This window comes from Zosterops lateralis (assembly GCF_965231275.1).
Source record: "Zosterops lateralis genome assembly, chromosome: Z".
In the NCBI taxonomy this organism is placed as follows: Eukaryota; Metazoa; Chordata; class Aves; order Passeriformes; family Zosteropidae; genus Zosterops; species Zosterops lateralis.
Genome location: NC_139800.1, coordinates 16,135,113 through 16,423,470, shown reverse-complemented (window position 1 = coordinate 16,423,470; position 288,358 = coordinate 16,135,113). Strand labels below are relative to the sequence as shown.

The 288,358-nt window shown below is 39.7% G+C and overlaps 6 protein-coding genes and 1 long non-coding RNA gene across 14 annotated transcripts; 4 read left to right on the top strand and 3 right to left on the bottom strand.

Annotated features, from left to right (window-relative positions):
- Positions 1–50,671: 50,671 nt before the first annotated feature.
- Positions 50,672–185,341, top strand: GHR (growth hormone receptor). 2 transcript variants are annotated; one of them, XM_083883474.1, is made up of 10 exons: positions 50,672–50,782; positions 106,545–106,629; positions 119,771–119,850; positions 170,274–170,403; positions 171,473–171,633; positions 172,658–172,836; positions 176,647–176,818; positions 179,360–179,450; positions 182,167–182,236; positions 182,533–185,341. In XM_083883474.1, the coding sequence occupies exons 3-10, from the start codon at positions 119,781–119,783 to the stop codon at positions 183,493–183,495; spliced, it is 1,836 nt and encodes a 611-aa protein (XP_083739600.1). In that variant the 5' UTR covers positions 50,672–50,782; positions 106,545–106,629; positions 119,771–119,780; the 3' UTR covers positions 183,496–185,341. The 2 variants fall into 2 exon arrangements, with proteins under 2 accessions (XP_083739600.1, XP_083739599.1); XM_083883473.1 differs by lacking the exon at positions 50,672–50,782 and adding an exon at positions 66,824–66,936.
- A 12,407-nt stretch (positions 185,342–197,748) lies between these two features.
- Positions 197,749–210,771, top strand: CCDC152 (coiled-coil domain containing 152; the record flags this gene model as incomplete). The annotated part of the gene is made up of 8 exons (XM_083882841.1): positions 197,749–197,811; positions 198,839–198,944; positions 205,076–205,144; positions 206,143–206,207; positions 207,656–207,758; positions 208,460–208,587; positions 209,522–209,608; positions 210,275–210,771. 8 exons carry the CDS (start codon positions 197,749–197,751, stop codon positions 210,395–210,397), a joined length of 744 nt encoding a protein of 247 aa, XP_083738967.1. The 3' UTR covers positions 210,398–210,771.
- Positions 210,458–217,972, bottom strand: SELENOP (selenoprotein P). The gene is made up of 5 exons (XM_083882840.1): positions 217,851–217,972; positions 216,165–216,368; positions 214,791–215,003; positions 213,097–213,214; positions 210,458–212,228 (listed from the first exon to the last, which is right to left on the bottom strand). The coding sequence occupies exons 2-5, from the start codon at positions 216,353–216,355 to the stop codon at positions 211,611–211,613; spliced, it is 1,140 nt and encodes a 379-aa protein (XP_083738966.1). The 5' UTR covers positions 216,356–216,368; positions 217,851–217,972; the 3' UTR covers positions 210,458–211,610.
- A 4,646-nt stretch (positions 217,973–222,618) lies between these two features.
- LOC310922682 lies at positions 222,619–224,486 on the bottom strand. Its single transcript, XR_014592470.1, has 3 exons — positions 224,224–224,486; positions 223,346–223,474; positions 222,619–222,828 (listed from the first exon to the last, which is right to left on the bottom strand). It is a non-coding gene; the product is annotated as an uncharacterized lncRNA (long non-coding RNA).
- A 4,908-nt stretch (positions 224,487–229,394) lies between these two features.
- ZNF131 (zinc finger protein 131) lies at positions 229,395–245,025 on the top strand. 5 transcript variants are annotated; one of them, XM_083882897.1, is made up of 8 exons: positions 229,395–229,456; positions 233,000–233,138; positions 234,561–234,662; positions 235,642–235,786; positions 237,625–237,988; positions 238,091–238,313; positions 240,506–240,636; positions 242,934–245,025. In XM_083882897.1, exons 2-8 carry the CDS (start codon positions 233,015–233,017, stop codon positions 243,597–243,599), a joined length of 1,755 nt encoding a protein of 584 aa, XP_083739023.1. In that variant the 5' UTR covers positions 229,395–229,456; positions 233,000–233,014; the 3' UTR covers positions 243,600–245,025. The 5 variants fall into 5 exon arrangements, with proteins under 5 accessions (XP_083739023.1, XP_083739019.1, XP_083739020.1 ...); XM_083882893.1 differs by having other exon boundaries at positions 237,625–238,313; XM_083882894.1 differs by lacking the exon at positions 229,395–229,456 and adding an exon at positions 231,923–231,980 and having other exon boundaries at positions 237,625–238,313.
- Positions 245,026–257,814: 12,789 nt separating this feature from the next.
- On the top strand, positions 257,815–273,127 carry NIM1K (NIM1 serine/threonine protein kinase). 2 transcript variants are annotated; one of them, XM_083884074.1, is made up of 5 exons: positions 257,815–257,899; positions 263,022–263,305; positions 263,634–264,206; positions 270,002–270,270; positions 272,339–273,127. In XM_083884074.1, exons 3-5 carry the CDS (start codon positions 263,915–263,917, stop codon positions 273,086–273,088), a joined length of 1,311 nt encoding a protein of 436 aa, XP_083740200.1. In that variant the 5' UTR covers positions 257,815–257,899; positions 263,022–263,305; positions 263,634–263,914; the 3' UTR covers positions 273,089–273,127. The 2 variants fall into 2 exon arrangements, with proteins under 2 accessions (XP_083740200.1, XP_083740201.1); XM_083884075.1 differs by lacking the exon at positions 257,815–257,899 and having other exon boundaries at positions 262,862–263,404; positions 263,968–264,206.
- A 2,914-nt stretch (positions 273,128–276,041) lies between these two features.
- HMGCS1 (3-hydroxy-3-methylglutaryl-CoA synthase 1) lies at positions 276,042–286,047 on the bottom strand. Of its 2 annotated transcripts, none has more exons than XM_083883732.1 (10): positions 285,614–286,047; positions 280,985–281,442; positions 280,487–280,612; positions 279,810–279,974; positions 278,978–279,146; positions 278,687–278,857; positions 277,776–277,882; positions 277,326–277,451; positions 276,891–277,054; positions 276,042–276,490 (listed from the first exon to the last, which is right to left on the bottom strand). In XM_083883732.1, exons 2-10 carry the CDS (start codon positions 281,430–281,432, stop codon positions 276,398–276,400), a joined length of 1,569 nt encoding a protein of 522 aa, XP_083739858.1. In that variant the 5' UTR covers positions 281,433–281,442; positions 285,614–286,047; the 3' UTR covers positions 276,042–276,397. The 2 variants fall into 2 exon arrangements, with proteins under 2 accessions (XP_083739858.1, XP_083739857.1); XM_083883731.1 differs by lacking the exon at positions 285,614–286,047 and adding an exon at positions 282,652–282,688.
- Between the last annotated feature and the right edge of the window lie 2,311 nt (positions 286,048–288,358).

The following is a 288,358-nucleotide window of genomic DNA, read 5'->3' as shown; positions in this document are numbered from 1 at the left end:
TTCTTTCTTTCCTGAAGATAGATTTTATCAAAAACCAGTGAAGGTTTTTAGGCCAGTTTTCAGACCCTTTTGGACAACTGGATTATGAAAACCAGAGAACTGAGGAGCCAGACCCTGTCTCTCAATGTCTATGTCTGTACTTTGGGATCTGGGAAATCTTCCCAGTTTCCAGACCTGGACACTTTCCCTGAGCACGTTGATTCCCTGTAGGACGAAATCGGTGCTGTTTTCCATTCACACACGCACATATATATGAACTGTTTCTAAGGAGAAAATCTGGGCATGGAGACCAGCAGGGAGACCTAACATATTCTCACAATACATCTCATCTGGATTCCCTGGGCTTGCCAAGAAGTCCACTTAGGATACAATCTAGTCATATTTGGAATTACTGGGGTTTAGCTGTTTTCTTCAGATTTAAAGCGAAGGCAACTATCTTTTAATCAGAATACTAAGAACAATAGCCTATTTATATGCACATGTGTAAAGAAGCCTTCAGAAGTTTTACAGAGCAGGGAGTAATTATATGTGAGAGGTTTCTGTTTCAGAAAGTTTTAGAGCATTTCAAGTTAATATAGGTCAGGAGAGCAGGATTCTTACATGCTGAATAGAAAGCATTCAGCTGCCCATATGAAACATATGCACTGTTGGCAGTAGCATAGCTGCAACTGTAGTCATCTTTGGCAGACTCAGCTTTTACTTGTTGTGTAAAAATATTTTCGGTCCTATTCTGTTTCCTTCTGCTGTTGAATATGGGTCTTAGAGTTTGTTGACTTCGCAGCGCACTTTTCTGCCTACAGATTTTAAACCTGCTACCTAAGGACCTGGTTCTAACTAATAAAATTAGAATTAAAAAAAAGAAAATCAATTTCCATTTTCTCTTTAGGTGCTTTTTTCGTTGTTCTTTAAATGAATAAATTGCCTTGAAGCTTTTCTCCGCCTTCAGTACTGAGTGCTTACATATTAACAGCTGCACACAGGGTAACCTTTAAAAATTGGGTTCTATTTAATTAAGCCATACACTAGAAACAAATCCTAATCCACTCAATTGTAAATTGTCACAGTTGTGTTGTGTGCTTCCTTCTGCTGAAATCTGATTTTCTTGGTTTTCTGCCATAGGGTATATATCTGAAATGAAACAAATTCAGAGGCTTAACGGGAAAGAAACAAAAAAGACCCTGAAACCCTATTTTGTCTGTTAGTCTGAGCTCACCAGAGAGATCAACAACATGACGAGTTCTGTTCCCGGGTGGAGCTTGCACACAAAGCACAGAGAACAGAGTCACAGAGAGGCTTCCAAGTGTGCTGAGACACAGACACTAAAACCATCCCATCTGGGAGCAATGTCTGAGCAGGCTGTGCAGAAGGTCAAAAAGGGGGAGGCCTCCTTGGCACTGGGATATCGGGGCTGTCTACCTGTTTTTCTTTTTAAGTTTTGTTCCATGGGTGTACGGAAATAAAGAAAACAGACATGGAAAGGAAGTAATACAGTACTCTGTAAGGTCATTTTTCTCTAAGAATCTCTTTTCCTTTTCTCTGTTGCTGATTGAAACAGACCAAATATTAATATGTATTAGATCTGTTCAGCCTCAATAATGCTAATTGGAATTTCTGCCAGTGCCACCAACAAAGCAACAGCAGAAGTGATTCATACCATAAATACAATGATAGACTGGTCACAATAAGTGGAAGTAAGATGAGGGCGTAATGCTGCTGCCTTCTTAAATATCATGGAAAAAAATTCTGCCCACTTGCCTGAGGACAAGATTTGTTCTTCATTTCTGGAATGCCACTTTTAAAGTTATTTTTTGCTTGCCCACTTCAGATAGGGAAATTTTATCATAAGCACTTTTGCCTCGTATCTCATGCAGCATAGAGGTTATTGAGCTTCCCAGCTATTCCTCTTTCCAAATCAGGAAAATAAAACAGATTTGCCTTCAGGGAGTCATTGTTTTCATGTAGTCTTATACAAAGCATGATGAAGTTAATGAATCACTCTTCCTTTCCTCAAATAAGATAAAGCCTCTACTGAGACAGAAATGGCCACCCTATTAAGTCAAGCAAGATTTAAGGAATTTAAATTAATTCACATATTTGTTTCTAAGGATGTTTGTGCCATCCTCTAGTTTTAAACCCTAAGAATACATAGTTAGTATTGCAGCAGACAGTTTAGAGATTTAGCTCAATATGTGTATTGATACTATAATTTATGCTGACCTGCTTTCAAGGAGCTTCCTGCAATTTATTACATGACTAACACTCCAGCTCCAGGATGATGGCATTGTGCAACCTCTGGATTTTGATTCCTCAGCACTTAAATAACATATTTCTTCCTCTACTCTTTTTTAATTTGTTCAGTTTATAAATTATTCTATTATTTAAGATGAGTGAATAGTTCTCCTAATTATTTACTTTTCCATGGGCTGTTTTATACAGATCTGTTTTATGAGAAATGTGTTTGAAGTGTTTTATTGTGGAGGTTTGTTGTTGCTGATTTCTGGCTTTTTAATTCAAATTGGTGTAATATGTATAATATGGAATAACTTTTAAAAAAGATCCTAAAATCCTTCCAACTAGTTTCCTAGGAAAAAGAAGTGTAGTCAAGAGATTTGTGTGAAGCATGTGTCTATTATTTCCAGGATTTCACTGCAAAGTGTTTTAACAGAGAGGGAAATAATGATATGATTACTAATACCAGGATTTCAACTGTAACTGTAACTTACTTTTCAAAAAAACATTAAAGGGCAACAGGTTCCCTAGACTTCAGTATCAGGACTCTGTGTAGAGTGGCACATTTTATAAAGGGTCCAATTTAATGGTAAAGGTTTGGTGATGATAACTAATTTTTGCTGTTAGCAGCTACACTTCAATAGCTTGATGTTTACAATCCCAGTTTTAGAGCATGTGTGTTTCAAAACAAATGGTATAGACTAGTAGTAAACTTTAAAGGACATTTAAGAAACAGGATCTAACTATTTCATGAAGGCTAGTGACAGGAGTGAGAAGATGACATTTCTTCACAAAACGTGTAGAAAACCTTTAGGTCTGGGTATAAAAATGCTTGTGGTGCTTTTATTGAAGAAGCAGTAAGAGAAGTGCTGCTGTCTAATTGCCCCGTTTCATGCCAGTAGGAGTTGCTTGTTGACCCAGAGCGATTTGTTGTGTGGCTCCGCAGTGAAAACCCACCCACCTTCCTACCAAAAGGGCAAATTATTGCCCAGGCCATCCCTGCAGTGCAAGGACTTGTAGTAAAGACTAGTCCAGAGGAAAGTGCCACAGAGAGTGGCAAAGGAGAAAGCGACAAAGACACCACTGTCGCTGTGGTAAAAAAGATAGGCTCAAACAGGCCAAAAGATTTCTGTAAGCTTTCTATGAGTGGGGAATCCAAACTCCTTAAAGGAGCTTGGGACACAGCTGCTGATGTGACGGTCGTCCCAGAAAGGATGTGGCCATCACATTGGGAACTGCAGGACATTGCCAAACATGTAAATGGTATTGGAGGCTTGCAACTAGCCAAGCAGTCAAAAAAGGCAGTGACAATTGAAGGGCCAAACGGGCAAATGGCCACGCTACGCCCATTTGTTTTGGATTTTGATGAACCTCTGTGGGGAAGAGATTTGATGTCCCAATGGGGAGTCACAATTAATATTCCTGACCCTCCAAAGGTTTTTCGGGCAGTGGTCACTGAGGAGCGCCCTATACAGAAACTGAATTGGCTGTCAGATGAACCAATCTGGATAGAGCAGTGGCCACTTTCTAAACAGAAGTTAAAGGCGCTCAATGAGCTTGTGGAAGAACAGCTGAAAAAGGGCCACATTGAAGAGACCACTTCACTGTGGAACTCTCCAGTGTTTGTCATTCAGAAAGCAGATAAGACCAGGTGGAGGCTCCTCCATGACCTCCGCAAAATTAATGAGGTAATTGAGGACATGGGATCCCTGCAACCAGGGATGCCTGCCCCAAGCATGCTCCCCGAAAACTGGAGTTTGACTGTAATTGACATAAAGGACTGTTTCTTTCACATTCCCCTCCATCCTGATGATGCCCCAAGGTTTGCATTCTCGGTGCCCACCTTGAACCGAGAGGCTCCACGAAAGAGGTATCAGTGGAGAGTTCTTCCGCAGGGTTTAAAAGTTTCGCCAGTGATCTGTCAAAGGTATGTTGCTTCCCTGCTCGCACCTGTGCGTGCAGCGGTGCCCCAAGTGATAATCCAGCATTACTTCGACAATGTGTTGATTTCTGCACCAACAGACGACCTGTTGGCACATGCCCTTGACCTCACCGTGGCTGCACTGGTTGATGCAGGTTTTGAACTACAGGAATCCAAAATTCAAAAGATGCCACCCTGGAAATACCTAGGGCTGGAAATTGGGAAGAGGACTATTGTTCCTCAAAAATTGGAAATCAAAACCCAAATTCAGACCCTTGCAGATGTCCATCAGCTGTGTGGAGCTCTGAATTGGGTGAGACCTTGGCTAGGTCTTTCTACCGAAGACCTGGCCCCCCTTTTCAATTTGTTAAAAGGGGGAGCTGAACTGAGTTCACCCAGGGCCCTCACCCCAGAGGCAAAAATTGCACTGGATAACATTCAACATGCATTGTCCACCAGACAGGCCAATAGATGCAAACCTGACCTGCCTTTTCGTTTCATCATCTTAGGAAAGCTGCCACATCTCCATGGGATGATTTTTCAGTGGAACAACAAAACCCTCAAAAATTCAAGGGAGGTCCAAGGCAAAGAAGATCCTCTCTCTATTATAGAGTGGGTCTTTCTGAGCCACCACAGGACCAAAAGAATGACAAAGCCACAAGAATTGATGGCTGACCTGATTCGGAAAGCCAGAATGCGCCTTAGGGAACTGGCTGGTTGTGACTTTGGGTGCATTCACATGCCAATCAAATTGAAATCTGGTCAAATTACAAAAGCTATGCTAGAGCATCTGCTTCAAGAGAACGAAGCGCTGCAGTTTGCCCTAGATAACTACCCTGGTCAAATTTCTATTCATCGGCCTGCCCACAAAATTTTAAATTCGGATGCCCAATTTCGATTGGAATTAAAAAGTGTCCAAAGCAAGGAGCCTCTTAAGGCTCTAACCGTCTTCACTGACGCGTCCGGAAAGTCCCACAAATCAGTTATGACTTGGCGGGACCCCCTCACCCAGAGGTGGGAATCAGAGGTGGTTGAGGTGGAAGGATCACCTCAGGTTGCCGAACTGGCCGCAGTCGTTAGAGCATTTGAGACGTTCCCTGGACCTTTCAATTTGGTAACAGATTCAAGTTATGTTGCAGGGATAGTTTCTAGAGCAGAACATTCTGTGCTGCAGGAGGTTTCCAATGTCACTCTATTTAAGTTGCTTTCCAAGCTGGTCAAACTGATTTCCCACAGAAAGCAACCCTTTTATGTGATGCACACCAGGTCGCATACAGAGCTCCCAGGTTTCATAGCAGAGGGAAACAGGAGAGCCGATGCTCTCGCTGCCCCTGTGGAGGTGGCCCCTCTGCCAAACCGTTTTGAGCAAGCCAGAATCAGTCATCAGCTTCACCATCAAAACGCGCCAGGTCTGGTCAGGCAGTTCAACTTAACCCGTGACCAGGCCAAAGCGATTGTGACTGGCTGTCCGCAATGTCACAGGTATGCCATCCCATCCATGCCCACAGGCGTGAATCCCCGTGGTTTGTCCAGTTGTGAAGTGTGGCAGACAGACGTCACGCACTTTGCCCCCTTTGGGAGGCAGAAATACGTGCACGTCTCTGTGGACACATTCTCAGGAGCTGTTTTTGCTTCTGCCCACACAGGGGAGAAGGCTGGGGATACTATCAAGCATCTCATCCAGGCTTTCTCTGTCCTGGGCATCCCCAAGTCCCTGAAAACAGACAATGGTCCAGCATACAGGTCCAAAGAATTCTGCAGTTTTCTGCAACAATGGGGAGTGGAACACAAAACTGGGATCCCCCACTCTCCGACAGGCCAGGCGATTGTAGAAAGGACTCATCAGAACCTCAAAAGAGTCCTCAGCCAGCAGCAACCGATTCTCAAGATTGAGCCACCGTCTGTAAGATTAGCCCGTGCCTTGTTCACGTTAAATTTTCTTAACTGTTCCTTTGAAACCATGAACCCGCCGGTGACAAGGCATTTCCGTGGGAGCTCACAGTTGGAGCCCCGGGAAAGGCCAAAAGTCCTTGTCAAGGATCCAGAGACTTTGAGAATACAGGGTCCCCATGATTTAGTAACCTGGGGACGTGGATACGCCTGCGTCTCCACTCCCACCGGTTTGCGGTGGATCCCCTCCAGAAATGTGAGACCCTATGTTCCCAAGGGTTCAGAAATGAAAGTACCCCAGGTCACTGTGGCCTCCTGGAGAAGGAGGAAAAAGGAGGAAGAGGATGCGGGCCCAGAGGCAAGTCCTCCCAGCCCAATTACTCTTCCCTCCTGGGCTTTCTGTCATGAAGTGGAAGCAGAAGAGCTGTTTCCCCCAGAGGAGTGTTTTCGATGGTTGTTTAACTGACCCCTTTCTTCTAAGTTACAGAACCGCAGTCCAGATGATCAGCATGGAGGTCCGCAGCACAGCAGTTTGTGCCCTTGCAGTGCTGCTCAGCTTCCTGTCGATAACCACCCCCTGGATTGTTCCATAGCCCAAAACCAATGTATGGAAAACGCTCGCAAAGAGTCTAGGTCAAGATCACATCTGCCTAGCCTCAGCAGCAGCCCAAGATCCCATGTCATCCTGCCTGGTAGGAATCCCGGTGAAAGAGAAGGAGTTTCCATTCTCACTCCTCCAGATACAACAAAAATACAACCGAAAACCTGTTGAAGCTAACCACTTTACAGAAATTGGTGATGCCCCTTCTGCCTTTGTTATAAATCCCCTTGCTTTTTGGAAAGAGTGGTTGCAGACACTCCCGCGTGCCCCCCAAGAGCCCCAAGAATTAGACCTTCTTGGGTCCTCAAAAGCTCCTTTTTGTGTTCACTTTCGTTACACCCCCCAAGACGAACACACCAGGTCATTTTATCATTTGTTGCAAATTAAGGATTCTTATATAGCAAAAAACTGGTGCACAAAAATTGCACATGTTACCACTCCTTCCACTGATGCGCACAGTCCCTTTCCCCGTTCCCTACCCAAAGGTCTTTTCCTTATTTGTGGTGACAGAGCTTTTACAGGCATTCCTGCTCGGCTGATCGGAGGCCCATGCACTTTAGGCAAGCTGAGCCTGTTTACTCCAAACATGACTCAAATCCTCAATTGGCACAGAAAAAATTCCTCTCTCCATGTACCAATCCAGAAAAGAGACCTAACAAGTCTCGACCCAGATTGTAATTCGGAAATCATCCACTGGTCCAGGGCAAAGGCCACAGTCCTGACAGTTTTTTTACCCTGGGTCTCGATAGCAAAATCCATGGGAGAATTAGGCCGTTTAGAATGTTGGGTGGCCAAACAGGCAAATTTAACAACTCAAGCTATAAGTGACCTCCTATCAGACGAACAGATTACCAGGCAGGCAACCCTTCAGAACCGCGCCGCGATTGATTATTTACTTCTACTGAACCAACATTCATGTGAGGAGTTTGAAGGACTGTGTTGCTTCAATCTGTCATCTAAGGCTGAGAACATCAAAAAATCAATCCAGCAGCTGCGAGGAATGGTCGAGTCCATCAAACAAGAAACAGGAGACTGGTTTGACAACCTCTTCAAAGGTGTTGGACTCTCTAACATCGCCAGCTCGTGGATCAAAACCGGACTGTTGTTTCTGTTCATCATCTTAATTGTAGCCATTGCTTCTGGTTTGGTCAAAAGCCTGATCATGAATGCAATTTTCCCCACTACTGCCCCCTCAGTGCATTCAGTGACACCTGCCATCGAATTCCCACCAGACTCTGACTCCAGCAGCGAGTGTGACTCAGATATATACACTCCAGACCAGTGACACAAATAAAAGAAAAAGGGGGAGGTGTGGGGGTGCTGGAATAGTATCATAAGTTTCTTAGTTGTAGGTTTGATGTGATTTGGACTTTAACCCTAGCCAGGTAAAGTTACTGTCTTGGAATGTGCTTATCAGAGGTTGATAAGAGTTGCCAAGACAACTCTAATCCTCTGCCCTGGGTTTCGATCGTCCTATTGTGTTTTCCCCCATCCCATTGTACTTCTCCCCCACATGTCCACCATCCCCCAGACCCCAGACCTTCAGGAGAGGTGTCTGACAGGGATTGGTGAGTCTCCCAGGGCCACATCCCAAATCCACCTGATTTGTTAATGTTGTGTATTGCATTTTGACCTTACCCACCTGGCTTTGTGTGATTGGTCTCTGTAACTTGTGTCCACCCCTGAGATTTTGGGGGAACAAAAACCCCCTGTAACCGAGGCCCGGGGTCACTCCCCAGAGGCACAGGCCTGGAACCAGGGGCTGCCCCCTGAGTTACCCGAATAAAACCTTTTCTCCCTGAGCCTCCGGAGTGTCCCCTCTTTCAAACCACGGCCGAGACAGCTAAGGCAAAGGGGCTGCGGAGCCAAGGACCCACGCAAGGGTACTGTTGGGCGTATCACAGCTAGCAGGGTGGCTCAGCTGACGCTGAGCTGACCTGAGAGACAGATACGCGAAGCAACAGCTTGTGTTCCCTGACTGTTCTACATTGCTCTCCTCCCTTTGCAAATATGGAGATATGTCAAGCAACAGAAAGTTTTTGTAATGAGCAGTTCATAGCATTCCTAGAAATAAATTGCTATTTTTCTTGGGTTGCCTTCTCCCTCAATCTGTTGGAAATCTCTGACTTTGCACAAGAGAACAAAAGGAATATGAATTACAAGACAAAAGTATTGGCATAAATTGTGGATGAATAAGTTGAAAATCTTCACAAGACAAGAAGAAAGAAATGCCATTTAAATTAAAAGGATATACCAGCAAATACCAGGAGTTAACTATTTTATTTCTGCAGGGATTTTTTTGGCACATAAATTTAATCAAGTACATCAAATGGATAAATGTGATGGGTCTTGCGTTATGTAAAGTCAATGAACAATTTCTTTTTCACCAGTTGCTGTCACTCAGGATAAATTTATGAGGAATCTCCATACTACAGTCCCATCCTTCTGAAAGGTCATTAAAAAATCCACTTCTAAAAGTAAGAGGAGGTCTATATATTAATATAATCTTTGAAGTTCTTGAGCAAGGGACTAACAAAGGTCTTGTACAAATGAATGGTTATTTGCGCTTCAGATAATTTTTCATTTCAATTGAATGTCAACAGGAAACTTTTTTTCAGGCCCAGCACACAGGGGAACTCCCTGTGCTAGTTCAAAGGGACATCACAGGTCTTCCTTACCAGAAAGATTTGAGATTCTCTTCTTGCCTCTTGTTGTCAAAGTATCATTTTGTCTATCACTTCAGCTTCACAGAGCTCAGTGCCATGGGGTGAATGAATCAAGATGCACAAAACTGAGTTTTGAGGCCTCTGTTCCCAGAATAGCAAATTTTTGCCTTTCTGAGCATTTCTGAATGTGTGCTTTAGTGTTCTTGGAAGATTAGTTGTTTTCAGGGTGCCAGGTCAACAGTCTGAAACTGAGAGGCACATAAGACTTAACCTTTTAAAATGCACATTTACACACTTCTGTAGTTCCTGGGAGAATGATTATTTCTGGTTTTCCATAAGTTTTGTGAGCTGTGCTGCCTTCAAGCTATCCAAATATTTTTAATTTCAAGTGCATTTGTTTCCTAGAGAAAAAGTTTCAGGTGTGGCTTCATAAAAATATAGAATACTTCTGATGATAGCCATGCTTTCAAATGGGAAGAACAAAATCTGTATTATTCTCTACCTGGGAATTTTCACTGATCTTTTGGACATTCTAATAGTTAAATGTCTTTTTTTTTTTTTGGCACCCAAACCTGCCCCCAGTATTCGAGGTGAGGCCCCAGCCCAGAGCAGAGGGGACAATCCCCTCCCTTGCCCTGCTGGCCGTGCTGTCCCTGATGCCCCCAGGACACTCCTGGCCCTCCTGGCTGCCAGGGCACTGCTGGCTCATGTTCAACATGTTCAACTTGCCCAGGGCCCAGAACCCCCACGTTACTTCTACATAACACCTCTACCTGATGTACAAAAATTTATATAGCTTTGTGTAGTATTAGATAGCTCCACAGGTAAATATCTTTTGTGTAGTATTAGATAGCTCCACAGGTAAATATCTGGGAAAAAAATTACAATTTCCTCATACAATCATTTTAAATGCCTGAATCTAAAACTAAATCAAATGTTCAAGTACATCTTCATCTCACAATGCAGTGACACGTACTGGGGGCAATATGCTTAGGAACAAAGCTGCATTAATTTTCTTAGACTGTTTTCATCTCATTCAGATATCTCAAGTATCTCAGTGTTGTGCAAAAACCTTCTTATCTTTATTTTTTAATAAAAGCTGTTGTTAATGTACTATAGAATCATAGAATTATATGGTTTGGGTTGGAAAGGACTTGAAAAGGTCCTCTGGTCCAACCTCCCTGGCAATCAGCCCAGACATCTTCAACTAGACCAGATTGCTCAGAGCCCTGTCCAACTGGGCCTTGAATGTTTTCAGGAATGAGTCATTCACCACCTCTCTGGGCAGCCTCTCCCAGTGTTTTACCATCCTGACTGTCAAAAAAAATTCTTCCTTATACCTAGCCTGAAACTGCCCTCTTTTAGTTTAAAACCTTTACCCCTTCTCCTATTCTTGCAGGACCTGTTAAAAAGTCTGTGACTACCTTGCTGTTAAAGCCTGCTTTAAGAATTGAAAGGTTGAAATGGGGTCTGTTTTCAGACTATCATAATATAAGATGATTTTGTGCATGTCAGTAATACCAGGCAGGGTGTTCTTTACACGAACTGGGATGAAGATGTGAAAAAAGCATGTCCTTTGGAGAATCAGATTGTACAAACACAGTAGAGTATATAAATACTTAGTGAGAAACTTCAGAAACACTGAACAGTCAGTTGAACAAGGGACTATGTGAACTTCTGAAATATTACATACTCTTTGGTTATTAAATAATAAAATCTAGTTATTAAGAAATATTGCCTCCATAACTAAAGTATCAAGTTTTTATAAATATTTTAGCATAATTTTCAAAATCTAGCCAAGACCAGAATTTGCATCTAAAAAATGTATGGCTATCTATCAGTTTACTTACAGTTCAACATCGAGTAGCAGCACAAAGCACTGACATCCAAGATTTTAAATGGTATCTGTAAATGACTAAGCCCAGATATTTCTTCAAAGAATGAAGCCTTTCACCCCCTCATTCCTAATTAATTCCATCAGAATTTCAGGACATCATCAAGAATTTTTCTGTTGCATCTTACATTTTCTGTTTTCCTTAGTCTTTATCACAAAATTTTATGCAACTCTGAACCATAAGGGATTTCAAATACAGCAGAGTTACATGAAAAAAATCTCTAATATTGCAATATATCAATAGTGTCTTGTCAAAGAGCGTTCCATAAAATTAGCTGGACAACCTTCTGGGACCCTGTGCAGTTCTGGGTACAATATATAACATTTTAAGATGTCCAGTTTGACTTACAGATTTTTGGTAGGTTTGTTGTTGCTGTTGTTTTGGACTTTTTTTTGTTTTGGATGGCAGTTTTTGGGGTTGTTTTTTTTTTTCAGCCCTCCTCAAGATTACCATGGTTAAATCTAACTGTGGAATAAAGCTATCCTTGGAGACCCAGGTTATTTGGAGCATATGCTTTAAATGCTGGATCTCTCTGCCCATTAATGGTCATGGGGAAGTGGATGGGGACAATCCAAACCTCTGTGCGTGTTATAGACTACAATGTGATTTGCAGCCAGTTCTCTGATTACTGGAAACCTCTCCTGTGTTTGCTGAGGATGTGAGACCTGTTGTTACTGCAACAGTTGTGTAATGTTGCTGCAGCTGCGGGTGGTCCCAGGAGACTGTCCAAAGGTTTGCTGTAAATACAAGGTATATGTTGGGATTGTACAACTTGTTCTTTCCTCCTCAGTGTGACCTTGGGTGTAGGCAAGCCTCATGTCCTGGAGTGCCTGATGTCCACTGCTCTGTGTGTGTGTTACTCGTTTGGCCACCCTCACTTCAGTCTTGACCGTGCTGCTGCCTTGGTTTCCTCATTCCTGGAGTCTGACCAATTTCCCTCACTGCTGTTGTACTTGGTTCTTCACTCTGCTCCTGTCACCTACTTGCTAAAATCTATTTGTTTCCAAGTCCTGTTGGATAACCTCCTGCCCCTTGTACCTGTCCAGGTGTTTGTCTTTGGGTATGTTTTCCTCTTGATCTTGGTTGGCTGGCCATGTTATCTAAAGTGTCTCTTGGACCTTTTCTCATCTCTCTTCTACCTGATGAAAATACCTGTTCCCTGTCTCCACTGGTAAAAATGAGGACCCCTCCAAAGGATATTTTTTATCAGTGCTATTTTTAAATGTTCAGATGAATTTGTATTCTCTTAGCATTTCATAATAGAAAGATTGTATCTGTTCTGATGTCCTGACTGATTCTACCTGGAGGACACAAGCTTTGATTAAGTTGTTATTTTACCAAGAAAATGGCTTTTGTCAGGCCTGAAGTAGTATTGATTACTTGAGGAAGGCCACCCAAAGTTCTTTCATGGCGTTTCAGGATAAAGATATCTCAAACTAGTAATGATTCTGAAACAAGAGGAAGATTTGGCACTGATTAGAGGAAACTTGGATATGCCTCAAGCTCATAAAGGTCAGCTGATATGAAAAGGATGTATTTGCAGCTGCAGATCTCCATGAGTTTATTTTCATATTTATTTTAATGGGGACATGCTATTACAGTAGCTTTCATGTAAAGAATCAGTGACCATGACAAAAGTGATTCTATTAGCGTAGTTTGTACTCCTTTGAATGCCAGTTGGTTAAGAAATTTAATATTGACTAGCATTCTATTGTAACATTGAAGGTTTTCATCATTTCAGTCACGTTAAATTGCTAATGAGATCCACCCTATCAATGAACAGGTGGGATCTGAAACCTCATCACAAGAAGTTCTCACTTTGTACAAAAAAAGGTAACCTTAAATGAACTGGTATTTGTGAAGAATTACGAAAGTCAAAGTCTACTCTAACTGAAAATCTTTTTATCGACTATCTGATTATTCTTTTACTCTTTTGTTTGCTCAAGGCACCAAGTCAATGCCGGATACCTCTGACACAGTAGTGGAAGCAGAGAACATACTGTACTAATAAATAGTAATGTCTGAGTTTCAGACAGACCTGTGATGTTTTAGACAAAAACAAAATCTACAGACAGAGAAAAATCTTCTTCATAGTTTCAAGAGGGACTAAATAAATACTAATATTTTTTCACTTGCAAAAAGTGAAATATATATACATACATATATATATATATATATATATATATATATATGATTGTATACAAACTTTGTTTGCTGTGGAAAATAGTGTGAAGTTTAAGCTTGTCCTTAACTGAAAGGAGTTAAATTTCAGGGAAAATAAAAATGAGGGAGTTTCCTAGGCAGAAATAGAACTCTTTTCAATAATGCACCAAACAATGATTTCTATTACCTTATGTAGATTTTGCAGAAATTTTTATTATCACTTTCTGGTGGTAACTGGAAGTTATATTGCTGGATACCTGTTCTCAGGCTCATAAAGTTATGTCTGTGCTCTGAGGTAGTTTTACTCTGTATTTCTTAATTTCATTTTCTTTGTCTTCTAGAATTAAGAAAGGCAGCAATGTCAATGACAGTGAATTATGTATAGAAAGCCCTGATTCATTTTAGCAGCATTCAGATCAAGGGATAGTGGCATGACAACAGCTGTAAAAAGCTGTTGGAACACTCTGTTGCACCATCTCACCCAGCCCATTTTCCTCTGACACAGTCCAAAAGATATGAGAACCCATTATCCCCTCTGGAAGTGACAGGGCTTAGAATCTTGAACATGTACCTGCATGATAAATTATCCTCTGATGTATGTTGCAAAGAACATGCTGGTGTGTTTCTCATGCTGTCAACGTTTTTCACTGAAGGGTAAGCAAGTTTAAATTACTTAATGTTTTTCATTAGACAATAAAACAGTTTATCTCAGGTAGTGTGCCTGTTTGTTGAAATTTTGCATGCAACATCTCAAGACATTTATTTCAGTATCATATTGGAAGACAAGGAGTGAACCTTCATCTCCTCTGAATGAAAAAGCATCTCCTCTGAATGAATGAAAATTCATTGAGTGAATAGAGAGGCAGATCACATGTACCTAGCAAATTCGGACTTACTTTAATCACAGTAAAACAAAGGTTCAGCAGAAAGACAGGCTTACCTTTATTATTTTTTTTCCAATATTCTGTTACACAAACTTGAGCTGATATTTCCCAATAGCTACCTCTTAGTGCCTTTTTTTTTTTTTTTTTTTTTTTTTTTGAGTGGTAATGTAATAATGGCATATTATGGTACTGTAATGAAAAGTTAAAATTGATTCTTCTTAAAGTATAGAATATAAATGGGAGTTATAGCTGAAATCATGGGTCTTTAAGAAGCTGACTTGAAGCTGTAACAATGTAAGTATATCCATTTTTTTCTTCTGGCACAATGAATTTATGATAAGGGTTTTCCATCTTTTACAACACAGTGTGTATAAATAAGTCATTTGCAGTTTTCACACAAGCAATATTGCCAAACAAAACTTTAGTCTCATTTATCCAGACATCTCACACAGATTACAGAATGCTTGGAAGTGACCTTAAAGATCATCTCCCTCCAACCTACCTTCACTGGGCAGGGACACCTTCCACGAGATCAGGCTGCCCAGGGCTACGTTCAGCCTGGCCTTGAACACTTGCAGGGATGAGGCATCCACAAATTCTCCAGGCAATTTGTTTCCATGCCTCACCACCCTCACAATATGTAATTTCTTTCTAAAATAAAATCTAAATCTACTGTCTTTCTGTCTAAAATGGCTACTTCTCATCCCATCATTGCACTTTCTGATAGAGTCTTTCCCATCTTTTCTGAAGCTCTCTTTGGGTACTGGAAGGTATCATAAGATCTCCATGGAGTTGGCTCTTCTCCAGGCTGAACTGCCTCAACTCTTGCAGCCTGTTCTTGTGATCCAGCTCTCTCTGATCATGGCCTCCTCTGGACTCGCTCCAGCAGGTCCCTGTCCTCCCTGTGCTGGGACCCCAGCTCTGGATGCTGAGGTGTGTCTGACCAGAGCTCCAGGTGGGTCTCTCCAGAGCAGAGCAGAGGGGCAGAATCCCCTCCCTCCCCTGCTGCCCACGGGGCTCTGGATGCAGCCCAGGACACGTTTGGCTCTCTGGGCTGTGAGTGCCATGGCTGGATCATATTCAGTCACCTGCCAAAATACCAGAATTTAAAGTTCTATTTGCTGTTCTATGAAACCATTAAATATATATAAATCTATCACATTGTTGTCTCTATTGATGTTTTAATTAACCCCTTGGAAACCTGAGTTCATCAAATAGAGCAGAAAACACATGGAGCAAAATAGGTATTATACAACTAGAAGTAAAATACATTAGATTCTGGAAGATTTTGCCTCTAAAAATTGGGTAAGCATTTCCTCCCTACCAACTATTATGAAGATGTGTTTTGTATTTATTATGCTCTCACTGTATACCAGTTAAGCATGAGTGGCTTTTATTGTTTAGACAGACATACATCGTAGTCCTTATTTCAGAAACTCTGAGCTTTTAAATTGTTGATCTTTGCCACAGATCTGGGCTACTAGTCCTTACTTACATATATCACCCCGAGTTTAAAATGTAAGCAACCTTTCTATTGGTCTAGACCCACCAATTTGTTTTTACCCCTTTCTGTAAAAGTGTTGACATACATGTGCTGAAAATCCACCCTGGCTATAACCACTGTTTTCGGACTTAAGAACAGCTTGTTTCATTCCTTTTGGCTCTGCTATAGGAACTATGTTTTTCTGATTACTTCTCTTCAGCTGCACTATTAAGTAGAACAAGAAGTTTTGAACACAAAATTAGAAAGGAGAGCAACATTATTATGCTTTCTGTGGGGTTTAAGGAATTCTGAGTGGTCACTCTGATCTAATTTAAGTGTCTTTGAAAAATTTACTGATAAATAGTTTTGATGAAGCAATCTGCTTTAGAGATGAAAGGCCTTGATAGGAATGCAAGTTAACAAGATGTTCTAGTAAATTAAACCCAGTTTTTTAATCTAGTATATAACTCCAAGACAAAAACATTTAAGTAGAAAAAAGGAGAAGAAACATAAGATCACACTATTCCAAAAAATACTGAAGTCTGAAATGTAGAGCTGGGGAACACCAAATACAAGAAAAACTCTGAAAGTCCAATTTCTCTATTAATATCTTCACAGGATTATGACTGATGGCAGCAGATGAATACAGACAAATCTGGACAGAGGTTGTTGTGCTGTCTGAAGCTTAATGTTTGAATGGGATAGAGCAGAAGAGGATCAGCTACTATCACCTGTGATCTTTTAGATCAAAGCATACAAGCAAGATCATATTATGAAAGCTTTCGTGTTGTCCTTCTTACTCCTCATATACTCACCCCTGCCATCTGAGACAGAGCCTTAAAAGAATTTCAAAAAGCTGATCAGAGACTAAAGTTGGTCATGGAAGAAGCCATAGTAGAGACAAATAAATCCTGATATTTTTTCTCATGCTCCAGATATTTTTTGTGTATTTGAGTTATCATTAAAATTCCCAGCGGAGACACTGCCAGCAATGCAGCTGAGGCAGTTGGAAAGCTGTTGTCACTGAACATTTACCCAAAAATGCAAGATCATTGGAGTGTGCTAAACTTCACCTTGCCATGGGTTCACTGATACAGTAGCAGATACCTCATTGACAATTAGCCTGGATATGTTCAGTCACAGCTGTGAAGTTTTTCTCTTGCCCATGCCCTCTTTTCTCCTACCCAACTTTCCTACCTGATATACTTATTAAACTTACCAATGCTGAGATGAGCTGGACTAGAACATCAAGGCACAGTCTGTTCCCATACATCTATTTAAGACAGCACTTCATCATTGCCATTTTTCATCCCACAGATATTTGGAACCTCATTTCAAGCATGCTTGTTTCTCCATTGGGAAGTTTAACAGCTGGGTAATGGCACAACCTGAGGAGGCCATCTTCAGTAATTTTTTACTTTTCCAATATGAGCCTGGGCTTCCAGGAATGGGAGCTGGGGGTGAAATTGCACTTGCTTGAAGAGTTGCCTGTGAAAAAACACCATAGCTGCTCTTGGTTGAAATGTCATCTTTCTTCCTTTCTTTGATATTTCCTTTTTATCCACATGCTACTACGTATTTCTGCAAGTATGAAAGAAAAACTTGCAGCATGACTCCCAAACACTAAATTCCTACTGTCTCTCAGATTCTGTCATTGATATTTCTTGTTCTTGTCCAGCTTGACAGTTCAATCACTTTACCTAACATCAAATAAAAACTTCAGAAAGTTAAGTTGCTGCCTAACACTCAAGGGCCAGACTTTTGGAAAAGACTGGTTGCCCTCTTTTTCCATGTGGTCTTAACTCTCACTCATTGCCACACTTAAAAGAATGGCAGAGTCAACATATTCTTGCTGTGGAAAATGTCAGATGATTGCATAAGCTCTGTTTGCTAACATAAATCTCAGCTAATTTATGCATTTGAGCCTGCTTTGATTCCATGCGTTGTAACAAATAGACGTGCATTAAAAAGAATGCTATGCTTCATTCTAATACTTGGCTAGAACATGGAGATTTCTCTCCTTTGGGTCACTTTATCTTCATCTGAGTAAAAGTAACATCAGAACTTACATCAGTGATGCTGTTTTCTTTAGGACAAAGACACAGAGCTTAAAAGGGAGGAAATGAAAATGATGGTGGAGAATGAGTTATGCCCCTTTTTAAAAAATTGTCTCTCGAGTTTTGAAAATGCAGTCACAAAGTATCACCTCAATCTTCAGATCAAAGAAACCTATGTTTGGAATTCGAGGAAAATTTTCAAGACAAAATTTCCCAGTTTGAAAGCTATCTACTAAGCAGGAAATTCCAAATTAATTTTACTGTTCTGCTTTTTCTTCCAAATTTCTTATTTTCTCAGTCATAACTGCAGATCTTGTTCATTACTGTGCTCATAATTGGATATTTTCAGTCCCTGTGGGTTTTTTCCATTAAAATAACCCAAAAAACCCATAAGCTCATAAATCTTTGATTGAGTAAGAAATCCCATTACTGAAAAGATGTACTCCAAATCTAAGTAATTCCAGGACATGAAACTTTGTTCATCTGCCTCACTCACCTGCCCCAGTAGATGTTTTACTTTTAGCTCCTGGTACTTATTCTTTAAGCATATCTTTTATAAAGGCTGAGGGGAGAGAGAATCAAAGGTTTGCACTTGACTATTAGAAAATACTCAAAAATAATTTTCTTCTCACTTTAGAATTAGAAGTATGGGCAAAAAATAATGCATAGGAAGTTCCATCTACCTGAACATGAGGAGGAACTTCCTTACTGTGTGGGTGACCCCACACTGGAACAAGTTTCCCAGAGAGGTTGTGCAGTCTCCCTCACTGGAGATATTCCAGAGCCACCTGGATGCAATCCTGTGCCACGAGCTCTAGGATGGCTCTAGCTGAGGAGGAATGTTTGATCAGGTGACCCAATGTGATTCCTTCCAAAATTACACATTTTGTGTGAAACTCTGAGAATTTCAGGGGTCTGCTTGTTTCTTTTCCCCTACAGCAATATTATATGCACATTATGAAACCACTCGTAATCTGACAACTTTTTTTGTTTTTATTCCAAGTGGATTCATACCTCATAAGGAAGACTTGGAAAGTTATCTTTTCTAGTGAAATGCTGTTGGAATATGTGGTTTTGGTGCAACACAGCTCAGTCACTTAGTCATGGTTCTCCCACATGAAATAAGATCTTGTTAGTGTGACTATGCATTGACTTGTGAACTTCTAGCACAGTGTTCTGGTCCTGAACATGAAATGTTTGAGTTTGAAAGTGTTAACACAAAATGTTCAATAATGTCCAAGAAGCTTTCTGAAAATCATCTTTTCCCACAAAATATTTTGGTTTAGATGAATGAATGTTTCCAATGGAAACACATTGCACCAAAAAGAAATTGTTTCTTGTTACCATAGGCATCCAGTATTTTCAAAACTAGGAGCTTTAAAACTCCTGTGTTGAACCTCTGAAGATTAGGAGCTTTAAAACTCATATGTTGACACTCAGAAGATCTTAAGAAATTCATTACATCTGGGATTAATTTAATTTTTTGTCTGGTGCATGTGGTTCAGATTATTCTGTTATCAAAAGATTACTTATTAGCACAAAAGCAAATCATAAGATTCTCATTTTATGAAACATAACATTCACAGAATCACAGTATGGGTCAGGTTGGAAGTACCCACAGTGTGTCATCTGATCCAGCCTCCCTGCTCAAGCAGGGTCATCCTAGAGGACAGAGCACAGAATTACATCCCAATGGTGCTTGAATATCTCCAATGAGGGAGACTCCACAGCCTCTCTGGGCAGCCTGTTCCAGTGTGTGGTCACCCATACAGTCAATTTCTTCCTCATGTTCAGGTGGAACTTTTTGTGCATCACTCACTGCCCCACTATCTCTTGTCCTGTTGCTCGGCACCTCCGAGCAGAGCCTGGTCCCCTCTGAGCCCTCCCTGCAGACACTGACAGACAGGGATGGGGTCCCCTCTCAGGTGACTCTTCCTTAGGCTGAACAGGCCCAGCCCCCTCAGCCTGTCCTCATAATAGAGATGCTCCAGTCCCTTGGTCATCCTTGTCACCCTCCGCTGGACCTGTTCCAGGAGTTCCACGTCTCTGTTGTGCTTGATGAAGCCAGAACTGGACACAGACTCCAGATGAAGCATTATCTGGATTAAGCAGAGGAACAAAATTGTTACAGGTTTTGTGATAATCTGTGTAACACACTGGTAACACTCATATGCAATTTGAGATCAAGAAAACAGTTCTCCATTCTTCTCCTCATTGCTCTGTGCTCATTGCAGGAACAGGGCAGTATGGAGCAGGGGTCCGAGGGCTGCAGGTGAACCAGAAGAGACCTGAAGGTCAGACCTAGTCCAGAAGCAAAATCAATAGAGGATTACTGGGTGGGGGGACAACTGCAGTAGACCACAGTGTGTGCAGGAATTATCTGGTGAGAAGACAGATACAGCTGATTTGGAGCTTGGAGGGTAGAACAAATAATAAGGAGCACTGGAGAAAAAAGGGTAGAAGAAGGAAAGAGATCATCCTCCAAATGGCTAGAGTAACATGTCATAGGATCAGAAGAAACCTTAAAGATCATGTAGTCCCAATCCCCCTGCCATGTGCAGGGGCTCGTGCCACTTGATAAGGTGGCTTAAGGCCTTATCTAACCTGGCCTTGCACACTACCTGGGCTGGGTTATCCACCATATCCCCAGGCAAACTGATCCTATGTCCCAGCATCCTGAAAGTAAAGAATTTATTCCTTATATCTAACCTAAATTTCCCCTCTTTCAGTTTGTTCCCATTACTCATTGTCCTGTCTCTGTAGTTCCTGACAAAGATTCCCTCTCCAGCTTCCCTGTAGGCTCCTTCAGATTCTGGCAGGTTGCCTTGAGGTCTCCACACAACCTTCTCTTCTCCAGGCTGAACAGCCACAACTTTGTCAACCTGTCTTTTTAGGTGAGGAGCTTCAGTCCTCCTGTCAGCTTTGTGACCTCCTCTGGACTGTTAAATTGGGGACACCTGGACTGGACACAGAGTGGAAAATACTGAGAATTCATATCTAAGAATAATATTATGCTTTAGTGAAGTTACTGATTTGTTTGAGACAGAGAAAATAGAGAGAAAAAGTATACTCCAAGGGAAGTTTAAATATAACAAACAACCCAAAATATTAAATGTAATATGCAAGCCTCATGTTTTCCATGTCTCACTCTTCTGAGGAGCCATGTGTTCTTTATTTTGCCACCTTTTACTTGACCTGAACTTTTAAAATTGGGAAGGTAGGCAGTACAGCATTTTATGCTCATATTATGCATCAGATAATTATAGTAATAAATTATTTAATTCCCAAGTGCAACTAATATTCTATGATTGCTGAGATGTCTATCCTGTTAGCCAGTGATGGTTTCATAACCACATCCAAATATTTTTGCCTTGGTAAAGCCCTAACATGACTAAGAATTTTAGAGGAAAATAAAATGGAATAGAATAAGTATGTACCTGCCTACCTATGATATGGATATCATATTGTTCCATTGGCTGGCCATATTTGTCATGGAAGAATATTGCTATTACAGTGGAGATTATTTAAAGAATGATAGAAACAAACTGTTCTCTCTACATTTTAAAGAGATTTTTAGGCTGTTTAGAATTTTGCTTTGGAAGGAATGCATGTTTACTGTCAGGATCTAAACACCACAAAGTGGCAAATGTTATTAGGATTCTCTCCCCAAATCCCCAAGCAGAGTGTACCAAAACCCAATAATTCTGTAAATTAGTACTCTGCCATCAAAAGGAGTGATTTAATTGGGAACACTTGGATATATTTACAGATGCAGCCTGACCCCAACCTCTAAGTTTACATAGCTAGGATTTTCTAAGTTGCCTGTGTTCTACATGGCTTCTGTGAGACTGCAGCTGCCTTCTCTTGTTGGCTTCTGCTGGCTTGTGTGGGTGAGCTTATCTGCAAAAATATTTCCTGTTTTAAGACACGACCAGATAAGAGAATTCTGATCCAGAGAACACTTTTTTGAATAAGTGAATAAGATGTCAGTTCTTTAATAGTATTAATTTAATAGTACTAAAAAATAATCCTGCCTTTCTAACTGTATTAGTTCTAGACATATCTAGGTGTATCATGTGAAGTGTGTGATTCATTTTAGTGGCTGCTGTTCAAACATACGTTAAGAGGGTTCCTGCTCCCAGGATTCTTAGTCAAAATAGAGAAGGAAAACATGATGAAAGAATCATTGAAATTGGTGTTTGAAAGAAAACTAAATCCCAGTATTCTTTTGTTTACAGAAGAAAGCATGATTTGCCAAACCACAGCATTTCTGTCTTCACCATAAGTTTCAACTTCATATAATTTAAAATTGTCAGTAGCTGATTTAAAAAATGTTTTATGTGAAGTTGTTGAAAAACTGCATATTTTCCTTATCAGTAAGGCACTAAATTGTAATATTTGAAAGAAAAATGTGAACAGGCTGTTATTTTAAGAACAGTTAGATATTTCGTTTTACATTTTACCTGCAATGTAAGTGACAATGTAAATTTGAAATGCCTTCATTCATTAAAATAGTTTTTAATGTATGATAGACTTATGAAACAGACATTTGGAATTTGTAATGTCATCAAATCCTTGATGTTAAATTTAATACATGCCTCTCAAGCTGGGAATGTGGTATTTCAGCAAAATACTCATAGATCTGGAGTATACCTGTGTGGACTTTTTTTTAAAAAACATGAGATTATTCAAGTTTTTATTAAGAAAGATCAGAACTGAAACTGAATTCACTAGTGGACACTAGGAAAAAGAACTTCAAATAGATCCCTAAACAAATTCCTTGAACTAGTCTTTTCTTAACTTTAAAAGAATTCGAAGTCCATGAGCTGTATGGCACACAAACGCCTTGCCACAGGCATAATTGTATCATAATACACTGAATACATTCAAACAATGCTCAGTGAAAATATGTCTCTTCTCCATGACCAATTCAACCTGAAAAAACACACTCAACAGTTCTAAAAATTGCGGGAGAGGGTTGCACATTCTTCCCAATAAAACTATTTGGCTTTGCCCGAAGAGGTCTAAAACAATTGGTACATGCAACTGAATGGTAAATAGAATGTCAATGTGACTTGCTTTTCCAATGAAATATTTTTCAGGTGGCAGAGGCACGAAAGGCTCTCCATTTCCCATTGAAACTGTGTATAATTTGCATTGAAAATGGCTGAATAAAAGGCATAAGCAGAGCTTCAAGCACTGATCTGGGCTGAGTGCAGGTGAGCTAGACCTGGCAGTCCAGGTGATGGTCCTGGTGAGACAACCCACTTGCCTGGGGGTCCCAGCAGGATGCAGTAGTTCATATGTATTCATGCTTTTCCAGTTAGAAAAGCATTTGGAGATGCCTACCAGTATAGCTTAGACACAAGGGATCTTGAATGCCAGTGCTGTGTAGCTGAATATTTTAGGCACTTCTATGATTCAATAGCATGAGAGTAGGAGTCTGATAACATTTTACAAATCTCAGATGTTTGCATGGCTTAATATTTATGATAAATTTTCACCCTCCAGTGGGAACATAAAGGGAAGTTTAAATCCAGTCTTTCTACTTTAGTTCTCATTATTTGCAATTTCTGCATGACTCCTATGATGTTGTACCTTCCTCATACCAGTAATGAGCATATAGTGTTTTCCTGTGGCATTTTAATGTTCGAAAAGACTTAAATCCACTTAAAATATTTTAAAATGTTAGAGACGTAATCATAAAATTTGGTGACTTCTCCAAATCTGTAAGAGTGGAGTAAGAGAATTTGTTCTTCTATGTCTTTTTAACCACAATAATGAGCATTTCCAGTAGACAGTCTGTATGCACGGTGATATTTTAAAAGATTGTGAATAGTCTACTTCATTGTTGCATTTTAAACTTCAGAAGTGCTGATTTTGACTTTTTGGCTTTACAGTACATTTTTGCACAAGATTCACCACCTACAAACACAGGAATATTTTATTTCCCTGGTGACACCCAGAGTGCTATGCTTTGTTGCAACTTTCACTTTAAGGAGTTACCTGAAGAGAAACAGTTCCCTTAGTAATCAGGCCTGGTTTTAAACAATGGCTGAAAATGTGGGCTTCAGGGTATTGTAATATCTGGCCCACTTACTTTGTTCTTTCTCTGAACCATTCTCTATTTTTGTATCTAACTTTTTATCCACACATAGACACTAGGCTGCCTCAGACAAAAGCAATATATCTCCCAGATTGCCTTTCTATAGTTAAATTTCCTGTATTGGGACAAAACATCAGAAATACGCAGACTTTTAGGAAGTGCCACTTTTAGGTGTGATGCCTTGGAAGGCTGTCCTGAAACAGAGACTGGATGGAGCTAGAGAATAAAGTAGGTATTTATTGAAAGGTCTTCAGGATCCATCTTGGGCAGGACAGAAGCCTGACCAAAGCTGCACCCAGGGACTTTTAAGACAAAAAAAGCTTTAAGATCAAGGCTCAGCTCAGGGAGAGTGAGTTATTTTCCCTTTCCCCTCTTTTTTTTTTCTTCACTTTTTTTTCTTTCTTTTTTATTTCAGTCTTTAGTTGGTTGGGTTGAGGTTTTTAGCTTTGTTTTGGTCTTAATTAGAACTCCTTGCTGTTGAAAACCAAATGCCATGAAAAACACTCCATTTAAAGCTAAATACTCTACAGCTATGTCCCTCTTTTAATAACAGTTGAAGAAGTGTAACCTGGGCTCCCAGGAAAACTCATGTGTCAAATTTGGTACAAGTAGCCAGGGAGCTGGTGGTTCCTGAGGAGCCATAACTTCCAGAAAGCAGTTTCATACTGACCATCCCAAGGTTTTTCCAGCCTTTCCAGCTGTATGTGACACAGAGGAATATGCATATTCCCCAGCTCAGCTAAGAACACATCAATCCTTTGGACTTACCTTCTGTACTTTTCTGCTATGACACATTTAAGAAATTGTTCAATTTATCCAACTTAACGGCAACACAGAAGAAACCTCTTTTGTTTGCTGTTCTTAGGCTATTGTAACTATAAGGTTTTAAGATGTGTCTTTTTGAGGGCTTATAACCAGTGCCAAGTTCTCAATATCTTCCCCTAGGAGAAGATTATGTTGAGTATACTGTCAATATAGTGTTCTATAAGGGCTTCTAATCCACTGTTGTGTGTTTATGCTAGAGAATGCATATTGAACAGGACCTTTTTGTGCCTGAGTACAGGGCATGGCAGCCAGAACAACTTGTAGTCCATGGAAAATTCCATCACCTGCCCCTGTTCATTGAAAATTGGTGGCATGGGGGAAATTGCCTTGATGCCTAAGAAAGACCACAGTCACTGCCTTTGTCTGATAGCTGTAGAATCACAAAATAATGTGTGTCCTTGTTCTTTCTATTGTCACAAGACCCAGAAGAAAAGTGTTTGGAAACACAGTACATTATGGGGCCTGGTGGATATCACTGGTGATAAATTGAAGGGTGATCCCAAAAACTTGATCTGGGTTGTTGAATGACATGAAATATAGAGAGGGTCAAAGATTTAAATTCTGTTCCTTGTCTTTCAAGAGAAAAAAACAGAAATTGTGATATTTCATTTGCTCTGTAAATACATTACATTATATCTGTGAAAAAAAGGATCATTGTTACTAGAGATCTAGACATCAGGTTTTGATTTGGAAATGACAACTCAATACCTTTGCTGACAGGTTGGGGAAAACCCACAACTTTTATATTAGGTGACTAGGACAGGGAAATAAAAATAATAATAAAGCACTGTAACTGGTCATAAAAATAAATGGATGAGCTCAAGATATTAACTGGGGATGATTAATTCATGTTGTTTCAAACTAAGCATAAATGGAATGAGTGATGAGGTTAACACTTCCACAAAACCAACAAAACGTTTCACCTTATCCTAGCAACCCTAACTAACTTTCTGGGCGTATTGTGCTATCTTAGCTGGTCTGACACCAGCTATGTCAGCTGTCATTTTCATATGCAAAACATACGTATATGTAGTATTTCAGCCGTTTTCTTTGCAGGAACATCCACACATCATTTTGTGCAGGGTTCTTACCATGCTTTTTTTTTCAACAATCAAATACATCCTAGCCAAAATTTTAAAGGTTTGTTTACACTTTATTTAACCTGATTTGTTTGCTTGCTTCTGTGTGTCAATATTTGAGCTCTTTGCTTTAAAGTTCCACCTTGTGTGGCAGACTACCTTTGATGCTCTGTAAGCCAGAGCTTGAAGAATTCTTTCTAAAGTATTCTCTTTTGTGCTTTATTTCTGCCTTATTTAGCACAGAAAATGACCTATAAAGGGTAAATATCAAATCAGAGTTACAGAGAAGATTCCTGGCATTTTGTCACAGCAGGGATGATAGTTCAAATAACAACAAATTAACACTAAAAGTAATATAAGATTTTGAGCTTTGATGTCTTAATTTCTCATTCCTACCTCAATATTTTAGAGAAATAGCATTTCTCCAAAGATGTTTTCTTTTCTCATTCTGCCTCCAAGATCTCTTGCTTACATATTCTCTTCAAAAAAAATTTAAGGTTTTCCTAAGATGACTTTTTTCCTTCCCAATTGTAACCCACTAGTCATGAGCAAACCAAGTTTGTTGAGATACTATGTTCAATTTTTTTTTTACGTAATTGCTCATTTTTCAATTATTTCTGACTTTTTGAAGATCTACAGTTAGAAATCCAGTCACCCCAGTGCAGAGTACAGCAAGGCATCTGCTCTCAAAAGTATATTCCGTTTTACTGCATCTGGCATTTAGACTGAGTAAAAAATGTGGGAAAAGATGCTTATGGAAGGCATCCAAATGGTGTAATAACAAGTGAAGAAAGACAGACAGGAAAGACAAGAAAGACAAGAAAGACAGAGAGAAAGAAGGAGGGAGAAGGGAAGGGGGAAGGGGGAAGGGGGAAGGGGGAAGGGGGAAGGGGGAAGGGGGAAGGGGGAAGGGGGAAGGGGGAAGGGGGAAGGGGGAAGGGGGAAGGGGGAAGGGAAGGGAAGGGAAGGGAAGGGAAGGGAAGGGAAGGGAAGGGAAGGGAAGGGAAGGGAAGGGAAGGGAAGGGAAGGGAAGGGAAGGGAAGGGAAGGGAAGGGAAGGGAAGGGAAGGGAAGGGAAGGGAAGGGAAGGGAAGGGAAGGGAAGGGAAGGGAAGGGAAGGGAAGGGAAGGGAAGGGAAGGGAAGGGAAGGGAAGGGAAGGGAAGGGAAGGGAAGGGAAGGGAAGGGAAGGGAAGGGAAGGGAAGGGAAGGGAAGGGAAGGGAAGGGAAGGGAAGGGAAGGGAAGGGAAGGGAAGGGAAGGGAAGATCACAGGCCCACACTTCTGCTAAGTGAGAAAGAAATTGTCTTTTATTCCAGAAATTGATGATGAGGATTTTTTTTCTTGACTGTAAGCCGACCACATTGACTTTTCTGCTGCAAGGTCTTTGAGCTGTACTGGAACTGGAGCTGAATGGATCAGGAATGAGAGAGTTTTGATATTTATTTATTTATTTATTCTTTTTTCCCTCCATTTAATAGAGATAATGAAATATTAATTATAACGAGAGTAGAACACTAGCTCTCCCTTCTCCTAGGAAACTGCTATAGTCACTAGAGCATGAAGTCATGAAAAGCATTACCATTTTCCATGAATATTCTACTACTCCACACAGAGTGAAAAGCACTGGGAGGACAGAGCAGACTTCCATTCCAGTACTTACCACATGTGTTTTTCTTTCAGGAGGTGGAACATGTGTTTAGATCCATCCTGGAAGACAAGGAGCTAAATCTCTAGGTCCTGCTTCTCAATGTTGGTCCAATCTTTGAGATAGGTGAAAAGGGCAAACAAGGGGTTTTTAGCTGCTTTTTACTTGGAACCAAGTCTGACAGACACACATTACTGAACCCTGGGAAAACACCAACATTCTCATGAATCATAGTTGGGACTAATTGCAGGGAAAGTTTGCAGACAATGAGCGGAAAACGAAGCACTTCCAGGTGTGTTCTGAATAAAACTTCAGGAATCCTAATGTTCAGTCAAGACATTGGCTGAGAGGAGTAGTGCTTTCTGAATGAGCAGCCTCTTGAGTTGTGTTGTGCAGAAATTGAAAGGACAGTGGTTTCACTGGCCTCTAAACAGAAAACTTAAATAATAAGAAATAAATTGAATAGTTCCTGCCATTCCTTGGATTTATTTCTGTGGTGTCCTTGCAAACTGCAAGATGATACTTGCACCAATGATAGATGTCTATTATCAGGACTAAGAGCATCAAGATAAAAATGTTTTCATAGATCAAATTTCTTTGAGTTAATGTAGACCTTGTTGAAATCACTCAGTAGACTCCTACAAACAGTTCCATTCTGTTTGAGAATAAAAAGTGTCTTGCCAGTATTTCCATCTATACTGTGTTTTTACTGAAACAAGATTTATATATTTTACTTGCAGTTGTCTTTTTTCATCCTCTTTTTATGGTTGTATTTATGTTAGATTGAGAAATACTTTATGCTTAAGGCCAAGGGCTCCTAATTTCTGATGTCTGAAGATTTTTCTTCTTGTTTATATAATGGTGTTTATTCATTTGTGTAGATTTGAGAAATCTGAGGCTAATAGAACATAAATACTAGCTTTGAGGCAAGGCATTTGTATGTGTTTGTGTTTCTTTTGTGTTTGCTTGTCATGATTTTTTTTTTCCTTTTGGTTTCTTACGAACTCAGGAACCACTAAGAGTGTAGTCCCTAATATAGACATTCAGTAGTATCAAAACATAGAATCCCAAAAGAATATTGCAGCCTATCTATAGGCAACCCAAGTTTCTTAAATACTAAGCAAGTGCAAATCCTTGAAGAGAAATCCAGAATGCACAGCAGAATGTAACCAGTTCTCAAAAGGTTATGAGACCTTTTTCTCTCTCCTTGTAATCAAGCAGGAACAACTGGCAGTGTAAAAGCCGCCTATACATGTCTCAAAGCTGTTAAGAACAAGGCTAAAATTTATTTCAGTTGATCACAGTTTTGTCATTGACTTACAAGGTTTCTGGACATCATTCCAAGAAAGGTTAACAGTTAAATCCATATTTATGTTTTAACAAGAGTTAGAAAACCAGACTATTAAGAAAAACAATCAGAGCTTCTAATATGTGCTGTGATAGTGAATATTAAAACAAATTGTGACATTCCCATTGCTGAGAGTGAAATGATCAGTAAATATTCTTTGCAGGCAAGGAGGAAAACAAAACAAAACAAAAATCATAAGAAATGTTGTTAGAGATCTAATTCTGCCTCCCTTCAATTTATTATTGTAGTGTCCTTGCAGTGCTGTATGCAGCATTTCATTACAGTTATATAACAACATATCTTTCAATATACAAGGTAACTGTTACAGATTTTTCACTGGTAAATGACAGACATATCCTCTTTTTATTTCATGAGAAAATACAGGTCTTAACACACAGATATGGAAGAGGAGCTGCAATTAAATAGTACTTGATGATACAAATTACCAAGATTTTATTTTTGGACCAAAATCATAAGTTCCTTTTTTCTCAGATGGCAAGAAACTTTCACAAGAAATACTGTTTAGTGCATATTAAAAGCAAGTTGACCAAAATGAGGTACACCAAATCAGGTTGTCTCCAGTTTGGTGTGAATGGGATAAGAATATTCCTGTCCAAGCTCTGGACAAATTGCAGGTCTATTTAAAGACTGCCAGTCTTTAATAACTTTCCTAGGTGGGAGGATGTTAAAATCCTTCTGTAGCTCTATTACTCTGTGTTAATATGCATATTTCAAATTACTAGAACTTACATATCAAGTGAAACCCTTAGTCCCAATAATAGATAGATACATAGATAGATAGATAGATAGATAGATAGATAGATAGATAAAGAGATAAATAAATAAATAAATAAATATTTGAACCCAAGGTTGTTTGAAAAATGTAGTGCTTATGCCTGGGGAAGGAAAAAACCCAATAAATGCAATGCATAAAATTAGAAGAAATTTTTGGGAATGAATAATCAAAGTCAGGGAAGCAGTAATAAAACGTGACAAAAATCAAATGGCATACATCAGTGCAGATTGTCTTAATACCTTTCTTCTAAGCAAAAAAACCACAATAAACTTCAGAAGGCTCTTACATCCCCCCTGAGCAGCTGGCAATCACAGTACAAGCAATTCCTTGCCAGAAGGCACACATGGTCCCAATGATGATGGTTTGCAAACCAGAAGATATGAATATTCTCAGTAGTAGGACATACAGCTGAGGAGAACACAGGACATATTTCAGGCTAAGACAAAGGCTAAAAAGTTTGTGCTGCATTTCAGCACTCAGGAAAAGAAATGGGAAGATAGGAGCCAAGATGTTGCGGAGAAATCTTTGCAATAGGAAGCAGAAGAAGGAGAGGAAACAAGATTTCAAGAAAGAGGGAAATAACATCAGATTGAAAATACAGTGATATCACATAGCATGGTATGTGGTCTGATAATCTGGTATTTGGCTCTTACAATGGTCCACTCTTTTATTTCTTTAGCATATTCTGGGTTTATTGCTTTATGATTGCAAACATAATGAGTTTACCTGCTTCTACAGTCAAAGTTCTAGAGAATTTCCCAGAAGTCATGGTGGAAAAGTTAAATTTAGTTTTATTCTCTGCTCTGTTGGGTGTTTCCCTGGTCTTCAGAAGATATCCTGGAACTCTTCTATTTGGTATTCATGAGGCTTGAGAACTGTAGATTTTCAGCCTTTATTGTTCCTTTTTTTTCCTTTTTATTGTTTAGCTGTACTTCTAAGGAAGGTTCAGCTTGTCACTGTAAAGTGAATTTTCCTTTTTTTTGTTACAGCTTCTACAACCTTTCTTCAGGCATGTTTATAGAAAGATTCCTTCTTGTATTAATTTACTGGTAGTTTTCATCCTGATCATCCACATTCCTTTCACTGCAAGGTGGTCCCTTTTCCTCCCACAGATTAAATTAGTAGATGGATCTGTATCATCATTGGGCCATGTTGGTCTTTGTAGCCCACAGAAAGTTCTGATGATCACTTTCCTGAAATGTGAGATAATCCTCTGCACTTCTTGCATCTTTTTTCAGAGGTCCATCATCCTTCTGGGTTTTTTTTTTGGTGTTTTTGGTTTTTTTTTTTTTTTTTTTTTTTTTTTTTTTTTTTTTTTTTTTTTTTGGCCAACTAACATGTAGTTCCATGTACTGATTTCAGATGCACTCATTTCTTTTGATCTTTACATATGTACACATTTCCAAGGTTTTCTGCCTTGCAAATTACTGATTTTTTTTTCCCAATAGAGTGCTGTGATTACTTTTTCCACCCTCCATGTGTTTTAGTAGTTACTAAAGTGAGGTATGACATAGGTCAGCTTGCCACCCATCCCCAGGTGGAGATCCAATGCCCTCCTACTGATCACTGACATGGAGGGTAAACAGCCCTGGTAGATGTGAGTTGTCTTTCACTCTTGTTTATTCCCCATGCTGAGTGTATTCCCACAGACCCTGCCCTTGATGAAGCCAGCTTACTGCCTGGAGTGGCTGGAATTACTTTATGCTGTTCTCCTGCTGACCTGTGATCCTTCTCCAGGCTCTGGGCTTCTCTTGTTGATCCTGATATGAAAATGGAAAGTAGTAGGAGTGGAACAGATTGAGTGTTCCCTTCCCTTGCAAGTATAGTTTAAAGCCCTCTTCATCAGTTTACCAAGCCCATGACTGAAGATGCTCTTCCCCTTCTTGAATAGCTGGACCCCCACCAGCCCTGGAACAGAAATTATGGAAAAGCTACATAAAGGTTATACATGCAAATATACATTATTTGAATCATTAGTCCTTTTGCAAAATCTTTGTGACTTTTCTCAGAGTTTGTCCATTTTGCCTCTTCATGGTTTAAACCCTACAGGAAGAACTTCTCTCTCCATTTGCGTATTTCTGCAGTGCTGACTGTGCTGAGGTCCCAGTTTCAGATATGGGTGTTCTGGTCTCTGTTTTTATATGAAAAATAATCAAACATCTGTGTTTGTATAAATGAAGATATACTTTCCCTAGCACAAGCCGTGTATACTTGCCATACATCAACTATTGGATGAGTGGCTCTTTAAGAAGAAAAACATCCATATGCTGTACAAAAGAACAGGGGTTTAAAGTACATATTAAAAAACATCCATCCATTTTCAGCTTTCAACTGGTCAATTGCATAGATCAAAACAAGCGAAAAGTGAAGTACCCTGAAAACATTAGCTATGAGTTTGAATGTTTCTTTTTTATTACCTGCAGGACAAATTGGATTGTCACATTAACATGGAAAATAGAGAAATCCTAAGACCAAGCTTCCTGCAATTTGGTATATATTGGGAGAAAATCAAAGAGAACATTTGTTTTATTGTTGAGATGACTGTGTATGAGATGCAGATGCAGACCATCAGTAATGTTGGTATTACTTTTAACTGAAATACTGTAGGACCATTATAGACACATAGTAAAAATATAAGGACTTCAGCCTGTCCAAAATATAAAAGACACTGAATAGAGGCTGGTAGCTTTCCATCCATTTATGGTAAAATTGCAGCTTTTTTTCAGGCAAGCTATAACATGAAAAGGAGTAAAAATTCAATGTCAGTAATATAATTTGGTGTCATATATCAGTGTTTCTTAGCAACAACCCAGTAACTTTCAGTGGAGGCCATGCTCAAATGAAGTAATATTGCATCAGTGGAGAATATTTTCAATGAATGTTTATGCTTTGGGTTTTTCTCTGAAAAACTGTGGATGTTAAAAGACCTTTGCTGCTCTAGGTTGAAAACATGAATCACTGGGTTGTTTTCTTTTGTTTTTAAAAATCTGCATGTAACACAGCTGTGACAGTATCATTGAACCAAAACCAAAACCTGCTTCAAAATACTTCTCTTTGTTGTTAAGGAAGATTGTTTGTCCTATCAGGAAGGCTGTCTTTCAGCTCCTGAGATCTCTCTCGAATAACAGTCTTGGGAAAGACCCACAGTGTTGAATGTGTGTAAAGCAACACTTGAAGGAAAGGAGGAAGAAAAAAGTGGGAGTTTTTTCCCCCCATGTTCAAGATACATCATCTAAGCTATGCCCAAATCCCTTCTCTCTTAAAGTTCGAGCCATTTTGGAAATCAGGTAAATTTTTTAAATTTCAGCAAATAGAGGGGAAAGAATTTAATCAAATAACAAAACCAGAAAAAGTCAAGAAGCAGGGAATATTAGAGATTACTACTAATATTTTGATATCTTATTTTAATATTTTTTTAATCTTATGACTCTATAGTCACAAAATCACTAGGTTGGAAGAGATCTTCAAGATCATCGAGTCCAACCCAACCCTAACACCTCAACTAAACCATGGCACCAAGTGCCATGTCCAGTCTTTCTTTAAACACCCCCTGGGGAGATGGTGACTCCACTATCTCCCCAGGCAGACCATTCCAGTACTTTATCATCCTCTCTGTAAAAAACTTTTTCCTAATATCCAACCTCTATTTCCCTCAGTGCAGCTTAAGACTGTGACGTCTCGTTCTGTCAATTGCTGCCTGGTGAGGAGACCAATCCTCACTTGACTACAACCACCTTTCAGGAGGTTGTAGAGAATGATAAGGTCACCTCTGAGTCTCCTTTTCTCCAGGCTAAACACCCCCAGCTCCCTCAGTTGCTCCTCACAGGCTTGTGTTCCAAGCCCCTCACCAGCCTTGTTGCCTCTTCTGGACATGCTGAAGCATCTCAACGTCCTTCTCCTTCCTAAACTGATGGGCCAGAACTGGACACAGCACTCAAGGTGTGGCCTCACCAGAGCCGAGTACAGGGGAAAAATGACCTCCCTGCTCCTGCTGGACACACCATTCTTGATACAGCCATTTGTCATTACCCAAAAGACATAAAGCCAAATTAACACTGTTCTGACAACAACTTGGATCAGGATCAACTTCTCCTCTGCAACTTACAGATGTGGCTTCTTGGAGGTGTGCATTACCTGCATCTCTGGTCCCTGCATAGTCAGAACCCGAGAAAACACCCTCTAGAAATTTTCATGCCTGATGCACTTCACATTTGTGGAAGATCAATTCAGCTTTTCTTTTTCGTTTCAGATCCAAGCATTAGGGAGATACACAGTCTTAGTGCTTTGAAAACATCAATTTTTTGTAATGGAGGAATACAGGTGTAAAATGATTGGACTTCGATCAAAGATTGAGTCTTCCCTTGTCAGAACAAGGACTTAATATACGTGTATACCATTTACTTCAAAATTACTTTTTCAATCAGTTAAACAGCATTTAAGGTCCACCAGAAGATTTTAGCCTCTGAAAAAGACACATTGTGTTTTAAAGCAACAAAGCAAATAGACAACACCTCTGCTTGCAAGAGATAAAATCATGATGTCATTCAGAGCGTATACAAGCACTGATTGCTAATATGATGAGGTTTATAAATCCTGGGAGAGAAATAAGCTATTTTTCTAAGTCGTCATGACAAAATAGAAGCAAGCAAAGAAGGGGCCTCTCAGATGAAATAATTGCTTCGTGTCACACTGTGTAAGCAATCCTGGCTCCAAGGCCATGCAGGGGACATGTTGACATAGGTGGATGCAGATAGGGCATATCTCTCTCACTCCGGCTCCGGCCAGGCAGCTGCAAAGCAGCTTTGGCCAGGAACCCTTGAACTCAGGTAAACACACCACAAGCCCATACTTTACCCCCTTGAACAGTTTTATTTTAGGCCCAGCAGCAGTGCAGCGTTTCTGTGCAGGCTCTGAGCGGCAGCGGGACGGACACGCGGGACACACCACCAGCCTGGCACGGCGCTGCGCAGTCCAGGTAGGAGCATGGGGATTCCGGGGGGACCAAACCCCCACCTAATCCAGGTGCTTGTCACTGGAGGCTGCAAGAGAAAGCGTGGGAAATCTGAAACCAGCATCTCTAAAGCAATGGGCCTGTCAGGAAAGTTCCACCTTCTCTCCAGGTCTTGTCCAGTGGGACAGGAGGGGCCCCGTTCCTGCAGTTTATCCAGCCAAACCACCGTGTCCAGTCTGAGCTGCTGACTGGGCTGGGGTTAGCGCTCCTGTTGTGACCACCTGTGTCCACCTCTCTCTTCTCACAAGCTTTTTTCCTTCTCATCTGCACTGAGCATGGTGAGAAGAGAGAATGGGGTCGGGGGAGGAGGTTTTAACAAATTTACGCAAAGGATCTCTGCAGTTCAAAATATGCTTTCAGTTTTCAGAGCAAAACAAGAAGCTGAAAAAACAGGCCTTTAAGCTCCATTTTTCTCATGACAATTCTGTGACATGCCTTGAAATTTGAAATTTAATTTTTACAATTACTTTTTATCTCCTTTTCCCCTGGAAGTTTTCTTTTGGGAAAATTATTTCAGTTTTAGGTTTCTGAATAATAGTTTATTGTACGATCAGCAGCAAAAAATGAAAATATAAATGTAATGTGTGGCATAACTGAGAAGAAAACTAAATGAATCGTACCATTTTAAACAACATTTGTGCTTGGTAGACAGGACAAACAATCTCTTGGTTTTCTCATAATTGCATTCCAGTTTACACAGAGACATAAATAGATGGTGTGGTGATGTTGCATTTGAGGAAATAAATTTAGCAACTTACCTGCTAATTATATAATCTTAAAATTCTTCTCTCTAAATCAGTTTCTGGGGATCCTGTCAGTGTTACTTCCAAGACTTAACTAGTCTTGAGCCAATGCAGGAACCCACGGGGGACCTCATGGCCTCAGGGCTAAGGTCCATGGTGGGGCTTCACAGGTGGGGCACACTGGCCATAAGGTAAATCCTGTTCTTCCAGGAAGGGTCACTGTTGAAACATGAGATATGTTTGGGAATGTTATGATTTTCTCGGCTCTGTGCCAAACCCCTGATTCCTCTGCTGCATATCATTCAGACATTTTTAAACATTGGTAGAGTGTTTAGAGTTCATCTGAAGGATACAGAATACTCTTCCACACATGGAAAGCAAGAGTACCTGGGCTTCATGAGGGTCTTGTAGTGTGGCTGTTCAATCTAATATTTCAAGGGTGTCTTTTAAGTCTTTTCAGACCTAAAGTTTCCCATCTTGACAGTGAATTTCTTTGACACTTAGATTTTGACTTATTTAATCTGTTAATGTTTCTTTCCATGTAAGAGAGAAATTTTTGAGATATAAAATGGGAGAATAGAGATTTTACTTGGGTAGAATTATAAAAGATTTTCTGATTTCTTACAAAACAAGAAAACACAACTTTTAATTTTGAATCAACACCAAATGTTTCAAAATCTGTATCCACAAACCTAATTATTTTGTTTTCTTTCCTCTGTACTAAGCCCTTTTTACAAAATATCCTGGGGCAGTTTTCTTCTTTTTAAGAAATGAGAATCATATGTCATTTCAAATTCATAAATTCAAATTCACATTCAAAATTCATTCAAATTCATAAACATATGTAATTTCAAATTAAAATTTTAAAAAAGCTTGGTTTAGACATGTTAAAATTACATATATGATTTAAATAAATTTCAAAATTTCTTTAATATTTCTTTTTCTAATCAAAATTGTTTATTGAAATAATCTCATTTTAATTAATATTTCGAACTATATTTGATTAATTTTGTCTTAAAACATTAAAATTATGTATCTATAGTAACAAACAACTGATGGCCTCTGCAGAAATTGAAACTGGTTTTGGTGGCATATAGTTTAAGCCACTTTACCACAGTATTGTTAATCTTTATGAGTCAAAAAGTCTGAAATATTTGGGATTCCTCATTCCTGAAGAACTACATTCTACAAGAGTTCTAATTGCAGCTCTATTTATAGTGTCTCTCATTCTACTATCAAATATTTTTGTAAGACATTTGTCTTAAAAACAAAACTGAAGTCCTTGGGAGATTTTGCACATTCCACAATTATACTAAAAATTATGGAGGAATACTGTCATAGTTTTGTAATCATAAAATCCTTTGAAAACTCCATAAGCTCTACTCCAGTTATTTCTCACTTCAGTGGTACATGCTTACCTTATTTAAACTCTTGTCTATGCTGTGGCTAAACTGGTGAAAACAAATCTGTGCAGAAACAAAGCTTCTGTAGACCCAGCACTGCACCTGTACATCTCCTAATGGTGTTCCTGAAAAACTTGCATTTCCCCAGGCTCTAGGCACATGGCCTGAAAATTTTGTCACAAATCAAATGGAGTGTGCTTTGAATATGCCAGAATCTGAGTGACTCAGCAATGAATCCTTACATTACCACACAGTTTTTTTTAGCTGAGGTTTGGAAAGGATACTGAGAATTTGCCCAGAGATTACTAATTGCTTGAACAACAAGGTAGTTATATCAGATTATTCAGTTATATCAGATTATTCAGTTATATCAGATATTCAGGTTACTTTGTGAATCAATAATCAGGTATTTAGAGGCTAGAATAAGAGCTTAAACACCTATGATAATTTGGTTATTGCCTCAGAACAGAAATAATAAGTTAATTTTTCCAGAGCAAAATAATTTGCATCAAAATTGTAAATCCCAGTTTATTTTAACCACAAGCCTACAGAACACAAGACTATTAGAAATATACTTGTACTGTTCAGCAAGGTTATTTGGCATTTGTCACTAAGGGGTGACATTATTCTATCTCATAATTAAAATAACTAATGCCTTGGATGTCCTTGTATGGGCTTCTTCAGTTACCTTAGCAAGTTAGAAAAACAGGTATCCAGTAAATCCTTGGTTCTGACTGCTCTGTGATGCTTGGGCTCAGAAAACTCAGACATCCCAAACGACAATGTCCATCATTAGTGACCACCTGCATCCAGCGTGGCAGAGAAGCACTGCAGCCATAAAACCACGGAGCAGAAAGCAGTCCCTGCCCTGCAGATCTTGTGTAATAGGCAGAGGAAGGGGTGCACAGTGAGCAGTGACTGATTTCAAGTCACATAAGCAACTACTGGAAAAATCATGAGTTTCCTATTTGCCATTTTAACTTTTTTTTTTTTTTCTCAATATCCTTCACTATTTTTGCTATTAAATGTCATTATTTCTGAAACAGAAGTACCAGTCAAATGGAAAAGCCACAGTATTTAGACTTGTCTTAAATGCTTGGTTAAGCTCTATAATCCTATTTTTCTTGTTAAATATTAAAATTGAGATATTCTAAAATGAACGTATGCAATGAAATGCAACAAGACAAACAGCAGAAAATTTAGCAAAGAACAAACTCTCCAGTGTAAACTAAAACTGAATATTCGCTTCCATTTTGAAATAGGATGATAGTAGAGATAGTAGAGAGAGTAGAGAAATAATATATATCAGCTTTCAATGAGGAAGAAATAGTGACTGAGTACAAAGCCATTTTTCTGCCTAAATCTCATCTGTGGTATTTCAGTATCTGATCTTCTTCTCTCTATATATATATGCAGTGCCAGAAAAAATTCATTCTGTTGATTTTTTTCTGCACTATGCAGCTGTTGGTGTCTGTGGAGTTCTATCTTCTGCTAATATAAACTAGCCATTTATTGCATTGCTAAGAACAAAATGACTGAGAAAAAACCCTGATGAGGTGAACCCCAAGGATCTCAAAGTCTGTGACTCTATTTGCCAAGAAACAGGGGACAAGAAGTAATCCGGGAACAATGTAATAGGAGAATCAGAGAAGAGAATGGAACAGACTGAAGAGACAAATAGATGTCCATGTCATTTCTGGACAAGAACATTTCTAACTGCTGGCAGTGATCAGGAAAGCAATGCAACTGTGGCAGGATATTGCAAGAATGAAGAAGGCATAAATTAAAGAGGTTTAATTGCAAGTTTCATTTTTAAGTTCATTTTTAGGCTAGATAAAGGTAGCTAAAGTTCCTTTTTGGTTACCTTTGCATAGAAATAACATGTATTAGTCAACCTAATTTAAATATGTTTAAAATGTAAATTTCCTAATTTTAGAGAAAACAATACTTTAATTTTTCTTGACTATTCAAGAAATAATATTATAATAATCCAGGTTTAATCTTCAAAACATTGATTTTCTTGCTTACTTTATCTCATTCAAAATTGTCTCCAGCTGCAATTGAAGTTTTCACTCAGAACTACGGCTTAGTTCATTTGTATTTGTGCACTATTCTTCATGTATTTGTGAGCAATTTGTGTATTTGTGTTCTGTATTTGTGCTGTCATCAGGTTAAATGTTACCTGTTCTCATAATAAGCAACAATTGTCATCTGTTTGATGATCTCCCCTTCTTCCCAAGAATATGAATATGCAAAATTTAATCTTGTAATCCAGATAATTGGAGTAACTGGCCCCAGTGTGGCTGTGGAGCTGAGAAGGGTCACACACAGAGAGAGAAAAAAGATGATCAAGAATGCCTCTTCTCTTTATCCAATCCATGGCACAAAATAAGATGAATATTTCAAGCGATATGCACAGTAAAAGAAAATCATGCCACTTAAAATAACTTTGAAAGTTTCCTTGGACTTATTCTAACACATGGAAATATGAACATGCATAATATAGAAACACAAACATTAATTTTTGGAAATATCAAGTATACAATGTGAAGCTCCTTGTGTTGCATGAGAGTGTAAGACAGCTTCAAAAGATGCCCAGACAGTACCTTAAGTACTTAAAAAAACATAAGCTTATGTCAGGGTTTCATTGCAGTGATGGATTGTTCTGCTTAACTCTTCATGAAGCCTCTGCCTCTTTGGGCAGTTGAACTCTTTCACCCCAAGCTGGCATCTTCTTCACTGACAGCTAAAGGAGTGCCTGTGAACTGTGGGAGTCTGCAGGTATGAATGGCTTAGGCATGCTTGCTTAGGCAGGCACCTAAGCCCTAGGTTTTATTCTGACTTACTGCTGGCATTTGTTTCCAGTGAGTACTATCATGGTGCTAACTACAGTTTGACTTTTAAAGTTTCTCCACTGATAAATTTCCAGCCAGGAGGAAAGCAGTGCCTTTTGCTTACTCTCCCTGGCAGTAGTAATTGTCCTTTGGGCATCTCAGCTGTCCTGCTGCTCCTGTGAAGGGCCAGGCCCTCACACACACTGTACTGCACTGACCATGGCATACGTGGCAAGAGACCAAGACATGTGTATGGCCAAAAGAGACACCAAGCAACCACACCACTCCTTACAAAAAAGCCTGTCTTTAAACATTGTATGTAAATCATCCTGGCTTATAAATACTTTTGTGTGGAAAACAAAAATTACTTTGCTGATGTCTGTAGCATTTCTTACACCAAATACTTACTGCACAAAGCCATGCTATGCACAGTGTAGGTTATGCAGATATGACAGTGATAGCAGCCTTCATCTGTTTCTCTATGGCTTGTTTTATTGCTTGTGACCATTTAACCTCCTAGACAAGAAGACTTTTCAGCAATATTCTCAAAATGATAGAAAGGGAAATGGCGTAGTGTGCATTCTAATTTATCCATAAAATCCTAGTGATACCCTTGATTAGCAGTACACAAAATGCGACATCTTTTGTCCTGCTATCAGCCTGAAAAGTTCCTTTTTCAAATAGTGCATAAAAACATTCATTTGTTAGAATTTGAGTGTTTTGCCATGTATCTGGTGTAACGTCAAAGAATTGGCAAATGTGAGTTTAAATAACAGACTATGGCAATCACCTCTATTGACTGCAAGGACCCTTTAGGATTCCTCCTTTAATTGGTGCTGCAGTTGTTCCAGTGCCTTGAGAACTGTTGTGACAATAGTTACAGATGAAATTGAATAGACCGCAATAGTGGAGAAATACTCATGCCTTGGTTAGTCTTGCAATTCTTTTATTACTTTAATACAAGTACCACTCAAGCATTTGCAAACTCTTGCAAGAAAGAATGTGCTCATATGTCAAAAATCCCAGTCATCTGAAGGGTGCAGTTTGGTGCCACTTATATACCAGTAGGTTGACTCTGAAGTTGTCTCAAAATTATTTCTGGAAATGAAATAGAAGTCCTTTCTGTTAAGCATGCTAAGGGAAAAAAAAAACACCAACTTTTTATCACACAACATGATCAATAATAATAACATTTAATAATTGCAACAGCAGTATAATTGCCATACGTAGACTAACTTTTCTTCTGAAGCTTATAAAACTGGGAGAAAGTTTTAAATACAGTCTTTGAAACTGAAGTACATTTTTTAAAAAGTTAACTATCTTAAAATTCCCTCTTCTGATTTTACCAGGGACTAGTATTTTTCATGGTTATAAGCACATTTACTGAATACTCATATATAGGCTCATCTGGACATTACAAGACCAGAATTCAGCTTTATCATAAGGATTGCAAAGTTTGGGCAATATTTGAGGTTTAGGTATAAATGGGCAGTACTGGTTCATAGTATGAAAATTATATATATATAGATATGTTAAGAATTATTCATTTGAATAGACTTTATTTTAAAAACCTTGTCAGATTAATCTTGCATGAGATGCAATGGAGAGTTATGCAGACTGTGTTCAAAGAAGAGTTTAGAAAACAAGGAAAGGCCTGGACAGGCAGTCTCTGAGTTCTGGCAAGGCTAAGACTATTCTAGGTCAAATGCCTGTAAATAGGCTTGCACATGCTGTGAATGTGTGTATGGGGAACATTTTCCAAAGAACCTTTCTGTGGTAAATCTCTCCCCATCTCAGGATCTTCACCTAGGTTGTTCAGAATAAAAACTTACTTTGTTCCCCATCCCAATGCAATATACTCTCACTGAAGCATGAAGTCAAGATTAACTGATGAAGACAAGATTAACTGATTTTAGTATATCAACTTTACATCTGAATGAACTGGGCATAGTCTGATAGGCTTGAACTATATATTCTTTGGTCTCTGTAACACTATTACTTCTCTCTAGCTGATTGCGTCCAATTCTGTGAAATTTTTGAATCTCAGAGGACAGTCCTTTTGACACAAGTCCTTTTAGCTATTATCCCTAGTAGTTCTCTGGATGCTTTTTCTGTCTTTAAATTAAGATTCTTTTAATGCCCTCAAATAATCATTGGTGTAAGCAGAACAGTAAAGTTAAACAAACATATATGTCTCCAGTGCTGTGAAGAGTGTATCCCAGTCAGCAAGTGGTTTTAAAGGAAAGACTAATATAAAAAAATGATGTTTTATATTGAGTCATAACTATAAATTATATCAATGTGTTTCTATAAAAACTAATTTCATATTAAATGTTCAAAGTATTAACATTGCATATAATATATATATATTACACCCTGCTCATTAATTACACAGCAATGTAATTAACGATTAATTGAAATGGCTGTATGATGTAAAGGTACATTAATTAGCCAGTTACTATTAACTGTGCAGCATTTTAGATAAGATGTATGTAAGGGTGTAGCTCTTTCATCTATATAATACTGGTTACTTACTCTGAATGGTAAAAATTAAGAAACAGCAGAAATGCCAAAATTAAGTCTGTTTAACCTCTATGCCATCCAGTGTATTATAGTGATACAGAATGTGGTTTGGCAGAACACAAGCACAGTTATTCAGCTGAAAAGTCACTTAGATGCTCAAAGGAAGCCACTTGGACCTCTTCCTGAGTCCCTCAGAGAAGGTACTTCTGTGCTGTAAATGCAAAGTGCTGAACAGGTAACATAATGTCATAATATTTGTTTTGGTTCCTCTCAGTCATTGTGTAACTTTATCTTGTTTATTGTATGCAATCTGAACCCTATGTCAACACTTAATGAGTTATTCTCTTTTATGCTTGTTACCATAGGTTCAGAGCAGCCAACAAACAGAAATGAGTTGGCCATCTCAGCTTCCAGATAAATATTGGTCCCAGAATTTACAGAAGCAGCTTCTAAACTAAGTGCTTCCTTACCTGTGTTCTTCACTGGTGATGCTTGGAACTTCTCTGATGGCCACCAGTCACTCCTGGCATCTGCTGGCTTCAGTTGCACTGACTTGTCAGCATCTACAAAATGTAGTCTGTGGCTGTCCTGGGCTGGGGACCCAGAAAGCAGGCAGCATGTCATTAGTGGTGCAGTGTGGTTGTTTACCTAGTATAAAATGAAAATCCACAAATCTGCACTCTGGAATCAATGTGCACCACAGTCTGTACTAATCCTCACTTTACTAAGTTTATAGCTATCTGTTTAAATTCCTATTGTTAACCTCATCCCTTGAAATAATGCATGCATTTCTTTCCTTTATATACACATGAACTTCACGGGAAAATAGTAGTGCGATTCCTTCCAAGGGACAGGGTGTGCCAGTCAAGCTGAATTCTTTACTTATGTGCCGTAGGAAAGTCAGTTTGTCAGTCTTCTCATTTCTAACACCAAAAGACATTCAGAAAACTTAAGGGAGTTGCTGTGATGAATGTCTATTTAGTTATTATACAAGCAGAGGTCAAAAAACATACTTTATTTAATTTTTTTTGTTCTTCATTAAACTAATGTGAAGAATCAAAACATTTTCATTTTCATTGAGGAATCATGGTTGCATCTAAGTTATGGTACTTTTCACTCCTGTAAAAAATGCACTTGTTTATAAAAGATTATAAATGCTTGATTAGAAAGAAAATGTTTTTTCACAGGACAGGTCTGTCAGCACTTTGTTTCATATCTTCTTTCATTTGAAGATTCATTAAATAATCCTTTTAATTTTTCACCTTTGATAATGGGATTATTTTAAGGTTTTCATTCCTGTTTTTTGCTTTTGTTTTTACAGAAGTAATTTTTTTAAAATTAATACTCTATCTACCCTCATGTTTTGGGTTTTTTGTCTATTATCCCAAAAACTTCTAGAATCTGTATGTCTTACAACAGCCAAATATCAGTTATCTGGATTGCAGATTATTTATGTGAGTTATGGAAAGACTGTTAAGATTTGGCACAAGCACAGCTCCACTGTTTCTCACACCACTTTACCTCTGGGACCTGTGCTGCCTCTCTTCTGCAGCAAAACACAAGGAAAAAAGCACCTTGGCAGATGCAACCTGGTTTCCAGCAAGCCTATGCAGGTGAGGTGCCTCCTGATCTCATTTTGATGACCAGGGCTATTGGGGAGTACAAACACACCCCACCCCACAGATCTCTGAGTCCCAGAAACTTGTTGAGTTCAGTGCAGGTTCTGTGTGAACCTGGACCTGGCTGGGCTCTAACATAGTGTTGAGTCCAGCAACAAGCCAGAAGCTGGGAGAGCAATGTTGATCCCATGGGACAGGGCTGCCCCCTGAAGAAAACATTATCTACTACTTTTTTTTTTTTTTTCTCTGAAGATACAGCCTATACTCTTATTTATTGTACCTGAGTCACAGCCCTTTCTAGCTTCTAGGAGGAAGTGCTGCCTTGAATGCACCACCAGGGCAAATGCTATGTTTTGCATTTGCACTGTGCTGTTCTATGCTACAGGCAAAAAGTCCTCCAAAGCACCAAGGATAGTACAGAAGTGCATGGTAGTTGCTCTGTGCAAGGCAGATGACCAAAAACTTGCTAAACTAGAGCTAATAAAGAGTATTTGTTGCCTGGTGGAGACACTGGTGGTGCTTTGAACCACATTCTCTCTGAACTATACATCCTTCATGCAGTGCACTCCTGCAGACCTTTCTCTTTGATCTGATTAGATTATAGAAGGTGTGGCCACATATTCTGAATTTATGTATCTAATTTACATGCTAAGAATCACCATTCAAAGTTGCCTAGATTCCTCCACAGGCTGCTGTAGAGAATTTAGACTCCTGAGTGTCTAGGTGTTGGGCATCAAGCAATCAAAGTAATTGAAAGTAGATGGTATATGTGTTTAACATAATGGAGTTCAAATCACACAATATTCTATTATCCAGAAAATCACTTCAGAAATAATTATCTGAAAATTACTAGAAAAAAAATGCTGCATTGAAAGGAAATTTCAACTCACTATTCTCATTACTGGAGATCTTTTTCAGTTCAAAGTAAGTGGAAGTAGAAATACTCTATAGCTACCAAATTACACAGTGTGGGCAGGGACTTACTTGAAAGAAGAGTCCTGTTTTGGCACCTGTTGAGAAAGAGGGGAAGTGTTCAGGGGACAGCTGAACAGACACCATTTACATGCAAGATGTGCAATAACTTAGAATACTTCTGTTAGAGAGAAAAAAATGAATTATGAAGTTGAAATGATTGTAGGACTGCAAGTCATGTCTGGAAACTTCCAGAAATTAAATCTTTGACAAATATTCCCATAGACAAATGCAGTTCTGACAGTGGCTGTAGCCAGAAATGGGAAGGTGAAAGATCTTGAGACAAGTAAAAATAATAGCCAATACTGTCCATTTTTGAAGGGTAAATTTATATTTCTTGTATGAGCGAAGCACTAAAGTAGTCTCCCAGAAGGCCCAGAAGAGTTCACAGGCTGAAGACCAACAGCAGCTGGGAAATTTTTCTGGCAATGATGACAGATGTGGGTAGGAAGGCAGCAGGACTGGTGGTAGAGTTGAAGAGCAGCAGCAGAAATAACAAAAGCTGCCTTTTACCCAGCAATACATGACCTGGAGTTCCACATACTGCAGAGACTTGACTATCTCAGATACTTCTTAACTTGGATAAGGATGTTAGTCTATGCTTGGACTGCTGCCATGGACATGTGAGAAAGTTAGTAATAATGATGTAACTTATTTTGTAGATTAATTTATTTTTTTTTTTTAATCTCTGATGGGTTTATTGTTTTATTGTGTTCATTTATCCTCTTATTAAATTTATGTTTGTTCAAATCACTTTGACTGGTACAGGTACTCCTTACTCTTTTGTGCCTTATATCTCAGGTTTCTGAGAGAGAATCCTAAGGAATAGTTTCTTAAGCTTTCAGAAGGAACTGAGAGAGCTTGTATTGGCTTCTTGTAAGTGTTAATGAGCAGAAATAGTTTATGAATCACACTGCCCAGACAGCCATAAGCTTCCAATTCATCTTTATCTTCCATTACAAGACCTGGAGTTGAGTTCAACACCTTCCATGCTTGCTGAATTATCTCTTTACACTTTTAGAAACTCTTACTGCACAGACTTTGCACTTCTCAGAGATCTGTGCAGTTGCACCATGGAGTGTCAGTCTGAGCTGTATTTGTCATTGTAGTACTTTCCCCTGCATTTGTAACTGCTTCCCTGGCTGTGTGGGTTTCAGGCTGTATCCAAACCCACTGAAATCAGTATAAAGGTTTTATGACTGGTAGGATTTGGATCTTATCTTTCAGCCTGCAAATCAGTTAGTCAAATATACATGAAAATCACAGAGGTGTTTTGAAACATCTGCATAATGCCTACTAAATTAAGATGAATTAATCTGACAGGAAGACAGATTTCTTTATAACAAAAGGGTTAAGCAATCCTTTTGCAATACTCTTTCATGGCTTTTTATGGTGATGCTTTGTATCACACCTATACAAGTTTCCCTGGCTCACTTAATCACCATTTACATATATTGAACCTCTACTATGGATATGGTAAAAGGAAAACATGCCACATTTGAATATCCAACCAAACAGAAACAGTAATATGTGGAGGAAACAAAGTTCTGAAATAAAGAAACAATATAATATTGTAATATTGTTGGTCAGGATTGAAATTTATTAAAATTAATAGCAAACGTAATGAGCATGTTTAACTTCATTCAATAAGTGCACATGACGATACCAAAGGACAGCATCAGGAACAACTGTTCATTTCTTAATTTCAGATTAAGTCCCTACTATTAACATCATTGTTACAGGGTGTACCCATTTCTCCTCAACAGTATTGACAGAGGCTATGAAAATTCTGCAGGATAAAACCTGATTTAGCTCAGGTTAAGGTAAGGGAGTACTTGCCTTACAACATATTAATCTTGTGGAAATTAATAGATTTGTCTGTACATGTTATTTTAGCATCTGATTTCCACTAAAGTATCCTCAGAAGCATCACTAAAAGGGTAGATAGGTCACTGAAGGTGGACATTTGTAAGTGCATTTCAAATCTCACATGTATGATTTTTCATTGCCTCCTTTTGTGCTGAGTTCTAGGTTCTGAAACAGATAGATTTAGATTTGTGTGTGAGACTAACCAAAAAGGCTTGCTGCCTGTTATCCCTAAGAGAAGAGAAGTGTCTGATCATATAATGCTGTGTTCTTCTTGTGGGTAAGAAGGCTTATTGTAAAATACAACAAAATTATAAAATTGAATGTAGGAATACTGAGAACCCACAACCCAGAATTATGGATATAGAGATTCCAGGGAACGATGAGGCTGCATGAATGTGGGAGAGTTTGATGTTATGGGAACCATGGGAAAAAAAAAAAAAAAAAAAAAGAAAAAACAAACCAAAACAAAACCAAAACCAAAACCAAAACCAAAACCAAAAAACCACAAAAAAAAAAAAAAAAAAAAAAAAAAAAAAAAAAAATCTAGATGTTATGGTGTTCAAAGGGGAAGAAATGTGGATGGATAAGAGCACCAAGAAAAGAAACGAACAGTGACAGTTGATAATTATGTTGCAAGCTAGCCATGCCAGACCATGCATATTCTGAATAAAAAACAGGAGGGGAATGCATGGACAGATTGAGACTAGGATGGCATCAGTGAAAAGAATAGCAGAGGAATAAGGGAGGAATAAGGGTTTTCTCTTACCATGCCTTTTACTGCCAAGAAATACAAACAAAAGGAGTTTTTTTGTTTGCTGTTTTTCTTTCACTAGCAAACAGCAAAGCTGATACTCCCACCACCTTTCCTCTGAAAAAAAAACCCCACATAAAACTGGACCTCTTGAATTTGTATGAAGAATCAGTTTCAAAAAGAATCTCTTTAGCAAATAGTTGCAAGCCAATTTCTTAGCATACTCTTTTTAAACAGCATTTGAAGGTCATTAATCAAAAAGTTTTAAGATTATAGTTATATTAATCCAATAGTTGATTTCTGAAAATTAATTTCATTGACTTGCAAGACTAGGCACTCAAAATTATAGAAGCTTCAATTCAGAGGTTCAGTCTAATATTTTTTCCCTGCAGTTGACATATGTATGACATCTGAGCTTTATCTGGAAAGAACTTCCAACTTCTCTGGAGTGTGTTTTCATTTGTTTGTTTGTTTGTAATTTTTTCTGTCAAAGGCTACTTGTATTCATGTCTCAAAATAAGCTAAATATTCTCTGTATTATTTTAACCAGTTTTAAAGACATCTCATATATGTGCAATCCAACAAAATCCCTAATGCAACACCCCCCATTCAACAGCCAGTCAAGTGCCTTCTTTCTCATACAGTTTTCTGTCCTTCCAGCTGAGAACTTACAGGTTTATTTACTGAATTTATTAAAGACGTTTGTGTTTTGTGCTCTGAACTTTACTATTCACCTGACAAGTCATATCTAGCGTGGGCACCTGTAAAGGAAAAGTGTTACTGTGCAGCTGTATTCTTGATGAACAGCATTTACAACAGAAAATGCCTAGAATGTCTGACGACTCTCAAAAAAAACCAGTTTGCCCAATCTTGATCTTATCAGCAATAAATCAGTTTTTCTGTCTCTTTTTAGTCAGGAAAGATTAACGTGGTACAGTCATGAAACTGATGCTACCTTGTAAATTACTACAGTCCTAGATTTCAGTAGTGTTGCTACACCATGATGTTGGTGTTCTCATGTTCCTCATGCTAGAGCCCAGAAATGTCTGTCTTGCTTCTGCTCTTAAAATCTACCTCTAAAGGGGACAAAGTGGCTAAGTGGTTTAATCTTGAAAACTACTGCTGTAGACAAAATTGGTTTATGGCCTAGTTACAGGTTAAAGTATGGTTCAATTTGATGCAAATATTAAACATGTTCAGTGATCAGTTTTCAAGATGTGCTAGAAGTTGTCTCTGACTTTAACCTACAGTCCTCAGGTGCTTCTTTAGGGTCAGCTTGTCTGTATATTTATTTATACATTTCCAGTTAGTCATTGACTTATAATGACAGTGCAGTGGGAGTAGCTGTCTCTCACTGCCAAGTGCATCTTCTTTGCCTGGAGCCCAACCAATCGTAAGAGGAAACAACCCAACAAAATCAGAATTATTATTTTTGGTAATTTCTCAAATGATGGACCAATTGTCTTTCTAACTTATTTTTGGAATCAGATGTACCATCTTGGTCTTTTACCAATAAATGCAAGGGAAATGAAATCTTTCTTCTCAGTACAGAATATATCAGCTGCCTCTTGAAACCAAGTACGAGAAAGTGGAAATACTAACCAAGACCTTCATTAATATCTTGGACTGCAAAACACTCATACCCAGTTCCCTGAATCATAAACTACTTCCTCTGCAGCTTTCAATAAGAAATTCAGGGCAGGATCTAACTCATGTTTAGATGTTCTAGATCCTGCAGTTATTAAGGGTCTCTCTGCAGGCAGGAGGGATAGACAAATGCGTATGGGGATGAAACTTTTAAAATCTCACCCTCTGGAGACCTCACTTCCCATATACAAGCAGAGAGAAGGGACTTTGCTGCACTGGAAATGTGTTACTCATGGGGATAAGTGCACTGAAGAATGTCAGGCATTTGCACTTTGACACTACAGCTGGGTCAGTGCTGGACACAGACCACGTTACGGAGGCTTCGCAACAAAAAAGTCCGAAAACTTACTGTGTCGGGGTAACTGTGTGATAGGGAGTAGAGTTTGTCTTGGCCCATGCTTCAGAAATTTCCTTAGGCATTAGTGATGGCTGAGGAGCTGTGAGCTGTGAGCACAGTAATTACTTCCTTCAGATAGTGAAGAACTGAGAGCCTATTTGTCTGCAGAGACGAGCATAGCTCTGAAAGCCAGATGAAATCAAGCAGAACCCAAAAAAAAGGAAAATGAATGGTGGTACCAATGATCACAGGCAGTAATGAGGGTTTCAGTAAGCTGAGAAAGCAAGAATTGCTGTAGTGAAAACAACTCTTCAATACAGACATGCATATTTTGTGTAAAGGCCTCACTCTGAGGAATCTGGAGGGAATATAGTCTTTGAAGATTGCCTAAGAAAGAAGTGCTCAAAGTTCAGAGGCTGACTTAATCAAAGCAAGTCATCCATTAAGACCTCCTTCACATCTCAAATGCTTTGTATCTCAAGGCATATCTCCTTTCTGCACACAGAAAAGGTGGCTTTTTACTATGATTTTGTTAGTGATGAGGGATTTTATAATAAAACTACCATCAGAAAGCCATTTATGCCTCACTTTTATGCTAGTGTTGGTTTATTTTGATGAGTTCTGTGATTCGTTTGGTTTGGCTGTTTCGTAGCTGAGGATAGGATGTTGGTTATAGACTACCATGTTCATTTCCACTCTGCTTCATTTCCATTCTGCTTCACTTCCTGAATCTTGACCAGTCTGCTCAGGGAGGATGAAAAGCTCTTGCATTGGTAGAGCAATGGCATAGAGCATTCTACAGTGAAATCTTCTCCCCTCTTAGACCTCAAATGTTGCTGTTCAGAGCAAAGTTCTATTACTGGTGGTGTGGGGCACGAGTGGGATAGGACTCACTTCCTAGGCTACCCAGCCCTTGGGAAAGGAGGAAGGCTGAACTGAATCACTAAACCTAGAAGAGTCAAATCCAAAGATTACATTTGTCAAGTTTAAATAGCCAACATAAACACATGCACCTTCTGAGACCCTTTCCTTTTCCAGGGGAAATCACTGTATTAAACCATTCTTTTATAGTTAGTGGCAGAGGTGCTATAGGATCATCATGTGAAATAGCTTCTGGTAGAAAAAAAGAGTGATCAGCAGTGACTAGCTGGAGGAACAAGGCCTTTTTTTTAATGCCCTTGAGGTACTTTGGTCACAAGACAGAATCTGGCAGGGATGCACTCAAGCTAGTCCCAGACTCTGCCCAGACAACAATCATGGGTCATGTCACAAACCCTGGTGACCTGGGAGCTCTGCTGGTGTTTATCATCCCAGCAAACAGTACACTTGCCAGCCCAATGAATTAAGTAGCTCTGGGGTGGAGTTGCAACACAGTAGGCTCATTAACTTATTGTGAAATAAGCAGAATGTTATGGAATAGCACAGAAGATCAGCAGAGGATACACAGGACCAACATCCCCTTTGTCCCTGCAGGCAGGATTACCAGGTAAAGGCATACCTTTAGTAAGTCTTGATGCTTCCAACACTTACAGCTACATATCTGCTCTAATTGCCTTGTTTAATTCGTTTTGAGTTCCTGATTTGCTTGAGTCTTATCTTTAGGGCCAATTTTTAATGTTTATGAAACAGTGAGGAGAAGAATGAGTATTGTGATGGTCACAGCAGCAACTTGTTTTGGCTCTTCCAAGCTGCATTTCACATTCAATAAAAACTTCATGGATTCTGCCTTTGAAATAGAAGAGGGAAGCCTCACCCATCTCAAGGATGATGGTTTGATCTAAAAAAGGAATGAAACTCCAACTGTAATAGATGGAAGTCAGCTGTTCTGCTGCCTATAAATGGCCAGAACACTGATAAATAAATACCTAGAGTGCACAAATAATGGAAACATTACTCTTAATAGCTCAAGGCATTACAAAATATTTTATTAGGCTACATTATGGGAACTTGGAGAATTCTTTTTTTTTTAAATTATAAGGAAATACAAGAGGTAATTTTGGGACGGAGAGATGAATGGCTCAATATTCTAAAAGGGAGTTAAAAAGCAGTGAGAGACATACCAGCAAAGGAAATTTCCACATCTAACTTCCTGAGGAACTTCCATTACATCTCTAGAGAAGGCAAGAAGAGGTAGTAACCATGGTCTAAGCTGACAACTTTCTGAAGGAGAAAGAACAAAACGTTGAGATAGAGAAGAAAAAGGAGAGCTTAAATATTAAAAATGGTAAGAAAGACAACAATCATATCAAATTTGTACTTTGGAGTATAGTGATACAACACTTACAGTATAAAGTTGCACATGTCTTGTTGCTGCAAAGAGTCTAGGACATTATGAAGGAAAAGTGATCTCTCTCTTACTAATGAGGGGCAATGAGACAAGAGGAGACATCCAGACCATTATAGCAGGAGAAAGGAGAAAGAGATTCAGTGCATCAACTCTGCTGCTATCAGTAAAAACCAAGTAATTCTCATCTTTTGTAATCAAGTGTAATTAGGTAAAAAATTAGCAAGTGGGTACACTTCAGGCTTCCTCTGTCAGCACTGGATTTTGTTTAAGACCTGTTTTTCCAGTTTTATTGGCTTTACATGCTTTGAAAGAGGCCATTTCAGCCTATGACCCAGGACACTACAGATGTTTATCGTTCCTATTTTAGCAAAACCACAAGGTCAAAATGGCAAAAGAAAATAAGCAGCAAAAATGTAACTAATAGCATTCATTAGCTCATTCTGTTATTAATGAAAGCACAGTTTAACATCAGTGTTGCTTTTTGTCTAGTTTAATGACAGATTTTTTCATTGGACTCAAACTACTTTTGCAAAAATTATCATGGTATAATCATAGTCTTCATTTTGCTGGGAAAAGAAGTGTGATGATTGCCACCCAATGGGGACAGATGGGGATTAGACTGCTATACAAAATACTGTGTATATTTGTAAATTTAGTTCTTTTGTTTGAAAAATTCATTAACAAATTGACTTGAAGACTTGATAAATATTACACAAATGAGACTGGCACAAACAAACAAAACACACTGGTTTTGTTTGTTTTCTGTCTAGTCCCACAACCCTGTGATTTCAGGGCTCACCACAGCTCTCAGCCCTGCTTTGATTATGAGACAACAAGCACATTCTTGGAGTTGGTTCTCTCAGACCAGACCCCCGTAGGCTGTGGAAAGAGAGTTCAAATGTTGGCAAGCAAGGACCCACCTAATTATTTATCTCATTAAATAAATGTCTCAGTGCTCAGTAATACCTCTGTGTAGTAGCCATTCTGCCTGGATTCAGGTGCTGCATTTGTTGCTGCAGCTGCTGTGGACAGCAAAGCTCTCAGGTACGTGATGGGACTGGCCCTGTGATGTGGCCCTTAATTTAAACTTGGCAGATAAGGAACAGCCAATATTTTAAACTGCAGAGTTCAGAACAGTAACCATCTTCTAGCACTTAGGATTTACAGACTTTATTTTAATGATACAGAAGATTCAGAACTTTTGTAACAAATATCTTCCCTGTCTCCTTGCCTCTAAAATACTTATCCAGATGTATCTTTCAATCAGGTATATACAAAAAACTTTCAAGACAATAAATAAATAAATCCTAAGAATCAGGAAGGGAAGATAGTTTCCCCCCCCACCCCGTGGCGGGAAGGAGTTAACTGATTTTTCCTATAACAGAAAAGCCTGTGAGTTCAAGCTACTGTAATCATGGATACAGAGGCAAATAACAGAATCAGTTACAAGATAATACAGTCTTCCTCCAGAAAATCTTTGAAATTTATAGTTCAGTTACAAAAGTGTGCTGCGAATGATCATAAGGAGCCTAAGCCTCTGAAAACATTAACCTGAACTGAAGTAGAGCTGTGCAGCAGGCAAGGAAAGAGTTGGGATCCAAAAAGGCTCACAAAGATTTGGAAAAATATTAATATATATAAATATTATTGTTTTTATTTTACATATAATAGACTCCAGAAAGTTTTGATGTATGAAGCAGCACCTGAAAGGAGCAACTGAGACAATGAGCTTTTCTGCTTTAGTAATTTTTGTTCCAACTCTGTATTCCTGAACTGTGATCTCCAACAGCTGTGTCTGGATGGGGGGAGGGGAGGTTGTGGTTGGAGATCATTAGCTGGGAGGAAAGCTCCCAGGAGTTTACACAAAGCACCATTTAAAAGCTGAATGCATTGACTCAAAGAGAGTTTTTGGTTGGGTTACATAGACAGAAAACTGGTAGATGTTTGGAGAGAGTATGACAAAAATACCCTTTGTTTTCAAGCTATTAGATTTTAAGTTATGGAAATTAATTAGGGACAGCTCAGGCAGGCAGATGACCGTGTCTACATCTGTACTATTAAGTGAAACAGAAGCAGTCACTGATGGGCAATGCCCACACTTACATAGCTTTTGGCCGTGGTTTCCTCTGGGCCCCCATCCAGCACTTGTGTAGTATAATTATTATTTCTGTGGCTAAAATTGTGTGAAGGCTCAGGTTTCAGTCTGCCAGACCAGTGCTTTCATAGCGTGAAACTGCAGGAATGTGCTGCATACCCTTGACATGCACCATGTTGCATACCCAGGGACTCTGCTGGGACAGTGCTGGGACAGTCTAAGAGCAAGGAGCCAGCTCCAGTGGTTTAGTCATCCTGTACTTTCCACTGGAAACAGTTCCCAGCCAGTGCTATTCCCCTGGCATTATTCAGGACTTGTTGACTCAAGTGTTACATGAGGGGGGTGATATAGGCCCCAGCGAGAAATCTCATTGCCAGGTCCTATTTTATTTTTTTGTTACATTGAAATTACTTTCACTAAAGAGAGAAGATGGGGTTTAGCACAAGAGGAGTACGAGGGCTGACTGGATGCATCTTTGCCAGCAATGGTTAGGGAATCAAGGTACATAGGTACATGTACTCCTCCTGGCACTGCCTGCCCTGTTCCTCAGGGTGGCAAGGCTTCTCATCTTCCCCTGTAGCAGTGGCTTCTCTTCTGACAGCCATCACCAGCTCCACCAACACCGCAGTGACAGTGGCTTGCTCTGAAGAACGAACTGTGGGCAGAAAGATGGATCAGACAAGGGACTTGGTACAGGGATAAGGAAATATTAATGACACAAAAAAGACAATTCACGAAACAGTGTGTTTCACCCACTAAAACATGCAATCTGGACTTTGAAGTCTCTGAGAAACCTCAGCAGAACCCAAGGTGGGGCTGGATTGCTGGGAGGTTCCCAGAAACCCCAAGCCCTTTGCTGATACTAGGTTCACCAAGAGGACCATGCCAGGACTGATGCAGATTTCAGATTTTGTGACTCCAGAGCAGCCAGATCTAATACATGGTAATCAAGTGCCTGTATTTAATTGCTCCAAACAAAGTCACAGGCTTAGGACCTTGGGCGGCAAAACTAAAGTGACAACTGATCTTCAAGTGGGCAGCATTTGAATTGCATTCTTAGAAGCTCAGTTCACAGGAAATTTCAAAATGTTCAGGTTTTGGTCAAAATCAAAAAAAAGCAAACAAAAAAGGAGTAAAAAAAAAAAAAAAAAAAAAAAAATTGCATTGATCTGGAAATTCTCCCTTTAGAGCAAGTCAGCAGCAGGATTATTAGGAATATGAAGTACAAAGCACCAAGTGGATCTCCGTTCTTGTTAGAATTGGCTGTTAATTGTATCAGTCTCTGACTCAAGAGGTAACTAAAGCAGCTTGCTAAAATCAAAGTCAAAGCAAAGAGGCAATAACTTAACTATCAATATACTTAGGGAAAGAACTGGGAAGAAAGTGAGTAATTTGAGGTGAAGGTCAATTTTGACTCATGAAGAAAAGGATTTTTGCTGGCCATTAATGTGTTTAAGCATGAAATACAATGACTATTGATAATCACAAGAAAAGCTGAGTTTTGATGCTCCTACCTCAAAATCCATTGCTTAAAATGGGCTCTGAGAGAGTTTGAGATGTTTAGATAATACAAGAGCTGAAAATTGTGGACCCTTGTATATAAACTGCAGGGGGTATGTTGAAGATCATCCATCTTCCCTCTCTGCCCAAGAGAGTAAGAAGTTTGGAGTCAATGGTGTGCACCTGTATCTCATGATTCCTAGCTGTCAGGGTTTATCTAGACTCTTTATGTAATACAAGATGTTAGACGTGCCTCTGTTTCACTTTTCAGCAGTTATTCAAAACTCCCCACACTGTTCTGGTTTTCCTGTCTCTAAACTTCATTAAAATCATCAGGTGTGAGAAATAATAAATGAGGCAGTCCCAACATATGAGCAGATATACAACCATGAAAATATTTTGTTGAAACTACTGAAATATGTACATACCAAAGACAGTAATCTTACTATTGTAATCCCTGCCTGCCAGACCCAGCCCATCCTTCCCAGCTATTTTTCCACTGCAGATAAATGGATGGGGCTTGATGGTTCCAGTCCTGTAGGCAGCTATGAGCTGCCACTTCTTCTGCAGGGTGACACAAACAGTGTCTGTGCTGTACAAGTAACAAAAGCTGTATTTTCTTATGAGATGTGGCTCCAGAATTACAGACTTCCCTCACACTTCCCTGTCCTTGGGTAAGTTAATAACTTGTTTCATATATTAAATTGAGTTTCTAGGATGCAACAAGAGTACTCCTTTGCTTCTCTTATAAAGAGGCTTTGACCAGGCATAGATTAATCTGAGAGTGAGACCAGAGGCAAACAGACCTTCAACCCTGAGTCCACGGCCCTGGCTGCTCACCCTCATCACGTCAGGCCAATGCCTGCACTAGGAGTTATAGCTGAAAACAACTAATTCAAAATTATGAAAGAGGAAGATTGAATTTATGAAAAGAGGAAACAGCAGTTTTGTGACAGTTTCTTACTAAAGCACAACTTCTGGGGTCAAAGTCATTAGTGTTCCTGTTAAACAGCAAGTAGCACAACTCTCAACATAACAGGGACCTCCTCTTGGCTGTGTCAACTATTTTATGGGATTATTTCTGCATAGGCTATTTCTAGTTGTGGCCTGTGTCAGAGATTTGGGCTGGCTGGATATCCAAGTATCTGTTTACAAGCATCAGGAAGGATGGAATGTTATCAAGTACAGTCAAAGGCAGCTGGAAAGGACACATCTGTTGGTGCTCCACTTCAGAGCTACAACTGTGATTAAAAATAACAAAACAACATTAGGTAAATGTTACTGCTATTGTTTGAAGCCATTTAAATGCTGCAATTGCAAATTACTTCAAGGCTGCTATCGAAACTCCTCTAGATTCAAATAAACAATGAAAAATAAAAGCACACTATAACTTAGAATTTGGATAAAAGACCTCTTTTCCATAATTGTCTCTTTGGGCTTTCTAGTTAGTAGTCAGTAATTTAAGAATCCTGTAAAAATTGCTTTGAAGAAAAAGAACAGGGGAAAAGCTACATGCTTAGACTTAATTTTATACCCTATATGTTCACTCTGTATGATTGCTTGTATGTGAATATTTTAGATCTATAAATCCATTTTGAGCAAATTTAATTTAAAAAATTGTGTGCATTGGGGAGGAATATGACAAGTCAAGTTGAAATAATGAAGACATACAAGAAATCAACAAGAGGAATAAGGATACCTAAAAAATGACCACAAAAAGACCTTATTGGTACATAGAGTTATGATAACTACATAGTAAGGCAATCTAACATTAAATATCATGGCCCTGCCGTGGTGCTGAACTCCAGACAAAGGAGAAAGTTGGACTCATCAAAAGCCTGTGGATGATGGTGAAAGAAGAGGAGGACTCAGCTGCTATTGTCAGTAAAACAAACCACATGAACAGAGAATATGCAGTGGAAGCCTTAATTATGAATAAATGACAAATCATTTAACACCCAATGCACAGAAGCAGAGAGTCACAAGAGAGTTTAACTATCCAAAGAAAGGGTAGGAAAGGAAACATCAGGACATAGATAAATTAACAAGCTTTATACTGAAAAGCATTGGTCGCCACTTCTATTCCGGTGTTAAAAACTGAGAGGAGAATGTCTTCTGGAAAACCACCAGTGAAAAGTAGCTGTTTGAGCAAAGAATGATTAAAAGTGACTTGGAGACAGGGACTAAAATTATAGAGTATATATTCTCAGGGAAGAAGATAGAGAAAAAGGAGACAATCATAGACTTAAGTAGGCAACTTTCACCAACTCCAGTCAATTAAAAGTCAAAGGAAAAAGTAATTAAGTTGTAGAAGAAAACATACACTATTCTTATCAGAAGGGAAAAGTACTGAAAGAGAGATAAGTTTATGTAAGACAGCAACTATTACTTGAGCTCAAACTCACAAACTTTCATCTGAAAAGTGGAAATCAGATCAAATTCTAAAACATAAAAAATAACAGCATGTGTATGATCCAATCAGAAGACTAAGACATAAACTAAACACAGAGTTAGAAAACACTTCAAAAGAAAACAAGCATTAAAAATAACAAGGAGAAAAGAAAATTTTGATTGACTTTCCTGCCTATTTGTGAGACTGGAGGCAAGGAAAGTAAATAACTGATCATCCCAAGAAGACTGGAATATTGGAACCCTTTTTTCGCATGTGACAAAAAAAAAAGATGCAGACAACTCACTAGCATAATTAGCATTCAAGAAAAATGTTAAGTACTCAATGTAAAACAGGAAAAAATAGGTCAGGAGAGCATTATGGAATATTCTCAAGTCAGCCAGAACAGACTTACTTCAGCCTGGGATATTTGAGGAATGAGGTGAATTCTTCAGATTAGCAATTAATTGAGAATCTGTCAAAAATAGCTAAAAGATGTAAATCTGGAAAAGGGCAGAAAATAACAGCTGCCTTATATAATAATTGTTATAGAGGAGAAAGCAGAGGAAAAGGAGGCTGGAAATATTAAATGAATCAATCTAACTTCTACTCACAGGAAAAAACAAGCCAAGAAATAAATGCAAAGCATATCTAAAATTAAGCAAACTCTTTGCAAATTATTTAAATGAAAAGTAATAGCATAAAAACTAATTTGCTAATGAATATAATTTAAAACCCATTTTCTTTATTTTGTTACTGTCATATCACAAAATTACTGGACCTTTCTTTGTTCTGACTTTATTCAACATTTTCTTAACAATCTGGCTAATAACCTTAAATAAGCTTGCAAATGAGTTAAAGTTGAAAAGAAGTGCAAACATGAATATATTGAAAGACACAATTCAAATTCAGAATTATCTTGGGAAATCGCAGTGGCGGAATGAAGAATGGATTAAACTCTGCATGATGCGGGGACTTAGGTGGAAAATCATTTATTCACTTAGGTGGAAATAATAAAATTTAATGCTCTGATTTATAAATAGCAGTATTGCCTTCAAGCCTTTCTCCTCTGAGCACTATTAGAACATCATGTAGAGAAATTGGTCCCTTTGGGCCATTATACTTCAGAAGAGACATGGGGCAACTGGAGAAAGCTCAAAACAGTGCACATGATTAGAAGCAAAGAGAATGTGATCCATGATGAAAGATTTTAAAAATAGAGACCTTTTGGCCAAGGACAAAGGAAAAACTCTAAAGTACATGGCAATTATTTTCAAACATAGAAGAGAATAATCTGATCACCATTTTCAATGTGGATAAAAGAATTCTTGAATTTAAATTTTAGCAAAAAAATAAGAGGCATTATGGAAAGCATTCTAAAAATAAACTTGCGAATATCTGACACAGGTAGCTTTAGTAGGCAAGGGAGTCTTTTCCACTGAGATATTTGGAAAGCTAGCCAAGAAAACCAAGAAAATAGCAAGAATTAGGGAAGAGAAGTAAATCCTGCTTTGGATTTGTAGTAGTTCATCTATGAACTACTACACAATGAGTAGCTAACTCATAGCTTTCAGCTGTATTTGACTTCTCAGTAATTCAAGTGTGGTAACATGTCAAAATAATGACATGTCAAGGATGTGAAGCACATAATGAGCAGGTGGGCTGTTCTGGCATAGGAGCTACTGCTGCTACAATTTGAGTCTCCACTGATGAAAAGAAGTAGTCATCAGATCCTGTTTAGATCACCTATTTTCCTGGAACCCAGCTTTTCATTTAGCTTGCCCCTGATCCCATGATGGAGCTCAGGAGTTGTGTAAGAACACTGTTGTTCACAGGACCCCTGCTCTTTGGCCTCCCCAAGATACATGGTATGCATTGTATGGCTTTCAGCCAAGGTAAAATATTTTGATGCAACACCATTAACCAGAAAGGCTGGAGACTCCCCAAACTGGATGACTCTTGAGGCCTTTTCTGTGTCAGCTGACTTGAGTCCCCACTGCCATCAGTACAGTTATGAGCACTAAGAATCAAAAAGTACAAGCATGCAGGATGAAGAGTTTGAAATAATCATACGCAGCAATTTCACTCAGGCAGTGACTGAGGGCTAGAGGACCACAGATTGTGCAGATGGACAGCCAAAACACTTTCTGTGAATGGAATGGGAAGTCCATGGGAGGACCTCATGGAGAAGAACAACTTGTCATATTAGACCAAAAGGTCCCAGAGATCTGTATTTTAACTGTAAGGTGGTTATGGCTCCATTAAGGTTACTGACAGGAGAATTATCAGTGTAATCGCATCTGCAGAAAAGGCTCTATAATAGAGAAACCAGGGAATTACAGACTAGTGGGTCTGATTTTTACACCTGATTAGATGGATGATACAGAGTAGAAATGGGAAGCATGTAAACAAATACAGTTTTTCTGAAGAGTCAAAGTGCTACTTTCCATCATCTTAGGAACTTGCACGTACATAAAAATATTCTGCTTTGAGAGAAACTGCCCTGTGAGTATCTGAATGACAAAATAATGCAAGTCAGGATTTTCCTCTGCTGATATTACAATTTTCTCAAAATGGTGAATTGTTGTAAAAACCCATGCTCTCCAGATAATGGTTAATGCTGTCCTGAACAGAAGCATACCCATTATGTAGGGATGGAAACAGCACATATTTGTTCAGTCTGTCCATCTCAAATCCGTTATTGTCACAAACGCTTAAGATCTGTCAACTAGAGACCCTAAGCTGAATCATAAATTAAAGGATGCTGCTGTTCCTGGAACTAGAAGATTTATGAAAACAACAAACAAAGTTACTGTCTGGCTTTGTTCATATTCTTCAACTAGCCCAAGAAATTTAAGAATCATCCTTTATACACTGTGACCTTGATCAAATTGTTGTCTGTAACCTTTTGCATGGTAGCACTACTGTTTTAGTGTAAAGTGTATTTAAGTACACAAATAATCAAGCATGGTGTCTGTTTCAGCCTCTGTGTTCTCCTTTCCACCTTAACCTGAGAGACAAAAGAACTTAAGGTGGAGAGCAGGAACATGTAGCAAAGGTTGCAGAAAAATGCTCATGAAACATGGGTAGACAATGAATACATACTCTGAGCAATAAAATTTAAAATACTTGGAGAAGTGAACTGGTAAGGTCTCTAACATGTTAGAATTTAGGAATTCAAATACAGGAAAGCAACAAAGAAAGCCTTGTTTGAAGTGTTTAAACCTTTAGGGCACTTAGACGAAAGAACTTTAGGCAGAAGCTTTACCAGACTCCTAAACCTGGCAGAAGAAAATGGAGGACAATGTGGATAAATAGGTGCAGGAAGTGGTCTCAGGCTCTGGATTCCAGCTTTGCAATATGTACCTAGTCACAGTCTTCAATAAACACTTGACAGACTAAGGATTGGTTTCAATTAAGATCCAGAGAGCAACAATAGCAGCATCATAAAATAATATACATACACACACACACACACACACACACACACACACACACACACACACATACATATACATATACATATACATATACATATACATATACATATACATGCTATAAAATGGATTGATGGTTTTCACTGTTCATTTGGAGAAGTTCTTCTGCCTAATGTAACATCTAGAATGCAGGACAACCTGTGTAGTGCTGGAAACAGGCCAGGACACCATCTTTGATATTTCTTGCATTTTAAAAAGAGCAGTGAATATATCAGTTGAACCAAAACCTTCATTTCTACATTCCTCCATCTCCCTTCTTCAGAAAAAAAGCAAGCAAAATACCACAATATACACCTCTCCCAGAGAACCAGAAAGCCAATGTATTCATTACATGGCCAGATAGGTCTTTATTTTATATTAGCTGTAGATAATGACATGATGGTTGACTTAGAAACAACAGAAAGAGAGCGCAAGAGACCTCAGGCTGTGGCAGAGCATTTCTTAATTTTTTCCCTTCTTGCTTTCCTTGTGCCTTCTTATCCAGCATTCATGTTCACATTGATTCCTTGTAGATTAGCTCCTTAGAGAAAATTCTCTGTTTCCACAGATATTTATTGGTTAGGTAATTATTCTACTTCCATATAAAGTATTTGGGGGAGCTTTGCTCTGTAGCTTTAAAGGAAGTAACTCAGACAACCCACAAACTAAATTTTTCCACATATTCAGAGATGGAGAACAGAGCTGCTATTAAACATTGTTTATACTTTTACATACAGCAAGCACTGTGCATTCCCAGCTCTTAGTACAAGTCTGATCATGGTTGGAATATGCATTTTATTAGTGTGGTTTCTTCTTGTGGCAAGCAATCGTGTGTCATGGTACTTTTTTCTGCAATTCTACTTATGACGGAAATTTAGATTAAAAGAGAGCTTCTCTTTTTTCAGCTATTTCTTATTCCTTACACGAATAAAGAACATTAAGAAGGTGAAGGGAGGAAAGAAGAAGAATTAACTTCCCTCTGCACAGAATTACTTACTATTATCCTAAAAATATGTTTCTGATGGAAAACACAGTAAATGCCTAAAAGACTAATTTACTCTCTATAAAGGTTATCATCTAAGTTTCACACACTGCCAGTGGACTTTCTTTCCTCTTAAGTTTCCTAAAACCATGACATAAAGGGGGAAACACATATTAATTTGAATCATTCTCTAGCTCATTTCCAAAAAACCAACACGCTCCTTCTACATCCCCATATTTTTATCTAGGTAAGATCAGCGGAGATTAATTCGAAAAAGGTGTGTCATACTACTAAAAACTATGAACCCATAGTCCCTGTGCTTGGGGGGACAGGGGGGACAGTAACTAGCACCTGTCCTGTTTAATACTTGTATCAATGATCTAGAGGAGGTACTGTGTACTCTGGACAAGTGTGCAGATAACACCAAACTGGGGGGATCAGTCAATATGCTCAAAGGTGGGGCTGTCTTACAGCAGGACCTAGACAGGCTGGATGAGCAGGCTGACGGGAACTGTGAGAAATTCTGCCAGGACAAAGGCAGAATCCTGCCCTGGGGGGAAAGAAGCCCATGAGGTGGTACCAAGAGATATTGAGAAACTGGAGTGACCCAGCAAAGCGCTACCAGGATGCCCAGACCAGGAGTTGGAATATCAGCCCCTCAAAAGAATGTTGAGGGACAGGGCTCTTTCAGCAATGAGAAGGGAAGGCTTTGGCAGCATCTCAGAGCAGCCTTCCCCTTGCTGCAAGCAGGACATTTAGAAGACAGAGCCAGGCTCCCCACAGCAGTGCATGGTGGACAAAGGAGAGACAATGGGGATAATGAGGACTGAGAAGTTCAGAGAGGAGAAGAAAGGAAACCCCTTGCCTCACAGGAGAGTGAAGCAGTGGAGCAGGTTGCCCCAAGACGCTGTGCAGCCTCCATACAAGAAATTTTTTGAAACTGAACAGAGTAAAGCCCAGCAAGATTTGCTCTCTTCATTGATCTTGCATTGAGCTTGAGGCTGGACAGAGGAGCTCCACCAAGATCCCTTTCGAGCTGTGCACTTTCTGTGTTTATGATTGTGTTAAACAAGTGGCCAAGAAAGCAAGATGATAGATTAAACTGCAGCTATGAATGCAGAATACGAACAATATCTTGATTTGTCTTCTGCATTTTTTCATGGAGTTTTTAAAAATAAAAACTCTTTGTAATTAGTATAAGTAGTTTTTCACTCAAGAGAAACCATGATCACTTTAACCTCAAGCCAGGAATTTTAAACTACTCAGACTAAACTACCTTTCTTAAGACCTCTGCAGGTAAAGTAGCATTAATTAAGAGTTATTGTATTAGCAAAAAGCCCAACAACAAAATGTCACCTTGTTTTCTTTCAATACAAACTGCTAGACAAAGAAAACCCTTTTTTTCTAGCATGGACCTTGGATATGTACTCCATTATATTAACACAGAAATATATAAATTAATGGCAACTACTGCCTTCTAAGTCAAGCCACGGGAGTTCGGCTGACAGACTTTACCAACAGCTACCTTTACATTGTAAAAGCTCAGATTTTAGCCAGTGCTTAAAGTAGGCACTCAATGACAAGCAATTCTGGCAGAAATTCAAAACCAGCACTTGCTTCAGACACTTAACAGTGAAGGAACCTCTTTCAGATGAATTATCATGAACTGAGCTGTTGGAATCCTATTTGACACTCTGTTGATAAACACTGCATTGTACACTATTGTAAACAGAGAGCAAAACCAGACACAGACATCCTTTTGTCTTCTGTGCTTGGTCCCAGAGCTCTTCATGCTCAGGAAGGACTGAACTTTCAACACACTGTTTGGAAAGGAGTGTAGCAGCAACTAAATATACAGAGAAAAGGGTAGGTCTAGGCATCCTGAGATATTATGTCAGAACAAATGTTCAGAATTCATTTTTTTTACCAAATTTGCTGAATGTCTTCAAGCCAGACTTGCTTTTCCAGGCTTTTAAAGGAGATTGGATGGAATCTGGAAGAGCGATAATACAGTATAAACCAAAAAGTGAAGAACATGGATGAAATTATACATAGTTTTAAAAGTAGATGTTTCCTAACAGATGTATAAAAAAATACAACCAATTTCTCTATTGTTGGCGAGCTAAGAATCATGCTTCATAAGATCCCAATCTTGGGTACTTCATTGTTAATCTCTCCGAGTGATTAAACTACTACCACAAACTAGCAGTACTAAATCTAGTAAATAGTTTAATATCCCATTAAATCCTCCAAAGAAACTGAGAATAATTATTAAAAGACAGACTTTTTTATTATTTTAGTAAGAGACAAGCCAAAAGACCACTGACCATTTATTATGCTATTTATTTGTATTGGAGTGACTGAGAAAATTCAAAGCATTTATCCTACACGCAAGTGACACACAGCCTTGTCTTTCCACAGATCCAAGGCCAGCTGTAGATAATGTGGAAACTCCATTCTTACCTGACTCCTGACTTTCCAGCCCTGCTACACACCCACAACCTTTCTGATTGAAAATTACTTTGGCTGCTTTTGCCTAAACCTGGTCTTGTTGGCAGTGTACTGTGTTTGACATTAGTCCCCATGGAACTAAACTACCCATCATGTGAAGAAATAAAAAACTTTATCTAGTATAGAAAAAGTCCAGGCAGCTGTAAACCTAGAATATATAATAAATCTATGGATTTATTGTTATCCAAGTTTATTTGTACATATAATGAGTGAGCAATAAATTATTTTCTCTGGTTTATCCATGTTGTATTTTATATATTCAGCTCTCACTGCCACTTGGTTAATGCAAACCAGTTTGTCATAGCCTCAGTTATTATGTTATAGGAATGTTGTATTAAACAAACACCATAAACATCTCTGGATGTGGAATCTGCTCCTTATATCACAGTGTTTCAACCACAAAACTATAGGGCCAGGATCAGATCTGTGGTTGTGATTTCTAACACAATGAGTTATTAATAATCCTTTGCCATAGCTTCAGCATAAGAGGTAAGAATGAAAGACCTGACTAACAACCACTAGTTTGGCAGCACAGGCATCTCCCAGGAGATGTGGGTATGAATTCCCTGACCAGTGGTAAGATGTGGAACTTAATATCCTTTGCACATATATTAATGCAAAGACTATAGTATTGCTTGACTCTGTTAAAAAAAAAAAAAAAAAAAAAAAAAAAAAAAAAGTTCCTGTGATTTTGAATGAGGGAAAGGCAAGAGATGGTTCTGGTGTAGGAATAAGGAAGATGAATCTGTGTGCCCTTAGCTTAAAACCTCAGCAATTCTTTTGTCATATACTTATCAACATGTCAGATTTTACTTCCCTTAAGTCAGTTGGAAACTGATGAGGTCACATCTCACCATCCTGTTTGTTCTGGGCAGAGCAAGCCTGGACCAACAGCCCACTTGAAGACAGATCACTCGCTGCTCACAGGTCAGTCTTTAAGAAACACCAGCTTCCTAAGACAAGCAGCCCCCAGTCTGAGAGCAAGGGAAGGGCAGCACCGACCTGAGCAAACAGAGGTGCCAGGAACTGCACTGCTCCCAGCCATTATTGTAAAACAACTTCCATATGTTATTCCTGTACACCAAACACAGCAGAAAGCTGGGGTGAGACACAACTCTCTCCTGTTCCCAGTTGATTTCAGAAGGGGGGCTTTGTGACTTACTGAATGATTGTGAAATCTTACAACACTGATCTGTGGGGCTCTTATCCCACCTTGGCTGTACAAGGAAGCCAGTGCTGAGCCATTTTGAAGGCGGGGGGCACACACATGACAAGGGGCCTGCAAGGGCCTCAAAGAGCTGTGTCACTGCTGAGGGCCCCTCTGCCCATGTGGGCCTGCCTCTGGCACTCTGTCAGTGCAAACAATACCAAATAAACGGATGACACTGTGCTCCTTTTTAATGTTTTCTTTCCTAAACTGCTTTTCAGAAGAGAAATCTTTTATTATTTTAGGAAAACCCCTAGCACCGCTCTCGGGTTTGCCGCCGCTCCCCTCCCACACTGCCGGGCCCTGTGGGAGCACCGGCACACACCTGGTGGCGGGAGGAGCCCCGGTCCCGTCAGCGCTCCGGGGCCGCTTCCCTTCCACCGCCAGCCGCGCCCGTGGCACGCTGACACCCCTTCACCCTAAAACCGCGTTCGTCGCCTTCCCGACACGAACGCGCTCGCTCGCCCTGCTGAGCCCCCGCCTCAGGCCAAGGCCCGGGGCCATGGCGGGGCACTGCGCGCACAGCGCGGAGCGGGCGCGGGGCCGCGCTCCAGTCAGTCAGTCTGTCCCTCCGTCCGTCCGTCCGTCCGGGGTGTGCGCTGCAGTGGCCGCCGTCCCCCTCTAGACGGAGCCCCGCGGCACAGCCCAAGTGCCGGCACCGGCCGGGGCTCGGGCCGGGCGGCGGCGATCCCCGAGTGGCGCCGGGCCGCTCCCCCCGCCGGGCGCGCTCCCCGGGCCGCTCCGAAAGCCTCCCCCCGGCGGGGCCGGCAGCGGCAGGGCCAGGGAGGAGGGCAGGACGCGGCGATGGGCGCTGGGAGCCCCGCGCCCCGGCAGGACAGGACGGGCGCGGAGCGGGCTGCGGCAAGCGGACCCAGAGCCGCCACGGCCGCCGGGGGACGGTGTATGGGGAGGAGTGTTGGGGAGCGCTCCCCGCCGCCCCCCGCCCCGCGCTGACCTCCCTCGCTCCCTCCCTCGCTCCGCTCACCGCCTGCCCCGCCCCGCCCCGCGGGAGGAGTGCGGGCTCAGCCCGCCGCCCGCCGCTCGCCTTCGCGTTTTTCGCTGGTCGCTGCCGCCCCAGAAGTTGGGGCCGCTGGCTGAGGCGCTCCCATGGTGCCGGCGCCCTCCGTGGGGGGGGCGCTCCCGCTGCCGCCCGCGGCGCCGCCGAAACTTGGGGGAAGTTTGAGAGCGAGTCGGTGAGTACCGGGCGCGGCTCCACCGCTCCCGCCGCCCGCCTCCCCCTGGCGCGGCGCCTTCCCCGCCCCCGGCGCCACGGGCGGGGGTCCCGCTCCTGTCCGGTTCACCTCCCCTCGCCCAGGGCCGGTGCGGGCTCTGGGAGCTCGCCCCCCGGTCCCGGCCGGTGTCGGCGCCGCTCCGGGAGCCGGGCCGCCCGTGTCCGCTGCCGTGGAGCCGGGCCGGGACCGCGGCGTCAGCGCCGAGCGCTGAGCTCTGAGCGCGGGCCGGGCCGGGGCGGCGGCGGGGGGCGAGGATTCCTGTCCCGGCCCTGCCGGGGGGGATGGAGGGGCTGCCGGGGGAGAGAAGCCTAGTCTCGGAGATCTGGAGAAACAGTTTTCTTCAGAGAAACCCTCTTTTCTGTCTGGACTTGTATTTAAAAAGCAGAGCTAGAATGGTTGATTAGCTGCCAGCGTCTCAGTCGTCCCCGCTGTAATAGACCTAATCAGAATTTTTCTTCTGTATGGCTTATTGCAGTTTATGCAATTCCTGCAATTCTGTCCTCTTTTTTTTTTTTCCCTCCTCTTTCTTTTTTCTTTTTAATGCCATTTGTCCATAATTTTGTTTCTTATTGTGTAGCATGCTGTAAGTATTGCACAGGATAAAAAAAATAGAGAATGTTTTGAAAACCAAATACTGCTAATGTTCTGAGCAGAAATGTGCAAACAGAGGGGTTATATAGCAGAGGAGTAGCTAATGCTTTATCATAGTAATGTCTTCAGTAAAACTTGTTGCAAACTCTCATGGGGCTAATGCTAGAGATCAAATGAGTAGATGCGAATTCGTTACCCATCTTTTCAGTATAGTATATTTTGTTTAGAGTTTAGTGTGTTATTAACTTTATAGTGTTCAGTCACAGCTTAACTTTTCTCTTTGTGTAGCAACTACAGATCTACATCTGGTCATTTTTCTGGTCATGATTAAGTCAGAAGGAAGAACCAAGCAATTAAAAAACTAACCCACTACTTGAGTTGGATCCCATTTTATTAATGCTTTAAGCAAATATTTGCTGATACGAAAAATTGAAGTTATTTGTCAAGATCTTTTTAGCTTAAATCCAAAAGACTGTTAACTGTAGCGTAGACTTGGTTGCTCCCATCAGCAATGAAAATGTAGTTGGGCATAGAATCAGTTCAAGGAGATTAGGAAAGATGTATTTAAACGCTGGTGTTTATTTAAAAGATGCTATTTTAAATGTTGAGATTAAAGTACATTGCAATTGAGATGTCTTGTGGTTCTGGGTGATAAATGTAAGTATTACTGAAAGTTATTCGGGCAGCTTGAACTGTTTGAATAGGAATGCGGTGTCTTTCATCTCCACCACATCTCAGTCTCACATTACTAGAATTGCTACTTGCTGTGTTAATTCATGGTGTTAGCGTGTTCTAATAGTTATAAAGGATTGACAAACCAGACAGCTTGCAGTCCTTCTGAGGAGTGATTTCTAATGTTGCCAGTAAGTGGTAGTGGTACTTTCATCAGATATATAACTGCTGAAACTTGCATTAATGTATAGAGAAGTTACGAACACCCACCAAATATTTTGCAGTTCTCTGAGTATGGTCAGTCATTGTTTTCATTACCATGGGTTTTTTCCTCTCCTGGTCTTGATGTATTTGCACAGCATGGTGTGGTACCATTCACGTGTAAAAAATGAAGGGCTCTGTAGAGGCAGCCCACAGCACTGCTGTCAGAGAGTACATGGGTGTCTGTGCCACACTGGCTGTGGTGGGGAAATCTATAGAGCTCAGTTCTAAACATCTTTACAAACTGAAGTAGCATGTAATGCTTTTTATGACCTCTTGTGCCCTCTTCCAGTAAGGAACAATCAAAACCTCTGAAGGCAAATCTCCCATTTACGTGTGGGTGCTATTCCTTTTCATTAACTGGAGACTGGGGAAGTATGAGTGTATAGTGGTCCTTTTAGAGTATAACTTCCACTTACAGGGTCTCTTTTACCTGACTGTATGCACATGTCTAAGCATTTATATTAACTGGAGCTAGGCCTTGCTCCTGTTAAACTTTTCCTGCAGAAATTGTGTTTTATCTTGCGCTATTGAAAGGAGCATTGAACTGAATAAATATAACATCATGTACCTTATTTGAAATGCCAGATTTCCACGAATAAAATAGAAGCTGTGAATATTTGTTATTAAGAAAGCAATGTAGGCAGAGATGCTTTAATCTTTTTTTAAAAATCTTATTGAAAAGTAAGTGCTTTATTAGACATGACAGCACTTGCTTGCATTCAGCCCAGTTGAAGATCTTGCAGTCTTAAGGTATGTGTCAAAACTATTCAAAAGCATTGCAAGTGAATAAAAATTATAGGAATAATAAAAAGGGGCTATAAAGCTGATGGGGTAAGAAAGGGCAAGGCTACCTTTCTTGCCCCACCAGCTGTGAGGTGAGAAGTGTAATAATGAGTTTACTCAGTTCTTCAATGCTAGCTTAGCTAGAGGGTCAAGTTTCTTTTAAATAAAGGGTTTTTCTTATCTTGTTGCCAAATATTTATCTGATGGACAGACAATTCTTTGGCCCAATGGAGCTGAGGTAGTAATTCTGGGGAGAGGGCAGTATGAGGAAAACAGGGAGAGAGGTAGTAGGGCTGCGACTTCGGTGTGGCGAAGGCGAAAGGCTGATGCAATGAGATACTAGCTTGGCAGGAACAGATTTATGTCAGGACTTGAAGGAACACTTTGTGCTCAAATTGTTTATCACGAGGGAAATCTTCCTGTACCGTATATGAATCTTAGTTTAAATCTTTGTATGAGGTGGGTGTTTGTTTACACATCATTTTAGTTCATGAGAGATGGAACAAGCGTCCTCTTATCAAAGAGCTGGTTTTCAATGTCTGAGAAACAATTTTTCCCAGAAAATTGTAAAGGATGTTTTCTGACTGAGTTGAATGTTGTCCATATCACATGTACTGCAGATTGTGAATTGAAAATACATTTAAGCATGTATTTTATTAACCTCTAGAAAGTACATATTGTATTGAAAATATCTTAATCAGTAAAATTAGTTATTTTCTTCATTATTAATAAATTAGTAGAATATGCCTTGCTATTTGCTGGGCATTTCAGGTGTTGTGAGGATGTGAAAGACAATTAAAATTACTCTTACTGAAGGAATAACTGCTGGAAAACACAATTAGCGGCAGATGTAAGTGCACAGACACTTGGGTCAGAGTAACTTTTCAGATGTGATATTGCCCACTTTGCTACCATGTACTCAGTAGCTACAAGAGTAATCATTTCACCAGTAAAGCATTTCTGAGTTTTAAAACTCCATCTGCCATGCTATTTGTATTTACCATGCTAATTTAAAACATTTATATTTGACTTGCCAAGAGGTCCAGACTGCAATGCCAACACCCATACCTACTAAATCAGGCATTATAAATTAGAGTTACAAAAGTACTCCTGTTTGTAGTGACACAGTCTGCAACATAGTATTTTGTCCTGCTGTACCCATGTTAGCAATTAGGTTTTGTGGAAGGGATCCACTGTGTGGGATCGTGATCCTGTGGAAGAAAGTGATACAGGGCTGCATGGAGAATGCTGGAGATGTGGTGGAGACAAAAAACTGCACTGTGATTGCTGGTGAGAGGATATGAAACTCTGGTTAATGTAGCAGAAAATTTTAACCTCTCTGCATTAAGAGAATAAACACAGCGCCCATTCTGTTGGTGTGAAATGATTTATGCTTCCCTGTTTCCCCTTTTCTGTAGCCATTTAGTGAGACTCAGAGCATTAGTGTATTAGTGGACCTGCTTGGCCTCTGCATCAGCCACGGGATTGCTACTGAGGACGGGTCCATAATGTGAGACCCCGAACTCAGAAAGTGCAATGCAAAGGCGCTTTGCTTGCCTTTGTGCTCACTAAGGCAGCACATTGCTGCCTCTGATCGCTTAATAAGCTTATTGCTCATAATCCTAGAACAAAGTTGATATATGAAAACATAAATAGAAATAATTAGTTGTATTTAAATAGGATATTAACAGAGATGGAGATAATATTTAGAACTTCAAAAGCTGTTTAAATACAGACACAAATCCATTATGGTCTTCAAACTCTGTTTATAAGCGATCAGTTCAAACTGAAATATGAAATATTCTTTAGGCTGCACAACAGTAATTTATGCAAAAAAAGTCAGTAGTTAACAGACAACAACTTTGAGGAGAAATTGGAAAGAGCTTATTACTAACAAGTATAATGTTACAGCATTCAAGCAATTAAATAGAATTCGATGTTTTACTGCCTCAAGAGAAAACAGGATCAGTAAAACTCCATATTGCAGTAAATCTCCAGGATGTGTTGATGGTTGGTAGAAACTGTACCTGTGATAGTTCTGTGAATAGATATCTTTGTGCCTGAGCAATATGCAGAAGTTTTGGGGTTTAATCCATACAGAGTCTGTCTGTACAACCTTATTGGTATAGCCAAACAACTCCCTTTTTGCCTGTTGAAGTTCGGGGATTGTCCAACCATGAAATACAATCTGTAGGACAGAAGAAACAGACTGAAAGAACGGTCACATTTTATTCCAGCTATCTCAGTTAAATTAGCATGCAGTCAGTTTCTGCCTTACGTGCCTGTTTCCCATCTGCAGAAAGCAGTCTGATTTCTGCTATACTTCATGTTTCTTTTTTTTTGCCTGCCTTTTTCATAGGTGCGTTATGTTCGTGCTATCTAGAGAATGAGTTGGGCTTTCCTTCATTGCATGACTGAAAATACTGCTTGAATTTGTTATGGAACGCTTACTGAACTGTGTTTGCTCAAGAGCCATGTTATGAGTCTACTTTATAATTGTTCTGAGCGATGCCTTGTTTACTGTTTTCATCTGGAAGAGCTTGAACTGTTTGGTGTTTTGATGGTTTGTGGCATTGCTAATGGCTTTATGTGATGCTATAAAAAGTGAGTGAAAACCAAGCAGAATTCCTTCTAGATGGTGGCTCTTGTCCCTTGCTTTGCGTGAATTGAAGAAGGCTGGTTGTGGTTAGTTTGGGACCAAACTTTACCTGTTCTGCCAAGAGTAAGGCATATCTGATATGAGGACTGAGAGAAGAGTAATTAAAAGCTGCTGTATCTTTGGGTTTCAACTGCATTTTATGGCTGAGCCTGTTACAGTATATCAGAAGCACTGTGGAACTTTTACTTAAAAGAAACCTCTGAGAAAGACGTAGCTTTCGTAATGAGTGTGACAGTTCGCAGTCAGACAGAGTAGCTCTAAGGACTAAGTCAGATGTTAAGTAAACAGAGTAGAAGACAACATGGTCAGGACTCTACCAGGCCATCTCTTTGATAGGACACATAGATCAAGCCTGGTGAGCTGTGCCGCTGCTGGGGCTTTGGTCATGTGTGTTGAGTCCTGGCTGGTTTAGGGCATAAAACAGAGGAGTTGAGCCACCTGAAGGAATGATTTGCAGGGTGCAGTGGGAAATCCTGCTTTTTTTCTAGAATGTATTTGCAGGTTTTGGCCGGGGCACACATATAACTGCCACACATGCAGCTGAAACGTTACAGGCTGGTGCTTGTTCCAAATAGTGCCAACCTGCTGGTCCAGCATGTGTGAATGAGCTTATCTTACAGCTGCAATGTTTTTGCGGTAGGATCAGAAAGCGTGTGTGAGACAGTGCTTTACACTTTTCAGCTGTGATTTCTGACCTTTGGAGAGCGGCAGTGAGCCTCTGGGTCTGCTCGTGCTGGGTGTTGCTAACAAACACGGCACAGGAGAGGAGCCTGTTACGTGATACGGTCACTGCTGGCCGGCTGTGCACCAGCCAGTTCTGCTGCTGCAGGACAGTGTGTACAGCACAGAGGGACAGCAGCCTGAGAGGGGGAGAAACAGCCCTCCACTTCCCTGTGAGAAAGGCTATTTTTGTGGAACTGTGTGGTGAGCTCTGGTATCTTCCAGCTCTGAGGTGCTTTAATTAGGATGACCATATCAGTTGAGAAAACATTTCAGAAAAAGAAATCACTGTTGTAAAGAAGCCTATGCCTCATTATCACTGGTTCTTAGATAAGTATTTTGTTTGAACAGCTAATTTCCTTGAAATAATGGGTAGCTTTGAAAAAATTAATTTCTTCGGTTGTACAAGGTCCACATTCTTTTGGCAGCATGTGATTTCATCCACCGGAAGGCACACACAAGTGGGTTAACTACAATGGATTCTGTTTGATGGTTCTCAGGGTTCTACCTGACCCCAGAGGTGCTGTGGAAGCAGCTCTGGAAGGTGCTTCCATTAAGGAAGCATGGCACTCTGAGTGGTATGAGGGGCCTGCCTAACTTGCATTGAAGCAAAAGGTACAAGAATATTCGCTTTATACATCATTGTAAAGCTAGCATGGCTTTATACAAAGGGGAACTCTTGCCTGACGAATTTGATGAAGTTCTGTGATGGAGCTACAGGTTTGGTGGACAGCGGCAGAGCAACTGATATTGTCTACATGGGCTAATGCAGTTTGACACTGTCCTGCAGGCCATCTTTGTCTGTAAATTGGAGAGATGCAGATTGGTGGATCGACCACTTGGTGGATAAAGAGCTGGCTGGATGGCCACACTCAGAGTTGTGGTCAACAGCTCATTGTCCACATGGAGAGCAGGGACCAGTGGTGTCCCTCAGGGGTCAGTCCTGGGGCTGATACTGTTCCACACCTCTGTCAGTGACATGGACAGTGGGATCAGGGCACCCCCAGCAAGTTTGCTGCTGACACTGAGCTGTGTGAGGCACTCGACTCAGGGGAGGGAAGGGATGGCACCCACAGGGACCTGGACAGGCTGGAGAGGTGGGGCCATGCAAACCTCAGGGAGTTCAGCAAGGCCAAGTACAAGGTCCTACACCTGCATTGGGGCAATCCCAGACACAGCCACAGGCTGGGCAGAGAAGTGATTGAGAGCAGCCCTGTGGGGAAGGACTTGGGGCTGATGGCTGACAAAAAACTCACCCTGAGCCATCAATGTGCACTCCCAGCATAGAAACCAAGGGAATCCTGGGCTGCATCCAAAGGAGCATGACCAGAGGGTCAAGGGAGTGGATTTTGCCCCCTATTCTGCTCCTGTGAAACCCCACCAGGAGCACTGTGTCCAGCCCAGGCGTCCCCAATTTAAGAGGGACATGGAACTGCTGGAGCAAGTCCAGATGGGCAGCCACAAACCTGATAGAAGGACTGGAGTACCTTCCCTAAAAAGACAGGCTGAGAAAGTTGTGGCTGTTCAGCCTGGAGAAGAGAAGGTTGTGTGGAGACCTCATGGCAACCTGCCAGAATCTGAAGGGGCCTACAGGGAAGCTGGAGAGGAACTCTTTGTCTTTGAGGACAAGGAGTAATGAGAACAAACTGTAAGAGGGGAAATTTAGGTTAGATATAAGGAATAAATTTATTACTATGAGTGTGGTGAAACAGGTTGCCCAGGGAAGCTATGGATGCCCCAGCCCTGGCAGTGTTTAGAGTGAGGTGGGATAAAGCCTTGAGCAGCCTGGTCTAGTGGGAGGTGTACCTGTGCATGACAGGGGAGATTGGGGCTAGATGATCATTACAGTACATTCCAACCCTTAATATTTCTATGATTCTATGGTTTTTCAGGCTTATGGTGGATAATGGTATAGGACCTGTATCCAACATACGGGGGAATTAAGCAGTACATTTGTCCCTTGTATCTTTGATCCAGCTTATGATGTAGATGAGTGCGCTTAATGTCATGATGGAAAAAAGTAATGTTTTTCATTGTTGTACCCATGTGTTTGTTGTGGCCTGTTCTGTTGCTTTTTTACCAATATAAAAAGTTATTTTTTTTAATTAAGGTAGTCAGGTATATTGTGAAAATCATTCCAGGTCCCTTTTCCTCTCCTGTACTACTACTGCAGATGAAAGTGAAGAGCTCTCTCCATAAGAACCCAAGGGAGCGTTGTGGAGCAAGTGTGAATAAAAAATCCATCCATGGAAAGAAAAGAATATAGGATTTAGGAAGAGTCACTTCTGGCTAGTTGTTAACGTTGAAATTTAATAGTATAATTGGAATCTTCATGCAGAGACTTTTATAGTCATGTTCCTGTTTTCTTTGCTGAAGTGGAAGTTGCAGATTTTTTGAAATAATTTTAAAAATAATTTTGCCTTTCTGTTTCAAACCCAAGGAAACAGGGAGCCAAGTTCATCACAGGACATCTTCAATTGGAAGAAGGAAGAAATTTTTCACAGTGTTAGAAAGTGTTCAGTATTTCAGTTTACTACATCATGCAGAAAAGGAAAAGAAGTTGAAGGATCAAGAGCCAGAGACTGCATACAGATTCCTGATAATTTGTGAAACAAAATGGAGTATGTGCAAGTAGGAAGACTAGGACTTGAAAGCTGGGGGAGCTAATGGTTGTTGGAAAGCCTTGAAATTAGAGAAATACATTCATTCCCATTAAGACGGAGCAGTACTACAGAGCAACATCCTCAGCTGTGGCTTTGGGGTCTGCAGGTCATACAGTTCTCTCTTCTCAGGACTTTTCATTGTTGCTTCATATCCAGTAGATTGGTGTTTTCCAGATGCTCTGATCATTCCCTATGCTAAGAATACAGATAGGTACTCTTACAGAATGTTATTAAAATACCTGGTCAGAAGCACTGTGCTTGTTGGCAGGCTGTGCTTTTCAGAGCCTTTCAGACAACACAGGCTGAAACCAGCTTGGGTATAGTGCAGGATATGCTCAGCCTAGAGCATGGCAGCTGTAGCTTCAGCTGAATGTCCAGCAGCCTGTGAACACAGCTGCCACCCCCTGTTCCTCATCAGCCCCTCTCCTTTTCCTTCTGCTGAGCAGAAATTGAAGTCTCTCTGAGTTTGGACTAATGTAGATGAACTTAGCAATTGGTGACCTCCAGTACCAGAGAGGCAGACAATGATCTAGGCCATGTGTTGTGTGTCCATCTCTAAGAGGGGGGCAGAGCTGCAGAAGCCAGTAGAAGTGTGGCACCAGTGGAGGTGGAAACTTGCTAATAGAGAAGAGCAGGAAAGCTGAACAAACAACTGTATTCATTAAAGCAATTACTGGACAGAAATGAGGCATTTTCTGGGGAAAGATGAATGTCAATCTATGTTTTGTTCCATTGGTGCAGTTTATACCCAAGTGGCTGGTAGTCATTTAGGGGTGCTATAGTCACACAAAGAGTACTGGAGGAATTTGGGCATTAGAAAAGTGACAAGAGGAAGGACCAAAAGGCCATTTAACAGGCTAGTATCGATACTTTACCTTGTGTAAAGTATTTTTCTGGGATGGGTGAAGGGACTGAGACATCAAGTAACTCTAACAATGTAGATCAAGGATGGAGGGTAAGTGCTTCTGCCTCAACAGCACTGACCTTTTGCGTGTTCTACGTTATAAATAGTTGCTTATCGGCAGGTCTGGCTTTTTGCATTGACTTCTGATCTCTATTGCTTTTACCATTCATTTTTTTGTCTTTGTCTTGGCAGAGCACTTCAGCTACTACAGGAAAGAACTAATGCCACTCATTATATTGTTTTGCTATTTGAAAAAGTAAAACCAAAATGCTCATATTCCTTTGACTTTTTCTTTGCAGACTCATGGTGTGTGCAGTGGGTGAGGAATGATGCTTTCAAAACTGTCATTGTAACTTTAATAGGGCCTATTATCTGCAGATAATTTTACAGATTTTTAGGTGTATTTTTTGTAGTGTTAGTACTTCTTGATACTGTTTGGCTCAAAAGATGTAATCATGGGTGTTGAAGTACTGACTGGATTACCAGCAAATCACTGTGTAGAGCATGGTCATTTAATTGTTACAAATTTAAGCAAATGTTGAAATGGTAAAAAAGAGCCACATGGACCACTAGAAATACTTATCATGGGGTCAGGAAGACCCACAAGAGTGGCTTCTCTTCAGCTGTTCTCTTCAGTTGGGCATTGAGAAGTTGTGAAGGAAATTCAAAACAATGTCTCCAAGTTTTGCCACGATTACTCAGTGGAATCACTTGTCGCCAGATGCTCATGCTGAATCAAAGAGGACAGCAACCACTGTGGTGGAAATTACTTTTCTGAAATTGCTCAAAGCCAATTATCAGTCCAGTTGTTTTATGGGATTATTAATACTCTGTGGACTGTTCTACAGTTTGAATGACAGACAGGCAGGTAGAAGTTATGATGGAAGTTATTTTGTCACCTTTATGCTTTTAGCTGTGGAAATGCATATAGCATCTTCTATTTGAGATTTCAGTGTAGCTGTGAAAAAGGTATTGTAACACAGATTGTGGGATCAGAGTGAAAGATCTGGTCTGTATTTCCCAAGCAGTAGCTCCTGGAAGCGATACGGAGCTTGTGGCTAGGAATGGAGCCATAACCCTGTCCGTGACTGCATGGGAGGCTCTGCAGTGAGTTCAGAAAGACCTCAGCCAGATCTGAGCCTTCAAAGCCTCTGCTCATGGCACTGCTTTCCAAACCATTGCAGAACCTCATACTTTTTTTCTTCCCCTTGGAAGAGGGGAATACTTGTGTATTTTGGTGTTTTAAATGTATTGTGCTCTTAGTTTTTATGCAGTCTTGGAATTAGTAATAAGCCAGGTGTTGCTTGTGTTTCATGGATAGCGTATCCAACCCAAGAGTCCAGGGAGCCTACAAGCAGACTATTCCTCTTCTTCCAGCTGTTCTTTTTGGCAGTAGCATGAGCTAAGGTTTTCATGAATTAAAGATTCAGGGTCGGGTGTGAAGTTATCTGCTGATCAGACCCCTTTGAACAATTTATTAACAAAGTGACAATCCAGCACTGTACTCAGTAATTTGATTGCTTCAATGGTAGGTGCTGCAGGGAAGAATATAGCATCCTTTCTGGAGTCTGGTTTGTTGATTGTTGTATGACCCAGTTGGCAGCAAGCCTGTCCTATGAGGCACAGGATAATAATATGCTGCACAGCTATTTTGCTAAGTAGTTGAAATACAGCGCCAGCGTTATTTGGGACAGATACATCTTTGATAACCTATTGCTGCCAAGTTGCACAATAAAAAAACACCTTTTTTTTTTTTTTTTCCCATCATAAAACTTTCCTCCATTGTTCATCAGCAAGCTGACCTTGAGGAGCTCTGCTTCTGTTGAGATTTAGGGGGGAGTTTCTAGTCAAGGTGTCATTCCGTCTTGTTACTCACTGGCAAATCTGCTTATATTGTTTTCCATACTGTACTAGATCTCTAAGCATTTGCTCAAAATTCAGCATAGTTTCACAAAAATTCACATTGGACTATCGAACTTATTTAAAAATTATTTTCATAAATCCAGAAAAACTGAAACACCACTAGTAGGTATCCTCTAAAATAATCTTAGGTTGTAACTCTTATCTCTGCCACATGATTACATATCTGCAGGAAACAAGAACTTCTTCACCAGTCTCAGAATGGCTAAAAACTTGCTCTATAGCAAAAATAGGAATCTGGCAGACTTTTCAAGTACAAATCAGTCTCTTTGTGGAGACTTACTGCAGGCCCTCGGGTACACTTGCTCTGCAAAGTTAATTCAGTCACCTGGTGTGGTTAGTCTGATTTTTTCTTTTCTCTATTTAAATTTCTCTGTTGTTTGAACTCTGCCTGAAAAGTAGACTGGCACATGTTCTCTTATTTTTCAGATCAGTCGTGCCAGCTATGCATAAAAGAGCTGGAGCAAAAGCATTCCATATCCGTTAAGTGTTTTATTTTCCAGACTAAAAACTGAATACTTGCAGCTTGTATGTCATTATATGCTTGTCATTCCTAATTACTTTCTGGCATGTTCCTGGGTGTTTTGTAGACAGGAAAATGCATTTGATTATTTTTTTTAAGCTACGCTTGGAAAAAAAAAAAAAAAAAAAGACTTCTACAAGAAAGCCAGAGAGGTACTTTTTATAAGGGTAGGCAGAGATAGGGCAAGGGAGAATGTTTAAAATAAAAGAGAATGGGGTTAAATTAGATACTTGGAAGAAATTCTTTACTGTGAAGGTGGTGAGGCACTGAAATAGGTTGCCCAGAGAGGTGGTGGATGCCCCATTTCTGAAGGTATTCAAGGCTGGTTTGGATAGGTCTTTGAGAAACTTGGTCTAGTGCAAGGTGTCCCTGCCCATGGCATTGGGATTGGAACTAGGATGACCTTTAAGGTTCCTTGCAGCCCAAACCATTCTGTCATTCTGTGAGGTAAAAAACTATTGGGAGAAAGAAATGTGTGGACATAATCACTTACTACTTTCTAAAAGAGTAAGTTGCTTTGTCTCTTACTATCAGTAAACATTTTGTCTTGAAGGAGTAAAACTATTGCATTTCATAACTGGAAATTAATCATCATTCCCTGGAGGTATTCTGAATACTGTGGCATGTTTTACCAGAGGAAAATATTGTGTTTGCATATCAGATTTTATATGCACAAATTCATAAATGTGTACAGGGAAGCAGATTTGCAGTTCTGACCCTTCAGATGGGCTACAAAGTGAGCTACAACAACTCACCTGAGGCTAGTGGTAAATAGAAATGTGCCAATGAATAAAAGAGTTTCTCAGCCAGCATTTATTTTGCTTCTTTAGATTTTGTTCTTTCTTGACAGTCACTTGACAGCTTGACTGCTCTAGAAATGTGCTGGAGTGTTGGAAGCCTGTTATCTCCTAAAATGGCTGTTGTTCCTCAGACAGAATGCAAATCTTCAGAGTCACTGAAATTAAGACTCATGCAGCTTTGTGGGGGGTGTGTCAATACACAGGCTGCTTAGAATAGATTCAGATGTGAAACTGCACTCAAAGGCTAAGGCCACAAATTAAAGCCCAGATTGATTATTTGGGGTGGCTCTCTGCCGTGGGGGCTGTAGTGTAGGCTGCATGAGCTGCACCCTGGCTGGGAGCTCAGTTTTTGCTGGGCTGATGCAACTTGTCCCACAACTACCTGGTAACAGGAGAGATTGGGAGCCTGCGGCAGGAGCCTGCCTTGTCACCAAGCAAGGCTAGTCAAGTCCCTTTGGCAGCAGCCCACAGCAAGGTTGGTTTTGGCCTGGGACGAAGCTGCTTTTTGCCAACTCTGTGTACCATCCAGGACATGGGAAATGTGACTAAATGGTAGCTTGTCTGTGTGGGTGGTCCCCAAAGTTTGTTAAAGTTGCTGCAGGATGCTGGCATGATGTAGTATTCAGTGTCTCCACTAGATACCTATTGTATTGTTAATTCCCATCTATAAAGACTCAACAGACTATGAGAAGTGCAAGGTCACCTCAGTTTAGTGCCTGCTTTTCAGTGGTATCTGCTGAATTTTGCTGGTAATGTGCCGTCTACTGTGATAAACAGGAGCAAAGACTCTTGCCTCGAGTGACAATAATTTATTACTTATACAGTGCCACAGCCATAGTTTGCAATTCAGTCAGCTGTGCTGAACATATATGAAGCATTCAGGATTAGCAGGATAATTTATGGTGCTGAACAAAACAAATACAGTCACCTGAGGCTTGTGCTGCATGGTGAATACTGCTTTTGTGGACCGTATTCCTAATATAGTGATTACCAGTATTAGTTGTTTCTTTGTACCATGCTAAAATAGCTGTAGGAAAATATTTTTCTGAAATCTGAGGTTTTAAAGGAATTTTGAATATAGCCTGATGAAATATGGCAGCACAGGAATCCTGGAATATTTAACTTACAGTGAAGATAATTAGTCTCTTCTGTGCAATGACGTTTATAAACTTTTCACTATAAGCTTTCCTCTGACTGGATGAAATAAATAGTAATTTTTCTGGAAAAATGAAAGTTTTCAAGAAATAAGCCAGTTCCAGCTTTTGGCTTGAATTAGAGTAATAGTTTCATCTCTCAGAAGTAGCTATGACTGTATAACTCATAAATGCTGGACTGGATATACACATTTAAAATAAAAGCTTTTTCAGTCTGAAAAAATATTTTAATAAGTTAAACCAGCTAAACAAAGGTAATTTCAGATAAATCCAAATAAGTTCAAATAATTTCAAATGCATTCATACAAATACAAAAAAAATTGTCTTGCATAGAATATACAAATTCACTACAGATAAAAATTTAAATCTTCCTATATAATATCAATGTGAATGATTTTTTTTCATGTCACCAGAAGGGTCTGTTACTAAACTGTTTTTTGTTGCCAGGCTAACTGCTGTCAGATTTTTTTAATAGAGAAGTAAGTGTTTTTCCAATATTCATGAAGATCTTGAAATGCCTTGAAAAAGACAGAATTTTGTTAAATGATTTCTTAGTAAAGCAAGGTATTAATCATGCAAGATACTACTCTTGGGTAAGGATTGTGGCGGACATAATGCTGCTGATAGTGCCGTGGTGAGCCCTGAGTGGATGTGCCTCAGTCCTTTGGAGAGTGTGCAGCCTGCATAGGCATAGGAAGCTGTCAGCTCTCGTGTGGATGGGTCAGCAGAGCCCTTCAGCACCTTCCAGTGAGCTGCACAGGGTCTGCTATAGGGTCGTTTTGCTTTTATTTATTACGTAGCTGGAGAAGAACTACTCCATCACCAAACAGCATGGGTTCCAGGCTGCAACGCTTTGGGCTTGCCTCCCTTTTCCTTGCTTCCTCACAAGCCTTGCATCTCCTCTGTAAACAACTGTTACTCTCTAAAGCTTTCTGTGCAGATCAGGTTTTCTGAACATTTTATCTTCGTGGCCCTCTTTGGCACAGTCTTTCATTTGGCAGCAGTATTGGAAAGGAGAAGCCTTCCAACATGTGCTGCTCCCATTAATGTGCTACAGAGTTCCAGGTGCCTGTGAGACAATGGCATTTTCTCATCAACTTTTTCCCTTTTGATTTCCACTGGTTTGGTTTTTTCCCCTCTTCTCATTGCAAAACTGCTGCCTAGCCTGTAACTCTTTACACTACATTGGTCAGTACAATATGACACATTTAATCTTGTGATACAGCAAAGAAAAAAGTGTATTGAATCATGGGAAATCCCTAAATATGATCATGTTTTCGTTTGGTCTTTTTTTTATTTTCTTTTTTCCTTTTCTTCAGATGCTGTCCCAAAAAAAATATATGTTAGAGGAAGGTTCATGCTGAAAATTGCTTTAGTGAAATGCGCAACATCCATCTTTATTTCCAGGCTAGGTGTGGGCATGACAGGATTTGCTGTGGATCTTGGACAAGCCCCATGCTGTATTAGTGTGACATTGATGCCCTGTTGAGCCAACATCAAAGTCCTGTTTGGTTTTTGGTACGTAGAGGTCTTGGCTCTCTTTTCTTCATGGACTAAGGTGGTAACTGCAGTGGCCAAGCTAAGCATCTGACAGTACAGCTTCCCTTTGGATCCTAATTGCTGCTTACAAAACTTTGCAAACACAGCTCCTAAGCTGGCAGGCTGCTTGTCTTCAGCTACAGGGAGAGCTCTCATAAAGGCTTTCTCTATCCCTGAGGTATATTGCAAAATGAGAATGTTCCCTTTCTCCTTGGCATCAGCTCTGGTTTGTAAACTTTGATAACAAAAGAAATACTGAGTTCATATTCCAAAATACTTGGAATCTGGTTGTTGATTTTTTGGATACATAGGGTTTTTGCTCCCACACAGAACAATTTTGCCTTTAAAATTCTGTCTAATCCCTTTACACATTTTCTTGTTTATTCTGTCAAAGGGTTTATTCTTGAAACACTTAATATGAGGGCAGTTTCTAAATTGTGCTGAGGGTGATTGTTCTCTCTTGCTGTGAAAGCTCTTGGTGGGATGCAGAGTGGACATTTTCCATGTTACTGATTTTTTAGCACCATGGATGGAAATATTCACATTACCAGAGACAATGAATGGATGGGGTGTCTGCCTAGAGATGGAGATGGGCAGGTAGCACATGGGTGTGATGTTTAGCTGGGAGTTCTGACTCCTAGCTAAGTGGGAAGGGGTGCAGCAGGTAAGACTTTCTAGGGGTCACCTACTGACCTTCATCCACTCACTTTAGGCATGGATTGTTCCCTTGTTCTCCAGCCTATCTCCTTTTCTTGGACATCTCAGCTTCTTTTTGCCTTTGAGGTAGACCATGACTGCATGTATATCAAAAGATGAGCTCCCATTTTGCAGCCTGTTTGTTCATCGTAATCCAGATGCTGGATTATTTTATCTTTTAATTGTTACTTTCACGCATTTAGGGAGTAAGAAGGACAAAAGGCACTGCTGGGTTATAAGGACTGGTTTACAGAGGCTTTGAAGATGGGGCTGTTCAGTATTGAAGAATAATGTTTTTTCCCTGTACAGCATTAATCACTTTGCATTCCATTTCCACTGTGACAGCTCAGATATAATTACTGATCACCATGGGCCACTTAAATGAGTACTGTAAATTCCTGTGAACCTTTTAACCTGCTAAATTAATCACATGGAGAAAGTTAATGCTATTTATATTTAAATAAAAATTTGCAAACCAGGCAGGAGGAAAGAGTGTTTTTGTGTACAACATGTTACCATTTATGCTCAACTGTTTGAGGGAGGCTGGTGGCTTTTTGAGAGATCATGGATATGAGCTTCTGCTAAAGTCAATTGAATGTAATAAAGGGGTTGTTTTTTTAAAAGGGCTCTGTCCACTTGAATATTGTGATAGTGAGTAATGTTGAATGCCTTATTGGGGGGGGGTGGGTGGGTGGGTATAGCATCTCTTCTCATTAGTCCTGTTTATTTATTGATACTGTCATGTTTGGAGGGGGTTGGGTGCTGAAAATACGTGAATATGTGTAGCAAGGTTTATTCTTTTGGTTTACTCCCTATTTACCTCCATGTCCATTTAGCACCTTGCTTGAGATTTGATCTTACACATGGTGCTATAAAATGCCTAAAAGCATTTAATTTTCAAAGAGGTGCAATATGCATTTCTCTTGCTTTTAATGAAATTTTACAGCCTTAAGGGTTGGCTGCAGGATTTTACAAATGTAAATCCTCAAGGCTGAGGCCCCCAAAGAAATAAGAAAGCTCATTTTCCAGCACAACTTTAAGCTAACGTCTTGAATGTTGAATACCTGTGGTAAGCTTGGCAAGTCAAGTAACTTCTTAAACAGTCCAATTCACCATCTTTGGTGTATGAATTCCTCAGCTATTTAAAACAAAGAGAGTAGAAACAGCATCTTTTTCTACATCTTCTTTCTCAGCCTGTGAGTAAACTGATATATAAGAGATGTATGTTGTGCATTAGTTGCTTTCTCAAGGTGGACACTACTTAGGTCCCTGTTCTGCAGTGCAATAAGCCACTGTAGAAATCACTGGTGCAGGATGAGAACCCATGCATCTCTGTGAAAAGAGCTCATTTCATGTCTGGGCAGTGTTGAGGGAGAGCAACGAGGCACATTTTATTATGGAAATGTTGGACAAACTGTTTCAATTGCAAGGAAGGGACAGTAGTCAGAGTATTGTATAGGACTGAGTCATACTTGTTTAAAAGCATAAAAAAATACTTTTCATATTTAAATAATCAGCAGTTGTGTTTGCCTGCTGAAATTCCTATAATTAAATTGTTATCTCAGGAGAGTGTGCTTCCAGTTAATAGAATGTTAGCCAAACTTTACCAAAGTATAGGAATTTCAGCATGTTTCACCGTTAAGCTGCTTTTAAAAGTGAAGACACATCCTGCCCGCTCTTCTTCATGCTTGTTCTTTAAGCAACAGTTAAACCATCTCAATGACACTTAATGCCATCTATCATCAGGAGATAGATGAACGCTGAACTGAGAAACAGTTTTGCCCTTTGCAATTTATTTGTCACTTCAGGGTGGTGACAAGTTGCCTTTAATTAAAAGGAGAGACAATTATGTTTAATTGATTGCAATGGAGGATTTTAAATTTGTTTTTAATTGTACTACCCAAGGTGTTTTCCTCTTAAAAGAAACTGATATATTCATTTGTATATTTGTTTCACTGTCTTAGTGCAAATACTAACAGCATTCCAGAGCCACCTCCTCTTGCAGGAAATGTTGCTGTTTATCTCCTTGTCACCTGTGGCTCGTACTGTTGCACCCAAACCTAAATTCTCCTAATCTTGACTCCTCAGAAGGGAGGTTTGTTTTGTTGCTGTGCTGGCCATCAGCATCGTTAGCTAATACATTCCCTTTGTGTCTTCAAGTCAAATGCAGCTACAGTGATATTTCTGTGTTCCCGTAACTTGCATGCATTGTAATCATCAAAATATTAAAAGAGCAGTGTTTTCAAAAGTACATATGACTTAATAGATGTGTTTCTGATGTTTGTATCTACTGGAAGAGGCATTTAGAGAAGGGAGGAGAAGGATTTATTGAGAAATAACAAAATGACTCATCAGAAATATTTGTCCTCTTTTCTTTCCTGCGTGTGGCTATTTCCATTATAAACTGGAGTGATCAGTGTCTGTCTGAATAGAATTGATGAGATAGCTCTCAGAAGGTGAAATATTTTGTAATTTTTAACCTTCCTTAACTATGTTTATGCCTGATAGAGGCTGAAAGAGTTTAGTAGCTCTGGAGAATGTTTGTCTGGAAAATGGTTTACTTGGGATATCTTTTTCTAAGGAAAAAAAAGACAATGTTTTCCCTTGTTCCTGAAATTCCTAACATGAGTGTGTTTATCCCACACTAGATGGTCAAGATGGACTCCCTCTGACAATTAAAGTTGTTCTCCATTAAGAAGTGTGTGTACTGCACTTAATGAAGCAGCACTTAGCTTTGCTAACATCACTCTGGAGCAGTAGAGAAGTTCTTTTAACACATGAGTGGATTCCCAGAACTCTTGCTTTGTAAATAATGTCTGTGCCCAGTGAGCCCTAATTGATAATGACTGTTAATGTAATACCTGCTGGCTAGGCCTGGTCTTTACTGAAAGAGCTCTTTGAAACTTATTTATTGATTGCTGCAATCAGTTTAGTTTAAAAAAACAAACAAAGAAAAAATCCACCAAAAAACCCCAGACATTAATTTGGTCTCAGGTTTCTGATAATTGTTTTTCTTATTTGATAGAGTTAGTGATATTAAAGTCTCAAAACCCTTGTCTGCCTTTTTACTTCTAAAGCATTTGATGTTTTTGATTATGATCTCAGGAGTGGATATTAAATAAATGTAATTTTCTGTCCAGTTCACAAAAGGCAGCCCCAAAATAAGGACATAGAATTTGCCTACTCTCTCTATCATGAGGTTTCTATAAACTAATTATTATTTATTTACCTGTGCAGAAAGTGAAGTTTAGTCACAAGGCTGAGATGGCATTCTCCTCTCTGTCCTCAAGGTTACTTTATGTTTGAACACACTGTACAGACATAATTTTGAATCTTTGCCCCGTGATACAGACTGTGGCCAGCTCTGCTGCTGTCTACAAAAGGAGTGGGAGTTGCGCTTTCATATGGTGAAGTTGTGCTTTCATCCTTCTCACCTTTAGCGTTTTCTTACAGGTTTTGATTTGCCATTATCAGAGAATGAATAATGCTTGACATAATTCATCCAATGGTGACATTCATGTCATGTTTTCCTCTTCCCTATCTCCCTTTGTGTACATTTCAGTAGTTAAATTATTAGTGCTAAATTACCTAGTGGTTGCAAAGTGATCCGTTTATCTGGGATAGCTGTATTTGTTTCCCCTAATGTATTTTTACTTCAAAAGTGATTTAGTTAAAATTTTTTATGACTTGCACTAACTGATGTAGAAATGCCTAGTTGGAGGTGAGATTTGCTTCAGATGACTTGAAAAACAGTAGTCCATAAAAGAATGCATGCAAAAGAATTAATTGCTGATTTTTAGTAAATGTTTAATTAATAAAAGACTATTAATCATTTATTGCTGGGTGGTTTTTGTTCTCAGCTTTTCACTGCATTTTAGACTAATTTTTAGACCAATATGTATATCAAAGTTTTATCCAGCAGTAACAGTCACTGTTTTATCCAGCACTTACAAGGAATACAAATACACTTTGTAAAATTAGAAACTATAGCTTTAAAATCTAGCAGGATATTTTAGTTGGGGTAACTTAAATTTGAGTAGCATTTTGTTGAGAACTAGGTTCTGATTTTGATGTGTCCCTTTAATTACTCATGTGTGCTTGGAGGCTGATTTATGCCCTTATTCACGCTGTGCATCTCACGTGTATTTTGGCTGGGCAGTGCACTCTGAATCTTTTGTTACAAGTTTATCAATCCAGTTGATATAATCTGTCAGTCCTGGGTCCAAAATGGACATGGGATCATAATGGTTCCTAATTTTCTCAGAATTTTGCATTCTGAGTATTCTGTTGTCCATCATTCCCAGCATGCCCTCTCATGAACCTCCACAGTTTTGGTCTTTGTTAATAGCTTCTGTCTATTAATAAGAGTGCACCTCTGCTGAAAGTGGCTTGACAGCTGGTGTGATTGACAGTATTAAAAACTAGTTGAGATATTTCCATTTCATTTCAGGATATTGAATTTATTTTTTTTTTTGGTTCTGTCACATGGCAGTTGCCCGTCACTTCACTGGGATACCCTCCTGACAGCACCATGGAATTGTGCTGGTGTGAAACAGGGCCAGCCATTACTGTCCAGTTGTGCATCCTGCCATGCCAGGAATACTTTCAACAAGTGCTTTTGCTGAACACCAGCACCTGACTTTCATCCTTCTGTCCTTTCTGCGGGAGAGCCTCTTTGGATGATGTATTTTGGGGGAACCACAGGGATATTTGGACTAAGGTCAGGGAATGACAAAGCATGGGTGTAGCTTTCCTGTTGTACCACAGCCCCTTTAAAATGGCCTTGCAGCATCACTCTGAGCTTGGCGTCTCCAGCGGGTGGAAATGGCTGCCTGGGAGCTGTGGGATGGTAGTTTAAGCATCGCTGGAACTGGGACCTGCAGAATGGCTGCCTCTTTACTATTAAAATACTTTGCTCTTGAAACATGCGTAAGAATTGTTTTCAACTGTGGCACTTGATCCAAGCCAGGGGTCTGCTGAGGACCATGGTGAGATAAACAGCCTTCATGGGAAAGGGATAATTGTTCTTTCAGGAGCAGTGTGCTTGGGATGACTCCTGTGTTTGGTTGACACACAGACCAAGTTTGGGCATGTGATACTAGTCCTTTTGCTCCACTTCTGCCTTTCTATATTGGGGTCATTATGTCTTCAGTAATCTGGTGGTGAAGATCTGAACAATTTTCTGATGTTTTTGAATAAAAAGCAGCAACCATGGTGTATGGACAAAGGAATGTCCTGATGGATGCTAAGGCTAAATTGCCCAAGGATTTTGAACAGGAGAATACCCTTGATTTGGTGAAGATCTAATTTAAAAGGAGAAAATAGCATCTTAGTTTCAATTTCATAATCGCATAAAACTGTTTTTAATGTCTTTCCAACAGAGACATCAGACAAAGTTTTTCTTTTTCTTGTGCTTATTATATTTTATAATTGTTTCTGGTAGTATCAACTCTCTCTCAGTAACATAATTAATCTCTATAGCAAGGTCTGTTTTCCCAGAACCTCATAGTTAACATCAAGACACTTTGAATAGTGTGTGCATGCTTTGGTGCTGTCCTGTGGTTTTGGCAGTCAGTGCAGTGTTCAAATCACAATACCTAGTGCTTGCATCACCTCAGCTTTTGATGGCCACCACTGTGTCACTGGGCAGTTGTGTCTAGTAATGCCTGGAGTTAATAGGATTCAAAAGCTTATAAATACAAAGCAGCTTCCTCAGAATTGTTGTGGGGTTCCATCTTGTGTTAAAAAGAACAGCAGCCGAACTAAAAACACTAAGGCTTGGCTCTACTGGCCCCAGTTTTTGGAAACTGAGCTTTTGGGTCTGTGTGCTTTTATGTTTCAATTACCACTACTACTAGAATATGCATAACTAGCACGTAAATACAAAAATAAAACTAAAAAAATCCCACAAAACCCATGATATATATTGAATTTACTAGGTGCTTCTTAAAACAAAATGGCTACATTAAGTTTGAGCTGTTTTCAGGATGAGTTTGCAGTGGGAAAATACCTGAAATCAATTGATCCCCTGGAATATTATGCAGAATTCCAATCTACTGTGTGTAGGCCGCCAGCACCTGTCCCTTTGTGCAGTCCAGAGAGCGGACAGGGCATTCTTGCTCCAGTGCAGGTGGTGCAGCTACTCTGAATGTTGCCTGTAAATAATTTGGAGGGTGGAGCAATAATAAAGAAGTCATGTAGTTCTTGTTGGAGCTATTTGGTTTGCCACAAGCTTCTATAGACAATGATAGATCTCTGCCTTTCAGTAAGGAGGTTTGTGTTGCACAGAAGGTATATATATGTAGGTTGTGGAAGTTTTTGAGTGTATTCATGCTGTTGACCCATAGTTAATGGGCAATTCATCTTGGCTCTGTTGAATAGCAAATTAATTTGCATCTTTCTGTGTTTTCTTCCTAAAGCAAATAGTTGGCTTTCAAAGCAGGGGTCTAAATGGAAAGGAATATATTATAAAAGAGAAACTGATTTGTATAAATATAGCATTGAAATACCAGGATTTTTTGGGGCAGTAAGAGAATACACCTGAAAATAACTGTGGCTGATCTTAAACAAAAGGGTAATAATTTGTACCTCTCTGGCATGTTTTTCATATGCTTTTGAAATACTTGAAATACATGTTCTCCACAAAGAACAAACACATGAGACTGTTCAAGATTTGGGCTAGAAATAACAAGCCTAAGAATTGCAAGTGTTATTCTTGAAAACACTGATAATTCTGTGAGTATGAAACCTTTGTCTTCAGAAGCCTAAGAATGTTTGCCAATTATTTGTCAGGCTCTTGAGCTATGTCTGAACTGTATAATGCCTACCATTGTGAGATGTTATCCTTTTTAATATTACAGACCCTTATTTTTTTGCTAAACACTGTTTAAGGGGATTATTAATCCCTGATGTTCTCAGTTAAGAGTAAAATAAGTATATGACAGGTAGAGAACATCAGGAAAAGACCCTGAAGCAGAAGTGTAAGGGCTCTGTTAATCTTTCATTAGGAAAAGGCAAAGAATTCTCCACACCATTACAATTTTTTTCTGAAAAATGAAAATATTCTTTTCCAATATTGATTTGGTTTATTTAAACTTGACATTCATGTAAACTTCTTAAGCATTTATACATTTGAACTTTAGAGAAAATAAGGGAAATCCCCTTAAGTTCTTCATTCTTCATTTGAAGACTGCTGTTGCAAAGCCATCTGGGTTTCTACTGTGTTTTATATCTCTATAATAATTTCAACTGAGTAGGAATCTAGTCACAACATGTCTGTTCTCTGGTATAAACCTAACTATTCCAGTTTCCTTCTGCAGTTAAAGCCAAATCAGTATCTCTTGATGCTTCCAGAGATAATAATGCTCTTTAAATGAGCACCATTTGCTCATTTGGTGGTTTGAGGTATTAGTTTGATTCTTACAGTCCACCAGACCCTCATGCCCACACAGCTGCCAGCATCAGGGATGTTTCTGAAGAGGCTAGTACTGCTCGCCTGGGTGTTGGTATCTTCTCATTGCACTACAGTAACATCTTGAGTCATCATACTTATTTAATTGAAGGCGAATTTTCAAGTTGTCACTGTGTTTAAGAGTAGCTAGTAGTGATACTGTTTGCAAAATCTTTGTTTTACTACAAGACATTTGTGCAACTACAGTTGTGGAAGGTTTGGTGTTCTGGGCTGTTCCCTTAATGCTTTAGGCAGATGTAACTTGGGCTTAACAGGAGCAAGCCACAAAATTGCTGGATGAAATCCCAAACACAGAGTAAACAAATGGGAAATATACCTCTGAGGGATTGCTGTTTCTCCAGGGTCAGAACCATAGTAAAACAAACCTGATTGTGAAGAGAGAATTTGAGCAGCAACAGAGGAGCTACACACAACATTCAGGTCATTTTTCACCCACAGCTGTGCAGGACAGTGTGTAAACAAGACTGGTGTCTGCCAGTGTTGCCAATGCTATGCCATGTCCTTGCTTGGATGGGAAAGGATCTGATTAGTATGAAACATCAACGTCCTTCACTGCAATTCTTAGATCTGTGGTTTATTAAACATTCAGATTCCTTAGTAAAAGTGCCAAGTGACCCCAGTTTTTTTCTGTACAGTTATTTTACAGAGCAAGTACTACCAGACTGCTTACCTGGTGTGATTAATCTTTTTTTCTTCAAGATGATTCATGAAGAAGGCTTTATTCTGCATCCCTCTTGCTCGGTGTAATACCACAGTGACAGGAGTGCAGTGGTGTTTATTGTAATGTTCCGAGTGTTTTGCAGCTGCATGTCAGTCATGTGGAATTAGTTTATTAATTTTGATGAGAAATCTCATCCAAAAAGTGAGTGTAAGAAAAGAATGGCCTTTTACACTTCTGGCTGGTTCATCATGCATGAGTACAGAAGAATCTTGCCATAATTCACAATCCTGGCATGGCAGAGAAGCAGGTATCTAGCTGGTGTTAGCTTTGGCAGTTGGTTTCTTTGTAGCTTAAAGTCTCAATTAAACCTTTGAGCGCCTGAGGGATTACTTAAACATACGTGCAACTATCTTAGTGTTCAGGAATTTTATATGTTTATTTTTAAAGACCTTCCTTCATACCTTTTCTAGGACTGGAATGGAAAAGACAGATTACCATAAAAGTTTCTAAAATTATATTTATGCATTAAATATGTATTATGATAAAGGATTTCTCACTGGGGCTTACATTAGGAATTATATTCACAATATTTTTCCTGTTGCTATTCCCTACAGAATTTCTTCATCTGATAATATTACTGTTTAGGAAGTGATAACATATGCATGTAACAAGTTAATTGTAAAAGCCCAAAAGGGGTAATTTGATTGTGCTACTGAAACAATAGTAGTCAAGCATTCTGGTCTGCGGTTGCCAGTTTTAAATTACCACAATTGTTGTAAATCATGCAAAGGAATTGTGGGAAACAGAACTTTCAACTTTTCATTACAAATGTCCCATTTTCTGTCCAGGATCACTCAGCCATCTGGCTAATAGACTGCAGTGCTGCTTCACAGACCATTCACTCAGCAACCCAGGGCAGTAAGAATGGGGTGAGGGAACATTTCTGGGTATTGCAGTATATTTGAAATCTTAACTACGCAGGTTCGAGGCTAAGAACGGAGTCCACTTCTCAATGTAAATGATGCATAAGCAGACACTGGGAATTTTCCATGTTAGGATCTATGCATATGTTGCACATATGCATAATTAGCTAGTTAGCTCTGAAAATGAAAAGAGCATTTTATATGTCCTCTTCTTTGCTGTATAAGAGATGCTTCTCTTTTCTACTTTTAAAAAATAGAATCCAGCTCCAGCATACCTGAACTAATATATTCTCTGCCCTTGTGTGATTTCACTAGTGTATCAGAGAACCTGGGAGCAACCTGTAGAAACACTCTGGAGAATCAGAGGGGAAAATATCACACTCTAGGGATTTCACGTAGTGTGTAGGGGAAAATAAGTGTCAATTTTAAAATGTAGTCATAATATCTCAGATTTTCAAACGTTTTATTTTACGTATTCATGTTACCCGTGTTGTTGGTATTGGACTGGCATGCAGGCTATTCCCAGGAAGACCTACTCCTATTGTAGGTACTGTATATTTGTCCTATGGTGGAGAGGGGGAAGTAGTCCACACTGCTTGTGGGGGCTTGTTTCTTTCTGGAGTGTTTAAGAAAATGGCACTTGAAGATAATTTAATTTTGTTTAGTGAGTTCTGAGCTAAGACAACAGAAGAATTTAGTTGGCAAGTGACTAAACTGCTGGTTCAACATATATATAGACCTACTAGTTTGTTTTTACTGTCTAGAATTGAGGGAGGTTGTATGAGTAATGCCAAAATCACTGTCTGCAGTTGAAGTGAGTGGTATTTGGGTTAGTGTTTCTTTCCATTAGAAGGCATTCCTAATGCTTAACTCTGCCCTGATCCTTCCTGTGACATTTGTACCACTTGAGCACATTGTATGGCCACAATGTGTATATCTGGGTGCTGGGATTCCCAGGATGCTAGTGCTAGTCACAAATATGTCAAATGTTGGGACTCCTAATCTATTGTTTCTGCCTACCACATTTTACTAACTCTACTTTGTTTTGTACCTGCTCTTCCTCTCTGAAAGAAAGAAAGAAAGAAAGAAAGAAAGAAAGAAAGAAAGAAAGAAAGAAAGAAAAAGAAAATCCAAATTAAAAGTTTTCTCTGCAGAAATTTACATCTGCCTAAGTACACGTGGCATGAAAACATGTTCATCTCAGCAGGAAAAAATACAGCAATCATTCTAATAATAAGCAAAAAGTATTATGAAAAGTAGGCAATTGCCATTTTATTTTAATAAATGCATGTTTATGAAGTAATATAGATAGAAGCCGTATATATGTCAGTTCAGTTAACAGTAGAGTAACTGATATGATTTGATTAATCAGAAGCTAGTGTGATTTTGTTCTTAGTGTGGAGAAGGCTACTATCATTCAAAAGCATTAGTTGTTTGTGGTTACCAAAGTGTAAGCAGTGATAGTGAAATGCCTTCTGATTGCCTTGATTTGCTACTATTTTGGTATCAAATAAAAGAAACAAAGTAATTTTCAGTGAAGAACTTGTTATATCAGATAGACACTTCAAATTTCCTTTTGTGTTTTTTTTGTGTTCAAATGGCAATAAAAAACTGTGGTTCAGCTGTATGCAATCTTTCACTTAAAATGAGATTAGTGGCTTATGAACTCTTAACTAGAAGATTTTCTTCTTTGTGCAGCTTTAAGCTGTTCAAGTAATTTATTTTCTGGCAAGAATTTCCTGTAATTTTTAATAATTACTTGAGGAGGTGATTAATTTAAATTTGCTTTGGCCTTTAAATATTGTCTTTCATTTCAGCTCTCCTTTAACCTTTTAAAGTAAGATTTAGGTAGAATTTTTAAATAATATCTTCAAAGAAATCGCTGCCTTTTTATATAATACTGCAGTGGATACTAAGTTCAGAGGGAAGAAAATAAAATTTTTGCAGACTTTATTGCACCTTACTTCTGTAAAATTCAGTTTGAGTTTACAGTTATTTTCAACTTATTCCCAACTGTATTTTCAGTGTGACAAAAGAATTGATTTGGAGTAAGAAGCAGGAGGAATGTGCTCAGTCAGAGGATTTTACATATATGCAAAGCTGTTTTTTCTGGGTGAGACTTGGAAAAGGTAAGAGAGAAGGAGGGAGCACTGTGAGTGTGAAAATGAGGAGCTCAAATGGTAGCCATCACAAAGACCCACAGATTTGTGGAGTTTATTCAGAACAGTGAGAAAAGGATACTGAGAATAGAATTAAGATTCTGATTTTTTTTTTTCCTGAAAACAGATCTTTAGAAACTTTCTTGAGGTGCAAAAGTCAGGCCCATTCTCAGGTATTTTAAAGTCAGGCCCACAAACTGGATTATTAGACCTTTAGTGAGTGGATGCATTTGGTTTGATGAGTTTGAGGTGAAAATTGTAGAAAGACTCAGGAGGATTTTGTTAAGATGAGAAATACTGGACACATTTATAATGAAAAAGTAGAGCCTTAGATGGAAAGGTCAGAAAACAGCATGAGGGAGAGGAAGAGAGGAGTACTAGGACAGAGAGCAAGAGGAGGGAGATGAAGGACTTAAAGTAGACCAAAAAAAATTATCTACTTAAGACTTGAGAGACATTTTTAGGCTGCTTCTACACTAACCCACTCTTCTTCTCCTTTCTCCAAAAGGAAGGATATCAGAGGGGAAAGGCTGGTGACCTTGTGGCAGCTCTGGGACAATGGCCCGTCTGGAGTAGCTGTGTGGCAGCTCCTTGGTGAATTTTACTTGCACTGTTCAGAGACTTCTCAGTCAGCATGAGATTGATGTGACCTGTAGTTATCTTCTCTTTCTTAGGCACTGCCTTAGAATGGCTTTAATGTTGACTTATAAAGGGGACACAAAGTTAGTTCAGTGTTCTCTGTAATTCCCCTGAAGCACTTTTTGGATGCCTAGAAAAGCGGGGCCTGTGTAGCAGAGTGACACCACCCATGCTGTCTGGGTGATGCTCCCCTTGAGTCAGCACCCACGTGGGAAGAGCTGATCTTTGGGCCAGCCCAGAGATGGGCTGTTGATCAGTACACACTGTGCTGTACAAAACTGAGTTTTGTTGGTCTGTTTTGAATTTTACTTGCTTATTTTGAAAATTTTGCCATAGACTGTCTTCTGGCTCATGGTGAATTGAGAAATCCAGATTTTGGATATGACATCCAGCCACCTCACCAGCATATCTACCCTACAGACTTCTCTTGTCCTCTGTCTCACTTTGCCTGTGCAATCATCCTTGTCCCTTTGAACAAAGTATAAATAGTGAATATTTTATTGCTCTATTAATTTGTCTACATGTTTTATTCCACCCTCTTCCCGGGCTTTTTTACACTCTTAATTCTTCTCACTTAATTTTTCTAATGCACGGGGAGCGTCATTTGAGCTCTTACTTGCATTATCAGAGTTCAAGTTCATCTGTGCTCATTCAGGTATGTCCTTATTCACGCTTCCCTATTCACAAGTCTAGTTCTCAGAGATGTGATAGGACCCACCATGTCCTAAAAAGCTGAAAGATTCTTAAGAGTCGTTCATCAAGAGTATGAGCTCCCTCTGAAGGATGGGACTGAGGGGCATGACATGTATTCTCCCTGCCAGTCTTGATACTTGTCTTTGTGGCAGCTGAGACATTCTGAAGGAGTAAGTCTGTGTTATGCTTATGAAAAAAGAGGATGTTCTGTTAGCTTGAAACTGACTTTCGTATGTAAATTATTTAAGTAAATAAATAAATAGGGTGATTTCTCCTGATGGACCTCACTTCAGCTGTGGTTACAGGAATGGATTACTACTGTTAGGAAATGCTTTCACAGGATAAACCTCTTCCTACTCAGTATTCTGTGCACTAGCTTTCAAAGGTTCTGATTCTGTCTGCTGGGCTCTCTAGCAGGCTGATACTCAGAAACAACAGATTCATGGCACGGTAACTGCATCTTGCTTTGGTATTTGGGTATGATTTTATGTGACGATTTTTATTAAAAATTCATAAGTTTGGAGAAGAGTACTCACTGCGGTGGGAAACACTTTCAGTTTCTCACACTGCTATTGCAGTTTAAATTGCTGGAAACAATTTCTTTCGTTTTTAGGTCTTTGAATAATCAGCTACCAAAGTAAGCTATATTTCATAAAAACCTTAAATCATTGATTGATCTAAAGTTCCAAGTCATAAAATTACTGAAATTTTCTGATATCAGCATGTGGTCTGAGGACTTAGTACTACTTTAAAAGGAAACAAAGCACTCTAAAAATTGCACAAAACCATATCTACACTTTTTTTTCAGATCTGTGACCAAATTCTGAAATGGTACTTTAATCTTTATAACCATTATTGGGTTGTGAGTTTTCAGTCTGACAATGATTTAGTCTATAATTCGTACTGCCCTGGTAGTCTAATTGCTGTCCACTGTTCTGATTCATTATTTTTGGCAAGGCAAGGTAGAATGCACCAGAGTTAGGAGGAACAAGCTGAATTGAAAGTTGTTTGAAATATGCTTTTTTTTTTTTTAAACCCAGGGTTTCTTTTCAGTAAAACTTTTTTATTTACCTATATAGGTCACATTTTTTCATTCTAAGTTTGGTATATTATTTTTCTAAATAATGTTCAGGTTTTATTTCCAGAAAGCTGACTTAATTTTTCTTTGCTCAGTACAGAACTACTTAGAGAAATAGCTGCTTGTAAATAATCTTTTCAAAGACTCGCATTGTAACAAATTAAACACTTGATCTCTAAGTCTAGGTTCTTAAATGCTGACAAGGTAAATTAGAGTTTCATTAAATTAATGATTCAGTAATGGAAAAGAAGGATTCAAGTTTATAATAGTAGGTGAAGTACAATTGAACTCTGCATTAAATGTACCATTAACTGAAAGAATAAGGAAACATAATTTGCATCTGTGTAAATGCACATACTTTGTGGAAATCAGTAGCTGTTATGCCCAGAAGCATTCATTGTAACATCTGCTTAGTTACTGTCAGCATCAATTAGTCCACTTTGATGAAACTTCTGAAGTAATCTTAGATTAGGGAGAACTAAAACACCCACATTTCTTTGCTTTAGGTTCTTTTTCTGTTGTAAATATTTGAGAGTCCTTGACAACTTACAAGCCACTTCTGTACTGAGGCAATTAACTTTACAAACACGTTAGTAAACATACCTTAAAAATGCAAGAAAACTGCAAATCCCTTCATTTTTAATGACATCATTTACCATCAAGGTATAAGTGTTTCCTAAGGAAGCTATTAGAGATTATCTGCTTAGGCAAATAGGAATCTCTTCAGTGAGCCTTTATCATGTCTGCATACTGAAATGGGAAGAGGAAGTCCTCTCCATTTCCTTTAATAGAAAGTGTTAAGTGAGTGTACTTGATTGGCTTTTGCAATTATTCAGTATTTCAGTTGTGTACTGTATAAACAAACATGACAGAATTGCCAATAAATACCTATATGAAATAAGTGTAGATATGTAAATACATATGTAAATTTATATTCCTAAGTCAGTCTAATATTGGCTACAGGCTGGAAGCTGAGTCCTGCCATCAGTGGTGTTTCTGCCAACCTCTGAAAATAGCCTCTTTGAATTCCTGAGTTTGATTTAAGATTGTTGATTTAATATTTTTAGAAGGAAAAACAAACCTAAATCAATGAAGAAGTACTTGGCTGGATATGTGAATTGCACAAGATATGTGTTCTCACTTGACACCTCAGGTAAAACAGACTCTGGAAGAATTCTCCATCCCATTCCTATGTAAATTCTGACCCCATCTCCGAAAAAATTCCCACCACAGATACTTTCTGTTCCTTAGTTAGCCACAGGTAAAGAAACCTTAATTTTTGGTACCAATGCTCTTTTAGTTGAACACCATTTTTCATTGGCTGGGTAACATGTTGTCTTGCTCTTTTCCTGAGATATACCAGAAAGACTGAAAGGTAAAGAGTCAGTGTGGAAGCAAATGTACATGAAAATCAGAAGCAGAATTTAAGAGAAAATAAATGATGGCTATGACAAGAACTTGCAACTTAAAACTGTTAACTCGTTTTGTATGCATGAATCCTTTAATTTAAATGTATATGTGTATGGAAGCCCAGGCAGTATTAGGAAAGATAGATGGAGGAGTATGAATGAAGTGCTCAGATTTCCAAACACCTCATTTTGATTGACTTCCAGGGAAGAATTCTGGAGCAGTTCCTTCTTCTTTTGATCTGAGTAATAAAATAATAGAATAAAATATTAAAAATATAATGGAAGAAAAGTAAAAAATCTACTCTAAAGTGTCCTTGCTGTATAGGCTTTTCAGAAATTTTGACATAGAATATCTCTTCTGGGTCTCTCTTTCCATGGGTGATATGGGCCAGTAATGCTGTGTATAATCTTCATTGAGTTAAGGAACTGGACTGGAGATCTCCCCAGACAAAACGTTTGGCTCTGAAATAAAATGTCGAGTGTCTTACTTGAGACCTTTAAAAGATTTATTTTTTTTTTTAACTCCTGATCTGTTAGTTTCTTTGTTGTAGGGTCATTCTTCAGATTTAGATTTTGGAAACTAGAAATTTTGAAAGTATGAAGAAAGGGAAGCCTAAACCAACAAAAAATGTTTCTTCTTCAGCAATTTTTAGAGTTTGGAAAACAGCTACTAAAACCATAGCATATATGGCTCTTGTGGCTTTGTTAAACTGACATCTCTCTAGCATTAAGGGTATTTGTTTTCCAAAATTATGGAGGATTGCCACAATAGGAACATATTTAGAATATTAAAATACATGAAGTACATATGTAGCTTGCAACAGAGGGCAATAGAAAAGCCACAACTAAGATGTAAATCTTAGTGACCCTTTTTGCCTGTTACATGATACCTCAGTGGAGATTGTTGTTGAACAATATTAAGACCAGTATTTTATATTAACAAAATATTTATTTTGAACACAATTAGTACATTCACTCATATTCCAGCAGTGTTTGAGGCCACAAGTATCTCAGCATACTTCAGGAACAGTTGGTGAGGGCTGGATGCCTAACTCAGCCCCTGGCTGGGGATCTGGAGTGACTGGAAGGGGCTGCATTTTAGCCCTTCTCTGCCCTGCATGCCTGTGCACTTCCCAGCCACACTTTTCACTCCTGGCTCACTTCAACATCTTTCTTCTTAGCAAAACCTTCTGTAAACCCCTTTCTTTAATGCTTAGTCTCTTCACAGGGCCTCCCTGATAGCAGCAGTGGTGCAGACCTTGGAGCTGCATGTGCAGCGGTGCAGGTTTTACACATTGCTGTGCATGGCCAAGTGACTTCCAGATTCCCCTGACTCTGCAGCAGCTTTGAGTAAGTGCAGTTCAGGACTGCAAAGCTGCGAACATTCTTCAGAAGTGTAGAAAGATCAGTCCATTATGCCACAAAATTTTGAGTGAAACTCAAAATACTCAGTAACTCATGAAGAGTTATATTTCTCATGTCAGTGAAATCTGAACCCTAAGCTGAAATGGCAAATGTTAGCTTTTTTGAGGCAAAAGAAGTGACAGTGAGGCAGGAAATGGAGTAGCTGTTTTGGGATATGACAACAAAGTGGGCTTTTTGTATTTGCTGGTGGGTGAAGAGAAGGTTGAAGAAAGTGGCTGCTCACAGGTAATACTTTGTTTGAATTTGACCAATTTGAAGAACTTGTAAAGCCAGTCCTTTAAAAATTAGGCATGTTTCTTGTAGCAACTGCAAGGTTTAACAGCCAAACTACACTCAAACATAGCAGTGTTGGAGATAAGGTAAATTTGCTGCTATCCCCTACGTCTCTCCCTCCTTTGTTCTCAAGAACAGTGTGCTAAGATTGAACCATTTTAAAAAGTAGAGGGGAAATGGGATCCATGGAGGTTTCATCTTTGCCTGAGTTACATACTAAGGCACCAGTAAGACTAAAATAACATTTGTATCTCTGAATTATAAACCCTGTACTTCAAAGCCTAAAATGTTTACCCACTATGGTGGTTAGTCATGAGCTTTTTTGATCCAATAAATACTGTTTTTATGTTTCTGTATTAACAGTTTGCCAAGTCATTCTATACACTGCATCTTTTCTTAGAGCAGTGACAGTTTTGGCAACATACATTTATCGGGTTATTTTCTTAATATGCTGTATTTGCAAAAAATTCTGTACTTTCTTTCTTCTCCCTTTGTACAGTCTTAGTTCCATGAACCACAGTTTTTATTCTTGCTTTAGTATTACTAGATTTGTTTTTACATATCAATTGACGTTTTATGTGCCTATTGAGAAATATTTAATCTAAAAGGACATGAATCGAATTGCATTAATTGATCTGGCTGTGAAGACTGGGATTGGACCAGATAATGTCTGACAGTGTTGTACTGCCTGAGTTTCTCCATTTCTGTTGCACAAGTCATCAGTTACTTGTACCCAATAATTTGTTTACTCGAAAAGCAAGCTGAAGTGATCAAGATTTTTTATAATTAATATTATTCATCTTCTAGTAAATTCCAGTTTTCATTCCATTTTAGTTTTTAAGTCTTGTAAAAGATTTTTTGTTCCTAATTTCTACTTTTGATCCCTCAGTATCTTGTATTTCATTAAAGAGCAATCTAATGCTTATTGTTCCACAGATGGATTATGATTAGGTACAGTAATCTATTATGTATTTTTATCAATTAACTGGCTATTATCTTGATTATAAGAAGGTGCTTCAGACTTCAAACAACATTTTTAGGTCCGTGCTCTTTTGAAGTTTGTTAGTCTCTTAAGCGTGAACATAAGAACTGTCTACAATAATCCAGTAATAGATATTTTTTCTAATCTTTTTCTTGGCATTTTCCTGTTAATTTATCAAAAGACTACTCCTTTTAAGCTACTGATACATCAGCAACAGTTTCAGCTAATAGAGTTCCAGATTTCCAGCTGCCCAGATCTCAAAGTACTCTCTATAAACATTGACTAAACTATTCTTCATAACATTACTGCAGCACAAAATGATAAGTAACTGTAGCTGGGAATATGACATTTTTCACTTAAGGAAAGCAGTCTGAATTTCTGGATACCACACGAGCAATCTTGTTTGTCAAGTGAAATTGCTTGGATTTCTGTCTGCATCCTTTACAATACTGATGGCTTCTTTTAAAAGGCCGACGAAGGTCATTAATTCCTATATTTGGCCTTGCACTGCAGTCTAGATCTCCTGAGCTATCCTGTCCACATATACACTTGTAACCATAATGCAGTGGAAAACATAAATTCATCTTTTATCCTACCATAAGTGCCAAAAAAGAATCAGTTGTTACTCAGCTTAGTGCTGCTAAGAAAATGTTCCGGTTATTGTTATGTCAAAGAGGCAAGGACTGCCAAGTCTGTAAGAGCTGAAATGTGGTTCAGTGAAGTATTTAAAGTATGAAGGCCAAGATTTATTGTTAGACTCCTAAGGATATGAATAGATTGAGAGGGAGGAAAAAAAAGACTCTGATTTGGAACTAGAATGTGATCCCTTGTCCAGATCAGATTGGTGAGACAAGTGTAAATGTTAAACAGACTCAAAGTTTTTGCTATCTGAATAGAAGGAAAAGGGAATGATGATGGAAGATTCTGATGTATTTTCTTAGTGTTTCCTTGAAGGAATTTAGGGAATTTCTGTGCAGAGGAGAAAGTTGATGAGAGAATTTAAGGTGTGAGTTCACAGTTGCAGAACATTATTTCAGCTGAGGATGTGAAGCCCCATTACAAGTTGAAAGGTAAGAAGTTTGAACCTAAGAAAGAATACAGAATCACAGAATATCTCAAGTTTTAAAGGACCTGTAAGGATCATCAAGTCCAACTCTGCCCCTCTCAGGACCATGTAGAACTAAACCATATAACCAGGAGCATTATCCAGGCAATCCTAGACTCCTGACAGATATGGTGCCATGACCTAGAGGAGCCTGTTGGAGTGACCAACCACTCTCTTAGTGAAGAAGCTTTTCCTAATATGAAACCTGAACTTCCCCAGTGCAACTTCATTCCACTTCCTTGTGTCCTGCCACTGGTGACCAGGGAGAAGAGATCAGCACCTCCCCTTCTCTGCCCCCCATGGGGAAAGTGTACCTTGCTGCCAGGTCCCCCCTCAGCCTTCTCTTCTCCAAGCTGAGCAATCAACTGACCTCAAGTGGTCCTCGTAAATCTTGCCGTCAGGGGGTTTCACCATCTGGGTCACCCTTCTCTGGACACACTTAAACAATCTGATGTCATTCTTATCCTGTGGCACCCAAACCTGCCCCCAGCTTGGCTGCCCCAGCCCAGAGCAGAGGGGACAATCCCCTCCCTTGCCCGGCTGGCCGTGCTGTCCCTGGTGTCCCCAGGACACGCTTGGCCCTCCTGGCTGCCAGGGCACTGCTGGGTCATGTTCAGCTTGCCATAAATTGGTTGGAATGACTTAAAAATACATGTGAAGGATCCATTTTTCCTTCTGTTTGAGATAAATGCTTTCAGAAAGTTTAGGAGAAAGTAGTTCAAGACTCTCAGCAAGTATCACACATCACGATTGATGCAATCTACGGAAATAAAGTGCTTTTCAGATAAAATTAGAATACATCTCAGACAAGTTGTTTTGTTTTCCTTTGAGTTAAGGTGTAGACTAGTGGTTTAACTGGAAATGGAAAGAAAATACAGAAGAAATAGAATAAAGAGACAATTAGGATTGCTTAGATCAAATCTCAGAAGCACAAATGCTCTGGAGATAGGTGCTGTATTTCACAGGTGTCAGGAATCCTCTGATGTGTCTGTTGGTAGCCCAGCCCAGTTCCAGAAGCAGGAACTCCTGGAAAATCTTGTAGGACTTCTGGATCCATATCATGTGTCTGCTTGGAAATAGTCCACTCCTTTTCAATGTTCTATGCAATCACAGGACTTGCAATCTTTCTTCCAAAATATGTAATTTATACCCTCCTCTTTTTTTGTATGCTGCCTGAAACTTTTCAGTTAGATATGTAAATAACACAGAATTGTGGAATCATGGAATTACTGAGGCTGGAAAGGATGCCTGGATATCATCTAGTCCAACCCTGTCCTCAGAGCAAGGTTTCATTAATGCAGTTGTGCTTTGAGTCCATTAGTGTTTTGAGTACTCCCAGACTCCACAACTTCTTAGCAATCTATTCCACTGTTTTATCCCCTCTTCCATGAAAAAGGTCATTTATGAAGATTTAAACAGCATTACTCTTGGGCTGCTTCTTTAGTGGCCGTGCCTCGGCTGGACTTTTTGCCACTTTGAAATGGTTGTAATCTTTCTAGCTGGGCATTTCAGCCAGTTTTCAGTACATTTCACTAGTTTGTACTTCATTAAAATTTTACATGGGACAGGTTCAAAAGCCTTTCCAGCTTTTTTTCAGCACTGGACCTTTCCTTAGATGCTTTTTTGAAGACCAAAAGAATTTTAGGCACATTTGTCCATTCTTCTTGTCCAGATTATTATTTTTTGGTAGGTTAGTTTAGAACATAATGAGAAGATAATAATGGGCAAAGATCCTCACATCCCAGTTGAGGCACTGATGAGTCTGAGTCTGTTTCTTATTTTGTGAAACAAACTAGTTTGCATGGGCCCTATCAACTCAGTACTGTAATCCTTTTGTTTGCCTTGTGGATTACAGTAATCAAATGTGCTTCTGACAAAATATATGTCTCTGAAAAAAAAAAAAAAAAAGAGCTTCACCTGTGTTACTTATTCAGGTGAATCTGTTACCCCTTTTGCAAAGCTGCAGTTTTTCCAAGAATCATTTTAAAGGGAGACTGGTAATAATTTTAACATTTAGCTTATTACCTTACATACAGTAATGCCTGTTTTTCACACATAATGAACTTTCAGAGCCAAGTGCAAATGTAGCTGATGTGCTTGTGTAGCTGGTCTAAACTTGCTGCCGGCATTTTTTGTGCTATCACCCCTTGCTGCTGCCACAGATGGAGTGACGCACTTCAACTGCAAGAGAGAAGTAGCAATATCTTTAGTGATGTAAAACAGGGATTTAACAAAGTTTGGTGGTAAATGTGTCAGCAGTTTAACCGTATTTGATGGCAAGGCATACTTGCTTGTTTACAGCACGGAGCATGGGGCCAGACAAAACTGTCCAGGAGACCATCCTGTTGAGTCATAAGGTTCAGAAAAGACTCCTCTGTGTTACAGATTTTCTGATCTGAGTTTAGTCGTGACTGGATCCAGACTTAATCCTAGACTTGGTCAACACTTTATGGTTTAAGGATTTTATGCACACAATCAATATTTTATGCGTTGCTGATCACTTACCGAGAATCTCCTAAGGCAAAGAATCTCTCAGCCTCAAGGAATAATGTAGAGAATTGTCCATGGTGAAGGGGAGCTCCTGGCTTACAGCCCCTTCTGTGCAGGAGTGCTAAACAAGCCCTAGGCTGTCCACTGTTTATGGAGTAAGATGATTGACTTATGGTCATATTTGCACAGCAGCCGTATTTCGTTTGGAGCATGCTCAACTAACCCTCAGCTGTTGAACAAGACTCACGGCCCTTAGGTGTCAAGCAAGATTTATGGCCCTTAACTATTGTGTTGATGTCTGAGAGCCAGATGTAGCTGTCACAACCACCCCGGGTAGCTGTTGCACAGGCAGAAAACAGCAGGGGTTGGAGCACATCACCACGGCTGCCAAGGGTGAAACAAAATGTTCTGAGTACAATCAGGTAATCAGAAGTTAGGACATTTCCCTTTGTTGCCCATAAAGTAGCTGAGAGGTCTTTTCTTCTGCTGAGCAGGATTTCAAAATATTTTGGAAAGACTACTGGAATAATTTTTTCTGTCCTATTGTAATAGGATTCTGACTTTGTCATATAAAGGTCATTTCCCCTTTTTAATGCCATAGCGAGTGTTTTGAAAAAGTATTTGTCAGTAGTCCTTGGTAGCTCACTTCAGTCAGCAGCTGGCTTAGACTTTATAACTTTGTTCCACACTAAACTGTCCTTTTATTTTTGGAAAAGAGAGTTGTGGCTCACTGCTCAGTTATTCTGACTGAAATTGAGAGTTCTTTCAAAAGTCAGAAATTAAATTAACACAAGACTCCTTGTAGAATTACATATGAATGGGGGGAAAACAATCAGTTATATTCTCAGCCTGCTGTAATGTGAGCTGGCCCTTTCTAAAAAGTGTGATAATAGAATTTGTCTGTGCATATTATGGGGTAGATTAACATAAGGCTTACTGTGTAGAGACTTGTCTAATCCACTTGTTTTATGATGTGAACCAGGAAGGAACCCAGTTTACTTACAGGTTTTACTTTGGATAACCACACATAGGATGATTTATTTTAAAGTAGTACTACATATTAGTCATGCTTTTGCATGGAAAAGGCTTTCTGTTTATTTCAAACGTCCGTTTAATTTTTCTCTGTGTTGAAGGATTTTTCAGTTGGCAGTTGGGGACGGTATTGTTTTGGGTTTTTTTAGTATAAATACAGAGGTGACAGCCTCTTACACATTGCACTATAGAAGGATTACAGAGAAATATTGATTAAACTTTCACTCACAAGCACATTTTGCTTTTCATTGTTTTGTGATCTTTTGGTACATTAAAATTATACATGTAACGGGGGAAATTCTGGGGATACAAAAAGATTCTTGCTGTTCATTTTTCAGCTAGTGTTAACTCAGTAAAAGAAAATTCTCTTTTAAAATGTTACATTTTTTCTTGTTCAGGGTAGGGCAGTATGACTCTAGGCATTCTGTTTGCGTGTACCCGGTAGTTTCTTAGGTGTTATTTGTGGGGTTTTGCAGACTGATTTTTTTCCCCCCGTTTTTTAAGGAGCTTGATACTGTGAAATCTGGTATTCTTTTTGTAGTCCCACCCACTAGAAACCAGATTATTGTGAATTATTCAAATAATGTGAGCACCATCTGACTTTTTGAAATGCTTTTAAAAGCTGACTTGCATCCTTGGGAAGAAGCAACTTTCCATTATGTTATTTTTCTTTAACACAGAAATGCTGCTAGTTCAGAACAGTTTTGGATGCTGCTGCTGTGCCAAAATATCATGGCAACAAAAATGTTCTTAGGAATTCAGAACATAACATACTACTTTTTTTTTTTTTTATCAGCATGCCATCTTCCTGAGACTTAGACATTGTCCTTTAAGTGGAAAATGAAATGTTATTTTCCTAATTTCACCAGTTTATAAGTTATTGTGCGGTAATTTATTGCATAAAGTGGTAGTAGCAGTAATAGTAGTTGTTATTGTTGTTGTTGTTGTGATAGTGAGATTCTACTCATCCTCTTGATGGTCCAGAGATTACTTCAGGGGCAGCTGATTTTCACCAGGAATGTGCATTAAGAGTAAGTTGATAAGTCACCTTGACCTCTCTTTGCCTTTTAGGTGTGTGTTCATTTTAATGCCAAGGTTAGCACGGGGTGCTGTGGCTTGGCAGCCCCTCAGTGACACGAGTTTTCAGGGCAGTGCTGCAGTTTGAGTGAGAAGCCCAGGTGCTGCGCTCAGGGCCGCCAAGCAGACTGCCCTGCTGGTGGCCTTCCCTAGGGACAGCAGGACCAGGACACATACTGGATTCTGTCATGTTGCCCTCCCACCGCAGGTGACCTTTGCTCTTCCAGAACTCATCTCTTGTCTGTTTCTCCTGTTTTTGTGTAGGTGCTGGGATGGCTGGAGAAGGTCGTGATTTGCAGTCAAGCTGAGGGAGGCGTGAAGCATCGTCCATCCCCTGCTGACATTTGAGGTACTGTAATACTTTTTATCTTATCTGCAAGTGACTGACTTTATTACCAGTGTTGGCTAAGCAGATTGATCAATAGTATCCCTTAATACCCTACAGGTAATCCACACAGATCCTAGGATTCATTCCTGCAGGAGGTGATAATTACAATTTGCATTATGTAAAATTCTGATTGGGATCTAATTGTCATATTTTAATACCCAAACAATTGAGATATATGAATAAAGGCTATCAGATTCAGTCCTGATCAAATTGATGACTTCAAGCCCTTCTGTCAACCTCTAGTAGCCAGCATTTGAGACAGAGGGCTAGGTGATTCTTGAAAGTGGTTAAAAGCCATTTTTCCTTGTCAGAGAAAAATTGTACTGCATTTTAATGAACCATTTTGCACTTAGAGTATTATTTTTGATATTAATTGCCTGACTTTAAATGCATGCTGTTGAAACGCATAGAGAAAAAAAAAATCTGTATTTTATGAGTGAGGAAAATGCCTATCAGAACATTGTAGATAACAGTGATAAATCATTGTTTAAATGACACTTACAAGTGTCATTGAATTTGAATGTACATATTGGTTCTAATGCATGTCTAATTCATTGTTTCTTTCATGTATTACTGAAAACCTAATCAGAGTACAGTGGAGTAAATTTGAATTGAACATCACAGAAATATGCTATTGTGTAAGGGATTCAGACCTGTGATTGCTCATGGCGTTAGGCTGAAAAGCTGTTATCTGGTGTTAAATTTCTGCATGAGACTTTACAGCTGCTATCTGTGTACTGTAGCACTTTTATGAGACTTGAACTGGCTATTCCTGTCTAAGTGTACACAGTTGTACTGTCATTAAATAGAAGAGAAATTCTAGATACTTCTAGCTTTGGTTACAATAACAGTAGGTAAAACTTGCTATCCTATGTCTATGTTCTTAATGTTTCTGACACCAGGTGGTAGAACCCTAGATTTATTCATTGCACCATGGATCTCTGCTTGGGATATTTGTCTATACCAATTTCATCAAGAAGATTAGAAGGTCAGAATAGTGAAAAGTTACTTGTAAAAATGCTTATAAAATATGTATAAATTAGTCATTAGTGATGTCCTTAACCAAAGCATTCTTTGTTGTGGTTACCATGCCTTTTCATACAGAGTTCAGCACACCTGGAAAACAGTTTGTGAATGACTTCTCTTATTTTATAGCTGAAACATGGCCAAACAACTCTACAGAAGACTTTTTCTGTACTCTGTTTCCCTGGCTTTCCATGCCCTGGAAGCCATTTGATCCACAGCTAAATTGCCCATTCCTGATTTCTCTGCGAGCAGCCTAGCACTGAAAGGACACAGCTTGGACACGGGGTCTGACCTTGCTTCTGAGCTCCACAACAGGCTCACTCGGGTTCTGTCACCCTCTGTAACCGTGCCTTTCACTTTCCTGTTTTTAAACAAGGGCTAATAATTATGAACTTTCAGAAGGGAGCAAAAGATCCCAGTCCTGAGGAAATGCTGTTACTTGCACAGCACTGGTCATATTTGATGTAATGTTGATATGCTGTTACCAGGGGAGAATTTAAACCTTTTGCATTTAAGTGTGGCTTAATAAAAACCTTGCGTTTTTTTATTCTTTTAACTGTATGAGTCTAGTCACCTGCTATCAAGTGTGATTACTGAAGAAATACTTGTGTGCAAAAAGTGAACTGAAGATAAAGACTGATTTATGCATCAGGGCAATTCAAAACTCTGTCTGCTGTGATATTCCGCAGTTTTAATAATGTTGGGAACCATATATGTTATGAGAAAGTGATTTATTGAATATTGCTGTACAATTTGTGTTGAACCTAAGAGCAGTCAGCCTCGTCACACTTAAATGAACATGGCTGCTTTCACAAGATTGGTGTGATTGGTAAGTGTCCTACATATTTTAGGAGCAGATGGTATTATTGCTAATGACTTCTTAAAAGAAAAGATAAAACCTTTTTATGTAAAAAATGGATATATTTTTTATTTTACATTTTTTAAAAAGTTTTTCTTAAGATGGAAGGATTTGATCTCTCCAGAAATACAGCTTCTTGTGATACTAAATTTATTCAGTACAAGAACTACAAAAAGAAGCAGTCTCACTATTTCCCTTCCATGCTGACACTTTCCACATGGCCATGTGGGTGAGGGTACCATTCAGAGCCCAGGGCTGAGAGTGATGTGAGGGTGGTTAGTGGTGGTGTCCTGAATAAAGGGAGAGAGCCAGTTCCTTAGACTTTGACTGACAGGGATCTATGCAAGCAGGCTTGCTCCCTCCTTCAATATAAAAGCATGTACTGAGCAAGGCTGCTGGTCAGACTTCAGAGGAGCTGGGTAATGTGCTAGATAAGAAGACCCCCAGCAGGGCTTTACAAAACTCTCTCCAATGTCCTGCCATTTAGTCTGCTCCTTTTTTTGACCCGTATGTCTGAGATCTAGCTTGGTATGGTATGGGATTATATTTGTGAATAGACAGCACAGAGTGTGTTTGTGTCTGAGAAATGCTTCGAGTGATTGTGGGTCAAGGCCCAGGCTCTGGTACTTTGTGAATTTTATCTGTAAATATCTATTTCCTCATGGTCCTGTGTAAAATAACAGTAACAGCAATGGAAAAAAATGTGAATGCAGTACTTGGTTTTAATGAACAGCTGAATGTGGTCCAAAGTTTCACTTTTTTAATGAGTTGGTATTGTGATGGAGTTCCTGCAGAGAAGGAAGTCATAAAATCAGTGGAGGCAGACGTGCTGTCCACTGGTCAGCCAGCCAGCTTTGCACTGGGCAGCTCTATTGTTGGTAGCACCAGTTTGTTGCATAGTATCCCATTTTGGGCCGATCAGTACAAAGCTCATGTGTTTTATGTGCTAAAATCAAAGGTTGCAGTGCTGTGCTATGGTTGCTTTTGTGTCTGCCATTTGAAGAGTGGAATATGTGGTATGATTGGCTTACAGCCACTACATTGGTGTTACCACAGCTAAAGAGCACACAGTTCATTCCTATTGTTTGTGAAAGAGCTACACATTTATTTAGAAGGTTTTTCTAGTTGCTTGAGTCTTTTAGATGAGTTTCTCTTTCTCTTAATTGCAATTCTTTCTTAATGCAAACTCAATTCATTGGGGTTAGGTTTGGTTTTGGGTTTGGTATTTTTTTAATCCACAACAGCTTTATTTTGTGCTGTTGAGAGGGCGGGTAGTGTATCCACAAGACTGTAATATTCTGTGGTAAGTAGAGGTGGGGGTTTCAGTCCATGCATTATTTGGCTGCTTGGCTGTGGTGTGAATGCAGGCAAGCTGTTCCTCTTCCTAGTGTGTCCCTTTCCCTGTCTGTTAAATGAATAATGCCACCGACTCCTGCTGCAGACTGCTTCAGGATTTGCTGATGGAAAATATTATCTGGCATCATTAAAATACCTCTTTAGAAATAGATCTGTCAAATTGCCTTTAAAATTAATATGGTTGTTTCTGTGGCTTATGTTACAGACACTTCTTAATTCCTTCATTGGTAAAATTTTCTTACAGGAAATGATGGGGGCATTGGGACAAAGCTCTGTCGGTTTACAATACACATTTCTTGCTACAGCCTGGCATTTCTTTGTCTCCATTGCAGACAATGCCATCATTGTAGTGCTATGATAGCTGCAGGTACCCATGCAGATTTACTAGGAGATAAACTCTCTAAACTAGTAACTTTTCAGTAGGTCATTAACTCTAGAGATTACCAGCATGTCTGTTTGGATTATTCCTCTTAAAAGGCCAGCTGACTTCATCACTCAGTGAGCAATCCAAACTTGTCTCCACTGACTCAATAATCAGTCACATTTCAAAGCTGTTCTGGATCCCATCACATACCCTTCTGCCTCTGCAGTGCAGAAAAAAGGCTTTCCATGAGTCTTCCTGTACTTCTTGCTCATCACATCTTTTGTCTTCTAACCCGTGCTCATCTGCCTCACAGGATGGAATCTCCCCCTCTCATATATAAATGTTCAGGAGAGATATATATGTGTGTGTGTGTGTGTGTATTAAAATATATATATAGAGGATATAAATAATGGGCTGAGTGCGTGTGAAGGTTTTGTCAAAACACCAGTATGCCTGTGTGCATGTGTGTGTTAAGTGTGTGCAAGCACATGGACACAGACCAGACCCCACTTCTGCTGCTTCTTTGAGAAGAATTCTTTCAAGACCTGTGATAAGTGAAACAGCTAAAATAATGCCATGGAATGTTACAAAATGTGAATTGGAAGAAGTTACTTGAAGCCCATGAAAAATAAGCCATGTGCATAGTTTGTACATTTGATTGGCTTTCAGTAAATTCTGTCAGCAATTAGTCTTCCTATATTTGGAAATACTAGACACTCTAGCCTTGGAAAAATCTCCAATTAAAAATTAGCAGCATTCCACCTATAGCTCTTGGCCTAAAAGATGCAATCAACAGCTGTATCATAAAAATATGTATCAGAAGTGATTGTTTCAGTATAAAGGTTTTAGAGACCCTGGTGTCTAAAAATGCTCATATGCTTTTAAACTACTTTGGTAAACATGGGCATAGTTTTTTTCTCTGTATGCTTCATCAAAATATACTTTAACTTTTAAAATTGGGTATTTTGTATTCCAGGTATTACCAGCACAAGTGGAGGCAGAAGTTAACAGAGTTTTAAAGAATTTTATGGAAGGTTTAAACAGAGATCAGCTTTTCTTCACAAGTTATTTCTTACCTCATGAAAACTTGTTTTGGCAGCACTGCATTTAAAAATACCAAATGATCTTCTCCACTTGCTGGTTTCATTCAGTACTTCTTTCAGCTTGGTGCTGATTTTCACAATTAAGGATCTCGCTCAAAATCTCTCTGTATGTCTGTATGAAGTAGTTTAAGCAGTTGTTGAATGCAGTAAGCTACTTTTTGGTAGGTGCCCACCATTTATATGTTCAGATTTATGTGGACTCAAAGCACCACATCAGCAGCAAACAGGGGAGGGAACAATGCTGATATGATCTTAGAGACCACACGTGGAAAGCCTACCACACTCCTTCTCATTAACACAGAACTTCTTAAATAGATAATTTTGCTTGCAGTTATTGTGAGAAACAATTGCATTGAATAGGTGTGCTCATATGATAACTCAGCATCAGTTTAACCAAAATTCAGAATTGGCATCAGTCTGCATATTACAGATTCAAAATAAATGAATATACATCATATCTTAAACTTACATGAGCTGCAGGACATACAAAACCACACTAAATTAAAATGCACTGATTACTGTTAAACCTTCTGTCAAGAAGATTATTTATTTCCTGCAGACCAACTGACAGTAAATGTGAGTGCTTGGAGTCCTGAGTGGCCATCCAGCAATGCACTCAGAAATGCTTTGTCTGTCATTTACTGGCTTTCACTTACTGTGCTATTTAAGTTAATGACTTCCTAAATGCCATACAGGCTCTGTTATGTAGTCTTTAATCTGATTAGGAGCACACGAATAATTTAGCGTGCGATTAAACCATATAATTAATTCGTCCTATGATAATGAACTGTTAAGTAATTCCATTAGTCTGGCGTAAATACCAGGCCTTGAACTTAAATTTTACCGCTTCTTGAAGATGGTTCTTTCCTAGAAGAAATGGTTTTTATATAAATACTATTTAAAATTGAAAGCCTGCTCCCTCTGATTTCCTGAAATTGCTTTTTGAGCAAAAATGACTGGCTATTACCAAACTGTTCCAAAATGATGAAACTCCTGGTGATCTCCAGTGAAACAGAATTGAGTTGTAGCAGAGCATTTTTGAAGAAAGCATGCTCAATTTCTTCCAATCACCTTGAACTCAAACCTGCCTTACAGACTTCAAAGGGCAGTTTAAGGAAAACAGGGGGGGCAGGATTTTCATGTTACAGAAAAGCTCCTAGAGATCAGATGTGGATTTATTTATGATGTGTGCTGAAACCTAACTGACTATATTTGCCCAAGTACCGTGGAGTATGTTTTTTGAGTGATAATGCAGATGCTGGCACGCAGGAGAGATCTTGCAGAGATTATACTGACTGAACAGTGGAGCTGACCTGCTGAGTAGTGACGATCCAACAGCACGTATAAGATGGTTATTTATTATCAAGCATAAAATTATTCCTGTTTGTTTTCCCTCATGTTCCAGCTTAAACTCCCAGTGGTGTCACACAGGTTGCTTTGCATCGTGATTCCTGTGCTTCATTTGTTTTTTTTTCTGATTTCTGTGAGGTGCTAAGCTCTCTCAGAGTGCTAGGAGAATTACTCAGCCATGTTCTTGTGTTAAATATATAATCTTGCCTGCTTGAAATCAGATGTTTTTTACTGCTTTGCTGGACTGAGTCCACACTGCTGTAGTCCTGACAGAGTTTGAACTTCAGTCCTGGCGAGACACTGAAGAGCTTTTGCTTTGTGGTTTGGAGTTTTTTTCACACTTGCAAAAAAATTTTTTACAGAGCTGGAAATACCATTTAATCTCTTTATATAAAGTGTGAATAATTATCTCAGTGAAAGGTTTTTGAGTAAAACCACATCTATTTAGTACAGATTACTAGGGGCGTTGGTTCTAGATAAAGACTTCGATATTTCTCTTCGCATTCTTCAGATGATATTGGACATTAATGAGTGCATTATATTTCTTCAAACAGACTGGAATATATATTTCCTTATTTAAAGAAATTTGAGCACTTTTCTTTGCAATTCATTATACAAATAACAAAGCAAATAGCAGAATTTTGTCTTTTGGATGACTGCTATCTAAATACTAATAATAACTAAAAATTAAGATTGAAAAACACCCCAACCAACCAAAACAAAACCAAACAAACAAACAAGAAGGAGAAGTCTTGGAAGAATTAGTACTATGGTTGAGAAAGTGTTTCTAGCTTGAAAGAATTACCATGGTCATAAATAGGCCTGAATCTTCCTTAATGATACAACTATATGTAAAGCTGAGTATCTGTTCAGCAATTCACATCTGCATGTTATGCAGCTGAATGTTTGCACTTTCATTAGAGATGCAGCTATTTCACTGCTTTGATCTGTTTTGGGGGCTGAAAGGCAAACAGAGCAATTAAGTCTTTTCCAAGTTCAGTTTTTTCTATCTGTGTAGTAGATAGAAATTTAAGACTATAATTGCAATCCTCTTTTAGGATTTTTTTTCTGCTACAGAGATCTACTAATCTCAGAGCTGAGATTCTCCTTCTGTGTGCCTAGTCCATTACGTTACTGCTGTCAAAGTACAGCACGTTTTATTGTAAATAAAGAGGTGGTACACCATGTGCCACAGCTATTCTTAGACTTTTTAGCCAGGTTTTTGGAGGATAACTTTAAACAGCTTTCAGTAAAAGCCCAGAGCAATGTCCAAATGTGGATTCACTGAAGGGCTCCTTAACCACATCAAAGAACTGATAATCATTTGGCCTGTTTTAAGTTTAAATCAGAATAATTAACAGACACATTAATCCATAGGAAAAAGAAACCAACTGAAAGCACCAAAGGTGCCTCTTACAATAGAGAGATAAATAAACTGGATGTTGAAATTAAAATTTCATATACTCTCTATTCCAAAATTAGAAGTTTTTTTAGGAAAAAAAATTTTAAACCCAAAGTGAGCAGTTAATTCAGTATTGCAATTTTACCATTTTATAACTTGAATTCACTATAAATTATTTAGCTGACATAAAGACCTAATTGATAATATAAAGTTGCCTCGGTTCCATAGGTTTAGTTTGTATTTATAGTGTACTTTTTCATAGTCCTCAAATTTGCATAAAAGCATGCATAGTAAGTGCAATTCTATGTTTCTTTTGTTGGTAAAGTTTTGATTTTTTTTTTTAAGTGAAATGTGCCCTTTATGAGGTTTTTGGTTGGTTAGTTTTCTAGTTTGGAGTTCATAATACCACATTCTGTGGTATCATTCCTTGTTCTTTTTATACCCAGGGTAATAGTACACAATAGGTGAATGGTGTGTTACTTAGATCAGCTGAGACAGTTTGTTATTTCTGTTTCTTACTGTGGCTGAGTATAGAGCCCTGACAAGGGCTCTATGAAAACAGGCACTTGTCCAAGGGCTGCTGATGAGTTAATCAAGCTATAATATCAGCAAGCAAGGGAAGAGGGCTTTAACTCCATTGCAGGTTTAGATTGTGTTGATTGGAAGGGGTAAAACTAATTTCAGTTGCAGCATGACTCCATCCTGTTGGCACTCAAGGGGAATGAGGGTATGCAGGCAAAAAGATTCCAGCTATGCACAATCAGCCAAAGTGGTGTGAATATTTTTTGGCAAGCAACGAAAGATTGCCTCTTGGTGTCACTGGTCATGCCCTGAAATAACTTTTGAGAAATGTCCACACTGCTAGTGGAGACACGTAAGTTATTTTCACACTGTGAAAAATAAAGGCCTTTTCCACCCAGAAAAATTCTGCACAAGTACATGGACACCTATTTGGTAGTTGCAATAAAGAAGATTCAGGACAGACCTGGAGAGCTTGGAATTATATTCCCTTCTCAGCACTTGTTCTTATTTGGTGGTGGATCTGCTGGTGTATATTCACATGCATGGCACTCTCTTGTGCTGTTGCCTCTTTGTGATCTAATGGAATGATGAAACAACAGTGTACAGAAAACTTTTCAGATTAATCCTTCACTCAGTAATTTTGTGGTTTGGTTTGCAGCAGAGGGGCTACCCTTTGTTTTGTACTCGCTGCAGAGTTGCTGCTGTGGCAAGCAATGCTAAACTGGAAGAGGTTACTGGGGAAAAACTCTCATATTTGGAGTACACTGAGTTAATGGTGGTGGCAAAAGCAGAAGTACCATAATAGGTGCAGTTCAATGTCCTTATCTTTCTCCTTCCTTCTGGTCCTTTCAGGTTCAGAAACTATGTAAAGGTCAGGTCTAAACTTCAAACAAGTTGTGTTTATAAGCAAGACTCCTTCTGGTTAACTTTGAGTGTTAACATTTTTACCTGACCAGAGCAGATGCAAACAACTCAGTGTGTTGTGACTAAATAGTTTCTTTTCTCAGGGAGCTTCTTAGCCCAGTTTCATGTGTTTATGCTGACTCTGTTCACATCCCACTGGAGAGATGTTGTGTTTAAATTCACTTGTGATTGACCTTACTCCAACATTGCTATAGAAAGGGGCCAAGATATTTTTTTCTCCTTTTTATAACTCCTGGCTCCCTTTCTGTTCTGAAGTAATTAGCCTGAGCTGACCTCTAGCCAAATGTTTCTGTGGTCAAGTTTCAGCTGGCTTGAGGACAGTCAGCTGCTATAATTTTTTTTCCCTGATTTTAACTCTGTTCATTCTTACAAACTGCTGGAGTTGGGTAAGACATAGAATATTATTCTTTACAATAGTATATGTTACAGACAGTTGAAGGTTGGTTTTTTTTTTTTTTTCTGTTGAACAAGAGGCACTTAATTAGTGCCATTTGTCTTTCATAGGCACATAGGGTAGGTGTTGGGAGGTAGATACAATGGATTGTAAAAGGTCAGTTTTGTCCTAATGTCTACAGAGAAGCTGTCTCTTGCTAGGTTAACACTGAAGCCTCTGGATAATACTGTTCCTATTGACAGCAAGCCCATAAGAGTCTTAGTCTTAGAGGAAGGGCAGTGGGTCATCATGGAGCAGATCTTTGAGAAGTTTCTGCAAGGCGGTAGTTGTCTGATGGTGATGCAGGTAGCACTTCAGAGGACCCTTCTCTCAGAATTTTTATTCTGTACCACCAAAATGGTATCATAATGGAGAAGGGCCTGCTTTCCAACCGATTTTCTCCCATGAGACTGGAGCCATGGCAGTGTAGCCCTCAGTTAATCTCAAATACTACTAGAAGTGGCTGTCATAACTGCAGCCCAGCTGAGCTTTTGGTGTTTGTGCTGGATGCTGAGGTCACGTCCCTGGTGCTTCACATCCCATGCAGAGCTCCATTTGCCTGGGTGAGGCCTTGAGTATAAGCCCTTTCCCAGGGGCTCTGGCTTGCAGCTCCAAGGAGATAGCACAACTTGGCCTTTTACAAAGCCTCTTGCACAAAGGGTGGACATGATGCTTCCATATTTTCAGATGAGAACAGTTACTGTTTTTGAGCTCAGTCCTGTCCATAATGGGTATGTTCAGCATATACCAGTTGGATATTTTTCACAGACACAACTTGTCTGAATGGGTAGCTCAGTGGGATATCCCATGTGGTTTTAGGCAGAGCCAAGACAATGTTTTGTCTTGCTGAGATTCTGGCATTTGTGAGAGTCCACTGAAGAAGCATCATTTGTTTCTATACTGTGTTTTACTACCAAAAGGGCAAGGGATGAAGCAGAAGCTTTGTTCATCTCCGAGGTTTAGGAATGCAAATTAATCCTGTGCCCTGTTTCAGAGAGCTGATTGTTTTAGTCAAGGTCTGTGGCTCAGCAGGGAGTTTCCCAGTGATTGTAGAATTGATCTTAAACAAGTAATAACTGCTGCTGGAGGGTGGCTATACCCTCCCCTCCAGCCTGACTCCTCATTCCTATGCCTGTGCTGCCCCGTCTCTGCTCCTGGGCTGTGTCTTTGGGGAGTCCTGATAAAACCAGTCTGCAAACAGGTTCACTACAATAAATGTTTATGGATTCATTTTAACTGGAACAGTCTCCTGATGGAGTTCACTGTGTTGCAGGTATGTAAACAAGTCTGCCACTGCAAGAGGGAACAGCAGTACTGGAAGAGGATTGTTTTCCTCTGCAATAACAAGACCTTTCTGAAGTGCAGTGTGTTTGTTGACCTCTGTGATGTGTTTCCAGGCTCCTGGGTTAGTGCTTCAGCTGTCAAACCACTCTTCTTGGAAGGAAGCTGAGATGGCCACCAGTCAGGTGTGCAGGGATGGAAGGGATAGTAATGCTGTGACAGCTGCATGTGGGGACCTACCCTGTTCCCACCAGAGCTGTTTGGTGTCATTATGAAAAATGAAACAGTGAATGATGGATTCTGATAACATTTGTTCTCACAGGAGGAGTCCTATGAGAGTTTGACCTTCTCTTGTGGCTGTTACTAGGCAGGAAGAAGTAGAAAGGCTTGGAAAAGAGTGATTGGAAGATTAGCAGAGGCTAGTGGATGTGGGAGAACAGGAAAGTGTGAATAGGAAGGCAGCACGGGATGCCTGAGTACTGGGAAAGGAGAGTTGTAAATAGAGTAACGTGCTCAGGCCTGTGGAAGAGAAAATAAAACTTTAGGGAGAAAGTGGAAGAGCTGAGTGGAATAGACTGATGGGGTAGAAGTTGTGTAAGAGGAGAGAATTTTTCAAACACAGAGGCACATTTTTGTAGTAGATTTATTAATAACAGATAATAAGAATCCTTTAAACAAGAGTCCAGATGAGGCAGGGGGACCAATTGAGCTACCTGAAAATGTAGCTGAACTTGGATAAACCTTGTACTGTGGCAGTGTATCTCCTCTTCTGAGAATTAGGAGGATTGTTGGTTTGTGATTTGCATTTTTAGCTTTGTCCCAGGTCTGTGCGTTCCAACAGCTGCAGTTGTCACTTCTCCTTGTCCTGCTCCCCAAGTTGTCTCACTCCCGCAACGTCCCAACTCCTCACTAAAGCACTTCTCTTCCTTTCCTCCCTTCTTCCTTTCCTGCTGTCCTCCTTTCTTCCTTTCTTTCTTCCTCCATCCTGCCCTCCATCCCCCTCTTTGATGTGACCCATGTCCACTTGTTGAGAGAAGAGTCCTGCTGGTGCCTGACCAGTCCGAAGAGTTCCTACAGCTCTTCTCTTCACATAGCAGTCCCATGCCCACTCAGGCTGGCCCAAGCTTGTCTGTGTGGTGCTGCTGGGCATCCTTGTCCTGATGTGTGTGCTTTGGGAAGCATTTTCTGGCTTGTCTGTGCAGGTCTGGCTTAAGTTGTGGTAGTCTAAAGCAGTTTGAGTAAACCTGAGAATTATTTAGCAATTTAAGGAGGATGTGAGAAAATACCTTCTGATTTTCAAATTTTGTGCTGAACAGCATGGATGAGAAATCTGGAGTTGGTAATAGTTTTGGTTTTTGAATCATTCTGTTTTCTTAGTGTAAGAAAATTGAGGGAATTACTTTTTAAATTCAGCATTACTATAGCTTTGTGTTCTCTGCATTCTTGTGTTTTATGGTCTATAACTTAATTCAAGCTTTGATAACTCTACTAAGAGACTGACTAGGTTTTGACACCCAGATTTGATAGCATGAGTTGTTACTTGATAACACCCACTTAGAGATTGTTACTCATTAGTTGGCTTGGTTGTTTATACACTTGCGATTTAATCTCCTGTTAGATAAGGAAAGAAGATCTCTAAATGAAAACAGTCCAGTGTAGAATCATGGTCTGTTATACCAATTTGCAGTCAGATGTGGAAGTGGATTTGTTCTCTCTCTGTTGCCTCTCTGAACAAGGTGTCTGTGTATCATGCTAGTTTGGTGTCACAGAACAAAAAAATGCTACCTGATTTGTTTCAACATACATGCTTATTTTAGCTTGTATGTTGTAGCTTTTGTTTTGAAGGTCTCCATGACTATAAATGGTCAGGTCATCATCCATGGTGTGGATACTTTGCCCATACTTTCTATTGACACTTCATGGAGTTTTGGGAGCATGGTACCATTTTGTGCAGAAGGCTGCACTGTCTCCAAGTCCAGCATGGAGCAGCTGTTGCCATTCACAGTTGTTACCAGATGCTGGTAATAAGGGCAGGAGCAAAGCAGTGCCCCAAAACAAGATTGTGCTGTGGGGTTGTACGATGTGTGGCACAAGTGAATTAAGAAACACGGGGAGTGTGCTCTTTTGGGTAAGCTGTAAAGGCTTGCTGGTTTATGCTAAGATAGTAAGTGTTTTCATTCTTGGGGGTTTTAAAGTCATTTGTAGATGCAGTCTATCAATTGAGAATAGTTGATTTTTCCTCCCTCTGTATTTAATGGACTAGAGACACATAAGCTACTTCTCTTGTAACTACAGTATTTACTATCTGTTCTAGACTGCAAGATGATGTATTACTTTATGAGGCAATAAACAATAAACTAAATGTACTTCTGGTGTAAATCCAATCAAAGATTCAATAAAACTAGATAATAGCTTAAATGTCGTATCGTATTAGTAATATTTGCTTGTAAAGAAACTCTCTTATTGTCTTTTGTTATTACAGAGTTAGAAGTATGGATCTTCGGCATCTACTGTTTACTCTGGCACTGATATGTGCAAATGACTCACTTTCTGCAAGTGATGGTAAGTTTTATGATGCTTTTCCATGCCTTTGTGTGTGTAGATACATATGTATGTAGTTCTTTATAAACAGTATTTTTATGTTGAATTTTTGATAACAGTGCAACTTTCTTGATTGCAGTAACCCAGTAATGGGACATATGCATCAGTTAATCTTTTTGTAAGTATAGTGGATGAGGTTGGGACATGTTGCAGAATGAAGGTGAATTTCATAGCCGGTTTTTGATGTGTAAGCAAGATGGATCAACATTAGTGTTACACATCTGGATTTTATTTGCGTGAGTATTGAAGTTATGAAAGAATTGTATGGAGTTCATTTTTTTAATGTGAGCTAGTGTTTTTTTTCCTAAACAAGTCTTCTAGTATATTCATATTTTAAATTTAATTTATTCATATCTTAAGTATAGGACTGTTTGGACATACTGAGTAAGCCTTTAAAGACCATCTGCTTTGAATCTCCAGCCAATATGAACAAGTTTCATAAGAAATAAACTTAGTAATTCTTGGGTAGAGATTATGGGATTTCAAAAGAACGTGTACCCTCAACCAGCCAGCTGGGACTGGCGTTTAACTCATTAAACAAAACCCATGAACTCCAGTGGGACTTGCATGTTGTGTCAGATTGATCTGCTTATGTTTGTTGTGATCTAATTATGTAAAGAAGTGCAGCTCAGCCTGGTCGGCTCCATGCTGTTCTGGTCTTCAGAACAGACAGCAGGAACAGTTTTCCATAATAACTGATTTTCTGCAGACATGTCCCTGCTTCTGTCAAAGCTACAAAGCAGCTGCAGCTCTGTAAGTAGGTGCCCTCCTGACTTCCTAATCGAAATCTGTGTTAGCAGAGCAAGTCAGAAAGGGCAGTTTGTCAAGAAACGGTATTAAAAGTGGGATGAAAACTGCTTCCACAGCAAATTCTAGATAAAGTGATACATTTTTCAGTTAAAATTTCTGACATCTCTCAGGTTTTTTTTTTAGGCCCATTCTTTAGTTTTACTGAGTGCAAATTAAACATCTATGGACTTGCAAGCCGTGTTTCATCAGCCTTTCCAGTGCTAGTTTTAGAATATGGTGGTAAGCCAAAAGGCTATGACATAGTTGCCTGTAGTCACAACTGGCTTACATTTTAAAGGTATAACCATAGCTCTTTGTCCTGATACAGTTCTGTATTTTCTTGGAGTTGCATACTTTGAATTTCTAGGTACCTTGTATAGGAGAGGCATATGGGGTGTTACTCTGATATTAATGGAGACATTAAACTGAAATGAGAAATAATTAAAACTCAGGTGATCAGTTCTCAGACAATTCTTCTATAAAGTTCTTCATTCTGTTTGTTAACAAACGGGTTTGGATAGAGAAAACACAAGTTTCTGTTTATTTACTTCTATGTGTGTGGCTCAAATGCTTGTCCTGTGTGTTGTCAGAAAGAGAACCTATAAGACTGCTAGTTAAGGCTTTTTCTTTGATATTTACCGAATATATACATGTACCAGCTTCTATTCATTGCCATCACAGAATGGCCAGTAGAACAAAAATAATGTGTCCTGACTTGATCCTTTCCCCCGCCATGTCTGCATTTTACAGTAGACTCATTTAACAGTCCAAAATAATCCCCAGGGTAATCTATTGGACCAACTGATTTCTCTCTTGGGTTTTAATAGCACATGAGGATTATATGATCCTTGGCAGATGAGTTGTGGTCCAGATGTCCTAACTGCAGTAAAAATCTGTGTTATAAATAAAACTTGACCACAGCATCATCTTTGTGTGACTTTGTCTATGCTGATGAAACAGTAACTTCTGTGAGATTACCTTCAGAACCAAAAAAATTAAAAATATTTTGGCTGTTTCTGTGCTTAAATACAAGACACAGTACTAAATATTTATGTCCTGATTTGTTGTACTATTAAAGATTGTGTGTGTGAAGGGAATCACTTTGTTTAGTGATTGCTAATGACTAAATTGCTTTTAATTCTTGGACACATTCTTTCTGAGTTGGGCACATGCTCAATTGAGAATGTCAGAGAAGGAAGTATAAATTGAACAAGTGTATTTGAGATTGCAGCATGGAAGAATATCCATTTGCTGTTCTTTTGTGATTTAGGACAGACTATTAGGCAAGGTCTCTTTATTACATGCTTGGGGGTTTTTTTCTCCCATGTGAATGTGCTCATATGTACAAAAGTTCTCATGAGCATCCAGCCCCACTCAGGTCATGAATGCTGACAGTCTTTCAGTGCTCTCTGCCCAGCAAAGTCTTGCTGAGGCCTTCGTGTAAACTTAATTACATGTGCTCTGTACTTGTACCATATCTGATATGTTGCCTGGGACAGGATCTGTGGTGTCATGGCTCCCTAAAAATTTCATGTCAGTAGTTCTATTTCTTCTGGCAGCAGAAGAAATAAAAATTACATATGCTTGGTAGTCTTGTACCAAAGCCCAGTACTGAATGAGTGTAATATAGACTTGTACATGGGATGCTTTTATGTCTTGAAAATAAACAAAGCTTAAGTTCAGCCTTACAAGAGAGTGCTTGGAGCTGGCTTTTTGCCATGGGATCAGATCTTCCCTAGACAGACTGAAATCCCATACAAGTTTCCTTCTGGCAGGATCAAGGGTGTGAGGCCAGCAGTTGGCCAGGCAACTGCACAACATTTGAGACCAGATATTGGACATTTACTCACCTATTTGCTGTCTCCAGGCTGGTATCCAGTTCTGCTGGAGGCTTTCTATTGATTTAGCTTGTTTTTCATGCTCTCCTCTTTCAAAGAAGCTGGCTTCCAGCTCCCTAAACTGAGACTGCAGCTAGCATGAAGGGAGAAGGGTGCCCACTGTCTCTGAGAGGGTGGTGCTTGAAGTGACCAAGCATGTCCACTGCTCCTGGACTTCTACTGTAATTCAGGGCTGGAGCAGGTCTGGGATTTGCAGCTTTTCAACAGGGTTGCTGACCCATGTGCTGTCCATGCCCTTGAGCTCCCTGATGTACAATGACAAGGGTAGAACAGAGGCAGTGGCAGAAAGAGAGAAAAGGCCACAATCACAGGAAGGTAATTTCTAATAGGTGCGTAATTACCACAGGTAAATGAATTTTGTGCTTTCAGAATTGGAAAGCACAAGGCCCATTTTCACAGCTGATTAAGACATTTTCGTCAGCAAAGCAACCTTCTAGGTTGCTTTGAAGATGGGGAATTGTGTGATTTTGACATTTTAGTTTAATTTAGTTAATTAGGTACATAAACAAGAAAGAGTACTGCCTCATAAGCAGATGTACATCTGTACAGTATCATTTATAATTCATAAAAAAAGATCAATCTTATGTTTGCCTACAGATACACAGTTTGTATTTGAGATTTTACATTAACGTAACTGTGGTGTTTCAAAACCATATCCAGAATTCACCAAGGTATTTTGGTTTACTGTACCTGCTGACATCAGAAGCAGTTGAGAGGAATTGCTCCAGACATAGACTGAAATGTGTTTAGGAAGCAAAATGAAAGTTGTGATATTGTTTGCTTGTTCCATCTCTACAAGTGATGAGTCTAAGTCAAATAAGGACATAGAGAAATAAACTGGAAATTAGTCCCAGTTAATAAAACAATACATAAGCTGAAGCAGCTCCAAAATGAATTTCTTCCAGTGAAAAAGCTGGGAAATGTCTTTTACCATATTTTTATGTTAGATCAAAGTTGATTTCAGACTATTACATTTATGTTAATTCATCCTCTAAAAACAGGTTTAGAAGGGCATTCATATTTAACGATGGCACAAGAAAAATAATTTTCAGTGAACCAGTTTTGTACAGTGACAATTTTAAGAGCAGCAAGCCTTAAATTATTGTTCATTTTATCTAACTGAATTTGAAAAATTTATTTCTTTTTTCATCACAACTTTTAAAATTATTTTATGAATCTGCTATGCTCAAATATTTTATTTGCATAGCTTATACTTAAGAAACAAACTTACTTAGTTTCCTTTCTGAAACAAATCCAATCCAGTTTTTATTTCCATCAGGATGTCCTTTTATTTTACTGGTATCTGTTTTTGTACTTTGATGCTTTCTGTGCATTACATGTTGATGATAAACCATCTATCTATATGTGTGCACTGGGTATCAGTGCTCTAGTTGCAGAACTGGAGACTGAATCCAAAACCCGTGCATAGGACTTCAGTGTTATTAAAGACATGCCTGAGCAGCCAAGACTTCTGTGCAGTCTCCCAGTGATACTGGAGGACCTGCTGGACATCTGAGTCTTCCTGGGATGGTCAGAAGCTTACAGAGCTTTATTAAAAACCTCAAGGCCAGGTATCTGATACGTAATTACCATCTCTTTTCTGGCAATTAAATCAACTCTGTCTGCTACTCTTTGTTCCAGGGCCTGTTTTGACTAACTCTATATTGGGAGCTTGGACACCTAAGGATAAGGTTCATCACAGGGATAACCTCTAGGTGTAGTGGTGTGGAAAATTCCACACCACTACATCGAGGTACTCAAAAATTCTGCATAAAACTTGCAGATAGCATGCCTGTGCCTTTTCAACAGAAGCTGGAAGGCAGGTAGAGTATCCTGGGCAGTAAGAGGTAGCTACAGTTGTTTAGGCAACTGGATTTTGCCCTATGTGGCATAAAAGGAGCTAAATCTAGGTGTCTTTATTTTGAACTGAATCTCATCTTTGTACCTGCCTCCTTTCAATGTGCATAAATCTGCTTGCTTTCTTCTGGGTAGTGTCATAGCTGCTCAGCCACACACTGTAGGTTTTCTGCTACTGCCGAGGTGAGGGGTCTTCTCACTGTATTGACAGGAAAACAGCTGAGGTCTTGCTGTCACCATGAAGCTTAGTGTCAGACACATATTGTCTAAAGACTTTCGTGGCACGTGAGGGAATTACTAGAATAAGAATAAGCAGAAAGGTGCCTTTGAATGGCAGCATATTCTCTTCTAGGACAGGGAAATTCATCCATCAGTTCATATATTCAGGAGGTACCTGACCTGAACCATTCAGAAAAATGGTCTTGTCTGTAAACATGTTTTGTGATTTAGGTGACCTCAAATTTTATAGATATAGTCAGCCACAAACCATTTCTCAGGTTTAACAACTTCTTTCATAATCACAAAGACTAGACATATTTGCATATCTTACAATCCTAATCTTACTAGGAAGGTACAAAGGGACAGAATCTTCCTTAGCTTAAGCTGCAAACATTATGCCTTCTCTTGGTAAATAGTATTGCTATAATACAATTGGTAATCATTCATTCATAGTGATCGTTTTCTCTTCTTAATTCTTTTAGTTTGGTTCGTCTTTGCTGTGGCCTTTCTCTGCTTTGCCTGTTTTCTCAGTTAAAAGCAGGTAGATATGGAACACAGGTCCAAGCAGAGGTGGCAGTAAAATCTGAGAAGCTGAAAGCCATGATCATTGCGGTGCTCCCTGGTGTATGTGGTTGGGGACAGAACTGTTAAGAAGGCAGGTTTAAAACTTCCACCTGAAAACAAAGCCTTTAGAATAGTTGCCCTATTTGCCTATTTTAAGTGTTTCTGAGCAAGAAATGTGTTCCATTTTGTAGAAGAAATTGCCACAGACACATTCCAGGAGCCAGAGTCAAAAACCTTGGCACAGAGAAGCATAAGTTATGCCACTGTGATCTGGCTAAGCCATTTCGGCTGAAGAGAAGATTCATTTTGGCAGAGAGAAAAATAGTATTTCCATCATCACTTTCCATTGGGATTAAGGATGGCTTTGATGACTAGCAGAAAAATCTGAGGGAAGGCCAAAGAAGTGCACTTCTGAGCTACTTTTACTGCTCTTGCTTCCTACCCAGTAGTATATATTTCAGGTAAACCATTTGTCTGGGCCTGGGTGACAGTATCTTATGGAGGAGAAAGGATTTCACTTTGCTGGTCTGTCTTTAACAGAAAACGATTTGAGATTTCTAAATGTGGAAAACACATGCTGAAAATTAATTGCAGACAGGGCTATATTTTATAAGAAAACTCAGAAAATAAAAAACATTTTAAGGTATCTGAAGCCTGAAATCTTACCCCTAAATGTCTGTGTTTAAGCCTTGTATCTGAGTAGATCCAGTGGTTTAAATGCTAACCTGGGATGCAGAAACTTTTCTCCTTTGTCCTCTCCCCCAAAACACATATGTGACTCCAGCATTTACTGAACATTTTCAGGATTTTGAATATCTTCACCCACAAGCCTTACAAAAACACTACATGGACAATCAGCTTCAATCAGACACCCTGTAAAATAACGTATGTGCCAAAGTTTCCCCATCCAGTTATCTCTGTCATTCTTAATATTCCTGCTATTGTATGTATTTCCTTCATTGCTCTTTTGTTGCTATCATATTTTCTTCTCTGTTAGACCCAGACTTGCCAATTTGCTGTCCTCTGATTGCTGTGTTTTGAGGCAACTTGAAAGAATTAGCAACTAATCAGTGGTTAGAGCTTGGTGTAGTCAGAAGGAGAGGTCAGTCTCTTTCCCTCCCAGTGACAAAGCTGGTGACCCCAGCAGGTCTTTGCCCTCCCAAGCAGACTTACAGACTGCAGCCACCAGCACACACTCTGGTCCTCCTGGGAACCAGAGCTGCTCCTCCTCTACCAGGACAGAGCTGCACCCAGAACCACTGACTGATTGTGGCTTGCTTTCAGAGGAGAGAGGCCAGTTTGAAACATGAACTTTTGCCCACGCATGCAGTGAAGCCTTTTGTATTTATGGAGGAAGATCAGATGATGGAAATTATGCAAAACCTTGCACAGCAGTTTGTTACCACTATCTAAGAAGCTAACGAGTGAAAAAATTACTAGTTACAGTCTACTTTAACTCTACTTTGTATTTGAAATGTAATTGTGTGTTTAATGTGAATTAGAGAAACAGTCTGTACTGCACTAGCCAAATCAATGCAGTAAATAAACTAACTCTGCACCAGGGGAAGGAAAAGTAGCTCTAGCAGATAAACACTAGTCTGTATTATAAAAGTATGAGTTAGAATGAATCATTCCATGCAGTAAAGTACACATAGAGCAAATTTCTTTCAATACTATCTATCCCTAACAGGAAAAAGAACCTCCAGTTACTGCATATTCAGAGTATGTAATGAAGTGTTCATGAAAAGAAGTGACCTTTTCATTGATTTAAACAATGATGCAGTTATTGTCCAGTAACTTGTACTGTCGAATTTAAAACACAAGAGATTTTTACAAACAGGAAACTCTGCAATGTTGCACATTTGCTTTCCATGCTGTGACAGTGGGGATTGTACTGGAAACTGAGTCAAAGTGTGACTGGAATTTGTAGAGCTGTAACTGAACACATCTAGTTTCTATCACTATAAATGAGGGAGTATTGTGTGCACCTTAGTATTTTGGCACAACTGGTTATTCTCTTCAACTGTTGCAAGCAGTCAGAAGTGAACGAGAAACATTCTGGAGCAGTTCACAAGATGCCATTCTTGAATCACACAGAGTGACTTTGAAAGCTTTGCACCGGCCACCACCTGCAGCAGAACCAGATGATTCTCAGGGTTGCAGCAGAACTTTTCACAGTTGGATACTTTTGGAACTGGAGCCACTATTTGAAGTACCTTGAGGAATTTTTGGTCAGTTGGGCTCCAGAGACTCCCCTGTTTCCAGCCCTGGCAACTGCCCCAGACTTCCTTGTTACATTCTGGCACACTAAATTGGTTCCCAGGTGATTATCATCTTCTGAGGATGGAGAGGGGAATGAGATACCATTGGGGAGCTTGGCTGTGGTGTGGCCCTCCACAAGAAGTTTCTGGCAAGGCTCCTCTTGGAGAGTAAAAGTACCTGGCATAATCTGTTTCCCTTCTGTACTACTGGAGAAGTGCCCAGAATGAACTATGGAAGAATGACACAGTAGGTGAGAAGCACAGCTGCAAACTATGAGTAGGACTCTCTAGCTTCTGAACCTGGAACAAATCCTGCCACTTAACAAGATGGAGATTTCTCTACATTGCTTGCTATTCTTGCCTTTTGTAAAAGCATAATTAAGTAGTAACAGCAGTGGAGAGTTTTCTTCAGAACATCTAGCAGTTTGTCACTCTGCTAGGGATTTTGAATTCTTCCTGTGTAATGCAGTGAAGATTTTTTTTTTGGAACAGGATTTGTTTTTTTTACAGATAATTAAATGTCTTCTACTAAGTCATTTGGTGCAAAGGGGTGTTGAAAAGCCATAATGTAGGCTGATAAAGTTGGTGGACTGTCTGAAGAGCCACACATAATGCCAGTTCAGTCCTGTGTTTCATTCTCATTAAATTGGTGATGGAGGCAGGCAGTTGTTCACTCCCTGCCATGTGGATTTTGTGAGAGCCCTTGATACAGCACTGTAAGCAAAGATTCCTTACAAAAACACCAGGGATAAAATGGAAGAAATTGTATGGATTAAAGAATTAATCAAAAGAGAGAAAAAAGGAACAAATGAGCTCCCACCTCCAAGGGTATTCCTGTCTACAGATTGTGCAAGGAGGAATTTAAGGGAGCTCAGTTCTGCTGGGAGAGCTGTGTGGCAGGATGGGATGGAAAGCAGTGTGTGTCAGTGCAGGCAGGAGGAACAGGATGAGGCTGCCGGGGTAACTCTTCCCAATCTTTAATGAAGCATCAGTCTCATTACAAGATTTTGCATAGCTAAAGGATGGTAGCAGGTCGCAGTCTGCCCACAGCAGCCACAAATTTCTTTGTTACAAAGCATCTTAAAACTTTTTCAGCTAGTAACATATTGTTGAAGCTTACAAACAATTGTTCTAACCAGTCAATTATAGCACATGTACACTTGCTTTGAATGATGTTTGTTTGTATGTTTTTCTATTAACAATACACAGTACCTTTATTAAGCTTAAGACCTTCTGCTATCTTGTCAGGCATATATTTTCTGCAGTGTTAAGATTTATTCAAGCCAGATCTATAAACTAAGCCTTTGTTTCCCATGTCCTTGTTTGCTATACTAGAGTATCTTTTCTAGTTTCAAACTTTTTCAGTTAGAGCAGATTCTGAGTTCTCAGCTTTTTCTGTTTGAGACCTGCTTTTTCAGCTCCTAAAAATCCTTTTTACTTTTAGTGTTTCCCACAGCAGTACAGTTCTGCAGGGTGCCAGGGGAATGGCAGGGAAGGATGGGAACGGAGGCTGCTGGACCCTGAAGCCGTGTGCGCAAACACTCGCACGGCACTGCGGGAATGGTGGGATGGGACTGCCCAGGGAAACACCACAGACCCACCCAGAACAAGAAGACTGTCTTCTGTGGGCTGTCCCAAACTGTACCCTGAGCATATGCAGAGAAACAGGCTGAAAGGAAATATGTTTAGTTTGTATTTGGTGTGGGATTTTGTTTATTTATTACTCCCCTAAAAATGTGTAGTATTGGCTTTAGGGCTGACATGGAAACTTCAGAAGCAAATTTGAAAAATGACTTGGATCACGAATTTACCCTTCAATTCCTATCCGGTCGAACCCTCCTCTGTTTTTCACTTTGTAAAGACAAAATAACAAGACCAATTACATGCCTGGCAGGCAGACACCACGTGCATCATGTTGCTTTCAAAATACACTTTGTGTTTGCTACCTATGCCTACTGTATAACAGGAAAAACAGATAGTATTTATAAATAATAAATCTTCAACAAAAAACTTGTACAAGTAAAATAATGTCATTATGCCCTTTGAATTTGTGTCTGATCTCCTCATAGCTGAAACTAAACAAAGAATAATGTGATAATTTATTTTAACAGGGAAAAAGCAAGTGTTAAGGAAGCAAATGTAGGTAATAACTGTAAATGTTAATGTGATCTATTTATTATTTGCTGTTAATGATCAAGTAGTTAATAGTCAATGTAATTACTTCAGTAAAAATGCTGATGTCAACTATAGTTATGTTGTGTAGGTTTTAATTCAAACCATCTGTTTTATTCCTTGTATGTATCATGGTTTGATCTTTGCTTGCAGTGAAGTGTTTTTCTGGAAGTTAAAAGTAATTATTAAAGGAATGGAAATTATTAGTGGTTCATGGTTTGGCGAGGAAAAGAAATGCCTTTTCAAGTTTCTGGTGTCTGCTTTAGAGACCTCCTGCACCAGAAATGCTTGAGGGTGGAGTATAACACAGAGTATTTTCTGTCATAGTCTATGTGATATTTGGGGTTTGTCCCAGTGAGAGATGTCTGTAAGTGTAAGTCTGATTATTCTCCACCACTTAATTAAGCCAATTTATTTCACAGGGCAAAGGAAATATGAGTGATTTATTAAAAAGGAGGTATGAAACCCTGGAGAAAAATGTCAGAAATGCTGGTGTGTGTACATAAACAAGGCAATTTACTTTTTAGTGAACTGTGTAATTCTCCAGTGTATTCTTCAGTGGATTTGTAGAGGATGTTTGGTCTTGCTAACTTGTTGAGTTAGCTTTGATTGTACCTGTCCTGTCTAAAATTTCCCTGTTACCCAAGGATATCTCCACCTGACTCCAGAGCTCAGCCTTCATGCTGTGAAAATCTGTTAAGCCACTTTGCAGTAAAAAGAGAAGCATCTAGGGCAGCTCCACAAGTAGTGAAATAGATTTGAGATCAATAATTTATTATCTTTCCTTTCTGATTTCATAGCTATTGCACAATGGGAAGCTGTAGAAGTTTATCAGAAAAACCCAAGGTATCTCCTTATACTCTTGTCACATGCCTTTCAACCCACCTAGGGACCTTCAGAACTCAATTAAAGTCCTAGCTGGATCATGCCATACTTTACAGATGTAGAAGGCAAGACTTTGCTCTTGAAAGTATGCACTGGGAGCTCTTTAGGCTATCCAGCTGTCATGACTGACTGTTTAACCTCCCATTCTTGGCCAAGCCAGTTACATAGAGTTAAATCCCTGTCTACAAGAATACTTTAATAATATTGCAAGAACTCTCCTGACAGAGACTTCATGTTAAGACAAGTAGCAGAAACAAAGCTGTCAGAATGACATGTGGTGGCGCAAAACATGCAGATGAGATTATATACTTTTCCAAGTCTGTGAACACTGTTCATAATTTAAAGTAGATTTTCCTCTGGTTTGTTCTTTTTTTCCTCCCTGAGTCAAGAAACATTTGTTTTTTAGCAGGAGGAACGTGCGTTACAGAATCTGGCACGTTTACATGTGGTACAAGCTTGTGAATGTTTTGTTGAGATAAGTGAGTGACAGCTTCCAGTTGGTATTCTGCAGGAGGTGAGGGTTTCTTTCCAGAAGTCCTGACCATCTCAAAGACCTCCCAATCTGACATGTTATCTTATCCCCTCAGTACAGCAGTGCTGATATTCTATTACACCAGTTTTTCTAGCTAATTGTCTCAAATAGCAGTTTTAGTTACAGGAAGGACTGAAAGGATTACATCTATCAGAGTTAGGGTTTGGTCTGTGCTGTCCAGCATTATAACAGAAGACTTGATTGTAAATTGTTGTTAAATGCTGTTTTTCAGTTATAAGAGCATGTTACTGCTGGAATTCAATGTATATTTTGTTCCAATTTTTTAAGCCAAAAAGAGCATTTTTTCTTAAGAGAATAAGGCTGTGTTTTCTTCTACTTTAGAGAAGTGTCAACAGTTAAGGCCTTGCTATTTAATTTCATAGTACCCCCTGGAAATTTCTCCAGAAACATGAGTTATGACCATGTCAATGCTTTTCACTTCATGGGTTTCACATCTCAGCAACTTGCAAAGATGTGTGAAATACAATTAACAGTTCCAGTAATCCCAGGATACCCATATATAAGCACTGACTTTCTAGAAATAGCATTGTTTTTCCCAAGGTCCTAAAGGAAACAGTATTAGCCTTAGTATGTGGCTCTTAACCCTGTTTAAGAACACAAGTGGAACTGATTAAAATAGTATGTGGCTTGCATTGGTGGGAGTCCTTGATCTAAAGAGAAGTGGCCTCTGTATATTGTTCTAATTGCTGTGGGAATTCCATCGTGTGTTCAGTTGTAGTTTATGAAAAGCTGTTGTAGTCTTCTAGCAAATTACTTTTAGAAAAGCCCTGAATCCATCATATTGTTACTGGAGGTAAAGCTGCCATGACTTGTATATGTGGGGAAGTCTTACCGCATTTCCTGGTTGTTAATGCACTGTAGCATTTAAATGCAGCATGTTAAAAAGACATTTTTGCAAAAATGCATTAAAATGGATCTTCCTTTCATTTTAATCAGGGCAAGTCTTAGGTATTAAATAAGGGATAAAATTTGTTCCATATTTGAGATGGCTACAGAGTAGTTATGTCCCTAGGAGGGTCAGGCTGTCCTGAGTTCTCAAGTGTTTATTTCAGTGCCAGGGCGTAAATGAGATGGGTGGGTTAGTTGGGGTTTACTTTATTATTTATGTGGATGGTTCTCACCTGATTGGTGTGAAATTACATTTTTTGTTTGTTTGTCTCTTGGAGGGAAACAGTTGACTGAATTGTCACTGGCAGACATACCTGTCACTGATCTCAGCGGAAAGGCAAAGAGGTGACAATAATCTGAGCTCTTCAGATAAGGCTGAGACTCGTTGGCAGAAATGGGTGAGCTTCCAAAGCCATTTACTTGTCCTAAAGAAAGTGAAATCCCTGTGACTCCATGAAGAGTAATAGTTCTGTAATAGTAATAGTTGTATAGACACTGGTCTAAAACAAGCTTTCAGCATCTGGCTGTGCCATAGAGATTCCTCTATGTGTCCTTGGAAAATCAGTTAATATCTGTGCCCTGAAAAGCTGAAAAGTGAGAAGGCACTTTAAGGATAAAGTTTGAGTTAATCTGTTTGAGTTTATCAGATATTATGATGAATGAAATTTCTGAGGTTGTGCAATATCTTCTGTCAACAGCATTGCATTTATTGTGCAGAACAAAATGTTAGAGAATTGTATCTCCTCTTCCAGTGCTCATGAAGCTGGCAGGCTGCCTCCTCTGTCAAGGCAGGGAAGGGGTGGCTGTGGGCTTGTCAGGAGGAAAGGGACACTCCTGCAAGCAGAGAAGGCACTGAGGTGTCCTCCAGTGCATATTTGTTTTCTGTGCAAATCTGCATACTTGCAGAAACTATGCTTTTCTTCCAACAGGAAAGGACTTGTGCTTATGTGGACCCATAACTAATTGTTGCCACGGGAAACTCTGAAATGGCCACCCACACTTTTACATCTGAATGGAGCTTGTGTTCAGTATACTGTTCCATCTGTGTGTCAGCATACACACATTAATGTGTATGTATGTTTCTTTCCTGGTGTAGCATGGTCAAGTTGAATTATGAAAGGTTGCCTTTCATGTTAAAGATTCTGGAAGCATCAACCACACCTGGAACACTGTGTCTTGTGGGGCTGCTCCAGTGCTGACATGCCCAGAGTACTCCATGGTGTTCCTTCAGTTCACTGGTGGACTCAGAGCTGACAGAAAGGCACAGTCTGTCCTGGGAAATTTTTGTTTTTTCTTTAATTGTTGCCATTGTGACTCTGCAGCCCTTCTCCCCACAGAATAAAAATATGATGCAAACATAAAAATGCAAATACTGGAACTTTTCGAAGAAGAAAATATTGTGGTTTTAATTATAAACCCATTTTCCTCTTTTCTTGTACTCAGACTGTATTGTCCTGTGTGAAGTTTTCTAAAATACTTGCACTGTGAGATGTGCACTTGATTTGGAGAATCCCAGCTCAGATGACTGAAGTTTGGAGAAGCTGAAAATGACCTACCATCCTTGGTGGCAGGTCATGACAGAGGTGTCTGCTGGACAGGAGAAGGCAATGTCACTGGCACATGGTTTCTGCTAACCAACAAATGCTTGTGGAAGGTACTTGAACAAGCAGGTTCTCTAATCAGTTCTAGATATACTTGTTGATAGGTTAAATTTGATTTATAATTAAGCTGCTTCGTTTTGAAAGCTTTTTTTAGGTCTGCTACTGAAGCCAAAGCTACTTGCTAGCAAGCAGCATTATAGAGTCACGAGGGTCAAGAAACAAGGACTTCTCTCACTCTACTGTTGTCCTTTCAAAGCAGATCTGTGTGAAGCACATTTAAACATATTGAAATGTTGTGGAAAAGGCTGCATTGTCACTGGCTGAACTACACATTTGCTTTGGACTGTGAATTTGGCACGGTTTAGTGAGACGAAAGAAACACCAGCAGTAGAGTGCAATGCTTGGCTCCCTCCCTGCCTTCAAAACAGTCTAACCTGCCAATTTCTTCTGCATACCCAAATACTGACTGGATTAATATAAATGTTAATTATAGCATCATTTGAGACAGCAGGCTAGCACTTGTTCCTGTCTAGCACTTTGGTGTTGTGTGTGAGCACCTTTAGCCACCAGCAGGCCTTTTCCTTAGTAAAGGATAAGCCACAGCTGTCACAGGAGCATGAGCCTTAATGATCTCCTAACTGTGTGACCTTGTATAATTTATTAGGTTGCTCCCCTGCTTTCCTCCTTGTTTTGTTTTGAAAGGTTTTTTTTTAAAGTCTGAAATAATAGAGACTACACAGACTATAAATTTTATTTTACTGTGATGAATTCAATTTTATTATTATTATGATTTATTATGGTACTACAAATGACTACAGGCGACTAGAGATACTTAGTGGGATTTTGAGATGTGATTTACACCTAATTGTCACACTTTCACAGCGCTTGCATTTCCTTAAATGACAATTTTGCTTTAAACTGCGAGAGCTCACAAAAACTGTAAATCCTTGCCTATAGTGGTCTGGTTGACACGGTGGTGGGGGTGTGTCACAAGTTGGACTTGATGATCTCAGAGGTCTTTTCCAACCCAATCTGTTCTGTAATATTGAAAGTGAGAGTACCAAACTAAACACCTCGGCATGTAGGCCACCTGATGCTCATTACCTCCTTTTCCTAGTCTTGAGTAATTTACTAATGAAGAAAAGACCTTACAAAAAGAATGTGAATTTAAAACATAGTTTATAGAAGTTTTGCTATTTTTAAATGCTCCTAAAAATTTGAAGATTAGTTAAACTGAATTGCATAAATAAGGCAGAAACCTGTTCAAGCTACAAAAGATTTCATGATCTTGGAAAGAACCTTTTTTAGTGAAATATAAATATTGAAGCTGTAAAAGAAGAAGACTTCTGTTTTTCCACCCTCAAGGTAACTCATCTAACTTCTATCTGTATTTTTGATGAGTTACCATAATATTTTGTATGTGTTACTCGGGCCATTTAAAATATTGTTATAGATGTCCAAGTAGATAAATCTCTGCTTTCAATTCCTTGAAATACAATTACAGATATTGTCATATTATAGTTCTAGAACCATGAGCACAACAGGACTTTCTAATTTACTTAATTTTTCTTTCATTTTGTATAGTGGTTTACTGGAGAAGATGGATTCTTAGGTGTGTGGGTTACTTTAAAGCATGAAATGTACTACATAAGGATACATTCCAGATGTAGTATTTAATCCTTTTGCCAAACTGTCCTTTGAAAAATTAAGAAAATTCTGCAAAAAAAGTATTTTTAATAAGTGAGACAACTGTATTTAGTTGTTTTTTGAACAACAAAATTCTGCTAATTTAAATGTTTGCAGAATGGTTGTTTGGAGGGTTGTTGTTGTCGTCGTCGTAGTGTGTTCTTATTTTTCTTTTCATCCATTACTGTGAACTTTAATCATATTGAGCTTAGCCCAAAGGTTTCCTGTGTTCCAGCTTTTAAGCTGCCTAACCTGTGTAAATACGTTAGGGCTGTTCTAAACCATTAAAAACAAGGAGAGATGGATGTGTGCAAAGTTCAAATGTGTTCTGCTGGCTTTTATCATCAGCGTGAATCATACAGCAATTTAGAAGCTTAAAATAGTTCGTTGTTCATAAAACACAGCAAAATACAGCAAATGAAATCTCTTTAGAGGAGACAGAAATACATATAGAGCATTTCAGTTCAGTTTTGTGGGAGGTTTCTTACTGTAAGGGACTTTTTTTTCCATTTGTATGTTTTCTTTTTTTTATTATTATTACTTTTGGTGTATTTTAAGTGGTGTGTGTTGAAAGCTGTTGAAACTGAAATCCTTCTTTCATCCTCAAAGGTGAAGTTGTATGGAAAGTTTAAAATACATGCATCCATGACAGAGTTGGATAACAACTGCTGCCCAGGTCAGGATTCAGTCTTCCTGCTGAATTAGTGTCTCTCCTTTTTCTGTTATTTCCTGACACCACTAGTTAAATTTAACATTTTGTGCAGAATGAGTGAATAGAAATACTCAGAAAACTTACAAAGTCCCCAAAATTATGTTTTGTGGGCCAGATACAGAGCCTGCTGTCTGAAATGTCCTTGTCATAGGGTAAGCATTACTGAGTGACAACCAAAATGTCACTGTGTCACCAGTGTGATTTTCATACTGAATCCAAAACACAGTACTGTACCAGCTGCTAGGAGGAAAGCTAGCTCTATCCCAGATGAAACCAGGACACAGCTCTTCCCTAAAAGCAGCAGGCACAGTGTGCCAAAGCAGCAAAGCTAAGTGGGGGACTATATCAGTTCAGGAAAGTGTATAAAATCTAGTAGGTTCATTGCAATTGATTGGAATTCTTTTTCAATCTTGAATTGTCATTAGCATACAGACACAAAACAGTAGGTACATGTAAAGTGACCATTAATGGGAGAGGCACCATTGTTGGGAAAAGTTAATCCCTCAGAGGTACAGGGGAGGCAGTACTTGCATTGGCAGGCAGGCTAGATAACGGAGAGCAGGAGTCAGTGAGGTGAGGTGACATTTGTGCTGGGACCTGTTCTTTTCTATGTGTTCATAAACAACTCAGCAAAGGAGGCAAATGCTGAAGTTTGCAAAGCAAGAAGTTTGTCGATGCCCCACTAAACCACAAAGGACCAGCTAAAGAGCTGCAGAAAGTCCTTACAAGGCAAATGCTTGGGTAATAAATCATCCAGCAAACAGTGCTTGATGTAGATAAATGTTGAATGATGCTTGTAGGCAAAATATAATCCTAAAATGGCACATAAATTCATGCACTCTTGAGTATTACGACTCAGAGATGGGATTTTGCTATTGTGACAGGCTGTCCCCAAGAAGGTCACCTCACTGCTTGTCACAGCTCCGTTCCTCCCCACACCAAAGACACACAGCAGAGCTGGAAGAGTGCAGAGAAGGCCAGTAAGGATGAGCAGAACTTTGGAACAGATTCCTTGAAGGTTTTCCTTCACGTTCATTTTGCCCAAGCTGTTACTCCTCAGATGCTGCTACAATTGATGTCCTGAAATGAAGAACCAAGAGCCTCAGCAACAAAGGTGTGTCTCACCTGTGCTCACAGAGACCAGGTGGGTTGCTGTGTGCAGACACTACCTGATGGCAGCACACAAGTTGCATCAAGCCATACTCTGGGGAGAAGAGGCCTGCTGGCATGGCTAATTTTATACTCTGTCTCAGTGTGTGCAAAATATTAAAAGTAATTCTGGTTGAGTCTAGTCCCTCTTATACTAGAATACTAATTATACTAATTATTGTATCTGACACAAGCTTTCTGGTGGAACATGGTCAATGGTAGTTGATTGAGACAAATACTACACAGCCAATTTTTTAAAGAAAACCATAAAATAGAAAGGATCTCAGAAGTCTTACTTTTCCATGGTTGTTTTGTTTGTCTGCCAGCCTTAAGCTGGAGTTTAAGAACATTGTGCCCAAATGAAAATTCAGTTATTGAGCAGAAGTAATAGAAATGTAGTAGAGAGTAAGGACAGCTCCTGATTTGTTATGTTCTCCCTCCATTCTGGTATTTGTGCTATTTCCACAAAAAAATACTGGAAATCGTGTAGGCTGTCGTCAGCTTGAGGGAGTCTTTGGCTCCTCTTCTGCTCTTAGTATGAAATGAGTACCATTCCAGTTAGAGTAAAAAAAAACAACAAAACAAAAACAAACACAGGAAGAAAACATGAGAAGAAAAATTTCAGAACATTTCAGAACAAGGATGGGCAGCACTCAGTGTTTCTTCTCATAGTGCCTGTTGCAGCCAGGTTTTTCCAGCTGAAGAGGCTTTATCCATCCTCAAGAACTGCTGCCCCATCCAAGAACACATGCTCTTGGCAGCAAGCTGGTCCCATCTGATGTAGGAATAGAACTGAAAATAGCTTTCCTAAGGGAGAAACTTCAGGCATGGCTATCTAATGTTGTTAGATTTTAGAGTATTTATTTTGTGTGATTAGAGAATTAGAGATTAAGGGGTGGGGGGTTGTGCTGTTTTTTTGGTTTGGTTTGGTTTTTTTTTTTCTTTCTCCTCAAAAATAAGCAGCTGAACAGTTTATCCACAAAGAAAAAACAGAACATAGTGAATTGTGTCAGGCCTGCTGCTGCATGTTTGTGAAAATCCATGTGAAATCCAAATTTTCACTCTGTAGTTTTGAATTATATGGAAAAAATTCAGTTCTTGACATCAATATTCAATATTCAGTCTTTTTTTTTTTTTTTTTTTTTTTTTTTTGGACTGTTTTGTAAGTGTAGTTGGCTTATTTTCCAGTTTTCTCATTTATGTTAAGACCTAAGAGGTACAGTTAACAATAATGTTGGATAAATAGATCAATAAAACCTTAGCAGTTTTGCTGGGAAAAAATAATAAAAGAAGAAGTCGTGGAATTTGAATCACCTTTTTTTTTTTTAACAGGACTATTATCTCAAGTAACTGTTAGTAGTGCCTGTTAATTTAAGGCAATCTCACCAGCAACTGCTGTGGGAGGATTACGACCAGGTCACCCATTCAAGGCAAGACAAAATGTCATTTAAAAACAAATCTCTAGGCTGTGCTGGTGCTACAACTTGATTCAAACTAAGTGGGATACTGTAGTAGTAGTAGAAGAAGAAGAAGAAGAGTGTGTTGTGATAAATGATCCTTAGAAAGCTCTTGGTGTCCTTGTACGCATGGTAACAGAACCATATATAGAGGTAAAAATTACCCCAGTGTATGCTTCTTAGAGAGGACCTTACGTTTGAGAATATCAAAATATTTAATAGAGATTTGATACAGAATGACAACAGTTTTCATAAGTAATATTTTCATTTAACTGCTAAGGGAAACAGCAATATAAAGAAACAGTGATTTACCAAAACTGTGATGATTGAGAGTGTGCAGACTGGGCAGAGAAACAATTAAAATCCTAATGGAGAGGTAGTTTTCTCATTTTATTGGTTTTTGCATATTTCTGTTAAATTAGTAATAAAAGGGATGTTTTTTAAGTATGTGCTATACTGACAGACTGTAATTTGGGAATATGGAGAACATCTGGTTCTGAGCTTTAGTTACTGAAAGGGAAGATCAATAGATTATTGTGTACACAAGTCAAATCTAGTGTTTTGGGAAGGGGTGGAAGAAAGGGTTTTTTTGTGTTTCTTTAATTTTGTGTTTTACTTAACTTCAGATACTATTACCCTCACTGAAAGCTTGAAGTAGAGAGATTTTTGTTTGTAATGCTGGTAACACTCTGTATTTTATTAGCTTTCAGTCTGCTGAGATCAAAAATTCCTATCAAGTATTGACAGTTTCACTTATTTACCAAATGTAAATTATGAGAATACTTTAGCTTTTCTGAATCACTTTAGTGGTAGAATGATTTAAATGTTGCCTGAAACCTGAAAAATATATGCAAAATGTGCAAAGAAAAAAAAGTATGAATTGTGCTGTTTGGTAATATTGAATTTATGAGAGTGTCCTCGCTTCAGATGCTCACAGTAGGGTGCTTCTTGAAAGGTTGTCCCATGCCACATGAGAGAGAAGAAAAACAGAAAAGGAGAAGAGGTGCATGGTGATGAGTGAGATTGAAAGCTAGCCACACAGTGTGGACCAAGAGTATTGCTCTTACTAAGAGCAATACTTTTTTAGTAATTGTAAGGATAATTACAATACATATCATTTGATATGTATTAAGGTGAAAGGTAGGACCAACATTGTCTGTATTCTGAAAGAACAGTGAATTTAGAGTTTCCTGATATTAAGTTGCATTTCTGTTTAAATACTTGTAGGAGTAGATTTTCACTCTTGCTCTGTTTTGTGGTTTATAGTCCTATGCAGGTAATTTATTAATTTCTGAGAGAACATTTACATTTCAAAAATTGAGTATGGCAGTTAGGCTCTAATTTCCTTCTACAAGGAGCTGAAAACCCTTTGCACCCAACAGCACTCAAAATTAAAGGCATTTCCTGGATTTATTTTACTTCATGAGAGAAAATTACAAACATTGTTAAGTGGTTCAGAGCAGGAAACATGGGAAATAGTGATCTGTGCTGAAGGATGCCAGTTCTGCCAGATCCATGGTACTGAGCATTCATTGAGTACAACATGGAACTGCAACCAAAGAAAATACTCAAAGACCAGAGCAATTAAAAACTGTGAATTAGGTATGAAACTTTCTGGGAAAAAGAGGGTTAAGTGTAGAAGGCTGATACCGCTATTAAAATATTATTTCTGCATTTGAACGCAGAGTATGTTCAAGCAAAAAAGTATTTTAGGCTTTTTCTTTCTTGTAGAATAAAGGAATTTGTAGCAACTAGGTATTTTTAACATAAAACAACATGACAAAAAGACACGCAAAATTTTTATTGATGAGTATCTGGAGCTCTGAGCATGAGTTCTGTACATACCACAGTCAGCATAAGAACCCATTCCTATGTTTTGGAAATCTGGTATACCAAGCATAAATGCATTAATGCTTTGAGCTAGGTTACCTCCAGAAACAAGCAAACAAATTCTGTTCAGGGTTAGGAAATAGTAAGTTTCTCATCATGCTGATTGTGTGATTTGACCCTCCAGTCTGCTGTCACAAGCTAGATGGTCTTGTTTGTGCTTTAGGAAGAATTAAGGATGATTATAAAGATGACTCTCTAAATAGCAGTCCACTCTAAAAACAAATCATTACTTGGCCTGGTCTTATGAGCAGATACAACTGAACTCTGCATGGAGTATTGTCATGGAAGTTGGAGATGGTTTTTTCTGTGTCAGGATAGTGAACCCTAAATCTCTGCTGGTTGTCACTAATTGTTGATTTATAACATTTGTCCTAGATACAGTAAGTTGTTCCATTTGTCAATAGGATTAAAGTTCTAATAAAAGGGCTTTTCCTTCTTAATGAATGGCACCATTTTTTAGTGACAGAAGCACAAGCATTTAAAACAATGGTTTTCAGATGTGTTTTCTTTTGTGTGGAATAAGAGGTTCCAGGGAAACAGTAAGATTTACTGTTGGAAATGCTTATGATGTGTTTATAGAGATGTGCAACTATCATTTTCCTAGTCTTGTTGCCAGATGTCTGAGAGGCCTATTTCTAAATGTTATTACAATGAAAAGACTTCAGTGACATTTCATACATTGTTCTACAAATACCTGTTTTCTAGTTCAGTTGTGAATTGTGTAAAAGTCTTTGGGATAAAAACAAATGGACCAGTATATGGAAGGTTAGGACAAATTAAACATCATTTGTCCACTAGATGGAAATAGAAGCAGCAAGTGTGTATATGCATTTTTTTCCTGTGTATTCAACTGATTGTTTTTATCTCTTGTCTTCACATGAGAGTAAATACAGTAATTTTTAGGATTGCAGTTCCAGAATGAACCGGGCAGCAGAATATGGCTGAAGTAGACTAAAAATGCATAAAAGATCTGAAGTAAGGAAGGCAAAGGGTAAGAATAACAATATGAGAAAAGTGAAAATCAGGGACACTCTGAAAATACTGTATAAATGAAAGCTGCAAAATGCTGACTCATCAAGAAGGGCAGAGTCTAGTTGAATATGTAAGATTGTTTTGATTTTTTTTTTTTGGTCAGAGTTTACTGATTCTTTGATCCTTTTGCAGCAGGGAAAATACGATCTTGAGTCTTCATTCAAGTGGTTATGTTTAAGGAAGCCTTGATTCAGAAAAGCCCTAGAAGTTCTCACCACATCTCCAGATATTACTGTTTTCATCCAAAGTTAAACTTCTGAAGCCCACTTTATTAAACTGACGAACCACACCATAGCCTTCTTAGTTAACAGTTAATCTTTTGTTCTATATGGGCACTTCCAAGTCATTGAATCTTTCAGTCACAGAATTATTTTAATCAGAAGAAAACTCTTCAGGTCTCTAGTCCACCCACCTGCCAAAAACAGGGCTGAGTTTGAACTTAGATCAGGTTGCTCAGGGCTTTGTCAAGTTATGAATGTTCCACAAACTGTCTGGCAAACCTGTTCCTGTCCTTGACCACCCTGACTGTGTGGCCAAAAAAAGAATTTTTGTGTCTAACTAGAATTTCCATTACTTCTTTGCTGCCTTCACCTGTTCCAAAACTCCCATGGTCTCCACAGCTGAAGCTGCTGTAGACCTTCACATCCCCAAGTAACTCTTTCTTAACTGTAGCTCCTGCAAAACATTTCCTTTAGGTGTCCTGCCAAATGTATGAATTTAAAAATTGCCACCAACAGACTCAGTTCACCTGGGTTCCAGAAGTAACTAGGGAAATTTTCAACACCTCTACCTAGAGATGCTTTGGAGATAAATTGACAATAACACAAGAATGATGGGCATGCTTCAGCCATGACTGAGCTCATCATAAAGCAGATGTTCATCTGATTTTACGTGTTCCTGTTTCTCTCCACGGATTGTAAAGGCTGCTGACTGTGCTAAATACATAATGGATATCTAAAATTGAATTCAATTAGTTGCATTTTTGCTCTCATAAATGATCACGTCTCTGTGACTCATGGGTATTAGAATCCTGCAAGATGAAGTATGGACTTACTGAATATGGTAGTTGTGGTGCTCTGAAGAACCTGTCCTATATGGGGATGTCATTGTGGCATTAGCAGCACCATATTTACTGTTTAACATCAACAAGAGCATATTTTAATTTACTGTAACACTTATATTGGTAATAAATATCCTGTTAGTTTGCTCCAAAATATTTGCAAATTAAACTAATGTAGGCTATAAATGCTTTCTTGTCTGCTCTGCACATATCCTGACAAGTTGATAATTTTATCTGCTGTTTCTGTTCCACAGTGCCATATTATGGTTTTGGGCTGAATTAGGCAGTATCACTTTGTTCAATTTGTGAAAGCCTAAGACAGAGTTTTTACAACTGCTGATAGAAAAGGTTGGTCACGGACAGGTATGTGAAAAAATGCCAGTCTGACTGGGAGTTCAAAGGAAAACAAAACAAAACAAAAAATTTCCAGCATCTTGGGAAGAAAACTGAATCTGCACAGATACACTAGCCTTTTGTAGAGGGTTCACAGGCTCTTTTCTTTCTGTTCTGCTGTGTATAAAAATTAACAGGGATAGAATGAAAAGGTGTTTCTAACTTGCAAGCTTCCTTTCTGTGCCAGAGAGCGTCATTCTCCAACCAGCCTAAATATCCCTCCTTAATTAGTAACAGATGCAGCAGTACGTGCACAAGTGTTGTGTCAAGAGGACATTTGGAAATCATAGCAGAAGGTGCTGTGCCAGATAGGAAAGGAGTATGTAAAGTTGAAGCAGGGAGTTGTTAGGAGAGCTCAGCAATTGTTTTGTAAAGATAGGGAGGGAAATAGGGCAGCTGTTATGTTATGTTATGTTAGGTAACGTTGCACTTCTCTTTACTGGCAGTCTTTATCTGTTATTTAGATTTGTCAAAAATGCAAAGGAGTTAGAAGAGATGCCTCCATAATTGGTCTTCAAAATTATGCTTAAAATAATTTTGCCTGTCTGCAAATGGAGAAGCTTTGTAGCAGTTCAGTGTCCACATTTTCTTTTCTCCTTTTTCTCTTGCTGTCACATTGTTCTGTATGGGAGGCAGACCAGGTGCAAAGATATTAGTAAGTGTACCAGTACATGTAGAAGAAACAACACAGAAGCACACAAAATTAAGCAAAAAAAAATTTCTATCCCTTCTTTTAGCAATGCTGTTACTATACTGCTGGTGTTTTTATTACTTCTGATGATGTTAAAAATACAGTAATTGACCATATATATCTAATAGAAATTGTTATTGGGCCTTTAAAAATACTTGCACCAATCTCAACATCCTTAGCCCCTCAATTCCCAAGGCTAAGTTTGAAAACTTTTGAGGTTTGGTGATCTTTTGTTGTTGTTGGTTTTGTTCTATTATGGAGGGGGCGGGTTTTGTGGTGGTCATGGTTTTATTATTATTTTAGAATAGTACACTTATATGGAGTTACCTTGCAAAGTTTCTGCAAGTCTCACTCAACACCATGGCTACAAGTCCTTTATATACCACATAGGCTGTTATTTATAAACACTGGTGTTTTCAGTGCATTTTTATATCAGACTTTGTAGACTAATCCTAAATACTTGATTTTTAAATTTATTATCTGTGAACGAGATTTAAATGTATTTTTGAATATAGCTGGAGAAGTAGTATCATGAATGAGCACTGAAGTGCAGAGCCTTTGATAGGCACTGACCCATAACTCCGTGACCAAGGGGGTGTCATATAAATAAGGAGTATCAGGCAGTATTGATGCATCTTAGCACACCACTGCCCCTTCTGAAATACTCTGTGGAGAAAGGATGCTTCCAGGAAACCTGGACTTGAATTTCCCCAAAGCCATCAACAATGGTTTTGGTATAAGGAGTGTGGGAATGAGGTTGGCAGCCCTGCTGCTTGCAGTGGTGAGCACTGTCAGAAATACAGCGTTTTTGTTATCCTTCGGGAATATCAGAACTGGTGCCACATGGTTCCTGCTTTCCTCATTGTTTCTCTGTACAATGAAAAGAGACATGACATGACAAAAGCTCATGACAACAAGAGCTCACTGTGACCTGATGTCAGAGTCTGTCCGAGGATGTGTTATGCCTCACAACTGTCTCTGATGGTTGAAGACCAAGACCCCCGAAGAGACTGGGGAGAGCCCCTGGCCTGGCTGAGGTGGGGCACCTGCCGAGGACTGATACGCATCTCCACGAGAACGGAATGCAAGAACAATAGCAGCTCGTTACAGTGGACTGAGCTGACTATACTGACCGTGCTAGAAGGGTACAGCTTGCCGCTTGTTCCTGAGCACCCAACTTTGACGCAGGTGCCTGCACTGGCCCAGTGCCCTCTTTGGCTCCATTCCACTCGCCTTGGTCCTTTTCCTGACCAGCCTATAAAGACTCTGCGGATCCCGTGCACCCTTTGTGATCACCCCACTGGAGAAGATCGCGTCTATGGGCATCTCTACGTCTTGAGGACCTCCGACTCTCCACGTGGTAGCTATAATCCCCCTTCCCCTCTTTCTCTATCTTTCTCACTATTCTCTATTTTCTCTCCCTACTATCGCATTTAGTGGGCACTAAATAAAAGTGCATTTTTTTTTTGTTTAAGCAAACTGGTTTGTCCCCTGTTGTGTCTTTTGCGCTTCGAGATCTCCAAAACGAACCATCAGGTTCCCCGCATATGTTTGCGGACCCTGACACCTGACAAGTCCATAAAACCCTGTGTGAGGGCTACAGAACAGTGCCACAGGATAAGGTAACTGCCCTTACTATGCTGGAAGAGTTTTCATCAGTTTCTGTTTCCCAAGAGTTGGATAATTTGGAGAGCTTCTCTGTAGATCACTTCAAACAGAGTAGTGTTCAGTTGCAATAAGTGTTTCCAATTCTTAAGTGTAGGAAGTGATTAATGAAGCTTTTCAGAAATATTTTTCAGAAGCGCATCAAAATCATCTCAGTCCACAGAAATATGGGGCTTTGCCATATGTGGAATGTTCTAAAGGAAGGTAATTGTCACTCAGAATTTGTAACCCTGTACTTACTAACCAACATGCTTTCACATTGGGTGTAAGTGCCCAAATACTTGGGACATTTTCTCCCTAATAGTTATTTTATTGCATAAGCTTTATTTTTTAATCTTACTGTACAACACACCTACAGAAACTGCCCTGTACTGTGTGGTAATTACTGGGCAGATCCAGCACCTTGCTTTGCAATCATTTTCTTTAATGAATCATGAAGGATCTGTAAAATGTATTCATAATATTTATATTACTGTTGTTAAGCCAGTGTGTTCTTGTGGGATTGAGCAATCTGGAGAGCTTTATAAATACTTGCAAATATTGCTGACAAGCTGGAGGCAGTCCAGTGGAAGGACACTAGGATGGGTTGAGGCAGGAACACATGATAAACAAGGGAAGAGGGAGAAACTGGCTTTGTTTACTGTTACCTACAGGAGCTTTCATGGACACCCACTTTCTTCTGAGAGGTATACACAAAAAGTAGGAAGTGGCAGTGGTTCACAAACTGCAAGAGATGACCTGCTTGAACCTAAGAAAAACATTCTTCTGCAGACAGGAAAGATTTTGTCCTCAGAGAGGACATAGGATCTCCTTCTTTGAAATATTTGAAGCAGGACAGTGCAAGGTCTTCAGCATACTGATCTAACTTCAGAGAAGCCTACTTAGGCTGTGAGGCTAAACAAGATGACCTCCAAGAAGACTCTCCTAACCCAAACTGTTGTCATTCTCTTAAAGAGATGGATCATAAATAAACACAACTTTATGTCCTCCTCTGCATCTGCAAGCCCAGTGATGGCAGAATGAGTGTATGCAGTGGTGCTGACATGTTATGTGGTTACGATTTGCCTCAGCCCTCTGTAGTTTACCATGGAATTTTCTTTTACTCTTTATGTGAAAGTGTATGCTCAAATTCTCATGCTCCTGCAAGAACTCTCAGTTCTGTATGTGTGTGCTCAGTAGAAACCTGCTTGCATTTAGAAACTAAAATCTCCAAAGACCCTGACATCACGGTTTGCTTAGGCTGTCCCAGCAATTAGCACTGATGAGCCTGTGTGTGCTCCCGACGGAGGGTGTCAGAGCACGCTGTGTCCCCAGGCTGCAGAGATGAAGCAGCGTTTGTGCAGCAGCCAGAGCCAGCTGCTGTGGGCTGGGATGTGGCCAAGCCTAGGAAGAGAGAGCAGGAAGCCTGTCTCTTGTGTGCGTTCAGTGACCCCTCTGCTGGTGCCAAAGCAATGTGGAGGAGGGAATAGGTTCATATTTAGTGGGGACAAAACCTGAAGTGGGAGGAAGGGATACAGACAAGGGCTGTATTTATGCAGCTGTGTGGATGTGAGCTGAAGGCATCTCAGTGGCCCTGTAGATGCCTATCTGCTTTACCTAAAGCGCTTCCATGCATTTGTGTCTCCTTTCTGTAGGGATGTCTCCATATTCCAGGAGAATATTCTTGCCATGCTGAAATTTTGTTTGGATAGTCCTTTAGAATAAGCTTACCTGAAGCACAGTTGAACGCAGCTCTCTGTACACCCTGTACCTGTTTCCTGCTGCTGTTAACATTATGCAGATATTCCCTAAAGGTGATCTTGCATTGCATAACTTCAGGGCAGATGGGGGTCCCTGTTGGCTGAGACATGCAGTGCTGGGTACACAGCCAGAGAGCTGTGCTGGGCTGTTTTAGACAAGGTGAAAGAGAAGGCACCGGGACAGCAGCTTGCTGTGTGTTGAAGGACTGGGTGGCACACAAAGAAAAGATAAAGATGGTCTGAATGGAAGAAGGGGTCTGAGCACTATTTGAGGACTGGATTCTGTGATAAGGGCAGGAAGCGAATGACAGGTTTGTATCACTGAGGCTTGAGATCACACTGGCAAAGAAATGCACAGAAACTCTCTGCATAATCCCTACAGCCTGCTTTCATCCAGAGCCTGAATTAGAACTGTACTTCTGTCTCATCAGTCTTCTGCTTCATGGTGAAGGGACGTAAATCTCACTGGCAAAGCATATGTCAAAGCAAAGGACATATGGAGTGCCAGCAGTTAGGTATTTCCCATCCGGGCAGTGATGTTGCAGTTGGAATTCAGGAAGGTTGCCTCATATTTATTATGTATTTTCTTCCTATGTACATAAGTGAGGTTTTTTTCACTGTGAAGTAGAGCTGCAGAAAAAGAAAACATAAATCTGCTGGTGACTGAGGTTAACCTAGGCACTACACCAGAACTGCACTAGTTTGGTCTCCTTAGAAGTAACTTTTCAAGAGGTTAGAGAGGGAACATTTTATTACATTTCTCAATTTAGTCTGAACAGGCCTGTAGTACATTTTGCAGAAGAGTCCCATGGGGGAATTGTCTAGGTACACCCTGTTCTGCATGAGTAAGTGTGGCAGAGCTGGCCCCACCCTGTGTTCATTTCATAATTAATTTGTGTCCTTTTTAATGATACAACTTAAACTGCTTAGGAGTCACTATGATCTTGACATGCCTAATTTACAACCCAGCTTTCTAAAAAGCTGTTGAAATGTTAGTGGTTATTTACTGTATCTTTGATGTGAACTTAAAAGATAGTTAAAAGATAGTTTTCATAGAAAAAATTGCCATTGTGTCAACAAGAAGTTTCTCACTGGACTGCCTGTGACAAAAAGTAAATCCATTTATAAATTCTGTAACAAATTACTAAATGCTGCAACACCCACATTATGCAAGGAACTTAAAAAGGATGACAAAGATTTTGTGGTGGCAGTTTGGAGAAAGCTTTGCAGTATTTTAAGGACTTTATACCTTTTCATTTGTAATACTTGTGAGTTTTGTTTGATGTGCTTATTGTTGCAGTCTTTAAACATGCTTAGGTAAGTTTTCACAGTCACATGGCAGAGCTGTGGTTCTCATGAGCCCTTCTGGACTTCAGATGGCAAAACAGAATTCACACAAATCATAGAATGGCTTGGGTTGGCTTAAGAATCATCTAGTTCCAACACTCCTGCCATGGGCAGGAACATCTTTCAGTAGGCCAGGTCGTTCAGAGTTTGATCCAACCTGGCCTTGACCACCTCCATGAATTGGGCATCCATAACTTCTCTGGGCACCTTTTTCTGATCCTTCACCACCTGCATAGTGTAGAATTTCCTTCTTACATGTTATTCCTAATATTAATTATTTCTAGTTCTTGATATGTTCTTCCTCAATGCTTGCCAAAATGTATTTTCTGAATTTTAGTAGTGAGCTGTGTTGTCTCTATAGAAAAACTCAGTGTTCCCTGTGGAGCAGGCAAGACAACTGTTGGATGCACCATAATTGAAGATACAAAGATAGATCTTTCTGTAAATCTTTTGGGATGATTTTTTTCTCCCCCTGGATTCAGCTAAATTAGCTCATTTCCACCATCTCAGTTCAGAAGATTTGCTGGGAACTCTTGGTCCTAAATAAAAACCAGAACTGTGTCCTGGGGCTGCACCAGGGTCTGTCCCTCCGCAGGCAGTCTGCTGCCATTCAGAAATGATGAGTCACACATTCCCTCCTGCACCCATCAGAGGCAATGTTTACTTGAAGTCAAGCAGTGTGGCATATCAAAGAGAAAATAGAAAATAGGGATAAAGGGAAGAAGATATGAAGAGGATGGATGAGGCTCTGCTGAGGAGTAGGACAAGAGAAAATGGCCAAAAACTGATGAGCAGGAAGTTCCACCTGAACATGAGGAAGAAATTCTTTACTGTGCAGTGACTGGAACAGATTTCGGAGAACTAGAACAGATTGCCCAGGTTGTAGTCTCCCATAATGGAGATATCCAAGAATGATCTGTACAAAGTCCTGTGCTGTGGGATGGCCCTGCTTGGGCAGGGGCGTTGGACCAGATGACCCACTGTGGGTCCTTCTAACCTGACCCATACTGTGATTCTGTGAAAGCACCTTGAGGAAAAATGCAAGGAATACCTCAGTGGAGACAAAGACCTTAGGGAGGGAAGAAGGGGATGAGGAAAGGAGAAAATGAGAAGTGCAAAAAGATTTCTGTTGCTAGGTTAAGTGACAAAACCTGAGACACTCAATGCTCTGAAACACCATGAAAGGGAATGTTTTCTCTGATTTTCCATCACAAGAATGTTAGATCTTGTCTTTTTACAAACTGGACTTAAAAAATCATGGCATTGCCTTTCTTTTGACTCTTACCTTCCTAAGTGCCTGGGACCAAGTGCACTCAGTTTTCACTGAAATTGTACACTTGGATTAGATTATTCCACTAGGCACATTTTTTTCCTGTTGTGTCCTGGGCCCTAACGCACTATAACACAGCATTCAGAAAGGGTGCCACAGATTTGGTTCTTGAAGGATTGAAAATGAGGTATTTTTGGCTCTTCTGAGAGTGTACAGGCTTACAAGCCATGATAGCCCCCTTCCTTGTATTTCATCCCTCCTATTCATCTCTCAGACTGATCATGGTCTATCATCAGTGACTGTATCCCAAACCTATGCATCCTCTGTCTTATCTTGATATGTAGTTTAGAAATCACAGACAGAGTAAATGCTGCAGGAACTGCTCCAGAAGATTTTCAAGGGAGAGGGTGGTGTGTGGAGTGGGGCAAATCACAACCTGCAATAAATAAGTCTTTTTCCATCTATCTCTGATACAATCTCAGGAGCAGAATAAGCATATGGCAAAAGCTCAGGAAGTACTCTGTTCCTTTAGTTCTTCAAATAACTCCTGCTTGTCACAGCTCTGCCTGGAGTTCAGAAAGGTTGGCTGCAGAAATTCCAGTTGCTGCTGGCTATTTGAAGTGGTGTGTTTAGAGCAGTCAAAAAACCACCGTGAATGCTGTATTCATTCTGGTAATGGAAAAATTATTAGGAAGGCTTTTTTCACAAGAGGATACCTACTAGTCTTATTGGTCCTAAATGACTACTTGTTAAGGCACTTTATTAAGCTGTGTTTCCTTTAGTTTAATATGTCCTTCTTACAACAAATTGCCTACTTTTGTAAAAGATACTAAAGAAACTACTTTGCCTCTGGACTAAATAGGGAATGCAGCTTAGACTTCCCTGTGCTTGGCTGCACTCCCACACTGGTGCTTATATAGTAATTTGTAAGTGAGCTTGAGAGGTGCCATTTACAGACAGAAGACAGGGTGGAGTTCAAGAGAAGAGTTAGAGGGCTTTACACCTTTTAAAACTGTGAATTTCATGCTGCCTCTGCCATACACCTCCTTTTGAGCTCTCTGTGTATACACTGTACATACCTTGGGTTTTCTTCTAGTGGTAAAATAGGAATTGTTGGCACAGAGCTGTGAACTGACATGAGCTTGCCCAGTAGTGCTTTACTAAAAGTAGAGGATAGAGCTCATATCATGTTTGTATTACATAGCAAGCGTTATTAAGTTTGTGATGTACTGACAAGGGATAACAGAACTAGGCTGACTAATTAAATAAATTGTAATTTACTTCGTAGTAGAAAACATATTTTAAACTACCACAAGTTCCTACACATGTCTGTCTTCCTTGCAGGCCTGTCTTTTCAAAAGCATTGTGAAATAGTAATAGCTGTGCCAGTGAAAACCTAAAATTCCTTTAGCTTTGTATCCTATCTCCTGTATCTCCAGTGGTTGTTTGCCAAATGCGCAGTGAAGAACAGCAGAGTGGAGCAATCACTGAATAATAATGTGCCTTCCTCTGGTGCAGTGTGTCTTATGGGATTTGGAGCCAGAGCTGGTACCTTGATAGTTTTTACCTTTGAATACTTTTTCTGGTAAAGTTGAAAATTGCCCTCTTGAACATGCAAATGTAGAAAATGTTAGGATCCTAAATTTAGTAAGGATCTTCATGGATCAACTACAAGCTAAGTGGAGAAATGTGTCCTTTTGTTCCTTTGAATCTGCTACTTCCTAGCTGCATTAGCTTTCTTTTAGTTTATGGTTTGTGGGTTGTTTAATTTTTTCTTGGGGGGGGGGGGGGGTGAGGGGTGGTGTCTGTTTGTTTGGGGGGGGATGTTTGGTTTGTTGATTGGGTTTTGTTTTGTTGTGATTTTTTTTTCTTTTCTTTTTTTTTTTCTTTTTTTTTTTTCTTTTTTTTTTTTTTTTTTTTTTTTAATTTAAAGAGACAATGACCAATCAGTCAGGTTATCTCTTCTTTCTAGCCTTGTAAGTCTCACTACTTAGCTCTCTTTTTTTCCAGACACTGAAGCCCTAACATATTTATTTTAAAAGATCTATTCTTTACATTTTTTGATAAGCTTGTCTGAAAACAGTTTATGATGTTGATTTTCCTTTCCAACTCTGATGGAGCTGGGAAAGGAGATGTCCCTGTGTGTTCATGAAGAGGTACGCAAACTTCTGCACTCTGCTCCACACTTGTTTCATACTCGGAGTTTAACTCTGTGATAGGACTTGCACTCTGCAGCTGGGTGAGCACAGAGAGCCCCATTGGGCAAATCAGCTGCTGTCTAATGTTATAACAGCTTTTTTGGAAGAAGTTTACAGGCTTTCTGCAGTGATAATGGGTGATGGTTCTTTGATTTACCTTCTACAAGGCAGCATTAGAGGCACTCCTTTGTAATGTTACTTCTCTAGGTGCTTAAGCAAATGATACTTTAATCTGCTCCTCACTTTTTTTGAAAAGGGCTTGTCACTTTTATGGGAAAAAGGATCCTGATTTGAGCTCAAAATATCTGCTGATTGATTTCTAAAAGAAGAAATCTTGTAAAAACATATTTGATTTATGATTCAGTGAGACATACGTAGGCATGTTTGGGGGCCAGCTGTAGATTAATCTGTCAGCATTTTGCCACTGTCATAGGAATTTCCAGCATGTGCCACCATGTTCCATGCCCTTAGGACTCAAAAGGGATCACTCCTATGTTTGGTTTCCCAGCTCAGATAACAGCACAAACATCTCACCACAGAGTCAGACCTATACTGACCTGTAATAGCATTATATAAGCAGTCACTTCAAGAAAAGTCTGTCTGTTGCGTCACATGATAAAATTGTGCCTTGTGCTAGGGACCAGTGCAAATTTAGGCACAATGTGAAGCCTGTGGTGTATAGTGGAATTGGAGCAAATTTCCACAAAATTTCCACAATATTATTTCCACAAAATCATTAACAGCCTAATTCAAAAGCTAGCTTCAAAATGAATACTGAGAATACTTAGCACGAGCAAACCACTGAGGAATTACCAACCTGTTTCAGATGGAGATTTCCGTAAAAAAAAGTCCCCTCATACTGAGATTGTCTCCTCAAATGCATACGTTAGAGCGAAGATTAAAACATTCAAATTCTAGATTTTGTAGTGGGATGTGTAAGGAGCACTTAGCAGATGGCATTTTTAGCTTTGCTACTGATACGTGTTTTGTTTCAACATGCTTCTGTTATCTTGTATCTCTGGTTTGTCATGTGGACCCTAAATCTACTCTACTCTAAATCTTCCCAACTTCCAAGAATTTTTCTCTCTTATGGTAAGAAAAGGTCACAAAAAACTACTACAGTTTTTGAGTTTTGTTTTACAGTTATCACTGCAGTCTTTGGAATACCGTTTTGTTTTCATTGACGTGTTGTGATTTCATTTGGATGCTTTCCTCAAGCTTAATCATCTAGAAATGAACCTGGAAATTTTATATGGTATACTGTAGTATTTCCCATTTTCTTTGGTTTCTGGTTTTGTTGGAATAATTTATACCCTGAAAATCATTTTTAGTGATAATTTGACTTTTTTATTATTATTCTTCCTGGTAGAACTAAAAAAAGTAGTTAAAGATTAAGAAAAATTGAAAGACTGAAAAAAAAATACCTTCCATTTTTCAAATTTCAAAGCAAAACTGGGCTTTACTTTGTAAGTAAACTTATATAAAGCTTCATGCAATTGTTGTTACCTAAACCAGCTTGCTTATTTGTCTTTGATATATATTGTTCTCAGATTTGTTGGAGCCTAAGTTGCTGGAGCTGGTTATACAGCCAACACAGAAATGTTCTTCCAAATTTCAGATTAATTTATTCGGTATAAATTGTTCTCATTAGGTTCATGTGTGGCAAGTGGAAACAGTACAAGCTGATTTCTTCTGTCTTTCATGCACATTACTGTTGCTGGAGCTACACCACAGGCCAAGACAAGGGACCAAATGTACTTCTGCTTGTGCCTCTTGCTCCACCCAATGTACCCCTGAATCATTTTTAAGCTGTGCAGAATCATTGGCACTCAGCCTTAAGGCACCTCATGAGGCGCAAGGGTGGTTTCTGGTTTTCTTTATTTCCCAAAACAAGTGCATTCACTGACAGTGAAAGAATTGGGCTCATCTATGCCTGATTGCTTGTTTCCAAATCATGACTGCCTCCCACATGCCTGGTAAAAGCTATTTTTGCAGTCACATGGAAGGCTGGTTTGACAAACTGATTTGGCTGGAAAATACTCTTTTCCCCACCATGCCCCCAGCCCACCCCACCACCACCTCCAGCAATCAGCTGCTTCCCTTCCCTAGTCCATCATACCCCCTGGTCTCACAGGCTGTTGGACCAGGGTACAGCAAGTGGCCTTGGAGCCTCCTTCCTCTTGTAGCACAGCCAGCTGTGCCTGCTGGAGGAGCCAGCCGGGAACTGCCGTCCAGGAGGAGAGATCAGTGTCTCCAGGTGGCAGATCAGTATCTTTGTATGGCAGAGCAAAGCATCTCAGCTCCTTTCTTCAGGGCATGAATTAAGCCTTTGAATTCAGAAGGTAAGATTCCATGTCTCTGCACCCAGCAAGCATGCCAAGATGCCCAGGGGGAAGAAAAGTGCCAGAGCCCACACAGAACAAGGAAAGCTTTAGGGCAACAGTATAGTGGCATGTATCCATAGCACACTGGGAAGTGTTCTGTGGAGCTGTTTTGACATCATTGTGCTACAGATGTTAAAGAAGGGATGCCAGGCTTGTTTGTAGAGATCAGGCACAACTGATTGCAGCATGGAAAGATTCCCTGTGCTCCCTTGCTTTAATAGCAAGAAACCTACAGAGAGATTATCCAACTTGTACTTACTGAATATCCTGTGTCTCCTGCTTAAGGCAAATACATTGGTTTAGGATGTGATTTGATTTACTGTTTAGATTTCTTATTTGTGTGTTGAGATGTTGAAGGAAATCCCTAATAGTATGGGATACTTCTTGGGCAACAAAGAGACCAAACTGTGTGTAGCAGAGTTGTAGAGGGAAGGGTTCTTGGCTAGACATGAGAAGTAGGACACAGTTTCTGTGAGGAGTTTATGATTGGATTTATGGCTTATACAGTATCTAAATAACAACTTTATCATCTGTTGCAATGAATTATCGTGTCTAAAGAGTTACAATATAAGCAGGTTTGGCTAGGAATATACAAGTTTACAGTCTTTGACCTTGCAGACTTCACAACTACAAAGCAACAAGGCAGCTATGGATCTGCTTTAGGATTTTTGCTCCATATTTGGTTGAATCTTACTCGCTTTTACTCAGATATCCAAAAGGGTGTGTTCCATCTTTGGGCTGGATGGACCCTGCAGGCATCCCTGGCAGGGAGGAGGAGGCATCCACCCAGAACCTGCCTGCAACCTTGGGAGGCCGCTTCACACAGTTGTCCCAGTAACCAGGAGCATTTAATACACTTTTACTGGCTGATGTGCTCCAAAGTAAATGAAAAAATCTCAGCTCCTCCATCTCTGAAATGCATTAATTGTCCAATCATACAGACAGTTGCTCTTGCAATACCCACGTGGTGTTCCTGTCTTAGGAAGAACCACATTGAACATGAGAGAAAAGGGAGAAGAGATGGGAGAGACAGGGAGGATGGGTTTGGGGGGGTGAAGGGAGGTGTGATGTGTACATGCCAAGTCCCAGCTATCTTCAGGTGCTGTCACACTGATCAAAGTCAACCTAAGTGGGGTTCCTGGGAGTCTGACATAATGACAAAACTGTGTCAAACAGTCGTATCAATACACATTGTTGGTCCTGTAAGTGCAAAGAAGGGCTTTTGAGCTATGCATTGTAACTGCAGTGTTAATTTTATGTTTTCATTGCCCAAGAGCAGCAGTATCTACTCCAGCATCTCTTGTGGAGCTGATCCTGATCACATGTGGTGCAGCAGAGGGAACATGGTGCTGTTATGGGGAATATAATCTGTCATGTTTCAGTTGTCCTCTCTTCTCAGAACAGTTGCCATTTTTTTCTGCTGTAACATCTGCATTCTTTCACCAGGACAAAGTGTATTAAGATAATGTCTGCGCCTCTCTTTTTCTTTGAGTCCTGAAGCAGTTAAGTTTCTTGGCTGGCTGGTGAGAAAAGGAACAGAGAGACATACTGTAAAATACAGATGGAATTTTCTGTGTCACCAGTGAGGCCTCTGTCTCCATGTCAGTCCCTCTTGTTTGTTGTACTACTCTTCCATCTCAGGGAAGAAGGGTGAGCCTAATATTAAAATTTAGAGGACCATTACTGGATATAACTGCTTGGATATATTTTTATTTTTTTAAAGTAAGCTGTTATGTATTTCCTATTGTTTTGTAAAAGATTAATTTGTTAAAGAGATCTCTGTCATTTCCTGGATACTGTCTGATGTGATCTGTATTTTTCTTACCTTTTCAAAAGAAACAGCTGAGAACATCTGGAGAAAGAATGATCTTCACATTATCTAAATTACTAACATTTTTTCCTATTTTGAAATTAAAACAGTTAGTAGTAGTAGTAATAGTAGTAGTAGTAGTAGTAGACGACTTAAATGTATTTTTATTGTCCTAGGCCTGTGTCTGTCTGTGTTAGGCCTACATGCAGAAGCTAATCATATTATACTATACACTATACTAGTACTATACCTAGTGAGATATAGCAGAAATTATTTGCACTTCATTTCTGTGGTAACCATCAGAATATGATGGCTGATGTCATTCAGTATGATGTTGTCTTGGTCACTGAAATAAACAAGGTGACAGAAACCCAGAAGTTTGCCATAAACAGAACTTTGCAGATTTTGATGCTGACTTGAGCTTTGGCTATCTCCTCTGAAGTTTGCATATTCCCTCTGGGGACTATGTTTATATGTGATGAAGTGAAAAGTTGGTGAAATCAATCAAGACAGCCTCTCCTAGGTATAATTATTTTTTCCAAAGCCTAACTGCATTCCCTGTTTTAACATTACTTTTAGCACTGCTATAAAAGGAGAGCGATGAAAGTCAGAGGGGAGCCCCTGCTCGGGGACCTCCAACTCAGCCTTGAAGGCCATGGGAGAAAACCTGTAACACTTGCCTGGCTACACTCAGCTGGATTGCAAACTGAAGAAGAATTTGTCTGTAGAGATGGAAATAAGCTTCCAAGCTTCAAGTGCTGAGCTCAGCTTTCCTGAGTTTAATCCAGCTGTGACCAGCATTAAGCAGTAATGAACATCTGCCAAGGAAGGACTTTTTAATGGAAACAGTGTTCTTTTGGTAGAGCCTTTACTGCAGTGTTTTAGAAAACAAATCCATGTTTTTCACAGTTTGCAAAGTTCAACTGTAATGTTTGATATAAACCTGTCTGACTGTTCTTTCCTCAAAATCAATGATAAAGAGCAAACATTATGGGCTTTATTGACAGTTTCACTTCTTAGACATGCCAGTAAGAGCAAGTAGGTCTGAAATGTTGCAACATGTTATAATGGACTCTATGTTTACTTTTGCCATCTAATCCTTGTCCTCTGTTTTGAGCTTTTTCAGGTCTAATATTTTGATGTAACTTTTGCCTTTCTGTTGAGTTTCTTGAATGTCAACTTTCCACAGAAATTTTTTGCTCTTTCTTTCTATATGTTTTCATTAAAAAATAATTTTGTAGTTACCCAGTATAGCAAAGGTCAAATATTCTGAAAGAACCAGTGTTTGCTTAAAATTAGGAGGGTTTTGTCAGTTATTCAGAGCTTGTGAATGAGCCTAGGCTAGTTCTTAAAGCAGATGGCCAGTTTGTGCAGTCCCTTCTGACTTTTTGGAAAACCAGAATAAATATGCACCTGTGGCTGTAATACAGACTAATTGGTGTCACTTATTTCAGTTGAATAACAACATTGGTACATTGGCTTTTAGTTCTCAGGCAGGTGTATGTTACTGATACCTTAGCTTCTTATCTGCTTATGTAGAATTATTTAGTCAATCTCCTGCTGTGGCTTCTGGTCTCTCCTGCAGTCCCTCAAGCAGCACTCAGCCAGGTGTTTGTTCCACCAGGTAAGGCAGGAGGGAGTGCTCTCCTCTCTAATAGCCAAATTTGTTTGAGGCTGCCTTTCACTGTCCAGACTTGGAAATGGCTTTGAAACTCATACCCCTGAGATCAGCTTGGCACCACAGCCATTCCCTGCTGGCTTGGTAGTGTCCCCTCACCCTGTTGCTCTGTGTGGGGCAGGATGGCAGTGAACCAAACCCCTCCCAGAGCTGTACTGGGAGAGGGCAGCTCTCTGCCTGTGTGGGCAATCAAACAACCTTTTTGTGTGAGGATGAGCAGCTCCAGCATCTCATCAGGCAAAAGCAAACAGCTCTTTGAAATAGGAAGAATCACAAAATTTAGGTTCATTTTTAGCTTCTGTTTAAGCTTCTTTCTATAACATGCATTTAAAAGGCTTCCAGGTATAGGTGTTGTAGGATTTATAGTTCAATACTTGGGTTCTTGTTTCCTTTCTGCATATTTTTTATTCCTTTTTTTTCTTCTGTCTTTTTTCATCTACTTTTTGTGGGCTGCTTTTAGCTCAGCATAACATCTACAGTAACTGAAGATACAGTATTTAAATGTTGTATGAGAGGTTCAGCAGTGTAAGTCTTAAGGTAAGGATTCTGCAATGTAGTCAACTTTGGGATATAATTTAGTCATTAGTTAGTCATAAACATTCAATTCCCCTTTTCAGATACTACTTTACCATTGAAATTTGATCAAATGTACAGTTCATCTTTTAGCTCAACACATTTTATTTAAGTGCATTACTGAAAATGAACCAAAGTTGGTTAGTTTTCTTCTCATTTTCCTTCACATATCAACATTGCACATTATTTTCTTTAAAATAGGTTTTTGCACTGACTTTTGGCCTGATGTTTTCTGATTCTAGTCTTATCATTTAGTCTCTGTTTTCTTAAACTATATCAGTATACCATTAGACTTCTCTGAAGTTGAAAATTTAAGAAAAATACTATCCATAATGTATCAAATTTAGAAGACTTATAAGACAACATATTGCATTGGTTAAAAAAAAAAATCACAATTAGTAAAATCTCACAAAGAATTTCTTTATATTACTGTTGAGAGTGTCTCAGACTTTTGTGAACAATTAAAAAAAAGTACAGTTGATATTTGTCCATAGGCATTGGGAGCTAACAGTTTTTATCATGAGAAGATCCATTCTTAGTATGATGCTGAACAGCTGGATCTCAAAAATGCAGGAAAATTCAAAGATCCTTTAGAAATAGTCTGTTAAGAATAAAGACATGCTTATTGATGACTACTAAAAATTCTACACCTTGGAAATTTGGAAAATATTGCTGTCAATGTCTTCCTCCTGAAAAAGAAGTCATAATGTTCTTCTTTGTGGTTCATGGTATGTGGGCCTGCCAGGACTAGTACAAAAGGCCTGTGACTGAGCATAACGTGGCTACCTCCATAAAACTTCCTTAAAAACATGTTCTGAGGCAATTTCTCAGAAAAAATTTAAATATTTTGAGCAAAACTGGTAAACCACATGGGATGTGAAACAAGGCTGCCAACATTAATTGTAGTAGGAATATAAAGAGCAACTTTCTACCCAAAACTAAACCGGAATTTGTTTTTGTCTTCTAGATTTGTGTAACTCCATTTTACCTGCTGATGTTGATTCATACAGTAGTAAAAGCAGCACTAACTATAGAGGAGTTTTTCACTGACACAGAACAATTTCCTGACGTAAAACTTCATGTCATCACTCAGGGAGGGTCTCACTTGACTCATCCTCACAGTTTTTTGTGTTCATTGTTTTAAAGACAAGTCTAACCCTCTTGAACTCATCATGTTTTTCTGCTGACCTGTAGAGGGAGCGAATTAATCACTTAATCTCATGTTCCACACTGTGACAAAAATGTAGTATTGGTCATTTTATATAATTACAGCTTGCAGTTGTTGATGAGGAGATGGTGTGATTATAACATTATTGTTTAGACCTGGCTGAGTAGCAAGGTGTGCAGGGGTTTAGATGGGATCATCACAGTTCTGAGACTTGTAGTCAGAATACACACTAAATGCACACAAGTAGTCTGTGACTTGTTTTAAGATCAGTTTGCTCTTACTAAGGCACTGGAGCAAAATCACAACTTCTGGCTTTAATGGTGTATTTGTTGACATTTACAAAGTAAGCAGGGGATTCTGAGAAGACTCAAGAGAGCAAGGAAAATTTGGGCAAGTGAGGTGAGGCATGGTTTCTGTCGGAGATGAGTTCTGCAGTACCTGCCTTCAGGGTTACCAAAATTCAGGATCTCTGAAGCAGGCAAGGTGTGTCTCATTGTAATAGCTACTGTCAATGAATAGCACATATATCAGTGACTAACCACCTGCATTTAGAAAACTGTTTGCAAATGGAGCTTTCTAACTGACTGGCTCTTAGTGTGTCTTTAATTTCTGTCTGACACATTGAAGCAACTTGTTGATGGCAGGATTTTCTGAGTAATCATTTTGGATTTAGCGACTGTTCTTCTCTCAAACCATCTGAACTCAGCTGAGGCTCACAAAGCAAACTTCTCTGCTGCTCCTGTTTCTCCCCTGCAAAACCCAGTAATTTTGGGGAGGTCATGTGTAATTGTTTAATGGTAACTTGAATGAGGCCAATTGCAAAACTCTTTATGTATTGTGTGTAAAATGTTCATAACCTCCTGACTTCAACTGCATATTGGAGAGCTCCTAGGGGAGAAGGAAGTGTGCTACTGGAAATGGTATGTAAGACTGTTTCCTGACTGGCCTCTATTTCTTTGATGGTTTTGAAGGCTCATTAGATCCTCCCTTATTGATTAATCTTTTGTTAATCTAAATAAAGCATAAAAACTTTATTCCTTTTGGATGAATGGCATTCAGGGGAATGAACCCCTTCTTGGCATAGTATTGTTAAAAGTCTGTGCTTTTATCAGAAATGAAGTCATCTTAGGCATGATAAAGGCTACAATAATTCAAGAGACCTAGCTTGGTCTTAAGTTAACTTGAATGTTTGGGCTTGGTTTTACATTACAGGAAATGTCTGTATTTTTAAATTTAAAAAATCACGTCTTCCCTCTGAATACCTCCTGTAGCTATTTGAAAAGACTAGTTTATGAAATGTCATTGGAGAAAGATGAGAAACAAGCCAAATGGGAAAGGCTCATTCTTTAATAGCCATCAAACTTCAAGAATATTTCAGGAGCCTTTATTTCAAGTACTGTAAAGTACTTCAAGTGTTGTGTCAGTGGGCCTTCTCTATGTGAGCTCTGAAGCTCAGCACTGACAGCATTGCATTCTTGGAAAGACAAAACAAGTGTCAGAAAAAGTCAAATTCAGCAGAGGATATATAATGTAAATAAATCACTTTTGGCAGTCTGTCAAATAAAATAATATTTCCTCTATAAATCTGTCCACTGTGATCTTGAATATGACTGTTTCATCCAAATCTCCTCACAGTAGTAACAAAAGGATTAGTCTGGAGGTTTACTTTTGGCCACCCAGTGCCATAGAGATGATCAGAAGATCTGTTCACAGCCAGATGACAGAAATAAAAGCTGAAAATATGTGTTATTCCCTCAAGCTGAACTCACTTCTGAGTCATGAGTGTCCCCTGTTTGTATGTTCTCTTGTATATTGTTCATCCTAGTGCTGAATTGCCAATACTTCTGGGGGTGGGGGCATTTTTCCACTGTTGACTTAATTCCATGAGTCTAATATCATTGACATGATCTCTTCTCTTGTTTGGTATTTACATCATCCTGAATTTCAGACAAAGTCAAGATACATTTAACTCAGCAACTTTCCCATTTTGGGAAGAACTTCAGATACTCCTTGCTTGTAATTTACAACTTTGTCACATGCATTTCCTTTCATGTGCAGGAATCCAGCTAGGATCCAAAGCACATATGTCAAGTCATGGCTGTGAGGACTGCTTGGTACTCTGATTTGTTGGTTGGGTTTCTTTCAAATAAAACTTGTTTGTAAATTATCAGGACTTTAAATGATCTATCACAATATTGGCTTCATTTCTGACCATTAGGAGTGGCAATTGTTGCTTTATAAATACTGTTAAAAGGACAATCCTAGTAGGACTACTAGAACTTTGCTTAAGAGGAGATAGAACTGTTGTCACAGTGATTTTGAAACCTAGTAAAAAGAATGTTCTTACAAAGGCACTGCAAAGCTACAAAGACTCATGTTCTTGTTAAGTTTGAGGATGAAAGGAGGAGAAAACAATACTTTTATTCTTCTTGAGTTTGATTTTTAAATTTCACTTTGAAGTTGGAAACTCACAGTTCATGATTCACTGCAACAATAAAGCTCTGAATGAGTAAACATCCTGGCTACAGTAATAAAACAGACACTTTAAAAAGCACAGGAGAAATCTGGCATGACAGGATATTCTAAAATACTCAATTCAGTTTTCTTTGAGATCCAAAAGAAAGTGTTATCGTCTAAAGGTGCAAAAAGAGTGAAAATACCATATAAGCCCCTATATACTTCACAGTCTGTCTAAAGATGAATTTGAGTGGTTGTCATGATGAAGAATTGTGAAGAATCACTAGGACTTACAGTCTCCAAAAAGTTTTCAATCATCACTGCCACAGGAATCCTTGGACTGCTTTGAGGACTTCCATTGAGTGCCTGTGGCCTTGCTTGCCTAGGATGGTTTTCTAGTGGCACTTTTCAAGGAATGGCTTAGTAAAATCCTGTGGAGTTTCATTCCAGATGAACGTAACAAATGACCCTCCTAGTAACAGCCTCCATATTGTTTTTTCTCCATTTTTTAAAATTGCTATGTGGTGACTGTTACTGGGAACTTCCCTCCGGACTGAAGAACTAATTGTTGCTGCCTTTTTGGAATGCCCTTCAAAGATATTCAGATAGTTGTTCTGTAGATAGAACTGGAATTTTTACTTTACTTGAATGAAACCCAAATTCTACTACTTCAAATGGAGATTGTTGAAAAGAGTATGGGGTAGGATTTTTTGTCATGTATGAAAGAGGTACTGCAGATATACCTGGCAGCTGTTGTTTTGAAGAATGGTTAAAATCTGCAGAAGTCAGAAATAACTTGAAAGTTCAACAGTGGAAAGAACAAAAATTTAGATTGACTCTGGTCTCCCAAAAGCAGTATGAAATAAAAGACTGAATGTCAAGAACGAGGCCAGATTTAGGGCCAGTATTTCTGTGAGTTACTTCATTCAAATATGACAAGGATGTGGGCAGGAAATAAACTACAAGAAGCATCAGGACACGTTTCTGCATAACCAGCACTGTTTTGATGATGATTGGGACATAGTGTCATTTTCATCTTAACCCATAGAGTTTGGGATATAATATCACAGTCTCAGTCTTTCTGTTGTGCTGTCATTACTCTGCAGTTGTCCCTAAACAGGTTTGCTGTGTCAGTGCTTGCTTGTCTCTTTTCACACTTCCCTTGCAGCCGTCTGTTTTCTCCTCCAGGCTGTTACCTTAGTACCTCTCCTGGGTGATCCCAGGTACCTGCTGTTTCTGCTCTACACTATCAGGGTATGCATGTGCCACACCTAGAAGTTGTTGTTTTCACTGTTTGAACTGAGTGACAGTGACTGCAGACTTACATGAGCTCACACGTTTCATTTGCAGTTTGTCAATATTGTTCTGCCTTACCTCGAGTCTTCTGCTGCCCTTCCCTGCCTTCCTATCATAACCACTCACACCCTATTGTCCTTTTCTTTCCAAACATGTAATTTTCTCATTCTTCTTTTCACCTGTGTCTTTGTCCTCCTTTTTTCTCCCTGTTTTGGCTCCATTTGTCTACTTGCAATGCAGGTTAGCTGTTCTGTATCTTTTCCTTTGTTAGAACACTCTGTATTGTTCTCAGGCTGGGACTTGTGCTGTTTGCTTTCCTAACACCACTGCACAGGCAGCATTTTCCATTGCCAGGTTTTGCAAGGTGTGCCCCACCGTGCCCTGCCCATGGGTGCCATGCCCTGGCCAGCTCCACCAGGCTTAGGGGCTCAAGGCTTGGTGCTCCCTTATCCCCTTGTCAGACCAGGACCTGGCTGTCCCTACCCAGTGCCAGTAGCCACTGCAGTGCAGTCCCATCCGCACAGCTGCTTGTTTATAGAAAGGCAGCTAAGGTTAAAACAAGGAAAATAAGTTGCAGCATTTTGGCAGGAGCATTAAGGTGTGCCCTAGAGTGACTTTTCAGTAGGTTTTATCAAGTTGCAGTTCTTAACCCTGGTTCACACCTGACAGTCTTTCTCCCTATGTCCTCTGAGTACTTTCCTCTTAGAGTTTGGGAAGGTGTTGGAACCTGGATTGGTAATGCCAAGTTGAGCTTTAGCTTCTCTTTCTGGAAAGCTTGTCTTTCTGGTGTTAGTTCTGAGCACCAATCTCTCTGATAGTTTTGGAGGGGCCACATCTCAGCAAGGATAACCACCTCATTGCTGCATGGTGAGGAGCAATGCATTTGGTTTTAGACAGCTGTTAACTCTGAACTAGGCTTCAGACTAGAAATTGCTAGTACATGTGCAGGAGAAATAAGGATATTGAAAATTTTGGTCCATACTGAAAAATTTGTTTGCACTGAGAAGAGCATGGAAGACCTTTAGTAGTGTTTGCTAATTGCACATTCTGTTTGCCCACAGAACCTCTGTTGTACTTCATATTTCCTCATATGCCCTACCACATAATGCTAGTCAATACTGAACATCTCCAGCAATGGCTGTAATAGATTAAAGGCATTACATATTATTATTTTTTATAGATAATTTCTTGAAAAGGTCATTTCAATTTAATTTTCATTTCATTTCATTTCAATTGCTTACAGCTATGTAAGCAATTAAGAGAGAATTGGAAATAGGTTTGTTACATTAACTGCCCTGTATTTACAAATACCATGAGCTTTGGTTTGGCTTGTCTTTATTTGTTGTATGTGAAGGCAGGCCAGTAGATAGGGTTGAGCTGCAACAGGAATCACTTGATTCCACCACTGCACATGGGAAGGCTTGATTTGGAAAGCACATACCAATTACCATGGAGCATGGCACATATGCACATCCTCTGTCCTCCCTGTACTCCCTCATGGGCAATGGTACCAAGTATGCTACATGATTGTTTTTTCACTCAATCCTGAACTTTATTTACTTAGCTTGTATGTACTGCCCTTATGGATCACATACCCGAGCCACCTTAATAGCTTAATAAGCTTAATAATAAGCTTATTAAGCCACCCTAAAAGCTTAATAGCATAGAAAGTGTGGGAAACCAGTACAGCTGTTGGACTTCTATGCTATGGAATGAGCTCACCTTTTCCAGGCTTTTAACTACATCAGTCTCACTTGACTAAAGATGGAAGAAGTTGGGTTTTTTTCTGACAAAACAGCCAGAATCGTTATCTGTTTTGCAGGGATGCCTACATAATGTATTTTCAGGTAGCAGCCATCAAATTAATCTTCATTGCAGAATTAATCTTCAATCAAATTAATCTTCATCCCACTTTCATGCTTCTAAGCAAAACACCTGAATTTATCATGAACTATTAAAATATTTAAACTTACTCCATAGGCATAATATTCCCTTTCACAGCATTTCCATTCTGTTTTCACTGTGATATAGCATATGAGAGTTATTAAGCTTTGCTTTGTTTCTGTCAAGTATTTTGTACAAAAGGATCTGATTTATTACTGATACGAAATAAATTTTATTCTTTTCCACAAAAAAATTGTTCCAGAATGTGTTGGTCCTTTATGGGCAGGTTTTACTTAGGGCAAAATTAGGGTCAGATTAGCAAGCAGCAGATGGAGAAGTGACCTGGCTGTTGTCTCCCTGTACTGCATCTCCCACTCTCTGTATAGTATGTCTGACAACTTATTAGTACTAGAATGTACCTATTTAACATATCATCCACTGACACCAAAAGTGGTTCATTTTTCTGCCCAATTTAAACAAAATAGAATCTGCTGGTAGCATAGAAATCAATTATTAAATGACCCAACCTTTGATGAGCTGGGTGGATTCAGGAGCAGGACCTAATTGACAGAGCATTTACTGCCAATGTACAAATTTGAGCTACAGGAAATAGCACTCCAGCTTTTCATAGCTGTTTTCAGTGTTAAATGTAACTAATTCCTTTCTTTGTACTTCCATTTCCACCTTTCTCCATTGCACTTTAGCAGCGACACATTGTATGTGCTTTGATAGTAGATTATATGAAGAGATGTGCTGTTGCATCAGGTTTCATCTATCACTGTTTTGCATATTGGGACACATTATTCTTCTGTGAGTTTAACTTTGCTGTAGGTTTGACTGGCACAGGAAGTTCCACATGAACCTTCTAAAATTCACAAGCAGAAACATCTCCTTTTGTTGAGCAAAGGTGCTGCCCCTTTTATCATTTTTGGTTTAGTTAGCTTGATTTTTATCAATCAGTCATATGCTCATTATTATTTCACTTACCATAGTCCCACACTAATAAGTGGGACATTTCTGTACAATTTGTGTACTCCTCCACTGTTGTCTCTGCAGAAGTACTAGAGGCATGGTGGCAGTAGGACTTTCTCCAAGATTAACTGTTTTGCTACACCCCAGTTACACATTTCAGTTCTTTACTCTTCCAGCTCCCTTTAAAGTTATATTTTATTAGAGGGACTTTTAAGGAAGGCAGGGGGAAGGGGGAAGAAAAAAAGAAAAAAGGAAATTCAATCCCTAAAGGAATTAGCCTTCTGACACATTTTCCCATGTGTTTTTTTCCTGTTGAAATAGTGTATTTGGTCAAGCCATTATCTTGAGTAAAGCAAGTGGTTTTATTAATGACAGTTTGACTGGAACTTACTGGATTAGATAGGAAATGAGCAAGTGTGCATCTATGCTTTGTTTTGCTCGTCTTTGTTTTGCTTTTCTAGTCTGTTTAAAATCTTGGTTTGACAGCCTTTACTTTTAGTACCCTGCTGCCTTTATGCCTAAATGCATTCAGCTGAGCTATTGCTTACAGTTATCACATTCTGGGACAGTTTGTTCAGATGGAGCTCACACAGGGTCCTGCGCAATGCTGATAATTGACTTGTGTGGGAAACAAGGAATTCATGAACTCTACCCCAGGAGTGCCAAGCCTTACACAAGTCAATATGTTAAAGTTTTCTTCAGTCAGTCACAAAATCTGCGGTTTTGAAGGCTGGAAACTTGACACGGAAACTGGAAATGTTTATCATAAGATAATATTTCTTTCAAACAGTTATAAAATACAAATATATGTATTCATATAAACTGGTTAAGCAGGAATATTGAATCCCAAACAAAAATACTCCATATTTAAAATTTCTTGTGTCTGTTGAAGGAACATCTGTGAGAGAAAGAATTAATAGTCCTGTAATAGTGAAGTGGAAAAGAGAGACTTGGGGATACATTCCTCTGAAATTAGGATGAAATAGATCAAGTGTTAATCTGTATTCTTAATCTGCATTGCTAATCCTCTCCAAATGATGCCATTCTGGTTGTGTTATGATCTGTTTTCCTAGAAGAGTTTGTACATCTGAAAGTGTGCATAAAGCTGGTAAATTCCAGAAAATTGATTGTTAACACGTTGTAGAGCCTATATCTAAGATTCTGCTGGACCTTTCAAAATCTAAGTGAAGTTTGATTCCATTCAGTTAATTTCATTATGTTAAAAAGTGACAGTGTGACTCTATTTACCCCTACAGATGAGAACATGGTGTGCACGGTCTTTAAATATTGTATGTTCTAGCTATAAATACATCAACAGAAATGTTCTAATTTTAGGAGAGTTTCCAATATATCATTTTCTCAAATTCTTAATGTGTTGCAGTAAAAATAACTATATTTGCATGTAGCTGAGGATAGAAACAGGAAAAACCATAGCATGTACTTCCTTGCACACTATCTGTTTATAGAAGAAGGGAGAGACGTGTCTTCTTGATTATAGGTATTATGCAATTGAGGCAATTTTATTTGTGTCTTTGAAGTAAAGGCAAAAAATTTAATTCATTTTTCTTGTTCTGTTTTTAAACAGCTATTTTTCTTTGTTTTGTTTCTATATAATAATTTGATTTTCAATTAAATAAGAAAATTCAAATTTTCTTTTGTTCAGCAAAAAGCTGGAACACACACTTAAAAGGTTATAATACTGTTCTTGGATCTTTTATCCTATTTTATTTTGGATTTATGTTACAACAATTTGCAGTTTTGTGATTGTGTGCTGTTTCTAGCAGACATCTACTACATGAACATTGTTTGACAAATGATGTAAAACTGTAAAAGCTCAAATCAAGGTCAATCCCAGAAGCATTTTGGAGTTTTGACAAAGCTGTCAAACACTGAATAATATACCAAAAAATCTGAAACAATAGTAAAAAGTTTTCTCTTTAAATATTTCCTGGAAAAAGAGCAGTGCATTTTTTTTTTTCCATTGCAGAAACAATTCATTTCAAAATTTCTTTCAGTTTTAAACTGAAACTTATTTAAAGTTGAGTGAAATAGAGCATGCTGGCTAAGAAAAAAAACAGCTTTTAAAAATCTTTCCAATCAAACTTTGGTGTTTTTAGGGTGGCAAGATGAATTCTCAATGCTTTGGGGAGGTGGGGGAGGGAAGGGGAGGGCAAAGAGGTTTAATAACCAGCTTGTGAAATCTATTTACAGACATATGCTCAGGCCTTGTTCATTGTCCAAGTGTAAAATCAGACAATTTTATGGGATAACCAAAGCAGAAATTCATAATACTTGTGTATTAGTTACTGCCTGATGTGGGTGCTTGGCAGTGTGTAATATAAAGTGCACAATTTAAACCACTGAACCCAAGAAATACAAATTGCTCAGGCATGGAGTGGCTGTTTCTGTTTGAGCCATAAATAAAGGAGTCAGCGTTCATGAGGGCCACAATGTCCTCTTGTGTAGCAGGAAGTCCCTAGTGCTTGTGGATGACTGTATCTTAATACTTCTTCTGGCTTTGAAGGTAAATATCTTGTGTCAAGTATCATCACAGAATCACAGAAGGGCTTGGGTTGGAAGGCACCTGTAAAGATCCTCTAGTCCAACCCTCCTGCAACCACCCAGGATGTCTTCAGCTAGGCCAGGATGCTCAGAGCCCTGTCCAACCTGGTCTTGGATGTTTCCTGGGTGGGGCACCCACCACCTCTCTGGGCAATCAGTTCTAGGGTTTCACCACCCTGACACTAACACATTTCTTCCTTGTATCTTGTCTGAAATTCTGATATTCACATCTGTGATATTGCCAAAACATTCACAAAGAACTTTGCATGTAGAGTCTAGTAGCATCATGTTGTTCCTTTTCCAGGGATCATTTCACTACTCATAAATACCTGACTAAATCTACATCTTAAGTACATTTTGGAGAAATTTTCTTAAACAAATAATTGTATTTCTCAGATAGTCTGTGAGGAGAGATAGACACTTCTTTGTACGTTTGATCTTCCTCTGAAAGCTTTCCAGCCCAAGTAGGGAACACTGGCAATTAGAACTTTCAAAATCAGGAAAACGTTAAAACTTTACTTTGGAAGCAGCGAGTCATACCTGCAACTTTTGCTTTTATATTTCTCACAGAGGTTGTTGCGGCTGGGTTATTGTAGCAGTCATTTTATGACCTTTCATTGTTTCAGTTTTGACAAAGAATAGAAATTATAGTTGTAGAAGTGGCATGTGGCATACATAATATGTCCATGCTTAGAAGTCCCCTTATCCCCCTCAAAACTAGGTTATATCCACACAGCATTGTGCACACAAACCTGAGCTCAGCTCAAGGTAGTTTCTGTCATGAGCAGGCATTGTGAAATGCCCCAGCTGGGTATGATGTGCTAAGCTGTGGTGAGTCTGATAGAAGCTCTGTAGTCCCAGAGCTTCTTTAAAGCAAGAGAAACGCTAATTTAGGTGTATCTGTCCTGAACTGACCAAACTGGGGACAGCCAGCTGGTCCAAAGGCAATGAACCCACTGTGCTCAGGCTTGGTGTGACCTCCCTGTGTGCAATCCTGGGCCCTGCAGTTTAAGAAGATTTGAAGGTCCTTGATTGCATCTTGAGGAGGGGAACAAAGTTGATAAGGGGTCTAGTGACAGGACAAATGGGAATACTTCATAACTGCAACTAGGAGGGTTTGGGCTGGGCATTAGGATGAGTTTCTTTAAGTGGTCAAACTCTGAAAACAGCCATTCTAGAGAGGTGGTCGATACCCCAAGTCTGCCAGTGTTCAAGAGGTAATTGGACAGTGCCCTTAATAACAGGCTTTAACCTTTGGTTGGCCCTAAAGTGGTCAGGCAGTTGGACTGGATGAGTGTTCTAGGTCTCTTCCATCTGAAACAGACTTTTCTATTCTGTTCAGTTACAGCTGAAAGGCTGGCAAAGCCCTAAGCTGAGTGTCAGGCTGTGATATTATCACTTCTACACAGTACAAGAGAGCTTCACACATTTTTCAAATTTGGCTTCGGTAGTCACCTACATGTATGGACGTAAGAATTTGAATCTTGCCTCATTGGGCATAAGCACTTGGAAGAAGATTTAATTATTCACTAAAGGTGCTGAGTTTCATTTTAACAACAGGTTAGTCTGGGGTTTGAATTTGTTTAATGTGTATCCTTCTGTCCTCTGCTTTTTTTTCTGACAGACATTTTGCAGCGGCCACAAATCAGCAAATGCAGATCACCTGAAATGGAGACATTTTCGTGTTTTTGGACTGCTGGAAATTTTTATAACCTCACTGTTCCAAGAATACTACAGCTATTGTACAAGAAGAGGTAATAAAAGCTGAAACAGGAAAAGAGAAAAGTAATTTATTTTACCATGCTTGTTAGGTTGTTACTGTTAATTTTTTACTGTGACATGAGCCGTACTGTTTTTAAGGGTATAAAACCGTGTTTCAAGTACATTTTTTTCTGGTATCAGAATTTATTGGTAATTATTAAGCAATTTGCAGCAACGAGCATTATTTGACAGATAATTAAGAACACATTCTTACTAAATTTAGGTCCAAGTTTCAGAATCCAAAACTGAGCACTATATGGCTTGGGTAAGGATTTTTTAATGGGCAACTTCAGTTTGTTCTTTATTCATCTAACCTGCAACACCGAGATTCTTTAAATGTGCACAGATGTGGAGCTTGGATACAGCCCCTTTCAAATTTTTGTTAACGTTTTATAAACTCCCCATTGATCAATTGCTGTGATGAAGTCTGAATGTACAGGTCCAGGGGGAAAGCCTGCTCTGATACTGGGATAATGCTTCATTGAGTCCTGTTCGATTATGATTCAGCTCCACTTTAAGCTTTTTCAATTTTCAGGTTTCAGGCTACAATGATTAGCCTGAAAAAGGACATAGACATTACCAGTAATAGCTATTAAAGAAATAGGCCTTTTGTTCACAAGAATAGGAGAGTGTGAATTTCTGTTCCCTCTAATAACAGGGTTTTGATCTTTTTGATCTACAGACGCTTTTTGATGATGGTGATGATACATTTGCATAGCAGACTGAAGCCTAATGGCAAGGCTGGCTTTCGTTGTTACTCTGAGACATCTCAGAAATCACAGAATCACAGAATAACACAATCATGAAATGGTTTGGTTTAGAAAGCACCTTAAAGTTCAGCTGTTTTCCAGGCCACTAAGAGTACATGACTGCCTAAACTCGGTTATGCAGGTTTTCCTGATAGTGGTTTCATTATAAATCACTATCAATATTAACATGTTTTTATCCCTTTCGTAAGTTTTACAACTTATCAGCACTGTGTCTCATAACATCTGTAATTTTTACTTTGTAAGGTCTGTAAATCTCTCTCTCACAAATATTGCATTTTTGTTGTCATTCTAGTAATGAGGAAGACTGGAAAGAATGCCCTGATTATATAACTTCAGGACAAAATAGCTGTTACTTCAATGCATCCTACACCTCTGTGTGGACACCATATTGTGTTCAGCTTGCCAGTAAAAAGGAAGTGTATGATAAAAAATGTTTCAGTGTTGATGAAATAGGTATGCTTCCATTATGTATCTTACCCTCTATAAGCTTTTGTATTACTTAGACTCCATTTAAATATTGCTTCTCAGAAAAGTTAGTATCTAAAGTATATTATATATAGGAAGGGATTTGATTTTGTAACGCCATAATGTGATCAACACCAGAAAATACTGCCTAGATTGGAAGAAAGCTTAAAGGATAAAAGCAAATATGTGATTTCTTTGACTATATACCAGTGGTCTCTCAAACATGTGCGTGCTCAAATGAGCTTGTCTTTGCTGTCATTTTGAGTCCTTTCTAATGGATGCTACATCTCCTTGTACAGCAAAGTTGGCATTAAAACCTTGATTCTGCAAAGCTCTGGAAGCCAAACACTGTTTCGTTCCTGAATCAACTGTAATCTAAAGGAACAAGATGTCTAGTATTTCTAAGCTGGGATTTATATTTATGGCAATATGAATTGTGACTGCCTGGGACTTTACAGATGTTACTGCTTGTTCAGAGGGGTAGTGTACCACTATTAACTGCATATCCAGACAATTTATTCCTACAGATGATTAGAATACCCAATGCTTTCTTTTATTCAGCTGAACAAATGTAGATTAGTTTTTTGAATACCAAAATTTTTTTAGTGTACTTCTATATTAACTACTAAATATTTGTCTTTCTGTGTTACTTCAATTATTGTTTTTATTTCTAGTCAGAACTCTAGATTTAGATTTTGATGGATAATTGTTTATATTTAGTGTTTTATAATCTGCTATTCAGAAATGTGCTTCAGAAGGGAATACATTCTTAATCTTCTTTATTAGTTGCTTGGGTGAAATTTGTGCAGAACATGTCTACTGTCAATTGGGCAGGGTGCCTTCTTGTCACCAAACTTGCAATGAATTTGTCATTGCAATATATTAGATTTTAATCAGAAAATACATGGTTAATATACTTTTTAAGTCCTGAAATAATTTATCAGTGTGTAGTAAGAATGGACATTTCACCTTGAAAACTGTCTGTTTTATTCCAAATGATCTGTTTAAACAGTACTACCTGATCCCCCTGTCCACCTTAACTGGACTCTGCTAAATACTAGTCAGACTGGCATCCATGGGGATATCCAGGTAAGATGGGATCCACCACCAACTGCAGACGTCCGGAAGGGATGGATTACTCTGGAGTATGAATTGCAGTACAAAGAAGTTAATGAGACAAAATGGAACGAGGTATGAAACAAATATTTATTATACATTAATACATATTATACATTAGTCATAGTACAGTGCAGGCTTGTTCTATCCCTAACAGTTTTGTACCACTATGAAAAACATGTCTGTAATTACTAATTAGACGATACCTTAATTCTTAAACAATATGCCTACATTTTTCTGACATTTTCTAGAAAACAGTGTAACTTCATGTGTCAAGACAGTTGACAGGCAGGATAATGAAAAATCCAGAATCTAACACTGTGTTAGATTAGTCAGTAGTGGAAGAGTCAGATATACACAAGTTTTTTCAAGGATAAAATATTTATCTGTTGTTTTCTTAAACTTCAGCTATTTAAAAGGGCATGGTGTTTCAGGAGTCAGAAGAGGAAATTTGTTTGGTAAATACCACCATGTCGAACTAGATTCTTCAGAATACCTGTAAAATTTTAAGAAGGCAGGCAGGAAGGCAAGGGAGGCAGGCAGGCAGGGAGGGAGGCAGGAAGGAAGGGAGGGAAGGGAGGGAAGGGAAGGAAGGAAAGGAAGGGAAGGAAGGAAAGGAAGGGAAGGAAGGGAAGGAAGGAAAGGAAGGGAAGGAAGAAAGGAAGGAAAGGAAGGAAAGGAAGGAAAGGAAGGAAAGGAAGGAAGGAAGGAAGGAAGGAAGGAAGGAAGGAAGGAAGGAAGGAAGGAAGGAAGGAAGGAAGGAAGGAAGGAAGGAAGGAAGGAAGGAAGGAAGGAAGGAAGGAAGGAAGGAAGGAAGGAAGGAAAGGAAGGAAAGGAAGGAAAGGAAGGAAAGGAAGGAAGACTTTGAGTTGCATTTTAAAATTTGATACAATAAGCTAATTAAAATAATGCTATGTAGATAAGACTTACAGATTTCATACCAGACATCAAGGAGAAATTTTGGGATATGAAATATATGAAAATATTAAATTATATATTACAAATCTTTTAAGTTTTCTTTTTGAAAATTACTTAACTTCTCGTGTAGTTAGGTTTTCTGTTACAGGGAAGATATCATACACATCCTACCTGAATGCATAGGCTAAATGCTAGTGTGCCATGGCATATTTGCATATGGAGAGCTCTTCTTCAATGCAGTAAGAATATCATGTCAGAGCAGAATCCTTCCTTTGCTTTCTTATTAATATGAACAGAATTAACTGGCAAAAGGAAAAAAACCTACCCAGATAATACTGTTGAAAAATTGTCTTTAACTACAAAAGGAAAATTTAAACTTTTTGAAGAAATCAAATTTACCAATTGAAACACAGTCAGACTGGTTTGTTTGCCTTCACCTGTGAAAGACCCTGGCACCCTCCTCACTTCTAGTCCTTCTCTGAATTAGCATTTTCTCTTTAGCCTAGTCCCTATTGATAAGTCTACGGCCAAACAGGCCTATAGTGTCTGTAACATTTTTTTCCTAATAGTTCACTGTCTTTCTATCTATACTGGCTTAAGCTATACTTAATATATTAGCTACTATTTTAAAGCCTATGAAATGTGTTAAGTTTAGGCAGTAAATCAATAATCTTTAAGAAGCTAAAAATCTGCAGATTTTCAAAATAAAAAGAATACAGATATATCTCTAAAAGTACACATTCTGATTTTTTTTTAATAAGAGTTTCGATATCAGTCATATAAATACCTTAATAAAGCTTTATTCTTCCTCCAGTGTCATCAATAATCCCAGAATACTTTAAGAATAGTTCTTCTCAGGAGAGCAAAGATTTGAAGATCAGTGTTCTTTCAGAACACAGATAAGGAATTCCTGGCTATAATACTTGCCTCAAGAGACAAATTATTATAGATTATGTTTGACTTAAGCTGTGTATATTGTATGGTTTTGTAAGCCTTTCATCTTAGGAGCATAAACATGGCATAATTCACTGAGAGCAAAAAAAGATAAACTTCTAAGGAAAATCCCGTCTGGCCTAGGACAAGACCAAATTTCTGAATAACAGCATCAGAGCAATGCTGCAATTTCACTCTTTGGATTCCTTGCTACAGACTGCCTTCTCTAATGAGTGTTGAAGCACATTAAGACAGAAATGTCTGGCTATACATTGTCAAGTTTTACATTTATAGTTATTACTATTTCTTTACACAAAGGATAATCCTTGACTGCTTCAATAGACCATAATTCTTTGTACATATAACTAATTAAGAAATTAATTTATAGTACTTATTATTGTACTAAGTCCCCCCTTACTGAAACTTCTTCGTAATTTTTCTGTATGTTTTGGGATGATTGATTGCCTTATCATGCATAGCCTTTATTATTTTTCAGTATATTTACTAATTAAAAATAAATAATTTCTAAATTGAAAGAAGATTAAACATTAAATTGTTAAAACAGTAAGTTATAGTGATAAGAGGACCAAAATTATTTTCTGAGAAATGTTCTAAACTGAGTAAAATCCATCCTGACGTAACGGGTGTTCGTGACACAGAGAGATATTATTGGTTATCTTTTATGATGTCTCTCTCATATGGCTTTTACTTGATTTAATCCATGACAAATGCTGTTCATCAGTTCACTTCATGCTGAACTTTCCCCACTTCATACATCCTGCTCCATCCAGGAGTCTTTCATTAAATCTGATTGAGTCTTCTTGGCTTTTTCCAAGTGACACCATTATTTGGGATGCATGTAAACCTATCCATAAAACTTCAGTGAACTCTTTCTTTGTGATAGCATGAGATAGGTATATATTGAATATCCTTTGCAATGCTTTCCAAATGGATATTCTTCATATGTTAAAAACATTGCTGATATATAACAATGATTCTCCACAATCTTATGCTCAACTACTAGCAGAGAAAAGCAGTCTGCCTCCTCTAAAATCTCACTGGTTGGTTGTAAGAACACTGGAGTCTGGAGTCACCAGGGATCAGACAACTCCAGAGATCATATTTACCAACAAATAGTGTCTCAAGTCTAGGTTGTGTAGCTATAGAGATTACAGGACTATATTGTTGAAGCTTCTTTCAATTCCCAAAGGCTGCTGTTTTCCAGTATTTTAACTCATCACCATGATAAGCTTTTTCTGGTATCGTCCTTGATTCTGAAGTAATAGTAGAATATAATATCTGCTACATGGATTTCTATTTTGAGCACATTTTCCTTATTTTTGTATACTTTGGTAGGGCTATTGGAATTAAAATGCATATTCTTAGAGGTGTAATAGAAAAAGGCAGAAATTTCACCTATTAATGTGATTTCCTAAACAGTTTGATATTCAGCAGTATCTAAGTATGTTTCAGCTAATATAAACAATCTGATGCCAGCTCTCACACAGTCTCCGTTATCACATTTTGTATGTATCTGAAGATTTTGGGGACTTATACATTGTTCTCCAAATAAAAACATTTGTAACATGCAATATGTTTGATTATAACCATTAAATCTGTAGTGAAGATTGCAGTACTTTTAGAACTCCCATGTTAGTTTAAGAGCATTTTTGGTATTCTGCCATCAGTAATGTTTTGTTATAACAGTAAAAAGGATTTACAACTTGAAAGATCAGTGAAAGATGTTCACAGTACCTACTTACAGCATGTAACTGAGGGAAGCTGCCTTTCTTCACCACTGACTGTGTCTACAGAACTTGGATTTTCTGCTTTTGGTCCTCTGAAGCACAGAAATGCCTGATGACTACTAAGTCAACAGTAATTGGTGTGAATGTTCTCTGAACTCTTCTTGTGGTATTCTTAAAATTCCCAGGAGCAAAAATGCCTTCAAATTTTTATTTTTGAAATCAAACAGCAGTGTAAAGTTTCCAGTACAACTCAAACAAATAAATGACAGTTCTTCTGTCTTTACAGTTGAAACCTAGACTCTCAACAATGGCTCCACTGTACTCTCTGAAGACAGCAAGAGATTATGAGATACGAATCCGATCAAGACAACGAACCTCTGAAAAATTTGGGGAGTTCAGTGAAATCCTCTATGTATCATTTTCTCAAATAGGCATTGGATGTGATCATTGTACAGAAGGTAAATATGCAAAGTGGTTTTTTACAGCTGTGATTCTTATCTTTTCACTGATGGGGTGGAGGGTGGTTTTCAACCATGTTATATGGTTGAATACATAAGTAATCCAGCCTACTACATGAGAATCATCTGGGGAGATTGAGAATGTTCAGGTTCCTTATACAAGCTCAGAAGTAAACTCAGCAAGACTGTTTCACAAATCACCACAGAGCAAAAATACAAATAGCTTTAAGAATCAGAAATAACTGCTGTTGCACATCTCAATGCATCTAAACCAGAATTAAATCTCATACTTCATCATCTAAAATGAGCACTTCAGTTGGGAAGAGAAGAATTGTGATTTCTTGTAATACTGTTAACTAAGTTTTTTTCCAGAATTCTGTGCTTTTTTGATCATCCTGATATACTATCAAGGGCAGTGAGTGTTTTCCTCATTCTTGCTTATGACTGGTACTTATTTTAAAGTGCTGTTAAAGACAGAAGTAGAAGCAGCCATTGAGAATCATTTTTCTATTGAAGGAATGAGACAGTGCCTTTTCCAGAAGTGTTCTCAGGTCTGAGCTATTAAATTAAGTCTTGAAAATATGAAGTCTTCTGCAAGTAATTTTAACAAGCTGGTTCACATAATTTTTCAGGGTATTAATGAAGGTGTTACATAAAACCCGTCACCCTTATCTTTCAAAATTTTGTTAGAGTCTCCTTTTTTGCTCTTCCTATTATTAGTTCTCATTTCCAATTTATAGGAAAATTTAATGTTCTGTACATGCAGCATTTTTTATTAACCCCATCCACATTAAGTGGTCAAGTTTTTCATATCAATGAAATTAAAATACTAGGAAAATCTAAGGCCATCCTACAGACAGTTTTCTTCAATCACTGCAACTCAGATTCTCCAAGGTGATCCAAATCCACACACCTCACACAACAGCAGTGAGCTGATATGATTGAGAATTTATTTTTGCTTCTTTTGTGTATCACTTTTAGGAACGCAGAGTTAAACTTTAGATACATTTAATGTATTAATAATTTAAAGTCTTCTAATGCAATGTTCTAACTTCTTGAAGAAGCTGAACATTTGCTGGTTTCACCAACGTGACAATGAGTTACTGAAATAGAGACCTGTTTAACACAAGCATATCCATACAGGACTTTATTGATACCTGAAAACATGTCTGGTCAAAATCTGAGCTGGGAACCCAGGGCTCAAACTTGTACCTGAATTTTTTATTTATAAATAAAATTTATTCCTTTATAAATAACCTCTGAAAGGTTATTTATGATCATAAATAGAGTTCTGAAGCTTTCTGTACAGTGTTCCTTGGCCCAAAAAAAAAAAGAATGAAATTTTTGTAGGAAATTTAAAATTATGAAAAAATGAGAAAAATGTAAGACAAAAGCTAGAAAAAAATTCTCTATGCTTTGTCATTTACAATGTCATACTAAGACTAATGGAATTGTTAGTATTTAAGAGATAAGACATTTAATTTATCAGCATGGTTCTTCATTTCTATTAAATTGCATTTCTCAATTAATTTCTAAATTCTTCATAGCACCTTCAAGGTAAATAAAAAGGGCTTTTTTTTTTTAGTTGATTCAGTTGGTGCACAACATAATTAATGTTCAACCTTTAGAAAGAGAAGTGGTATGTTTTTTGACACCACCATACTTTAGTTTTTGTGAGAGAAAAATAGTTTGCTTGTGATTTTTATGTGCTATTAGTAAAGTTCTCTCAGCTTGGATGAACAAGTAGTAGCATGGTCTGTGGTATTATATGCCCTGAGGACTAATGATACCATGTTCCACGCAGGCAGAATGTTCCTCATGGCTGGTTTTGCTATAGCCATTCTCTTTATTGATCTTGTTTAGATTTATGTTATGAGTCTAGTTTAGCAAGGAGTCTCAGTGGACTTGTAAATGCATGGAAACTGCTGAGACAAAAAGATGCCATGGATTAGAAATTATATTTCCCAATTCAGTGCCACAACTGAGACTCTCCCAACCCACACCCTGCTCACTCAGTCCCCCCTTCCCGTCTCTGCTGCAGTGGGAAGGAGTTGAGAACTGACACAGAAAGTGAAGATCACAGGTTGAGGGGTGAACAGTTTACGTTGCTGAAAACAGCAACGAGATAAGAAAACAGACCATAAAAGCATCAATATTAAAATATTAATAGCAAAAGTATACGAAAGAGAGAGCAGCTCACACCCTCTGAGAAACTGTTACTGCAGAAACAGCGAGCAATCTCAGACAATGCTACCACATGTTTCAACCAGAAGTCACACCCTTCTTGGAAGCCAGGGAGTCCTTTTGTCCACCCATGGTAGTGACATGAAGTGGTATCGAAGGACCTCCAAGTGCTGGCCAGAACTAGGACAAAAACACATTTTTATTTCTGCTGAACACAGAACTTTCACATGGAAGTAACAAAAAATTTCATCAGTTTTTACCAGTTTGGAATCCTCAGGTGGTTGAAGACAAGGTTGAAATTAAAGCTGTGACAATGATGGAGATTCCTGCTTATATATTCATGTTTTGTTGTTTCAGAAGTTGAGTTTCCATGGTTCTTAGTTGTTGTCTTTGGAGTGTGTGGGCTGGCCGTAACAGTGATCTCAATCATGCTGTCTAAACAACCAAGGTAGAGACCTTTTATTTGTTGGATTTTATGTACCTGTAACTTAAAAAAAGATTTTTCAATTATTTCAAATTTGGGAGACTAGGAACCATTCTCAGCATTTTTGTCCATTCTTGTAAACTACATATAACTGGAATTAATAGGTATGGGGCCTTCATCACGGAGAATCTGATCATGTTGATCATCCTCTTTCACTGTAGTATGTTTTATTCCGCAGAATGTATATGACTGATTTACTTAGGCTTTGAAGGAGGCTGTTTTTTTAGTTCACTCGAATTTTGTACATGCTGTTTTTATTCACGTGCTATTCAAAAGTTTCATACAAACCTACTTCTATGTATTTGATTTTGTGCTTAGACCATTCCACTAAACCCTACTTTTTTAAGCCAAGGGAAAGAGCTTAAGTCATAGGGGAATATTTGGTTTCTGGATGAATTGCAGCTCCTATAGATAATAGGAATAAAATGAAACAAATCACAGAATTGCATTGTTTGTAAAAATTACAAAATTGTGTCATATACAAAAAATGAAAGAATGAAACATACATAAAAAATGACAGGTATTAAAATTAAATAATCCCTTAACATGTGTTTTCAGGAGTAGGTTTTGACAGAGTTCAACTTGGATGTCATATCAGTGCTGTTGGACACTATGGAGCAACACCATGGTCAAGACCCAGTGCACACGTGTGCGTTATCAGTACTTGTGTGTACACTGAAAATGAACACTGAGTAGTTTTTCACATACCAGAAAATGGTGAAATTTCATTTCACATACTGGAATTAAAACAATATGGTGCATTTGGAGCAGATCTAAAAAAATACTTTTTCATTAAGCAGTAATTTTTTATTTAAGCAAGCTCTATGCTTTGACAGAGTTCAGTTTCAGGAAGCCATTCCCTGTAATACCATCCCAATGGCAGATTTAAGAGCAAGGCTCCTGATACAATTCATGACAAAAGCTTGATGTGTCAGAATGAAGCAATGTACGTGTGGCACCAGGAGCTAAGGTTAGCACACTGACCAAGGGGTGGCTTAGTCTCAGAAAATCTTGAAGTCTGGAGCATTATCTCTGATCAGAGTTTATAAATATCTTTCATGCTAATCATGAATGCTGGAAGAAGCTTTTCTCCACTGAGAAACTTCATGTGGAAAGATTGTTTTGACTGCAGGCATGTGCCCTTTCCTTCAAACTGGACCATTTAGTGGTGGAATGACAATGTATGCTGCAGAGAAGCAGCCTGAATAGGTTTTCCATAATGCAAAATATCCAGGCTTGGTTTCCTCCTGATTCTGAGATACCAATTCATATTTTCCTCAGTTCTGATCTCACAGGCTCTGAACGAATCTTTCTAGGAGAGATGCCATAGGTTTAGAGTTGAGAGATGAAAGCTTGAATTATGCTAGGCTAAGAAAGGAGCAGAGCATAGTTCTCCCTCCTAAATGTCTTCTCCAGGCAGAGAGTGGTAAAATTCTTTGTTGGTTTCATTAGAAGCAATGCCCAGTCCTGTCAGAATACCTGATTTGTGGATTCAACTGTAAAGTAAAAGTCCTAACCCTGATAGCCCAACCAGTTTCCACTGCCTCTCCACTGATTAGGTGGAAAATTACTGGATTTCTGGCTCTCATTAGACTTGCTGGGCAGAACACTGAGGATCTTCTCAAAACCAGAAACATCTGAGGAATGTAGACATGCCATGGTTAAGCCAAAGGTGCCTAAATTTCTCTCTAGGCACTCCTTTAAGACTTCTGTGACCTTCTCTGGACATCACCAAAGTCACTAAAAAGGCAGAAAAACTAATATTTGGAGTTGTATCTACCATTTCCCACACCTTATTTTCTAAAGTAGCCAATTAACCCCATGTAAGAGAATTTTGAATTTTCCTTTTGTTTATCTGTTTCCAAAAGAAGCAGGGAGGTAAAATGGAAGAGATAGGCATGACCAGCTACTATTGGATTATTATTAAGGGAAAATCGTCCTTCTCTTGGAACTGGGAAGAACAGAGGGGATGATTTGGCTTGGAAGGGTTTTTTTCCCCTAAAAAATTAGGAGTGCACTTCATGAACGACTAGAATAATATGTATTTCCACAGCCTGCAAATGTCCAAGCAAGTTACTAGACCTTTCTTTATAAGGGTAAATCCCTGCCCTAATTATATATCACTTGTTGCACTAATAATTCAAAAAGCAGAACTGTCATAGAGATGGCAAAATATTAGCCTAAATTTTTGCAGATGTTTTTCAGTTTTATTTATTAGTTCTAAAGTAATTCACTCTTTCCACCAATTCCTATTTTCTGTTCCCATATTTAAATTTATTGGGCATATGCAAGGCTACACTGTCCCTGAAAAAAATTTTGGAAACGTCACAGGTTTGTATCAGGTTCCATTGAAAAGTATGTAGAAAAGGAATCTATTGACAGAGTTCTAGGAATTTACTCTCTGTCTATACAGTGTTGAATTGTCAAAATCCAGACTCCAAAATGGATTCCCACATAAATTTAAGTGATTTCAAAAAGGAACCTTGCAGACAACTTGTTTCTTGATTTGCCATGAAAGAAAACATTACTTCTTTTCCTTATGAGTATTTTAAATTTCATTTTCAAACATTTAGGTTTTGAAGTCATTAAATATAAATACAACGTAAGGCTGTCTTCTTTCTTACTTCCTCAAAAAAAAAGACCACTATCTATTAAAAGCTTTTTTTTTATTATTTTCCAGGTTAAAAATGCTTATTTTTCCTCCTGTGCCAGTTCCAAAGATTAAAGGCATTGACCCAGATCTTTTGAAGGTAATATTGAACTCAAAAACCTACTGTGAGAATCTCTGTTAGGAATGATAATTAGGATATCATTCCTATCACTCTGTAGTAGTAGCAGATGACAAGTGTTGTACCAGGCAGAAAAATTTTGTAGAAGAAAATTCTGACATCTGGTGAGTTGCCATAGAATTAGTTTGCATAAAATAATTTTGAATCCCTTTGCAATTATTACATAACTACAGTCATCTATACATAAGTTAACATCGTTAAAAGGACAAGAATTTCTATTAATTTCTTTATAAAATTTTTTGTTACTTGCTTTGTAGAAAGGAAAGCTAGATGAAGTGAATTCCATCTTAGCCTGCCACGACAGCTACAAGGCACAGCTATACTGTGATGACTTGTGGGTTGAGTTCATTGAGCTGGACATAGAAGACCCTGAAGAAAAGAACAGAGCCTCAGACACTGACAGGCTGCTGAGTGAAGATGATCTGAAATCTCACAGTTGCTTGGGAACAAAGGATGATGATTCTGGACGGGCCAGTTGTTGTGAACCAGATATTCCAGAGACAGACTTCAGTGCAAGCGACACATGTGATGCCACCTCTGATAGTGATCAGTTCAAAAAGGCTACTGAAAAAGAAGAGGATCTCTTGTGCCTTGAAAGACAAGATAATGATGAGTCACTTCCAGACCTTGCCAGCACAGACCCGCAGCACCAGCACAGGAATACTGAGTCTGAAAACAGCAGCGTGTGGGCACCCTTTGAAGACAGTGTTGAGTCACCCCATCTGTCAGTCCATACCCAGATAAGCAACCAGAATTCACTGACAAGTACTGACTTCTATGCTCAAGTGAGTGATATTACTCCAGCAGGCAGGGTTGTACTTTCACCAGGGCAGAAATCCAAGTTGGGGAGAGCACAGCGTGAAGGCTGCACAGAACAAAACTTCACCATGGACAACACCTACTTCTGTGAGGCAGATGTGAAAAAATGCATTGCTGTGACTTCCCAGGAAGAGAATGAGCCACGTGTTCAGGAGCAAGGCTATAATGAAGACGGTTACTTCACCACAGAGAGCCTTACCACTACTGTTGCCAACCTGGGAGCTCCGACAGCAGCAGCCCCCAGTTCAGAGATGCCCGTGGCAGACTACACGTCAATCCACATCGTTCAGTCTCCGCAGGGCCTCGTGCTCAACGCCACCGCGCTGCCCGTGCCAGACAAGGAGTTCAACGTCTCCTGTGGCTATGTGAGCACAGACCAGCTGAACAAAATCATGCCGTAGCTCTTTTTTTTGACTAGGTGTGTGTAGTGTATCACAGCAGAGAGTCAGTTTTGGGCTTGTATGCTGAAACCAAAATCAAGTCTAAAAGTTTTTTGTGGTTCCTATAATTTTATCTGAAATGTTGCAGCGTAAAATGTACATCAAAATATTCCTATTGTGTTCTGTAAATATTACCTATGAATTTGTCTTGAGGCTGTTTTGTCTTGTTCTTGTGGGTGTTGATTTTTGTGAAATTAAACATTGAAATTACTGTTTAATGTACAGTAAATTGTGCATTTTGATAAAGCTAAAAATCAGGTGGTTTAAAGTGTAAGAATTTAGAAAAATTTTCTGTTGGCAGAAATCTTTATATCAGTAATTGGGAATTGATCATATAGGTGAAAATACAAAAGTAGCTTGACTAAATAACACATCTATTTTGATTTATATAAATTGGAAAAATATATTTTAATACTTTGGTCATAAAACCATAAATATTTTCTATTACACTAAATACCATAGTTCAATTATGATTACCCATTTAAGTAATGTAATTGCTGCAGTCCTAAAAGGAGTTTTCTGTTTTTTATAATTTTGTTCACAGCTAAAAGAAAAAATAGATTTTTACGGAGCCATTTTATACCTCCAAAGAAACCTATAGAAAAATTTTGAAATATTGTAGGAACTTAAAAGTAACTGATTCTATTACTTTCTTACAGTAACTAGTATAGAAATATACATGCAATTTAAAGTTCTGTGTAAAATTTTAAAATATACCCAAGCATACTTGGGCAAATTATTTTCTTCTTCATCAGAATCTAGTTAATGCTAATAATAATACACTTTTTATAAGCAAAATCTTGTTGACCACAGTATTAAACACTGTGCAATTAAACTTTCACTGAAAATTTTTGAGAGCACATGAATAAGCTCTGATAACTTAGCAGCATAGTATCTTCGTATTTGACCAACTTCTGAAGCCCTTCCAGAGCCAAAGGTATAACTACATTTATTAGTCTGTGCCACAAGTCTTTATTAAAAAAATAATAAATTAAGGACTTCAGAAGTTAGCCAGCAGTTAATTTTTAAAGATATAACAGGATTAAAATACTTCAGTGGAACAAGGGGATCAAGTGCAGTATTGTTCAAATGTGGTTTTCATTTTTGCAGCCTAACAGCATCTCCTCTGACCATGTTAGGCAGACTTTCAGATGGAAAGGAGAGAAAACTTAAATTCAGTGGGGAAGCTCTCTTTGTTCTTGCATATGTTAAGAACCTGACAGAGCTTTGCAATTAACTGTTATTGTTTCAGGAGTTATCTTCCTAGGCCATGGTTTCATCACGGCAGGGCTCTTCTTAGAAGGCAAATAGGAACATTCATTTCTTTACTCTGACCTGAACAGAAGTGTATGATGTGCAGCAAATTCAGGTCTTGCTTATGATGTCTCCAACTGAACTCACTGATGCTCTTTTTGTGACCAAGTGCTACACAACTGGGCCCAACTACTGGGTGGGATTTTTAAGTTTAGCACGTACTTTATGGTAAATGTGCATTAGATATTCTGCTAATTTGCTGCTATAATTTTCTAACAGCTACATTATTTAGTTTCATATAAAATTTCATAGATGATAGACACTAATGCAAGTAATGCCTATGTGTGTGTTTGAAAGAAGTTTCTTACTCTGTTTCTATTGCCAAAAATAGTTAAATACCTCAGTCAAACTCAGAATGTCATTTTGGTACTTTACTGGTCACACAAGCCATGATATGCCGGTCAGAAGATGTGTCTTTCAGTTTCTATTTAACTTTCTCTATGTTAGTGTTTTGTTTGTTTTTCTCAAAGTTTAATAAATGTATTGTCTTTCATCTGTCTGGACATAATGTGGTTTTTTGCAAATAATTAATTTTTTAATGGAAAATAAGAGATTTTATTAGGAGAAATCAAATCTTTCTCATAGAGTAAAGCATAAAGCTACTTTCCTTAGAACAGAAACAATGCCTTATGTGATCATTGTTTTCACTAATGGATGTCTATGGAGAGATAGGACATACTGCACCCAGAGCTGGCTAAGATGTGTTACCAGTTTAGCTGACCCCTTTATGTGCTGCTGGAACATCCTGTGGTTAGCAGGCTGGTCCCCAGCCTCTACTGGTCCATGGGTTTATTATTCCCCAGCTGCAGGACCCTGCATTTTTCTGTGTTGAACTTCATTAGGTTCCTCTCCACTCAACTCTCCAGCCTGTTCAGGTCTCACACAGCTTCCTGCTGTGTCAACCCCTCCTCCCAGGCCTGGGCCATCCACCAGCTTGTCCCTTCATCCAGGTCACTGATCAATAAGCTGAACAAAACTGGACCCAGGACTCACCCCTGGGGAACACCACTGGCTACAGGCCTCCAACTGCACTCTGCACTGCTGGTCACAACCCTCTGAGCTCTGCCAGTCAATTCTCAGTCCACCTCATTGTCCACTCATCAGCCTGTGTTTTTTGAGCTTCTTGTGAGAATGTTATGGGAGACAGTATTAAAAACCCTTGCAGAATTCCAGGTAGACAACATCCACTGCTCTCCCCTCATCTAACCAGCCAAGCATTACACAATAGAAGGCTTTTTTATCTCCTATGCTGCATGCATTGGTCTACAAGCATTCCATGGAGGTAATGGGGCATGAAGGTCTCCCAGGAGGGTGCAAGAGAATTACCACAACCACACACACACCCCGTCACGTTAAGGTGGCTGACCTTTTGGTTCTTACCTTTGAAGGCAGCTAGGGAACATTTGTCACTGCTCTGGTGTGCCTGGTCTATTTCCTAATTGGATGCAGTGGTGTGAGCTTGCCATTTTGGATCACATTGGATCACACCCTCGAAGTCTTTCACATTGGCCAGCCAGCCTGTAAACTGCTGTGTTCCCTTTCTTAGAATGACACTTTGTTCATAGATTACCTGACAGAGTTCAAGCTGTTCCAATAACGCTATTTAGAAACCACGTTGGTTCTCATAAGCAAGGACTCAAGTTGCTCTGCTGGCTGTCTCTTGGTGTTAGTAAGAAGCCACCTTGGTTTGGAAAAGTTTGGTTTTGAGCTTCTTTTTATCCATCAAAGACAATGTAAATTTCCAAGGCTTAGTGTTACAAAAAACTGAAAAAGTATCATCTATACCGGTTTCCATTAAGATAAGAAATAATTTTGTCAAACATAATGACTGTTCTTTATGTACTCTATGTATTATTTATATACAATTCTTTTCTACTTAGGGTGAAATTTTTTTTCTGACTTGTGATACAGAAGTGAGATCAGCAGATTATGAAAACTGTTCAGTCTGAATAAAAAGTAACATTATCAAAGGTATATTTTCTATTTAAAAACAGAGTATTAAAGAAGAGTTGAGTGCTCTTTAGACCTGCCATGATTTTAGAAATGTTTCCATTTAATGATGACAGTCTCTGTTGGGAACACTTTACAGTCATTTAAAGCTTAGTATATATAATTACGTATGCATCAGCATAGTTGTAAGAATGGGAAGTAATTCCCTGGTTCAAAGAGAAACTTCAAACTATATGACATTTAGCCACAGGCAACTTTCTTTCCTGCACTGACATTTGCTGTCTCAGGGGCTGATTACCAGACAAAAAACAGGAGTGCCTGATGCAGACTACCTGATCTGAGAGGAAAAGGGAGAAAAAGTTTGGAGCATGATACTTTCATTAAAGAAGAAATGCAGAGTTGGGTGGTAGGACAAGAAGTAAACTACAGAATCTTAGTTTTGCAATACCAGTTTTTCAGTTTAACTCAGAGTATCTATTTCACCGTGACGGTGGAATTGGTAAGACTTTAACCAGCTTTTATAATCAATTGACTTTGAGGAGATACAAGTGGATATAGTGCTCTCTTGGAACTGAGTCTGTCTAAATGTAATTTAGCAGTACAAATTCTTCTCTCTGACTAATCATTATTAATTGCATACACAGTCAGTGCTTTAACTGCCATAGAAACCATGCCCTCAGGCCGCAGGGAAGGAAGATGTAGTCCAAATCCATTTCTGTGATTAGTATACTACTTAAACACTCTGGCATAACTGTACTGAGCAAGTGCTTCCTTATCTTCTCTAATCAGGGCTATTAGAGTAGGTAACATTCAGAAGCAGAAGAGAAACTGAACCAGTGGTGTCAGAGAAACAGGCACAGCAGAGCGGCTGCCAGCAGTCAGCATGATAAGCAGATGCAGTTATTAAAATTGATGCATCTAGTAAACTGGCACACTCTTTGACAGGTTTAATTATTTTATTACTACAGTACTTGGTATTTCTTTTGCATAATATAAGCCTCTTTATCCCAATATATGAAAATTAGCTGGCTAATGATACATTAGCCTCCTGAAACTAGTCTGAAAAAGCAGATCATATCATATCCTCTATATCATCTGGTAATTTGTGACAGAACATAGGTTCTGTCCCCTCCTCAACACTGGGAGAAGTAAAAGTCTGCAGAAGGCTTAGTGGGAGTAAAAGCAAAGTTGAAGAGCTTATGCTTACAACTTTCTATGGCTTCCCACCATGATGCTACAAATGATGCTTCCTCTTCTGTCCCTGGTCTACTTTTGAGTTCATACTGAAGGAAACGAAATCTCTTCCATTACAGACACCTGAGACATAGATATGCCAGGAAACAGATTAGTCTTTTTTTTTTTTTTTTCCAGCAGTAACTTCCACAGATTTTTTTATTATTATTTTATATATTATTTCCCCTAAACATGAAGCCCTTTCAGTATTATACTAGAAAGACACAAACTATAGAACAATACAGTGTCAGTTAACTTCCTCATATTAAAACTTTTCAGATCTATTTCCCAGCAGCTATCTGTTTAGCATGTACAGTGCTACAGTCTCAAGTTACAGGGGAAATACCAACCTTGCCCTTCTGAATGAAAACTCCTTCGGGAACTAATCCTGTGAGCCAGCTAAATGTACTTTCCTTGGAAGAGTAAGGCTCAGGCTTGGAAAGACAACACGATTTCTAGCTAAAACTGTGCTACCAAATGAGTAGGTCTAACCCTTCTTCAACAGACATCTGAGCACAGTATGGTTGTTACCCAGAGATCATTACGAGCATCCTATCCTCCAGCTGTGGCCTAGCTGTGTAGGGTTCCTTAAGCTTTTTAAGTTAAGTAACTTAAGTTCCTTAAGCTTTTAGCTTTGTGGCAGAATTATTTCTTTCTTGCAGCATTTTTTTGGTGAAGTGACAGAGATTTACTAGTGCCATGAAAATTTTAAGTGACTTTTCTCTTAGCCAAACTACTGCTGGAACAATGCGCAACTCTGGACCAGCTCCTGTGTTAACTGCAATTAGATTTGTAAACCTACAAACCTGTTTGAACATGCAAAATTTTACTCAAGGTTCATACACTTTGTAGTCACAGTCAGATACCAAGAACAGACTAGCCAAAGAATGACCTATTTTATGAAAAGCTCCAGGAAGACATGTGTCTTGATTTTATAGTATAAATAATCGCAAAGTTGTGTGACTTTCTTTTGAATGTGTTTAGTATTAATTAGCTGATCTCTACCCAATCACCAATCAATCAATTACAACAACCTTCTGAATTTACTTTGTTGAAGAATGTATTAAATGACTATTCAGAAGCAAAATGCATGCCTTTTTCAGCTTGGCACTGAAATTGAGCACTGTCATAAACAGAAATACAATAAACACGTGTGTCTTTACAAGTTCTATTCCTGATTCCACAGGGAATGATGTAGTAAATGATGCACAAGGCACAAGTATTCCTTTCTCAAAAGACTGCTCCCAGCTGTTAAATTTCCATAGGAGAAGGACTAATAGTCAATGGAGGGAAAAGTAAGAAAACATAGAAAATGCCACCCAAATGGTCAGCTTCAGATAGGATCAGTAAGAGAAGATTTGATAATTGCTAGAAAAGGTACTCCCTAGCAAAACATCCTAAGGTGTACTGTTCGAACATGGTGCTAACCACACTGAGATCATAGGTTTGATCCCTCTATCAGGCATTCACTTCAGAGTTGGTGATCCTTATAGGTCTCTTCTAGCTCAGAATATTCTGTGATTTCAGAGAAATGTATTTCAGATAATATGCTCCTTGCAAGATGTTTGTGTGGTTTAAACACTTAATACCACCCTGGTTTTTTAGGTGTACAAGCAAACTAGGTCAGAAGTTCAGCATTAGTTTAAAAGTACAAGAGATCGAGAATTACAAAAAAAAATTTAAGAACATAATTGTTATATTTGAGTTTAAAATTGAAATTACAATAGTTTGATCCATCAGTATTCAACAGAAAGATAAATCCAATGTAGATGGGAAAGCACAGGAAGACGTGAGATTATTTAGAAAGCCAGGAAGCAACACAATTACTTCTCTGGAGTTCATTCTTCTTTCTCTATTATTCTTCATCTCTGAGATTCACCAGTCATCTTTTTCATACCCTATTTAAAGTGGACAGAATATCTGTTAAATGCTTCCAAGAAAAGACAGAATTTTTGTAGGCTTGCACCCTGGCTTGCAGGATGGAGTTTTGACATGACTGGAATGCTGACATGGATGCAGTATAAATAGTAAATAGTAATTTGTAAAGTGAAAATCTAAAGTGAGAATAAAATTATACTAGTGACTTTGAGATTTTCAGCAAAATCAAGAATCTGGTTTTGCATAATTACATTCTCTCTGGAAGTGGTTTCAACTAGATGACATTGAGACACTCTAATGAAGAATACTTTGCTACCAAAGAATTCAAGGCACAAGAATAACCAAATATAGATAGACACTCTCTTCCCTGTAGCATAGATTAGGCTTTTATTTTAATGTAGTTAAAATACTTAGTCTAGGTATTTGATTTCCGTTTTGCCATGGATATATACATATCCAGAGAAGCTGTGGATGTCCCATCCCTGGAAGTCTTTATGATCAGGTTGGATGGAGTTCTGAGCAACCTGACCCAGCAGAAAAGTGTCCCTGCCCATCACCAGGGGGGTTGGAACTACAGTATCTTTAAGGCCCAACCCAACCCAGGCCATTCTATGATTCTGTGATCTATGAAAAAAACATCAGTGTCAGAAAAAGAGCAATAAGCTGTGCTACAAATTAAAGCTTTCCCTGCTTGGGTGATGGTTGAAACTTTTAAAATAAATGTGTTGTTCTGACCAGCTAAATAACTGCAGAGGTCTCAGACTCTAATGACATATGAGGGACTTTTTTCCTCTTGGAAACAGCACATACCAGTCTACACAACAAAGCACTGGAACACACTACCTTCATTCCATATGGATAAGTATTTTATTATGAATAATGCTGCAGATGAACGCAGGCTATTCCAGACAAAGACTTGTAGACTGCAAGATACAGTGAGCTAGTTTTCCATCTGTAGTAGTTTGGGAAGTTATTTCTCAAAGTAAACCAAAGCCGTTTTACATTGAGCATGTAGTACAGCTCACACAGAACATTGTGTGGGTTTTCAGAGTCACTGAATGATACACATTTTAGAAGATTTCATTTGCCATTTAGCTAGTGTTTACCTTCCCTTTTTTTTTTTTTTTTTTTTTTTTTTTTTTTTTTTTTTTTAGTTCATACTGCATCACAGAACATTCCTGTAAAAACTGCAAGGTATAGGATTCATATAAGGAACACTAGAAATTTACTGCTTACCAGTCTCCTGTTAGAAAAATTGTTTTAATTTGATACATACCATAATCACTAAAGCTAAACTATATTTTTTTTCAACTATTAAAACTATAAAGCAAAGATTAGGTTATCCTTTGACAAGCAAAACGATACAAGAACAGAGGGGGAAAATACTTTGTAAACAGGAATTTCTGTTCTGTTTCTGAAGAAAATAACAGCTGAAACACATGCCGAAAGTAAGTGAACATTTTTTCCTCCCCTAAGATTCCCACCCCAATACTCAGGTAACAGACATGAAATCAACTATTTTTCAACAAATTTTCCTCCAGTGACATAAAAAGATGATATTAATGGCTACAGGTACTGTATTAGCGTTTATATTTGCTCATCCATATCTATATATATATTTATCTATTTATCTATTTAAATGCGTTCTACTATATTACACTATTTAATAATGTGGTGGTTTGGCCCTGGCTGGATGCCAGGTACCTGCCAAAGCTGCTCTATCACTCCCCTCTGCAACTGGATGGGAGAAAAAAGTATATATTTCATGAGTTGAAATAAAAGCAGAGAGAGACCACTCATCAATTATCACAGACAAAACAGACTCAACTTGGGGGAAATAGATTGAATTTATTACAAATCAAAACCAGGCAGGATAATGAGAAGTAAAACAAATCTTAAAAATACTTTCCACCCACACCTCCCTCCTTTCCCAGCTCTGCTTCTTCCCTACCAGTGGTGAAGGGAGACAGGAATGGGGCTTATGGTCACTTCATGTTGCTCCTGCTGCTGCTCAGGGAGAGAAGTCCTTCCCCTGCTTCAGGGTTGGGTGCCTCCTGACAGCTCCCCATTAACTTCTCCAGTGTCAGTCCTTCCCTGAGCTGCAGTTCTTCATTGACTGCTCCAGCATGGCTCCTTTTCCATGGGGTGCAGCTCTTCAAGGACAGCTTGCTCCAGTGTGGGTCCCTCACAGGGTCATTGGTCCTACCAGCAAACCTGCCACAGCATGCCAAGAGCCTTCTCCAGTGTGGACTTCCCACAGGGTCACAGCCTTCCTTTGGGCATCCACCTGCTCTGGCATTGGGGCACAGCTGCCTCACCAGGGTCTCAGCACAGGCTGCAGGGGAATCTCTGCTCCTGAGTGCCTGAAGCACCTCCTGCCTTTCCTTCTGCAGTAACCTTGGCTTCTGCAGAGCTGTTCCTCTCACATGTTCTCACTCCTCTCTTCTCTGAGCACAATTACAACTGCACAGTAAATTTTTTTCCTTTTTAAATACATTATCACAGAGGTTCTACTGTCCCTGATGGGATTGGCCTTGGCCAGCAGTGAGTCTGTCTTGGAACCCACTGCCACTGGCTCTGCCGGACATGGGGAAAGCTTCTGGCAGCAGTTCAAGGAACTCCTGCAGCTCTCCCCATTCTTCCCCTGCTACCCAAACTTGGTCATGCAAACCCAATACAAATAAACATGTATTTGTATGTATTTTTTGTATATTCTTGCTTTCATTCTTTGGACAAATATAAACATTTTGGAAAATGCAACAGAAATGGGTACTTCTATACCAAATATCCTTTCTGACAGCTTTCATCTCCTAAACCAGAAAAACAAATCCTTTTGTCAAAAGGAACATAACATGTCAAATAGTACATTGATGCTCCAGATGCATGAGAGTACAATTTATACTCCCATCTTATTAAACTACTCTGTAGTCTGACACTAAAGTCAATGTGCTACTCTGCTAAAGTCAATGTGATACACTGGGATGAGTGCTCTGGTACCCTAGAGCAGGTTAAAACCTATGCTCTTCCTCCCGTGTGTTCTTCAGAAAAAGACAAAACTAATAATCTTGTAAACTGCATTGAATCTTGCAAAGCTTAACTCCATGAAGGAATCTGACACATCCATTTGAGATGGCTGGGGCTGTACAGAAGGCTGTTAAAGGCCATCTAAGTGGCATAAAGATCACTAAAACACTGCTCAAGCCCACGCCTAACCATGAGATTTTAAATGTACACAGATTATGCTGTTTGTGAGAAACAGAATGTGAAACAATGTCTTGTCACAGGTCTTTGGTGCAGCAGTTTCACTCACAGAGATGCTCACAATGGCAGTGTTTTCCCTATGGATTAGAAACTCTCTGTAGGTTGCAGCATGCATCATCAGCTACCTGCTGCTTGCCTGCCAAATACAGAGTGAATGTCAAACATTTTTTCAGTGACTACCAGACTCTTGAACTGTCTTGCACCAGAAGTTACTACCCTATAAAAGGGAAAAAAAAATTAGAATGAACCCTAAATGAACTACAGATAAAAATCTCATCCTTTGGAAGCTTGCAGTATTAAACTGCTTATTTTAGCAGTAGTACTTTAAAAGCTAAAACAAAAGAATAGTTGCTGACTGTTAAACCTTTTACAAGCTAAATGTTCTACCCTGGGCTTATAGACTTTATTCCATGTATTTCTGTGTCAAAATCTGTCAAACACTTTTCCTTCACTGTTTATTTTCTGCATTTTTCCCCAGTCTGTTCATAGTAATCATCTTCCCAGAGGTCAAATGACATATTTACATATGGGTCATATGGGCATTATTACAAATACAACATGTGGACACTGGGTAACATTTTTGTCCAATCATAAGAATTGGACTATACTCTTCACTTTCTGTCTTCCTATGAATGTAATCCATACAATAAAACTGCAGCTAAATAACACAAAAAACAGTCTGTGCAATATACTGTGGTTTACTGTGTGGTAAAAGGCTCACCACTCAAGGTTTTGGTGGGGTTTTCTCTCTGTAGTAACCAACAGTGAGTGCACTTTTTTCTAGGTCTAAGAGGAACACTAATTGCTGTGATTAACAATTTTATTAACTTCAATGACGAATTTTAATTATAATTTTTTTAAAGTATCAAACCTTTTGAAAACTTTGTGCAATTTACAAGGACAACTGAAACTGTGAAACAGGTTTTGTAAAAATTGGTATGTGAAGCAGGGAAAGTGATCTAGAAAACATGAATAGCAGGTACCAAGTTCCCTGGGTACTTCTTTCTCTATTAGTATCTGTCCATGACACACTTGTTACTGTGTCCTCTCTCCACTCCTATCTCAGCTGCAGACCTTCTACCCATAAAAATTATTTTCATTGTTTTCCAAGTCAATGTCCCATTAGACACAGCCAATCCACAGCTGCTCTGATGAAAGAGCTGCCTGCAAAACAGTGACTGTAACAGGTAGGTTATTTCTCTGGGTGTTCACAGGCACAAAAGGTCCTGCATGTACCCACATCTTCTGATTTGCTCAGCAGACCATTCTGCTCATGGGGACAGCACCAAAAGTATTCCAAATGTAGCATCTTCCCTCTCTATTACAGATGAAACAACATCATCTGAGAAAGCTAAGAAGTATTTAGCATTTTGGACAAGAAGTCCATTTATACTGTTGAATCTCAGAAGATAAGAGTGTATGTCTCAATGTGTATGTCACAAACAGAGATAGCTGGATGGCTGTGGAGCCAAGAAAGGACAGCTGGTAATAACAAATGAGAATTGTTGGTAACCAATGGTTGTTTGGTAACACAGTTTGAGAAAGAGCAAAGATGTGGCTGGAGAGGGGGGGCATATAGGATAGGGCAGCACTTTTCTGGGACAAAAAATCATTGTTTCAGTTTCTGGAGCACAACCCAGCACAGTGCAAGTGCAGGAATGAAGCCAAGAAGTGGGCATGGACTACAGGGGGGATCAAGACCATCCAAGACCCTTCCCTTCCCTTCCCTTCCCTTCCCTTCCCTTCCCTTCCCTTCCCTTCCCTTCCCTTCCCTTCCCTTCCCTTCCCTTCCCTTCCCTTCCCTTCCCTTCCCTTCCCTTCCCTTCCCTTCCCTTCCCTTCCCTTCCCTTCCCTTCCCTTCCCTTCCCTTCCCTTCCCTTCCCTTCCCTTCCCTTCCCTTCCCTTCCTTCTCCCTCTAGCCCACTGCCATGTGCCTGTAGAGTAGGTCAGAAACATCACTTCACACTTCTGTAGACCTCCTGACTTTTGTCGTTCAGTTCAGCCACAAGTGTTTATGAATCTTGGCTACTCCGTTCCCCTTAAGGGTGAAACATCACATACTAGAACGCAGCTTGGGCTCCAGAAATGCAATTATACAGCCTATTTCAGAAAAAAAAAAAAAATCAGCCTAAGTCTATGAAGTAAATTAACAAGCGTGTCTGTCTAATCAGGACATGTTCAAGTCTTAAGAGGGAAATCTCATGGCGGCTGAGGGGAGCTGTCAGCACGTGGGGGTCGGCCGAGCCCACTAGAGGGGAGGCGAGGGGTGGGCGGCGCGCCCCCCGCGGGGCCGGTGTTGGTACACTCCGCGGCGGGGCCGGGTTTCCCGCCTTCGCGGGCGCGCGGGCTCCCCTCACGCGGGCTCCCTCAGGCGGGTTCCCCTCGGGCGGGTTCCCCTCAGGCGGGTTCCCCTCACACGGGCTCTCCTCACTCCCCTCGGGCGGGCTCTCCTTAGGCGGGCTCCCCTCAGGCAGGTTCCCCTCAGGCAGGTTCCCCTCAGGCGGGTTCCCTCAGGCAGGTTCCCCTCGGGCGGGCTCCCTCAGGCGGGTTCCCCTCACACGGGCTCTCCTCACTCCCCTCGGGCGGGCTCCCTCAGGCTCTCGGCGGGCAGCGCCGTAATCGGGGGTCGGCAAAGGACGGGAGGGCCTTGCGTGCCTGCCACTGAATAATTCCTACATTCAGTTAATATGTCTCTCTCTATATATATATATATGTTTCACTGCCATATGCAGCAAAAAAATTGAAAATTAAACTCTCAAAACGGGATCATCAGCTACAATCGTTTTAGAAGTGATACCGGGAAAGCATGGATGGCAAGGGGCCAAAGAGGCATTAAAAGAAGGTGTTACTTTTACAACAGTCCAACCCAGAATTTAAGTCTTCCAATTTTTTCCCCAGTGACATAAATATTCAAAACAGAAGTGGAAGGTTTAACAAAAATGCCTTTGGAAGACATAACGTGTAATAGTAATATGCACAAAAATAACAGTGATGAGTTTTCCTGCTGGAAAAAAATACAACATTAATGATACAACATTATTTTTAATTTACTGTTCCAGTTCAGCAGGAGTTTTGTACCCAGTGGTTCTGTTGCCAAGTGCTGAGCACATCCTGTCTTCCGAGAAAACAAGTGATGCCATAGAATAAGGAAACATATAAACAAATCAGCTCAACACGGCAGCTCCCTGAATTCTATCCTCTGTCAAAATGTGGAGAGTGGAACACAGTTTTAAAAGTATAATTAAAAAAATGGTGATTGACAGATATAAGATTGCCAGTGATAAGCATTGGAAAAGTTGAAGGATTGACATTCATAGTGTAATTTAGATTGCCAACTAACAGAATATTAGGATGGGTAATTGTTTTAAAAATTTGAGTGTCTTGAATACATATTTTGAACCTCAATTCAACAAATCATTGCATTGTGGTAAATTCCAGGCCCTTAAGATTATTAATTAATTAAAACACAAAACAAAACTCCCATTAGTTTAAGAAGCATTAATCTTTTTGTTCATTATATTCTGAAAACTGTTAATTTAAAAAACTGAGCTTTGGCTTGTGGTTTAGTTTCAGTCTCACTGAGGAAAGAGTGGGCTCAAGAAAAAACTATTAAACACACAGAACCAATAGACTGTTTTGTTCAAGAGGTTACATACACATAAAAGCTTGTAAATATTGAATGACTTGAGATAATTATTCAGTTATGTAGTTTTGGTTTCTGCTTAGTGTTGTGCATTTACCTATTTCTGCCTAACTCTACTGCAAGCATTTCTGTCTGTAAACTCATTCGGTTTCTGGGTAGTGAACACATTTTAACTTCTGGTTCATCTCCCTGATTGCAATTTTTTGTTATTTGTAAAAAAGCTGTTCACACATTACCACATAGAAATGATGATTTTGTTTGGACCACGTGGTTTACTGGTATTGGAATTTTTGTCTCATGGAGCCTGATGTTGAGAGATAATTTGAATATTTTTGAAGCATTCACATTGTGTATTTCAGATCCATCTTGCAGATATATTTTGAAGATTCTGTAAGTAGTAAGTAGAATTTATAAAAATAGGGGTTGTGTCAAAAAACTAGAACTATATGGGTGCCTTTCAAAATACTGTCTTTTTATTCTGCAGCAAGGTTTATGTGTTGCAGTGCCTATCACTGACTTAACACTTGTTGTTTATAGGAAAATATGTAAGAATCATTAAACCTAAGTAGTCAAGCATTAGAGCATCTACACAGGTAAAAGATGCTGCATTATTATGTGCCTGGTGCATTATTCTGTCTATGGAAGTGGATCCAAGTTAACTTTTTAATTGCAGCAAAATTTCCAAATTTGACCACAATATATCAGTTTGCATTGTATTGTTCATTGCATTTCCTAGAAACGCAAGATCTTAAATAGGCTGAAGTTTAATAGTTTTAATTTAAAAAAAGAGTCTTTGTTCTTCTTACATTTTTGCCTAAGAATTTACATGGTGTGAATGAGAAATATATTAATTTATAGATCTATTTTTTACATATATCTAGTGATCATTTGATTATACAGTCCAGAAATAAATGAATCATAGTGATGAAGAAACTATGAAGAAAACCAGCGCAGTGAACCTCGATAAACTTTTAGATGACTTCTCAGAGATAGAAAAGGTAAGTGAAGAAAGTAAAAAATGTTGAGACTGCCATCTGTAATTATTGTGTGATAATTTCAAAATATTTTTGAGTGAAAATTTCTTTAAGTTGTATCAGCTTACTGTTATGCCTTGTAATACCAACTTCATTTGGAAAACTGTTTGTACTGACCTTGTCCTGGAGTCATAGGAGTGGATTCTGTGAAGTCCAAGAAGCCTTTGTTTCTGTGCTAGGATTTTAATCATCCCAGAGGCCAAACTGGTTTCTCGGGAAGAGTGTGGAAGATGGTGTTGAAGATTAACTCTATTCCACTGCTTTCATAGAAGCACAGAATCGTTTGGGCTGGGAGGGACCTTAGGTACCCCCTCGTTCCGACACCCCTTCTGTAGGAAGGGACTCCTCTCACTAGACCAGGTGGTCTAGTGCTGGGGTATCCTTTCAGAAGTTGTTCCTTGTTCTAGAAAAATGTCATTGCTTTATCAGGAGCACGAGTTCCTACATTCCATGTGCATTGACCTTCCTTTATACATGTGTCGTTTCTTAAAAGATTGACCCTCTGAAGAAAATCAGTACTGTGTTTCTTTTTAGGCTGATGTTGATGAGCTTTCTGCTGATTTCCTGGTCAGCAAATCCAGAGCTAATATCAAAGGAGCACCTGAAATAAATTTAGGATTTCTCTTGGAATAAACTTACTATACCAGGTCCTATTCTCCCACACTGTTCAAGTTGTTGTTCTGCAAGAGCATTGACAGCCTTATATACAAAGCAGTAGATGGAACCTTGCAGAGGATTATTCAGACTCTGGGCTACAAAACTGAGAGGAAGATAGTTTATAACTCATGATGGAAGTCAGCATTCTTAGTTCTGCAGGGTAAACTTGGAATAGCAAAGGATCTCAAGTCTAGCATCATTCTTCTCTAGAAGGAATTTCCTGAATGGGAAATAATACAGGCTTGGACTGCAGTATTGTGGGATTGTTAAATTCACCTAAAACTCAAAACTTAAAATATGTTAATATAATGTTAGTTTTTCTCCAAATTTCTAGAAATTATCGGAAATCAATGAAGCAAATAGCCTATTGATTCATCAGCTGGAAAAATGTAACAGATTGCTAACATTAAGCCAATCAAAGGAGGAATCAGTAAAAGAGGGTAAGTTATTTTATTAGAAAGGTATGATTTTTGCATATATTCAAAAAGTTCTGAGAGATATTTCCATTATTTTCAGCCATAAATAAAACATAGCAAGTATCTAAGATACTGTGGGAAAAGCAGTAATGCCTAATCTTGAATCATGTAATGAAATCCAAATCATAGTAAATATTAATATTCATAATAATTTTATGAGGATTCAGACTATTCAATGGATACTAATAAAATGTCATTTACCATTTGTAGATGGGAATTATAAGTCTATAATCATAATTTAAAAGTTGTGAAACAAAAGAGGAATTACAGAGAAAATGATAAAATTAAGATCTGTTTTATTCTAGAACTGTTTTCAGATGAGCATTTGAAAAGAGAAACAATATTTAGTGTTTAGCATGACTTTGTAGTTGTTTGTTCTTCTATAGTTTGTAAAGTGGCTGAAAGGCCTATCTTTGTAGGACTTCTATCTCTGGGATATCAGCCTTCTAAAAGTTAGGAAACAAGGTAGGAATAAACTTAGTTTCACACAGGAGGGAGATTGCCAGTTAGGTTTTATTTAAATCTTCACTGGGACTTGGAAAAATTACCATAATCAGAAATTGAGTGTTGAAATTGAGCTATTGAGTGAGTGAAGCTTGCTCATGATGACAGTCTCTTCAGATATAAGAGAAAAAACTCATGGTACAGGATGACAGGGGAGAGGGAGACCAGAAGCAGCACAAGTGTGTGGCGTTTTGTATAAACAATGGTTGGTTAGTTGGCTGTTTTTCAGGAAAGAGATCTTGGACAAGACATCTCGTCCTCTAAACAGTTATCTTAAAATATTTGTATTCTCTTAAAATATCACTAGACAGAGAAGCAAACATAGTGGTAGGCATGATTATGGAAGAAAAAAAGAACGAAGCATTGTGGCTGTGTAAGGTCTGTGATTTTTATGTCATGTTCTGGTCTGCATGTCTCAAAATACACATAGCAGAATGAGAAAAGGTAACAGAGAAGGAGGCAAGGCTTGGTATTGCCAGGAAGGAACAAGGTACAAGGAATCAGGAACCACTCCTGTAGCAAAGACCATGGATGTAGGGGGCTTAACCATGCCAGGCTCACTCCCACTGTGCCCATGCAAGGCTGGCCCATGAGGACTGCCGAGGTCAGCCAAAAGTCTGCATTACCAAACAAGCCTGTACTGATGAGAGTGACTCAGGAGGCTGAGTCAGAATGGAGTTCAGAAATGGTAACAAAGGCCAGACGTGGCCCAAGGATCTCTACTTGGTCTCAAGTGATGAGGCAGGTCTGATATCAAGCCAGAAAGTCATGACCAGGGTCTAGCATGTGGCTGCCACACAACTGCACCATAGGCCAAGGGCAAAAGCCTCAGTTTACAAGCAGCTCCTACAGGAAAAAGAGACAGCTATTTCTGAATCTGCTGCCAGCTTTTTTTCAATGTCACCATCTATACTCTTTCTAAGATGGCCTTGCGCCCAGCCAAACCCCTAGAAAGGTGCATGGGGGAAAATGCACCTGGGGCTTTCACAGGTTTGGCCATAATTTTGGAACATCTGATGGAAGACTTCAGTTGACTGGGAACTTTTCAGCCAAGACAAAGAACAGAGCTGATATGACTCATCACTGTAAAATTGTGAATGGCACAGAGAAAGTGATTACAGAATAGAATATTCATTGTCTAATGTAATAAAAAAAATAGATGGAAATAAAACTTGTTTATTGATTTAAAGTTAACGAAAGAAGGAACTTTTCCACACATTACAAAATAAAGTTAAATCAATTCCACAGAAGCCTGTGCATAACAGAAGTATACATTAATCCAAAAAGATTGAAAAAAAAAAATCACAGAAAACAACAAAATTTTTAAATGCAGAGACAGTATCTCTCACTGTCCCCTTCTTTCTGTGTTTGGGAAATTGACAGGATGTACTAATGAGAGCATTTATCTAGCTTTTTTTTGTCTTTCCTGAATTATCTTCTAGTGTGTATTGTGAAATGGCTTAGTGAACTGGATGGAACTTTGGTTTGAGTCAGAAGCACTTGTTTCTCTATTAAGCACAAAGGGCAGACAGTGCAGGACAGGCAGTCAGAAACAGAAGAGGCTTCTTTATTGATGAAATCAGAAAGGAGTGGGTTTATTTAAAACAGTTTGTAAAAAAGGAAAGGAAAACGTGGACAAAAAGAAGAAATAATTCTTACCGTAGAACCTATGGTGTAAAAGGTAGCAGAGAAAGGAAAAGAGACAACTCAGGAAACCAGAGCAGCTGGGATGACTGCAACAAGGAAGAGAAACAGACTGAAAACAGATCAAAGTCAGAAGAGCTTTGTAAACAGCATCGCCTCACTTTCATGAGATAAGAGAGAAATTATTTTATGAGATAGTTACACTGATATAGCTGAAGAGAACAGCCTCTGGAACTTCTTTTGAAACACAGGATGAAAAAAGAAGCGTGGGTGGCAGAAGTCCAAGTAAAAATACCAGAGCAATCAGCCTGAAATATGAACTAATGTTTCAGCAAGAGGGGTAGTCTGGAAAAAACAAATCTCAACAATATTGAAGTCATTGGGATAGTGCAGATACAGATAGGAGGCAGAATTGCTGGAAGACAAGGATCCTGGTAAAAGAGTAGGAGTTATTGCAAAAATATTAGTAACATTAACACAAACAAGTGAAAAGCAGGAACTTGGAACAATGTGAGATGTCCAAGAGGTGAATCTGAAAGCTATTTGATGATAATGAAGTAAAATATGAATAAGATGCCAAAGGGATAAAATCTATTTAGAAACAAAGACAATTATCGTGGCTGCTGTGTTAGGTTAAGGTCAGAGAGGTTGTGGAGTCTCCCCTGCTGGAGCCATTCGAGACCCATCTGGTTGCAACCCTGTGCCACGTGCTCTGGGATGGCCCTGCCTGAGCAGGGAGGTTGGGCTAGATGACCCTGTAAGGGCCCCCATTCTGTGATTCTGTGCTTTACCAGTAAGGTAAATTAATAGATTATTGCACTCTCCAATAAGGTAAACCCTTCAAGTATCAGGGCATGAAATGCTTGTAAGTTTATAGTTTTTAACTGTATACATTATTGGTGCTCATAAAGCAGAGTTAAAAAAAAAAAAAATCTTGGGCAGAAAGTTGACGTAGACTGTGGCAGAAACTGTCACAGGAGCCTTCAGGTAAACATGTTACTGGAGATGAGCAGAGCCTGTGAAAAGTGGTGGTGACATTAAGAGTATTTCAAAAGGATGTGAAAGGCTGATGTAGTGATTATAAATTAGTAAGTCTATAAAGTTTCTAAACCATTTTTCTTTTTGCAATTGATAGAAATGGTCTTTGTGCCTTTATTAAATTGATCTTCCACTCTGACCCTTCAAAAGAGGAATAGCCTATGTGGTATCCAGAATCAGAGTATTTTGCATCTAATAGTTCAATTCTTTAAAAAACCTTATGGAAGGTCAAGGCAACGTGGGATGAGAAGAGACTCCAAACCCTCTTTAATATTGATGAGGTTATAAAGGGGTCCTGGAGAGCACTGGAGGGGCACAGGGGACCAAATACAGCATTGATACTTTCAATCTTTACTCAGGCAGTAGTTATCGGAACTGTAGTTGTGAGAATGGCTTTTATAGAGTGATACTGCCAGCTGTGGCTTGGAAATAAGATTTCTCCTAGCTTTATGTCCCAAGTTGTTTCCCAGAACCCAACTCAGCCACAGTTCCTGAAGTATCTTTTGAAGAGTTGGTCCAAAGGCAACAGAAATTGCTTACAGCAGAGGAACAGGAAGAAAGAGTGCTGTGGAAGGAAAGGCTGTTGTTCCACCTACCCCGATGGGTTTATGACTACTAGTGGTAGTGAGGTGGAGGAGGTGGAATTTTATCCTGGCTGAAGAACACTTTGTTTTAAGAAACAAAAAAAACCCCAACAAAACCAAAATTTCACACCCCAAGAAATCTCCCAACAAGTGAGAACCTGAGGACTGCTTGATATCCTTCAGAAGTCTTTCCCAGAACTGTTTAAGGTACAGGAAGATTGGAAATTCTGAAGGAAATTCAAAGGAAGAAAGAAAACATCTAAAAATCAACGGAGACGGCAATGAAACACTTATATTCAAGATAAGTTGGAAAAACAAAAGCAGCTTGGCCACAGTATGCACTCTTTGAGATGTCATAAATTAACTCCTTTTCTCTTGATACATTCTTTGCTAAACAAAGATGAGGTTCAAAACAACAGGTTTTGTTTTGTGTACTTCATTGCAGATCCATTTTAGAGAGATACAAGCCTGACATCTTTGTTTTCTACTCCTAAACCTTTTCTAGGGTGGATAAATGGACTCTTGTGATGTTACAGTTATGAATTAAATTCTAATATAGTTTTCTAAAAGCAAGCAATCACATTTTTTGTCTGTGAAACACTTAAAGAGGTTCTATTTAGCATCTTTAGAGTTGTGTATTTGTTTATTTAGTGTTTCTAAGATGTTTTTCCCTATACAAAAACCAATTATAAATGTGAATGAACACTTACACTGTTCAGTCTTTCTGCTTGTAGGCAGTATTCCTTACAGGGAAGGAACTACACAGAATCCATAGCAGATGCTATGACAGTGATCCATATGGCTGCAAACATTAAGAAAAATTCTGCTTCTTTTCCTTAATGTAGGCAAGCAAAACTTGTGGGTTCCCAGGAATGTTTTCCAGTCACAACTTTAAGTACATATGAGATTTCCCAGGATATGTTCTTTAAAGATAAGGAAGATAAGCAGATAGTCTTGGGACTGTACAAAAGAGTGGCTTACCCTTAAATAGTTGTGACTCTTTTTAAAAACTAGCTGCTGCTGTAGTGTTGACTCTGATGTCTTTCCAAATTGTGCATGAATTACGAGCATCTGAGTTTATTGCCATATATTTTCAAATGGGAGGAAATTTGTAGTAAAACTAGTTGGTACAAACGGGCATGCTGATCTCATAATTCCGACTTCGAATAGGATTTTTTCCACAGTTGCTTTTGATCCGACACAGGAACTGAGGGGCAGGCGATGTTTCTGTGCTGCTCGTGCTCCCTCTACTGTTTTTTTTGGAAGCACGGAACGGGAGAAGGAATATGGCTTAACGTACTCGGCTGCGTGAACAGCAGACTTGATGGAAGATTACGGTCAAAAAGACTGCAGAAAACTGAGCCTGTTCGCTGGGATCTTAATTCATCTTTCCGCACTTCACTATTTGTAATGCAGTCTTTAGTTATATGATAGACAGTTTTCAAACGGGCTTTAGCCTGATGAGACAAGTAACTGCTATTTAGCAAACTTTTATGTGTTGTGGAAATGAAAAGCCATTTAAGAAACTCAGTGGTGTTCAGGAAAGAGAAGGAGAAGTTTTAAAAATTAACAACCTCAGTTTTAGAACTCCCACTGCTCTCAGTCTTTGACAGTTTTGCAACTTTACTGATAAATTTACAACGAACATAAGGGATAAAAGTCATATTTAATGAAAACCAAATCCTGTATTACAGGAAGTACATATGGTGTTTGAATATTAAAAATACAGTTTAAAAATAAAATTATGAAACACAAGTATGTAAACTGATAAGAGATTACATGTATAATTCTGTTGCATAAAATGAGATGATGGAGACACAGCACATATTCTGAATCTCTCAAAGTTTATGTTGGGCCACAAGATGAGTGTTACATGCATCAAGAAAGGCATAAAAAAGGGGTGAGAGACTGCAATGAGTGGATATTCTTGGTCTTATTAAAAATAATATTGGCAAGGAAATACTGTCAGGAAAGCAAGTCTCAATTTCATTAAACACATCAAATTGCTGTAAGGCTGATATGGAAAACTTCTAGTGTTGCACAGAAAACAAAAAGATGCTTGTTTTCTGACTAGAAAAAAACATGTAATAGTTTTATGAAATTGTTTGTATTGCTTCATAAAATTGATTTAATCGATCATCAAATTAAAAGCTAAAATTAAGCTGTAACCATGTAACAATAATCTGAGTTGTTTCTACAGTCAGTAAAAACACTTAGAGTAATATTTAACCAAAATTATTATAAAATATTTGAGAAAATTTTGTAAAAAAAATGTAAATTTGTGAAGACATTATTCAAAAATACTGGGTCTTTCATTTCTTTCAGAATGCAGTACTCTACAGAATGTCATAAAGGGTCTAACACAAACCATTGAAAACCAGTGTAACGTGAAAGGTAAAGGCAAAAAATGTTATTTTATATATAAGCTACTGTAATTTCAAATGAGCAAGCATTTAATTTTTGCCTTTATATTTACTGATTTTTTTTTCAGACAGAGAAACTTACTGGCAAGCAAAGAGAAACAAAAAAAAATCTAAAATCAATCTGTGCAGTAATAAATGTCTGTTGCTATTATCTTACTTAGAAACTGCCTCAGGAAGGTTATTTTAATCAATAGTTGGGCTTTAAATTAATATTAGTGTAATACAGGCAGTTTTACAAAAGGTGAGAAAGTATCATTCAGCTGTTGGATTGTAGACTATTCAAGTGTTTATGCACAGTTTTTATCACTTTGTTAAACCAAAGTGTCTTAATCCTTAATATATAATGTCATTAAATGCTATTGCTGTTATTCACATGTACTTGAAAAACTACTCATTTTTACTGGAAAATAAAATACATAAATATTTGCTATAGCTTTATATGACAGCTGAGCAGTACACCATGAAATTAATTTTATAACCATTACTCATTCAAGGCATATTAGAATATATATTAATAAACCTCTGACATTGGAAGTATGTGGATGTTTTTAATACTCAAACTGATTAACAATAAAAAGTCAATTTTCTCTAAATTCTGCGTTTGCATACTGTTTTCTAGTTTTTCGCATCTTCCAATTTGAAACTGTTATAGCCATGATAATAATCTTTTATTTTCTGAGTCAAAGAACTTTGCTTCTAGATTTTCTTGAATGCATAATTTATCAGAAGACTAAATAAAGTTTTAAGTAGTAATACCAGGCAAATATTATGATTAAGCTATTATTTTTCTAGTTAGAAAATGGAGACTGACAGGATGTAGTTCTGTAATGATGATTATAAGTCTACAAGAAAAGTTTCTCAAAGTTCAGCCAAGTCAAAAAATGCAAGTAATTTCCTTATTCTGCTTTCATGCTAAAGAAATTGTCAAAATGTACTTTTTAGTGTACCATATAGTTTTTGTTTATGTAGATGAAAATGATAGACTGAAGGGAACTATCCACATTTTGGAAGATAAATTAAAGACTTCTGAAGAGGTATGTCACAAATTATCATTCTTTAGGTAGAGAAATAATACTGCATCTCTATTATGTTTTGTATCTTTTTGTTTAGGGTTTGTTATTGATACTGTTATTGTTGCTCTTTTAATGCTTTTCATGTGTAAAAAGGGAAGGGTTGTTCTCATGACAGTATCCAAGTGAGGTGTTAAAAGAACTAAGAGGTTAAAACTCCTTGGTGCTGAGAACTTTGGCTCAATCTGAGATGTACTTGGGGTTTTTTAGGTGTATTTAGCTTTAAATTCAACTTCACCTTCACCATTCTAATACCTTGCACTAAAATAATTTTTTGTGTGGAAATACAGTTTTCACATTGAAGATGCCTGGTTGTGCTGCCTGAGAATCAGGAGTGGTCTGAATTTTGTCCGGTTCATTCAGGAATAAATACTACAAAGATAATAAGTCTCTACTTCTTATCTGTACCTCATAATAAATTCCATATATAATGTCTCTACTTTTTTATCTATGGCTCTCCTTTTTGCAAAGGAAGTAAAACCAGCAACATTAGTCAGATCTCTATTTTCATAGTTCTCTGTGTGAAGAGGATCAGGAATCTCACTGCTGATTTCCTTTGCCTGTGTTTGTACTACGAGTTAAAATTAAATATTTATACCAATAGAGCTGTTATTTTGAGTGTTTAAGTAAAAAATGAGTAATGTGTTCTGACGGATGTGAGAAACTATTATTCCACCGATTAAACACACGTGTGAGCAGGGTGGGATTTCCCAGTGTCGTTCTGAGGGCCTGACCATGTCCCCATACGCGCATCCCGTCAGTGATGGCCTTTGTGAGTGCCCCCAGGCACGGCTCTGGTGAGTTCACAAAATTCCATCTTGTCAGAAGGCTGCAACCACAGCTTTGGAGTGAGCACCGTGACAGTGGCAGCTACAGACAATTCCTTGATAACTCTGGAGAAGTTATTGGAGTAAATTTATAACTGGTATCTTCAAACATTGAGTGTCAGTGCCACCAGCGTCACTACTGCTCGTATCACTCGTGTCTACTGCTGCCAACATGAAGTTGTGAAACCTTTCATATAAGCAATACTAACAAAACTCGCACTTGAATCATTCAATCTTAGAGTCAAAAATCCACAAAGGTGAAATTGTAGTCCTTTAACTAACATGGTGTCAGACCCTGTTCTAGGAAACGGAATATTACCTCTCCATTTGCCAGCTCTCCTAAGAAGTACAGTTTCTAATTTTATATTAACAGATAGCCCTAATACAATGAAATCTGCTATGTTTTTCATCTGTGGATTTCAGCCAGACCGTGTAAGAAGTAACTGGACATTTAAATTTACAAGATTGAAGATAAAACAAGTACTGAATTATAGAGAACTGTGTGTTTTTACATGATGGTTGTGCTTTGCAGAAGGCTAAGAGCGCTGAACTGCAAGATCTTTATAAAACACTTTACATTCACAGGAGTATAAAGCTCAAATTGAGAAACTCATGATGGAAATTAAAAACAAAGAGGAAGACCACAAATTAGAAATAACACAGTTGAATTGCGATATAAGGAAAAAATGTAAGTTCTCTGAAGACTGAATGCTTTAGCAATGGGTAAAACATACTGTCATCTGTAGATACTACATTTCATCTAGAATAACTATGAGTTCCACTTCTTGGTGGAAACATGTGAACACTAGAAATGGGCAGAGTTTAATGGAATTTTATGTTTGCTGAAGAGAGCAGACAGTAGTAATGAAACCATAGAACAGCACCATGAGATGAGCAGAAATTCCCAAATAGAACAGATGGTGGGAATGTGGGCCTAAAAATCTGTAGTAATAAATTTTGGGTTAAGTGTCAACTGGAACCTTTCTTTGAACTGTAAGCTAGACTGCTGTTACAATGGTCTGTCTGTGTTCAGGAGAGTAGGACATTATTTTCACAAATAAATAATAGTGCAATGGAAAAAAACCTTATTTCTATGTTCATTTTCCCCATTAGAGACATAACCTTAAAAAGTAGGATTTTTTGGTCATCCATATAGGTGAAAACAACAAGGAAAGAATTTGTAAATTCTGATGCTTTTTTAAAAAGACACCATCTTTCTGGGATAGGACAGTATAGTTTTCATACAGTTTCAGTATGGTTTTGCTTGAATATTCTTCCATTGAAATGTTGACCTGATGTCCAAGAAACTTTTAGTATTTGGAAAATTATGTTAATTTTTCATCTAAACAACTTCTGTAATCATAATATTTGGTGTTACTGTGTTGCTAGTTGAAGTAAAAGAAATGGAGTATAGAGAACAGCAAGAGAAAAAAGAACTGGAAATATTAGAGCTAACTAGACAGCTGAAAATTCAAAATGAAGAGAAGCAAAATGAAATAATTAAACTGCAGATAGAGGTATGCATTACAAGACTGACTTAAAGATGAACTGGGCATTGGGTAAATTTCAAAGAGACTGTATGGTGAAAAAATGTTAATTAGTACTTAACAAAGTAATGTGATGGAATCTAGAAAACTTAATTATTTATTGTCTTTATGAGGATCAGTGGCAGGTGGTCCTTTCCACAATGGTAACTGACTCCAGCTCAGGAGTCAAGTTCCATCTACTGTATAAGGAGTCTGAAGGTTGCTCTGTTCTTCTTCCAGATTAAATTACTTAGAAACATGTTTTATTTTGAGCTGTTAAAAAATTCAACATTGTTTTCTGCTTAACTTCCTTGGTTTTAATTTCTGAATGGTGAGAATATATATATATATTTAAATCAAATTCCAATAAAAATTTCTAATCACACAGAGATTTAAGACAGAGCATTCAACCTGTATTTCATTTCTCACGTTTTAAACCACTCTCATTACAGAAGGAATTAAGGAAATACTGCAAACCTTTCACACATCAAAAAAGAAATAAGATGTGAAAGTGTTCACACTAAGTTATCCTTGGAACGTAAGAGAAGAATGGTGGTTTTGGAAGTTTTTAGCACCCTCTGTATTTTTTCCTCCTGTAGATATGTGGCTGAGAAGCCTTCAATTTCATTCTTTTTTTCAAAAGCATCTTTTTTTATCAACATGCTTTTAGTTTATCATATTTGTACTACTTTTGCAAAACTTTGAGCCTGTTTTGGAAGAAACATATGTTGTAATTTCATTCTTTTAAAAACAAACTTAAGTACCTTTGTTTTCCTAGAATTAATAGAAAGGCTTACTGCTATGACCCTCAGGTAAAACTATGCAACTAATAAAAAAGTGAAAATTACGATTGACATATTTAATACACCTTTTTTTTTTTCCTCCTGTTCATTCTTACCATTTTGTCTTTGCCTGATTCTTTCAGTTCAATGCTAAATTGGCAAGAGCTCAGGATAAAACCACCAAGTCCTTTTCAGACTCTTCAGTCTTGCCACAAAGTATCTATCGAAGGGTAGGTGCTTTCCTAGCCTGTAATACATGGATACTGTTTCAGGGTGTTTGAGGCAGGAGTTCCCTGGGGTTTCTCTGTGTGTTCTCTCCCACACACCTCTTCCATCTCGACAGAACTAAATTCATGGAATCATAGAATAATTTAAGATAGAAAAGGCTTTTAAGATATCAACTCCAATTGTCATGGCTCTTGACAAATTGATACTGCTGAGGGAAAGCAACAAAATGCCACATGTGAGGTGATTTTACTACTGAATTGTCAACCTGGAATTGGTATCAGTGACAGTGATATAAACTCTTCATATGGTTTTTTTGTTTTGCATTTTGTTGGGGGGGAGGGTGTTGTGGGGGTTTCTGGGGGAAGTTTTTGGGGTTTTTTTGCTTTGTTTTTTTGTGGATTTTTGGGGGGTTCTTTGCTTGAGTTTTGTTTTGTTTTGCTTTGTTTGTGGTTTTTTGTGGTTTTTGTTTGGTTGGTTTTTTTTGTAGGCTTAAGACTTTGGGATGGCAGAAAAACAGGATTCTTGGGAAATAGTTTTTGTAATTTTGTGATTCAAAATACCGAGGAAAATATTTTTATTAGAATATATCTTACTCGCAGTAGCAAAATATATTGTTACGTAATTTTATGTGATGTTTAAGAATGAAGTCTTTGCCTGCACTTTTACAGAAGCTGCAGCATCTCCAGGAAGAGAAAAACAAGGAAATTGAAATTCTCCGAAACACCATAAGAGACTTGGAGCAGCGTCTTAATAAAAGCCAAGACCTGCCCTTCAAACGGAGGAGATTCTGAGAAAGTGACATTAAGTATTTCAGTGTTTAAAACTCTCAATTTTAAAATAGAAACAAGACATGAAGAAAGTATGTTTTATTGAAAACATTCTTGTCAAATATTCCAAAGGCATACATTCTGTGTATATTCAGACCTACTCTCTTGCTAATCAGCATTCACAATAAAAAGATTCAGGTTTTGTAGGGGTAGCAATTTCCCTATTAAACCATCATTAATTATGGTGTATGCTTTCGTAGCAGTTTTCTTTTCATGAATATTCTCTTCTTCATCCAAGAAACCTTCCAGCTACATTTACTTCCATTCAATTAATCAAACATTAGAAATGCTAGGCTATAGACAGAAGTTGCACAAGTTTAAATGGTATGTTACTAATTGATACAGATTTATCAAATTCAGCACTTTTATAAACAAAGATCAACATTACGCCAAGATTAAACTTGTGTCATCCCACTCTCTTTTTGATTCTGACTCCGAGTTGTTAACACTACTTCTCACTTCAGGATGATCTTACTGATTTAGTAGGATTTTGCAGGCTGTAGCATTATGTATTAATGGACCCTCTGTATCTGAGAGCCACAAAAGTTAAGCATATTAATCTGTTACTTGAAAATAAAGCAATTACTGTCTGTATATCACATTTTTGATGTGGAATTTTTCTGTCACATTGCTTAGGAGTAAGTTTTGCTTGGATATGATTTGTATCCCCAGGTTAGAAAAAACCCGAAAACCTCAGGTTTCAAATATATTGTCTTCTTACTAAAAAAAGATTAAAATATCTCTCTTGATTTTCTTCTGATCTTGGTTGCAAAACATCATACAGGAGCCCCTAGTTCATAGTTTATGCTCCTGTCTTCACAAATGCAAGCAGACTGTTAGAAGAGAAACAAGAAAGACAAATTAATCGGGAATGCAGACACCTTCCCAGCGGAACTGAAAAACAAACTAGGGGTCAACCAAATTCCTTTAAATCATTAAGCTTTTCACTGATGGAATTTGACAGGTATTCTAAGAGCACTGCTCTAAAAATACCCTTTGCAATATTTTAACTCCCCATACCTGTCAGTATGGTTTTGAATTTGGGGCAATAAAAACACTTAATCTGTTAATTTTTCTGCTCTTGCAATTACATGAACTGATTTAGTGGGACTCCCTTGTTTCTGGAAGATGCTTAGTTTGTTTTTCAGGATCAATTCCTAGCCTTTTCCTGTCACTTTCAGGTGTCGCTAGTTTCACTTGCTCCTGCTGCTGGTGAATGTCAGGCAGCAGAGAGCAAACGTCACTGTCAAGACTCAGTGACGTCCTCTGCTGCCAGCTGCCCATGTCACCTGCAGGAATTTGGTAGTGCTCCACGACACTGTCAAGTGACAGAATTCCCTAGCTCTTCAAACAAAAGGTGTCGACAATGACAGGATCAGCTACTAGAGGCTGAGTCTGATCCTGTCTGCCAATTTCAAGTTAACTGGTTTTTGCAGCTGCTTTTCCCTTTCTTTCGTAGTTTTTTATCTTGTGCAATTTCCACAATTTCTCCTGGAGGGGCAGTGTCTACGTGCTCCTGACTACCTATCTGGTCATGCTTGTGGCGGCCAAAGAGCCTGTGGCGCCAGCCGCCGTGAGGATGGTGCCTCTCCGTCTCGGAAACAGCCTGGTGGTTCTCCCGTTTGGAATCACGACTGCCCGCGTGATGGTGGTGGTGGTGGTGGCGGCGGTGGTGGTGTCCGTGTCTGTGCGGGTTGGGATGGGGATGCTGCTCTGTTGGCTCGGGTTCTGTCTCTGACAGCTCTTCAACTGCTTTTTTAGTGATGTTTTCACATACAGCATCAATATCTGGTTCCTGCAAAACAAACGCTTGCATTAAATACAGGGCACAGATTTCAAATAAACCAGTTGTAAAATAATAACTAACATTTTTGCAGAGCATGAAAGGCACTTTTAAGTTATTTGTGCTATTTTGCTGCAGAATGTATGAACATATCAAAAATAGCCTTGTGTTGTCACACCACTGTCAACTAGACAGGGCTTTTTAGCAATTATAATTTCAGTAATTGCTAATAACAACTATTCTTATCCTAGATCCTACATCTGACCTGTCTGTGGAGCCAGAATGCTGCACGATGAGATCAAAAATTAATATTCTCATTGAACTTCCAAGACTTTGTATGTACATTTCTTGATAATCCTTTAAAGTATTTCTGATTTTGAATAATACATTAAATAAGCTACCCTTATTTTATAGCAGTAACAATAATTTGTCACTTTGTATTATCACTTTTTAAAAATAGCTCTTGTAGACTGAGTTTAAATGCAAACTACAATTAATAGTAATGCAAGCCAGCTTAAGTTTGATTCCAGGTTTTAAAAAAATACTGGTTTTTTATGTACTTACCCATCCCACAAAACTAGAGTAGTTAATTGCTTGCTACCTCTATATAGCTCTATAAACAGAATTACCCTCCAAGATTGCATTTACATTTCTGACAATTATTTGCATTTCTATCAAGGACAGGAATTCAGATCAGTCTATAAGAAATCTATCTAATCTAATTCATTTAGAAAAATATTTTAAAACTATCTGTCAATATGCATGAAATGTGTAAATTCAAAATTGTATCTTTTTGGATTAATCACACTGAAATAATTTTTAAAATACAATCAAATCCAGTTTTCTTTTCTACTATGCACAGAATGAGACAAGAAAATACCGTGTAAGAGCAGTTTCCACACTTGTTTTCGCAGTATGCAATCTTAATAGCTTCTTCCACATACTGAAAGTGCAGGAAGGAGTAGGGCAGACCCAGATGATACACTAGACGGCCGCATCTAAGGAGAGAAAGAACTTTGTGGTTACAAATACCTACAATTAAACCTCTCTTCTTACGATATCTCATTTTACTTGCATCAATCAACCCACACTGTACAGTTCCAGGGGAGTGTTTCTGTTGCAGTTCACAGGCAAATCCAGTATCTTCCTTACAAACCCTTGCCCACTCACCTGCACTGGCCAGTCTGTGAAGCACGATTTCTGGCTGATGTGGTAACTGCACTGCCAGAAGCCTCTCCTTTAGTGCACTTAGACTGGCAGAGATGCACTCATTACAGTTCCATTGAGATAATACGAATGGTTGTTTGCATAGTGATTGCTGCATCCTTACCAAGTGTTTTTATGCAGCTTAAGGTATTTTGACTGGGATGGGCACTGTGGTGCACCTGCATTACTGATTTATTGTGCATGAGGGGATTGTTACGGTACTTGCTTGCCACATGTCTGCACTTGAGTGTTCTGATATACACTTGATTACACAATTGATCTGCTCAAAGGAGCTGGAGTAAATGCTGAACGTGTTCACAAGGGTAGCTCGTTCACTGCCAACACACAGTTCCCTGGCCTTGCAGTCCCCCAGTGTGGACTGCAAGTTTAGGCGTTTAGGACCAGCAATATGCAAACTTTTTGTGGCTAAGGCACAATAAGGACACAGACTCCAAGAACCATAATGGATCGTGGCCAGGCTAGTGCTAAACCAAATCATAATGTACACAACCTTCCAAATGCACTGGGCAAGGTGTCTGGGCCCCCTCCCAGATGAAATACAGCCTTGTTCTGTTTGAATGTTGTATGACATCAGCCTTCCTTACTTGGGCACATTTGCTGCTGTAACAGTCAATATAATTCATTCCACTACTAGTTTCATCCCACAAACCTAATGTAGCTAATTCATTTGAATTCATCACATTACAGAAAAAGAATAATTTTCTAACTCTGTATTAAGCTTATATATGGTTTGGTATGAACTTGGAATGTTCATTACAGTAATATAAAATAACTAGGATAGACATGTTTCAAGTGTAGGATTTTTCAAGTAACTACTATCACATCAAAATTGAAAAATTGGGATTTCAATTACCGTTCCTACTGGTGGTGCCAAAATATACTTGTGGCATAATCCTATATCAAAAAGCAATTTTCTTCTGAAGTTTTAAATTTGATCTAAAAACTAATTTTTCCTTATATCTACATAGCATTTTCAACAACCCTAATCAAAAAGTTTCCATGAGATAAAAGATTCTACTTTGACATGCATGGATGTAGTGAAGTTATCTGAAAATAAAAACACTATAAAACCATGAACATGTTACCAAATTTTACACTCACTTATGTTCACCTCAATCCATGGTAATTATAAAGAAAAAAAATTTATTCCTAAATTACTTATGCAAAAGCAGACTTTGCTTTTGTAACTTTGTTTTTCCAGTAAATACCAGCACTTTACTTAGTTCAACTTAGAAGCTGAGCATGATGTCTTTGTTATTTGCACATCAATTAAATAATACAGAGGTTTACAAATCATTACTCAAAATATATGCAAATATTTTCCCATGTTTGTCTGTAAGCACACACCTGTCATAGATGAGAAAGTCATCCTTGTTTCCATTTAAAGTAGTCCAGACATCCTCTTGCTGTTCGTCTTGCTGGTAGACAGTAATGTAGTCTGAAACACGTTGTTTTAGTAGGTGAAATTCCCTCCGGGACTGAGGTCCCTGATGGTTGACAACCACATACGAGATGTTGACCAATCCTTCATTCTCTAACTTTACTCGCAGGTCCTCCAAACTAGTGGGAATGTAAAGAAGCAAGACCACAGATCATTAGAAAATCATGAGATTTGACATGCTTTTGCCTCATCTTACATTTATTACAGCTGTATGATGTGGAGTTCCTTCCTTTTCATTTGTATGTTTCCTATGGAATTGCTCTAGAAAACTTTTATTTTTTAGTTACAGGAAATAGTCTAGAATGTGGAAGATTCATAGAAGTTTTTCTAAAATGTAAGAACAAAACTCAACTACCTTGAAAGACAAACACAAAGCCCAATTTTAACTTTGACAGAGCCAGACTTACCACTATGTTTTTAAATCCAATTTAAATCAACAAACTTGCAAAGCCTATTATGATACAGAAGTTGTGCAGCCTAGAGAGACAAACTAAGGTGTTCTCACTGTGACTAAAATCCAAATCTGAAACTGCTACTATGACTTTTTAAGCCAAAATAATTTCATAATCCCTAAATTAATCAGAGAAAAGATTTATGCAATTCCTGTTTGGGTCATCTTGAAATTATTTTATTACTATTGTTACTGACATGATAGCTAATTATTTGCAAGAAGTAAGTTCTAGAAAATAGAGCACCAATGTCCCAGGTCTTGGATGAAAACCTTACACTGATAATGTCCGTGAATGTTTCATCAATTTTTTGAAAGAACAGTATTGACCTTAACTTCTGGATTTTTTAAATATACGTAGGCTGAACACAGGCTGAAAAGCCACATTGAAAGCACAGTTTGATTTATTTTTTCCCCTACGGATTTTATGCAAGAAATCAGTGATCACAGATCTCTCTATTTCAGGTGATCTAACTATGTTGAAGAATTGTGATGTTTCTTGGCTTCATCATTTTTGATACATTGATCATCTGTTGCTATTTCTGTCACGTGTTCCTGGGGTTTGGGTTTCATTAATGTGAAGTTGATGATACTATTACGTTGTAAACAGAATTTGGAGAAGGTGATCTGTCAGTCAGAAGTAGGTCAAGAGATAAAGAATCTTACCCACTGGCACAGAACCTTTTGCTGATAGTGAGCCAGGTCACTGGGTCACACATGCCAGCTGTGATGGTGGCATTTGGGGCAGCCAGGGTTCATGGAGTGCATCTGTGGCACAGCACATGTAGCATTCCCAGCTGGATAACAAAAACTGGGACAAATTCACACTTACCTGGAAGCCTGCCGCAGGCACAATAATCAACTAGCCTGGAGGAGAGCCACCACTGTCACCGAGCCTCTGGAGTTCCACATTGGGTCCTCCTCCCCAATACGCCATTCTGGGGGCTCCTGGCAGTTCTGGATCTCTGCCCCTCCTCCTGGGAGGAGACAGAGGGCCAGAACTAGCCCCAGACCTGCCCACATGGCTGGGCTTTACCTGAGAACAGAGAAAATAAACAAAGTAAGGCCAATGCCTAGACTAGGTTCAGACTCTGAAATTCCCAGAAGAAAACACAGCAGCATATTGGTTCTGTTCAGTTAAAAAAAAAAAAAAAAAAAAAAAAAAAAAAAAAAAGAAAAAAGAAAAAAAATAAACAAACCCCTGTAAGAATAAATTTGAGCCTTTTGTTCACTGCTCACTTTCTTTGGTTTTTCAGTGGAGTTCCTCTACAATAGAGAGAGGTGTTTTTCCTTTGTGGCGCTTGAAGGTTTTTGGTTTTTTTGTTACTGTGTTTGAACAGCTACAAAGTAAACATTCAGAATAACTGGAATTTCTTTTAGTACTATTAATCAGACTAAGTTATTTCTTCCTCTTTGTAATTTCTTTTTGACCATTTTTAGCACTTCAGTGATTTTAAAGTGGTGCTGTTTGTTGTGTTTTGCAATCAATTGTGGTAAGCCCGTTTATGTCAGGAAGAATCTAGACCAGTTCACTTCAGATTCCACAGTATTTCCACTATCTTAAAAGCACACATACCAAAAGTGGATTTCAGTACATACTAAGTACTACAGAACATAGCAGATAATAATAAAAATTACTTCGAAATTTTTACAAGTCAGTCTGGAGTATCTGGATCCCATTGAGAAAAATCTCACTGTCAGGCACTAGAAACAATTTTGCAAAAACCAGAAATGAAAACTGAATTTCAGGATTCCTCAGATCTTACAAAATATCATATGCACACTTAGTTCAGTTAATGTTTATGAAAATCAATGCACATAAGAAATTCTATCAACTACGTTTTCATTTTTTCCCATTAATAGCTCAATTTTGGCTTAAATACCCAGTATCAAGAAATATTTAAAAACTATAAATGTATAAAAGCTGCTCTCCAACATGTCCTAGGTTGTGCAATTGTGTAACTTCACCACTTACATCAAAGTCTGACAGTGACCACAGAATAGTTTGGAAACAATAAATTCTGATAAATTATATGTGTTCCATCCATCTTGTCATAGCTTAAAAGATTAATAATAATTGACCATTTAAAACAAGAGCCATTTGTTGCTGCATTTGTGAAATCCAGCTGTCCCTGACGTTCTAGGTAAAGTACTTTGAAGACTAAACTGTGGTTCAGTATATACCAACACAGCCTTTTTGCACTCTTCCCACACGTCAAGAAAGCAGCCTGCCTTTATATCCACTATAAACACATGAGACTCTCATGACATTTTGATACCCTTCCTTGCCTTTACAGCAGCCTTCTGTAGCACTGGCATGCAGCGCCCAGCAAGAACTGACCGTCCTGTGAGCTGCAGGAGAGCTATGTCCTGCCTTATACTTCTCTTCATATTTCAACTTTCCACTTGGTTTCCAATGGAAATTTCCGTACTCAGCCTTTTCAGCCAAAGAAACAAGCAAACACTCTGCCAAATCTTAAGTCATGAAGCTCTTTCACAGCAAGCCCAGCACACTTACCCTGTTCTCCTCCCCCTTCTTGGCAGCTCTGCCTGGCTCCGCCGCAGAAGAAAACAGTGTGGGGAAAAGGGCTGTGGTATTTATATGGCTCTTGTTTATCTCACTTTGCAGATACAGTTCAAAGTTCAGGGAGCTTTTTCTGAACGACCCTGCAAGCAAAGGAAACCCCTTGAGCAAAAGTACCCAAAATATTTCTCCATTAACTAATCCCAAGTGGAAACCATTTATTGTGCATAACAGCAAAGTTTTTTTACTATCGTGATTTTAAATATCTTATTATGCAGTTTGTCAGTCACCCCATGCAGCTGGAGGTAGTGGTACAGTCAGAGGAGGGGGATGGGCGAGGAGTCATTATTTTCTGAACACAGTGGTAACCACAGTGAGGGGGGGGAAGGTACTTCTCTATTTACAAAAACGCTGAGCTAGCAGGTTTTTTCTCGTGTGCTTTATCTGATATTTGCCTTAGAGAATGTTGTGCTCTGTCTGAGGGCATGTGCATACTGAGCTCCTTTGGCCCAGCTGCCCTTGATTATATCGCTCTGGTTTCAAACTTTTCTCTGTAGAACGTTCGTTCCAGTTCTTCAACTTTGTTGAAAGTTAGAGTCCAGAACTTCAGAGATTTAAATCAGTGTAGCTACATGAAATTTAAGAAGCTCTAGCTACCAGCAGTAGGTACCCGAGCCTCTGTATTTCACTGTTATGTTTTTTTAGCTCCTGTATCGCTGAGGTATCTGTGGACATCCAGGTTAAAGTCTTTCCCTACACTCTCCTTGGTGAGAGAATTTTTCATGCATGATGTGTTTTATTTCAACAGCAGTTTGCCTTGCATTGATTTCTTTCAATGTACATGTTACATGTGTTTATGGGGAAATAAATGTTTAAAAAGTTGGTGTGCCCTCACAGTTCAAGGTGGTGAGATTGATACTGCTGATACTGCTTAGATCTATGGCCTGAGGCCATCTTCTGCACAAATAAGCATTTTGATTTAGGCTGCATGAGAGAAAGGGAACTGCTGACCTTGGGGATTTATGCTGTAGAAGTCCTTTTCCAGTAGTCAGTGGAAAGAATGAGAAAGATCTGAACTTTTGTTCAGTAGTCTTGGAAGATACAATGCAGAAAACAGACAGACTTCATACTAGACCTAAAATTTTCTTAAGAAGTGAAGCATGCTTGTTTTCCTTATATCGTTAGGGAAAGATATCTTGCATTCTTTGCTGGATTGGTACCAAACCCACATATCTGCAATAGTGCCCTTTACTTTTCCAACTGATAGAAAATTCATTCACCTCCTGCTTCAGGTGTGGGGGTTGATTCTCAGTGCTGTCAAAATCATGTAAAGTTGGCTGGAAGTATTTGGTGCGCACCAATCCACCAATTCTTGCATGATAACAGAGGCGGCCAAAAAAATGAAGCACGTAGAGCTCTATTAATAGGGCTAATGAAAGTAATGCAGCTCATTGGTGACTGACAGTTGTTCTCTTGCCAATTATAGCAACACAGGTGGAGACACTCTCAAAGGAAGAACAATACTCCATTTCCATTTCCTCTGTAGAGAGGATGTGGACAAGGTTTGATTAACAATCACTGAATCTATAAACTATATGTAATATCACTGAGTGCTGCTGAGACATGCAGCTCACAAGCACTGAAGAACTCAGTTCAGAGTAAACTGAGCTGAAACAGCTATCGTATAAAACAAGTACCTTGCTGCGGAAAGAACACTGAAGATGGAAATGGACAGTGGTCACTATGGAAAAGTTAGTATTTCCTGCCATACAATATGCAGAGACACCAGCAGACTCTCAGTTGCCTTACCAAGAGATGGGAAGCACCTGTTACTAGCAAGTATCACTGTGACAATAAATACTACATATAGTAGTATTTATTATAATCCTTATAATATTAAGATTACTTCAATTATGTTCACAGTGATAAGCCATAAGCATCTTACTTTTTTACATTCACCCTAGCTGAGATCATTGTTCTGCCTCAATATTGAGGCAAAAGTATTTCTTCAGGAAAAACATTCCTCTGTCTTAAAGCAAGTGGTAGCAAATATTACAATCTTGGCTGTGGATAAAGATAGATCTAATTATTTTGGTTTAGAAATGTATAAGCTAAATATGCTTAAACTTCTGTCTGAAGCATTACTGTGTCTGGGTGGAAAAAAAATTCATTTCCATAGGATTTTTTTATGAACATAGATAAAGCTGTTGATGATTGTCAAATTAACAGTTTAGGAGTCTGACCACTCCATTTCTTACATTAATCCCCTTTCTGTTCATAGGCTTCTGTAGCCCTTTGTTTATAGCTTGTAAAGAAACAATCATCGTAAGTATTAATTTTTGCTTTCCACTGCAAGTATTTTCTTAGTTGTTGAGTTTGCTCCAATCTCACGGCAGGAGGCAAGTTATGAACTCTAATTTGGACAAGTCCTCAGTTTCAAGCAATAATTTTTTTAATGATCATCCTGTTTCTATTCACTTTCTTTCTTCTTTGGGAGAGGATAATAGTTCTGGTGGAAATAACAGTCCCTTTCCTTTCTTATTGAACATAATCTTTGCCCTCTTTTGACATGTTTCAATCTTTTCAAAGCATCAGAGCACAGAAATATCATTCGTTGTTTCTGTTATCTAGATTGGTCATGTACATATTTCTTGGGAAAAAAAAACCCCACCAAAGTACATTAAAAACCCTAACACCATGTCACAATCCCAAAGGACAAGGAATTGTGTCTGTCAGAAATTACATTCTGATAATGCCTGCTGAGGAGATTTGTAGCATGCAAATAATATGAGGACGGGGCAGAACACAGATTCAGTATGAACCTTATTGTGAGGCCTTAGACCTCAGTGCCTGTTTTGCTCTTGTGACTGAAGGATGTCACAAGCACAGAATCCAAAGTCCACTTGCAAATCTTAATTCTCTACTGGTTCCTCCTCTCTGTCTTCTCTGACAATTGTGTCAACTCAGGGTAGTTACTCATACTTTATGGTGGAAAATACTGCGACAGCAGCAGGCTGTTAGAGTTACTTAATGCTTATATAAAGAAATTTCCATCAGTTTATGAGGAGGCCTTAGACTTGAATAAGTGCTGAAAAAAAAAGGGTCACTTAAGTGAAGGGCATAAAGGTACACTGAAGTAAAGTAAATCACAGCATAAGGTAACTAAATACGTACTTCTCAAAATTCAAAGGAAGGAACTAAAGCTGATGTCCTCTGATGTAGGCCTAAAGATTGCTTCACTGAACAAAGGAATAGCTGATATATGCAATTGTCCACTTATAAACAAAATGAGACTTAAAGGAGCCCTGATATAGTAGCAAATTGTTTGGGTTTTCTGCTTGGAAATTCCATTATAATAATGAAGTCCCTTTCTCTACTTGAACCTATCTGTAACAGACTGTAATTAAGAAGGGAAACATTTTATCAGACATGTCCTCAGTCACAATCATTGCATAGATTACAAATGCAAACAGACCCTGTCTATTCTGAGTTCCTTACAGGCTCTGTTTACTTTCTGCATTTATCCTGAAATAATTCAATGAGTCCACAAATTCTCCAAGTCACCACAGTGAACTTAAAACCAGTGGTCCTCTTATCATTCGAAGGAAGAAAAAATTTGCTGATGATACCCAAGAAGTGGTTCAGAAGACGATAGCTGTAGGAAATCTTCCACATTTTTTTTTATTTTCCTGGTGTGTTTAGTAGTACTTGGCAGTCCTGTGATCCACAGAAAAAAACTGAAAATTGCTTCAGTTTGGTGTGATTCTGCTGAGGCTCCTGGTGCTTGGCATAGTAAACCAAGAAACAAATGTAGTCATGCACTGCCCAAAGCAGGGTATCTGTACAGATCTCATGTCCCACACAGTGATCCTCCTACAGGAATGATGCAGTTACACCAGGAATGCAGCAGACAACTCTAAGCTCCCCAATACAATTCATTGAGAAAACACATAAAATGGTTAACATTCACCCTAGCTAAATGCGGACCAATGAACACAAAGGAGGTTAAACAAACCTCCACTATATTGCGTTCAGACATTTCTCTTTATATTAACAGATCAGGCCTCCAAGAGAGTGCAACTGTAATCAAAACCTCAGAAGTACCATCAGCAATATATAAAATTCCTATTAAATTCTTTATACAAAATAAAGCTCCTCAGGAGATGTGGAGGAAAACGATTCATCAGCTAAATTTCACAGCAGTTCATTCTAGGTGACTAAATTTAAACACTTCTCATCAGAAATACCTGTACAAGCAAGTTGTTAATGATTTACACCAGGTCATGTGGGCACAGTTCACTGCACTGAACCCTAGCCACAGAGAGGAAGTTAAGACAAACCAGTACATGGGATTCAGTGACCATATACAGTGAACCTGACAGGAAGTTCAAGTCTGTCCTTTGCTTATCTGTTATGAAGCACATTAAAACTGAAGTGAAAACTGGCCCCAGCTAATGAGTAAGGGGCCAATTTGTATACTAAAAAATCTCTTTCCAGAATTGTTGAACTGTGATTAAAAAACGGATTATGTATTTTTGGTTAAATTTCTTTTTGCAGCTCTGTGTTGCTCTCTTTTCATGAGAGACATTCACCCTTGCTGAGATCATTGTTCTGCCTCAATATTGAGGCAAAAGTATTTGTTGAGGAAAAACATACAGAAGTGGCTGTGAACATTTTGGTCTGCAAGAGATGTTAGGAGCATTTATGGGCAGATTCAGATACCTGAATGCAAGATGGAGGTTGCCTTACATAGAATGGAGTCTTTCAAACTAAAACGTTGATGGCTTCAAATACATGATGATGACAGTTGATTGTTGATGATACTTCCTTTCAAATAGGAGGGTCAGATGTGGCCACAAAGATCCTGAGAAGGCTTGAACACTTCAGCAGCAAAGACAGGCTGAAAGAATAGGGATGAAGAAGAGAAGGCTCCAGGGACATGTCACTGAGCTCTTTCAGTACCTAAAGAGGGCTGAAGAAAAGAGACAGAGGAACTTTTTACAGGGCAAGTAGTCACAGTGCAAGGGGCAATGGTTTTAAATTGAAACAAGGAAGGTTTAAATGAGATGGTAGCCTGACTTAATAAAAGTGGACTAGATAATCTTTATGGTCCCTTCCAACCAAACCTTTCTATGATTCTGTGATTTTATTATATGCTACAGCATTAAAGCTTTTAGCACTTGCAGAAGGTTTCCAAGTTTTTTTCCTATCTTATGAAAAGTTCACATTTTTGCTGAAAATTACAATTATTAACTAACATAAAGTTATTTTTGTGTATTTTCGATGAAATATGTATAATAGAAGTTTTAAATAGCAGTTCTCAATCTTCTGATATTACAGTCCTATATTTTGCTTTCCACAGATGCAGTTTTTGAAAGTAACAATGAAGGAGAGGGACTTTTTGAATACAAAACATTACTTTCGTGTAACATTGATAATTGGCCAGGAAAGACCAGAGACATTATATCTAACAAACATATTAGCCATACCTTGACACTGGCAGTCTTCCTGTTCTCCTTACAGCTTTGGACTCCCAGCCTTTGGAACAGGCAAAATTATAGTAGAACTGCAACTGCATTCCAGAAAAAAGGATGCAAAATGCAATGCAGAGGAAGTAACTAAGTGTTTGAAAGAAGGAGAAGTGAGAAAAGATTTGATGACATTTTGTCTTAGGACACGTTAGGAAGTCACCTGCACAAGCTGTCACACTACTATGTATCACTACAAATAAAAAAGACATGGGAAAATCTGTCCTGAAAAATTCAAGCAGCCAGTATTGGCTGTTTTTACACAATTACTGTGATTTCTTAAGTTCACATGTATTTGGATGGACTTGGCTCATCTGAGAATTCATGTTGGACAGACTTTGTATCGTGTTGTCTAAAGGCAGTAACGGCAACACCCACTTCTGTGTCTCCTCATCCCATTTCAAATGCATTGGCTAAACCTGTGGAACTTGAAAGATGAGTAAGTCCTGGTCCCATCAAGAAACAGTCATCATAATGACTCAATAGCTCTCCAGTCCATGGGGGTTTGCATGGATGCTCATTTGTAAGGACTCATGAAGAACTAGAGCAGATATGAGTCCCAGGTTGGCATTTTACTTTGGCAAGTCCTCATCTCTACCTGACCTCTAATTTAATTTTTTAATGTCTGCCTCTTGGCAGGAAGATATTCATAATGTTATTAATGCATGCCTTATATTCTTTACTAATTATGATTTACATATCAGGCACATAACAATCTTAAGGATTGTATTTAAGGAGGTGTAGTACCCCTCACAGAGCCCAGAGTCTACATCCCACATCCTTCTTTGACCATCAGCATTTTATCCAGCCTGTTAAACCACAAGCTGAAATTTTCTGACCTTTTTCTTGTCAAGAGGAAAAACAAACAAAAAAGAGATACTTTCTGCTTCTGCTGATCCTGCATCCTAATCCGTGCCAGATTTCCTGTAAAAGCTCAAAAAAAGGGAAATAAAACATGACTGTGAACTGAAAAAAAAAAAAATTTGTAATGATTTAAGAATAATAGCAGTAAAGTTGCTGAACATTCTCTTCAGCCAACAGGCATTCAGGATAAGAGACAGACCAGAAAACCAAAGGCAAAAATGATCTCATGACTACACTAAGTAATAATTAATAATAAATGCCCTTTAATTGTATTCCTCTTTTTGCAAAGGCTTGTTGCTTGGAAATGTTGTTGTTAACTTTTGTTAATTCTTTAACACAAGCATTTGCCTACGTAAGTTACAAAATACAAAACTAAAGGACAGTGAGGAATTTCAGTTGTCCTGAAGCCAATGTAGGACTTCAGTCTCTACTGTTCAGGCAAATCATTATGCAGTCAGCAGCTCTGGCACTGTTTGAGGCTTACAGAGTGGATCATGTGTGAGGCTGGCTTTAAGAACTGAAGTGATACAACAGACAGAAGTTGGGTGGTCTTCCAGTAGAACATGTGCTTTAGTAGCTGCTCCACCTGCAAGTCTGCAAAGTGAGTACTCACATTATAATCAGAACATTATTATGCTGGTCAATGTGACACGGAGCACACGTTGTTTTGCATAGATAGAAGATGCACTTGATGGATGGAAGGCTGTGCCAGGAAGAAAAAAGTTCTTTTCTGAAGGGAAAACAATATTCCTCTAGACAACAGGAAAAATTCTAGGTTGCCCAGATTTCATACTTTTTATTGCTCTTAATCTTGTCTTAATTGCATGTGAAATGACTCCCTGACTGTCTCCAGGTTCTGGAGTAAAGTTTACAGTGAACATTTTATGCCCCTATTAGCCATACATAATTGCCATGCATACACAACGATAGTATGATTCATAGGCCTACATTTTTGTAGGAAGATTACCTGACCTGAAAGTAGAGTAATCTAAAATCATCTGTTAATTTTTCTGCATGTAAAATACATAAAAGTACAGTTGTGGCCTAGGTCAAAATATTTTCTTACAATTTAGCTTTAACCCCTTCTAAACTGTAGATTTTCATGGATTGTGAAAGAGAGTCAGAAAAGCCACCACATTTCAAATCTTAATGTGCTATGTCCACTGGTGCTTATTAAAAAAAAAACAACAACAAAAAAAAACCAACACAAAACAAAAATACTTTTGCAAATGAGGTTAAAGATTTGACTGTGAAACATTTGGGTCATGTCTGAAGAGGTACTAATTAAATATATGAAATCTGTAATAATAATGTCTGTATATGTATTTCTACTCCTGATGAACAATGCATATCCATACAAAAATTGCATAGTGCATCTGTATTTTAACAATAAACATAGATAACTTTTTAACAGAGGTTTTTTTTAAGAGGTTTTCCAGACAAGTATAGACTTAGACAAGGCCTGCTGAATTTATACTGGGAAATGATCTTCCAACACAACCCATTTTATATCTCTAAGTATGATTCTATATTATAGGATTAAAAGAAAAAAAAATAGCTAAGTAGTTAACATCTAATTTCTTTAGGCATGCTTCTTGTAATACTGCAGAATCCAAATCACTATGGTTTATGAAACTGAGGGACAGTAAGTGGCTGGACTTGCTTCTTCCTCCAGATATTTAAAAATATATAAAAGGAAATATTTAGATAAGAACTAGAATTCAACTACCATTGCTAGCAGTGTTCAACAGACACTGATCTCCCTGATTTCACTAGTCAGCTGATCGTTCTAGGGTCACAAAAATATGAAACTTGTAAACAGTAGATAAGACTTGGCATGGAGTTCATACGTCAGCAGACAATACTGAATAGATACAAATGCACATCCTGTCCTAGCTGGACATTTCCTCTGAAAATAGAAAGATAACGAAGGAACAGGCTGACACATTTCTGTCACAGGAGTAAGGTGTGTGTTTTTTTACATCAGTCCACAATTCTACACATTACAGCTTGCATTTTGTACACCATCATTTTGCCTTCCATTAACTCCTTTTATCTTCCCTTCACTCTGGAAATAATAAAGAAATAAGAAGGATTAGCAGAACAGCTCTCTGTCAGAAGCCAAACCCACATTTATTTTCCTTTAAAACTTTTTAAACAGACACTGGTATTATTGCCCTTGGCATATTTATCAAAGGAGCTCCACAGAAATGTTTTCCTCTTGCATAACAGCACACAATGTGGCTTGCTCTAGGCATGATGGTAAAGTCTTGTCATGCACAGAGCAAGTCACTGTGCAGAGGAGACATACTGACTCATCTGATATAGAGTAGATTTCTTGCAAATGATTGATAACTTTACAGGAATGAGCAGTTGATTTCGTAAGAGTTTCTCTACTAGAAGAGACCAGTAAAGACCACATTGCAGCTACTTGTATTCTGTACCTGCCTGGTGAATAATTTGGGTTTGATGTGGGAGATCTGGGTGTGCTATGAGTGCACTAAGCAGCTTTCAAAGCCATTTTGGGAGCCAGTCAAGACTGTCCAGCAAGCTGGATGTAGATCAGAGGCTGCCAGGTGGATGGCCTCATACTGAGCAATCTAATGGTCCCTTTTGGCCTTCATTTATTACCTGAATCATCTGCCTTTGGACAATAGTTATCTACTCAACACCGCACATAAGCAGGCCTTCTGAATTCTTGCTTTCACATCTCCAGTTTATTAATTCCTTCATTTCCTCATACAAAAAGGTGCTTATTTAAAAATGGAAATATATGATTCATAATTTTCTACTATTAGTTTAGTATTCATTTTTGTCTGTTTGCTACTTTACAGCTTCCCTTGGGAGAGGATCACAATGCTCAGATTAGACAGAAGCTCTCAGCCCTGTTCAATGCTGCTCTGAGAGGCTGGAACTAGAAAAGAACATCTACACATCAGTAATTTTCCAAACTCAGCTAAAGGTTATGTCCAGGAGAATTACCATGTTGTTTTAATTAATACAGGATTCTTTAGTGTCATTGAGGTGATTCTGGAAAAGGAGAAAAGCATAGGTAATTTTAGGCATATAAATGGCTAATACAAGTTGAACTAGAGATACTGAAAAAGATCCTTTAGATGTTTGGTTAGCATGTTCTTCCTTATGTAAATAAAATGCACTATAAACCAGGTAATTTTTTGACTTACTAAAACTAAATTGCAGTGTTTTGTAACATAGCTCTTGGAAATCTTAGAGGTAGTGCTGGGAAACAACACACCCATCTCTGAGAGAGTAAAAGGAGAACATAAGAGTTACAGCTTAGTCAGCATAATTTCCTATTCGAAAAGCTATGGTCCATTTAAAACGTTAGGTCCATTTAAAACCTTCAGCCTAACCTCACAGTAAAACTAGATGCAGGTAGCCACAGGAAAAAAGAAATACAGTGGGAAATGTCATGGGAATAAAAGTAAATGGTCAACACAAACCATACATTAATCAAAAACAAGCAAGCCACCAACATTGGATAGGTAGAAGGTGCTGCAATGGAAAATCTTGTCTTGTACTCTGCTACAGTGGTAGCTTTAGCAATATTTCTGTTTGGATTATAAGCTATTGGAGATGCAGTTCTTCCACTAAAAATTAGATCTCTGCTAGGTAAAAATAAACCTTCATTTATCTTTAAATGAAGGAGGTATCAACATTGCTTATGCACTGTTGTTACCAAAACACAAAAATGGGTGTGGCAGGCAACTCCTAGATCGCAAATAACTGTTTGAGCAGACCTACTGACAAGAGCAATAATACTGTTATGTTAACAGGGCCATTAAGCAATAAGCACCATGGAGAAGGGACGGAGTTCATAAATATGTCAGTTTTCAAGAATTAACATGGGCAAGTGCATTAGAGCCACTGCATGAGACTGTTCCCTTGTCAGCTTCAACAGAGAGGCTGTCAAAGGGGTGATCATGCTGTCTGTTCTGACAAGTTAAATTATTATACTGGTTTATTTGGATGAGTACATTGTCAGCTGGTGGCAGGACATGAGACCTGGCTTACTAGGGTTCCCCTGAAGACTCCAGTGTAAAAAAGAAACAGAGTTTCATATCGGCGCTCAGACAGGACAGCAGAGGGACTGGTTGCAGCAGTGCCATGCACTTGCTGTCTCTTCCTAAGGTTCTTCAGCCAAACAGCCCAGGGGCTCTGTTGGAGCTGCAAGGTACTGTCTGGGCCTTTCCTTCCTCAGCTGTGGGGATCTGAAGGTGGAGGGGCACAGCTGGGCACCACAGACTGAGCCTTGCTGGGCAGTATTTCACTTCTGACTTTTCAGCTTTTAATGCCACTTTATGATATCTGTTTTGGACATAGCTCAATCTAAATTATAAAGTAACATGCTGTTGTAGAACTGCATGGAAGAACGGCTGTGTAACAGTCGAGGGGCATGGGATGAAGGGAAGCCTGTGGGTATGAATCCTGCCTGTGAGAGTGTATTGTGGCCCTAACACCACCTGCCTTCCAAAATGTTGCAGCATGACAGACTAAGGAAGGCACAGCAAAGCAACTGCAAAATGCATCCAGAAGGGAGACAGAGGCATTCCTCATCTGCAAGAGAAACAAAGATGACCAATGGACTGGAGCTTCTCTGTTGTGAGAAAAGGCTGTGGAAGCTGGCCCTGTTCAGTCTCAGGAAGAGACACCTGAGAGGGGACGCCATCCCTGTCTGTCAGTGTCTGCAGGGAGGGGTCAGAGGGGACCAGGCTCTGCTTGGAGGTGCCGAGCAACAGGACAAGAGGCAAGGGGCAGAAACTGATGCAGAGGAAGTTCCACCTGAACATGGGAAAGAACTTTACAGAACAGGTAACCAAGTACTGGAACAGATTACCCAGAGAGGTTGTGGAGTCTAACTCCACAGATACTGAAAAACTATCTAGAGACAATCCTGTGCCACGTGCTCTGGATGATCCTGCTTGAGCAGGGACGAGGGAACAGATGACAGAGTTCTGTCGCTCTGAACTCGTCCCACTGCCCAAATGGACTACAACTCCCAGCATCCCCCGGGCTTCCGGGCCCCCGCCCCCGCCGCGCGCGCGCCCTGTCGCGTGGACGGTAAGCGCGGGGCAGGCCGGGAATGCGAGTCGGGATTGGCCGGCGCGCGCCCCGCTTTCCAGCGTGCCGGGCAGCAGGAAGCGGCGGCAGTGGAGCGGGAAGCGGCGCGGCGAGGAGCTGCTCCCGGTGAGTCCCCGGCGGAACCGCCTCCCCACCCCTCGGGGCGCCGCGTCGTCGGGCCGCGACCCGGCCGGGAATTGAAAAGGGATCGATTTAATGCGCGCTTTGATGACGTAATAAGGACTAACGAGGCGGCGGCGCTGCCGAGCGCCAGGCTCGGGCCGGCAGCGGTCCGGTCCCCTCTCGGGGCCCCCCGCGGCACTCCCGTGCCTGCCGGCGCCGCCCGCACCGCGCTCAGATCTCCCGTGCGCGGCGGGCCCTGGGTGCGGGCCAGGCCTTCCGCCTTCGCTCGCTCCGGGCACTCGGCGGTCGCTCATTGGTTTCTGCGCCTGGGGCGAGCGCTCCCCGAGCCTCGCAATTGGCGGGGGTCGCGCTGACTGACACCGGCGACCTCCAATGAGGCCGCGGGTGGCCGCGGGGCGCGCGGGCCGCAGCCCGCGGGAGGCGCGCGCGGGTGGCGGGAGCCCCGGGTGGGGCGGAGGAGGCGGGGGCGCCCCCTGGCGGCCGCTGTGCCCACGATCCCGGCGGGAGCGGCACCGACCCCTTGTCCGCGCCGCGGGGCCGAGGGCGGGATCCGGGTCGGGATCGAGCCCCGCGCCGAGCTCCAGCGTTGGTTTCGAGGAAAACGCGCGGCAGTGCGCACGAGGAATCCCTGCTAATGCTCCGCACAGCCCGCGGCTGCCCCTTGCCCAAGATGGCGGCGGTGCGGGCGCTCCGCAGCGGCTCCGGCGGGTCCCCGGCACAGCCCCCGCGCCGCGGGACCGGGCGCGCCCGGCGAACGGCTGGGCCTGGACACCGGGAGCTCCGGATGGAGCCCGGGAGAGCAGTAATAGTAACACGGCTTCATTCAGGTGGATCTATAAAAGCACCTCGGCGAACTACGTGCGCCTCACTTGACATGCGTGCAGGGCTCATACGGCTAAGGCAGTATTTCAGTGAGTCTTTCCAGGAAATTGTGCAGACAACTGAAGTGGTCCAGTCCCTGTCCCTCATCTGTGAGCCCGCTCATAAGTAGGAATTTGGATCACTTCTGTCCATCTTCCTTGGCTGCTTTGTTTTCCCGACTGTACTTTCCCTCCGTCCTCCAAAGCAGTCACACTCCTACTGAACACGTGCTGTCTGGTCGGGCCTTTTTGTGCAGTATGACTGAGGGTTTTATAATGAGGATACCGTGAATGCTGCAATTGCGTTTACATAGACAGTAAATTCACATTTTTACTAGTTCTGTATAAAGTAATGAACTGCCTAACATAAGTTTCTTACTATTTTTCATAAGAGTTCTCAGAAGAAAAAAAAAAAAAAACTTTTTAAAGTATCTTGTGTTTGCCGAGCTAAGGTTGCTCTATTATTTTGGGGTTTGGGTTGTTTCTTTAAGATACCCCTGCAGTCAGTTTGGAAGTAAAGCGAAAATCATGGGAGGTGAAAATGATGAGAGTTGGAGATAAAATTTTTGTTTTAAGGAATTATGCTTTTAACTGCAAATCATCTGCCCTTTTATAATGTGTCAAAAATGAGCAAGAAGAATTAAACTGTGAAGTAGGTAGCTGGCACCTTCCCACATGAGACTTTATGTGAAATAGCAGATGGTGAAAGAAAGGCAGGGACTTCTGGTTGCCTGTCGGAGACCCACCATTACAGATGAGATGAAGAGAATGCAGAAGCAGCATCTGCTCCCTTCCACCTCATCTTCCCCTGCAGGCTGGGCTCCTCTGCCCACTTGAAGACCCTGACAGTTGTTTCTGGTGCAGAATATGGAATATGTAGAATTTTCTTGCGGAAGAAATTGCTTTGATGCTTGATCTTTGTGTACTGCCAAGCCTCTTCAACAAGAAGGGAGATTTAATCCATGAAACAGAGAGCAGCCAACAAGCTCTAAGTAATGTCCAGGTGTTAGAAAAACAAATTACTTGTTGGTAGAATTGCCTCCTTAAGCTTTTTAAGCTTATGAAGACATAGTTCAGTGATCTCAGACCTAAGGGCAGGCTAACAAAGCCTGGGAAGATGGGTGTGCCACTGACAGTGGACACAGAGAATACAGAATTTAGGGGCCACAGGGACACAAAGCAGAAACCCCAAAATGAGGAAGAAACTAATAAAGCAAACCAGCAGTTGTGCTGTAATCAGTTCCAGCTGGGTAACAGGTAATTCTGGCTGGAGGAGATTGCAAGGACCAACCCAAGAAAGCCACTGATCCCAAAGAAGAGAGACTGAGCGTGTGGACTAATTATTAGCACGGGAAGCAAGAAAATCATTGACCAGTAGAAAAGAGAATACTAATTAATAAGAGAACTATGTTACTTATAACCAATGAACACTAATGCTTTTGCTTGCTAAAATGTATAATTAGTAAAAAGTTTTTATAGTTGGATACTTGATTTGTGGAATTCCACTGGGCACGCAGGCTTGCACAACTCTGAAATAAATAACCAGTGTCACCTTGAGTGTGTAGTTACTGGCTTGTTGCACACTACAGTAACAAATCTGAATTTCGTGGGCAACATTTCTGTAGTTGGCAATGTAGCAATAGCAGGTAGGGCTGGATTGTCCTAAGTGGTTGCTTCTGCTCTACTTATTTCATTCTCTAGGCAAAACTTCTTCATGGGTGACAAGAAGGAGTGTGTTTTGTGGGGTAAACAGGAACTCCATAATTCTTTTTTTCTCCAGCATTCTAAGTGTAAGCCACGTTAGTGTGGGAGGTGAAGATGAGTGTTGCTGCATGGATCTGAAGTAATTTTGCCTGGAGGTAATTTGTGAAGTGCTTTCGTTGAGCATTTCAATGCTCTCTTGAGGTTCTTCTGCATAAGCAGCAGACTGCTGTCTGCATCTCATCCACAGGCACTGCGTTCTGCTAAATCTCACCAGGTCTGAGATCCTCTGCAACTCCCATCCCCAGCTCTGTTTATTGTGTCAGTAAGGGAGGAAGGGATACCAGATTACAAGCATTATGTGTCTCTTTCAAAAGGCTGACAGAGAACACTTTACAGAGTAACAAGTGTAAGTAGGATAGGTGAACAAGCTTGACAGATAATGAAATCCCTGGCAATTGTGATGTACTCAGAAGTTGAAAATTGCTGCTCTGTTACATTCCTATTTAAAGGAAGTAAACATCTTGTGTTCATGAGCTGCAAAATGTGACTTAAAGATAAAAGTTTTAAGAACAGTCTGTTAACTAAGTAGATTGGTGGGATTGCAAGAAGTAACTGTATGAAGATTCTGAGATTATGTTGAATAAGTAGCTGCGGAGATGTTGCATCCCTGCAGTATTTGCTTTGAGGGTGGTGGGTCCCTGCTGAGTGTAGGATAAAGAAATGCCCACTTCAGCTGTTTCTTCATGTGTCCAAATAAGACAATATTCCACATCATTAACTGTGCCATTTTCTACCTGTCAGCTAACATTGGGTGAAAAACCTGTTAGCAAGACAGTTTTTCTGTTGGTTTTATAGTACTGGCAGAAGTGCACGTTAGTTCACATTTTTATAATAACCTGACTGTGCAAGTATTTACTGAGTGGCACAGTATTCTTATTCTCATACCACATTTGTTTTGCAGACCAGGCCTTTTGCCATGGAAGCTGAGGAAACGATGGAATGTATCCAGGAATTTCCTGAACACTATAAAGTTATTTTGGATAGACTGAATGAACAACGTGAGCAGGACCAGTTTACAGATATCACTCTGATCGTCGATGGTATGTACAGGCCTGAGAACCCATTGGTATTCAGAGAATTCTGAAAGCTGTGCTGGGGTGCTGTTGGATTTTTCATGGTCAGGTGTCAGACTGGGTTGTGAACAAATTCTTGGTTCTGTACCTGTATGCAAATCACTTGCAAAGTTTCATGGTGATTAATAATTTTGCTTCTGCTTTCCCAAACAAGAGGCTAAAATATTTTCAATAGGAGCCCTCTTTGAAGCTGCTGTGGTATATTTAATGTGCTAAGGATTCCCAAAACACTGGTAAAATAGTTTTTTCTGTCTTGAGCTGTCTGACTGCTCAAGTATTTGTAAAAGAGAACTTTTACAAATACTGTGTTTAAATTAAAAAAACCCACACCTTGAAATATTATTTACTTCTCACAGCAACTTCTCTGGTATCTGTCTGTTATTTTAATGTATACTTAAAAAGTGTGAAAGCACACACACTTTTTATATGTGTTCTAAGGGCATAAGAACTGTTTTAAAAGGATGATGAAGATACAAGTGCTTATTATCTCCTTGGAAAATGTGCTGTGTGGTAGGTCACTTAAGTCTGTGTCATATTCCAAACGTCTTAGAATGGATGAACACTACAGGGAATATAGACAGTGTCCACTAGGACAGAGTTAGCTAAAGGACTGCCGCCTGATCTTTAAAAGGATAGCAGCAACTCACTTGAAGAAAAAGGATCCTACAGAGTCTAGATTAGTAGGAGGTAAGCAAATGAAGAAAAAAATACCCTTCCGGGACAGCCACAATTTCATTGACAGTGCTTTCCCTGAATGTTTGCTCCTGCTCTTTCATTATCAAATCCATGTCTTGAACTCAGAGCTGGGTTTGTGTGCGGCTGTGTAGTTATAATCCATGTTGCTTCCTTTATCCCTGTACTGTTGAGTCCACTGAATGTTCATGCCTCCAGTGGGGGGAAGAAATGCAGACTGGCAGAAAAAATAGAGCAGAACTACTTTTGCTCTGTGGTGTTCATGCTGCTGGTGGTGGTAATGTACATCAGTCTGTAGGAGCAACAAAAACATGAGACATACAAAGCTGGGACAAGACATACCGAAAAGAGTTTGCATAGAAACTTCCCGTAATTCTTAAATATCTGAAAAGAGAAACATGTGAGTGAGTGAGTGAGTGAGTGAGTGAGTGAGTGAGTGAGTGAGTGAGTGAGTGAGTTCTCCAGCTGATGAAATTGCCAAGCTTTAGCAAGGTCAGCAATGTCAGCAAGGTTTTTTGTGAGAAGGGATGAGCCAGCTGCAGTAGTGTCCTGTGTTATAAGGAGAAGCAGTCGGTATATATGCTGCTGAAATAGATACTTACACTGGGTGGCCTTTTCTTCTCCATCTGCATTTATTCTGCACTACGGAGAGAAGAGAGTGTTACCCCAAACCAAACTTTTTGTCTCCCTTTGCAGGTCACCATTTCAAAGCTCATAAAGCAGTTCTTGCTGCCTGTAGCCAGTTCTTCCACAAATTCTTCCAAGATTTCACTCAGGAGCCTTTGGTGGAGATTGAAGGTAATCTGACTTGTGCAGATAAAAAGCATTCAGAGTTGTGTGTTCAAGCTGGAAATTATTGTAGCATTCTTAGTACAGGCCAGTGCATAGAATCATAGAATGTTTAGGGTTGGAGTAATAGAATGTTAAGATCACGTAGGCCCAGCGTCCCCTGCCATAGGAAGGGATGCCTCCCACTAGACCAGGTTGCTCAAGGCAATATCCAGCCTGGCCTTGAACACTTGAACATACGTGGTCATTGCAGTTAACTTTCTAGATATTAGTTCTTGAGTTGTTCTGAGGCAGCTACCATCACTGGCAAGAAAATCTCCCTGAAGAAAAGTCATAATTAAATTAGTATTAAATATATTGGAAGGGAAAATATGAGATTATATGGTGCTTTTTTTTTTTTTTTTTTTTTCTTCTTCTTTGCCCTAATACATGGCTAGTGAAAGTCAAGGAGATCCTGTATATGTTTTTAGGACTAGCAGTACTACACAAAAGTTTTCCCAAAGAAAAGCCATTCTGGTCAACTGAAAAAGGCTGTCAGTTATGGCTAATGGCAGATGCCTTGGCTGGGATGCAGGAGCAAAACAGACATGGGGCAATACTTATGTGGTAGGTAGGGAGGAAATTAAATTCCTGGAGAAGCATTTCAGCCTCCAGGAATAGTATTTTTATGTTTATATGTTATTGAGACAGCTTTTTGTCCATCTTATCATTCTTTTTATCTTTGTAATAGCAAAACTCCACAGTTGTTCCAGACTCACGTTTCTCTAGTAGATTTTTTTATTCCAACGTGAGTGAGGTTGGAACTGGTGATTATAAAGGTCTCTTCCAATCTAAACCGTTCAGTGGAGCCATTTAAGGATGTGATCTTTATGAAAGTGTGGCTACAGTACTGTGATCAAAATGGTGTGCAGGCAAGTGTGCAGGATTCACTGGGAGGATGAGCCTGAGGAATTGTTAAAGGTAACTTGTTTCTCTTGCCTGTATACAGGTGTAAGTAACATGGCATTTCGTCACCTAATTGAGTTCACTTATACAGCAAAGCTAATGGTACAAGGTGAAGAAGAAGCTAATGATGTTTGGAAAGCTGCAGAGTATCTACAGATGCTAGAAGCAATCAAAGCACTTGAAATCAGGTAGGCACATAAGCCTCTTCCCAACACTGAAGGAGAGAATTTTAATCAAGCTTTTGCAAGAGCTGGCTGCCAGTATTTTGCAGTGCTGTTCCTTATGCTGGAACTTCTTTAATTTGTGTATAACCATGTATTCTTCTACTGTAACATACATGTCAGAATTACACAAAGTAAGCAAGAATGTCACATTTATTGGGCTACAACTTGATGACAAGTGACATAGCTTGTAAATGTTGCTGATGTTGTAGGGTTGTGACTCTGTGGTAACCGATAGTTGGTCTCTGTGCTGTCTGTGGCCCACACCTGATTGACACCTGGTTGTGCAGTGACAGTGTGTCTCTGGTAATCAGACAACATTAACAAGTGTGTGCTGATGTTTTGATTTCGTGCAGCTTTCTCCTGTTTCTGAGAGAATAAGCAGTGATCTTAAAACCTCTTGCTGCAAAATTAACCTCTCAAACGTCTTGAATGAACTGTAAAAGTCAGTAACTGTTAAAGACAGTTTCATCTGGGTTCAATAATCAATCAAATGTTGCTGCAGCACCTGTTATCCAGTACCAAGAATTGTAATCCATTGGCAAAGTCGAGCTTGAAAATGGGGGTGCCAGTCCCATCATGCTGTTTTTCATCTCCTTCCATTTCACTTCCATAAAGGGCTCTTATGTTCTCATTCCTTCTGCATGCTTCACTGGTTGCTTTTGGTACATGATCCAGGAGCTCGTTGGATTGTACCTGTCATCTTGTAGACATCAGAAATCCGGGCTATATGAAACTGGATTTAGCTCTGTTTTCTTGTGTGTGAACAGACCAAGGCACCATTTATAAGCTGTGGCCTGCATTACATCATTAGTTACACATCTGACAGTATGACTTGGAGATACTGGGCGAAGTCTTGTCTCTTGTTACTAGAAAGCCTGGAAGTGATAGGGAGTGCATTACATGAAAGGATTCATCGTGGTGCTGAAGAAGGTTAAAAGCACAACTTACTCCAGTCAGTCTATTTGATGGGAAGATAGCCACTTATTTTTGAAACTGATGATGAGTAGTAAAATCTGCAGCACAGTATTGCAGTGGATGACTGGAAAGCACTGACCCACTCAGCTGTGTCTGTGTTTGAGATGCCGTGTGATCCCTGACACTTTGTAGGAAGGGGGTTGTGTGTGTTATGCAGGGGGAACAGCACAGAACTGAGGGTTGTGTTTAAGCCCAGAAGATTAAACTACAATACTCCTTTCACATGCTGGTGGCTTTTTTTTAGGTCAGCTGTTAGCAGTGTGCCTTCCTAAATTATGGGATATGTTAACCCTTGTATGTATGACCATTGTGTGAAGCCACAGCTGAAGTGTTTTCTGACAAGCTCAAAGTACTGCTTGCAGTTGCAGACACTCCAGAGCTTAAGAGGCGAATAGCATAAGAGGGGCTTGAACTTTATTTCTGAGTAGGCAGGCTAAATAATTAATTATTTTAGAGAAGTTTTCTTTCTAAGTACAGAATTTCACAAATCTTTAGATAAGTCATTAGGTTAACTGGCTTTTCTTCTTGGTAGATATTTTTATCATTCAAGCAGAACTATTTACTTTAAATACTTAAAAATATTTTATCAATTTTAACTTTTATTTTAGTTATTTTATTGTACCAAGGAGTGTAGATTAAGGACCGATTATGTGTCTGATGTGCACACAGATTGTGTGTCTGATGTGCACACAGATTGTGTGTCTGATGTGGGCATCATTCAACTTCGAGAAACAATGAGGGGAGCGCTGGGTGCAGAACCTCATTACTAGGCAGGAGTTATGTAATTGCTAATTGATCTTAACCATGTTTATGCAAATGCTTTTCAGGAACAAAGAAAATTCATCACCCTTAGAATCAAATGAAGCACAAGGTAAAAATATACCAAAAAAGAGGAAGATTGCTGAAACCTCTAATGTTATCACGGAAACACTGCCATCTGCAGAATCAGAGCCTGTTGAAATTGAGGTTGAGATTGCTGAAGGGACGATGAAAGTGGAAGATGACAGCATTGAAACCCTTGAAGAAGTAGCTTCTGCAGAGCAATCCATAAAGTACATACAGACAACAGGTACATCAGATGAATCTGCTTTGGCTCTTTTGGCAGATATCACCAGCAAGTATCGTCAGGGAGAGAGAAAATGCCAGATCCAAGAAGAAGGTGATAGTGCAACTGACTCCTCATGCAAACAGGTAGAAGGTATTGAAATTGTGGAACTTCAGCTGTCACACATGAACAATTTATTCCACTGTGAGAAATGTAACCGTTCATTTAAATTGTTTTACCATTTTAAGGAACACATGAAAACACATTCTACTGAGAATTACAAATGTGACATATGCAATAAAAGATACCTACGAGAGAGTGCTTTGAAACAGCACCTCACCTGTTACCACCTTGACGAAGGTGGTGCCAGCAAGAAGCAAAGACCTGGCAAGAAAATACATGTATGCCAGTACTGTGACAAGCAGTTTGACCACTTTGGGCACTTTAAAGAGCACCTCCGAAAGCACACAGGTAAGAGCATTGCTACTGTCCTGTGCATGTGGCCTTCATTCTAGTATTTTGGACTTTTGCATGTTTTGGGGAAATAGATAATATGCTGAAGAAAATAAATGAGTCTTGAGTGCTAGAAATACTTGGCTTCTAGTTATAACTAAAATGGTGGTATGTCATTTTGTTTATCTCTGTTTTTTTTGTTTTCCACTGATGTAAACTTTTGAGGGATTGAGTTGATTAAAAATAGGCACCTGAAACCAGAAAGTAGTAAGGAAGCTTCTCTGTCAAGTCTATTAAATCTTAAGGATTTTTTTTTTTCAAAATACTTCCTTAAGGCATGTCCCCTTCCTCAAAAATACCAAACTGAGAAACTACCTTTTATTTTCAAAATTTTCTAGTAAGTTTTTCTGGGAAACTTGTTCCAGTGCATCACCACCCTCTGAGAAAATAATTTCTTCCTAATATTTAACCTACTCTGTTTCAGCTTAAGGCCATTCCCCCTTTGTCATTATCACTACATTCCCTTGTAAAAAGTCCCTCTCTGGCCTTCCTGTAGACTGTCTTTAGGCACTGGAAGGTGCTCTTAGACCTCCCTGAAGCCTTTTCTTCTCCAGCCTGAAAAACCCTCATGCTCTCAGCCTGTCTTCACAGCATAGGAGGATCTGCTCCATGAGTTTTAGGGGAGGGGAGACTGACTGGCCTGTAGTTCCCCAGGTCTTCCTTATGTCCCTGTTTTGAAAAGGGTTATGCTTCTGCTTTTTCAGTCATCTTGAACTTCACCAGACTGCCACACCTCAAATTTTATGGATAATTGCTTAACAACTTCCTTCACCAGCTCTCTCAGGACCAGCAGTTGCATCTCATCAGGTCCCATGGACTTCTTCATATTTGAGTTTGTCCAGGAGCTCTTAAGTCATCAACGCACGCTCAGCCATAGAATCACAGAACAGTGTGCACTGGGAGGGACCCTGAAGATCATCTAGTTCCAAACCCACTAGTTTCTTGGGCAAAGTCCATGATTTTTGACCTGCAAGACTGAAGGCATTTAGCACCCTCTGCCTTCCTGTAAAAACTTTACAAAAATGTAGTATTTTATAACCAGTGAGGGGAATGTTCCCACCATTTAACATCTTTCTATAGCTTTCTATAGGTGTGTAAGTGACACTTAAATCTATTTGTGAATTCCTTCTGAAAAGCTAATTAGGAACTTGTAAGTATTTCTGAAGATTGTTTTTCCACTTCAATATCCAATAACTGTTGCATGCCTGAAAATGCAGACTTTTAAACTAGCTGTGACTGATCCTCCTGGTATTTACTGAAATGGCTCAGCCTCTTTCGGAGTTCATTATCCATTTGTTTCTAGTGGTGTTGGTGTCAGTACCTATACAGATTATTACAGACTTTCAGAGGAAACATGGACTTCCAGGTCTTTTTGTAATTTAATTTGCTCATATGTCGTTGTGTTTGTGCATGGTGCAACACCTTTTGTTCATTACCACTTGATGACAGCATAGTGCCTTGGATGATAAAAAGACCTGCTTTCAGCTTCCCCTGCTGTTGTCCTTAGCTGGTTTCTATGTTTGATACCATGGTTGAACTGAAGTGGCCAAACTTAGAGGAATTTTTATCTTGCTTGTGCCCATTTATGTCCCTCTGTGCTTTCTCTTTGGGATATTTTGGGGGAAAGTTGGGTGCAGTGGGTTTTTTGTTTTAGTATTGATGCACTCATTTCATAATCATTCTGTGCCGGCTTTGTTTTCTGGAGCTCAGTTTCAAGCATAAGGTACTATTACTGAAAATAAAAGGTTATATTATTTAAATAATTCCTTCTTTAATATGTCACTTGACTAATGTTGATTCTTTAATTGTAACTATTATCAGATGAGAAGTGTGAAATCCCTGCTCCTTCTTTAAAATTCTTGCCCAGAATAGAAATATAATTTCCACAAATACCTTAAAAGCTACTAGTAGTTTTCTTCTGAGTGAGAGTTATGACTCTACATCAATTTTTTGCCCTTTTCAATATATTGAATTTTGAATATTGAAAATACTGAGTTTTCATCTCTCTTTCTGCAGAATAATCCAGTTTGCCACATCTTTACAGCGTATTTATCAACCTAGGCAAGAGAGAGAGAGAGGGGTGGGGGAGAGCCCTGAAAGAAGACTGGGTGGTTTTATACACTTACAAATCTTTGTATCTGTCTTAACAGGTGAAAAACCCTTTGAATGTCCAAACTGCCATGAACGTTTTGCTCGGAATAGCACGCTCAAATGTCACCTGACAGCCTGCCAGTCTGGAGCTGGCGCTAAAAAAGGAAGAAAGAAGCTGTATGAATGTCAGGTGGGTAACGGAAGTAGGTGAGTCTGAGGTTAGGTACCTCCCTCCTTCAAGGAGCATGGGAGGACTGAACAGGAGGAGGCAGTGAGAGTGGGCTCATGTCTCTAAGAGCTACTTCAGTAAAATAATACTGAATCACAGAATATGCTGAGTTGGGAGGGACCCACAAGGATCAAGTCCAACTCCTGGCCCTGCACAGCACCATCCCCAAGTCACACTGTGTTCCTGAGAGCATTGTGCAAACATTTCTTGAACTCTGTCAGGCTGGCGCTGTGACCACTGCCCTGGGGAGCCTGTTCCAGTGCCCAGCACCCTCTGGGTGAAAAACCTTTTTTGATATCCAGCCCAAAGCTCCCCTAAGACAACTTCAGGCCATTCCCTGGGGCCGTCACTGGTCACTGCTGCTCCTCTTCTAACAAGGAAGTTGTAGATGGTAGTGAGGTCTTTGGATCACATTCAACCACAATATGCAGATAAATCCTCACAGCTAAGTATCTCCATTTAAAATGATGGAATTACTGATGTGGAGCCTCGCAATACTTAAAATCATAGAGATTCTTCTGGGTAGTCTGCATTTTACTGGTCTTTCTCCTTCCTTTTCAAGGCTCTTGATACACTGACTGAGGCCTTTCCCAGTTCTAAGCATGCTTCACTAAAAGTGAAGTTCAAAATACAAATTTTGAATAAAAAATACGAAGTCCAAAATACAAATTATTATTTAATTTCTTGTTCTATTATTCGCTGATGCCAAACATACTGATTTTGTCTAGAAAGTAATTCCAATTTATGATGGCCATCTGTAGTATTTTTTAAGCAAAATAAATGCTATAGAGATTGCTAGGCCCCTGTATGTAACTGACATTTGAAAAGTTGAGATAAATCTTACTTCACTTTCAAGTCATAATTCATTTTCTAAACTTCCTCATCCTCTCACAGATGTTGCGAATGTGGATTTGTGTCTCTTCAGCCTGCAGAAACTGCAGTGATTCTTGGAAAAATTTTTAGTTTTTCTCTTTAGAACTAAATTTGAACAAATCTTTGTTCAGTGAACAAATAGGAGAAAAAAATTGTGCTTTCTTGATGAGTCCTTTGGCGCTCTTCAGGTGTATGCCTTGAATACTGAATTAGATTCTGTGTGGCAAGAACAGTAATTATATGCTTGGGCATTGCTAATAGTAATTATCTTAATGTATGACTAAGTAATTTTGAGTGCTTATCTATAATATTAGTATTTAAAATACTGTATGTGCAATCTCTTTCTGAAGTGTGAGCCTGGGGGGAAAAAGAGTGTGGCAATAGTATTTACAACTCATTTTAGCAGACTTCAGCAGCAAAATTGATATGTTTGTCTTGACTACACAGACCTGCTCTTGAGCTAATCCTGTGAGATACTCCTTCCATCATCTTTCTGTGCTTTTACTGAAAATTATGAAGAGATAGAACATCCTGTTTCAAAACTGTTTACCAACAGTGAAGGGGTGTTAAAGTGTGTGTTCTTGTTGCTTTCTACATTTGCATGGACAAAGACTCCTCTGAGCCTGTGCGGTTTTTTGCTCCAAGTCTGACTCTACCCCACTCTTCTGTCTCCTCTACCCTGCATCTCATTTATTTCTGCAGTCTCTGTGTGTTGTTTTCCAGCTATTTACCTCGAGTGTCAGCTGAAGGGAAGGAAGGGAAGTCCTGTGCTTTGGGGAAACAGCATGTCTGCTGTTGAGACAGTACTTTTGGCTGGAAGAGAATGAGAAGAATGTAGTTTTAAATGTTTTATCACTCAAGTGTTTTTGGTTTTAAATCACAAAATGGAAGAGTTCAGTCTAGCCAGTTAAAAAACTCACTATGTCATGAGCAAGTGAAAGCTGATAAGGAAAAGTTGTTCAGTAGTACTGCATCTAGAGTTGTCAGTAAAACAACAGTTTGTATTACACTTTCATTGAACCCTATTAATGCATCTTTCCACCCAATCTTTCCACCCAAAACTCTAGTCAGACTTGTATTGATTGGGGTATGATACTGCACATGAATTTCAGATGAGAAAACTTTCAAATGCTCTACTGACTTGTGAATTTTGTAGGTATCTTAGGTATGCACAACTCGAAATAGCTCACCATTCTTAAAAAAGGAATAAATATCAAGTCTTCTGTTCATTTGAAGCTTTCTTCTCAGCTTTTACCTCTAACTTGTATGTTTTTTGAATCCAAGTAGGAAGAAGCTATATAATGTGAAGCCATGATCTCAGATAGGTACCGTATTTTGTCACAATCTTGTTGGCACTGTTTGACACACTGTATCTTTTATTTCAGGTTTGTAACAGCGTGTTTAACAGCTGGGATCAGTTCAAAGACCACTTGGTAATACACACTGGTGACAAACCCAACCACTGTACCTTATGTGATTTGTGGTTTATGCAAGGCAGTGAGCTGAGAAGGCATCTCAAAGAAATGCACAATATTTCAGAACTATTAGTGACAGAAGAGGTTCTTCCAGTGGAAGCTATGGAAGCTGAACCAGTAACATCAATGACCATAATAGAACAAGTTGAGCAAGTGCATGTCCTACCAGTGATTCAGGTACAAGTGGATCCTGCACAGGTAACTGTGGAACAGATGCATCAGGATCTCATACAGGACAATCAAGTGAAAGGCACACAGATGGAGGAACTACAGGAACAAGTGCAGATTAGTTACTTGGAAGTTGAACACATTCAGACTGAACAGGGTGCTGCTGAAGTTCATGTGGAGCAGTTACATGTTGAGCACGTAAATCAAATACAGATGGAAGAAGTACAGGCAGAACTTATAGATGGAACAGACCTTGAACAAGTAGAATATCAAAGTGTTGATCAAGGAGAAACAGAAGAAAAGGATGATAATCAAGCAGATGATGCAGATAAGGAACATCATGAGGAAGCTGAAGACTTAAAAACACAACAATTAGTGGACACACAAAATGCAAAAGTGGATGACTAGGACAAATAATGACACTGCAGTTTTAAGAACGAAATACCAAATTATTTTTGTTAACTTTTACATTGGTTTTTGAACCGTCACCGGTCACCTCTCCGATATGTCCACAGGAATATGAACAAGTGGACCAAAATTAGCTTTCTTCATGTACAATTAAACTTTTCTCATATGTGAAGAATAATTCCCCATTCATGTAGTGCCATGGAACAGAAACTACCACAGACACGGACAACTTTGTGAGATTTTTAGCAATGAATAGCTTGTATCATAGTTACACCATTCCTGGGCATATGTAAAAGTAATTTCACCTCTTTTCCTCTTGCAGTAGAAGCAAAGTCTTGTATAAATTTGCAGGATGCCTGCGGCAGGAGAATCAGTAAAATCTGAGGGGTTCTGCTGTAAGTGGCAATTACGTCCCTGTGAATTTTCAGATCTTAGCTTTCAGGCTGGGCTAAAAGCACTGTTGCTGGAGGTCTCTGAGCACAAAAGTCCTGTGCCTTTTCAACACTGAGTGGTTAAATTTCCACAAAGTTTCTAGAGTTTTTGAGAATTTAGTTCTGTAAAAGGCAATGTAGGTAATGTTATAGTGCTTTATATTTTCGCTTGAAATTGACGGTTACTGATTTTCTTTTTGCATTAAATTTAGAGGTAGGGGGCTGAGGGAGGGAACAGACTTCACTTGGAGGCAGCAGGACACCTGAAAAGGGACACTTAAAAGGATAAGCTTGGTAGAGTCTGTGATAAACATGAATTGGAAGAAAGCTACAAGCAGGCTTTCCTTTTATAAATAATCATTTTTAAAAATGAGTATGTTTAAACATAAACATAGAGACTTGTCTATATGGTATCAGGTTCTTGTTTTTTTTTTTTAAATGAAATTCCAACACTTGACAAAAAGATGTGCTAAACATAAAAGTAAAAGCCATAGGTATGAGTGCTAAACTGTGGATTGAAAAGTAGAAGTGTAAATAGTTTAATCAATATTAGAAAATAAAAAAATACCAACCATTAAATGTTGCATTATTTGTTTCATCCAATATATTACGAACAACTGAGTGACTGGCAATTAAGTGCCAAGTTCCAGTGTTAAGGATTAATCTCATTGTTAATACGATTAATAGCTTTTTACTGTAAAGTTAGATTTGTATAGAAGATGCTTGTCTATGGTCAAGGATGTTAAGAATGTCTTAATTACCACTGGAGGTTAGAGGTGCTCCAAACTCCTGAAGAAACTTTATGTTCAAAGCCTTAAAAGAAGGAAAGAATTTTTGCAAGGCCCTACTGCTCTTGGCAATACTATAGATCTTAGTTAAAATCAGGCTTTTCTATTCCATCTTCCAATGCAGAACTGCTTCCGGGGATTTGTGCTTTTATTTAGTTTCATTCAAAATTACTGTGTTTCACCACAGCCTTTGAGAAACTGTTGCAAAAGGACCACGGATCTCAATTAAAATTTCAAACAATTTGACAAATGTAACTTGCATTCTTTTTTTATTATGTTTTGTGTTTTCTGAGATGCAAGTAATCTGTGACAAGATTCTATGCAGGAAAAAGGATGTGGCCCAACATGAATCATGAGAGTAAATTTTAGCTATTATATTTATACCTGGCTTCTGATAAGCAGCTTGTCTTCTGATAACAGGGAGGGGACAGGCCTGTTTGTTTAGCTGCTGAGCTCTAAAAATTTTTTATGTATAAATGCATAGAGACAGAGTCTGTCTTCGTGGAATTAAAAGACGAATCTGACTGCATCTGACCTACAAAACTAACTTTTGTGTGTCGTTTCTAAGTCAAATGTAAATCGAACAGTTCCATTGGCAGCAAGGCGGTGGCTGGTAAGCACAGTGGGGCTGTGTCTGGTGCTGTTTGCTCTCCCCTTTCCCGCAGCGGTTGGTGTGGCTGTGCAGGGGAGAGCGGGGCCTGTCCCGACTTCCACTGAGGCCGAGCGGGGGCTTCGTGTCCTCTCCTCTCCCCAGGGACACGGAGAAATAGCTCTGCTACGCACGGCCGTCCCCCCGTCTCCTGTAACTTCCTTCCCAAAGACTGAAACCCAATTTGTTGCCCGCGGGGCCCTGGGTGCCCTCGCTGCCCGTTCCCGCCGCAGCCGCCCCGCAGAGGAGGGAAGGGCCGAGCGGGGAACGCCCGGAAATGGCGGGGCCGCCCCGAGCGGCAAATGGCGGCGCCGGGCAGCGGCCGCGGGGCCGGGGAGGAGCCGGGGGGGAGAAGGGGAGGAGCCGGGAAGGGGCCGGGAAGAGGAGCCGGGCTGGAGACGGATGGGGGCTCCCGGCTCCCCCCGCAGGGAGCTCCGCCAAGGGCCCGGGGCTGCGGGCCGGCGGACGAGCCTCCCGCCAGCCGCGGCCGAAATGCTGCCGGAGGTGTTTGGGAGAGTCGGGAGTAGCGGGTCCAGCAGCAGCAGCTGCCGTTTGCCCTGTGTGGGTTTGCCTGGGGATGGGGGACACTGGCGGAGGGGAAGCATGGGGACACTCCACACCCCCCTGGCCGCCTCGCTGTGTCACCTGCTCCAGGGATTTGCCTCGGCAGAGCTTGGGCTGGATCGTCTCCAGACGCCGCGCTAACCCCGAGAACCCGCGGGTTTATCCCGGACAGATCACTGGGGCAGCTCCCGCCTCTTCCTGGGCCGAGCCCTCAGAGAAACCCCCGGCTTTCAGCTGTCACTGAAATGCAGATTGTTCAGGCATTCTCGTGTTTTATCTGACTCCTCTCACACCTGGGGCTAAATGGGGCCTGAGGCAAAAACCGCTTTGATTTAAAGAAATCTCATCCCGTGTTTGAGCTACAAAATACGGGACAAATTCCGTGGGAGGAGCAGGGACATGCTCCAGTATTTTCTGGGTGGAGCTGTTAATTCCTTGGACAGTGCAGTCGGTGTCCCTTCAGGAGGGACAGTCCCGTCAGAGCAAACCTGTCCCGTCGGGACCTGCTCCTTTAGGGATGTATCCCTTAGTTCATCCAATCCAGGCAGATTTATTGACATGGAGACAGAGCTGTTCCAGCCTGTTTAGGTGGTCCCAGTTAAGGAAAAAAAACGGTGCTTGTTATCAAAGAGAGACAAGTATTTGCTCATGTGTATAAAAAAACCCCCACCTGAATTTAAGAAATATAATTTTATCAAAAAGGGTCCTAAATTACGTAATTTTTTTTCTTGCACTAAGTAATTTATTTTAAAATATTTTGTCAGATCTACAGCAGTTCCAGGGCCTGAGCAATCTCATGAATGGAAATGAGCAAATATTTTGGTTGAGTTTATTTATTTTTCCTGAACATTTTATCATCTAGTGCCTTTCATTCAATGATAGTTGTTTTCTAAATAGTACATCATCCAACAAATAGAGGTGAGGACTTTAGGATTTTAGTTAGTCCCAGATAGTCTGTTTGGAAATTAGGAAATAACATACCTGAATGTGCCAGTTCTCCTATTCTTACAGTGGCTTGTTTGGGATCTTTTCAGAGTGTTTTAAAAATTGCAGGGTATTTTAAAAAGTGTCCAGTTGTGGAGTCCTTAGCTTTGCTAGATGGAAAAACAGTGATTTTGTAAACTAACACAGGATCTGCACTATTGCAAATACAAATAATTCATTCTAACACATTCAAATGTACTGATTCTGTTTTGAAGGCAATTAAATTGCACTGGAAGATAATTGAGTTTTTCATACTGCAGCCACATTACAATAAACTGATCTGTTGGTCCTTTGCTAAAAAGGATTTTTCTTTGATCCCTGTAGGTTGAACTTCATGGCAGGATTTTCTGGACTTCACCACTGAGAAAACGCTGTGGAGTGGGGCCACTGCAAATCCCCACTCCACGAGGTACAGACCCATGGAAATGCAGCGTTGTGGCAGCTGTAGTGCTTTATCTGGGGGAGGTACATGTGACAGAGATGCTTGTAAGATATATGTTAAGAAATTGCTCTTTGTGGGAGGGTTTGAGGTTGTTGCTCTTTTTAAAGGCCAGGTTACATTAGGGCAGAAGAACACAACAAAGGACAGCACATGATTTTGAGCCATACTGACAAGTGATGGGATTAGCTCCTTACAGCTGGAACATCACACAATTTCTTCATGGCCAGTTTTAGCCCCCACTGTTGTCCCAAAGCCCTAGAAGTTACGCCTGTTTCTTCTCTTCCTGGTATTTATTGTGAGTTAGGAAATAAACTTCAACCTGTGAAAGTCTTGGCTAACACTGAGAAAATCTCCAGCATGGTTCTTCTGTGTGTTTGGGAAAAAATAGTCCTTTGGGCATAGACAGCTCTCTTAGAACATTTGGCAAATATTATTTAGCTCATCCTCTAACTCTTCCTGTGATGTACCTAAATGGTGTTTATTTTCCCCCTTTTAAATTTTTTTTCAGTGTTTTTTGTGGTTACACAAACTAAATAATTCTGCAAGCAGGCAGTAATGGAACTGAAAATACTGTCCAGTTTTCTGACTTTATTTCCTGAAGCATGAAACCAAAGGCTCTTCTCATTGCAAGGAAAACAAGTTATCAAGAAAGGTAACTCCAAAATAGAAATTGGTGTATTGCTTGCTTGAAATATGAGAGAACTATGCCTAGTGTTGGAACTGTAGGTAATATTCACTTTCTTATGTTAGTAAAATAAACACAAACTTACTCAGTACCCTGGAAAATTACTTGGAAACCACTAATATTTTCTAAGAAATCATACATTTCAGATAATATCCAGGGATTTTCATTGCCTTCAGCATTAGGGAAATGAGTGTCTCTTCTGGTTGTGAATTGGCATTTTAAGGTTCAGAGAGAGTTAGAAATTATACCAGTCTATATATCTGCAATAAAACCATTGCAAGGATGACTGTGCTAGTGATAAATCTTATTAATACTGCATGGAGACAGATCTGTTCTGTGTGGGGTGGATTACTGGGATACATTTTCTGCTGGTTGTCATGGCAATCATAAATCCCTGCAGCTGTACCAGCAGTGTGTTAATCTGTGTGTGCAGTGTAATCCAGTTTGCAAATTAGGTTGTCATTTCTGAGCAGATTGATAACAGCTGGATTAAATGCTCTCCATTCACTTCACTGGAAACAGTGCCCAGAGTCCAGCCAATACGCCTCTGGTCTTCTCAGAAAGACACAGTGTTATACCATGGAGCAGTTTTGTGTTATGGCAGTGTATGACATGCCTCAGTGTCCCAAGCCCTGTGTTTTTCAGCTGTTTATAAAAAATAATTGTTATCAGTCTGAATTATTATGTCTTTTATGTTTTAGAGATTGTATCAGAAGTATAAGGACTCTTTAGTCTCTCATTAAGATAATCTGGTTATTACACTGTGCAGCAATGCGTGCTGATACTATCATGACTTTTAAAGCTCTGATTGCAAAATAAGAATGTGTTTATTCTGGAAGGAACTTAGAAAACATATTACCTGCAAGGCAATTAAATGTCCTTGAAAACTCATCTGTCTTTGAGCAATTGAGGACAACTACTACTCATGTGACCTGATCCCTCTTTTATTATTTTGCAATTACTATATTTTATTATTTTGCAGTTACTACATTATTACTTCCACTGCATTTCCTGTAGCTTGCTGAAATGTACTTATGAACTTCAGTGTTTGAGAAAGTTCTCACAAAGTCAAGGTGAGCAGGCCCAGTTCATGTGCAGGGTGACCTCTTTGAGAGGCTGTGTTTGTGTAAAGTGACAGGCCTGTAGATAGGGCAGCAGGCCTGTAGATAGGGCAGCTTTTGGATAGCAGAGCTGAAAAAATCCATTTTTCTTCATCTCACAGGTGTTAATTGTACTGCCAATTGTCTTCTCTGCCCTGCCAGGCCACCATGAATTGAGCTAATTGTGGGCTGAGAGGAGCAGAATGAAACTGGGCTTATAATTACAGAAGGAGAATGTAACAGGGCTTCTGATTTTCAGTTTCATTTTTACACACAACAGAGTGGTCTAAGTTTGGGGTGTTCTCGTTGGTTATTGGTTCCACAGAATCCTCATTTAGGAGCTTGTTTTTCCAGAACTCGGGCTGAAGAGTCTGTTTCAGCTCATGCCTAAGTCCAAAAGTTATAGTGTAGGACAGAGCCTGGGGCTCTGCTCCTAAATAAATTTCCACTTCTCTGCCCAAGCATGGCATAATTGTACCAAAAGAGAGATGATCACTGAGCAGTCAGTATGTAATTCCCAGTGGCACACTTCCATTAGCATTTAATAGGGAAGTCTTGCCTTACTTACTCTCAGCAGTGTGTAGGATTGTTTAAGATAGCACAAAGCATGCCACAGGGAGCACAGGGATTTCAGTGTTCTGGGGATGTTCGGCATTGCACAGCTGCAGCACCACACTGACCACAGATACTGCAGACCTCTGTGGCTGTACGTGTTGTATCTCTCTGCTTGGAAGGGAGCACATTCAGCCTGGGCTTCCTTTGCCTGTGCTGCTGCAGCGAGGGCAGAGGGCAGCTGCACTCTCATCGTTAGGGGCTTGTGTTTGTAACTGCAACTGCATTTCTGCAGGTGACAGCCAGAGGCTGGGGCCGCACCTGAGGAGCTGCCCTGAGGCTGGGGACATCCCTGACAGCCTGAAAAATGCTCAGATTCTGTAAGGATCAGATTTTGAAAAAACATCAAAGGAAAGTAGTTCAGAAGTAGTACTAGTGCAAAGTGTCAGCTTTTCTGCAGAATATGAATGGCTAATTTTTATCTTAATTTGAAGTGTAATCAGCTCCGTTTGGAGATTTTTTTTGACAACTGTTCATTTGTAATTAAGACTGACAACTTTTTGCAGAAGTAATAATTTTCAGAAGTATTTTATTTCCATGTCTTTGTTCTTGTTCTTCCTTGAGGTTTTGGCTCTTTTTTTTTTTTTTTTTTTTTTTTTTTTTTTTTTTTTTTTTAAAATCCCTCACGGTTTTCTGTCCCAACTCCCTTTTGGCTGCTTGATATCACTTGAAACCTTGCTAAGTAGAAAAAAATAGAATGCAGGTTTACCTTCAAGAATCAAAGAGCAGGAGCATCAGTAAAAGCTGAGTTTGGCCTTTTTCCCACATGTGGACTATATCATCCTCTTTGCTGGGCTTTGGTGGCCCAGGATCCGATGACCATCTGAGAACATGTGTGATGGAAAAAGAAAAGTTTGAAGTTAAGGAATACCTGTGGCCTAAACATGACATGAAAATGTAGACATTAAGCAAAGTATGTTGAATATTTATGGGAATATATATTGGAGATGCTGAAACTTCTGTTCTTAACAGAACAAACATATTGAAACTGAGGCTTAATTATTGCTAAATATCACATTACTTTATTCAATTGTGTTCAATAGAGCTGTGCCCGTAAGCCTGATGTTGAGAACTTATTTCTTAACTTTCATTCACTTGAGGGTATGATAGTTGCATACATAACTTTTGTGTGCAAACTGCTACATGGATCTGCATCACAGTCATTGAATTGCCCTCTCTCCAGCTTTCTAGAAATTTGCTTTAATGGTTTTCAATGCTTATAGGATAGTTGAGCAGTGACAATATATTGAAAGACTGTATCTGAATTCCATCTTCTGGGTTCAGGACAGGAATTCACATACACCACTAAGGTCTGAGTAAGTTCTCCAGTCACGAGACTGTTTTTCAGAAGCTCCTTTGACCTGGGTTCTGTTGGTTTTGTTTAAAAGCACACAGAACTTGTTTTTGTCCAGATGCACCTGCTTCAGCTGCTAGGCACTGAAATGACAATTAGTTGCAGTACAGTTCCCCAGAAATTTTATCCTTCAGAAATGCTTTGTGAAGTGTGGCAGCTTTAGTGCTGGGAGTTCCCTTTTGGTTTTGGTCTCCACTAATCCTCCCAACAGTAAATATAGCATGGCGTGTGAAAGGGATTTCAGGGCTGTGAACAGGAGGTGTCTGCCAAGGCCTCCGGCTTTTTAAAGATTATTTGCACTCATGTTCTATTTGTACAATTTGTGCAGTCAAGGTTTACATCTACTACTATAATTTCCATCTGTGTAAGACATTCTGCCAATAGAGGGATTGACAAATGCATTTCAGTACAGAAGTGGTATGGACATGCTCGAAAGATGTCTGTGTTTTTTCTGATTCTTGGAGTGCAAACGCTAGGTCATCTAGTGAAACCACTGAGGAAGGATAAAAAAATGGGTCTATTAACAGTATTTTTTCTGTTTTCCTTTAATTACTAAGTTAGAAATCAGAATTTTTAAAAAGTCTAAATTACTTGGAAATAATACCTGCATGAAAACTCTGTTGAAATTAGAATTCCCATGTGGGCTGAAGGGAGGGAACTCAGTTTCATCAAGCCATATGAGAAGTCTCTGTATGATTTTTTTTTCATCTGATTTAGTAGTATTGCAAAACTTTTAAAAGCTCAGAACTCTGTCTTACATTTGGTTCTGTAAATAAGAGCTTCCAGAATTAGTAAATGTAAAGACGCCTTTACATGATGTGAAATTCCATTGTTGGTACTCAAATACAAAAGGTGAACAGATACCCCCTTCATCAGAAATGGGACTCCATTTTTCCATTACATCCATCAGGCTAGCAGTTGTGTTCTAGCAATCTTTAAGGTTCAATTTCAACTTTGTGGTTATCTGTGTGTGGTTGTCTTGGGCATACAGTAACAATTCACTAAATGTTCGCTTAACACCTTTATGTCTGTACAGTGAATTGTACATACAAGCAGTAATTTTGGTGCAATTTTTTATGTTACAAAGAAGGAAAAATATGTAAAGCATCTTGAAGGAATATTATGAGCATCATTATCAGGAGTAAAAAGCAGGAACTGTGACACTGTCTAGAGTGAACAATGAGTATATATGCACATCTAATTTACTTTTCATAAACAAGAAGAGAGCACAGCAAGGAGTCGTTGTCTTTGCTTGGCTTTGGATTCAGCAATGCACACAAATGGTGTATATGTTCAGTTCTGTATCATGTTTATGAAAAATTGTGGAATTTTATATTGAGAGTGCAAGAAGTGCAGGATGTAGGCTTGATGCTGGCTCTGAATTGGGAGTGGGCTTTCAAATTATTGGTTTTCTGGTTTTTTATGTCGAATAAATAATTCTACAGTGTTAAATAGTAGAATGGTAAATAACTGTATCTTTGCCTTTAGAGTGGTTTGGGGTGCCCCTAGGTTTAAAAACAAGAGACATTGAGAGACATGAGAGAAATGTATGAAGTTCTTTGGCCCAGTTAACCCAATTATGCCAGCCCTGTGCTTTAGAGGTTATGAGAATAATCTCTTTCCAGTCCTGTTGAGCTCTGCATGGTGTCATCAGATTAAATGGTGTGATTAACTGGGTTAAGTACTAATTATATGAAGAGGATGCAAGAGATATGCATTTTCTCTCTTTTTCTTTCTCAGCTAGTGCTGCAGCACTGAGAAATGCTGCTGCCATGGTGAGTCACAAGAGTAAATATTGTCAGTGGAGGTTCAGTCAGAGACCTTTGGAGGAATCAGAAAAATCAGTTACTCTTTAAGATGCAGACTTAAAATCTTGGTGCCAACAAAGCAGTTCTAACTCCGGTACATCACCAGGTAATATTATACCAGGACAGTATTGTGCCTACTCCAAGATGCTTTCTGGATAATTTCTTCAAATACACCTCTTCAGAGCTGATCATGAGTCCACTTCCTGAGAGGTTTCATACTCTTAATGGAATTATTAGATTGAGGATATAGGAGATCAAACAAACCAATCCCCTTTTACCTGAAAATGCAGCCATTGCAACATGCAACTCTTTGCATTTCCTGGCCTGTTTCCTGCTATCACACTGTGGCACTAAAATGACATAATGTCATTTGTAAATTACTGTGAAGAGTAAAAAGATTTTGATCTTGATGCTGCTGTTCCTCGTGATGCATGTTTTTAATAATCAGGAAGATGGAAGGGTGCCCTTTCTTGAGAAAGTATGTTGCCATCATGCCTTTGAGCTTGGGGTGAAACACCTAGCACATGAGAACTTGGCCTTTTGCTGCCAGAGGCTTTGAGTGTCATCCTGACAGCACGTGACATCCTGCCCAAGCTCTTATCCTGCCCAGAACCTGACAAGTCAGAGTTTGTCCTGAGAGAATGTGACCCCCTGGATTGCCAGCTGTGCTTTGTTCAGATTTCAGAGTAACATAAGCATTTCTTGTTTTATCTTGCTGGCCTCCTGGTGTTAACCTGCTGGGTTTGGAAAAACTGAACAGACTGTTCCTCTCTGTCTCTTGTTCTCATTTTCCTCTATTCACAAAAGCTGAACTAGAAACCTTAGCAGTTCTTACAACTTTATGTTTTTAAATGCACAGTCACATGAGCTACTAGTGACCTTGTGTGTGCCTTTAGTAGTATACAAAAGCATCATTATTTTTTTTTTCCTAGTATATTTTCCTGCTGGCAAATAATTTCATGTACATACCACCTAAACAGCAGTTTTGTTCTTAGTGTCTCAACAAAACTCCCACTCAATAGGTTTTATAGTCTAATGACAGTGATAAATGAAAAAAAAAACCCAAGTTGTGCCTAAGCATCTCGCACCATTAAAGTAGTATAGACTCTTATAATATTTTGACTCTATCTATTTTCTTTTTCTTTTCTCTTAAATACTAGTTGTGAACTAATTCCACTGATTGTTTTCCTATTGTCTTTTTCCTCCCACTTTACAGAGGAAAATGAAATAAGTGTTTTTTCCTTTTCATTGAGTTCTGCTGCACTCAGGCAGTTGCTTTTCCTTGAGCTGTTAGAAGGCTGCTGGAAAGAGGTGTAGCATTAAGCAAATCCAGGATAGATTAGTCCATGAATGAAATGTTAGCAGCATTACATTGTTGTCTACTTAAAAATAGACAGAACTTTAGTCTAATAGGAATAGCTTTTAAAGTTGTCTGCATACCTCTAGTCTCAGATACATTTCTGGATTCTAATCTGAAATTCTTCTGCAGATTTCTTTAAGGAAAAGATTGAGGAAAAGTGAGGAACTGGAGTTTCTTACCTCTAGACTTTGAAATAAACTTGGGATTTTGGATTGTGTTAAGTGTGTGGTGGCTGTTCACAGAACTGCATCACGGGAGTGGATGCTTACAGGGAAGATTATAGCTTAAAGTTGTTCAAGAACTTGTTTATGCTGTACTTCTGCACATACTTGCTTTCAGCTTCCTTAGTGAACCTGTGCTCCCTGAAATCATGGAATGTAATTAGTATCTGTGTAATACCATAGAGTTTTATGTAATAATTGAGTTACATGTAATACCATGGATTTATTCTTAATTTCCATTTTTGCAGATTTGTCAAAATATCTTCCCTAAACTTGAACACTGAATGTGTTACTCATTACTCATAACCATTTTAACAAAGTATCAGCTGTTACAATAATTTTTACTGAGATTTGCTCTGTTCCTTCTCAGGAAACATAGTTCACATAACCCTTCATTTTCACAGTAACCATAGTAGTGAGAACAGTAGTAATACTTACAATAATAGTCTGAGTTTCAGGACAGATACTCAACAAATGTCTATAAGATTAGCTAATGAAAGTAAATACTAGTGAAATTTATTAACATTAATAGTTGTTCAATTCAGGAAAGCTTTTGCTGTTTACATGTGATATGAAAACTAGCATGGGTTTTATGGCTTTGAGATGTAGCAGCTTTTTCACTGTGACTGACAGACCAGTAGCAAGGTCTGTATTTCTTGGAGCTCAGCAGTGATCCTCTTCTGCAGTTTCCCAGGGTATTGGTCTGTGCCTGCCCTCAAATACTGTCTGCTCTGCTGATCCTCACAGCAGGAGAGGTCAGTTGCCTGAATGTGCTGGCAGCTTCCTCAGCACACACTGCTGCATTTGGAAATTCAGTTTGAGACAGCATTATGAATTTTTCAGTGCTCCAAAACCAGGTCAGTTAAAAAAAAAAAAGGGCTTTTAAAAAAAGCCTAGGATGTATATGAAGCATTAAACTGCAACACTGAAGCCAAAGTTGCAAAAGAAGAGTAAAATCTAGAGTTGTGCTTCATCTTGTTTGAATTAATATCCCTCACTTAGGATATGCACCACACTGATAGAACATTTCAATATACAGTAGGCTGTCTCGAGTGTTTCTTGCTGTCTTTGTACTGTTTCTCTAGATCCCAGTTTCAAAAATACATATCCTAATTTCAATCCTGTTCTCAATCCAGTGGAAGAGGAATCTTTAGTGGGCAAGAGGTCTTTGATATACAGAGATTAGTGACTTACAACCTGTAGGATGTCAAATAAGATCAGATTTCTTCCTGCTAAGCTTCTTGCTGCATCTTGAAGATTTGCTATGCATTAACCAGTTTCCAGAGGTTAATCAAAGCTTCAGCAACACTGGGGAGCTTGTGCTTACTCCCTTGTGGCCTGTGCCTGCAAAGCTTGGGGAGGTCATATGGATGGCAAACGTGGTAGCAGTGCACTGCAGAGGTTTTTCACCATGTGGTACCCGAATAGAGTTCCAGCGGTGGGAGCTGGTGTGAAGGGCATGTGGCCTGCATGGCAAGGGGACCCCTTCAGTCTGAGAAGATGGTACACTCTTACATTTCTAGAGAAATATGTCTGGGACTGTTTTCCATTTCTGTGTTGTTTTCTGGTGTATTCTAGACATTTTCAGTCTAATGGTCAGTGAGATGAGAAATACAAATACCTGTCTTTCTATCTAGATTTTTTTTTCTCTAAAAGGCCTAGAAATTCTCAAAGCTGCAGTGACTTTGGGACGTTTAAAATTTTCAGGGACAGAGAAGTTGCAACAACACTTTCAGGGGAGAATTCTTCAACATTTTTAAAACCAAGCAGACAATCTTTATGATGCTGCTCTCCTGCCACTTTTCTGTGGGTATTACATTTCAACAAATGTGTCTTCTATTAGTGAAGAATATAATTCTTATAATTAGTGAAGAATATAAATGTAATGCAGCATTTTCTTAATACTGATTCAGGGTAAGTCTCAAGTGTCTTAGAGATTATTCTGAAAAATTGGAAACTCCAGTCAGTATAAAGTATATTTCAAAGTTCAGTGCAGGTTTTATGTATTTTAAAGTAGTTCCCTGGAGAATAATACCAACTGCTTATCTTCTGCCCAGTTACATTGAAAAATGACCTTAAAATGCTTAACTTTTTAGTGCTCAGTACTTTTGATTAGTGCATATAAAGTGATGCAACTAAATTTGATTACCTTGTAAGAGGTAACTGGAGTTGTTTCTATTTGCTAATACCAACTAGTAAGTAAGTGGGGAGTCGTGAAAGAAAATTGATACACAGTATGAACCAGAACATTTTCTGTTTTCCTTGTATGGGAGCACATTTTAGGTTTCTCTTCCTTGAAAATGACAGGGTGATTTTATTGTAGGCCATCTTCTTAGCAATGCATGTTAGCCTAAATATGCAATCATTTTCTTGATATAAGTGAAGACTGATTTCTTCAGTGATTTCAGCAGGACTCTTAAGTATTGCCTGTTTCTTACTTCTTGGACTATAGCTTGCTTTACCTAGAGAATTTATTTTATTTTCAAAAAAACCCCCTAATATTTAGTGAAATAACTGAATTAGAGGTAATTTTTTCTGTTATTTAAAAAGCTAATAAAGACTTTGTTGCCTCTCTGTTGATTCAGAATACATAATTAATGGAACTGATTTTATCTTGGAAGAACAATTGTGAGGGAAATTGACCTCATTTGCATTATACTTCAAAGAAGGAAATAAAACGGACTGGCCAAGCTAAAGTTTTGAAAGGATAAATTTAATTTCAAAATACAGCCAAATTAATCCCTCCCATGTATTTTAAAGACCTGGGAAATTACTGGGTTCTACTAATAAATTCTTTTTTGGTCTTTGTTTTTAGTGCTATTTTTTGCAAAATTCAAAGACTAATTAATTTTAATTCTCTTTCTAGCTGTTTCATCAGCAGTGCTGTGAAAGGATGAAAGGAGTTGCCCCCCTGCACCCGCCCCCCGCCCCCCCCCCCCCCCCCGCCTTTTATTTTCTATTTCACAAGTCTTAATGTACTTGTTTAGTGTCGTTTGTGTTATGTTGATTTTCTTCTCCATACACCATGTACATTGCAGGCGGTGGATTTGATGTGAGACTCCACCAGCTGGGCTGCACCTGACCTGTGTTGGCAGGGTTATGTAAGCTGACTGCTCAGGGCTCCGTGCAGCCTTCCTTCATCTCGCCGAGAGCTTATTCAGCCTGTCGGCAGATAACCCCTGGGGAGGTGGGAGGGTGAGTCTGTGCTGTGCCCTGACACCCGTGTCGCATCAAGTGCCTGTCAGTGGCCCTGCAGGACTCCCCGAGCTGCTGCTGCTGCTGCTGCCACGCCACCCGGGCAGGTGAGTGTGTGCCTGTGCTGGCCCAGCCCGGCCGGCCCTCTGCATGGCTCTCTGCGGGGCTGGCTGCAGCAATCCTGCAGGCAGGAAGGCTAGCTTGTTGGAGATCATGGAGAGATCTTTTAGGGGTGCACCGCAAAACAGGGCACACCAGTGTGTTTTTCCTCTATTTCTCATGTCTGGTATTGGCAAGAAGGAAGTTGGACTAAATAAACGTGGGAGGTTGCTTGGATCTATAGTTTTGTGCTGCAGTGATCTGTGCTGGATACTCCTCAGTCAGCAGATCTGCCAATGGGCTGGTCAGGTAAAAGCCTTGCGAGATCATGTTCCATCAGGTTCCAAGTAATTGGATTTGTCTTTAGGAGTCCATTCCAGAATGACCAAAAGATGACGGTTTCGGTCTTTCCGCTGAGATTAGGGGACACTTCAGTAAGCATCCACCGGTATTCTGCTTCAGTATGAAGGGCTCAGGCTTATTAAACTTTTAAAGAGGTTGTAGAGTTCCCTGTCCTTTGCTCTAAGTTTTAACTTTTAGAATTAAGTTGCAAGCTAGAGTTAGTGTGTTCCAGTGTAGAGGGGTAATTTTTGGCTGTGTTTTTCCTTTTTATACCAGAATTTCTTGGAGGTTTTTTTTTTGTTTGATAACAGCATGTAGAACAGGCATTTCATTGTGAGGAAAGAGTGAGTACAGTACAACTGTTTTGTTATCTCTTCCTTTTTCCTTTCTTGTTGCTGTGGCCAGTAAGTGAGGTTTTGCACAGAAGCCTTGAAAGTGTTTATGTTCTGTTTCAGCCCGGGTTGCTGCATATCTTAATGTTCCCTGTGTGTGAAAACAGTGCCATGTCTTAGGCTAAGAACAATAGAATCATTTATATTAGCAAAGACCCTTAAAGATGATCAAGTCCTATGTGTCATGGTTTGACAGTGCAATGAAGTGCTCCCTGTGCCCCTGCTCCAGCTTGGACTTACCCATAGTCTGCAGTGCCTTAGGGTTGTACCTGCTCCAAGTGGAGCCGTATCTATAAACCACAGTCTCCTCAGGGCTATACCTGCCGCAGCATAGATTTACTCAGGGACAGTCCTTTGAAGTGCACCTGCTCCAGTGTGGCCTGTGTGGGTCATAATCCCTCCATGGGTGTACCTGCTGTGGCACAGTCACAACCACAGCCACAGATGCTTTGAGAGGTACCTGCTCCCACTGTCTACAGGTCACAGTCCCTTCAGCTCAAGCTCATACTGTAGCTCCAGCCTGTCCAGTGCAGCAGCATAGCACTAGCAGTGATGCCCTGCTCACCTGCCAGCCCAGGCACTGTGTCTCTTATCAAAGCATTGGTGATAAGAATGATGTTCTTCAAGTCTGGTTTTCATCTAGCAGTAACTGAAAAACTGAATGCTGTGCCAGCTAACAGTAGTAATTCTGGGATATATGGAAATGGGTGGCATATAGGCCTGGGCAGAGAGAGCAAGTAGTTTCTGGAGGTTCTCCATGGTCAGTGCCCTGTTAGTGTTTCCTCCTACCTGAGCTGGGTCTGTGTCCAGCCTGTAACCATGCTGTATTTTGTATTTTGAATAGCTGGGCTTTGGGGGATTTTTAAACAATTCATATGAAGCTCAGGGGTGTATTTTATATAGTCATTCTGCTTTCTGGCATTCACAGAAATAAGACTAAGAGTACTTCTCATGTAAGTCAAAAAAATGTGCTCAGGACAAACCTTGAACAAATGTTGACTTCCTTTGGCCACAGCAGCCATGCACTCAATATTACTTGAGCATAAGCACAGAAGTTGAGCTATTACTTTCCCTGTGGTGTCTGTCTGCACAGCAGAACTTTTGTGTCACCTGTGGTCTGTGCTACAGGTCTTGCAGGACTGTTCTGCTGGGCTCTAATCTTTTGTAAAAGATAGGTGTTCTATACACAGGAGTATACTAGGTTGTTAGTATCTTCTTGCAACAACTGAACATTCAAAGCTGTGATTTTAAAAATTGGGTCAATATTTTTCTAGCAGATGAATTTTTTTAAAAAATCCCTGCTACTTTAAATTCAGTTTTGTTCCAGGGCTGGCATATGGTGCATATAATCTACTAAGCAGGAGACATGCTGTTCTTCAAGGGAGTTTTAAAAAAAATTGAACTAATCCACTACCCTAGGGAAATACCTTAAAAATCCTCATCTCCTCAGACTAGACAGCAGAGGGGCTGAAAAGATAACTTTAGTGAATGAGTTGCAATATCCAGTGACATCCTCTTTAAAACCACCTGGTATTCCGATAATCTGAGTGAGTGGGAGACCCTCCAGTGTAAGTTCCATCATATTCACTCTAATAGGAGCTGCAGCAGTTTAAGCACTCAAAGCTGAGTGGATTTTTGCCTCTCTGAAAGACCAGTTTCATGAAAGAGACCAATTTGCAAAACACAGTTCTTGGAGCACTGGTCTAGCTGCTTCTGTGCTTTCATGTGCTCCATTCAGAGCTTCTTAAAACCAGATTTCTTTTTATCTGTCTGTCAGGATGGGATTTTAGGAAACAAAGTCTTTGTACCCAGCGATATCTTTCCTGGTTTAATTTTTTTTTCCCGTCATTCTGAGCTTCCTTAGAGCTGTGATGCAGGGTTTAAGCTGAAGCCTGAGGGTACTTAGCACTTCTTAGAATAGGAGAATGTCAGTGTGAAAAACACGGTTAAATAACATTAGGCTGGTACAGGTCTTGAAGGATTGATACATTCGTTTACTTTGTCTTGTGTTGCTTTTTATAGTGGTTTGGTTTTGGTTTTCTTTTGCTTGCTTATTTTGTTTTTTGAAGTGATTATTTGGTCAGATAAATTCTTGTGAAGTTCTTCTGATCACCTGTCAGCCAGACTGGAGAAAAAAAAACCCAAACGATTTGTCCTTCATTGTGTTTGGATCACTCCTGATTTCCTTGGTTTTCTCTTCTCTCTTTGAACTATTTGCTTTTACAGTTAGTGCCCTTTTGTATGATATCAGGATAGATTTTGCTGGGTTTGATTACAGGAAGGAATGCAGGCCATAAATAGATGGTATATATACTGCTAACACCAGGAATACTGAAATAGCTCATCTCAAGACAGGGTAAACCCAGCTAGCTGGCCAAGTACCAGGAGGTTGCAGGGTTGACAGTTACATGCCAAGCCTGAAAGGGAGATTAATGGTCTGTGCTCCAAAACAGAGCATGTTGAGCCCCAGGAGAAATTCTGCAGGAGCAAATAAAGGAAGAGGCATGTGCTGGTTCCTCAATGCTGTTTCTCTGACTCCTCTGTCCCACAAGGTTCTGGTATTCCCATATGGCTTTTCTCTGTGATCCACAGGGACTGGGCTAGCTGCCTTCTGTGCCTTGATGGGCTGTATTCAGGAGGGGCTTGTCTACAGAAGTCTGTTTGAATCTTTCTTCTTACACAGTCAGCCTTTTCTGTACAGCCAGTTAACTGTAAGGGCACTGATGATTTTCGCAGAAAGTGGCAGTAGTTCTGTGTTTCTTCTTTTGCAGGAGCAGAATTGTCCATATTTGCCACTCTGGAGGTTACAACCATAAGTTTCAGCTATTCTTTAGTGGTGAGGATGTCACTGCCCAACAAAGGACGCTTGTTCTAAAAATAGTTTATAGTTTGTACATGGCATGCCTGACACTGCTCGTGGAGGTTTCCAGACTTTTCATATGGACAACCTGTGCTGCTGTTCTCAAGATCGAAGAGCAGAATGGGCCCAGAATTCTGTCTCTGAACTGCTATGGCACTATACAGCAGACAAGTGGCTTCCAAAAGCCCTGCTCTGCTAGAGTGTCATCCACCATTCAAACTGTGAAATACAGTCGAGTTTCATATAAAGAATTTTTTATTACCTAGATCACTTTTGTAATTGGGATGTGAAACAGGTTAAAGCAGAAAACCTGTGGGCCAGAATTCAGGCAATCCTGAAAGAAATCATCCTTTTCCTAAGTGGAGGAAAACAGAATGTAAGGTGTAGGGTTTGAATTTTTCAGTTTGTGTGAGGATAGGGTGTCCTTTCACATAGATTTTTTTCTTCCAAGGTATAAAGTACTAAAATTATGGGGAACATTTGGTGCTAAGAAAGAGTGGTTTGGTGGGAGAATAATGAAGAATTTTCTCATTTGTCGCTTGGTCTCTTCCCTAATATCAGGATTTGGCCATTAGCTGTATGTACACATACAGTATTTGTTAGGGGTTTCACTCAATTTAGATCCAGAGAATAATACAATTATGTATTATTTTAAGTTTCTGTCAACCATGAAAGTGGCCCTTTTCTTCAAACATGAGTAAGCCAAAAGGAGTAACAAAGATATTACGGAAGTAGTAAATTCTCCCTCTGTTCCAGTTACAATCTGCATCAGCCATTAAGTTTGCAGCACACACACTAAGAAGCATCCCTTGTTCAGAGAAGTGACAGCTGCAGCACGGTAAAGTGACTTGCAAAATTTCTTCAATGTGTCTCAAGGCAGGGAGCAGTGTCCCAGAGCATGGGTCAGTCACCTTGGCCTCTCTGAAGGAGTAGACAGACAAGTTGCTTCTCTGCCACTTCAGTTCCCATTTAATGAAACCATCACCAGCTGCCTTTTCTTTTCCCTTAGGTCATGCCTCTGGCCTCTCTTCCTCTTGCTCACGAAGACGATTGGAGGGGTTTAGAGGGCAGCTCCACCTGGCAAATGTCACATGCCTTCTGCTAGTGTGGCACCTTAGGTGACTGTCTACCTAAGCTTCAGGTAGTGAGTTAGTTACTGGTCTGATTCACTCCCCCTCAATGTGGTGCATCTGTGCTGGCAGTCGGGCGTGCTGCAGGCTGGGAGCAGGGGAGGTGAGCGCTGCCACTGCCTGCGCTGCCTCAGCTCTCCTGCCCAGCTCACCACCCCCAGGCGTGCAGCTGCATGATCAGCAATTGCTGATCAACTTCTGGCTTTCAAGGTTAAAAGAGAAAGGTAAAGAAGGAAAAAAAATGGTGTGCTGCTTTAAAGGTAAGTGGTGGCTTGTGTATTTAGGGTAAGTACTTCTATGTCTGTGCTGCCAGAGTTAAACTCTGGGTATGGGTCATGCTGTCATTCAGTGAAGCGTATGGCTGTTATATAAAGGTTTTAATTACTTTCTTCATCTATCTGCTCAGGGGCACCACACGTCTGGCAAAAATTTGAGAAGGCTCAAGGCGTTAAAGAAAGCTCATCTAAATAAAGGAGGGTTAACGTGACATTGCAGTTACTTAATCCTGTATTGTCCTGCCATGTGACTGCAGGGATACTGAGGCGCAGCATTTCTTTTGCCTGGTGCACAGACTGTGCTTTTCCTGTCATCTCCCAGAATCAGTGGCTTTGTTGAATACACCATGGGAAAGAAACAGAAGGACAGCGTGCTTTTTACAGCAAGGCTTCCACACACACTCACATTTACGAGGTACGGTGACAAGCTCACAGCCTGAGGAATGAATCAAAGGCAATCCCTACATTCAGCTTTTGGACTTTTACCAGAATCAAGGAGAACTACCCTCTTAAGGTCAGCTATTCAAAATTAGCTAGAAGTATCTGGATTTATTCGGAGCAGTTAATCAGCTTTCTGTTTGACCTTTATCTATCAAGTTAGTTCTCAAAGGATCAAGCTAAAATCTGAGTATTTGTGTCAAATATTTTACATGTGTCAAATGTTCTGCATAGACAGTGAGCACCTTGCCACTTTATTGCACAAAGTTTGCAGTTTTAATTACAAAGTCTCTTTTACCTTGCAGCTGAAGATTCTGACATACCAACTCTATTAGTGAGAAATGGATGTATACAGCTTCCAGTTTTATCTCTGATTCTGAACAGGACATGCAATATATAGATGTGCCAGATTTGTTTTAGAACAAATTTTCAAACTAGTCTTTGGACTTTCTGTAAGCTGCTTTTTTTTTTCCGCTGCATTTGTCACAGTGTCCATAATGTGCAAGATTGCATATTCATACAGAATTACTTCATTTAAACTTATCAGGACATCTTGTTAAATGGGGAAGTGATTACCCTGTAGACTATGACAACAGGATATGTGAATGAAGGAAGTCTTGGAAAATACCGCTGTTCCAGGTGGCATCACGAGGACAGCAGAGAAGATGATAGGCACCAGGAGTGCCATGAAGAAGATGAAGAGGGTAAACAGCACAAGCTAACCCCATTTGAGAAACTAATGCAGGATATGTCTCATAATGAAAAAGTGGTGAAAGAATTAACCCTGGGAAAGAGAATTGCCTTCTATCGAGTCAGAGGAGAAATAGGAAGTGGGAATTTCTCACAAGTGAGGCTTGGAATTCATTCCCTAACCAAAGGTAAGCACCATTACATGCTGAGTGATCTATATAAATGGCCTCCTGTGGGAAGAAAGATGCTGTATGATCCTTAAATACACATACAGAGTGTACATGTGTGTGTCTCTGTGTGTGTGTGTTTTTAATGTTTTTGAGTTAATCTATAGGCAGGGTCACACATAAATGCTCAGGGTTGGATTCGGCTTTAAAGAAACTAGAAACATTTTCTCTACATGGCAGCTATTACAGGAGGAGTTCATTGCTGCACTTCATGATGCTAACACATCTTATCTCGTGGCTCAAACACTCCACAATTTGAAGTGTGGTATTGTGCCTCCCCTCCTACAACCTGCCCTGTCTATCTGCCTTCTTCCCTGCCCCAGCTCCTGGCCTGCAGGGATACAAGTGATGAATGCCCAGGATAGTGGGCTAGGCATGCTCCTGCCTGCAGCCAGAGGTAGCAAGGCTTCCTTTGTTTCATCACAAATTTTACTAGTATAGACAAAATATTTTATTTGGTCATGATAATTTTGGTGAGAAATGCTCTGCCCACTTAACTGACTCATTTGCTGATGGTTCTTTACTGTAAAAAGCTGGGATGGGGCAATAGGTGTGGGAGGAACAGGTGCAGGGAAACCAGCTCTGGTATTGCCAAACTGGTGTTGAATTGTCAGTTATTTTTCTTGTTTTAATTATATAAAGCACCCTATCTGTTTCTTGCAGGAAGGACTAGAAGTGCTAGGTAACTGCAGTGGACATTTCAGTCATAGGTATAACTAAGAACTTATCATCAACTGACCTGTTTCTTCTTCTGCCTTTGTCTGACAACAATAGAAATTGTTGTTTTCCATCAGGGTGACTAGTTTCCTCTGTATCTTTGTACACTACTATCTTGCTTTTCTTCTAACAGTCTTTACTTTTCAGTTTCATTGACTCCCCTTCCCTTCATCATCTTACAGGTGAGAGAATGAGATATGCCCCCAAACTGTATTATCTATTGTTATTTTCAATAATCACCTCCTTCAGCCCAGATTTAAGAGGGGTGAAAGCTCACAATTATCCCTTGGGTGCAGCAGTTGTTGCACAGGGAATCTAGGTTTAGAACCAATGGTACTTAATTTTTCCACATTTAATCCTGCTAACACCCAAGGGTTGCTTTAACTGGGTGTTGAGTTTTTGGTTATGCTTGTTTCAGAAAAGCATCTCTGTTCTGCTTGGCCCACTATTTGTTTCCCCTTCTGTGATATTTCTTTTTCTTCCAGAGGTAACTGCTTTGTGCTTATTGTTGGAGGAAATGCTGTTCTGTTGTGGAAACACAAGAAATGCTAATGAAAGGCAGTTAGAAATTTGATCTGGATGAATCCTTTGCTGAAGCCTTTACATAGGGAACAGGTTGCGTTAGTATCTGAATAGAACTGATTGAAAAATTCTGAACTTCAGTGAATACAGTAAGCTCAGACAAACTAAAAACCAAAACTGTACTTTTCTGGAACAGGTTATTTTTCAACAGAAATCTCTCTAATTCTTTTTCTTTTGTTTGTTTGTAACATTTTGGTTAGGATGTTCACTGGAAAGGAAGTTGATTTATTGATAGATACTAAGTTTGTAACTGTCATTAGGAAAGAAGAATGAAATATAAACATTTTCTGGCTCATCTCTGTCTGTCAGCTTATCTGTGCTAATAAAATACAGTACATGGACGGGAGAACAGGAGCATGCAGATAGGCATTCATATCTTCACACTCACCACCACCAAAGAGAATTCTGTTTTTTGCAGTAGATACACATGGTTGTGTTGACAATGAAATTATGTTCCTGTGCAGCGTTAATGAGTGCAAGTCTTTTTTTAATCTGATGATAGAAATACAAGGCTTCATCTACATCATATGTAGAAATACAATGCTGTTCTGGTCTCTGTGGTGTGTGTGTCAGAGGGCTATTCAGCTCTTCAGTTAATATGGTCTCTCTCCTGTATCATCCTGTACCAAAAGAGGAAACAATTTTGATTTTTACTAAGATGAGTCTTTGTAAAAATTACATTTATGTGCTTTTCTGTTGCCCTTGTGATCTGTTGCAGCGGAACACATGATCTCTAGAGAGAGAGAGAGAGAGAGAGAGGGAGAGAGGGAGAGAGAGAGGAAAAAGCTTCAGGATCATACTGGAAGATGAATCCTGTTTCGCTCACAAGGGCTGTCTTGGTTGTTTAGAAAACACAGAAAAAACCATTGCTGCTGTGATGTGGATGCCATGTCCCATGGCTTGGACAGGTGCACTCTTCACTGGATAAAAAGCTGGCTGGCTGGACCCAGGGAGTGGTGCTGGATGGATTGTATCCATCTGGGGCTAGTCACTAGCGGAGTTCCACAGGGCTCAGTATTGGGGCCAGCCCTGATTAATGTCAGTCAGTTTGCAGGTGACAGCACATTAGATGGGAGTGTTGATCTCTGGAGGGCAGGAAGGCTCTGCAGAGGGATCTGGACAGGCTGGATCATGGGCTGAGGCCAGTGGTGGGAGGTAACAAGGCCAAGTGCCAGGTCCTGCCCTTGGGTCACAACAGCCCCAGGCAGGGCCACAGGCTGGGACAGAGTGGCTGGAAAGGACCTGGGGCTGCTGGTGACAGTGACTGAACATGAGGCAGGGTGTGCCCAGGGGGCCAAGAAGGCCAAGGGCATCCTGGCCTGGATCAGCAATGGTGTGGGCAGCAGGAGCAGGGCAGGGATTGTCCCCCTGTGCTGGGCACTGCTGAGGCTGCACCTCAAATCCTGTGTTTCATTTATTTTGGACTTTTTACTACAAGAGAGACATTGAGGTTCTGGAGTAAGTCCAGAGATGGGCAATGAAGCTGGGAAAGGGTCTATGACACAAGTCTATAACTGTGAGGAGCAGCTGAGGGAGCTGGGGGTGTTTAACTTGCAGAAAAGGAGGCACAAGGGAGACCTCATCACTCCTTGCTCCCTCCTGACAGGAGAGTGTAGCCAGGTGAGGGTAGGTCACTTCTCCCAGGTAGCAAGGGACAGAATAAGAGGAAATCGCCTCAAATTGTGCCAGGAAAGGTTGAGGTTTAGGTTGGACATTAGGAAAAATTGCTATACTACAGGTGTGGTCAGGCCTTGAAATGGGCTCCACTGTGAACTGGTGAAGTCACCATCCCTGGAAATACTTAAAAGATGTGTAGATGCCATTTAGGGACAATGTTTAGTGGTGGGCTTGAAAGGTTGGACTTCATGATCTAAGAGGTCTTTTTTGATTTATGTTTCTATACGTGTTCTGTTATTCAGGGGCTTTGCCCACTATATTAACCTGAATTTTGGCAGAGTTTTCTCCAGAAATTCATGGAGTTTTCTTGCTAAGGACTGTTAAGTTCCTAAGCCCTATATAACTTATTTTACATGCTTTCCAGCTGACAAAGAAAGTGTGAGAGCACCACTGAATGGAAGCAATTAAGAGCATTCAAAATTTATAAGTAGTAAGAAGTCTGTCTAATGTGACATGAATTGAAAAAGCAGGAACGTCCAGACATCCAGTTTCCTTTTTTTTTTCAACAATTTTAACTTGGTTCTTTTTGTATTTTTTTTTCCTTCTGCCATCACCATATACACCATTTCTTCTTGAAATTAATTCTCAACATTTTCCTAGTTTCTCCTACTGGGATTTCACCTAGCACTTTTCAAACCTCATATACTGAATATAGTCAATCAAAATCTCTTTCAACTATTTTTGTAATTATTTTGGTAAACAAGCTGCCAGCTAAAAAAGTCTTTCTGTTCAGCACAGCTGCTAAGCAAGAGTAATAGAGGATTTGTAAACCAAACATTGTTTGGAAGCAGAAAGGAAGAGTTTCGAAAAGAAAAGAAAGGTGTCAGATTTTCTGCACTCAGGGTGGGCTGGGTTTCTTTGCATGTCATGCATTTGCAACTGCAATGATGTGGATTTAAAAGAACTTGGTCCCGATTTATGGTGGTGTTTTAGGAGGAGCAGGCTTTTCAGTTCTAAACCATTTTTCCCCCTCCTCTTTCCTTTTAAAATTTTGCAGAGAAACTGACCAGGAGGAAGAGTAAAGCAAAATGAAAGGGGGAAAAAAAATAGCAAATAGCCTAGAAGATTTTATTTTAAAGCCAAAATGTCCCCAACTTCTATAGATCAAGATGTAATGATGAAATTACATGGTTATGATTGTAAGAGTTGTAAGAATTTAGTTGTAGAAGTATAACCTACTCCAAGCTTATTTCCTTATTTACTGCAAACTGCTCTTTCCTCTTGGTTTAGGAGATCAGTGTGCTATGAGCATCACAAGGGTATTCCACTAGGTCAGAGGTCAGAGTGCTGCCAGCCTCCCTGTTCACCCTGGTCCTCCTGGTTCACCCACCTCCCCACCACACAGGAGTTACCTGCTTCCCCCAGGGCTCTCCCTCAGGTCAGAGGGAAGCAGTGTGGCCAGCACAACTGCCCTGTACTCAGCACAGACTCCTGAAAACAGGCATGTCAAGGGATAATTCAGCACCTTCCACCACAAGTATCACATGTGCTTCAAGCTGCACATGACATCTGCTGCACTTCAGTAGGGTGATCAGTTGATATATGTATCATACTAGAAAAATGTAAATATACCAAACATGGAGTTTTCTTGATCTGTACGGACACATGCATATGTATCCTTAACATTCCTTTATGTATGTTGAAATACTAAACTTGAGTTAAAACTTGATAACATTCAGTAAAAACTTGAATGCTTTTATATCTGAATGTGTGTAAAAATGTAATAGCCTTCTCACACTTTTCTTACAGCAACAAGTGAAAAATACCTCTTTTTTCTAATTTATTCCCTTTTACTAGAAATTAAGGTGAAGTTTTTTCTGAAATATTTATTAAAAGTGATTAATTATTAATAAATCTGTGATTGTTTGACTAAGATAGTCTTGAGGGAAAAAAAAAATCCCCAAACCAAGAATCCCTTCTTCCTAGGAACAAATAGTCGTTTCTATTGCTGTGATCCATTTTAATTTTGCTGTCCTGACAAGTTATACAAAGCCACCGTAAACCTGTTTTCATCAGACTAATCCTTCAAATACCAGCTGTATTCAGAAGAATAAAGACAAAAGCTGTAACCTACAGACTAATACAGGAACATAAGGGCAACTGGGATTGACCTATTCATACTGCTCTGACCTACCCTGATGATGTGTTGCAGCTGCAGAGATATATATGTGTGTTTTGTGGCCTTTGGCTTCACTATGTAGGCTTCCAGAAACACATAGGACTTAACAGCAGCTTTGCATTACCAGAACAGCATATGCCAGCTAAATTTGCTGTCTTACAGGATCCCTGTGACTTACTCTATTTCACTGCTCAGAATAAAATAGCCAAAGCTTCTAAATTCCCCATGAGTTTGTCTGTCTGGTCAGAAACAAAGCAGACAAATTTCTCACCTCCATTAGTCTCCAAGTACCTGGCTCATCTAAGGAGCTCTGGGCTAACAACAAAAGCACAGACTTTCTCTACCAGCAGTGGACACCAAAAGCAGGTGCTGTACCTTCAGACACATATTCAGTGTGTCACAGCAAAGCACACCAAAGCAGGAGGTGATTTGATCAGCCCTTGGAATACTCCACCAGCCTTCAGTTACCCCAGCACTGAGTAGGATGTCACAGACAGAAAGGGGCAGGGGGTTGTGTGAAACATTGCAGGACTTAGTAGGCCCCTGCAGCTTAATTTATACTGATGAGGTGAGTTCTACAACCAAGCACTGTAATATGTAAATAGTATTACCTTTTGTACATATTGCACTAACAACATGGAAGAAATGTCTTTATTCTCAGAGAAAGTTGCAATTAAGATTTTGGACAAGACAAAGCTAGACCGGAAGACCCAACGTTTGCTGTCTCGTGAGATATCCAGCATGGAAAAGCTGCACCACCCAAATATCATCAGGCTGTATGAAGTGGTGGAGACACTCTCAAAACTGCATTTGGTGATGGAGTATGCAGGTGGTGGGGAGCTCTTCACGAAAATCAGTACAGAAGGAAAGCTGCTAGAAACTGAGTGCAAAATAATCTTCTCACAGATTGTGTCTGCTGTGAAGCACATGGTAAGTTGGTCTTACACAGGCATGCTGCCTCTCACTACTCTTAGCACATTTTGTATTTCTTTTGACTTTCAACAGTAGATTTACTGTTACCCAAAATTTCAGGCCCACATTTCTGAAAAGCAGAACAGCTATAGAAGAGCTGTGTTAAAGATATCTAAGGGTTTTCACATCAGCCTCAAGTTACTGCCTCTCTTTTGGCAGCTTTTGCGAGGAGACTGAACTGGGATTGCCTGGTAGGTGGAATCACCCTTTTAGCATCAGTGTTCTGTTTGCTTTAATGTGCTGTGGGGCACCAGTGAACAAAGCTTCATTTCTTCCCTCCCTGTTTCAAAACATAGGATCAGTCACTCTCCCGCTTCCAGAGAGGCTGGTTAGGTGTTGCAAACATCCGGCTTGCCTATTAATGAATGTGGGAGTCTCTCACTTAAAGACAGTCAGTTCCTGGTCCTCACTTCGATGCAAATCTTGAGATTAACACTCAACAAGTCACTTCTTGTCTAGTCTTCAGTATATGTACTTAGGACAATGCTGTTTGTCTAGAGCCCAAAGCATCTTGTCAAGGCAGAAAAGGAGCAAATAACTATTTCAGTACATCTTCTCTAAACCTTGCAGAGTAAGAAAACCTTGCAGCTACCTAAAAAAAAAAAAAAAAAAAAGCAAAAAAACCCACCAAAAACAACCAAACAAAAACAAACAAACCCCCAAACCACCAAAAACCAAAAACAACAACAACAACAAAACAACAACAAACAAAACAAAAACAAAACAACAACAACAACAAAACCATGGAGAACTGTTTTACAAGTCTGAGAAGCAGCATTTGTTAAAATTGGCTCAGGGTGCCCTCCGGTGGCTCCTGTCCTCCTTGCCACATATTAGCTTCTGGCGAAGTCAGAAACAAGGGTATTCCCAGGTCAGACGTCTAGAGATGGCACACTATTCGTGGCTTACATAAACAGCATGCATTTCTTATATGCTTTGATGAAATGATTGTATGTGCTTTAAGTAGTGGATTAGCTTCAACGTTTTATCCACAGACCAGACACCCTGCAGCTACAGGAACTGAATTTACATTTCAAAATTACACCATATCTATTTCTTAGAAATACACATAGACTATCAAGCTGGCCAGCCTCTTCATTTGTACACGGAGACTTCTGCACATTTCACTTCTGGTATGCCATCACATAAAACCCATCTCCCTGCTGCCAGTCCACAAGGACAGAGGATCCCTGGCTGTTACTGATGAGAGATGAAATAGGATGCCAAAGGGCTTCTTTATAGCCTCCAGCTACTGTACAATGTTACTCCAAAGGATAAGGTGGAGAGTGCTCATTCATTCCTTCTAGTTATTCCAAAGATGAAGCTAAACTCTTACTTAATCAAGACAGGTATGTCATGACTAAGCAGACCAAATACAGTTTTGAGTCCTTAGCTACTACTGGCATTTCCAAGGGAAAAAAAATAGAAGGAATGGTGTATGTATTATAGATTTCTAAAACTAGACCACCACTAAACTTGGTAGTCCTGCAACATGTAGTACTGTAAAGCCCAATTCTGTGGTCCTTTTCTCCTGCCACCAGCAATTCCTCATAAGACATTAGATCATAGAATGTAAATGTAGCAAATTTCTTATTTTATCTGTGATATTGTTAAACTGGTGAACTAAATGTTTAAACCTGTAAGTTACAGAGTAACTGCAAAAACAAGTGCTGCAAACCCTAAAGAAATACAAATTTTTGCACATGAATGTGCATAGTGTTGTAGGATTAGCCATGCTGCCCTCACCCTCACATATTCATTTACTTCATTAAAATAGTTGTATTAGTTAACAAGTTGAGAGTGCTGTGCTTTAAAAGTCCCAGCATCCTTCTCTCCCTACTCAATTGTTTTTGTATCTTTGGAGAATTCAGTTAGATTTGTTTAATATTTTTGCAATTGCAATACTAGTTTCTGAATTTGCCCCAGATAACTCCATTTCTCCTTCAGGGTAATTAACCAGTTAGAGGTTTCCACTGGGACCTTTCCTGGGAACAAACCAATGCCAACTTTTCCTCTTCTTCCACAGCATGACAATAATATCATTCATCGGGACCTGAAAGCAGAAAATGTCTTCTACACCAGTAACACCTGTGTTAAGGTGGGAGACTTTGGATTCAGCACAATAAGTAAAAGAGATGAAACTTTAAAAACTTTCTGTGGCTCTCCTCCTTACGCTGCTCCTGAACTCTTCCGAGATGAAAACTATATCGGCATCTACGTAGACATCTGGGCACTGGGAATCCTCTTGTACTTCATGATGACAGGCAGCATGCCATTCCGGGCAGATACAGTAGGCAAACTGAAAAAGTGCATTCTTGAAGGGACATACACTCTGCCTCCCTGCCTCTCAGAAAATTGCCAGAAACTGATAAAAGGAGTCCTTCAGCCAGTACCAACCAAGCGATACTCTGTCAAACTGATTATGAACAGTGAATGGATGCAAGGAATACAGTTCCCCAAACCTTTACAGACATTTAAACTGGATCCTAAGTATTTATCAGACATCAGTACACTCAAAGAAGAAGAAATTGAAGTGAAAAATATTCTGGAAGACCTGGGAATCACAGAACAGCACATTCAGAACAACCGGGGAAGAGACGCACGCAGCTCCATAACGGGGGTCTACAGAATTGTGTTGCACAGAGTACAGAAGAAAAGGGCACTTGAATCTGTTCCTATCATGTCCCAGCCAGATCCAAAAGAAGAAGACTTGAGGAATGGAATCACTTCTTACAATGGCATTAAGCACACATCCAAGCTGTGTTCTATTTTATAAAATTGCACTGCAGGCTTTATGCTCAGCACATTTAACAAAGGGGATTTATTCACTTATCCTTAAGCTGTAGTGTTACCTTTTTTTGTAATTTTTGAATAAACCAAAAATGCCTCATTTTCTTTGCATTTCTCAATTGACAGTGAAGCACTCAGTAACAGCTCTCGTGCATTTGCTTGACTCTTTCTCCAGACACTTGGTATAGCCAGTGCAAGAACCCAGTAATGGAAAATATCATGAGTGGAGGGGGTCTTTTAATAAACACCATGTACTGCACTTAACCCATTTGAGAGATTCTCTGCACAGGCATATAACAGCTAACTTCTGAAAAGGTGTACCTAAGCTCAACACAACTTTACCACTGCAAACCGGGACAGTTTTTCCAGAGAAATAAATTTAAGCAGAGACCAGACCATAACCTAAACAATTGCAAGTTCTGCTTTTGAACTTTATCAAATTTAACAAGTTAATTTTTGAAAAGCATTTTATTTTCTTTCCAGAAACATCAAAGCTGTTGTTGGCTGCAGTTTCCAGCCTGCCATGATTCCAGAAGACCAGTCAGGATGCATTCAGTACTTTAACCCTGCAGGTGTGGGTGCCTGAGTGGTTGGGCTACCATCAGTTACCCTTCTGACGCCTTCCACTGCTTGCACAATTCTGCCAGCCTGGAACTGCTTGGACTCCAGCTGCACTCCAATAAAAAAAGATTTAAACATACTCCAAAACCCATGCAGTTTTAAGTTCTTGCCTTAGCCATTGTTACCTGTAGCTGAATGCAAACAGCAGCAAAATCTGCTTGTATTCAGAGGCTTGTCCTCACTCCTACCATCCTGCTTTGGCAACCAAAGCTGGCACAAAGCTGATTTTGACATTTGATCACTGCAAGTTAAAATCTGCACAGTTGTTCTGAGCATCACCAAAATGCAGATGCTCCAATTTTCAGCTTTAATTGCTTATTCTATGCTTAGATCTTCAACAGCATCAGTTCCAGTGCAAAGGACAAGTGTGGCAGCTGTTCTCTGAACAGGGACAGCTGACATCCTAAGCTCAGAGGTAGAACCTATGAGTTTAGTTAAGGTAAGATACCCAGAGCAAGGTGTACACAGTTACAGCTGGTGCTTTCACATTTAAAGGCAGGATGCCTTGTCTGTTATGACACCAGTGAGACTATAATTACACTTTAGAGAGAGTAATTCATATAAATGGGAATGGAATGGCTCTGAAAAGCCACATATGGGAAACTGGACTCAGTGAGACTGAGGTGTGTACAAAGCAAGAACCAAGCCTCCTTCACAGATTTTCTGAGGGCAATAAAACAATACCAATTTTTATAAAAGTAATTCAAATTAATTCCATTACATAAAGTGGGTATTAATTCCTCCACAATAATCAGTTTCCATATAAAAACATTTTAAGTTATCTTGAAACATGGCCCTGATAAAATTGTTTTACACCAGCCTAAGCAACTCTTTTTCCCACTTTCATAATGGAATGACACTAAGAAGAAAAGATGCAGAATGTCCACACAACTTGCGAACCCACAACTTTGGGGTTTTACCAGAGACAGCTTCCTCTTTCCTGTTAAAGAAATCCCTCCTAAAAAACCAACAAGTCAGCACTACTCCAACAGGTTTCAAATATCTCAAACTTTATTTTAATAAAGGATCAGCCTCACAGACCTGTGAGGCCTGTGCCAGTAGCTCACTTCTTGGCTTGTCCACTGCCAGCAATGGACTTTGTTCCATGACAGTTTGTTTTACAGGTGCCAAGGTTGTTTCATGAGGCAACCTAAACCAAAATACTTGCAAACACTATCATCATGCATTGCTCCATCATTTTCAGCAGAACAAACAGATTAGTATTCATCGATTTATAATAAACAACTATTTTACCAAGGCTTGACTGTACAAATACAGCAAGTTATCAAATCCTAGTGAGTGACAGGTAATACAAACACTTCATTACACACACACAAAAAATGTAATTAACAGAAATCATTTTTTGCTACTTTATATTAGATAATGTAGCTTTGTAGAATTAGCAAAGAAATAAATTCAATGAAACTTCATTCTGTACATTAGCTCAACTTAAATATATATATATATGTGTATATATATATATATATTACAAGCTTAAAAGGCTCATATAATAGTTCATTTCCAATCTGGGCTTTAAAAATCTACCAGAATGGACTCCCCATAACCACTGTATACCTATCTACTGCTTGCAAAAAGGAAAGCTTTAGCTTGCACGTGGGGGAAGGGGGAAAGAAATAAAAGACTCCACTCCTACAGTATTACCAATTGTGATAAGGACTTCAAAGTACAAAGCCAAATGCAAAGCTAGAAAGAGTCTTTTGGAAATGCATTATATAAAAACAACTAATAGGCTAGAGTTTCAGACAAAGTGATGAACATTACTCTCTTCCTTTGTTTGCCAATTAAAACAGCTCCACAACAGCTCTAAATTTCATTTGAAAATTCTGTTGTCTTGGATATTCTACTAAACAATCCATTATGGTGCCAAATCAATGATCCCCTTTCTTTAGAATAAAAAATTTACTACCTGCCTTCTTCACCTTTCCTCCCGTCTCCTGTGACTTAAAATGCAGGCATAAAACATGTAAGATGTTAAGAGGAATTACACAGCAACACAGTGGATCACAGAGTTTCTTCTACGATAACCACTTGTCAGCCTTGATCCAGTCATTTTGACAGGGAAGAGAGATTCTATTCCAGCAATGGATGGTTCTTGGTTCTACGCCTGTCCCAAAGCAATGGGGTGATGGGAGGCAGACTTGGGGATGAAAGGGAAGGTGATAAAGTGAAAGAGAATTGCAGTATTCAGAAGGTTGACTGCTTATTGTCAAGGCACTGAGAACCCTAACATTAAAAGCTTGCAATATTTTGCACAGACTTGAGTACTAGTAGAAGTTAACAGTGTAGGTTTCAAGTCATTTTACATGGAAGAGCAGGCAGAAGATTCCTTTTTTTTTTTCTTTCTGTGTACGAAGACTTTGTAATAGACTACAGCTACTTCTCAGCAATTAAAAAAGTTCAGACATGTTAAGGAATCCCCACAGCACCTGGCAAGTCCCTCTATCTCCAATATACTCCTGATTTTAGTGTTCTGAAAATACTATAAAATCAGCACACCATATTATGATGATTTTTTTCAAGGAGCCTTAACGGTTTTTTCATGCTCCAATTAAGTACTACTGTACACTGAAACTTCAGTGCTACTGCAATCCTTTTTCTCTCTCTCTCACCCTGCCCTCACACCTTGTTTCTTTCCCCACCTCACAGAGGTATATTAATGCTCCCCATTGGAAATGGCGACAGTAACGCCTTCAGATTCTGTTGTTGCAGGGATTCTTGGCACTTTCTTAGCAGGGCTTGGGATGTGCTAAGAAGAAGGGAAAAAAACCATTAAATACAGTCTTCTAGTTCACAGACATTCATACTTCATGGCTAGTCCAACTCTCAAACAACATTCATGCTACAATGGACGGCTTGGCCTTAAGTCAGTCAAATTGGTCATGCTTCATGCAAACAGACTGTGTGAGAAGAGCCAGTTTGTTCTTCTTTCATTCTTGTGCAGTTTCGTTCTTTTTATGATGAAATGTACTTTTTTAAAATCGCAGTTTCAGCTTTTTACTTCTGGCTTGTATGTTACACGTGTTAACAAAGTATTCAATGTAGCCTGTAAAACCACTTCCTCTTAACATACATGCACATGCTAAGACAAACATGTAAATGGTTTTCCACCATTTACATCAAACTTTAAAAGAGTGTCGAGCGTTCACCTCATGAACAATGCCTGGGTGGACAACTCCAACTCTTGCTTCCAGAGGTCCATCACTCATGAGCGGGCGCCGGGCGTAAGTTCTCCTGTGCTTTTCATCCACACGCACAAGGTACCATGTTCCTTCAAAGAGATCCTCTACTGAACACTGGGGAATATAATTGGCTGGAAGAAAGGGAGTAACACACTTTTAGTTGTTTCCTGGTAAGGGTTTTACCCAACACAGGCCTTTGCAGACTGGATGCACTGAGACAGAAAAGAACAAGATGGCATTTTTACTTCAGACACGTTCAGCCAAATGAACACAAGCGACTCAGAAACAGAAAGGGTTGGACATTTCCTTCATTCTACACCCTAATAATTTAAAGTCAGGTGGATTAAGTGAAAAGCATTTTCCTCTAGGACTAGGAATGATTGACATTTATTAGATTCTTACCCAAATGATGTGTTTCCTGTCTGAGCTTCATGTTTTCAGCAAAGACATCAGGTGCAATACATTTTCTTGAGTCAAGTCTTGTTTTGAGATCAGAAAGGCTGGCAGTTATTTTGTCCAGTGCAGAGCCTGCAATATAGAACCATGTAAGGTAGAGTCAGTACTACTATGTGAACATTTCAAGCCCATTCAAAATACTTTGCATTACAAAATCTGAAGTATTAGCCATTTAAAAGTATTCCCAGTTACCAACTCAAAACAATTAACAGAGTTTGAAGACTATTATTTATTTGTTCAAGGAGACACTTAAACACTCCCTGGAGCTAGAAATTCTCAGTGTGGCGCTGCTGTCATTAAGGCACTGCCCTGCAGCTTTCCTTATGCTAGAGGGTTGTGTAACAAGGCACAAGAGCTGAGCAAGGGAGGCAGGAGACATCACCCCCAGTCACTCACCAGGAGTGGCATCCTGTGTCACCCTGATGGAATACAGGGTAGCAGCGAAACCAGAGCCGTATGAGAACACACTGATTCTCTGTCCTGCCAGCTGCTCTGGGGAGTACCTGCAAATCATACAACAGCTTTTTAAAGACAGATTTAGGCCAAAGTACCAGTTTTAAATAACTAGAAACTGCATCTAGCTTTGGAAAAGCAACCAGCAAATTATAGTGTCTGTAATACATATTTAGCATACTATGTGCATAAATGCTGACTTTTGAAAACACAAATTCAAATACTGCTGTTATGAGCTCAAAAGCTGCATGGAGCAAAACATACCTGAGAAATGCCCAGAATATGATGAAGGCAGACATATTTAACTCTTAAGCAAACTAAATTTTAAAAAAATTAAGCATATCTTGGAAGTCAATGACAGAATAAAGAAAAATAAAGAAAAAAGAAAAAACCAAGAAAACCAGGAGGAGTACTTTAGTGTAAACTTAATATGATTGTGCTAAAGACTGTATTTGAAAAACAACATTAATTAAATGCTAATTTAATTTGGCTTTGCTTATTATAGTAAGATAAAGAAGACATTCCATTTTTTTTTCCACTAGTGAGGAAAAACTAGTGTTCCTAAGGGAAGGAAGAGGAGGAAAGCTGGAGCTGAGAAGAGATGCTACCTTACAAATAAGATCCTACTTTGCAAGGCATTAAGCAGCTGTTCTGGATCAGCTTCTGACACAAACATTTTCAACCTGCTTGTCATTTGAACTGAACGTGTGTGCAGAATTGTGTTTGAACTTTAGTTTTTCTGCTTAAGGCAATCTCCTGAAAAGATTTGCTAGACAATGCTTTTACAAAAGACTTTCTGAAAAAAACCTTTTATGACCTTATTCATAAACAGCTTTTCCCAATTTTATGCTTACTGGGCTAGAAGAGAGGCAAGGCAACCGTAGACTGAAGGGGTATACATATTTCCATTCTGATTGGATACAAGTAATGAAGCTTTGGTTTTCTGATTGAAGAGCTCTGCACTAGCTTTCATAAAAGCTTTTTCCACATCTCTGTCAAAGTATGTATCTTCAAGTTTTATATCCCTATTCAAAAGAGAAAAAAAAAAAAGGAGTTCAGAAACAGAACTAAAATAGCAGAAAGTAAAAACACACCTTGGATGTGTGACAGATTATGTGAATAAGAAAGACAGCAGCAATTCTCACCTGAAAGCTTCCAGACCACTGAAAACACCAGTTTTTGTTTCTGGGTTCTGGTCACTGAGAAAGTCATTCAGCAAGAGTCTAGCCACAGACTTCTGTACCAGTTTACAGTACGGAGAATGGAAAATCATGAATCCAAAGTCATTCAAGGTGAAACGTCTGTCTGTCCCCTCTGGAAGTGGCAGAAGTTTTGTGTTACAACCTATGTTTAGTACTCACTTCAAATATGGAAATAAAGCTGGCAGCACACCAGTCATCATAACATGTTGGCATAGAAGAGACACAAACATACAAGTAACACTAACTACTGCTGTCAAGTGCACTTAATACGCTGCACTGCCTCTATTTAAAAAAAATTTTACCACCTTTTGCACCAGCTAACAGTGTTTGCTCTTTCTCTAGAACAAAAAGCTGCTTAACAGAATCTCTGTATTCTACCCAGCATTTTGACATAATAATCTACTTAATCTGGCTCTCTTCACACCCATGCCTCTTAATAGAATTGAAGCAATTACTAAACATACTGGTTTAAAAAAACATCAGTATAATTAAATAACATTTAAATATTAACCTAAGTTTCTTAAAAGCCTGAATGGAGGTGGGTAACAGTATGTTTTTAACCAAGGCATTATATGTTACACCAACAAATGCCTGTAGAGACTACTGCTTACAGAGTGTCAGGAATTTAGCCATGCCGGAACAGAAATAATTTCTTACAGCATAGAGCAAATATTTCAACCACTTCAGAACATACAAAGATGAAGAGACTCACAGACTAGTTTTTAGATCAGGTACTAGAACTGTCTGTGCAGTACCACCAGGAGAGGCTACGCACCCTTCTGCCACTGGGCGTGGATCTTGTTGCGATAGACGGTGTAGCAGCGGTCTAATGCACTGAGGTAGCACTGAATGGAGAGCTTGCCATCCACCACAGGATATTCAGACACCATGTCTGGCTTGTAGAAGTCATATGCATGCTGCATGTGGGTTCCACGCAACCCTGGTGAACAGAAATTGATAAAAGATGTAAATTAAGTTTATTCAGCTGCTTTGACTCAATTGGGATGTGTTAGTTGGCACATAGAGGAAAAGGAGCAGTTTTGGCCCTGGTTCAGCAGTTTTCCATGGCACTCCTGGCCTTTTAAGGTAAGGTTTCACACAGTCCTCAACTGCCTGTAGGGGAGGACTGACCATGACAAACACATGCAATAAGTGATTGCCACATTGTCCTGGAAGCAGAATGTTGTTTTATTCAGTTCTAGTATTACTCTATCAATTTTACTGGAGAATCCTCAAGGAAATAAACAAATAGGAGCACCTCTGATTGTTCCCTGCTGCGTCCTGTAACTGGACTTGGCTGAGTTAGCCCACAGCAAAAGGAGACAAAGAACAATTTCCAGTGTTAGTGGGAGTTAATCTGCTGCTTCAACAAGGCACAAAAAGCAGGGAAGAGGCTCCAGGGCAAATGCAGTGATCTGACCTGAACAGTGCACGTTCTCCCACAGGACTAACCTCTCTCAAAAATCAACGGTGCGTTTGGGCCCACCAGCATTGCCACAGCCCCAGCTCCCCCAGTGGGCCTGGCATTTCCAGAGGCATACACAGCAATGTCTCCAGCCACCACGAGGGCATAGCGTCCTGGGAAAAACACAGGAAAAACAGTGAGAAGGAGCCACGAGTCTGGCACATCTTTACATCCATCAGCAATTTTTAGACTGCAGTTATTGAGGAGGTGACTCCAAGATTAAAGGGTTCTTCAATTTTGACTTTTTTCCCACATTTCAATTGGCAATCACCAAAATTTACAGAAGACCTTTACATTAGTAGGTAAGTCATTATTCTTCACACTGTAACTGAACTAGTGGCAAATGCCCAAGGCATTTAAGAAAAACACTTCAGAAGAGAACAGTTTACCCTCTGGATTTTTATGGTTAAGCCTGACCACTGCCATTGCAGGGCAGACTTATAGAAGAATGATGTAACTTTTTTAAAAAAATACCCTTGACTTACCATCCCAGGAACTGGACTCAATCCAGTTAATAGCATTAAAAAGAGCAGCAGTGCCTCCATAGCACGCATTGGTGGTGTCAATTCCTTCTACATCTGTATTGCCAGACTCTTCAAAAAGCTGCATCAGGACAGTCTTCACAGATTTCGACTTGTCAATTATGGTCTCCGTTCCAACTTCTAATCTCCCAATGCAATCATAGGAGAGATTGTTCCTCTCCATGAGCTTCTGAACCACAGTCAAGCAGAGGGAATTGATGTCCTCACGGTCAGAGCAGAACCCCATCCTTGCCTGGCCCAGCCCAATGGTGTACTTCCCAGCATCCACTCCATCATACTTCTCCAGCTCTGTCTGGTCAACATACTGAGCAGGAAAATATATTTCCAGTGCCACAATTCCCACATCTTTGGGCCAACAGGATTCAGCATTCACTGGAAGAGACCCAGGCATCGTGGCAGATCTTTAAGAAAAAAAGGAAAACCACAAAACCATGTGATTTACTCACATATATTTAGAGGAACCTACTTTCAGTTCCTGTTTTTGTATGGAAAAAGTTGTGCTGCATGTACTCTTTAAGGTCATTTGCAGAAGGTGAGCCTTTGCCGTTGGCGAAGCTTCGGTACAAGCACACTGTAAACATCATTACAGGTTCATAAGATTTTTTTAATTACGTAAAAATACAGATTTCAGCCCTGGAGATAAACAGATATAGATTAAGCTATCTCTGAAGCAAAACACACACTTGCCGAGTGTTAAGTGTTTGAGAAATTAATGTTCTTACTTCCGTTTATACGCAAAGTTTCAACTTTACATATAACCAAGCTAGAAACATTGGATATCTTTATTAACACTGCTAGTTGAAAAAACTCTACTAGGAAAACATTGTCTCAAAACAGGCCAGGACTCTTCAAAACCATTTTTATTTTTAAACAAAGAGACATATGTTTATACTTGCCACAGGGCAGAATTATTTCTGTGTGGGTTTTGTTTTTTGGTTTTGGTTTTCAGGGGTGTTGGTGTTCGTTTCTTTTTTCATTTGTTGCATACTCTATTTTGGCATTCCTGAACACTGGAACTCCTAATACTACGCCTGGAGGAATATTTCATGGGCTGAGATGAATAATGTTCTCCCTGACAGGCCGAGTTTCCTTGTTCTAAGCCCACAACTTTCCTGTCACCACGCCTGAGGATTCAGTACTCCCAAGGACACACCAGACCCTGTTACTGCGGCCCTCCCTCAGTCACACAGCCCGGCACATCCTCGGCCTCATCCTGACAGGCGCTCGGCCCCTCCGCGCCCAGCTCCAAGCTTCTAGAAGCCAGGACAGGCTGCGTAAAGGGACAAAGAACAGCCCTACAGCGCACTGTGCGGTTTTCAGCAAAAGAACCGATTTCGCCTTGGCTTACGTCCCCTGCTGCCGCCGACCCCACCTCCACCTCAAGGTTATCCATAACCCAGCCGGGAGACAGGCTGGGGCCGCGGGAATCTGAGTGCAGGGGCTCGCAGCGCGCCCCAACCGCAGGCTAGGCTAGGCTAGACTGGACTGGGCTGGGCTGGGCTGGGCAGGGCCGAGCAGAGCCGAGCCGAGCCGAGCCGAGCCGAGCCGAGCCGAGCCGAGCCCGGCCGCCCCCCCCAGCCCCTCGCGCCGCCGCCCCGCGCGCCCCTTACACGCTGCGGAATCCCATGGTCGGCTCCTGCCGTGCTGCGCATGCGCGCCGCGGACACTGCGCCTGCGCACCAGCACCACGCCCGCCCGGCGCGAGGTGCGGGCAGCGCCGGGACGGGGACCGTGGATTCGCCGCCTGGACGGGGCAAAAACCCCGACGGGAAACAAAACTGAATTCGCCAGCACCCGAAATCCCCGCGTGGGGAGGCTTCCTGTGTAGTTTTGACTTTGTTTGTTTGTTATTTTGGATCATCCCTCAGCACCTCGCTTCTGTTCGCAAAGGGGTGCGGTGCCGTACCGCCGTTTCACGTTTTAAACTAGACAGATTAAAAAAAAAAAACAAACAACCCACAAACTGAGCAAAACCGTAACTTTTCCTGCCTCCTGGAAGCTGTCGGGCAGGATTTTGGATGTGTTAGGGCACAGCAGCCGTCAGGGATCCAGCCAGGCCACGGGCAGGGCAGGGCGGGCCCGGAGCCCCGGGGCTGAGGGGAGCGGGGCGCCCCTGCATGTCTCCCACACGGCCCGGGGACACACGGCCCGGGGACACACGGCCTGGGGACACACGGCACCCACACGGCCCGGGGACACACGGCCCGGGGACACACGGCCTGGGGACACACGGCCCGGGGACACACGGCCCCCACACGGCCCGGGGACACACGGCCCGGGGACACACGGCACCCACACGGCCTGGGGACACACGGCCCGGGGACACACGGCCCCCACACACACGGCACCCACACGGCCCGGGGACACACGGCCCCCACAACTCAGCTACAAGGGCTTTCATCCCTAATCTGCACAGGCACTGCAGAAAGAAGCTTTCTGGTTCTCATACGAGTGTAGACACACTGCCCACAGAGATCCCAAGGTGCCGGCTGGGAAAAGGGCTTTTGGGGTCCAGCTCTCTTTCTTGCACAAAACACTTCATTTTTTTTTTTTTCAGAAAGGAAATTCTAGCTCGTCAATATCTGGCAGCCACGCTGAGGTGAGCCATGTACCTGGAGCAGAGCTCACTGCTGCTCCAAGGGCCGGGAAGCTTAAAGTCGGAGGCTGCAAAGAATTTATTTAAGATTTTTCTAAAAATCATTGACAATCAGTTTGGGTTGGAAGGGACCTCAGAGATCATCTCCTTCAAATGCCCTGCCATGGGCCAGCACACCTTGCACCAGACCAGGTTGCTCAGTGCATCCAGTCCAGCTTTAAACACTTCCAGGGATGGGGCACTCACGGCTCCCTGCAGAACTCTGAGATGCCAAAACTGGCATTCAGGTGATATTACTTGTTGCAGTTGTCTTATCAGAACACTCTGTGCAGAACAGAACTAAAGGCGGGGAGGGTGTTCCTGTCGTGTTCCCAGGCTCACCAAATACCGAAGGTCACCAGTCACACCTGGAGGGCGGCAGTCTGGGCCACCGGGCCGTGCTGCCATGAGCAGCTCTGTTTTGTAAGCTCTCACCACTGAAGGAAATGGGACATATGGCAATCTTGAGCCAGTCAGTCATTACAGAAAAAAAACGTGTTTACTCAGTGATGGACAGTCTTTTGTCTTCCTGGTCAAAAAGCAAACAACATCCTATCATTGAGTTTTTGCTGAAAATGAAAACTTTCTCAGAAACATGATTCATTTAAAAACAACAAGAAGCCCAAATGCTTTGACTTTTGGAAATGAGAAACGTGCTTTGTTTCGTGTCTCGTTATGATTCTGCTGAGAATGATCGAGAAGCATATGACAAGCCACTTCTTCCTGCCTGTGCTACCAGAAACGCATTTGTTTGTAACAACTGGCAGCATTATTGTCTTTCTTAGGAATTTGAGCGTATAAACTCAATAATTTGACTGTGTTATTTCCTGCCTAAGTTTCTAATTCTACCGGAACAGCTTACTCAACGGGGGAAAACAAGTCCCGGCCTCGCTCGCTCCAAGCGATGCCCTTGGCTGCAGGGGAGCGTTGGGAAGGGCTGTGCCGTGCAGCCCCGGCCCGCTCTGACATCACCGGTCCGTCCCCGCAGGTGGCACTGGCCGCGCCACCCCCGTGCGGCCACCAGGGGGCGCGGCCGCATCCCGCGGGCCGCCCGGCTGGGATGGGCCGGGATGGGCATCCTGCGGGATGCTCCTCACCTCCGCGCGCCTGGACACGGGCAAACCGCGGGGACCGAACCTTGGACGGGGCCGTGCGGCCCCACCCGCGGGGACGGCGGCACGTCCGAGCGCGGGGCTCCGTCGGCAGCGCGGGTGGGCGCCGGGATCCCACACCCAGCGGCAAACGCCACCGCCAGAGGAAGCGGCGACATCCCTTGGGGCAGCACCGGGCTGCCTTTCCCCGGGCGACGAGAGGTGGCGTGGGCAGGGAGACGCGCTCGGTCCGCCTTTCCCGGCTTGGGAGGGCGATGCTGTCACGACATTAAGAGGCAATCAGGGGACACACCGAAGGCTCCTCGGTTGCCGCCGGGGCGGGGGCAGAGCCCGGCGGAGCCCACAGCAGCTCACACAGCCGGGACCTCTCCCGAGGGCAGGACGGGAGGCAGGGCCGGAGCCCCCATGCCGGGATGCGGCTCTTTCGGGAGCACCTGGCTGCCCGGGCAGCGAGCGCCGCGCCCACGGGCCGGGATGCTCCGGAGGTCGGAGCCGCGCTCGGCGCGGGGTGCGGGGTGACACCCGAGTTAGGACACCCTGACACACCTTTCTGGGGTGTTTTTCATCCTTTTTTAAAATCTTTTTTTTTTTCTTTCTTTCATTCTTATTTTCATTTTTTTAAAATTATTATTATTTATTTATTTCCCGCCCGCCAAGCTACGAGAGTCCCCCCGGACGCGCTGGCATCCCTGGAACCGCTCCCGGCTCTGCCGGCCCTGCCTGCGGCTCCCCCTCCCCGCCCGCCGCCCCCCGCGTGCTTCCCCCACGCGGCTCCGCAACCCTTCGGGCCCGGCCCGAGTGCTCCGCGGCCCGAGCCGCGCTCACCGGTCGGAGGTGATGGCTCCCGGTGTAGTTCCCGATGTGGCTCCCGTTGTCGCTCCCGGTGTGGCTCCGCACGCACTCCAGACAGCACCGGCCCCCGGCGGGCGTGCGGCCCCTTTAAGCAGCTGCGCCGGCAGGCGGCCTGAGCGGCAGCGCTGTCCGCCAATCACAGCCGCGGCCGCCTCATATCCCGCCCCCCGCCCGGCGCGCGGCGGGCGGACCGGGCGGGGGGAATGGCGTGAGAAAGTGACGCGGCGTGGGCAGAGGGCGGTGCGCCAATGGGGACGCGGCAGAGGCGGCGGACGCCCAATGGGAGCCGTGCACCTTGCGGAGACAGCCAATAGGAGCGCGCGGCCGACCGCGGGTGAGGGTAGGACGGGCTCGGGCCGGGCGCGGGGCGGTTGCCCGGCAACGGGAGTGTCCGCGTGTCCCGCCCGGAGGATCCCGGCGCTCCCGGGCCCCGGCACATCCTGACCCCGGCTCATCCCGACCCCGGCTCATCCCGACCCCGTGTGTCCACGAGTGTACCGACCCCGGCGCGTCCCCACCCCGGTATGCCCCGGCACCCGGGCTCTCACGGGGCTGTGCCAGCGGAATTGCTTCACGGAGGATGTGGTGGATGTCCTGCCCTGCCCTGCCCTGGATCTTCCCGTAACATTTTCGTCCGAGCTCGTTAAATCCTCTGTGTGCCAAGCCACACATCACGGGGTTACTGCTGTCTGACAAATTGGCATTGTGTGGGTTCTTCCTGCCAGCCTGGCTTGCCTTTAGGCCGTGCAATGATTTATTTCCACCTAATCCATTGCTGCCCGCCTCCAGAGAGCTGGGAGCACAAACCTCTGTTACAGATGGGGTGCTGCTTGACAAGAGTCAAAGTTTGTAGCCTGGATAATTGTGTTGTAAACCACTTCTCAAGTGAAGGAAATGTACTCCCTTGGCAGCTGTTGGGTTCTGTGAGGTCTGACTGCTGAAGGCAGCAGAGACACCACCTTGCCCTCCTCACACCAGTGCAGGGGGTTAAAGCACCGTCCTAGGGGCAGGTAAAAACACTGCCGAGGAAATGGAAAAGCCGTCACTGAAAGTGTTAACTCCTGTCATGTTTGTTCAGTCTGTTTTGAACTTGTAACTGTTCGTTGTGCCATTGTCATGCCAAATCATCACAGATTTGTCACATAGCTATCTGTAGTGCAAGGATTGAGAAATAGTACTGAGAAATCAAGATAAGTTTTGTGTGCACGTGCTACCCTGCAGTCTCCTGATAAGCTTGTGCCAGTCACTGTTACAAGCCAGTCCCATTTGTTATTCTGAAAAAAACATGTTGACAAAATGCAAACTCAGTAGGTGATGGTGTAGTTACATCATGTAGGCACACTGTTACCTCCTTGCCTACAGACAAACAGGACTTGTCAGGAAAATTCATCTGCTCTGGGACTAAAACTTCAATTCCTTCTTCTTTTCCATTCCTACCACAAAAAAAACCAAAACAAACAAACACACACAACAAAAAACCCCAATCAAACAAAAATCAAACCAAAACAAAAAGACAACAACAAAACAATGCCTCAAAAAAAAAAAAAAAAGAGAAAAAAAAAGAGAGAAAAAAAAAAAAAAAAAAAAAAAAAAAAAGAGAGAGAGAATCAGAGCTGTATCCTTGTTCTGGACATCAAAATGGGCTTCTAATTCCAGCCTCTCAATATTCACTTGGTGGCAAAATTCCTGCCACAGCTATGCCTGGTTTGCCCTGGCTTTATGGAAGAGGTGCTGGGGAGCAAATGGAGAAGTCCTGCTTCCCTGCTCCCTGGGGGCTCAGCTGCCTGTGCACAAGACCAGCACTGATTCCCCTGTCTCAGGTAGCCTGGAATGAGGCTGCCCTGGAGAAAGCAGGGCAGTGATGGAGCTGTGTGTGATGGAGCTGTGAGGAGCCTCCTTCCCTTTCAGTTGGGAGCCGTATTCAAACTTGGGCCGTTGCCAGCGGGGCACCAGGAGTGTGCCTGTGCCTGGTGCAACCCTTGTGGTCCTGACCCAGTGACTCCCCACCTTCACCTCTGATCCACTCCTCTCTACAGACTTGTCTGCAGAGCCCCGGGAGACCTGGTCTCTGGGTTGACCCTGTTTTCCCATCAGTGGACCTGCACTGCATGTTTGTTTGGGCACTGTGAGAGTGTGCCCTTGCTGAGGTCGCTGCCCTGCTCGCTGCCTTCTCATGGCTCTGGTGTCACCTGCTTTTTCTGCTGCTGACAATGCAAACCTGCTCACCTGGGAGCCTGCACTCTGGTGGGAAGGCTTTCCTTCTGATAAATGTCTTATTTGCTTTCAAAATGGTGAAGTCAGAATTGAGTTTTGCAATTTTTTTTTTGTGCATTTATAGTCAACACTAAATGCAGATCTTAAAAAGAATCTTCCTTATTACATCTTCTACAGATGTCATAAAGAAACCTTGATGAAATTACTAAGATTAGCTTGGGGAGGTGATTCATATTATTGCTTTCTTTCCCATGGTCTATTTACCTCTACTTCTATTTAGAGATTTACCTGGTCTTTACATTGCTAAAAGCACAGTTTTTGTCTCCTCAGGATGTTTATGGGTCCAGATGCTAATTTAAATTTATATCAGGTCCAGACATCCTCCTGTTGCAGACCGGTTTGATGACTAATTCTTTGTAGCCTAAGACCTAGACCCTACTTTTTCTTATTAATCAGTGCGATTTATTTTATAATTGTTGTCAGTGGTGTTGTTCTTCTTATTCA

Coding starts and splice junctions, on each gene's coding strand:
- GHR (XM_083883474.1), top strand. CDS start 119,781: ATGGATCTTCGGCATCTACTGTTTACTCTGGCACTGATATGTGCAAAT. Junction 170,404..171,472: donor CAGCTATTGTACAAGAAGAG/GTAATAAAAGCT, acceptor TTGTCATTCTAG/TAATGAGGAAGACTGGAAAG. Junction 172,837..176,646: donor ATGAGACAAAATGGAACGAG/GTATGAAACAAA, acceptor CTGTCTTTACAG/TTGAAACCTAGACTCTCAAC.
- ZNF131 (XM_083882893.1), top strand. CDS start 233,015: ATGGAAGCTGAGGAAACGATGGAATGTATCCAGGAATTTCCTGAACAC. Junction 233,139..234,560: donor TATCACTCTGATCGTCGATG/GTATGTACAGGC, acceptor CTCCCTTTGCAG/GTCACCATTTCAAAGCTCAT. Junction 238,314..240,505: donor GCACCTCCGAAAGCACACAG/GTAAGAGCATTG, acceptor CTGTCTTAACAG/GTGAAAAACCCTTTGAATGT.
- NIM1K (XM_083884075.1), top strand. CDS start 263,334: ATGAATCAAAGGCAATCCCTACATTCAGCTTTTGGACTTTTACCAGAA. Junction 264,207..270,001: donor AATTCATTCCCTAACCAAAG/GTAAGCACCATT, acceptor CTTTATTCTCAG/AGAAAGTTGCAATTAAGATT. Junction 270,271..272,338: donor TGTCTGCTGTGAAGCACATG/GTAAGTTGGTCT, acceptor CTTCTTCCACAG/CATGACAATAATATCATTCA.
- HMGCS1 (XM_083883731.1), bottom strand. Junction 279,147..279,809: donor CCACGCCCAGTGGCAGAAGG/GTGCGTAGCCTC, acceptor TGCCACTTCCAG/AGGGGACAGACAGACGTTTC. Junction 278,858..278,977: donor AGTGGTCTGGAAGCTTTCAG/GTGAGAATTGCT, acceptor TCTTTTGAATAG/GGATATAAAACTTGAAGATA.